The sequence below is a fragment of the Stegodyphus dumicola genome, chromosome 4 (assembly GCF_044657685.1).
Source record: "Stegodyphus dumicola isolate Sdum_Otavi_A_Nest chromosome 4, ASM4465768v1".
Classification (NCBI taxonomy): domain Eukaryota; kingdom Metazoa; phylum Arthropoda; class Arachnida; order Araneae; family Eresidae; genus Stegodyphus; species Stegodyphus dumicola.
In genome coordinates this window covers 29,721,552-30,009,909 of record NC_140771.1, presented here as the reverse complement: position 1 = coordinate 30,009,909, position 288,358 = coordinate 29,721,552, and the positions used below count along the sequence as shown (strand labels likewise).

The window sequence follows — 288,358 nt, the reverse complement described above, 5'->3', positions numbered from 1 at the left end:
AGTTTATTTTGACCGATGAATGATTTTTAAAATAGTTTTAAAAATGCTATTGAACGGTTTTTAGTATTATTGGACTGAAAAAAATGAGATGACTAGCATTATGTTTTGATAATTTCGTTATGTTTCTATGTTAAAAACATAACTTGTAAAAATTGAATGTACACTGGGTTTTTAGATTAACTTGATATTTTACGCATGCATGCAATTGGCTTTGATGTTAAATACATTACTTTTAAAACTGAAGGCATGGTGAGTTTTAGATGACTTACCTTATGCATGTATGCAATTTGCTAGTTTTAAAAAGCTAAAATCATTTTTAAATTGCTGGATTTTGAAATTATCTTTAGACAAATGTTTTGTGCAATGGATTTTTCGAATTAAGTTAAAGACGTTTTTAGGAGAACTTTAAAGGAAGAGAGAGGCCTCAAAAGGTAAATTTGTCGCTTCCCGACAGCCATCATGTATAATATGGTATGATAAAGTCCCTGAAAGGAGTTTTTGCCAGCAAATACTGCAAATACTGCATTGCATGTGAAAAGCCGTATGATCATCCGGAAAGCCACCGATATGATAATGCCTGTTCTGTATGTCTGAGAACCGACTATGTTCTAGGTCAGTCCTAGCTATATTAGGATTGTGCACTGTATAATACTTAACCGATCGGATAAGTATCCAAAGAAGAAATGCAAAGAAAAGCTCATCTTTTCGTACTTTGAAACTGACTAGTCTTCGGAGGAGCATCTCGTAAATTTCGTGATGGCTCAGAATAACGACGGCACAGAGGAGGTGTTTCCAGCCTAAGAAGCATGGCAAGATTTCTGTGGCAGGCGCCAGGCTGTTTACATTACAGCGCAAGGGTTACACCATTAAATGTTTCGATGAGAAAACATCAATATGGAATACATGTGCTCTTCAAACGTAGAGATTTCAGCACACGTGCAAGGGCCTAGAAGTACATTCGGAGTCTTATGGAGCTCTCTTACTCTGTTTGTTCACAAAGGCCGGTCGACGACGATCTCGAATGGTCTGAATACCTGTCGTTTCCTTATTAGCACAACACAGTCCTTTGTCGTCATATGGGGGAGACCAAATAGATTGTTTTCCCAGTCTGTTCACGGAGATATTAATTACTCATCCATTTCCATCCACATCCACGTGTCGTCGAATGGTAATTACATACAACGAGAATTTAATATTCAGGTTAATTCTATCTTGAGTGTAGCGCTTTCATGACTGCAGCTAAAATCTTTTCGACTGTGCGAGTCGAAAGAGCCATTAGAGAAACGCTGATGCGCTTGGATAGAAAACCGGATAAGATTTGATCTGTTCAAATCCTCTACTTTCCGATGAGTTGTTCGAACAACTCCTGGACTTTGTCTGAAATTCGAATCATGGGTAAGCCATGCACATCCTGAGGCAAGTGTTCGATGTCGAGACTGGCACGAAAACTAATTTCCGCGGACTGGTACTTATGATTCCTACGATGAGATTTTTCTATTAACACAATTGCATCATTCAACTGAAAAAAAAAAAAAAACTATAAGAAAAACTATAAAAACTACATAAGATTTTTCGGTAATATTTTTTTATCAAACAGTTCAAACAGACATTATTATAAAAGGCAAGCAAAAGAAAAAATACACACCAAACGTCCGTCGGAACCAGCAATACATACAAGCTCACTAGCTGATGAGGAAGAAATTGAATATGAAGTAAATGAATGCATTCACTGCTAGTATCACATTTAGAAAAATATTCTAACAGAATCTGAAAAATAACGAAATTGGCACAAATATTTGCCTCAAATCCGGATGCTGTTTGTTAATACAAGGGCAAAACCAGGGGATTTTCCAGAAAGATGTTATCGGCTTCGTCTGATAACTATGAAAATAAAACAGAAAACGTTCAAAATTTAAAAAAAACTAGAATGTTTTTAAGTAGTAAAATACGTTGAAGAAATACATGTCAAAATGTTATAAATAGTATCGTAGATTGTCATCAGAGTCTCTCATAGGAAAATCGGGATCTTCAAACAGCACCAAACAATTAAAAATTTCAATAAATAAAACATTAAAAAAGAAAAAAAAAGTTAAATCCGTTTTTAAAAATGATTAATTAAAAATAGGGAAGAAAGAAAAAAAATACTTACGTTAGATGCACATGCAGAATAAGATCATTTAGCACACATACTGTAGAAAAACGAAATTGTGCAGAAAATCACACAAAGTAACGTTCACATTACAGGAGGGAAAGGTGGAAAAGATTTTAGTGATTCTGATACTGGATTCGGCTAGTGTCAGAGTGAACTTTATCATGCTGGGTTACCAACACCTCAGGTAGCCCCGATTTGGAGAGACCACGCATATTTTACTTCAAAGAAAAGCACTTATGGGTGAATTTCAGGTAGAAGGTATTTAGAGTCGAGGCTAGTGAATAGTCTGCAGAGGGAACCATACATAAAGAAATGATGGCTATCTTCATGGTAAGCAAATAGAACATAGGTGAAGTACTTTCCTCGGCAAAAAAACAAGTACGCTAATATGTTGAAACAAGAAGGTTATTATTAGTGAGAAGCGGATTGATCCTCAAGGTTAGATACGTTCGCCGTGACAAAAGGATAAAGATGTGAAGCAGTTTGGGTACTTCGGAACTTGCACGTGCGCTATAGGTTGATAAAGTCAAATATGAATATCCACAGGGCAGAAGTGTGTCTTTCTGGTAAAGTATATGTTTGCCATACGAGAGGTAGCGAGTTCAATCCCAGCATTTTTTTAAATTCAGTTATTGCAATTAAAGTAAGTAATGGAACCTATTAAAAATAATGAGAACCTGAACTAAAAATAATTAAGCATAGTAAACGTCCGTCATGGAGGGTTACTCGCAATGCTATTTTATGACACATACCACTGTCGAAGATTTGCACAACTTATTGCTTCTCGAATGTTTTTAAACACAATTCCAAGTACTGACGTTTTGGTTGTTGGATAACTGGCGTAATGAGCATCAGACTGTGTTTCCAGATCTTTCATCTGAAATCTACATTTGAAGAGTATTTAAAAATTAGCTGTTTCCTGTGTAAAGATAAATAAACGTGGAAACTTCGGCCAATGGCTGTATCAGTTCAATTAAAAAATTATGAGCAAAATCATAAAACAGCTATCAGTCCAGGTAGCAACTGCCATATATATTAAAATATCATAAACTTAGTTGTAGGAAACATTCTCTGAAACAGTCATTGCAGCATCTTTCATATGCTGGCATTTTCTAAAGATACTCATAAAGGATTACTCATGTGATATTTTTGCAGTACCTTGGTAACATTGCTGAGTGATAAAAATATTACTATTTTTCAATGTTTTATACAAAAGGAGTGGGACAAGGGAGTGTTTTTCTTTGTGTATTGCTTTAATCCCCAGAGTGATATGACGGTTTCAAGAAATCGCATTAAAAATGATCATGTGTACTGGATCAACCTTTCATAAAAATGGCAAGCCATTTTGACCAAAATTACCTCCACAGTATTTAGTAAATGATGAATATATTTTTAGCTTCTTGTTCTTTGTGTTTTTGTGTATTACAAAAATTCAAGCAATCAGAATTTCACACAAAAAAAATTTTTTTGTTTTAACAAGTGTAACCTTTTTCAGTAGGAAATATTCAAAATCAATACAGTCTTGTTTTCTTCAGTAACAGAATCGCTGTTAGTAGAAATTATTCAAGATAAATGCAATTTTCTTTTCTTCTGTAACAGAATCTTTCTTACCTATCATTAATCTACTACGCAAATAAATTCATTTCCTAAGAAGAGGTGTGAAACAGATTTGCTCCCAGTTCGGTGATGGAAATATGGGCATTTTGAATGTGCGAATCTGTAATGCTTCATTTAGATGGTTAATGTGCAAGGTAAGCAGGTGGTTAAATCAAGTAAATGTTTTTCATTTGTTCCTAAGTTATTAACAGTTCCTAGTCAAATGTTTTGACTTAAACATGTGATTTACATAGAATTCAGAATTTATTTCAATGCCGAGACTTCTACCAAAATCTTTGTCATAAATAGTAAAATTTGAAATCCTTATAAATATACACCGAAGTGCCATTGAAATTAGTTATAGCAAATTAATAACGAGCTGCGTCTCCTTTGGTTCTGATAATGACTGCCACACGACGAAGCATAGACTCAATGAGTTTGCGGAAGCATTTTACGAGAGTAGCTTACCATAAATCCGATAGAGCTGTCCATAACTCAGGAAGGGACGTTAGTGCTTTTCGATGTAGTTTCCCGCCTTTCTATAAAATATCCGAAAGGTATTTGTAGGATTTAAGTCAGGGCTTCTGGGTAGACAATTCACGACACAGAAGGCAGAGGAATGCTCAGCCAACCAGGCAGTAGCTAACTGGGACCTGTAAGAGGTGCAGTTATCTTGCTAGAATACTCCATTTCAGTTGGAATGGCAGGACAACATAAATGGATGGAGATGATGTAGGATCCATCCATAAATGAATGTAGGATCCGTGGCTTCATTAGCCTGACGCCATATTCTCAGCTTCCTGCCGGTGTTAAGTAGTCGGAACCAAGACTTTTCATGCTGTTCATTTCTAATCCTCTAAAGTCCATTCTCTGTGTCCTCTTGCCCAAGTAAGAAGTACAGCTCGATGCCATGTATTGAGCAGTGATACTCTCTTGGGTCTACGGCTCCCGAAGCCCATATAGTAAAGCGAATGTTGCACGATCAGTTTACTGTATGTACGACTGGAGCCTCGGTTCAGCGGGGTGGTAATTTGAACTAACGTTTAGCTTCACTGGCTATGTACAACACAGCCATGCCAAACTCACACCACTATCGGTCAAGCCTAATTGTCCTGTGCAATTTGCTCTATCGCTAGTTCCCCCTCCCCCCACCATCCGTTTTTTGAGAGCATACCTCTTGACATTGTCGACCTTGAAATTCCTACCCCTCTGACGATTTCGGAAACGAATGGCCCATGCCTGATCCGAAGGTGTCTAAATCAGAGTTTTACCCATACTTGCAACTGAAACGACTAATTAACAACAGCCATAGTACTAGACAGCGCCGACACGTGAGCATAAATTCGGCGTAGCGCTACAAAATTTGGTAGCCATGCCAATCCCTAATTCAGTAACATTTCAGTGTAGTTCCTCAAATTTATTATTTCTATTCGACTGTTTTTCAGTCGGAGAGGAGAACACTTTCTGCTTGGAAATTTCTTACTATAGGACTTGCTTAAACATTAGATTTCATATCTTAGAATATGTACATAAAATGATATACATAGCGTCTAGATACGAATCGAAGTATTTTTGGATTGAAAAGACGATGCTGAATTACAACGAAAGTTAAAAAATAATAGTGCATAATATTTGTTTGGAAATGTATTCAATATCATTTGCGAAGTTAGGAGAAAATTTGAGTCTAATAATTTATTTAATGCTCTGTAGTGCTAATAATGCTGTGGTACATTTATATGCCTTTCCCCTTTTTCCATTGCGTGCTGTGGGAGTAGTAGTGTGGGAGTAAGTAGTAGCTTTGTTTACTGGAAGATCTGTGGCTCGAAGTATTGCCTTTAAGCAGATTAGAATATGAGGAATTATCGCATTTCTTTATCGCATTCTTCTTTTTCTTATCGCTTTTCCAACGTTTCACAGAGTCTTCAGATGTCTCACGACATTCAACTTCATTAAGTTTCTATAATTCATTTAACTAAGTAGGGTTTGAAACCCGTGTGCGCTAATTCATGCTGGCGAAACTAAGAATGAAGATCATGTTTTTACTTAAATCTAAGGCTTTTGCTACGTAAACTGTCTCAGAAATCATACCGTCCGCGTAAAGTTCCTTTAACATGTTGCATGCTTCTTCATATCCTTTTAAATGCAGTCTAATTGTAGCTGTTAATAAATGAGGCTACCTGCCTTTAAATACTATCTTCCTCATGTGAATACACGATAACTAAGAGTAGCATTCTGGCAGGAAAACGTTTAGAAAGAATAACAGTAAAGCTGCTTAACACAAAATAACTGGTTAAATAAAATAAATACATTCTTTACATTTTTCTCTAACTGGATTTAATTTTTTTAAATAAAAATAATAAACACAGAAATAGGTTGGGTTTGAGATAAACGTAAAATCCACTTTATACTAAGGAATTCTGTATGTGCCATTTTTTCCCTTTTGTTATAAAGGAAAGATACATACCAAAAGTTGGATAATTAAAAACCCCCGCGACCTCTACAAGGGTAGTTGCTTTTCCGGTGCGCTTATCTTCGGATCCAGGCACGAGTGCTTCTAAACTTCCAGTCCTCGCCATCGTTTGTGTTCCCGTTCTATAAGGGATAAGTTACCTCTAGTCAGCACCCTGCCTTCTTTGCATACAGGTTAGATTAGGTTAGATTATTTGAATATGGCCAAGCCACAAAGGCTATCTGCTTAAGTGGAGGGATGCTTTCTTGGAAGACATTTTAAGGTAAACTGGCTCGAATTCACGCTATACAAGGGGAAAACCAACTTTACAGCCATCCCATTCGCCTAGGTTTGAACCCAAGCCACGTCGAACTAATAGTAGTCAGCTGTTTTAACCACTCTGCCACTGATGAGGCCATTTATTTACACTCATGTCCATAAATTAAGGATAATTCGGAGTCACGCGGAAATTGAACTCTAAAATAAATATATCACCTGTAAAATCACTACACACATCTTCAAGAATCATATGCAAATTTCAGGAAGTAACCAGATGACACCGATGGTACGTCACAATGAAGAGAATGTAAGAGAGTGATATATAAGGAATACAGGCAAAGAAGTTCAAAGAAGGAAATTGTTCGCAGGCGCTTTATAAGCATTTCAGTGCAATAACCGAATAGTTATGACACAAAGGACGCATTTGGATGATTTTTTACGTGGTAGAATTATCGACCGTCTGGAATGTGGGCGTACCAACTGGAAGAATCAGAGCAACTTAGAATTACCCAGAGTGTGATCTACAGGCCTTGGCAACGATTCCAAGATGATGGTAATGTGAGTAGATGTTACAGCACAGGTCGCCCCAGAGTTACAACGCCGAATGAGGACCGGTATTTACTGCCAAAAGAAACAGGCGGAGCATAGCCTCAGACCTGTCTCGCCACCTCGCTTCAGCCACTGGTACGACAATTTCAAGGCAGGCCGTGTACAGACTCTTAGGCCAGATTGGTCTATATGCTCGTAGACCTGTCAGATGCGTTCCACTTACTGCAACTCACTGTCGCCTGCGGTTAGCCTGGAGTAGAGAGCATGCATTGTGGCCACCGCAACAGTGGGCTTGTGTGAAGTTTTCCGGCGAGTCCAGGTTTAGCTTGCAGTCTGATTCTCGCCGGACGTTCATATGGAGAGCTCAGGTACGTGTTACCACCAAGAAAACATCATTGAACGACACCGTTACGGTGGTGCAGGAGTACTCGTTTGAGGTGGAAATATTCTGGGTCCCAGAACTGACCTGCATGTTCAAATTGGAACCATGACAAGCGAAATCTATCGGGATGTCATACTGGGACAACATGTACGTTTGTTTCGGGGCGCCATGGGCGCACAATTTGTGTTTATGGATGACAACGCCCGTCCTCACCGTGTAAACATCGTAAGCGAATGCCTTCAATCGGAGGATATCACCCGTATGGACTGGCCAGCATTCTCACCGGACTTGAAACCAGTAGAGCACGTGTGGGACATACTTGGCCGACGAGTTGCAGCCCGTCAAGCTCCTCCTACATGTCTATCGGAACTTCGGAGAGCATTGCGTTTTGAGTGGTGTAATATCCCCCAAGATCAGATCGATAATTTGATACTTAGCATGCCTAGGCGTTGTACGGACTGTATTGCATCGTCTGGGAGACATACACTGTATTAACAATCATACCAACTATGTAATATTGGTTTCTTGTAAATAGGTGTTTTTTGTAATTTGCTCCAGGGAGAAAAAATCGCTATTTTTTAATAATATGAAACATATAGCATCTTTTTTTGCTCTTTACCTTTTGTTTAATAAATAAGCTTTACAAATAAGTCAAATTTGTTTTGCTTCTAACTCTTCCTTTTCCTGATTTTGCATTATCCTTAATTTATGGACATGAGTGTATTTATTTATTATGTGTTTTGTCATGAAGCATTTCACGGAAAGGGTGAGATGTTCCATGGACGACGTTTTAAGGGAACCTGGCTAGTATCCATTTTACACATGGGGGAAACCTAGAAGACGCTCATGTAGCCAGCCTGTTCGCTGGGACTCGAACCTCGGACTGAACTACCACAGCCTGTTGGCTCTGGGCCGAACTACCTATTGGCTTTTACTGCTCGATTGCTGATGGGGCCATCGCACACAGAATACGGGCTGTTGGTGAAAGTTTGGTAATGGTATGGAAAAAGTTTGGTATTCGTACTTCCTATCTTGTTTTTCATACTTCCTATTTCGTTAGAAATTTTAAGTTCTTACCTGTTCTCTAACGATATTCAAATATTACGGAATTAATAACGAAAATTAAAATTTTGCTCTAAGAGCTTTTCTGAAAACAAATTTATGGCATCGTCCTTATTAATTTATTGTGCGGTTTGACTTTCGACCGCTAGAATCGCGATACTTGATAAACATTTCTGGCTCATCGATGATTGCAGATAGTTTTTAATAAGTTTTAATTTGCTAAAACTTCGCTCATAACTTGATGATGTGTTCAAAAGCATAGAGTAAATCCACAGTGCAGTACAATTATTACAAAAAGCATCCTGCAAATCATAGGTGTAGATCTTTTGCAAGAGATAGAAAGCATTAGTCCTTTTTAATGCGTGGAATAATAGTGGGGCTTGTTCTTTAAAAATGGCTAGTTCCTGGTAGAACTCAAATGTGTTTAGGTCTCGCTCATATTTTAGTGCAAGATCTGCGTCCCCCCTTTTTTTTGCAGTTCTTAGACCACATATTCAGTATTTCACTGCCACTGAAAAATGTAAAATTTGATTCCAGTGTAGTAGCGCTGTTAACCCTCGTTTAAGTTTCTGATATGATTCGATCAAATAAGATTATTTATTGACTTGGAAAATAATTGAGCAGGTTTGAAGTGTTCATGATTCGTCCTCTCACAATGCATCAAATTGCTTTTTGTGCTTTAGGATTCGTTTATTTGTCAGAATAGGCTCAACTTCAATATTTTTCGGCTACTGTTTTAGTCTTTTCAATCTAATATTCCATAGGATTTTCTCTCACTTTTTGCAAAGTTTCTATTAACGCAACGAAACGGGCAAGAATAATGTCTTCCTTTTGAATTTCAATATTGACTCGATTGAGTTCTCGAAGAATATTATCTCAAATTGTCAAGCTGATAAAAATTTCAACATTTTTTCTCAGCACGTGGCAGATCTGCCTCGTACATTGATTCCGCATTAAGCGAAACGCTTTTAATGTCTTTCAAGAATTTTGCTGCTTTTGCCAGTAAATTCAACAGAAGGGATTTCACAGCCACATTCTATCCGGCGATCTTCTAGGCTAGTTGCTTTTTTTTTTTTTTTTTTTTTTAAGCTGGTTTTTGTAAAGTTTTTCATAATATCCTATCGAGCAGTGGATACGACAAAAAAGCATAATACTTTCTGGATAATTCCAAATAACTTAATAATTTTAACTTTTTTATTTTTTATTCTTATGATTTTTATATATTTTTATTTTATCAAACCTTAAAGGTAAGTTATTCTAAGAGTTAGTTTGTAAGAGGAACTTCTCAGATTAAAAATCTTTATTATTTTCAGTAACTTTAATTTTATTTGCGTGTGTTCTAAAATTAACCATCATCTAACCTCACGTTAATGAAAAAAGAAGTACTTTTGAAAAATTTTGTGCGTTATGCAAAGCATAATTAAATTTTCTTGTTAGTATATATCGGTGAAACGGAAAATCTCTGTTTATTACACGAATATTATTTTGGATTTCTTATTAAGACGATAGATGGCGACAGCATATTCGTAGGTATGTGCGCTGTAAGTGTAGAACGTTGTTTCCGACCTGTAGAATATCAGCCTATCCGAAAATTCCGGAAATTCCGCATAACTGGGTTGTTATTTTCATGCAGGCTATGTTTTAATTTTCTGTTCAACGTTTTCTATTGCAAAAAAGAATAAAAAACATTAAAAAATTGAATAATAATAAAAATATTACCTGAAAAATTACTACTTTAAGATAGTTAAAAAACACTCAGGGAACTAAATCATAAAATAATTTTTAATGGATTAAATAGATGATCTGAAATTTTTGGGTCTTTGCATCCTACATTTGGTTTATATTTCTGTTGCCGCACGCTATTTTGCATTTCCTTTCATTTCTCTATTTTATCCCCCCCCGAATTACCGCTTACACATAGGCAGCAGTACCTTTGACGAGACATGGTTACCTGTACTTATTCATTTACTTCATTTTAACTTAGATGATTCTTTTCTTTGTGTTTTACTTACGTCTGAATAAGCTTTCAATGTTAAGCATTTAGATAGATACACTGTTCTTCTGAGCTGTTGCTAGAGGGTTGTTTCAAAGTACTGGAGACTGAAAAGTTAAAGGTATATAGCCAAGAACTCAGTACTTGTAAACAACATATTCTATCAAAGAAGTTCAGGGGAAAATATACTTATAAAGCTTGTTAAATTACATGTTGAAAGTAAACTACTCACTAGTAAAAATAAAGCAAGTATGTAACTATGTAACCAGTGGCGTAGCTATGGTGAGGCAAGGGGGGACATCTGTCCTCGGGCGCAGCATCCAAAGGGCGTCAAATATTTTAATGAAATGTTTTCCATTTTTGGCATACAGAAAGTGCGCAAATTCTTCAGTTGTCCCCCGCCCCTGGAAACTCTACCTAAGCCCCTGTTTGTAACAAATTAAAAAAAAAAAAAAAAAAGAAAGAAAAAGAAACTGTATAACATTTTCTTCCATCTTCCTGAGGTTAAACTTCGCTCTCTTCCCTCTAAAGTTTGAATTTGGACCATTGTTGGACTTCTGTTTGAATATGGACCATTGGTGGTAAACAAAATTAGGCAATTGCTCAGCGGAGTTCTGGAAGGACCAAGGCATAAGATAATGCAACCTACCTCAATTCGTAATCTATCGGTTTGTAACCGTTAAGTGTTATGTTAAAAAAAAATTTAAAGATTAATTATCGAATACTTATTATGAATGAAGGAAACTTACTTTCCTGTACCAGCCTTTAATTTTGTGTTTCCCGTTGTTCGTACACCACCCAGATAATGGATAATTGACAGGCATTCTTCTGTTGTTTTCCTTCTTTTATCATAGTCCTGGCCTGCTATTCCTTCAAATTTTTATTGAATCTACGCAACAATTGTATATCAGTTTGGGCTTTGATTGTTTCTCTGTTATGTACTTTTGCTGCAATCAGTGATGTTTCAAGTAATTTTACTTAATTATTGCTCTCTATATTATTTAGAAAAGCAAGATGGCAATCCCTTGAACGACAAGGTGACGCTTCGCAGAATAAAATCACCAATCTTGGAAAAAAAAAAAATCGACAAAAACAAGTAGTTTTAACCAACGGTTTTATGGGAATTTCAATTCAGTGATACTGTTGAAGGTCTGCTGTAAATATTGCTCTACTACCACTTCCCTTTTTCCCTTTGAAACAGACATGCCGATTTAAAAAGTGTCGTCAGACGTCAGCAATGCAACACACTCATCGAGGTTAACTGTGCCCTGGATCGTTACCCCATCCAGCAGGCGAAAATAAAAAGAGGAGATTTATGGCCTAATTGGTTACGCTGTCTGCAGGACGGAGCTGTATGAAATATTACTGAAAAATACAGGAAATAGCATTGCAATTTCAAGCTCTTTCAGCTGGCACTGCCCTGGGAACTACAGCTCATTTGAAATAGTGCCTTTAGGGGCCGCCTTTGTTAATTTTCAGCTAAGAGACTAGGGAATATAAAAGAATTTTTTCTACTGAGTTTGGTGATGGTGTTCGCATCCTTGAGTGTGACAAGTATGCGGCTGGCATTGATTTGGCGGGAACACAAATAATTTTTTTTCCTGGGTAGGGTTATTACTTTTTTCTTTGCTTTTCAACTGCCTTCGGTTTAATCGTGCGTGTTATTCCCAGTGTTATCTCAATGAAATTTGAATCTGCTGCACCCTGCTGTTTGTAATTAATACCCCGTAAAGAAAAAAAAAAGTTTTGCATTGAACACAGTGATAGTGTTGACGTTATGAACATCTTCAGCGGAGTCTTGCGCAATTTTTTGAAGCATTATGCTATCACGCGTTTAGCACTTACGCTACCTTATATGTGTTGTTGTATATCGAAACAGAAGCCCCGCAAATAGTCATTCTGAGATTAATGATATTCGGCAAAAGCACATAATCTTTAATTTGTATTTCATGTTAATTAGTTTACAGTTGCTTAATTGTCTGAGTGATATGAAACAATAAACGCAATTCTTGATAATTAAACCTTTGATTTCTTGTTCAATATTCTAATTGGCACCATCTAAAATATGTTTATTGTGCATGCAGCCAATTGTTATTTTTACGAAGGAGTGCACTATTACTGCAAATAGCAGAAGTTGTTTCTAAAGACATATATTAAGCACATCGCGGTAAAGAATCGTTTCGTTTTGTTTGTTATTTTTTACATAAGTTACATGTTACATGTTAAGTTTTTTTTTGAATAAGAAATATGAATACATTTTTATTTACGGGTTACGGCAATGCAATTAAGAAAACTTCCGAAATAAAGCGCAGAGTAAGCGGAATACAGAAAGTTCCTCAGTTAAAAACAATAAAGTGTGCCTATTTGATGTAAAGAGAGAAAAAAAGTTACAGTATAATAATCTTGTAGCAGACAAGACGAACACTGGGATGGGTTTTGTTCACAGTTTTTTCCCAGTTTTGGTCACAGTACAGACTTCTAATGTTCTGAAATCTGACCGAACAGAAGAATGTAATATTTTAGTAATTTTCCTTGTTTGCCCAAGATCGCTGTGATTTCGCTCAATTCTGCTTTGCATTTTATTTTACAAACACGTTTCTGATTTTATACCTTCTTGTGGTGCTGCCCTCTTGTGGTAACTTGTGGTAAAGTAACAAGTGCTCTAAACAGCAGGATTTTCTTCATTTGGACTTGAAGAATGCGAGTATAAAACTTTGATTTAAAACAGAATAATATTTTAAAGAAGCCGGACAAGAGCCAAAAAAATTTAAATATATTTTTTGTATTCATACTGATCCAACAATTTCTTATTTGTGATCCTCAGTAAAATAAGTTTAATCTCAGATATAAATTATGCCAAGTTTTATATTATTGCATTCTATAAATATGCATGTCAATAATAATAATAATAATAATAATAATAATAATAATAATAATAATAATAATAATAATGTCCAAAATAATAATATGCATGTCAATAATATATTAATTAAAGTTTATAAAATAAAAGGAATTTTAATAACGAATCTATTGTTTGAATAATAAATGCGAAAATTTTCGCGATTACACTTTATACAACGGCACATTCGCGGCTGAGCGGTAAATTCACTGAACACTGGTATTTCGGTCCAACTTTCGAATCCCGGCGAACGAGCTGGCTGCATGGTAGCTTTCCTGATTTTCCGCATGTATATAATATATGTAGTATCTTTTGGATGCATTCATGAATAAAGTGGGCGCAGCCCGGGAAAAAACGCTGAACACTGGTAGTTCGGTCCAACTTTCGAATCCCGACGAGCAGGCAGGCTACACGGGTGTTTTTTTTTATTTTTTTTTATTTTACGCATGTGTATCGTGTATGCAGTGTCTTCTGATGCATAAGTGAATAAAGCGGGCTCAGCCCGCGCAAGAAGCTTAACAATGGTGGTTCTGTGCAACTTACGGAGTTCTGGCGAGCAGGCTGAATGCATGGGTGTTTTCGTGATTTTCCGCATGTGTATCGTGTATGCAGCGTCTTCTGGATGCATATATGAATAAAGTGGGCGCAGCCCGCGCAAAACCGATTAACACTGGTGGTTTCGTCCAACTTTCGATCCCGGCGTACGGGCAGGCTCCATAGTTGTTTTCTTGATCTTACGTATGTTATCGTTTATTCAGTATTTCCTCCATGCTTATGTGAACAAAGCGGGCGCAGCCCGCGCAAAACCGCTGAACACTGGGAGTTCGGTCCAACTTTCGTGTCTTGGCGAGCGGGCTACCTGCATGTGCGTTTTCGTGATTTTACGCATGTGTTATGCAATATCATCTGGATGCATACGTTAAAAATGCGGGCGCAGCCCGCGCAAAGCTGCTAAACACTGGTAGTTCGGACCAAATTTCAAATCCCGGTGAGCGGGCTGGCAGCATGGGTTTTATCGTGATTCTCTGCATGTGTATAGTGTTTGCAGCATTTTCTGGATGCATAGGTGATTAAAGAGGGCGCAGCCCACTGAACACTGGTAGTTGGACCTAACTTTCGAATACTCGCGAAAGGGCTGACTGCATTGGTGTTTTCGTGATTTTAGGCATGTGTATCGTGTACGCAGTATATTCTGGTCGCATACGTGAATAACGCAAGCGCAGCCCGCGCAAAACCGCTGAACATCGGTGGTTCGGTCCAACTTTCGATCCCGGGGAACGCGCTGTCGAACTTTCGAATAAAGGCCAATAACAGCGGGCTTCAGCCCGCTCAGCTGGCGGGCTTGCCCGCTAGTTCTTAATATTAAAATTCGTTTTAGAAAGAATCATTCTCCAGTTATCAAGTACAATCAAAAGTAAAAACTATTTTAAACTAAATAACTAAGTTAGAATATGTTAAGATAGTTAGATAAGTTAACAAAGACTTTAAGTTTTTAAATTTATCTTTACTGTAGAATCTCTTTATATTATTGACATGCTAGGGCTGTATGTCACATTTGGTTTTGTTGGTTTGTTGAAAGCAAAAGTTCTTTAAGGATTGTTTCAAGAACATCAAGAAAATCCAGATATATTCTATCATTAACTTATAATGCACGACGAGTTATTTTCTATAATCTCATTTCGGCAAGAATATGAGTTCATCTTAACTATTTCATTGGAAGTGATACTGTTTATGACCCACTTGATATTAAATGAGGGATTTTATACTATGTGAGTAGGAATTATACTTTAGTGGAGCCTTGGTTCACGAACACCTTGAATCATGAGTAAATTTTCCAAAAGAAAAATCTTTTGGGGGACGAACGATGTTCTAAGATACGACCAAGTAAACAGGTAAAAAATGACAAGGGCCAACGATGAGGTTGTTTGTGCCCACTTGTGAATTTACAAAGGGTGCCTTTGATAAATTTTTACTTAGCTTTCTTTGTGTATTACAAGAAGTTTCAGGATAAAGCAAGTAATGAAATTATATTTGAAGAGCGATATGTTACTTATATTTTTGTGGGATTTATCTTCAATATCTAATTCAACATCCATAAAATTTTCCTTTGTTAACCATGAAAAAATTTAAGGCTTTTCTTTCAACATTATTATATGCATGATTTATTTCTTGTATGCATGATTTATTAAAATTCGTTTTACAAAGAATTATTCTCCGGTTATCAAGTGCAATCTAAAATCAAAAATATTTTAAACTAAATAACTAAATTAAAATACGTTAAATTTTAAGATAAGTTAACAAAGACTCTAGGTTTTTAAATTTATTTTTACTGTAGAATCTTTTTAAACACATATCTCTTGGTAAACTTCAGTCCCATTATATCTTTTAAGTGACAAGATTTGCATATTTAGTTCCTCGCAAAAGTTTCTAACAATACCAGTAATACTATCCTTATGAATGTTTCAAGTAATTTAAATCAATAAACATCCTCATGATCCTTATGAATTTTTATTGTTCAAAGATTTCACTTTTTCAAAAAGTGCGTAGTATGCAAAAGTATACAAGATATGGAAATTCTGAATTTATCTGCAAAATTTGTGCTGACTTGCCATTTTGTTCGCATTGAAGAGGTCATGGCATATGGTGTGCCCCGAACTTCGGTTTTAGGCTTAAATCCTGACAGTTCATTTGCTATTTCCTTACTATTTTTCTCCCTCAATTTTCAAATATATTCTACAGTAAGCACCTGTTCTCCATTATAATAAAATATTTTTTATCTTTCATTGAGTTATGAAACAAGTCTAATTTTCGTTCTTTATCTTAGAAATATCTGCTGACGCTGTATATTAGAGTATGTTCGTGATGTCAAATTATCAGATAAAACACCCGATTTAAATCTTCTATTTTAATACAAAAAGAGTTTGTTTTATTCTTCATGGAGAATGTTTAATTATAGAGATCATGATTCATAATTTTACAAAGTACATCATGAATTTATACAAGATGATACTGTAAGGATTTATATATTGCTCCAGTTTTACTTTTCCATAGAGTATAATGGTTACTTCAGTATTAAACTAGATATATATAGTAAAATAATTTCCCAAAGTTTCAAGAAATGCAATTAGCATATTCTCCTGTATTTGGTGCAAAACAAAAATGCCGTAGGGTTTATATTATATGGTAAAATTTAAAGTTTATTTTTTTTTCTTCTTTCGTATTCGCTACGTTGTGTAATTTATTGCTCATATTCTGAGAGATAACATCACATTTTCCTCCAAATGTTTGATTATTGTTTCATATTAATGATGTTTAACGTCATCTTGTAAAAACTGAAAGGGCACTCACTGCTTTCCAGTTACTCCATAAATACTTTCAAAGATGATTGTCTTGTCAGGATTTTAAGTTTTACTAACGTTTATTTTATTTTAAAACTTTGCTGTCTTCTCTTATTTTCCACTTCCAGCCAGAATAAGCGCAGTTAGATTTAGTTATGCAAATTGAGCTTGCAAACTGTTAAATATTTAAGTTGTAGCTTTTAGCCAAGAAAAAGAGAGAGAGAGACTTCTCGCTACCTTACTTCACGCGCGCTTTTCAGTCAGTTGCTGTCCGCTTTTAAAACCAGAATTTAGTCCTCTTGATACTGAAGACGCATTGTAGTGTTCTGAATTCTGCGTGCTGCATACGTAGAAAAGGCCAATCTTAGCGTTATTAGTCTTTGTAAAGTATTTGAGTTTAGCTCTTATTTAAATTTAGTTTGTAGTTCTTATTTTTACGTTTCAGACCATAAGTACTGGTCTTTGTATCCCGCAGTGCGGGAACAGCTGTAAACTGTGGAGAATAAAGAGTAGTTAAACCCTTCCTACTTGTGTTGTATCTTTTACAGTTTCAGGAACATAGTTTTAAGTAAACTCCCTGTTCTTACTCAGGACTCTAGTTATGTTCGCAAAGGCAATAAGAAGAAATAGTAGTCCTGATAGTGGCGCCCGAAGAAGAAGACCTATGGCCGACAATTAGGAAGAATTTGATGTACCTGCAGCATCGGCTCAGAATCCCGAACTGCTAGCCGCCAGCCTAGAAGGATTCAGGTACATCATCCAGAGCATGCGAGCAGCAATGAAGCCGGCGGCAAGCTTCGATGGGAATTCATTGGTGAACAATTTTTTCGAGAAATTAGATGCCTATTTTATGTTGTATTCAGTCCACGCATTTCAGAAAGTCACCTTAGCTACCAGCGCTTTGAGGGGTCAAGTACTTAATCGGTTCATGTGCATCGGAAAAAATGTCTTGGGTCAACCGGAAAGTCCCACCCATACTTACGAAAATTTCAAAGCTGCTTTAGTAAAGGCCTTCCCGGTAGTAAGGAATCAAGCCAAGTTGGAGGCGGAAATCTTTATATATCTTTAGTATATATCTCCTCAATTGAGGAGCTGTCCAATTTTATTTTGAGAAAAAACAAGTATTTAAACTCCTATATGGAAGTCGGCCGGATTCTGAAATAATCCAAGTGATTTTGCCTAGGTTACTTCCCCAGACTTTATTGACTTAAGAAACCCTACGACATTGGATAAATTATTCGAGCTCGCAATCTAGTTTGAAAGCAGAGGAACGGCGGATAACGAAAGATGACGCCAGTATGAGCAAAGAAGCCAATTTGGTGCGCCAAGGCCATAAAGGAGGCAAGAACAAGGATACAGGAGCAAGTCAAATCAGTGGTGTAAGAAAAACAAAAATTCAAAAGCAACCGCCAAACGTCGACAGTTCAATAATAAGCGAGACAGAAAGTACGAAGGTGAGCGGAAAAAGAAGGAAGGCCAAAAATGCGAGCATTCGATATCGGCATAGGGGCCCTGCACCTAGTGTGAACGTTTGGGCAGCCATTGGGTATACGACACGCCCATCTCTAGCTCGGATCGACGGTAATTTGAACTCAGATAGGTACATTTCTGACATTTTACATTCAGTGGTTATGCCCTATCTTCGAGGTCTGCCAAACGCCATCTTCCAACAAGATAATACAAGACCACATATTGCACGTCGTATACTGACCTTCCTCGATACGCAGGGTATTCGATTGCTGCCCTGGCCCGCAAGGTCCCCAGATCTATCACCCACTGAAAACATCTGGTCATGGGTTGCTGAGAGACTGGCCCGCCACCTCTCTTCAGCTAATAAGGTTGATGGAATGTGGCATAGACTTGAAGCAGCATCATATGTTTCTGTCATCCAAGCACAGTTCGACTCCATGCCTAACCGGGTAAGGGCCGTTTTAGCTGCTAGGGGTGACAAGTGTTTCTACTAATTTCGCACCCCTGTAAACCCCCAAACTGCTTACAAATTTAATCATTTTGTCTTCATGCCATAATGTTTTTTTTCTTTTTATGTACAATAAATATAACTTTTGCATCTGCTTTCCTTCATGGTGTTGTAAGGATCTTAAGTTTTACTAACGTTTATTTTATTTTAAATCTTTACTATCACTTCTTATTTTCTACTTCCGGCCAGAATTATAAGCGTTAATGTATTTATGCAAAGTTTGTCTGGCGAACGCCAAGTATTTAAGTTGTGGCCTTTTGCCAAGCGAGAGAGAGGAAGCAGTTAGTCGAAGCAGGCCGCTTACCTTAGAAGTTTTACTCAGTTGCTGGTTGCCTTCCAGGCCAGAGGTTTTAATCCTCTTGATAATTTTTAAACGTATTGTAGTGTTGACAGCTCTCTGTACTACATACGCTTCCTGTTAATATAAGGCCAATCTTCCACGTTTATTATTTTAAAGTTAAATTAGAGTTTAGTTTTATTTTTATACTTTTACGTTTTGACCCCAAGTAGCGGGTCTGTGTATTTCCGAAGTACGGAAGTTATTGTAAATAGAGAAAAATAAAGGGTTTTGTATACCCTTCTTGTGTATCCTGTCTACTTCCCACAATTATTGAACATAGCTTTAGTAAGCTCTCTGTTCCGAGTCAGGTCCTTGCATGTTCCCGAAGAAGGTAAGACGGAACATTGAACCTGATAGTGTTGCAATTTTAATCGTAAACAATCTATTTATAGCAAATATACGTTACGTAATTTCATCTTTTCTGTTGTATTTCTTAAATTATGGCTTCACGGATTCATAATTATAAATAAAAATGCATATGATTCTTAGCTGTAGATCGGCGCTCCAGGCGCTGGCACGAACAAATGATTCCCGAAAAGGAGTTAATGCTATAAAGAAAATATCTTCAAACGTTCCATAGTTACTAAATTTCCTTCTGACTAACAATATAATAATCTCCTGTCAGGAAATCGAGCGGGAATATGATAAAACTTGAAAAGAATTTCTTTTCCTTCTTGGGAGGCAGGAATAGAATTACAATAGAAGCTGCAGTGGAATATCGAAAGAATGTATATCTCCTCCCTAAAGAAGAAAATAGCTTTTATTTGCCCTCTTGATTGGCAGATGTTACCTTATTTGATTGATTTCCAGGAGGCGATAAGATTGTAGCTGCAACCTGAAGATATCTTTTAAGCTAAAAATAAAACTATTATTTTTCTTATCCGAATAATCTGTTTACATCGAGATGCTGACACGATAACCGGAATCAGTATCTCAAAAGAGACTTAGTGTAACTAATATATATTTCGTAGAAAAGAATTAACCATTGCACATTTTTATAGAAATGAATTAAACATTGTATATTTCATAGAAATTAACCATTATATATTTCATACAAATGAAATAGATATTAATCGGGATCCAAAGATTATGACTATGACCCAAAGACTACGAGTGATTTATTATCCGGGATGCGCTGATAGGGAATTTGGCTGTAAGTGCTTATTAATAACTTAATATTAAAGCAGTTTAAACTATAAACAGCTGGAATCCACGTAACGTGAACAATTCTACGTCTATAGCTTCGAAGGTTAAAGAACATTCTTCTTCATTTGCGGAAGTGACAGCTTTAGTTAAAGTTTTTTTATTAAAATTATTATTTCCAATGGCTACACAAAAAGTTACAAAGAGGTAAAATATTATAAAAAAGTTACAAAAGCTATAACGAAGAACGAAAGGACCGAAGTCATTGCCTAAAGAGCGTTCTTGCCTCCCAATACATCGATTTTTCTGTAAGATCACGAAGAGCCCCACATCGGAGCAGGTGGTCCCTGTCCGTTTCTTCTCCAGAATCACAAATTTGGCAAATAGGATCGGTTGAAATGCCTATGCGGTGCAGGTGGGCGGTAATGCAATCATGTTCTGTAGACAGACGGAAAGCCGCCACTGCATTGCGTCTTTAGTTTAAAGTAGAACATTCTATTTTACTTTTGACTTCAGCAGCAGTAGAAGAAGGTCGGTTTAAAGTTCAAAATTACAACTTTGCAATAATATTCATGTTAGACAGACTGCTGTTGCTAACTATTATTTGCTTTAAAGTTTAGAACTCTGACCTATCTTTTTATTTTACAATTTGAATTTTTATTTATCTTATTTGGTAATATCTTTTGTGAGTATAATTTATAACAGACCTATACTGTATTGAATTTCTGACGATATCCTAAAATTTTCGCCGATTCAGCAAGTTGTCCAAATTCAAGGAAATTCAAAGATAGTTTGGCTCCAAGAAGGTTAAAAAATCTGTTAGGAAAAGCAAAATTAATTGCTATTCAGCAATGGAGATAAAAGGAAAATAGATCAAACATTGATACACATCAGATGCTTGGGAAGGTAAAATTGAAAACTACAAATCGCAGTCTAGTACCTTACTGAAGAGTTAATCATAAAAATTTTAAAAATTCGAAAGCATAAAACAGTCAAAAAACTTCTTAGACCCAAAATGGTGCCTATGGTATAGTTGCATATACAACTCAAACTAAAAAAGAATTCAAATTTAGGTGCTTCAGCGTCGGTTTCTGAGTTTTATTTTAATATTAAGTGGTACAGCGGTTCACAGCATAAGGGCTTAGTCACGGGCAAGGCACTGAGAAATTACAAGTAAGAGCGTAAAATAACAAACTGTTGTAATAAATCTTGACACAAAAGAAAAATATTCAGAATGTTTTAGGATTAACAAATAAAAGGGAAAGTAATTGTGAAACCTATTCCAGTATGACCGTTGCTGATTAAATTGTGTTCAAAAGCAACATAATTAGCTATAATTCGTCCTGTTTACGCTAATCATATTGTTCAGTTTCCTACGTATCTCCTATACAGAGGTGTATCTAAGGTTTTCAGCGGCCGGGGACAACTGGAGATTTTGCGCCCCTTTCTGTTTGCAACGAATGGAAAACATTTTATTCTAAAATTTCGTACCATCAATTTGGCACCCCCTGGATGCTACGCCTGGGAATGTTCCCCCTTGCCCCGCCCTAGCTACGCCACTGCTCCTATAGCCAGCCACCTCTTCTTCTTTCTGTAACTGTATATGGAAAGGGTTTTATTAGCTTTTTCTTACACATTTAATAAAATTACTCTACAAATTTCTTATACAGTTAACGCAAAATCTAATAAAACGTTTTCTTACAGATCCAACTTTAATTTTTATCTTTAGTTTATAGAGAAATTGGGTTATTTCGAAGCAGGAAAGATGAAAAATGAGCAATGCCCTCGCTGGGACTCGAACCACGGACCTCTCGAATACGCCCCGAGCGTGCTGACAACTACACTACGAAACCATGCTAAGAAGGCTGGAGAAAAACCTTATATATTCCCCCTTTTAAAGGGCGCCTGGGATTTTAGGGGACCCAATCGCCAAATCCCGGTGGTGAAGAATCATCATTCATCCCTTTTTAATTCGTGCGCCAGTGTAGAGATATTAGGTTATTTAGAAGCAGAAGAAGTGAAAAATGAGCAACGCCTTCGCCGGGACTCGAACCACGGGTCTCTCGAATACGTGTCAAGCGTGCTGACTACTACACCACAAAGGCATGCTAAGAAGGCGGGAGAAATACCTTATAAGTTCAGTTATAAATATATTATATATTAATTCAAGAATTATATAAATATTAATGAGAAATTATATTAATGTAATAATATTCGAAGTTATACATGAATTAATTTTAAACATAGCATTTTATTGTGATACAGCAGTATTTCAAGAATACTTAGGCTATTAAGTATAGGCTTCGATCTCGTCAAATAGTCAATAAATTCATTAATTCACTCATTTTCCACTTTCCGGTTTACAAACACTCACAGTTAAAACAGTTGCAGTATATTACTAACATTAGGTTTTAAAAATTTGTCTTATCATTTTGTTTGTCGGAAGAAATAATACTACAATCAGTTTTTGTTTGATAATAGTTTTCTAATCTTTATTTCTTTGCACGAAATAAAGGAAGTACTGTAGTCGGGAAAAATTTCGGTTGTCAGATTTCAACGGAAATATCTATTTTGTTCGCTTCCGAAACCATTTTGAATATTTTTTTGATTTACATCTATACGTACGGACAGAATAAAGCAATATTTATTACAAAATGGATTATAAAATTGATTCAAAATGGACTTTTTTGTGACGTCTGTACGTATTTAAACATTTATCTCGCATAACTCAAAAACGATCAGTCGTAGAACGTTGAAATTTTGTATGTGGGGCTGCTATAACATCTAGTTGTGTATCTTCATTTTTCTATTGCAATCGGCAGTACGAAACGTACACACACACACATACATATATGTCTTAATATACGCAAAGGAAACGACGGAGTAGCGTTGATGCGTACGTATATCCATATTGAAGACGAAGACTTCTCATTTCTTAGTATGCTGATGTTTTGAGATCGTAATATCTAAGAAACTTGGCAGTCGATGCAGTTTTAATTACATTTTTATTTTTCAGTTCTGGCTTTAACTTGACTAATGAAGTCATTTTAATTTTCCTAAAGTCGCTATTGCAGCCAAAATAGCGTGAAGAACTGTCACTCTGTTCTATTTTTCTTATTTCATTTTTTCTACCTTTCTGTCTGAATTAAATTTACATCATTTAACAGTTTTTCTCTAAGTGCTTATAACTTTTTACTTCCTTGTACGAAGTAAAAAAGAAGTATTGTAATCGCGAAAAGTTTCAGGCAGCATATTTCAACGAAAATATCCATTTTGACCGCTATCGAATGCAATTTAACGATGTTTCTGCGTTATATCTGTACGTAAGGACAGAATAACATACTCTTTTCCTCCAAAAAAATTATAAAACTGCTTTAAAATGAATTCTGAAGAGAATTTTTCGTGACGTCTCTACGATCGTATGTACGTACGTACGTACGTATCTCGCATAACTCAAAAACGAGTAGCCTCAGAACGTTGAAATTTTGTATATAGGACTGCTATAACATGTAGATGTGCACCTCGTATTTTGGTTTTAATCGGCCGCACCAAACGTATATAAATATATTTATATGTATATCCACTCTGTTACCCGGCTCAGTGATCTCAGTTTCTTTACTCTTATATGTTTGTAAATTATACATTTTTTGATTTAAAAATGATTGAATTATGTTGTTTTTTTCTTCCAGTTAAGGTTTTTATGCCTTTATCTGTATGCAATATTTTTAGAATTATCAAGAATTTTAAAGTTGTTTAAGTGCCACTAAGTCTTTATTTTCATGGCGGCCATTGATTGTTTGCATTTGAAACAGCAAACTAGTGGATTTGTTGGCAATCTAGAGAAACTTAGCTTCGCAACAACAAAGATAACGCCTTCCTTTATTATTCACAATTAAATCATGCTTAATCCTTTCTGGAATATCTATATTAAAATTTATAAATATCTATATTAAAATTTACTTCGTAATTTTTAATATAGATATTTTGAGTTTTTATGTATTTTTGCCTTCTCGCGAAGTGAGAAGTGAACTAATTAAATGAGAAATACTCAATCGTCTGTGAAAAACTTTTTCTTTTTTGGATTGTTTGCTTAATTTCTTTTATACATTGTTCTAGCATTATTATAGTATTTGAATAGAACATGTGGCAACGGTTAGATAATTCTTTAAGTGATATAAATTTGTGCACTCTGAATTATAATATTAAATATAATATAATATTGTTAAGTGAATATAGCGCCAGAGTGTCGCTATGGTAAACAATGAGAGTGAATTTTAAAGAATGCATTTATTCTATTGTGGTTTATGCGCTGTCGGCGAAGTAGATTTAATTCAATCCAATAAGTGTAAATGAAATGCAAGAAAAAATGCGTATAATTTAATATTCCGTACAAGGAAGTCATGTGGTGTACACACCAGATTTTTTCATAGTATTACTTGACGAGATTAAAAGACTCCAATACTAATCCTGCGCTAGCTAACTTCCTACAATCTCTTAGCCACAATATTGTTTTCAAGAGTCATTTGGGAGAAGCTGCTGTCTAAGGAAGTTCCAATTTATACCTGGGCCCTTTTTTGCGTTCACAATTTTTGTAATTAGAAGCGAGATTTTAAATATTGATTTATAAGATATTTTCTTCCTCTTTCCAGCATGCCTTTGTGGTGTAACGGTAGCACACTCAGGGCGTAATAGAAAACTCCAGGTTCGAGTCGCGGCGGGGGCATTGCACATTTTCTTCTGCTTCAGAATAACCTCATGACTCTACTGATTAACGTTTCATTGATTCAAGATAGTTACGCTGAATTTCATTTTAATATTGTTTTTATATCTTTGTATTTGCATTAGTTTCAGCAGTCAGGATATGTAGAAGTAGTTTCTTTAAATTTTTTGAAGTACGAATTTTAAAATAATAAATTTTGATGCTTCTGTTAATTTAGGTTAAACAGAAAGATATCTAATGGGACGGATGTGGCAATTTTATTAGTGTTGTTAATTTAAAACTTTTAATCTCATGTGTTTTTTTTTTTAATCTTCGATTTTATTTTAATTATAAAACTTAATATACATTCAGATGTCAATCTCACCCAAAGGCTTTTGAGGATTTTTTTTCATTCACTAAATTTACGTCTATTTCTTTTTGTTTTATACAATAATTTGTGCTTTTGGTTTCAATTTATAGATTCAAAATATTCCCTGCTTGTTTACGGTTTAATATATTTAAATAATTTATGTCAATATTATCAGTAAATGCGCAGATTTCTTTGAAGTCCTCTTTGTAATTTACGTTCTTTTAATTACATATACATACAAACACACCCACACAACCATATTGGGTTGAAACATAAGTAATGGCCGTTTATGTTGTGTTTAAAATTACATGGTAAAAGTAAAATGTATTGGCATAATGTTTTGTGTTATTCGAAAGAAAATCTTTCCCCTTACAAGATGGGGTATTTGATTTTTTTATCTGAGGTAATTTTTGTTATTTTTTAGATCATTAAAATGGAGTGTCAAATCGACAAAAATAAGCATTTTCGACACCTTCTTCTTTTTGCGTTTAATCTAGGCGCAGAAGCTGCCGGAGAGATTTATTAAGTGTATGGAGAAGATGCAATGCTTGAACGAACTGCAAGAAATTGGTTTGCCAATTTCAAAAATGGAAATTTCGACCTCGAAGACGCTGCTCGTTCCGAACGACCAAATGAGTTTGATGAAGAGCTTTCGAATTAACTTCTGCACGAAGACGCGCTTCAAACCAGTCGAGAATTAGCCTAACGAATGGGTTGTAGCCAATCGTTCGGATAATGTGACTATAGTTCAACATCTTAGATCTATGGGGAAAGTCCCATAACTCGGATATTATTGATTAATTTATTGTTTTTTATTTCTTTAAAATAAAAATTTTTAAATTAATAAAACGGCTATTACTTATGTTTCAACCCAAAAATAAATATGTTAAAATTTAGAGGTTCGGCAGCCGTGGTAAGTGTATATTATTTAACTCAGATCTGGCTAAAAGAAAGTGAAACCATTTAACACATTAGTCATGGTTGAAGTGGTAATAGATGTGACACACATGCGGATAACGTAGTAGGTATCTTGAACTTTTAGAAGAACCGTAAAATTATTGGATGATCAGAATGTATCTTTATTACTTGAGATTACGCTTTTCAAACATCAGACTGAGCAGCGCTGCATAATGGAGATAATCTACTCCCAAAAATTTTAAATACTCAGTGACTTTTTTTTAATAGTTCAGAAAGAAGGCGAAGAAGGCGTGGTTTACTCAAGCAGCAGCAGGCGAGGAAAGGTGATGTTTATTAGCTGCTGTCGTATTATAAGTCGGGAAGTCATTGTTTTAATCCTGAGCAGTGAATGGGATAAAGATTTCGAAGTGCAGATTAATTGCAGGGAAGAGTGACGTAGAATGATGCAAAGCGTATTTTTGAAGTGCAGATGTGTTTAATTAAAATTCATTAATTTAAAGGTCTACTAATAATTGGTTTCAATCCCGTTTACTAACTTTGTTTCATATATGTATGTATATATGACAACCAGAATGTGTTTCGAGTGCAGCATTTAAAAGGCAGTCAATAGAATTTGAATGCCTACAGGCTTATCATTTGACAGATACAATTATTTATGTGAATATTCGGCTTTCTGTGTATTTATTGTATATAACTGCATATACAATAAAGGATTAAAAAGACTATAGAGATTACGTTCTTGAACCCCAACATTGTTATTCTTTTGAAAAACTCGCAGTCTATATTATATTAAAAACTTCTTCATAACCATTCTTTTTTGCAGCCAATAGTTTAAGCAAGTATAGAAACAGAAATTTGCTGTGAACTTATTATAGTAAGTTAGAAATTTATTCGAGGTATAAAATAAACGATTTGTAAAAGTTTTATAACATCTTCGGATAAAATCCTTTTTTAAATGATTTACCGAACGCCTTTACCGAAGGTAAATGAATGATCTTAGACATACTCAATTAGTAGCAATATTTTGGATGTAATTTTATCGAAACTGGAAACTAGTTGGAAAACGATCCTTCGAGATGTGCGGAGGGGGAATAGAAAACGCTTGTTCTAGGAAAAAAAAAAGCAGCATTAAAAATAAAATGACAATTCTAAGTAGAATGTGAAAGGCACTGAAATTAAGAATCAGATATTCAAAGGGAGACAGGAATCTTATCTTCCCTAGTGTTCTGTGAAATAGGGAATCGATAATTGAATAAAATTAGATTAAAAAAGATGGAAGTCAAATTTTTTCCTTCCTGTTCCAAAAAATACATAAATTTCTAAACTAAAGCTTGTATATAAATTAAATTAGGGAAGAAAAAATACCAGTAGTTTAGCATGGTTAGTAACACCAAACGACATAGTGCATTGCTAAAGCAATCTGGTGTGCTTATCATTTAGAAATTGCTGGCCAACTGTTTCTGTTCTGATGAAATTAACAAATAAGTAATCCTATTTTAGTGCTTAGTTAGAAAGTGTAGAAAAATGATTTTAAGCTCTCTTAAAGCAAAATAAAAAGCTTTAAGGTACATTGTTTCCGTTAAATACATTAAAATTTCAAAAAGGAAACACGTTTAGCTATTATTTCATTCCTGGACACTTATGAAAAACAATAAGGCCATGGAGTTCTCAACAACGACAGATATTTTAAATCGAAACTGCTGGATTAATATTTAAGTTTTACATTTCCACAGTACTTTAAATAAATACTCCGAATACGCGAATTTAGATGAAGATTTAAAATAAACATTTTTATTGGCTCCTCAGACTGATGAGCATTCAAAATTTTTATGTAACAGAACACGATTTACGCAGCTTTCGGGGAATTCATAACCTTTGTTCTAAGTGAAATTAAAATATTAAATACAAACTCACACGTGCCCCTAAGCTTTGATTAAAGCATCAATATATTGACTAAGCAAAGACGACTACCGAAGCTACAGTCTACTAAATATTTCAGTAACGGAGAGATCTAACAGAGCGACCAGTCAATGATAGCTGCTAAAAATTCTTTCTGGAACTAAAAAATTTCTGGAATTAAATGTATTAACTAATTTGCATAATGACGAAAGTAGGAGTGAAAGTAAAAGCAAAAACAATAATATAATTTTTTAACTAGCAGCGTTAGAAGTTTTATGTTAATTAACCAGTGAAAGTTATAAGGTATTTCTCCCGCTTTCGTAGCATGCCTTTGTAGTGTAGTGGTCAGCACGTTCGGCGCGTATTCGAGAGGCCCGTGGTTCGAGTTCCGGCGAGAGCATTGCTCATTTTTCACGTCTCCTGCTTGGAAATAACCCAATGATTCTACAGTGGCGCCCGAATTAAAAGGGTGGTAGATGATGATTCTCCACCATCAGGATTTGGCGATTGGGTCCCCTAATCCCCAGTCGCCCTTTAAAAGGGGCGACTGGGGATTAGGGGACCCAAGTAAGTAAGGGAGGAAGTATAAAGTTTAAAAGGGGGAGTATATAAGGTATTTCTCTCGCCTTCTTAGCAAGTCATCGTAGTGTAGTGGTCAGCGCGCTCGGCGAGTATTCGAGAGGCCCGTGGTTCGAGTCCTGACGAGAGCATTGCTAATTTTTCATCTGTCCTGCTTTCAAAAAGTACCTAATGTCTCTACAAAATGAACTGAATGTAAATCATTCTTGTAAATATCATTTTTTAAGCTATCACTTTTATTGTTCCTTAAAAGTTTATTAATGTTCACATGTAATGTTTCTATAAGCCCCGTACGATGATGTACCCCCGTACGATGATGATGTTTATGGCTATAAGAGAGCTGAAACTTTAATAGCTGTAAATGTTTATTTACAACTAATAGTTAAGAGATATTTCTATACATTTTTTACAGTCCTTTGATGTAGTCACCAACATTTGCGTGAGTGAGTGAGTGAGTGAGTGCACCGCTATGATGGCTTCCGACCACGGACATGAAACAATTGGAATTATATACCACCACGGTGGGGAAGACTCCAAAGTAACAAGGCTGAATATTACATACTAATAACAGTTTTTACATATTGATAACTGCAGGCACTAAGCGTTATTCTTGTTATCTGCTTTAAGTTCTGAACATTTTGAAACATAATATTATTCACGGCTGTTTCTGCTTAGGCAGTGTCATGAGATTTTCTCTATTTTATCAAGGGCTATTCTGTTTTTGAGTGTGTTAGACGTCCACATTACCCAGGCAAAGTTCGCTGGTTTCTTCAAGTGCCAGGCTCTTGTATGCACACAATGGAAGTAATAATGGTCCGTGTCACCTTCCTCTCCGCATTCGCAGAAAGGAGTATCCCCAAGTCTGAATCTGCTCAGGTATACTGGGAATGGTCCATAACCTGTCAAGAACTGTGTTAGGCTGGCACAGTGGGTCTTTATTTCCATGTTAACTTTTGGCAGTAAGCGAAATGTCCTTCGTCCTACCCTCTGCCTCTGTCCATCTACTTTGCCAATTTTGTAGCAGACTTGTCAAAGTTGTTCGCTTAATATGAGACCAAGGAAGTTTAGTTGGTCTTTCTAATATATCGGTGCAGTTGGTTGCCTGCTTGGCCAGTAGGTCAGCGGCTTCATTGCCTTGAATTCCTGTGTGAGCGGGAACTCATTTTAAAGTGGGTCTTTGCGAAATAGGCATTGTCAGAAGCTGTTTCTGAATTCGGTATACCATAGGACTCCGGCTGTTTTGACTTGCGATAACCGCCAGACTTGATGCCGAATCACTGAGTATGGAAAATTTCTCCTGTTGACATGTGTTCGCATATGTAATTGCAGCACTGATAGCTAAAAGCTCTGCTTGGTATACCGAGATGTTCAAGCCTAGTTTCCTTTTCCACTCGAATGTTACAACTCCATTTTCCAGTCTACAGAAGGCGCTGCCCGTGCCGTTCTCAGTTTTGGAGCCATCTGTGAAAAGGTTATTACTGTTCCTCTGAATTGGTTGGTCGTTTATGCTGATACCGTCGGAGAGATTAAAAGCTGCTAGATGAATGTTATTGCTGTTGTTTTGCTCCTCGTAGTCCGAGTGGTGATAACTATGACCCCAGAGTGTTGAAGTTTGACCCAGCCTGGTGACCCTTACGATAGCTGCCTTTCTTGATAGTTATAATGCTGAAGGATCTCTAGAACAGCTCGGAAATATGTGCCTAAATAGATATTTTTAAATGTATATATTTAGAAGGCCTGCTCATTGCCTCCTAAATACGCAATGGGCCTGCACAACTATCAACTATTTGGGTTCTGTGAAGTTGTGCATATAAACAGTCATGTTGTAGAGACATTAGGTATTTTTGGAAGCAAGAGAGATTGAAAAATTAGCAACGCTTTCGCCGGGAATCGAAGCAGGGACCTCTGGAATACCGGCCCAACGTGCAGAACCACTACATCACTAAGGATCGCTAGGAAGGCGGGAGAAATACTTTATTGTAGCTATACAAAAGGTGGCTACAGCGGTGCTTCTGAAGTACTCTGGGAAATTATGGATGTCACGCTCCCAAAGTATATCTCGTGTTTTTTCTTTTAGTTGTGACAGTTGCTTGGTCTTGAAGGTAATATTAATTTTTAACGATACATACTTATAACCAAACTGTTGAAACTTAATATTGCACTTTCTTTTGGACAGCTCATCTGCCTTTTCATTTCCAAGGATGCCAAAATGAGAAGGAATCCACTGCAGAACCACCATTTTATGTTTATCAAGAATCAAATCATAGTTACAGGAAGTTAAGAATGGGTAGTATGGCGGCTGATAGAGAACTACTCAGTGACATAGAGTGAACACATCAACCACAGGTTGAGCTAATGCGTCTGGGCATTGCTTGGGAAAGAATGAAAGGATTCTGCAGAAAATATGACGGATTATTTTACAATGTGCTCGCAGAAAAAATTCCAGAAGTGAATCATAATACAACGTATTAGCGAATAGTAATACAAGGATGAGTCCTAGCGGTACGATATGCATTAGGCCAATGACATCACAATCACATTTATGAATCAGCAAAAATTTTCGTGGCGACGTGTAGTAATGACACTTTTCTCTGATGTTTCAGTTTTGATTGGTGTGATTTGGCTCATGCCTTATCCAGCCTAACAACAGGAGTAAGGAAGACTCTCCTTTGCTATCATAGTGCTCCGAGTAGTTTGGGCAGCATCTTACCATAATTAGTTTTCGTTTCCAATAGCTTTGTCGTTCTTGTTTTAAGGACATCATGGTTACACAATTCTTGACTACTAACTCCCTCGAACAATTCGATTTTTCTCCGCATGGCACGTGTGCATAGCATTTGAATGGATTATTTAAAGTATTGCAAAGCATTGGGCTATCTGCGTATAGTGAGGGATGCCTTCGTAGAAGACTTTCTAAGGGAATATGGCTCATATTCAGGTTATACTTGATCATAACGACGAAATTTCCCATGTACGTATCAGTTCTGTTCATGGGAAACAGTTCTTTTACAGCGGTTTTATCGTCATATGTTGTGACCGAGAACAGTTTAAATGTAACGTGCGGTGTCTATCTTTTAAGTGAATTGCTTAGTGCAATTAAACTGGAATTATCATCAATAGTAAACAAGATTTTTAGACCTGAGTGTTTTACATTGAAAAGATTAAAATTTGATGAAGGTATAGAAAATTCGCAGTTTTACAGCAAATGAGATATTACCTATTCGTGTGAGAAAATGATTAGTAAGTACATATTTTCAAATTCACTTGAATTGCAAGATCATAAGTTAGTCATAAATGTTTGAAAATGTATTTTAGTAAATGAAATAATGAAAATATTTCAATATGTTTTGGAAGGAAAATTATGATTTGAAAATCAAAAAAGAGACATAATTATTAAGAGTTTCAAGGAAATCTAAAACAAAGATTAAATTTATTTTAAAAACAAACTGTTATTTAGCGAAAACCCTTTCAGATTTACATATTTGTGTAGCACTTAGAATTATAAAAATAAATTCCTAGGAAGTTATCAATTAATCCCGTAAATTTCTTCGCAATGCTACGTATTTTGAAATATGCTACATTTTTTATATTTTGAAAATGATTTACTTTTATAATTTATTTTACTTTATATTAAATTTTTTCGGAAGAAAATATTTTAATGTTTTATTTGGGGCTGAACTCAGTTGATAATCAAATTTATTGAATATGAGCTAGAAATGTAAACATTGTATGATATAATATGGTTTTAACCTAAACGTCTGAAAGGAGTCTTCAGAAAAGATTACATGCCTTACAGAATAATATATAATAGAGTGGTGGCCAAAATTGTGGACACTTTTGGAAATTTTTATGCTTTTTGAATTTGTATGCTTATAGAAAATGTTACGTTTCGCAAAATGCAAACTTGTATATATCATTTTAAAGAGAATTTATTACTGAATTCAGTACAAAACACAAAATGCAATTATTTGCAATACAAAAAAGTTATATGTACTTTAATATAAATAAAAAACAAAAATAAAAATAAAATTTATTTATATGTACTTTAATATAAATAAAAAACTTTAATATAAATAAAAAGTAGTTTGTAATGTCTAGCTTTCCTGGCCAATCACTGTTCTTGTTCTGAGAACCAATTAAATGTTAGTCACTGCCAGCAGAAGCTGACATCATGTTTACACTTGAAACAATTTATTATTTTGCTTTGTTCTTGTAGAAGGAGGACCTGTTTCTCATACACTGCAATTACAAGTAGGAATTTTTGCAAAAATGTTTAATATTTAGTCAAGAAGCAATGACATCAAATAAAAGAGTAGATTGGATACCTAGAAAGAGATGTAATGTTATTGTGTTACGAGAAAGTGGTCTTTCCTATGCTGAAATTGTAAAACAGGTGGGTGGTTCATCTGGAGTCCAAAAGTTTTGTTTACGATATCAGGAGACAAATTCAATAAAAAACAAAGAAGGAAAAGGCCGAAAAAGGTGCACCACATCTATTGATGACAGAAGAATAAAAAGACTATCTCCAAGGTAGAAAAATGTCATCAGCGGCCATCAGAAGTGATCTGAATGATACTGGTGTTTCTTTCAGTTCAAGAACAATCAGGAGAAGATTAACAGATGTTGGACTGAGAGGTAGAATTCCACGAAAAAAGCCTTATCTTAATTTTCAGCAACGAAAAAAAAGCTACAGTGGGCAAAGGAACACGTTAATTGGACAGATGATCAGTGGTCACAAGTTATATAGAGTGATAAAACTAAGATATCGTTATTCGGTAGTGATGGGCGAAAATATGTAAGACGTAGAATAGGAGAAGAGCTACATCCTGACTGCATTCAAGCAACTGTGAAGAACTCAGTTAGTGTCATGATTTGGTCATGCATGTCAGCAGATGGTATTGGTCGCCTTCATGTCATCGATGGGACACTGAATGCCAGAAAATACATTGACACTATTCTAGAACCAAAACTTCTACCTTCCATCAGAGATCTCTTTTCCAACAATGCTTCAATTATTTTTCAGCAGGATTCTGCTCCTTGCCACACGGCCAAAATATCGAAAGAGTGGTTTCGTACAAAGAGTATTAAATTGTTGTCATGGCCAGGAAACAGTCCTGACCTCAATCCTATCGAAAATTTGTGGCACCGTTTGAAACCTCTTGTCCGAATGAGACATCCATCAAATAAAAGGGAACTAATTGAGGCTATAATTGTTTCCTGGCATCATGTAATAACGAAAGAAGAGCTTAAGGCTCTTGTCAGCACAACGAAACGTCGATGTGAAGCTGTAATCAAAAATAAAGGGTACCCTACTAAGTACTGATAACTCACTGCAATCATCACTATCTAATGTATATCGATAACTATTATCGTTTAACTTTTTTGTATTGCAAATTATTGAATTTTGTGTTTTGTATTGAATTCAGTAAGTAATTCTCTTTAAAATGATATATCCAAGTTTGCATTTTGTGAAACGTAAAGTTTTCTATAAGCATACAAAGTTCAAAAACATAAAAATTTCCAAAAGTGTCCACAATTTTGGCCACCACTGTAAATGATAAGATTTGAATAAAAAATCGATGATTATGATATACTAGATTTATAAAATTGGGTGCAATGTTCTCCTAGACGCTATGGATATTGTTTATTTTATTATATTTCTTTTGAGAAAAGAAACTATTATCTTATATTATTTAATATATGATATTATTTATTTATTTTATATTATCATATATTATTTAATACATATCTGTTATTATCATATATTATTTAATGTATGATATTATCTTTTGTTATAATATATTATTTAATGATATTATCTTTTCTTATAATATATTATTTAATATATGATAATATCTTTCATTATCATATATTATTACTTCCTTGTACGAAGTAAAAAGGAAGTATTGTAATCGCGAAAAGTTTCATGCAGCATATTTCAACGAAAATATCCATTTTGACCGCTATCGAATGCAATTTGACGATGTTTTTGCGTGATACCTGTACGTAAGGACAGAATAAAATACTCTTTTCCTCCAAAAAAATTATAAAACTGCTTTAAAATTAATTCTGAAGAGAATTTTTCGTGGCGTCTGTACGAACGTATGTACGTACGTGCTTACGTACGTACGTATGTCGCATAACTCAAAAACGAGTAGCCTCAGGACGTTGAAATTTTGTATATAAGACTGCTATAACATGTAGATGTGCACCTCGTATTTTGGTTGCAATCGGCCGCACCAAACGTATATAAATATATTTATATATATATCCACTCTGTCACCCGGCTCAGTGATCTCAAGTTCTTTACTCTTATATGTTTGTAAATTGTACATTTTTTGCTTTAAAAATGATTGTATTATGTTGTTTTTATCTTCCGGTTAAGGTTTATATGCCTTTAGTAAATCTGTGTGCAATATTTTTAGAATTATCAGCAATTTTAAAGTTGTTTAATTGCCGCTAAGCCTGTTTTTAATGGCGGCCATTGATGTTTACATTTGAAACAGGAGAGTTATTAGTAAAGTTATTAGGTAATATTCACTTTTAAATATAATTTTTGTCTATATTATGTTTTTTTCTATAATAAGACTTAAATTCTGACACATGCCTTCAAATTTGATAAAATTTATATCCTAATTTAGTAAAACAGTAAATATCCTACAGTGGAACATGGTTATTCCGTATTATTTCTTAATATTATGTTAAGAAAATAGGTCTAAGACGGGTAATCTCTATTAAGCCAGTATGCAATGTAGGAACATTTTTGAGTGGATTAGAGAGTTTTCGGAGCTTTTAATCTTGGAAAAATGTAATATTTAGCCTCAATTACAGTCCTTGAAAATGTTTAGAAATTTCCTGTCATATCCACTCACACCTGTAATTATGAAAATCTTTGACATTACATGTGCGGAATTTTGCAATGAATAGATATTCTTCTTCATTAAATGGATATATAGTAAGGAATATTGGGTTATATGATGAGGAGTTTACGAAGGAATTGATATATTCGTCAGGTAGGAAAGCCATGAAAAAAAAAAAAAAAAAAAAAAAAGAGTAAAATTAAGTGTAATTGTAAAGTACGAAAGAAGTTAAAAATGTATTTAAATTTAAGTAGTATTGTAAATTGAAACGTTTATTTGAATAATTTCGCTCATAAAATATAATAAATTAATTAAAATTCAGAATGAATTGAAAATTACAATTACATCTAAAATAAATAAAGGTCAAATATATGGAAAGAGAATATAAGAAATTAATTAAAATTCAGAGTATTTAGAAAAATTATAGATATTAAGAAATAAAAGTTTAAAATATATATATCTATTAAATAATGTGATAAATATAGTTTATGTATATGGTGTAAGTTAGAAGATAAGTATATAGTGTAAGTAAGAAGTTAAAAATTAATGTAAAATTAAATGATATAATAAATATAAGCGCGTATTTGAGTAATTGCGCTCGTAAAACATAGCAAATGAGTTAAAAGGAAGAGTCTATAGGATAAAAACTATGAAAAAGAATCTGTATAAAGTGAAATAAAAAATAATAATCATTAATGTAATTAAGATTACGGAAATTATCATGAACCGAATATGTACGAAATAAATTAAAATTAGGAATATATAGCAAACTGAAAGTTTAATATACGTATATGATATTTTAAATGATAATAAAAATTTGCCTCTAGAATTAAGTCTAGAATTAAGTCCAAGCGAATCAATCATTAAATTTGAAAGTAAGAGATATTAAGGGTACATATGAATTAACCATAATATACATAGACTAGAAGAGAAACACGCTAATGTGACAATCAAAATCGTAAAAAACAACCTTATATTTAGCGTAGGTATAATGAAATTATATCATGTCAGTGTATTTATAGTATATCATGTCAGTGTGGTTTAAGATATATTGGCCAAACAAAGAGAGCGTTGAAGTTTCGTATCAAGGAACATGAATCTTATGTCAGAAAAGGGGAAATTAACAAGTCTTCAATAGCGTATCATAGCTGGACTTTTAACCATAATTTTGATTTTGGGTCTGCAAAAATCATCCAAAAGGCTTCTTCCATAGGTGAATTGGATTTTCTTGAGGCTTTTCACATTCACAAAGATTTAGAAAGTTTAGTTAATGATTTGAAGTCCAATCCAGTCCTTCCTAATGCCTTTAAAATTCTACTATCTTAATTCAATTACTTTTGCCGATAGATGGCGTTACCTCCTCGCACTTGGTACTACCAGAGGGTATAAAAATCCGTTCAGTGGTTGCTTTCCAATATTTGAAGTTCAGATTTTGAGCGTAATGTGCATTTGTCCCTCGCTCCCTATTTTAACTTCGCTAATATTTCTTTATGCTTGATCAGACAGACTGGCTCAGTAAAAGTAGGCGGCCAGTGCAACTCTGATTAAAAATCTAGTTATAACCACGTGCAGTGCTGATAAGCACCACGTGTTTCTGTGATTCCTATTTTCTTCTTTCTATGTATTTCTTTCTCCTGATGAGGAGGGACCTTTAGCTGCCCTCGAAATCGATTGAGTGTTTCATTATACCTACGCTAAATATAAGGTTGTTTTTTACGATTTTGATTATAGTATATCATGTCAGTGTGGTTTAAGATATATTGGCCAAACAAAAAGAGCGTTGAAGTTTCGTATCAAGGAACATGAATCTTATGTCAGAAAAGGGGAAATTAACAAGTCTTCAATAGCGTATCATAGCTGGACTTTTAACCATAATTTTGATTTTGGGTCTGCAAAAATCATCCAAAAGGCTTCTTCCATAGGCGAATTGGATTTTCTTGAGGCTTTTCACATTCACAAAGATTTAGAAAGTTTAGTTAATGATTTGAAGTCCAATCCAGTCCTTCCTAATGCCTTTAAAATTCTACTATCTTAATTCAATTATTTTTGCCGATAGATGGCGTTACCTCCTCGCACTTGGTACTACCAGAGGGTATAAAAATCCGTTCAGTGGTTGCTTTCCATTATTTGAAGTTCAGATTTTGAGCGTAATGTGCATTTGCCCCTCGCTCCCTATTTTAACTTCGCTAATATTTCTTTATGCTTGATCAGACAGCCTGGCTCAGTAAAAGTAGGCGGCCAGTGCAACTCTGATTAAAAATCTAGTTATAACCACGTGCAGTGCTGATAAGCACCACGTGTTTCTATGATTCCTATTTTCTTCTTTCTATGTATTTCTTTCTCCTGATGAGGAGGGACCTTTAGCTGTCCTCGAAATCGATTGAGTGTTTCATTATACCTACGCTAAATATAAGGTTGTTTTTTACGATTTTGATTATAGTATATCATGTCAGTGTGGTTTAAGATATATTGGCCAAACAAAAAGAGCGTTGAAGTTTCGTATCGAGGAACATGAATCTTATGTCAGAAAAGGGGAAATTAACAAGTCTTCAATAGCGTATCATAGCTGGACTTTTAACCATAATTTTGATTTTGGGTCTGCAAAAATCATCCAAAAGGCTTCTTCCATAGGTGAATTGGATTTTCTTGAGGCTTTTCACATTCACAAAGATTTAGAAAGTTTAGTTAATGATTTGAAGTCCAATCCAGTCCTTCCTAATGCCTTTAAAATTCTACTATCTTAATTCAATTATTTTTGCCGATAGATGGCGTTACCTCCTCGCACTTGGTACTACCAGAGGGTATAAAAATCCGTTCAGTGGTTGCTTTCCATTATTTGAAGTTCAGATTTTGAGCGTAATGTGCATTTGCCCCTCGCTCCCTATTTTAACTTCGCTAATATTTCTTTATGCTTGATCAGACAGCCTGGCTCAGTAAAAGTAGGCGGCCAGTGCAACTCTGATTAAAAATCTAGTTATAACCACGTGCAGTGCTGATAAGCACCACGTGTTTCTGTGATTCCTATTTTCTTCTTTCTATGTATTTCTTTCTCCTGATGAGGAGGGACCTTTAGCTGCCCTCGAAATCGATTGAGTGTTTCATTATACCTACGCTAAATATAAGGTTGTTTTTTACGATTTTGATTATAGTATATCATGTCAGTGTGGTTTAAGATATATTGGCCAAACAAAAAGAGCGTTGAAGTTTCGTATCAAGGAACATGAATCTTATGTCAGAAAAGGGGAAATTAACAAGTCTTCAATAGCGTATCATAGCTGGACTTTTAACCATAATTTTGATTTTGGGTCTGCAAAAATCATCCAAAAGGCTTCTTCCATAGGCGAATTGGATTTTCTTGAGGCTTTTCACATTCACAAAGATTTAGAAAGTTTAGTTAATGATTTGAAGTCCAATCGAGTCCTTCCTAATGCCTTTAAAATTCTACTATCTTAATTCAATTATTTTTGCCGATAGATGGCGTTACCTCCTCGCACTTGGTAGTACCAGAGGGTATAAAAATCCGTTCAGTGGTTGCTTTCCATTATTTGAAGTTCAGATTTTGAGCGTAATGTGCATTTGTCCCTCGCTCCCTATTTTAACTTCGCTAATATTTCTTTATGCTTGATCAGACAGCCTGGCTCAGTAAAAGTAGGCGGCCAGTGCAACTCTGATTAAAAATCTAGTTATAACCACGTGCAGTGCTGATAAGCACCACGTGTTTCTGTGATTCCTATTTTCTTCTTCTATGTATTTCTTTCTCCTGATGAGGAGGGACCTTTAGCTGCCCTCGAAATCGATTGAGTGTTTCATTATACCTACGCTAAATATAAGGTTGTTTTTTACGATTTTGATCATAATATACATAGTAAATTAGCTTAACTGTAAATTAAAATACGAAGGCTAAAAATTGATTAACTAAAGAAATTATTCCCGGAGAATAAAGAAAAGATAACCTTTTATCAAATTATGACGCTTATCTCAGTCCTTGCCCCTTACCAGCTACCAGCCTTCCCGTTCTCCCTACGGGCTTCGTGTACACAGTCCTTTCTGCTTGTGAACCGCCAGTTTTCTACTACTGAGTTTTTTGTTGGGAAGCAACTGAAGGCCTTTTTGTTTTCATTTTCATGTGCCTAATGTATTACGTCATTCTGAATTTTAAGGGAGTCCGGAACACATAATCCTCTAAAATATCGCAGTTTAGTATTTTGGGCATAGAAGATACTACAGATTTCTTAGAATCAAATAAAACAAACTGCATGTACGTATTATAATTATATCAGAAGATATAAGATTTTTTTTCTAATACTATCCGTATCTCAATCGTCCTCTCACCACACTTAAAGGTCTAGTTTAATTAACGGGCTTTTTACTTGCTGTCAGTCATGACAGCAAGTAAAAAAATTTTTACTTTCTCTTCTTTCCATCATGTCTCTTTAATGTCAGCATTTTCGAACTGAAGTGATCTGCTATTTGTTTATTTTTAGTTGATGCTTACCTTCGATTACCACTTATTTAATTCATTTTCTTTTACGCTAATGCTAATATTATTTTGATATTTTGAAATTTCTCATTTGCTTTTGTGACTAGGAGTAGGATATATCAGTTTGAACGAAAAAAATTAATTAGAAATCTGAAGTACACTTATAATACGTTTTGAACTTTTTGCCATTTTCAGAAAGACAAACATTTGCAATCTGAATTAATCCTTTCACAATATAATTTGGGCTAAATGCGAACTAATACTTCATAACAACAAGCTTCTTTATCACAAGCAATTCTTGGCTATTATATAGGGCTATAATTACAGGTTCCTTCTGGAAATATAAAAAAATTACAAAATGTACTGGTTTATTGTTTTTCCATTCATTCAAGCTTATCAAAAAGATACAGGATATCGAAAATCTAATTTTAAATTAACTCTTTCACGTAAATTATACAGAAAGCAAATAAACTTCACACAGTGCAAACGACAGATTGTAAAAGGCATGTTTTAAAGACTGGTGCATTTTAAATAAAATTGTCGTTATTTATTTTCAAATCTTTTGCTTCAGAAACATATTTTAAAATATAACTTTTAATGCATATTTATTTCATTTTGCTGTTATTCAGCATTACTGAAATATAAGTTGCATTAATGTATATAAGTGGTAAAAAACAATGCATATTGTGAATACGTTGAAATGTGAGTTCCGGAATCTTTTAATCCATTTATCTTGGAAAGGAATGTTTGTTAAGAGAATATTTTGATTTTTCTATTTTAAGTGAAATGTCTTCAGGATTTATTATTTTGAGCGAAAATTTGATATTATTTGCCTAAAATTTGAAATTATTTGCCTCATCAATTAAAAAAGTATTTCTTTTTTTCCTGTTATAATTATTAAATTGTGTAACTAATATATTTATAAACTCTGACGACGATATGAAAAATAAGCAAATTGGTCAGTTGTTTCAGCAGTTCTGTCGAAAATTACAAACGTTTAAAATATCAGATTTTAATTTTTGTAAGCATAATTTTAAATTATTCAAGAATTTTTCTTACACAAAGTGATTTTTATCAACATGCATAATTCAGAAAAAAAGTTTTCTTTTAAATCCCACATAACTAACATTTCTGGTGAGATTGACGGATGAAACAGAACCACAGGACAGGACGAATAGAAATATAACGCGCTAATTAAATTACAAGCATAAATAATAACATAAAGTAACAGTGAATAATTTGGACAGACTACGTTAGAGAGATTTCTTAATTTTTATTTAAATATAAAAAGATGTCTTGAGAAAGAACAGGAGGGGGGGGGCAGGAATTCGATATTAATGAACAGTCCGAAAGGGAATCGTCAACGGGAACGGATTTTCATCTTTCCAAAAAGTCAAGGTATAATTTCACTCGCGAGCAATGCGAGAACATTCATCATCTTTTATACGGTCGGGTAGTCAGGAGAAAGGTTTTTCTCGTTTCTCCAGAGAAAGGGAACAGTTCCTCCGAAAATCATTTATCATTCTGATTTGGGGCTTTAATGCCGTATTATAAAATGCGAGGAATTGGAGTGGAAAAGTTGAGATTTCATCTCATTTGCCAGCTTTCCCTTGTTATTTCCTCAAAATATCTGCTTCAGTGATTGCAACGCAATCTTTTGAGTACCTCTGGTAGTACACCATAGATTGTTCCTGGTTCTGTCATTTACATTTCTTTTAAATAACAGAAAACAACTAAGTCTTAAAATAAAGGTGTTGCCAATGCTCCATACACAAAACCTCTCGCTTACCCTCCAAATAAAATTTAACTAAATTCGAAATATCGTGAAAAACTGAGACCCTAATCCATCAAGATGGACCACAATTTTAATTTTTCGGCAGTACTATTTGCCGTAAGCTTCGCCGGCAACAGATCCGGTGAGCGAGGAATCAAAACTACGTTTTTAATAATCAATGTCTTCTAGAAGAAATGAAAGAAAATGTCTCCAAGTAGCAGCAGCTTAAGATGCAATATTGTAATTAAGATAGAATAACACGCCGAACAAATATTAATTTAGAAGTCAAACAACAATCTTTCTGTTCTAGTTAACGACTCCAATTCCAATCCAATTTTGCCTTCAGCCTTTAAAGAAATTAAGTTTTAGTTCTGGTTTCATCAACAGATCAGTAGTTTATCTCCTTCCAGGCTTTTTTATCTTATTATTGTATCTTATCTCGTTCATTTGCGCTTTTGCAGCTGAGGATGATGGTTCGGTAAAACCATCCAAGATAGTCCTGTTAAACTTGAAAATATAACGCTGATTTTTGTTGTTTGACTTCTAAATTAATGCAATATTGTAATAGTAAGTTCCTTTTCTTTTCTGCCTAGCAGAATGTCCATATTTTAACAATCTTCGTCTCAAGTACTTTAATGATTATCACTTGCCTTTTGGCCGTATAATCGGGAAAGAGGCCAAAACCTATTTATTTCACTACTTGAAAGAGGCGGGTCTTTATAATTTAATTTAATTTTGTTCTCATGTCTGCACGTTGTGTATTTTGATACTGTGTAATATATCTTCACCTTTTTAAATTTAACTCGTGTTTCACATCTCATATCATTCCCTGTATTTTTACGCTTCGCCTCAGCTTTCATCGTCTTAGCATTTCTGTTGACTTTCTAGACATCCTGTTGTTTTAAGTTTGTATTTATCCAATGTATGTGTGTATATCAGTTATTTTGTATGTTGCACAGTCCAAAACTTGTTTTCGGTGCATATAACCTGTCAGGTTTTTGTGCCAGGAATACACCATCATATCATATCAATTCTTTTCTGCCGTTTGCCACTGCTTTTGAAATAGCTAGTCTTATAAATACGATTTATTTATATTCTATACCTTCCTGAGTATAATTTCTTAAACTAGTAGGTCTATCGCCACAAGTTAGCTTAAAATTGTAACAGCTTTAAATAATATTAAAATCTTGTAGTTTAAATAATTTAAATAGATGAACATTAAGGTATTTGTGAATGACAATTTTTGAAACCAGACTCAAATGCCTCGTGCGACTCTCGCACGAAGAATGTAATTTATTTTTAAATGTTAGAATATGTTTTTTTTCTTGTTTGTATGTCGCCATTTTTTTTTGAGTGTTAAATAAAAATTATTGCTGTGTTCCATCATTGGAGTTGCTTCATTTCGCCAAAGAAGTATTACAGTCTTAATTATTTTGGAGGCACCAACCGAGATTGAATAATCGTGCGTATTCTTATTTCATTAGTTCATCACTAAACATAATATTAGCGATACCAGATTATTACTTTCTGTTAATATTGAATTGCTTTATTTTATTAGTTCATCACTGAACGCAATATTAGTGATACCATGTTATTACTTCCTGTTGATATTGAATTGTCTTATTTTATTAGTTCATCACTGAACATAATATTAGTGATACCAGGTTATTACTTCCTGTTAATATTGAATTGCCTTATTTTATTAGTTCATCACTGAACGTAATATTAGTGATATCAGGTTATTACTTCCTGTTAACACTGAACTGCCTTATTTTATTAGTTTATCACTTGAACGTAAACTTAGTGATACCATTTTAATGCCGTTTCTACTAGAGCTCAAAGGAAAAGAAAAATAGCTGAAGAGCAGATCTTGGAACCGATGAAGGAAGAAAATAAAGCATCCAGAGATGTATTTGAAGAAGAAGTTAAATCACCAGAATTAAACGTGGAAAAGATATTCACAAAAATTTGAAAAACGATAAAGAAATTAATATTGAGAATCATTTTGCAATGCAGCGTTATCATCATCTTTCGGCTTTTGATTTAATATCAAAGCCGCTACTAATAAACGAAGAAAACAATTGTCGAAAGCAAATGACAATTGAATATTATCCGAAAGGCACAGATGAACTGAGGAAAAGCTTTGCTGTGAATTATAGCCGAGGAACTGGTCCAACATGGAAGAGATCTAGGCGCCGTCAAGGAAAAAAAGGAAGACTAATTTGAACACTGTCCATTTTCTATTTAAATGTGGTGTAAAAATATTTGTTTAAAATCTAAAATTTTCGGCCTGAAAATTTGGAAACTTATGAGAGAAGTTATCTTTTCTCTTTAAGCAATTGAGCAAGCCGAGCTTATAAACTTTCGAAATTTACAGAACTTCTCCCTTCGGTAAAAGTCTCTCCGTTGGGGGAGAGGTTGTAACAGCTTTAAATAATATTAAAATCCTGTAGTTTAAATAATTTAACTAGATGAACATTAAGGTATTTGTGAATGGCAATTTTTGAAACCAGACTCGAGTGCCTCGTGCGACTCTCGCACGAAGAATGTAATTTATTTTTAAATGTTAGAATATGTTTTTTTTTTTCTTGTTTGTATGTCGCCATTTGTTTTGAGTGTTAAATAAAAGTTATTGCTGTGTTCCATCATTGGAGTTGCTTCATTTCGCCAAAGAAGTATTACAAAATGTTTAATGTGCTAAATTAAATGAATAACTACACTAGTGGGCTAACTTAAATGAAAATTTCATTTTTCAGTATACACCATAAAATTTTTTAAAAGGGTTTTTGCGATGGAAAGAGGATACATATACAAATACCAGCACGATGACCACAAAGGGTACGTCAGGGTATGCAAAACGTGAGGGGTTTTCAATGCTTGCAGTACAAGGCAACTTAGTAAAAATTATTAGCTGGTGTCTTAGCTACCCTGGTTTGAATGGCACACATTATTACTAACCTAGGTTATAAGGATCTTAAGTTTTACTAACGTTTATTTTATTTTAAAACTTTACTGTCCTCTCTTATTTTCCACTTTCGGCTAGAATAAAGGCGTTATTTTTATTTATGCAAATTGTGCTTGCAAATTCTTAAGTATTTAAGTTGTGTCTTTTCGCCAAGAAGAGTTAGAGAGAAAGAGAGTGAAACTTCTCGCCACTTTACTTCACGCACGCTCTTAGTCAGCTGCTGTCCGTCTTTAAGGCCAGAAATTTAGTCTTCTTGTTAATGAAGACGTATTGTAGTTTTACCGCATTCTGCGTAGTACATACGTAAAAATCTAAAAGACCAATCTTAGGGTTACGAGTCTCTGTAAAATATTTGAGTTTAGCTCTTACTTAAATTTAGTTAGCTTATAGTTCTTACTTTCAAAACCACAAGTGCTGGTCTCTGTATCCCGAAGTACGGGAGCACCAGTAAATTGTGGAGAATAAAGGGTAATTAAACCCTTCCTTTTATTTGTCATCTCTTCTACAACTGAAAAGGACGTAGTTTCAAGTAAACTCACTGTTCTGCTCGGGACACTTACGTGTTCGCAAAACAGAGAAGAAGAAATAGTAGTCCTGATAAGGTTTATTAACGAACTAATTATTTACATATTTACATCCAGCTTTATTCTGGGAATCAACACATTGCTACACATTCGTTTGCTTTCTTCTGTCTCTCTTGCACTTCTTAATTTTGCGCAATCTAACTGAGCTTTTTTACATTGCCATCTGTCGGCGCCTACATTTCGACTATTCTGACGTGGAAATCGTCCAGATTTTCAAGATATACAAAGCAATTCTCTAACTACTACATATTTCTACGTTATATTCGTATGCACATTATCTTACATATATTATGTTTACATTAATCTTATAATGCACAATACACGTTACTAATACATTAAAATACACATTATGCTAAAAATTTGTGTGATAATGAACATAGTAGTTAAATTCACAGATATTGCTTAAATCCACTCGGATAATAAAGAAAATTCACTTTAAACTATTTCTAAACGCGTAATAAATCTGAAATAACATTGATCCATTTCAACGCTGAAATGGCTAGGTTCTAAAATAATCACAAGTTAATATAAATCACGCTGTCAGTTTCGAATTTTCAATACGTTTGCCAACTGTACAAAGTCTCTTGAGGCCTTGGCAGCAATCACATGCATACAGACATAAAGAAGGAAAGTTTTTAACTTAATCTTAGCAACATTTACTATTAATCATTACGAACAGATCTTCAATTTCGTCGAAGAGTCAAGCTTGGTAACTGTTCTGTATCTTGGTGGTCATCATCTTCCGCATCTTCATCTTCAGAAGTGGACTGGCACTTCCACAGTTTTAATTGACTGACATGAGCTATGGCAGTGAAATAATGACTTCGATCCATTGCTTCTAGTTGTGTTATTCTGTACGTATCACTGGGTACTACTACGGTTATTATAAATGGTCCTCGCTATTTCGGTTGTGTTTTGGTAGGTTGACCTATGGCTTTAAGAGCACATGTCATCACAACGATTTCTCTTTGTTCAATAGTGTAAGACATCTCTATCTTATCTCCCTTTCGTTTTCGTTTGTTGCTCTTCAGGACATGGAAGGCATGATGAGCAGACAGGTAACGCTGTACGTTCTCGACCGAGGATTGTAAGGTTTTTATTTTGAACTAACCAGTTATTATTTGGATCTGTACTTTAACTTCTTCTTTCCAAATTCCTCACCAGAATGCAAATGAGATAGCATGATAGTTGCAATCATTTGGCTTGGCGTTATATCCGCTGCCGACAATTTGATTTTGACGCTTCAGGGAGAGTACTAAGCCAGCTTCGAGTATTATTCAACTTATGTAGTTTTTGACTATGTCATATATTTAACTTAAATTTGGTTGTTCTGTTTAGTTACATCATTACGAACTGTGGCTGATGATTATTATTTGATAAAGCATAAGAGAGTGCGTTTGTATTCTAAAGTCTGCTTAAATAAAAAGATTATTTAAACCTTTTCACTGCTTTGTAGTTACTTCAGACACAGAGATAATTCGCTTCATGTTTGATGGGCTATTAGTTCCGCATCAAGTAGAACCCCACAAGTTCACTTACAGGAGATCGTTACTGTGATGAAGGTAGCCTCCCTCACGTGCATCTTTTCTGGGTACCACTGGTCCCGACTTTTATTTATGGATGACAATGCAGGGCCACACAGGCCTCATGTTTCTTCGGAGTTCCTGGAAAGTGAAGATATTCACAGAATGGACTTGATTTAAATCTCATTAAACACATGTGGGGTAATTTAGGGAAGACACCTTTCGGCATGGTCGTACCCTTTGTAGAACACCAGTCAACAGAAACAGAAGCTCTTTGAACAATGGGAACTTTTACTCCAAGAACTGCTAGATAAACAGGTTTTCAGTATCGACAAACCCTTCAAGGCAACCACTGCAATTTGGTTTGTTGTTCTTCCTCTTGACCAGAGGATTCACGAGAGTCCCTGGATTCATGATCGACACCGCGTCGTAAAATCGCTCCTGTCCTGCGTTGGTGCGCCATTTTGATGCAGCTTAGTGCTTATGTGTAAATCCTGTTACGTCGACGATTATCTAGTGATTCTTCAACTTGTGATAATTTAGCTGTGAACTGTGATGAGATTTTTACTATTTCTATCGGATATTTCTACCGTTTTTATGGCGGATCAAAAGCTTCGACCCCTCACACCCGAGGTTGCCAAAGCGGTCACCCATCACCTCATGGCGGGTTTACCTAATGAGATTGTGAATTTAGCGGACGAAACTCTGGACTCGAACTGGAATGACCTGTTGCTAAAGGATACCCTCAATACTATGGACTATATCACCGTCTTAGGATATGTTGAGAAAATCAAAAACATTATCAAATCAACCGACATGCTTCTGGACTCTGCCAAAGATATGGAACATGCAACGATATATAGCTCTATTAAAAGGAAAAGAACCATCGCTGAAGGACTACAGCAGTTATTCAAGGGTAAGTGCAGATCTTTTGGTGACTCTATTCCTGAATTTGCTAATCTTGATTACTATGACATAAAATTAAAATTTCTTAATTTACCCAGTACAAATGTTGTTGCAAATAGTACTGATGATATTAGTGATAATGGTGTAATGATTATTAATGATGCCTGTACCCCCAATACTAGTGATGAAAATAATTCTAAAAATGTTATTAATGAAACACGTCCTACTGATGTGTCTAATAATTCAATTAAGCCTAAACGCCCCTCAAAAAAGCTAGCAAAAGATCAAACAAACACAGAATGCAGATGGGTTCATTTCGCCCAGTAAAACGGCCAGACCAACTAAATTAGTGAAAAGCAAATTAGAGATCCCAACTAACAATAAATTTGCAAACCTGAAAAACAATGTTATTGATACTGTAGAAAATGATATGGATACACAATCAGAAAATGTAGCAGTTAAACCCCCAAAAGTCTAGCCAATTATGGCAAAACCTAACATAAAATACTCAGATTTCCTTAAAAAAATGAGAATTGAAACCAAACTTAATTTTGCTGGAAACGTCTCGGGATAATTTCTAAAAATCTTCCCCAAAACGGAAGACAATCATAGGGAAATAACTAAATACTTCGAAGCACAAAAAGTTGACCAATACCTAATTCTGAAAAAGTATGACAAACCCATTAAAGTAGTGCTAAGAGGATTACCGATTGACTGTCCGATTGTGGAAATTCCAGAAGAACTAAGTAACTTAGGATTCAAGTCCGTAAGGTAGCACAACTCCACAGATTAAAAACTAAAGTCCCAATGCCACTCTTTCAGAACCAACTTGAAAACACACCAGATGTAGGTAAAATTTATGAACTAAAATATTTCATGTTATTCTGCGTAGACGTTGAAGAGTACAAAATAAACGGATACATTGTTCAATGTTTTAATTGTCAACACTTCCATCACAATTCCGAACAGTGTAAGCTCAAGCCGCGTTGCGTTAAATGCGCCGGCGATCACACAACTTCTGAATGTGCCTCTAAGAGAATTGATGTAGTTAAGTGTTCTAATTGTTTAGAGATTGGTCACACCGCCAGTTGGAGATGTTGCTCGAAATTCTTTAAGTTAAATAGCCAACAACCAAAAGGTGCTGGAAATGCCTATCACGATGATAATCATAAAAGTGACACAAGAAACCCGCAGGTTACTCCAAGTCTATCATATACGAACGCAGTTCAAAATTGTAGCAAAACTCCCAAATCAAATAATGTAAATAACAACTCACTGCTAGAAATCTTTAAATTACTCCAAGAAATAGTAGGAAATATATTTAGATGACTTTGAATAACGCAAATTGTTCAGAAGATAGCGGCTAAAATGCCAGAAATTCAGGCTACTGAAAGTTCAATTGATAAACTGTTTATCCTCTCTAATCTCTTCGAGGAAATATTCACGTCGCAAAATGCCTAATTTCATTGTATCTTGTACTTAACAATTATCCGGAAGAAAATTCTTATATATACTTATATTTAATTTACTATGTATCACCTCGTGTAACTAAGTTTTATTATTTAATCTTGGTTCACTGATGCTCCTCTTACTTGCTCGATACCCTGTTCATTGCCATTAATGTAATTCCCCAAGCTCTCTTATTAAATTACTGTCTCTTATTCCTTTATGTCACCAACTGATTTGTACGTTACGTTCTTACTGCATTTTTACTGAAGGTTGTTTATGTAACTTGCCTTCAGCAACTACACCCATCAACTCGAACGGCCCTCTCACCAGATGTTCGTAAGGATTCTTCTCAGTCTTCTCTGCGCCTCGTTTCACATTACCTTCAAAATTCATTGAAAATGTTTTTCTTATATATATTAATTTCAAGTAACCTCAACTACTGCTAAAAAATTCGCTTTCAATTTTATGGAATTATTCCCTGTTATGTGCTGACATATATTAGGAGACACACAATTGTTCGATAAGGGGTAGGGCCTTTGACACAGGTACCCTGGTGCTAGCACCTTCTACTGTGAAACGATCTTGACCAGACAGTCTTCTGTACCAACGCTTTCGTCAATAAAGCCTTTTTCTATTCGTTTCACACTGCATGCGTCCTATTCATGATTTTGCTGCTTTACTTTACTTATCTTCTAAGTATTATAATTAATAAGAAATTATAATTAACAAGAAAATTATGTTCAATAAATAAAGTTAAAAAGAAAAATATATTAGTAATAAAAAGGCCAAAAAAGTCGTGTAAGTCATCTTACTAACAGAACTGAACTTTACTATGTTGCACCAAGAAAAGACTGGAAAATTTGTAGGTAACCTTTAACACTGTATTGGAAATTTTAAAATATGTTCCTTTTGAAACTTCTGTGATTTTGTGTTGAATTTCTCTTTCAAACATTTTTCAGTTTCTAATGTGATTGTACTAGCCAAGTGGTCATCACGAGAAGGCTCATTATTTTATGTATATAGGTACAGAATTATTTAGTTTATAGCTTGAAAGCATTTTTATTTTATCTAATCCATTTGATTAATTTTTAATGACGCTGTTACGTAGTAATAGGAATGCTAGCAAATGACAACCGTAAATTCACTTTAATGGAGAATATACTCGTAAACTCTGGCGATATAATTGCCAGATTTGGTATTAATGAGATTCAAATCAAAAATGCACCATTTACGAAGAAAAGCTACGAAGAGCGGGCGAAATTTATAAAAATTAAAAACGCGCATTCGAAGAGGAAGGAAAATGTCGCAAATCCCATAAATTCCCAGTACTTCTGAATTCTATGCTCTTCCTCTATTTTTTCTTTCTTTATATGATTTACTTTGCTATTTGCTTATTAATGAATTTGTTCTTTTTTAAGGTTTAAGCGAGCTGTAGCTTCATTTCTTAAATCACTTATCCATGAAAAATATATTTTAAAAATTTTATTAATTTACCAGGGAAATTATTAAATTTATCACTGCATGACGTTCGTGAAATGTTTATTTAACCAATAATTTTTTTCAAAGATCTGAATAATTATTTTAAAGGGCAATTATGAAACTATCACCTAAAATAAATGTGATCGCACAGTAATTTAACTCCAGGTGATCTTTTTAAATTGCACTATCTTAGCATTAACTTAGAAGCAATGTTAATTTGAGAAACAAACAATAAATAGCAGTTCTAAATACGTAAAGGCATCATTTAAAACAAGAAAATATGATCTCTTAAAAATTATTCGATGATTTCGACCTAGGTTTTATTCTGAAGAATCTGAATGAAATCTGGCAGCGGTTAGAAGCAGGAAAGAATAATTAAAGTTTTTATTGAACCACCAATGCAAATCACACAAAAATCATAAAGTATATTTTGATTTTGCTTCCACAGTTTTTACCTTTTAATGAAATAATATGCATGCTACCACATATTTATGCACGTTCACAGCTTCCAAGAAAAACATGTATAGAACTTTATTTTTGAGTATAGAAAATTTCTAAGTGTAGTATGAATACCTTCATGTCCACTTAGTTACTTGAAAGGTTGTTTCCAATAAGTGATTAAGAAGAATTATTTTATTTCTGTTCAAAAAAGAAGAAAATAACAAACAAATAAGGTTTCACTATTTTTTGGTATTAACTAGATAGTATTTAAATAAAAGTACCATCTAGACGACAAGATATATTTAGAAATGTTTAGAATATTCCAGAAATCTAGAACATTCCAGAAGTTTTCATAATATTCTAAAACCATTTAGATCAGGGGTTCTCAACCCGTGGTACGCGTACCACTGGTGGTACGCAAGAAAAAAATAGGTGATACGCAAAGAAGCAAAGAAGTAGTTTTAATTATTAAATTAAAAAATTAAAGTTTCAAAATCCTCATTGAGTTTTTCTCTAACACTCGTAAATTTATGCGCTCTGAGCTCTGTTCAAGAGTGCTGGTGGTAGTTAAAGGTTTTCAGTTTTTGTTTAGGTGGTACGCGTTAGTCAAAAGGTTGAAACAGCTGATTTAGACTATTTGAAGTACGGGAATAGTCTTGCATTGCTTTATGATTAGTAAATATTTTTACAAGAACATTCGGGAAAGATGAAAAAGACCCGTTATAATAGACCTTGTTCTTCGAGCTTAACAACCAAATAGTTCTAGTGTACTTTGCCATAATAGATTAAAAAAACTTTCCATTTTTATTTTTTCTTCTTGTTAATGGTTTAAAAGTTTGGCAAAATGCCAATCAGTATCACATTACCCGTTATCAGACACCATCTAGATAGATACCGAACATGGCAGCGTGCGGCTTATTGGTCTCTTGAATGCCTCTAGTTTTGTTACAAACAATAATATTACGCTTGAAAGAGTATTATGATTTGAAAAAGATATCGTGATGAAACGAGCCTCGAAATCTACATATTCAGTTCAAGTAGTGGCAACCGTCAATACAATAAAAAACCAGAAAACCTAAGATTCCAACTCTAGCAACGCAATTCAGATTCGACCATAACCGAGCCAAGCAGAGTGGATAAGTTATCAGTAGTGCCAGTGAGGCGGAGTTCTTAGAAGTCGGGTTTGGTCTAGTAGCCAAATGGAATCTTCAAGAGTGCGACTTTATCCAGAATCTTCTAATTAATTACACTTAGTTCCTTCGAGACCATGTTATCACAAAGAGACCGAGCGGACTTCATGACAACTAAGTGGAAACAACGTTTCAAGTAACTAAGTGGACGTGAAGGTATTCGTACTACACTTAGGAGTGTGAGTGGCCTTATTCTTCAGTTGCTGAGCAGAGTTTGTTCAAGAGCGGCCGTAGAGAAACATCGAGTATTCCCGGAAGTGAGGGAATGAGATGTCCAACTTCACATAAGATGAAGCGGTCGCAGACACTTAGCCGACAATCACTTAGACAACAGGACACTTAACCGACTCCAGTTGGCCGACAGGACATTTAGCCGACACGGACACTTAGCCGAAAAGGACAGTTAGCTGATAGGACATTAAGCCGAAAAGGACACTTAGCCGATAGGACATTTAGACGACATGGACACTTAGCCGACAGGACATTTAGCCGACAAGGACACTTAGCCGACAGGACATTTAACCGACAGGGCATTTAACCGACAGAACATTTAGCCGACACGGATAGTTCGCCGACAGGACATTTAGTTGACAAAGAGTCTGGCTGTTCCCAATGCTTTCAGGTTACTAATACTTTCACATTTCATTCCTACTTTGCTCAACAGATCATTGTTAAATCATTGTTAACAGATCATCATCAAATGTTACATTCATTTCCATATAAAGTCGTTTCCCTTCTCCCACTAATAAAATTTCCTTTCCCTGTCAGGAAGTAGCGTGATTCGCCCTACTCTTCGCTGCACTAGAACTACTGTTTTTTCTGAAATGCTATTTAAACCATCAGAATGGTATTTGCATTAGGCATTGTATATTTTTTAAACTGAGATAGCACTCTGCCTCAGGAATTCGTGCTTCGTGGCCTGCGACCACCTAAACGAAGTAGGTTAGGTTTTGCTTGGTTTATGTAATTACTACAAAGCCAGAGAGAGGGCTATCTACCTAAGGGAAGGGATACCTTCATGGAGAACTTTCTAAGGGAAACTGCCTCGTATACACGTTACACATGGGAAAAACCACGTATTTCTGTTCATGTTCTTCTTGTATTTTTGCTACGCATTGTAATTTTCTATGTATTTATTGTTATGTATCAGTACTGTACACTCACATGCTCATCCAGAAACTGTTTTTGGCAAATAAGCTGTCAATTTCTTTTGTTGTCAATAATTGCTATCTAATCACGGATATATTTTTACGCACTTACTCGTCTACTTCAACGGCTGACAGCTTCAGTCTTACTCTCGATCGGACTCTTTATGTGTTGTTCGAAATGCAGCCAGTCCGTTTGGCGGGACTTTCGAAATTCGGATCGAACTACCAGTGCTCGGCGACTTTACAGCTCGGTCGCGCGGTTATTTTCCTCTTCTACGTTGAAATTACATTACCGAGCCAATTGAGAAGAAAATAAACGCTAAGGTGAATGTGGCATTCAAAGCTTTGCCAAAAATTTTAAAAGCCTTTTTATACTATTTATAAGTAAGATATTAACGAACATTTACACTTTAAAAATTTCTTTTCAGTTTAGTTAGGGTATTAAGGTATATTCTTTGCAAAAACTTTTAAAATCTGTAATTTTATCGATTTTAGAGTACCAGATCCGTAAGTAAAAATTCGCTAATACTGTTTCCCCACTCAAATCATTGCATTATTTTTAATTAGAACGATATTTTTCATATGATTGTAAAGACCACTGTTTCTGGTTTCATTTTCAATGCATTCCTATTAAAATGCACTAACAAGTATAATACTAAATATAATAATAATAAAACAACAAAATAGGACAAAAATGCTTGGATTTCTATTCGATGAAAACTCAGCTCATCATAAAACGATACATCAAAAGTTTTTTCCTGAATATTGAACAACAGTAGCAAGAACTATATATTTAAGTTTACAAATAACCACGTTTCTTAAAGAAGGAGAAGCTCTGTCAATTTACGTCAAACTATTCCTTCTATTCAAATACATTTTTAGTTATGTGACTATCTGTCTGCAACTCTTGGAAAACCTACTTGTGGCACTTGAATAATTCTGATTTCTAGCATGCGGCCCTTAATGCTGTGAAGCTTTATGCATGAGGCTTTTAATGACTCCTGATAGTACATACAGTCAAAATATATGCTAGGTAAGTTATTCTATAGCTTTCGATGCATTCACATCAAAATGCAATGAATATTCTTCGTAAGATGCTATGAATATATTTCGATTCAATGAATATTCTTCGACTTTCAAGTGAAAAATACGGTTAGGCTTACAGTGCATAAATACTGATAACTTATGTTATACGAAAAATAAATTAAGGCCTTTTTTTACATTCTTGTACGAAGTAAAAAGGATGTATTGTAATTGCGAAAAGTTTCAGGCAGCATATTTCAATGAAAATATCCATTTTGACCGCTATCGAATACAATTTAACAATGTTTTTGCGCGACATCTGTACATAAGGATAAAATAAAGAACCATTTTCCTCAAAAAAAATTATAAAACTGCTTTAAATGAATTCTGAAGAGAATTTTTTATGGTGTCTGTGCGTACATGCGTACGTATCTCGCATAACTCAAAAACGAGTAGCCTCAGAACGTTGAAATTTTGTATATAGGACTGTTATAACATGTAGATGTGCACCTCGTATTTTGGTTGCAATCGGCCGAACCAAACGTATATAAATATATTTATATAGTATATATCCACTCTGTTACCCGGCTCAGTTATCTCAGTTTCTTTACTCTTATATGTTTGCAAATGATGCATTTTTTGCTTTAAAAATGATTGAATTATGTTCTTATCTTCCGGTTAAGGAATGCTTTTAGGAAATCTGCAAACAATATTTGTAGAATTATCAACAATTTGAAAGCTGTTTAAGTGCAGTTAACCCTAATTTTTAAATAACATGGCAGACATACGTATTTGTTTACATTTAAACAGCAGAATAGTATATTTGTTGCCAATCTAGAGATACTAAGCTTCGCAATAACAAAGATAACGCCTTCATTTATTATTGCGAATTAAATCATGCTTAATCCTTTCTGGAATTGTTTCGAGGAAATAAGTGTTTAAGATGTACTTCAACATTTTTAATATAGATATTTTGAGTTTTTATGTATTTTTGCCTTGTCGCGAAGGGAGAACTGAATTAATTAAATAAGAAATACTCAATCGTCTGTGAAAAACTGTTTCTTTTTTGTTTTGTTTGCTTAATTTCTTTTATACATCGTTCTAGATATATTAGAGTATTTGAATAGAACATGTGGCAACGATTAGATAATTCTAAAAATTACATAAATTTTGTGCCTTCTGAGTTATAAAATGAACGAATATAACGCTGTTAAGTGGACCTAGCGCCAGAGTGTCGCTATGGTAAACAAATATAGTGAATTTTAAAAAGTACATTTATTCTATTGTGGTTTATGCGCTATCGACGAAGTATATTTAATTCAATCCAATAAGTTTAAATGAAATGCAAGAAAAAATGCGTATTATTTAATATTCCGTAGAAGGAAGTCATGTGGTGTACACATCAGATGTTTTTCGTTAAAGAAGGAAAAAGCTTAGAATATTTTTTCCTTTGCTTTTACGAAGAAAATGAAATGTAAAATTACGGTTCAACACCTTTTACGCCGGAGCAGCTTAGTCGGTACAGTGATTACGGAGTCAATTATTTATCCTGAGCTCGAATGCTGGAGATTGCATGGAGGATTTATAGTTGTCTAACCGCTTTTCTGGGTGTATAATATCTGTCGTCTCCTGTAGCCTTCTACCAGCATTCTCGATGGTCAGACGGCTAAATGACGAATGGACTTCACCTGTTTCCGATGAATGCCCAATAATCAAATAAAAAAATTAACAAATAATTGTCGTAACGTATGACAAATTATGCAAGCATACGAACATAGGACATTTTTTTCAGGATCTTCTGTTTACCTGCGAAGGACAAAGCGCAAAGAAAGAAAAAATATGTGCCACTCTTACCAGCCAGGCTTATTATTTTAATTTAAGCTTTTCGCAATAGAATGAGTACAGCCAGACCTTAAATTCAGCTTTCACTCACTGAAGCCCGACTCAGGTATTTTAATGAGAGTGTACAACCGACTGTAGCACATTAGAGCCCCAAATGAGACCAGCTTCGTTACTTTGTTGTATAACTGAATCTCAATGTTAGCAGGGAATTATATTATCAGCGTAATATTTTAACTGTTAGTAAAATTCATACATATTTACTTTACCTGGGAAGAGAAAAATGAGAAGGAAAATTTGAAAAATGAGAAAAACCCTATCAAAATGTGAAATGTTTAGAAGTACGAATCTTATGGACTGTACCCACCTCGTTAGAAAGATTTAAGCCGCACACTATAGTCAAGGAAGTTAAGCTAAATTAAAGATGTAATCGTATCTACAGATACTGTAAAAACACAGTGAAACCTAGGTTGATGAATGTGATTCGTTTCTGAAGATTGTTCATCATTCGAAATTTTCGTAAACTGAAACTATTTTCATCATAGAAACTAATGTAAAAATGCATTAATTCGTTTATGGACTGCAGATGATTGCATTCAACATCACTCTGTGTAGAATTTCAGAACGCAAAATCAATGAAAATATTTAAATCTATGACAAAAAATATAAACACAATATTAAAAAGATAAAGCAGACGGAAACATAATTTAATTTTATCATGCTTATATGAAGCTTATTAGAGGTATACTCGTAAGTGGAAAGTTTTGATGAAGACAAAGAAGAGAGATGTCATCGTTTGGGTGAGGAGTTCTCTTCTATAAAAGCCATCAAGTAACTATCTTTCTGGAGCATCTTCTTTTATCTTTTCTTCGTCGTTTGGTGCTTCTCGACCCTACTTGAAGCTCGGTAGAGCTCCATTTCCATCAAAATTTTACAGTGTGATTTCTTATTGTCTTTTTATAAAGTATTACTAAAACGAGACATGACATTATCACCGAAAATGCTTATGCTGCAAATTGTTAGTACTTTAGCAGGGTGATATCGTTTCATGAAATCTTTTCATTTTACTTACACATTAGACCCAAAATGGTGCTTATGGTATAGTTGCATATACAACTCAAACTAAAAAAGAATTCAAATTTAGGTGCTTCAGCGTCGGTTTCTGAGTTTTATTTTAATATTAAGTGGTACAGCGGTTCACAGCATAAGGGCTTAGTCACGGGCAAGGCACTGAGAAATTACAAGTAAGAGCGTAAAATAACAAACTGTCGTAATAAATCTTGACACAAAAGAAAAATATTCAGAATGTTTTAGGATTAACAAATAAAAGGGAAAGTAATTGTGAAACCTATTCCAGTATGACCGTTGCTGATTAAATTGTGTTCAAAAGCAACATAATTAGCTATAATTCGTCCTGTTTACGCTAATCATATTGTTCAGTTTCCTACGTATCTCCTATACAGAGGTGTATCTAAGGTTTTCAGCGGCCGGGGACAACTGGAGATTTTGCGCCCCTTTCTGTTTGCAACGAATGGAAAACATTTTATTCTAAAATTTCGTACCATCAATTTGGCACCCCCTGGATGCTACGCCTGGGAATGTTCCCCCTTGCCCCGCCCTAGCTACGCCACTGCTCCTATAGCCAGCCACCTCTTCTTCTTTCTGTAACTGTATATGGAAAGGGTTTTATTAGCTTTTTCTTACACATTTAATAAAATTACTCTACAAATTTCTTATACAGTTAACGCAAAATCTAATAAAACGTTTTCTTACAGATCCAACTTTAATTTTTATCTTTAGTTTATAGAGAAATTGGGTTATTTCGAAGCAGGAAAGATGAAAAATGAGCAATGCCCTCGCTGGGACTCGAACCACGGACCTCTCGAATACGCCCCGAGCGTGCTGACAACTACACTACGAAATCATGCTAAGAAGGCTGGAGAAAAACCTTATATATTCCCCCTTTTAAAGGGCGCCTGGGATTTTAGGGGACCCAATCGCCAAATCCCGGTGGTGAAGAATCATCATTCATCCCTTTTTAATTCGTGCGCCACTGTAGAGATATTAGGTTATTTAGAAGCAGAAGAAGTGAAAAATGAGCAACGCCTTCGCCGGGACTCGAACCACGGGTCTCTCGAATACGTGTCAAGCGTGCTGACCACTACACCACAAAGGCATGCTAAGAAGGCGGGAGAAATACCTTATAAGTTCAGTTATAAATATATTATATATTAATTCAAGAATTATATAAATATTAATGAGAAATTAATAATAATGTAATAATATTCGAAGTTATACATGAATTAATTTTAAACATAGCATTTTATTGTGATACAGCAGTATTTCAAGAATACTTAGGCTATTAAGTATAGGCTTCGATCTCGTCAAATAGTCAATAAATTCATTAATTCACTCATTTTCCACTTTCCGGTTTACAAACACTCACAGTTAAAACAGTTGCAGTATATTACTAACATTAGGTTTTAAAAATTTGTCTTATCATTTTGTTTGTCGGAAGAAATAATACTATAATCAGTTTTTGTTTGATAATAGTTTTCTAATTTTTATTTCTTTGCACGAAATAAAGGAAGTACTGTAGTCGGGAAAAATTTCGGTTGTCAGATTTCAACGGAAATATCTATTTTGTTCGCTTCCAAAACCATTTTGAATATTTTTTTGATTTACATCTATACGTACGGACAGAATAAAGCAATATTTTAATTGTAATGAGATTATTGTAATGAGATTCGTTTTCCATATGTGCGTCATTTTAGAGGAGCTATGGGTCCGCAGTTCCTTTTCATGGACGACAATGCACCATGTCATCACACAGTTGCTGCCGAACAGCTCTTAGAGAGTGAGGATATTGAACATATGGATTGGCTGGCACGATCTCCGGATCTCAGTCCCATCGAGCATGTATGGGATTTTCTAGGCAGACGCTTGGCAGCTCGTACCTTACCACCAGTAACGATTCCGGAGCTTCGATTGGCGCTGCAAGACGAATGGGCAGCAATGCCTCAATAACTCATTGACACCCTCATTCTCAGCATGGGCAGACGCTGTGAAACCTGCCTAGCAGTCAGGGGAGATCATATCCCCTATTAAAGACCGGATGTTTCTTGCTGGACACCCATCACAGGGATGTTTCGGCCTTAAGTCGCATTGCGCTCCATGCTACTTTTTCAATAAAGCTTCTTTTTATCCGTCTGATTTCTCTTTTAGTAAGTGTTGCTTACATTACTCATGTCCTTACGTATTGGGGATCTTACGGTATTAAATGTGTTGATTTGGAAAGCTTTTGTATAAAGTTATATTGAAAAAACCGTCTCGTCCTTAATTTTTGCACACCAGTGTATTGTACGTTAATTCTGAGAATCAAAGAACTAACATCATCTTTTTTCCTTTTCTTTTCTTCTGAAGGCATTTTATCCACAACTGCCTTTTATAGCTATTTTGAAGCTGCTGCAAATTTTCCTTTTGAACTAATTTTTATGGCCCTCTAATAACTCTTACACGTTTCCATTGTTAACTTCAAAGCCCATGCGTTTGCTTATACCAACAATATTAAAGATATCAAAGTCTTCTAAGTATTAAAGCTCCTTAAAGCATCTATTTGCAACACAATCTACCCGTAATTTCTTCCAATTTAATAATTTATGATCTTTCAGCCACTTGCTGCCAAGCTTTGCTATAAAGAATCAAGCAACGGATATATTAAAATTATATTTTCGGAAGACTATAAGTATTAATTATATGCCATAGATTATTTCAAAACACCTTCGAAAATCACTTGCGTGTTCATAACTCGAGAAGCCGTTCGTCACACGAGATGTATTTTGTTCAGATAATTTGTGCATGTACCGGATTGTTTGTTCATGATGCGAAGTTCCATTGCGCTGAACATTCTATTATCGGTCGTAATACGTCTTGTTATTATTAATGCAATCGTCATTCATTTGTTTTCTAATTTCATTTGTATGATACTAAATTAAAATTATTACAAATTTATTTACTTTTCATTTGATTTATTAAGTTATTTAATTTCCTTAATATTTTAAATAATAACTTATCGATTTATCATTGAGCTAGTTAATCGATAAAGCTTCATTTATACTTCTTTTGTCGCTCCATTACAAGTTATGGTACTTCATATTTCAGAAATTAATTCATAAGCGCAACGAATTTAACTTCTATGATTATCTCAGGCGGATATCGAAACTATAAGCACAGTGATCTCAAAAAGTTTTTTTTTTTTTTTGGAATAAATATGCTACTTCTTATGGTGAAGTTTTCTGCGTTTCTACCATTTAGCCTACTCCACCAGAAAATATAGATTTTAAATAACGACCCAGAGTCTTAGTTTAGAAACAGAACTTTATTGGTAACTTTGCGCTGGAGCGCAGTAATCCAATTTCCTTTTGGCCGGTGTGCGAAACCTGAAACCTGATTTTACAGATTGTGGCATTAATGATTAAGCGTTTTTAATCACCTCGTCAGATGGCTGTCAATAGAACAATTACAGTTCCTTTAGGTGGAACGGGAAAAAGAATTCAAAAATTCAATAAAGATTTCAAAGCGTACAGACAGTATGGAAATAAAAATATCATCTCCTTTGCAGAAAATTTCAGGTTAATTTTGCTTCTTCTTCGCTAAACCTTTCAAGAAGTCCTATAGATTTTAGTCCAATTTGAATTTTTATCCAAGGCAAAGTTAGCAATATTCATTTTGTTTTTTAAAAAGTTTCATGAGTTCTTTTGGAATTTTTACGATATCACTTGAGATGAGGAAATTCAATAGTTCTTTAATATCAGACAAGTCTCCTCTTTTCCCGTCTACTACACCGTTATAATTTCTAACGGTTTCTGTCGTCTTTCCTGTTTCTGCTCTCTTTATTTATCCACTCTCTATATAAGGGAAATATGCTAACTTTTGAATCCATTCAGTGGGTTCAAGTTGTAAGGTCCCCCCCCCCACTTATTGCTTGCCTTCATAGTTAATTGGAAAGCACGTCCGGCTAACAAGAAGAATGTTCGAAGCTTGAGTCCCAGCGCCAGAAATGCAAATTTTTCACATCCCTGCTCCAATAAAAATACCAAATAGATTCTAGAGTGTGAACGAACTGAAAGGTGGGGGATAATAATTCGTCAACACCAGGATTTGATAAGTCCACTTTGCCCCATTCGCCCTTTAAGTGGGCGAAGAATTTAAAGTTTTCCTCCCTGTTCACCGCCTGTCTTCATGGTGTGCAACTGGAAAGCACGACCGACTAACAACGGGAATGCCCAGAGTTTGAGTCCCGGAGATATATTTTTCATATCAATTCTTCCTATAAAACTGTCTTATAGACACTATAAGTTCATAATCTTATGAATAAAAATAAAGATAAAATATTAACAGCTAATTCTTATTCTTCATTGCGTCCCTCGTATCTTACATTACCATGTCCAGCAGATTCAGCAGATCACCGACACTCTATGTCATCCAGTGTGTGTTTGCTCTCTTTTCAGTTTTAACTGCCGAAGTTACCACATAATATTTTTTTCCTGTATAAAAGGATTATGTATTTTCTGCACCAATACATGTCTCAACAATATTTTTGATTTCAAAAACAGTTAGATATAAAATAACAGATTTCATTGCTTGACTAAAAACTCTAAAATATTTTTGTCATATAAATTGATAATAACTATTTCTGGGATTTACACCATTTCATCTTACAAGAGGTTTTTAAGGAGATTTCTGCTTTTTCAGTATGGGAGAAATCTGTACAAGCATTATTTAGGCGTACAAGATATTTCATATATCTATCACATATATGATTTCAGTAGTAAAATCTCCTATCTCTCAATGTCTGCGTACCGAAACCTCATGAAACTTTTGTACCATTAGGTTACTACTTATACTGCTTATTGATGAACACTAACTATGCTGTTTAAATTATTATTTAGTGCGCATTTAAAATCAAATGAAAGTTTATGCAAAGTTATGATTTGAAGTTTTTAAACATTTATTTAATAAAGTCATCAAAGTTGGCAAAGTGGAAAGCTGCACTTCGCTTTCCTCTTAGCTTATGTTTGGACGCTCATTATTGAGCTGTGAATTATATCATGTAAGCCATATAAAATACACGGAAGGCATGATCAGTATAGCTTTTAACATTTAGTTTGTTGCCAAATATGACTCTCAAAATACTGAATACGCATATGAACAAACATAAGTTAATTGTTAAATACATATGCGAACAGGTACAAGTTCATCGTTAATTTAAAACATTTTTTACAGAAATGACAAATTTTGAACATCATGTGTCACAGAATCAGAAGACCATCGTGTAACACAACAAGCAAAATAAAATAGACAGTCACAACAGATTGTGTGAACAGAAAACTTGGCACACATTCACATAACTCAAACTACATGCGCGACAGAATGTATTATGATGTGTCACAGAATGTAATGGTGTTCAAAAATTGACCATTATATGTCACAGAAATAACATATGATGGTGCAATATGCTTTCTTTCTTACGGACGTTCTTTCCTGCAAAGGAGTTAGCACACTGAGATATGTCATTGATCTGAGAAATGGAAACGTAAGATGTGGGCCTCATCTCGGCAAATGGTACTTAAGATTTGATATTGGGATATGGAGGTATGATGCCAGTTGGTGGAGCTTGAAAGTTCACGAAACTCTCTCAGCAACAATGAATTATTTTCATATCGGAAACAAAACAGGATAAAAATTTCAAAGTAAGAGATGTTATTTATTCTTCGAATCCTGTTGTATTAACCTGAAGCGTTTGATGTTCGCTACGACAGTCTGATTACAGTTTACCTGGGAGACTGTTGGAAATTCTGACTTGGCAATGTTTTTGTAAAATCAATGAACTGTGTTGAGAGTTAAATCAAGCGAGTAATGAATTTTAAGATCATGTTGAATAATACTGTTCTTTACTTTCCTTGGCACGTATTACCTTCTTTTCAAAGATAGCTTTTTTTCAGCCATATGTTTTCAGAACCGTAGCCAGACGACTTAAAAATTACGCTAAATGCTTTTGAAGAAAACATATATACATTAATCTGGTGGTACAATTATCCCAGTCAACTCAATTTTCTCAAGAATTAAACCAACATATGTAGTCGACCTATGAGGCATGATTTGGAGTTAATTTTATTAGTCTAAGGGAACATACTCTCTATCCTTTTAATGATGTAAACACATGATTACAAATTAAAATTAAGTAATATCCTACACTCCATAATTAGCATACTTTTGTTTTCATTTTACATGCCTGTACAAGCGATGGTAGGAATCTGTAATTGTTTTGTTAGGTTCATTATTTTACAAATCATTTGCTGATTTTTTAATCTTTATCATTTTGTAGACATATAGCGTGATTAGCTTTAAGAATCAGTTTAATAAAGTGCTTCAAACATTTCAAAAGTTTTCAGCATTCTGAATCAGTGATTTCAAATTACATTTAAAATAATCCAATGTATCATTGCTGCAAGTGTAGGCGGGAGCTGATAAGGAAGCTCTAAATGAGGGAGGTGCGTGGAAAATGGTTGGAAACTAAATGTTAGACTGTATTCTGAAGTCCTAAGATTGCACCTTGCTGGTTAGAAATAGTTTTTGCATATATACTTAGAAGGATAAACGAAACTACTTCTTCTATGGATTATTCAAAAGAGTTTTCAAAGAATATGTTCCCCGTCTATGTGGACAAACGGCGTTCTTCTTTTGAAAATGCTTCAGGTTTATATTATATTATCTATTCGCGTCATTCCAAAAACATCTCAAATTCTGTCATGAAAACAGATCGTCAACAGAAAGTTAATGTAGCCAGCTGGCAGATAAGAATACAGAAGCACCAGAGCTATTTAAGAGTTGAATTACATGTCTGGGATTCACGAAAGCATAACGATTCTTCTGTGTCAGATGCGAGCAGGATTTTGAAATGTGCATAGAAATGCTATTTTGGATGCAAAACTGAAGATCCCTTTGGCCAGAGCGTAAGCTTCGGAAGAAGACCCACCGCTGCGAAATGAAGCAAACACATCAGTGAAATATTTAAATGAGGAGAGGGTCGAATTCCTTGTGTTTTCTATTTAAATGAGGACGCATGAGCAAACAGGGATGAAATGTCGAGTTCTCAAAAATCGGTGAGGCAGAGTGTTTTTGTTTTTGGTATAGCCTTTTTATGTGACAAATGCATTGAAGCTCGAAGTATCCAGACTTCTGATTTCCGAAATTCCAAATATTAGATCAAATGAAATTAAGATTTTTATTCATTTATTTACATGTTGCTGATTTCGTTGATTAAATAAATTAAAAATATTGTCGCAAGTTTTTGCGAATATTGCGATAAATAGTTTTTGTGATATTGTCGCAGGTTTGAGTTTTAGGCAATTTTTATCTGTTGCATATTAGTTTTTCCTTTTTTATTTACTTATTTACTGCATTATGTATGAAGTTTAGATGTTTATTTACTGTGTATCTCATTTAATTTTAAATTTGTAGCCATTTAAGTTCGTAAAGTCCTTTTCAGTTCGTAAAGTGTTTATCTTCTCTATTATGTTGATGATATTTTTTATTCCGAGGTAATTGACGTAAGAAGTATAAGGATAGCTTATGTAAAACTGAAGATATGGACAGCAATACTCTTACTGGGTCACAGCGACATCTGGTGGCTTCCTACTTATAAGATGACATTCTGAAAGTTTCCGGAAAGAGCATTTTTGAAGCTTTAAGAATGATGTTTCCGAAGCTGCAAGAAGTGCTTACATAATCCCTTGCGCCGATGTTCATATATATGACTACCCTGGAGCCTGGAGTTAGTTCAGAGGTGGAATTTTATTTCATAGTCTTGTGAATGATTTGTATAAATGATTACTGGTTTAGACTTTGATCTTTAGAAGATTCTGCTGATCTGTGGTATTTCTCGCATGTTGAAGAAAATTTAGGATTATGTTTATATTCTTCTTGGACTATTTATAATTTATTTAGCATGTAAGAGCCGTTCTTCATTTAAAGTTTCTAGTTTTTTCCCGTTCGTAGCCTAATTATTTGATAAGATATTTATGTCAAACTGTAGAACGCAACAATATAGTATAAAGTCTGAAAAATACTGAATTAATTTAGGTGAATAAATATGAGAGATCTTTCAGAACGTTTCCATTAAAATCATCAGTTAATTATACATTGTAAGTAATACAGTATAGTTGTTTATTTCATTATTCATTACATCATATACGTTATTTCTGAAAAACAATTCTGTTTTCCAACCTATACATACAACGAAATCTGATAAAAGTTGTACAAGTAGAAAAGTATTTTTTATTATTTACTAGCAAATGTCAGTTGCATGACAAAATTATTTTTTAATGATTAAGAAAAACAAAATAACACATAGCGCCTTAATACATTTAATAAGTGATAGAGTTTTCTATAGCCTAAAGGAAATAGTAGAACATTATACTCCGGATTTACTTACAGATTTAACATTTTAGTTACTTCTTTTTAAGACATTACCGCCCTCTATCATTTGTTCTTTTCTGTTGTAGATAACTAATACACTGGTTTCAAACGCATGAGGCCCACAAATATATTTCTCTCAAATTAATTAGCATTATCATGACAAGAACGTGTGTAGAGATATTAGGTTAATTCGAAGCAAGAAACGTGAAAAATGAGCAACGTCCTCTCTGGGGCTCGAAACACGGACCTCTCAAATACGCGTCGAGCATGCTGACCACTACACCACGAAGGCATGCCAAGAAGGCGGGAGAAATACCGCATAAGTGAAGAAATTGTTTCAATGGCTTCCAGTCCAGTTTTACATTATTTTCATTACCAAAAACGTGAAGGAACGGAAAGTGGATAACTCTCTGGCAAATCTAGAAATGGAGCTAATTAATTTACATTGTGATACAAATCTTATTCAAAAATCTGAAGGTACAGATTTGATTAAGGTTTATTAGCACTTGTCAAAAGGCAAATATCCTCAGTTCCGAAATTTTACAATAAAAATAATCCCTTTGTTTGGCAGCATATTTACACGGAAACAGAGATTTCTGTAATTGAAAATTTATTAGTACTTCTGTAAACAACTTTCCAAATACGTGTATTGTTTAGGCACATACAGTGAGACTGGGTTATTTTTTATGAATCCCTGCAGAATTTTACCACATTAACTGGTTTTCCGACAACCTACCCCCCCCCCCCCCAATATGCGCGTTTGGAATCGAAGCTTCCTGCAAGGAAAGCAGATTCGTCATACCGAAGAAATTCAACAAAATTTCGTGGTTCAGGTTCATATTTTACGGTATTGACTTCTTGATTTTTAAATGCTCCAAATTTGCATGTCGTCCTTTCTACATTATACGAAAAAAGCCCTCTCTCGGTCGAAATTTGAATTATTAATTTTTATCGCAATTTCTTTTTCCCACGGTCCATATAACGTATATACCAAATTTCAAATAAATAGGTCTGCTAGAATGTGTTCTACGTAGCTCTAACTATTATAATTTTAATTATAACAATGTTGTATTAAAAATACTGATATTTGTTGGAATCTTATTAGTACTTTCCCTTTATTTTAAACTGATGACATGGAACGCTATGATTACACAACAATAAAACCTGAACATACTGTTGTAAAATGTGAAAATAAGAACAAAATTCTTTTCTCAAGCGAAAGCATCAATATCTAAATAAAGTAAAAAAATAAATAAATAAATAAATAAAATAAAAAATAAAGTAGTATAAAAAAGCAAAAAATAAAGTTTAAAAAAGACTCAAAATCAACAACAATAATTATAATTTGCAAATTGGCCAAAGGAAGGTTACTTTCTCAACTGGTGAAACCATTTTTTTTAATCCATTAAGTCAGCATTTCTCAAACTGTAGTTTTCTGTGCTTGTCATTGTGATCCTCCTCCATTTGCAAAATTGTCCTGTTATTTGTAAACGAAACCAAAAAGATTTTACATTATTTCTTGCTGATAGCATGTGGCATATCTTCTCAAAATGAACTCAAATCTAAATTTTTTTCCAAAATTAAATGAACTAAATCTCCGCATAAAAGGTAATTCTTTGATATTTCTCAGTATCCATGAGAAAATAAAAGGCTTTGACGTGAAACTTGGTTTGTGGGTTAATTGTGTAAAATAGAGAACTTTTCACCGTTTCCAACCTTAGAATAGTTTTTAGTAGAAAATCATGCAGTTACTTAAAAAATTATTAATAACATTTTTTCGCATCTCGAAACTACACTTACGTCACAGTCTGAAACTTATTTTCCAAATGGCAAATGTAACTAGTTTTCATGGGATCTTGATTCTTTCCATTTTGATTCTGAAAATAGCAAAGTACTATTGAAAAAAACAGAACATTTAATGGAATTCTCGGAGTAATTCCTGACTTAAAATAAATTTCCAAGCAGTAGGACTAAGTCAAATAAAAATAAAAGTCCAAATTCGACATCCGATTTCAGCCTTAAGCTTATCAGCCTCCAGGTAAACATGGAACAGCTGTGCAAAAATCGCCAGGCTCATCCTTTTCATTAATGTGAGTACTACCATTCATTTATATTTGTTTAAAGATTATATTATCCAAATTCTAATAGCCTTGAATTGTTAAAAGGGAATATATTTTTGGTGCTACTTTGGTAGACGGTTGCACGGATTTTTGGCGATTTACTTTGGCACAGTTTTAACAATCGTCAGACATCTTGAAAAACGCTGTTTTTACGTATTTTGCCCATAGTAAACTTTTAAAAGTCGAAACTTTAAAAAAAATAAATATTGTTAAAAATAATGAATTAATTTTTTGTTGAAAACTTTGTTTTTTTAAGATGGCAGGCAAATGTAAATAAATACATTTACGATTATAAAATACTAAAGTAAGGTTAAATTATTACTTTCATATAGCAATGAAATAGAATATAAACACCGCTATAAAAACATTGCGCCAACGTTTAATTGGATTAAAATATTGCTTAAACTAAATATCGAATTACAAACCATCATACCAACGTTTAAAAAATTAAAATATTACTTAAATTCAAATACTTTAAAATAAATAAATAAGAACGCTTCGTATATTAGAGCTAAAATGACAGCAATTAGACGTTTAATGCCTGTAAAAAAGGAGGAATGTCTAATATTTTACCGTTACAGTGGTATTTCTTCCACTGTGAACCACAATACCATATACGGCCGTTCTCAGAATCGGCTCTTTTAACGATCTTCATCAGTGATCCACATTTCTCGCACTTCATTGAAGAAGCAATTTGCGAGGTTTCCTCCAAAAATTTAAAATAAATTTCCTCTGACCCTTGTAACAATTTATAAATAAATCTTTGATTAGGAAAACCAGGTTGGCCAAAATAAGGTCTCAAAGGATAATTTTTGATTCCGATACCAATAATTCTTGGTACTTAATAATAACAACATTAATCTTTAAAAGGGACATATCCATTCCCTATCAAATGTAACTCATATTTTCAAATCAAATTGAATAGCACTAGTGTCCGAAAACAAGTGTAAGCCACTGTATATGACATTTTTGTACTATCACTTTGCAAAGTTTATTTTAATTAAGACTATTTTATTTATTTATTATTATGTTAACTTTTTCCGGTAACTTCTATTACTTCCACAAGCTTCATCAGAATGTAAATTAGGTAATGTAACAAACACAAAAACTATATAACTTTCTTTCCTCATTTTGAGGTTAGATGATTGGAGGGGCTTTTTTCTCTTTCTCCCAATTTTTTGAACTTGGATTCTGCCGCCGTTGACAATAAACAGAAATTGCAACTAACTATACTGTGACTCTGCAGTCGCTATGGCATTAGGATATGTAATTCACTTTCATCTGTAATCTATGCTTTGTTTTAAGTTATGTTTCTGAATTAAATATTTTAAAGTTACTTATTTAATCATTATTATGGAAGAAAAATCGCTTTCATATTACATCTGGAAGTAAATAACGAGCGAGAGTGTAAATTAGAGACAGTCTTTGGCAGAGCACCAGGAAACCTAGTTTCTATCACGAAATGGGTACTTATTGTCTGTGGTATTTTTGAAGCGTGTTTTCTGTTAATTGCTGTCATCTATTCTTAAGTGTCATGGATAATTTGCATCCGCGTTTGTGTAGATATTAAAACTTATTTATTATGCTGAAAATATTTTAAACATTTTTCATTTCTAAGATCCGAAAGAAGCGGTAGATAAGTTTGGTCATATTTACAAGCAAAAGTGTAAATAAATTTTATTTCTTTATCCGTTTTATTTATATATTTCGTGTGCAAAGACGATAAGCCGTCCACAGCGCAGGAAAGTTAAACAAGGTGTAGATTTTAAGAAACAAATAGATTTTACTTTAGAACTTCTACTGTTCTTTGAAGTTCTATCAATGTTTGAAAAGTATTACAGCCCCATGATTTTACATTTTATCCTAGCAAGAATATTATGAGACCTGAAACGTATTTTTTAAACATTTTAGGGTATTTAACTAAAACCCTGTAATTTGAAAATGTTTTGTGTATTTTATTGCATACCTTTTTATATTTAGAATGCGAAAACGTTGTGAAAGAAAAAAATGTGTAGAACGTAGGAAAGTTATTTCCTCTAATCAGTGGTAAACTTACATTCCATCCATTTAAATTTTATATTTGATTTATAAATCTTGTCTTATCGTCACCGAAAATCACGAAGATATTAATAGCAAAGGATGATTTCCTTTGATATAAATTGCATCATCGTCAGCATTTGTGTGATATAAAAAAATTACGAACAATTTTTAAAACTCCAAAACGAAAATTACGTTAGAAATTCCGAAAAACGTGTATTTGGAAGATTACTTCTCTCTTCGTCTATTGAAGTTGTAAAGTTGCGCGCCTCCAACCTGCACGCAACAAAGTGGTGACTGCTGAAACTGGAAATTAGACAGAGTCTTGAGAAGGGTTTAAGTCCCTTTTTATTCAACTTTAGAAGTTACAAATGCGTGCTCTTGACGCTCACAAACTACGCCGACCTTCGAACTCGTTTCCCTTCTATTTAACTCAGATTACTTCCGCTGACAATTTGAATTCTTGCGCGTTCTACTAAAATTTACATACTCTGGCTTTGGCAGTTCCAGGGGAAAGTAAGGCTTGACAGGAAAGATAGTTTAAACTTAAAATAAATGTTAGTTAAAATAAATATAAACCCTACAAAGTAAAGAACAGAAATATGCGATTATTAATTTGGTCATTAAATATACAGCTTTTAAAATTTTAAGAAATTATTTGAGGCAAATTTTTTAAAATTGCAGTAAAATGTTATTCTGCCTTCGCAAACGCGCATATGGGAAAAATTTAAAGAAAATCCGTTCACTACAAGAGCGTTAAATTAATCGCCAAAGGAAAATGTCGTATATTCGAGCGTTATACGTCGGATGTAAAAATGATAGATTAAAAATGTGGAAAAAATAAACATAAAAATTAACATTTTTGCGTATACTTATGCTGTTTATTTAAAAGAAATAACATAAGTTTTGAACTTAAAAACATTTCATTATCAGATAACATGAAAAGTTCGTCATATTCATCTCCCATTATCTCTTCAGGCACATCATCGATTTTTGTTTCATCTTCACCATCATTTTTACTCTGATACTTAAATAAATAATCATCATCCGTTGCAACTTTCACCAACACCAAACATCCATGCTGCAGCTCAATTTCCTTTTTCTTTCGCAAACTGAATGACTTTGTTTGAATTTGAAACTAACTCTGTGTTGTTCCGATCAGTAGAAGCCATATTTACTACTAAGAGGAGCATTATATCAATTGTATTTTAACTAAAACCTTTGATATTCACTTCAAATGACCGCAGAAAGAGAAAACATCTGAATCATAATCGAAATCTGAAATGAATTATTTCTGGTTGGAAGTGTACTCTTACTTCAAATTATATCCCCCTTTTCTCGAAATCCTACAATAGCCTTCTTTCGGAACCTTGCACTGAATCCAGTGCATCCTTTTTGCAGGTATATTTATTCCTTTATGCATTTAACTCACACGCATATTGTTCCCCTTATCGCTTGTCAGTTCGATATACCATTATTCGAAAGGCTAGGACAAATATTTGAATAAGTTTCCTCAAAAGCGCATTGCACATGTATCTTTTAGGTTTTTTTTTGTAAAGAATCGGGTGCGTGTTATAACGGTGAATATACCTAAAAATTAAAAAATATAGCTTGAAATTATAAATGCGCGTTATAAACCAGTGCACATTATACGACGGAAAATACACTATATATAAAGATTATGTTGTTGTTGTCGTTACTAATCTCTATATCTAGGAATATACTAGACGAGGTCCACGAGTCCATTCACCTTCAGAAAATCGAAAACAAGCTTAGGAGACTTGTAAAGGTCCTCAAGAGACAACTCCAGGCATTCAAGGATATGTGCCGGTGATGCCGGTGCATCTTGACTTTTAGAACCAATTGGGCGCATCTTGAGATTTCTCTCAAAAGTAAGCCCTTTCAGGTGTCCACCGAAGAATCGGGAAAGTGTTGTCTGAACACATCTATCGCAAGAGATCTTCCAGGGCAATCAGCTTGATACCAGGGATGATTCGGGGGAACGAGCCAAATTATCCTGTCTGCATGTCTTCTAATGGAATACAGTTCAAGATATGTCAATGAATTGGTAACTGGCAATGGTTCATCAGAACCCTCCTTCGCCAGTATGTAAAAAAAATAATAATTTACAGACGTTCATAACCAGAAACGAAATTTAGAATTTTCAAAATTCTAATTCAGAAAACATAAAATTCATATAGACTTTAATCGTTTATGATTATAAATTTTTGTAAATTATGAATTATTGGTTTAAAAATTTTAGTAACAGAGTTTAAAATTTTTAGAATTCAGATTGAAAGTTCTAAAATTAATTCAAAACCGAATTCAGAAAAGGGACAGATAATGAAAAATTATTGCTTGTCCTTTGATAAAGAACTACAGTTTTCCATAATTGTACCACCTATTTCTCTTATTTTACGTCTCCCTACATTACATTACTTAAAAAGCAGATAAGCATTTTGGGAAACTTATATAAATATACAATTAATGAACAAAATATTTGAGACACCCCTTAATAACGCGTTTAGCTATGACCACAGCCGATGTCGTTCTTAAGTATGTAAGTAAGGAAAGTGGTCCTATGGCTGTATTTCTGACATCGCTTCTGAGGCTTATTAACCCATGATAATATTGATGGTAGATCTACTTTTGTTCAAACTAGATAGTGGGATTTCCAGCCTTTAAAGTAAACTTTCCACTTCTTCTTACAAAACCTGAATAGAATTGAGGACAAAGGACTGAGTTGAATGTGGAAGCAATTTTAACTCTGAATCTTGCTCATCAAACTTATTGGAAATCAAGCGTGCACGGAGGCAGCATGCATTGTCTTGCTGAAAGTGATTATTTGTATAATCTCTTCTCAGGAATCCTCATCAAATAATCCTTCGATTGTATCAGAAATGGAGTTCAGAGTTTAGTTCATTAAATATGTTACTGAAAATTAAAATTAATGATTTAAATTACTAAGATGTTCGTTTATTGCATTTTAATTGCTCACAAATTTAAGGAAAAACAGATATATGAAATTTGAAAGATATTGGAAAATGTTATATATTAAGAAATAGAAAGAACCTGAGAATTTGTTATTTATGATGGAATAAACTGAACTGGGAATAAACCGAAGATCTCACATTCGCACAGTAGCAACAAATATTAAAGGACGCATATAAATGCATCGTACCATAATCCAACGTAACGTAATTGTTAAAACTTTGTTAAAAGAGTTTTAAAGATAAACTAAATACATGTTATATAGAAGCTGAAATATTACTTTTAAATGTCAGTTTGCCACATTATAGGCAAAGAACGTAAATAAGTTAAAGGGAAATTATAAGTCTTCTAGTCGAAGATCGGCGACTGTCTTAGAATTAGCTGTTTATGAGGAAAGATAAATAAAAAGTCTTTTCCTGAAGACTAAAGTTGTAGGAATTAGCATTTTGCCGAGTCACGTGAAAATTTAATGATGCGTCAGCCTGCTGCAACATAACATACCATAAACCATGTAACATGAACTAAAATACTGAAACATTTGAGATAGACACTTTTTAGTAAATATCTCCTTTTGTACAATCAATATTTGTTGGGAGATTTGCATAAATCTTATCTTCTATAACGAGTGAATTTTTCTAGCAAAACAAGAAACGCTAATAACACTCTACGCTGCTGTTATTCCCCAAACACACTCAAGCGAAGACTTTTGGATGCGACTAGAAAAAAAAAGCAACTCGAAAACAAAGGGCGCTCGATGCTTCTACAAATTGTCACGTCTCTAGAAAACAGCTGAAAAGTTTTCGGATAAAAGCGGGAACAAGTGACATTTCTTTGAAACGCCTTCTATGAAAAAACGAGAACAAACTTCAAGAGCTGTCACCTGGAATTATAGAAGGAGTTCATAGTTTTCTAAGATTTCCTGACGCAACTATTTTCCAGCTCTTAAAAAATATTATTTCTATTTTGTAAGATATGACATTAAAAACATCTTTTATTAAGTGTAGCTATACCGCAAATAAAAGAATTACCCATGAGGTATAAATCAAAGGAGTTAAATTACGTCGATTAAGTAGATTATTAAATTTAATTAAATGGAATGTGATCGTTAAAGCTGCTGTTCACCGATGAAGAGCAGCTTTAACGATCACATTCCGATGCTGTTCACCGATGAACAGCAGCATGCTATATAGAAGCGAAAACATGCTATATAGAAGCGAAAACATGCTATATAGAAGCGAAAACACTATTAAATCTCAGGTCACTTATGGAAAGCGGAACAGTGAATTAATAAATTTGTCAACTAAAATTAACTTTTAGGACATTAATATCGTCAAAGACATTGGACATCCGTGACGTCAAGGTCGACTTTCTCCGATATAAGGCCACGGTATGTTTTGTGCAGTGGCAACATTTCTTAAAACGCGTGAGGGATAAATACATGCTAACCTAACATGCGCTACCATGTATTTATCCATCATTTGTTATAATGCCCAATACTGTATACATACTGTTCAAGAACTTAAATGATCACCCTGTTTTTCTAACATTATGGAGAACTAATATGTAAAACTCTAATTAAAATCCACAGAATTTGAATGCAATCAAAATATTAAGTACAAAAAGATTTCTTATGCCAAACAGCATCAGTTATATCAAAATGCGAAACTGACAAAATTAAAAAACTATATGGAATGGTAAATTGGAAATCCCGTATTATATTGCAATCAATGGCTTGGCAAGCAAGTGGTAGACCATGTAACATTACATTCTTTCCAGAAATTTAAGAATATGGTTCTTGCCATTGCTAGGTGATACTGTTATTCCAAAACGCAGCATTCGCCTTCTTTCATTCAAACCTCAACAAAATTAATTTTTGCATTCTTGAATGAATCTTTTAATGAATTTTAGATTAGGATTCTTAAGATTCAAATGGCAAAAAGATGGGAAGATTCGAATTTATAATCTCGAACATTTTTCAAGATTCGAGGGATCCAATGTTACAAAGATGCGAATATCTCATACCTGTTAAATGCCTATTTTCTGCACAGAAAAAAATAAACCCTCTTGTTCGAATTTTCGAAACTTCTGGACAAACTGGGGTGCTCGTAATTCAGAAATCTGGAGCTGCTTGAAATGAATACACAATACGTCTACAAAGTTTCATGACTACAAAATCAAAAGTTAAAGTTCCCTTACCAAAGTTTTTTGCTTCTTAGCTTCAAACAAGTCTTAATGCTTGGCAAGTTTGTGCACTTGATTCTTTTGCACGAACTCATCTTTTGAAACACTGTGTAGCATGTGTTTACGGATTCTGAATCTCTAAATGGTATAAATGAGACTTCATTTTAGGAAAAAGAGCGTAATCACAGGTACCAAGTATGGTGAATGGCTTAGAATTGCAATCCTTTCTTTTCAGAAATTGTTTGAAGAGAACGGACTTGTATGATGGCGCATTATTGTGTAGCAATTATTCGAATGAGCTTTTTAGGTCTGACACACATTTAATTCTTATCAGAAATCTATCCACTATGTCTTTATAAAGTAAAACTTCATCTTTGCTCCTCCCAAAGAGAAAGCTATTGTGAATTATACCTTACCACTCAGAGCAGATTATGAGCATGATCTCTACTCGAGATTTCTGAAATCCAAGATACTGTGGTCATGCGAAAGTTTTCCAACTGAAGCAGATGACTGCCGTTTTGTTTCGAGTTGATAAACATCAAGGAGTATCTCCAGCCACAATATGTTTCAAAATATAAGGATGGATATCTGCCATTTGGATGAAATCATGACATTTAGACGTTCGATCGCTTTTTTCTCACTCTGCAATCAATTCTTGAAGGATAAAAAGAAGAATTTTTCTCTTCAGCAACTATTTTGCAACAATATTCTCTTCCATATGGTACTACGAAAGATAAAAAATTTAAGATTGATTATCAAAGTCTTCACTGAAAAAAATTGGATCGTTTTAATACTACTAGATCTCTTTATGCTTTACAAAATATTTGAGATATCTGCCGTTTTCCCGCTTAAACGTTAATGTTATTCTTTGTTCAACTTTCGAGTGCATGATAGAAATGTTCTCTGGATCAAAGCAAATAATTAACTGACAAGTTAAGATGTCGGAGTATTAAATGCTGTAAATTATCGTAAATTAAGCAAAGCAAAGTTGTTCGCTGCTTTTCTTAACACTTGTATGAATGAAGGCACTAAACAATTTGTCGGTTGAACGCGTGAAGATGAGCCGTGAAGAAATTTGGTTTCCTCACCAAAGCAATCTTAGGAGCTACCGCCTAATAGTTTTGTCTCCGAGAAAACATCTGTTCCCAGCAGAGATCTTGGAGGGGTGACACAATGATAGATGACGTCATTAGTGCCTTGACACAAACACTTTCACTTGTTCTTCTGCGGGCTTTTGCTCGGTCTGGGAAGAAAATTACGTATTAAGTGAATGAAGAATTCCTCCCCCATTACTTCGACGTTACATTCAATGGGAAATTTTCTTCTGAGGAAGAAAGATATAATTTGTTTCTCATTGTTCTCGTTCATTTTGCGTGCTCTATTGCTGGTGGATAAAGATATCCCGGATAAGAATGAGGCAGCTACAATGGTAACGAATGAAGCACTGTAGATAAATAAGTAAATCTTTGAACTGGAAAAGGTAACAGTTGTTGATTTACCTCAAAATAATGGATTTTTCATTTTAATGCTACTAATGTTTATAAATGCCCCGCTCATTTAACGAAAGCTGTTAATAATGAAATACTGCAGATGGATATCAATTTAAAACAGTATAAAGAACATGCAGCAGTGATGAAAGTGATTAAAGGAAATTTGTGGAGGGAAAAAAAAGATATTTCTATCTGCCAAGTTGCTCGAAATCTGTAGATATCAAACTCAACTCTTCATCGAATAAAGGAAGATCTCATATTAAGTTCTATAGCTAAAAAGGCATCTACAAGATTTTAAAAATGCTCAAAATACTTTATCAAAGAAAAAATTACTTTAAGATTTAATAGCTGATTTCATTAAAAGTTCGCGTAAGTATTATCATTTCTTAATGTCATTCTGCACTTCAAGATAAAGTTTAAGGAAACATTTGCTATAAAAGTCACAGCATGGCATAACATAGACAAAGAGGATAATTCATTTTATGGCGAATTGTATTCAACTTTTTTAAACTGGTACACTAAGAAAGTTTGATTCCTTTCATCAAACATCCTCCCCTCAAAATATTTTGTTTTGGACACAAAATTGTTTTGTTCCTCAAGAAGACGGGCATATGTCTTATCGCCAGACAAATAAATCGAGTTTTATTGAAAATCTACACCGAAATAAGGCTTCTTCTTTTGTCTAATTTTACAGTTTTACATTGACGTGCTTCTCTTCCAATTGATAATCTTCTTACTTCTCTCTACACTTTATGCCTTTCAAACGTCTTGTCCTTTGCTTTTTCTCCTCATGTGCTATAATGTTACAAAGATATAAATCCCCACCTATAATTATAGAAAAACAGGCTTGGGTCTTGCGCCAATTTGATTGTGATGTTTAACGATTGTTATGCTAAGAATAAGAGGTACGTCAGTTAGCTATGACTGCATATTATTTTGTGATCAATGAACTTTCATTATTATCCTTATCATCTACGACAGCCTAAAAAATTTATCACACACATACATGCATATATTAGGTTTAAAACGAATGTGATGTATTAACATAAGTTGATTAGCATTTTCGATATGAATTATGAGAATGTAAATCTCCTGTTTAAAATAAAACTCGCTTTTTTTTGCTTACTATTTGCGAAGTTTTACATTACTTATAAACACGTGTACAAGAGTTAGAGAATAAACAATATGAAAATTTTCAGGTGGCATTTACTGTCATTTAAAAGTTTGTATCTTATATAAATAGAAAATTAATTGTCGTTTGTAATCTCATGAATTTTGTGAAGCAGCTTTCAGTATGATACAAACCAGCGCGATGTATAAGATCTTGAACACGGAATGGGAGATCCATGAATGGGATATTATGAGTTCCTAAAGTTATTCAGACAGTCAGCACCTCTTGAATTATATGCCACAAGTGTGCCGACAATACCACACAGAATGGGCTATTATGCCATCATTGACTAGTGCGGTGGCCAATTATGGATGCTTAATAATTGGATCACTGATGACTGGCAAAGAATTTTAAGGTCAGTAAATAAAAAGCGTGCATGGAATGGCATCCATATTTAATGCAAGAGTTACCAAAACAGAATCTACAAGATAAGCGCAGTGAAATTTAGCATAACATATACCGAGGTTTACTTGTGTAGAAGTTTAACTTGAAATGAAAACTTTAAATAATTTAACTTTTAAATGAAAGTTTTAAATGGACTAGCGTAATTTGGCATTGCACGTAGAATAGTCTACTTAAGCTGACTCAATTCACAACTCGCTTCTGAGTCGGCTAGCAAAATGAATCAATAACAGAATAAACTAGCAGAGCTGGCGATAAGATGTGAACTCTAAGCAAAGATGCCAGAACCCTCTAACTCTAAAATAGTGAAATCTTTGCCATAAGTACTCTACAACTGATTTGCACGGAAAGAAGAAGATATTGCAGAGGTTCAAGACATAATAGTTGGTTAAATAATATGAACTTCTATAGACCTATCTAAATGCTTTTATTAACAGTCTTCGGATACGGCGCCTCTCATTAACTTTTGAATATTGTATTTAGACCTAAAAAAACTGGAAAAAAATAAGTCGACATACCGAGTTACTGTTAGAAGCTAATAGCGTGGCTATGCTATTACTTAGACTCTATGAAGACATGGAACCAAGTTGCCAAAAAACTCTTTTGAAAGCAAATGATTCCTCCATAAACTTGTGTTTTTGATGGCATAGTTTGAATTCTTTGTAAAATGTATCATTAAATGAAAATTGGTACATTGCATTAACTGGTGGCCATTTGCAGCCTTTCATGGATTTCACGGACTCGAAGAAAAGGTAGTACTTTCCAGAGTGACAATGAGCCGTGTATGTTTATTTGGCATAGATTCAAATAGACGTTTTTGTTACTTATGGCCTAATTTATTTCCATTTTTCTCTTATGTTACTAACTTTAGTTCTTTTTCAAAGGATGTTTGGTTTTAAGTTTTGTTTCTGTTTCTTGCGAATATTTTCTAAAATGTTCAAATCTGAGTATGGGAAGATATTTTGATAATTTCAAGACAGCAGTCAATGTCGCACGTTCACAGAATTCTGCATTTTTCGTAAAGTTTAAAGCTATTTCAAATGTAAAGTTTAGCCCTGAAGATTTCAGAATTCATTTTAGAGTATTAGAATGTTTATAATGATTCATTATACCATGTATTATATTATGACTCAACATAACTTATATTGATTTATTATACAATATATGATCAATGAATCGATATAATGAGAAAATTTAAGCTTGTGATATCATTTAGCAGCACACATAACCAAATCAGTACTCCTTTTTCGCCATGGACTAAGTTGACTGCTAGAACTAAGTTCTGGTTTTGGAATTTTTCTTTGGGTTTTCTCTATGTTATAAACCAAACGGCTTATCAAAGGTATTGAATTAACGTTCAATATTAATATTATTTACTCAGGCATTCAAATTATTTATTACTCGTAACAAATTCTTGAGAAAGAAAGCTGAAGATTTAAAGTTTCATTGACCTAGAATGGTTTCCTTGAACCCTATACACACACTGAGTTAGTTTAGTAAGCTCAGATTTCATATGTACTTATTGTGATTGAAAATGTTCCATTACAACTCTGAGAATACTCAACGTTTAATTAATTTTAATATTTAGGACAATTTTTGCGTTACGTTCCAGAAGACAACTCTGATAACCTCTCGAACGATACGAAAGGAAAGTGTACTTCCGCTTTGAATTCTGCAGGACTGGATATACCAAGCAGAAGTATATCCAGATAATATATGAATACAATTATACTTTTATTTGTGCATGAATAACATTACATGCGACACACGTAAATGTAATTTTACTGCAGGAAAAGCTGAAACTGCCGAATATCCTCACTTTTAAGCACATTCACCAGTCTATAAGCTTTTTCAAATTTATGTATTGTAGCCTCGAAAATTTAGCTTTAAACTTATCTTCAAAATTTTTAATGGGGACGCGCTTTGCATATATAACTCTAGGGAAAAAATTTATTGCTTTTGTTTTAATACCATCTTTATGTACTATGAATATTCTACTAGCTGGGCACATGCCCTGTGCTCCCTAGCCTCAAAAGGTCATTAACAAGATTTCTCTGACTGCTACTACTTTAGAATTAAGAAACACGTAGACAACTATAAAATATAATATGTCACTGAAATATAAAAACAATTCTAACAGTATGCTTTTTGGTGCAGTTTGGGTACATTATTTGGATCACTCTGCAATTTGAATAAAGCTTCTTAATTAGAAAATATGAAATACTTTAAAGCAAACATTTCAGAAAATTCTCTAATATATGATTCTTCTTCTAAACTCAAATTAATAATTACTATACTAATTTTCACCAATTTATAATTATACCTGCTATCTCGAAATAGCCATAATAAAGGCACATAAAAATTTCACAATATTAAGAAACCTTTAATTAAGACTGACTTTTTAATTAAATAATAATTCTTAAATTTTATTAAAAATATTTAAGAAATATTAAGAATACTGAGAATTATTATAAAATAATTCCTAAATAACCAAAGAAAATTTTATTACATACTGCATTTGTTGCAGAGGATTTTATTTGTAGTCCAACTCATGGTCAAAGACCGTATTGTCTTCAAATGTGTTTAAAGACTTAACAGGGTCATATGTTTTTTCCAAAATGACAAAAATAAAAATTAATAATTTTAAAACTGAATATTTTAGTTTTGGAAAAGTATTTATTACAAAAGAAAGGTTATAGGAAAGTTATACTTTGAAAATTATATTTTATTTTTATGAATTTAAACTTTTAATCTTATTTTTAGAAATTAAAAACTGTCCAATGGGCTTTGCTAGACTGTATTTGTTCCTCCAGAAAAGGACAACTCTAGAGTCAGAGTTTTAAACATTCGCTCAAGTTGCCATCCGAATTAAGTTTTTTCTTATTTGGACTATTCCTGTATAGAATATTCTTGTTAAGGTTTTCACCTTGTGTTACAAACAAAAGAAGATTGACTTTTTTTGTCGAAAACAGTTCCTAAGAAGAATGTGTTAGGTAAACCTAACATATTTCTGTAAACATGCTTAAAACAAAATGGGGTTTCATTTTTGTTCAGGCAAAGATAGACTAATTATTGTTTTTGATAGTGATAGTTTTTTTGATAGTTTAAGGAAAATTTCAACTTAGAAATGAACCTCCGAAAATTCCAGGTAACTATTAAAAATAATTTAAGGCTCAATTTTCAACCTCAGAAATGCACACAGACTATACTTCCCCTAGCGAAATCAAAAGAAACTCTAAACAGCGGAAACTGACATGAAGCGAACTGGGAATAAGAAATGAAAGGAGGAGCAGGCTAAAAACAGCAACTCATTTTCCATACTTCTCAAAACTTGTCCTTCTAGTAACTCTTCGATCAAGAAAAGTCTTAAACTTGGCTTCCAAAAATAATTTTACACGAAAAAAGTAAAAACAACAGCAATTTAACATTAAAAAATTCCCCTTAATAAACGGATAATGTAAAAATTTGCTTGATTGGAAGTGGTGTGGCGCTAGTGTGACGCAGGTCCTCCATTCTCCACCCTCATTGTTTTTACTGTTCTGCGATGATTTCCCATTTAATTTTGCTATATGGTTTTAGGTATTTCATTCCATTCTGCTGCAATATTGCGAAGTGCTCTGCGGTGATTTTAGGGCGATTCTGTGGGTTCTCATTCGGCGCTCAAACTCATTCCAGAGATGACTGACCAGGTTGAACCAGTTCTTTTGGTTATCCAATCGAGATCTTTCATTTTCATTTCCTAAGACCACATGGTTATAAATTTCACTTTATAGAGCGGTGAATTTTTACGTTGAAAATACACTCATGTCCATAAGTTAAGGATAATGCAAAATCAGGCAAAGGAAGAGTTAGAAGCAAAACAAATTTGACTTATTTTTAAAGCTTATTTATTAAACAAAAGTTAAAGAGCAAAAAAAGATGCTATATGTTTGATATTATTAAAAAAATTAGCGATTTTTTCTCCCTGGAGCAAATTACAAAAAAAAAAAAAAAAAAAAAAAACCTATTTCCAAAAAACCAATATTACATGGTTGGTATGATTGTTAATACACTGTATGTCTGCCAGAAGATGCAATACAGTCCGTACAACGCCTAGGCATGCTGAGTATCAAATTATCGATCTGATCTTGGGGGATATTACATCACTCAAAACGCAATGCTCTCCGAAGTTCCGGTAGACATGTAGGAGGGGGTTGACGGGCTGCAACTCGTCGGTCAAGCATGTCCCACACGTGCTCTACTGGATTCAAGTCCGGTGAAAATGCTGGCCAGTCCATACGGGTGATATTCTCCGACTGAAGACATTCGCTTACGATGTTTGCACGTTGAGGACGGGCGTTGCCATCCATAAACACAAACTGTGCGCCCATGGTGCCCCGAAACAAACGTACATGTTGTTCCAGAATGACGTCCCGATAGATTTGGCTTGTCATGGTTCCAATTTGAACATGCAGGTCAGTTCTGGAACCCAGAAAAATTCCACCCCAAACGAGCACTCCTGCACCACCGTAACGGTGTCGTTCAATGATGTTTTCTTGGTGGTAACGGGTACCTGGAGCTCTCCATATGAAAGTCCGGCGAGAATCAGACTGCAAGCTAAACCTGGACTCGTCGGAAAACATCACACAAGGTGTCCACAATGCATGAAATGGTCTGCCTTGAAATTGTCGTACCAGTGGCTGAAAAGAGCTGACGAGACAGGTCTGAGGCTGTGCTTGGCCTGTTTCTTTTGGCAGTAACTGCCAAATACCGGTCCTCATTTGGCGTCGTAACTGTGAGGCGAGCTGTGCTGTAACGTCTACTCACATTACCATCATCTTGGAATCGTTGCCAAAGCCTGGAGATGATACTCTGGGCAATTCCAAGTTCGTCTAATACTTTGATACTTCCAGTTGGGTACGCCCACATTCCAGACGGCCGATAATTCTACCACGTAAAAAATCATCCAAAGGCGTACCTTGTGTCATAACTATTCAGTTATCGCACTGAAATACTTATAAAGTGCCTGCGAACAATTTTACTTTTTTTCCTGTATTCCTTATATATGACTCTCTTACACTCTCGTCATTGTGACGTACTATCGGTGTCATCTGGTTACTTCCTGAAATTTGCATATGATTCTTGAAGATGTGTGTAGTGATTTTACAGGTGATATATTTATTTTAGAGTTCGATTTCCGCGTGACTCCGAATTATCCTTAATTTATGGACATTAGTGTAATAAAGGCTAATTCCACAGGGTAAGTTACTCAGAATTAGTATGTGCGGCGTCATAACTTTAAGCATTCAGAATTTGAAGCACAAAACCAGTGGGTCAGACGAAACCAAGAAAAACAGACTTCCATCTTATTCCCTTTTCAGCTATATTGAGAAAAAGCAAATTATATCACAGTGGGGAATAATGCACTCTGGTAATATTACGTACTTGACACTGGACAGGTTCGCATATGCTCATTAGAAAAACAACACGGATTCATCGCTGCACACGATGCTAATCCATTGTCCTAGAGTCTACACGCGATTTATTTTACACTACTGTAATCAGCGGAAAACTTCCATTTTAGTAATCATTGGATTATGTTTAGCAACTGGCTTAAGCACTCAAAGTGAAAATACTTGTAGGAGTACTACCATCATTCCCAGACGGCAATCGAATTTCTGTGGTAAGGCTTCTAGAACTCCATCTAGAAAGTTGGAGCTCAAGAAAAGTCCTTGAACTAAAGGGAAAAAGTGTACTTTGTCATTTTATATGAAACTAAGTATCTGTACATTTTATCACATAAAACAAATGAAAAGCTTAAACGAATGTCATTCGTCAAGTATTTTCTCTGTACATGAAATTAATTAAATTAAAAATCCATTAAGTCCGCTTTTATTTCTTGGGCTCAGATTTCCTCTAGTACAGGAGTTCCAACGGTGTTGATAAAATTTTAAGCGCTATTAGTGATGATCAGGCTATCGATATCCAAATATGTACAGTCACATTGACCGGAATAATCAAAATTCCAGTTATCACAAAAAATAATAAAACTGATAGTTAATGTTTTGTCGATATATATATATATCGCACAGTAAGAAAAAAATCATATAAAATGAAAATAAGTAAAAATATTTTTTATATTTTAAAAATCAGTTAATAGTTGTAAAATACATATTAATTTTTCATGAAAGAAATACAATAAAAAAAGGAAAACCCAGGAACGCAAGAAAACACAACCAAAAAACACGAAGAATGCAAAACTTCGTCAAAGAGCATATTGCGATATGCAAGTCGCTTGCAGAACTTTAATGTTAGTTTTTAAGGTACTGAAAATTTGAATATGCCAACGTAGAGCCAATGAGCTACAATTTATAAGTATTTGATCTTGATATTATGATGCAGTAAGATTTAATTGCACTAAACGAGGATGTTCAAGCGCAAGTATGGGGCTATATCCAGTATGGGACTACATCCAGTGCGAATATTTTAAAAGCTCGGAATAACTGGATTGTTATTTTCCTACAATTGAAATTCGTGTTTACGTTTACGTCAGATTATGAAATTTTGATGCAAAATAGTTCCTTCACAAGCTTTTGCTAAAAGTTTCTGACTGCTACGATATTTACCTTATTCTATATTTATTTATTTTCTATGCAAAGAGTAATGGTGTGCAGCACGAAACATGTTTATTTTATCTTGCAAGTCATATCACAAACAATTAATCTTCAAAATGTTGTTATTCTTTAATTATTATTTGTGCTTCAAATATAATTAGTCTGTAATTGTTTAACTAGTTGAGGTATTTAGAAACAATAAATTCACTCCTCGATAATTCATCGCACTGCTCTATCTACCATCGAGGTGTCCATAAACTTTTAATAGGCCGGAGACCGATCGTCTTGATAATAACTTTCGGCTTAATTTGCTTGAATAAGGAATGCTATTGAAACATGTATTTTTAAATACATTTAATTTTAAATGTGTGCTACTGGTAAATTTTTTGAATATTTGTAGCTTTTTTAGTTAATAAAAGATTTTTCTAACGTTATATATTATATAACTGACAGAAAAACCGTTTTTTAATACAGTCAATTTTGGATTGAACAGATCGTACCGGTGCACCTGGTCTAATTCAAAACAATTATTGATTGGAGGGTAGATAAGAAATATAGGAAAGAGGAATAGCCAGTGTTACAACTAACTGAGATATATTATTAACGTTTTGCCTATCTTTTGACACAATTTAAACCAAAGTTTATTTGGTTATGTAAATTATATCAGTATTCAAAACAAAATGAAAGAAGAACAAATACTGTAAAGAATTAACATCGTCAGAAGTTAAGAAGCAAAGTCATAAATAGCATTAAAGAAAATTAATTAAAGAAGAGATTTATAGCTGTACAGGTGATTTATTTTTACAAATGAGCAATTTACTTTAAGGGAGGATTTACATATAATGAATGATTGTATATATTCAATTAAATACAATTAAATTACGTGCTGCTGGGGATGAAATAACTAAAAAATATTATAACAGCAACTGCTGTCACTGCTGTTACCCCATTCATTGTCCGTTTACTTCTTGTATCTTCCAAAGATACATAGTTTAGTTATCATTATTTTTCCAACTTTTCGCAATAAAACCCAACATCGGTTTTTTGTAATATATGCAGCTGTGATGAGTGTGATTACATTTAAGATATTTCAAATTAAAAAATTTCTATCCCTTACATAGATATCGTAATAAATGAAACGCATTTCTAAGATGGTGTCTCACGTATTTCGATACGGAATATTCATTTGGTTTCTTTTTTAGTTTTATTTCATTCTAATAATTGAAATATCAATGAAACGTAATTTATAACATATTTAAAAAATGATAATTTTTATAGCAGTTAATGTAAAGAATACCATTCATATTCTCTAAGAAAAAGAAGTTTTTCAAAGTTCATAGATTATGTACTCGTTTACATAATAATCTTTCGCCTATCGCCTAAGAAAGAAACGGAAGGATTTCTCTCTCTCTTTTTTTTGCATTTGCATTGAAAATCATGGGACAAAAGTGCCGCTAGTTAATAGCTGTGCATCCTAAAAGCTCTCCCATTCCAAAGGGTTAACATTTTGTAGCAAAGCACAGCGCGGAACTGTTCTCTTTCCGTTCATTCAAGAGAAAGAGATTGGCTTCAGGCTTGGCGTTCGCCAAATTTCCTCCGCTGCTTCTATCGACCAAAAAATGATGACACCGCTCCGCAACACGCAGTCAACTGGGTACTGGATATACTAAAGTGTGGCAAGAGAAACATCCGTGCTTTTACCCTCGCCGCACCGGCTCCTGATATCGGGGGCATGCGACGACCCCCTCAAACGCGGGAATATTCCTGAGACACCAACTTCATCAGGATAATCCGAGGTAGGACATAATTTTTATGTCATGATACGGGCAATTTAGTTTCAGTTATACAATAAAAGTAATTTAGTTACTCTTAGATATTCCATATTGGAATGACTTGTTTTTTATTCGTCTAATCGGGTAAAATTAAATTTCTCGTTGATTATTTCCGTATTCTTAATGCCTCTTTTTCAATGTTTTAAGTAAGAGAGAAAAATACTTAATTGATTCACGTCCTGATGTTATTTATGATGTTATTATTTCGCTTTGATGAAGGTATAATGTCTTATTTTTATTGAAGAGAAATAGACCATGTATTCGATTTTTTAAAAATAATAATAGTTCTTTCGATTAATTTACTGCAGGAAAGAACAGAAATGAAATTGCATAGTTACTACAGAGGAGGAAAAACGTTTTGTTGATTTGCTTTATATTAAATAGAGATTAGGTCCGTATTACGTCAAAGAAAAATTACTTTACTACTTAATTTACTTAATTTTAATTAAGTGTTCTTTAATTTTTAATGAAGGGAAAAATAGTGCTTCACTTTTTATACTGAAACAGAAATATATTTTTCCTAACATAATCTTTTATGAAACAAAATATGATAGATAAGCAACGAAAAAGAAAATAATATTTATCTTGTTAAAAAAATTAAGACTCAACTAAAAATAATTTAAATTTATCAACTCCGTTCGCTTATTTTTGCATTTCTTTTGGAATTTTAATAGCATAAACAAAAAAGTATCAAAGCATTGTTGTAAGCATATGTTGCTATTGGAATGATGAAAAAACTGTATGTATATATAAACTTAACCATTATACAGATATATGTGTGTCTAACTCTTTTTATATCATTTTTATATATCTTATCTATCTATCTATATCTTATGTATATATATATATATATATATATGTAACGGTTTGCAAACCGTGCTTTCTTAACCAATTTCAGCATCATCATGCGAATTTTATTTTTTATTACCAATGATAATGTACACAGAATAAACTTCGCATACGATCAGTTAAAGGGGGTTCAAAACCATATTTTATTTACAGCACTTTGAGCTAGAAAATAACTTTCGATCACAAAATATTGTTAAGACATAGTGAGATACGTTTTTAAGTACTTAACTTAAATGCATAGAGCAAAGCGATTTTGTAGTCAGTATTGAAGATAAATTAAATTCTAATGCTTCGTCGACTGGAAGAGTGTATTTAACAAAGACACAATTTTATTTAGAAATAAAAATAAGGAATGCCTGAAAGAGGCTTTTCCGAGGAGCATTTAGAGCAAAAACGCTTATGATCGGAAAATTTCGATTATGTTTTATCACGTAGAGGAATTTATCATTATAAATCGTTTTATACATAAAGTATTTAAGAACAGAAAAAATAAAATCTTTCTGAAGAAACAAAAATTAGATACATCAAGGAGGAAAAATTAAAAAAAGATTTAAAAATTTTAAAAAATTGACATCTTTTTAGCAAATTTCTTTTATATTTTTAATTTTTGTGCTTTCTTATACTCTGACATCTCGAGTTCTTATTGTATTTTTGAATAGTTTTAGCTATCTAAAAAAGTTATTTTTTTATATTACTCCTATTAAATTTTTAGTGTAACTTTCAGCGCATTGGTAGCATTCATGGAGTGGTTTTAGCTTATATGAGTTACCCTAGCACACACATGCCCACATATATAGGTTAAGATAAAATTCTAATAGTTCCTAAAGTTTCATTTTAAATTTTATTTATGTGTTCTTTTCTTTACTGTGCATCATTTCAAAATTAAGCCATATTGCATGAGTTTTACACAGGGTCCGTCATTATATTCATATTCAAATCCAAAACGAATTCATATAAAACATAACATTTTAAATTTTGTTCAGTAATTTGAAAAGTACGCTTTAGTATTTAGTAGTTTTGAGCAGTGTCTCTAAATTTAACACTCTTTTTTTATTTTGAAAATATTTTACTCTCAAAGTTAATCACTTAATCTCAAAGTCAATCGCGAATGTTTTTAAAAAATGGCAAATGCACTGAACAGAGAAAACTTTAGTAATCAATTCAATCGATTGCAGCAAGAACTAAAATATACAGAAGAACTGCTTTTGGCTCAGTATGAACGGATATATTACACTAGAGCAGATGCTCAGACAGGAAAGGCTCAATTTGCCTCTCTTAATATATCTCAATTTGCTTTTCCTAATATACCTTAATTTGCTTTTCCTGACATATTATCTGCTTACAGAAAACATTTTCTATACATTTAATTGTTTCTTTTTTGAGTCAATAACATCCGCTGTCACGGATTCGAAAGCTGAGCCCAGCGTAGCAAAAACATTTTGCTATAAAGAGGAATAAAAGCAGTGGAGACGTCCGAAATACGGAAATAAAGCATACATAGATCAAGCAACAGGAACATACGAAGCATACGGATATCAACTCAATCTTCTCCTTCGTGTGGACAGCTTCGTGATGATTGCAAAAATGTTTATGATGAACCCAGGCGTTGTAGCCCTTTGCAGTCTCGAACGGATAAAAACATTAAAACAGCTCAAAGACTTTTGCTGAAATACTGACACCTGTCTCTTCAAATGATGAACTTAACTTCAGTAAAAATGCTGCTCACAAAATTGTTATGGAAGATTTTAAATAAAAAACATTTGCTTTCGTTTTCTGTGACAATGCGCCGTCATAAAATCCCTTTCTCACCAAGTAATTTCTACCAAAGAAAAAGGTCACATTTCGTATCGTTCCATCTCCTTATTCACCACATTTGGTACCTTCAGACTACTTCCTCTTCCCTAAAACGAAGACTTACTTAAAAATCCTTATTTTAATAACACTGAAGCGATTCAGGAAACTAACCATAGACTTAAACAGTGTAAGGATTATGTTAATTTTATTAACAGTTAAATTTTAAGTTCCTTTCCTGTCAAATTCTTAACTTCAGCTTACTACTTCGGGCCAGAAAGTAGTTTAAGAATCACGTCTGAATACATAATGAGGAAGAGCGGTATTTGACAGCGAAGTTCTATTTGCTGAGTCAGAGAGAATCAGAGTTTCTGATTGACGCGCGTTCGCCTTCTGGGCTACTCTCTCTTAAAGCTGTTATTACGCTCGGCCGTACTCAGGCCCTTGATTGCTTCGCAGTAAATTAGCTTTAAGGGGCCAACTCATTTAGAATCTTCATAGCTTCGGCTATATCTCTTTAGTTTAGATTAGTTTTAGTTTACTTCTTAGCCTCTTAAGTTCAAGCCCAAGTGACGGCTTTTATTGTACACTCCAAGACAGAGTTCTGTTAAATCTTTTTGAATAATAAAGGGTTATTTACCCTTTCATCTTGTTATTTCTTGTCACACGAAATCAAGCGATTATTCGCTTAACTGTTCTTAAGATTCTTCACGTTCAACAATAACTTAGCATTTACAAAGTGAGGAACCCTATAACAGTATTTATAAAGGTGGATTCTGAGAAGGAATGAAGTAGTTGCATGAGCTTACTAAGCATTCTACAGATTTAAAAGAATCATACATTAATTGCTAAGGCTTATGAATGAGCTTGCTAAGCATTCTGAGGATTTAAATGAATTATATATTAATCGTTAAGGCGTTTTTCCACTTTTATAAACTTAATTTTTAAACTCTGTAGACACATTCTACTTGTTCTTTAAGCCCACTGTGTTGCTTAAATTGTCACATAGACTAATTCCCGGTTTAGTGCATTTATATGCCGCTTCCAAACAAATTTTGTTCTTTTTTCCCAAGATCTTCCATGGCAGAATCTTTATTGATGCCAGGTTTACCATTGAAGAAACAGCGTCGAGTTTTCAGCAATAACCGTCGTAGATTTTCAAGGGAAATTAGTCTTCTTTTCATACCCAGTATCTTCCCAACCACCCCGAACGTCTTCGTACGTACAAAACCTATTGACTCGAGTTAATTCCTCATCTTTGTGTACTTTATTTCCGCAATTCAGATGTCTCCGTTGATTTTTTCCGCTTTAGAATAGATCTTTATTGCTATTCTTAGCTAGACTTTCCAATCCAGAGCTGATGTTCATTGGATAAAAGAAATGATTAACTTTAATAAAATTTTTTTCTGTACGCAGTTGATACATTAAAAAACCAAATTGAGCTATGGTAAAAAACGCTGTCAATTATCATTCGGCAGACTTGTTGGAATCTGTTAAAAATTAATTCTAAAAATTCACATACTGTGAAAACAAACAAACTACACTGAATTAATGATTAGACTACTTTGTTTCATAAAGGTAATTTTCCTATGACATGAAATTGAAATATAACTCTTCGATTTATGCAGTACGTAAAATGTTTCAGTTTGGTAGCAAAATTAGGTATTCCTTTCTGCTCGCCTTACTGCATATTTGACTGCATATGTCGGATTAAAGAGTTATAGTCTTAAGAAATCCTATTATTATTAAAAATACTCCTCCTCTATTTCATTTAAAAATGTACTGGTCATTTTTAGAGGTAGCTAGTTATATAATGGAGAGGTCAGCAGAGCATTTACCGTACTTTTATGGCTTTTAATATTACAGAAAATATTTTCAGCAGCTTTATAATTGCATTTTCTAAGGATTTCTAATTTTAATTCGCTAGGTAATGTTCGGCATGTCCCCAAATGAACGAGTTGTAAATTAAGGTTATCCAGATTTATTATTTTATGTCACGGTTGTCGTAAAAGGCCATTAAAAATTTTCCAAAGGTTCCCGTTTGCTCCCAAAAATTAGGAATAGTCGTAGCTAGTTGTAGCAGTGATTAAAAAAATATTGGATAAAAAAATTGAAGGCTTTCATAATTTATATTACTCCCAAATGGGTGTTGTTTTCATTTACACACATGTACACGTTTCATGAGCATTTGGACTAACGCCCCTAGGCTAAAAATATTTAAAAAACAACATATCTTTAAAATTTCCAATAGATAGTCTCGTGCACTGGAAATAAAAGTTTTGCATTCCGTACAGTGTTGCCATTATTCGCTTTGAAATCGTTGAATTTTTAAGCAAAAATTCCTTTAAGTTTTAGAAAATATGAAATAGATAATAAAAATAAATTCGAAATTCAAACTTCGGGCTTCCTGTTGCCCATAGTTATAGTTGAAGGATTATGGTATTCGAAATTTGATGGCTCTAGGTACCATTGCTTTTTCCCAGTGCGAGAAACATACATATATCCATGCAAATTCTTCATTATTTAATTTCTTTAAATATAATACATGGCGATAGGTGGCAACAATTTGAAAAGTGATTCAGCGCTTTTAGTGATTCGACGCAAAATGTCGTTTCGAGACTAATCACCCTTCTGGGCTGACTACCTTTTGGGATAAAAAGAAAGTAATTTAAAAAATTATAAACGTTTCAAAATTACGCATCATATTATCATGTTTTACATAATAAATACACTAAAATTTTAAATGGACACTTAAACTACATTGTGAATGGATACATATGTTATATTATAAATGGATCATGGTATAGCAAATTTAAATTCTTGCTCTACTGCAGAATAAAACTATTTTCCACAGTGATCTAAATTTCGTCTTAGGCCTAAATTTAAATATTAATTACCTGGAATAGCTTCTTTATGCAACTATTCGGTATCGGTTCATCCTGTTAGCGATGTGCAGAAATTTGATAAGTTCTGCCACAGTGGCCTTCATTTAATTCTTATTCTTTTTATCCTTATGACCATTTAATTGCAATAATAAGTGCTATCAAGTACGTTAATCAAAGAGCATATGTTGGGAGATTATAAGGCAAAGTATGTGTGCCTATCTTGTTATATAGCATAATGTCATTTAAGAAGTAATAGCAATAATGTAAACTATAAGTAATCCAGTTATAAAGTAACTTAGCAAGTTCGCAATACAATTAGCTTAACGTAGTATACAGTCAGGTTATAACTCTAATAAGTGTAGATTAATGTCACGCATTATGTATGTGTAGTCTAATGTCATGTGAAGTGTAAAGTATGTATGTACTAATTCATGCAAGTATTATGTATTAGTTTAATGTCATGTCATATATCATGTATGTAATGTTATGTTTCATGTATGCATTATGGCCTATGAACACCCAGGTCAACTATTAACATAAGAATCTGTACAGAACCAATGTCAAACTGGAATAGCCCTTGTATGGCCATGTAAACGTTTTCATGAAGGCTCAGTAACTCCCGGTGCGCCCTTGTGGGACCCCAGGGAGTTCTTGTATCTATATAGGGGAGGGCGTGGGACATATGACTGTTTACCTCCGTTAAACACCAGGCGTCCCCGTCCTCCGTCACCTATCACCTGTCACCTGTTGGGAGATTTAGATATATCTGTTACTGCCGTTAACGAGTATATAACTGCAGACACAAAAACAAGTCGGATTAATATCCATAATTACCCCTGGTGGTTTATAACTGAAATGATAATGTAAGCAAAAACGAGGTTTGCCGTATCGAAAAGCATTTAAAAGATAAAGCTGCTTGCTCAATACTGAATTTATGATATCACAAAACACTACATTTAAAATCGTAATCGCTTGTCGAAAAGCACATGTATTTATCTACCTTTTGTTCTTTCGCCGATAAAGCAAGTACTGTGGTTTGTTATTCTGAAATAAGCAATGTCAAAATGACCCTTGATCGTATAATATGTGTCATCAACATCCCGCGCAAATTAGTGTTAGGGGATTTTAGCAAATTGGAAGCCTCGACAATCGTCTGCAGCAATCGCCACTACAGTTATGAAGCAAAATAGAGAAAATTGCTTCGAAAGTAACAGACTACAGTTCGCAGAAGAGACGATAGGGTGGAAGCGCTAATAGACTATTGTTAAAGTTAACTCATCCTTTTAAAGAATGTCACAAGTCTTTCAATTTGCGTAACTTTTTGTTCTCAGAGGGAATTGTGGCATAAGCCAAGAGGTAACTTAAAACCTAACTGTATGTAAAACTTCAGAATAATTATCTTAATATTTTTTTATAAAATATTAAAAAGCCACTCTAGCTTTAAACGTAGTGATTCATGTAATGTAAAATCATACAAATCATGCTGTAAACTAGAAATATTTCCGATTTTTATCAGACAGTTTTTATTTTGTTTATTAAATGTCTACGTTTCTACCAATTTGGGGTGAAATATTCGTTTCATCTGCTATCATGCGATGTAATAATTATAATGTAGAAAGTAGTAGGAGAACGTTACACGCCAACAATATTAAGTACTAAAAAAACCATCGAAAATTGGCAAAAATATTATTTTAGAAGAATAGTTTTCAGCGATTAAAACTATTGCATTCACTAACTCTACAGTAGGAGTTGCAGATGAAAATGGCTGCAGTGCTTTACAGTTTGAATTAAATACCAATAATGCGCTTTCTTGCCCTAGTCGGCACGCGATTAACTTTGCTTCTGTCATATGTTTGGGCCATAGTTCGTATCCCAGACTAGATGTGGATGTTTGAATATGTACAATATCTTTGCAGAGTGGAGGGAACTAAAAATACCGCCAAGAATACCTCGAGAACTTTATTGAAAATCGAGGGCAGTCGACATTGACGTCGAGAGATTTGTGGTAGTATAAGAATGGCAGAAGAGCTCTGATTTTCAATTAAAAGTTCGGAAAGGAGGTGGACAATCTCTTATTCTACCCATAAATTTTCCAAGGCCTTCTCAAATGACTTAAGCCATCTTCTTTTCGGATCCAATGAATAATGGACCTGATATTGATTATGTTCAGGTATGGTGGTATTACGAATAACTCCCCGATTTTGCGTTTTGTTTAACCCTGTTGTTTACTGAATAGAAAGTGTTCCATGCTTTTACCCCCAGCATTTTCACAAATATATGTATAATTACAATAGTCTGATTTAGTAGCTGCTGCATTGATTACGTATGTTGGTTTACCTGATTTAAAACTATGCAGTTAGATTAAATATTCTTGAATATCCGTCGCTAATGGACATACGAAAGTGGTTTAAGTCAGGTCAGAAAATTCGTTGTTCAGTGTCTCCGCGAGATACACGAACAAAACCCAAACGTCCTTCCAAACGAGAATATTTTTTGTGAGTCTTTCTCATATTCACATTTATTTCCAGTCCGACTCGAAATTCCTAATTTTGCTAAAAGTAAACCTTTCGATGCAGAAAATTGTCTCTCCCGCGATAGAATATCACTCTTTACGTGCGTGGCAAGAAAATCTACGAGCCGCAAAGAATTTCTGGGAGAAAACCATTTTAAGTAGATTTCCATTTTATTCGAATATTTATTCTCCACTCAGATAAACAGTTTTTCTATTTTCTTCCCGAATCAGTCGGAGAAATTTCTATCCCCCAGCAGGAAGTGAATTTCTTTTCCTTTTCCTCTCGGATATTTTTGAAAGAGGATTTGTTCGCTCTTTTTCCGACTTTGATCTAAAATTCGAACTTAAACTAGAAATCGATGAGGAATTGAGTTTTCAAAGTGCACTTGCTTGTTTCTGACTCAGCCATTCTGTTTTTATTCGCCTGAAGCAACGATTGCGATCTTTCGCTCTGTTATTGTTTTCATTTTACTAAGATCTAGTCCACTGCCGAGAGCAAAGTCTTTGCCAATAGAAGCCACATAATATCTCTGACTTATCTCTCGAAAATGAGTAGCTAAGCTTTATAACAGTCAAAGCCGCTTGTTAGAACTGAGAGTATCCGAGAGCCGCAACAATGTAAAATAAAATCCTTAAACGTGTAAATAACGGTTAGATGTGGTTAGAATTGTCTCGACGGGCTCTAAAGAGAATATACTAACACATGAGACGGAGTTCAGCACTTTTAAAGATGGGTTTGGGAATATAGCGATCCTATCACAAAAAGCGAAAAAAACGTCAATAGTACATGCATAGAACACCACCGATTTAACTTCACCGAATAACCAGCATTCGACTATTCTATGAAACGACACCTTACGAACAAGAGAAATTGAAACAAAAGCATCGATATGATGAACGCGAACGACAGGTATAATCTTGCGTTCCTTTCCACCATAAAATTCGTGGATTAGTTCTGGTTAAGTCATGCAAGTGAGATAAGTCACATGATGTTTTGGGATTAGAACCAGACATCACTTTGCGTTAAAGCTACTACTTTGAAAGAGAGAACCTCACAGCATTTTTCTAAGCTGTAAAAAAGTACTAAAGCCCATATGTGATGCTGATTCATTGAAGATATAGAATACCTTTACTTAATTTCACACACATTTTCCTATTAGATTAAAAAAATAAAGCTCCAATTTAGAACGTGAGCTGCATTTAAAGGATCGAAGAACGGCAGTATGACCATGCCTGCAATAGAATAGCGGAACGCTATAGAATATTGCATTAGAACCGCAGCAGAACAGTGGAATGTCAAGTGTCGAAACAGTTTAGTTATTCGAATGCTTTAGTTTTGAGAACATACTGCAAATTATAATCAGTTAGAAAGAATAAAGTACAATAGAAACGATTGTGTAACAAAGAATTCTGTGCAGGGATATAGAGACATCTTTTACTAGCTATAATAATGCAGAAAATTCTTGAGAAATAACCAACTGAATATATTATAAATCAAATGTATTTTAACTGCATTCATTAAAACATATTGTTAAAAATTCAATAAAGGTTTGAATTATCAAAAAGTATGGTTATTACCGGTAGCTTGAACAGCTCTGTTTGCTAAGCAGCTGCACATTAGTTAATTTGAAAGAGCAATTAAAGAGCTTTACCAAATGGCAACACTTTGAGAATAGACCATTTCCTAGGTACTCTGATTTAAAAAAATATTTAGACTTCGGACTGAAATAACTAACTTTAAAATGTCAATTTAGTTCAGTAATTGCAAAATAGACAAAGCAGCCACAATAAAATTAACTCATAAGTAACACTATTGAAGATGTACAGTTATGTAATATAGTACAGTTATGTGTAATATTCAAAACTCTTAAATAATATGTAATATTTTTATTTTCACTAGCGTAATTGTTTTGTTTTGAGGAACTCTTTCAATAATTTTCATATGATGCGAGTGTTATTTAAGAGATATTCAGCACATCGAAGAGGTATTTGTGTTTTTACGTAAAGTCAGGTAAAAGGCATTTCTGGCTAAATGAAAATTGTTATTTTCGTGAGTGATTAATCATTGCTTATCTTATGCAGTAGCAATACTTGTAATTGCACGATAGATAAGATCTTTTACTTACCTTTCATGTAGTACTGCAAATAGCGAGCTCTCAAAGTATTGCTTTTAGATATGACGTAAGACTTTTAAATTTTTAGCATTTTTCTACTTTGCAAAATTCGGTCCTTTTTGAAATTTTCTACTCTATTGTTTTCACTCAAGTGAGCACAGGCGTTTCTTTCGTCATTGTCATTCCTGCAGTTGAATTAAATGCAAGCAGTTGTGTAATCAAACTGTAACTTTCTAATATATTAATCTAACCAGTTAGTTCCTATTTTGGGTCTTTACTGTATCTTCTGCTTTCCGATTTCTCGCCAGAATTCAAATTATTTCGCGAGTATTTAAGCTGACCTTTTCACAATATAAGACAGAGCCTGTTCTGTTTCTCTAGAAAACGTTACGAGATTGCTAGCTCACTTAAGATTTGTAGTCTTCACAATCTTATGGCATTTATTTGATGGAATAACTTATACAGTGTCTCACAAAAGTGATGGGACACTTGTGCTTTACAAAAGGAAACTGTAGTAAAATAAATTAAAAAAACATGTAAACATTTTTGTGGGTGTGTTTCATACTTAAATTTAGTAACAATTATTACATAACATACATTTCCTCAAAATATTAAAATATTAATTTAATAAAAATACAATTGTTTAGAACGGAGCAAAAAATGGCTCACATAAGTGATGGGACACTTACTTTTCCATCAAATATTTATCCAAAATTTTACTTTTTAAAAGGTTTTAATATTTTGTTGGATTTCCTTTTACTTTTAAAACATGATTTAATCTTTTTGGGATGGATTCGACTAATTTTTTTGTGATTTCTGGAGTGATTTTACCCCATTCTTCTTGAAGCACCGATTTTAACTGTTGTTTTGAAGAAATGGTGTGTTTGCAAATTATTGATTATTGATTCCAATTCTTGCCAAATATTCTGTATGGGATTTAAGTCTGGAGACTGTGGTGGTGTTTTTATTATTTCAGGACAGTTATACAGCAGCCAGAGTCTAATGTTCAAAGCAGTGTGCGTGGGGTCATTGTCCTGGTAGAATTTAAAATCGTTATGAAGGTTCAATTTTTGCGCTGAAGATTTCAAATTTTGATTTAAAATGTCAATATACTTGTACGATCCATTATACTGTCAATAAAAACAAGAGTACCAACTCCAGCGGACGACATACACCCTCATACAATAACTCCTCCTCCACCATGTTTTACTGTTGGCACCAAGTTCTGTTTTCGAAATTCTTCCCTGGGTTTTCTCCACACCAAGATTCTACGGTCAGAACCAAATATATTAAATTTACTCTCATCATCAAATATAACTTCATTCCAGTAATCAGAATTCTTATTTATGTTGGATTTTGCGAAAGCCAGTCTGAGTTTTCTATTCTTTTCACTTACGAAGAATTTTTTCCTGGCTGCTCTACCGTGATATCCAGCAGATCGAATTACTCTTCTAATAGTCTCAGGTTTAACAATTACTCCATATAATGCTTGTAAATCAGCAGCAACTTTAGGAGCACTCATTCTTGGATTTTTTTTAATATTTCGAACGATAATTCGCTTTATTCCATTGTATAGCTTTGATGGTCGGCCAGGTCATCTTTTATCCTGAATCATATGATTCTTTTTATATCGTTTAATGATATTGTACACTGTTGAATGACTCAAGTTAACTGTTTCAGGAGTTTCTCTAATGGATTTTTCACGTTCAATATGCAAATTAATAACTAATTTTCGAATTTCAGGCAAAGTTTCTTTTCATTTAGCATTCATGCCTGCACAGAGCTAAAAACACAAAAATTCCAAAACAAACTGGAGAGAAATACTGCAGATGATTTTATAAATTATTGCCAATTGCTTTTGAGTAAAAATAAAAACCCAAAAAAATATTTTTATTGTAGTACGTAGTAGTATTTAATGGTGTCCCATCACTTATGTGAACCATTTTTTGCTCCGTTTTAAACAATTGTATTTTTATTAAATTAATATTTTAATATTCTGAGAAAATGTATGTTATGTAATAATTGTTACTAAATTTAAGTATGAAACGCACCCACAAAAACGTTTTACATGTTTTTTAAATTTATTTTATTACAGTTTCCTTTTACAAAGTACAAGTGTCCCATCACTTTTGTGAGACACTGTATATTTTTCTTTTCAGATTTGAGTATCTTTACTTTTGTAAATATCGTCTGCGCGTGTGGTTAATTTCAGATAATTTCCTTTTCTAGGCTAAATATCTGTACTTTTTTAAACATCGCCTGCTTATTAATTGCATTTTTCTCTCTTTTGTTTTTGGCAACTATTGCAACGTTATGTTTACTTATGATGTATTTGTTCTAGTACTTTTGTATGTGATGTTTGATTCGACCAGATATTAAGGAGAATGCATACACCACAACACATGCTTGCCGGTACCAGGTGGGAAACTGAATATCGACTTGATATTCTCCGTGCGACGAAGGGGGCATACGTGGAAGTTCAGTGACAAGGGTCATGAAACTGTTTGAGTCTATCTAACCATTTATGTTATTAATTGAATTCTATCTTTATTATTGTATGAAATATTAAATATCAAAATGGTTCGGGGACTTTATAAACACCCTGTATAAGCCTTTTATGTTCGTTAGCCAGCCTTATGCTAAATTGATTTATATGGTGTTTGACTCCAAGATCATTTTAAATTTGAATTTAATATTATTTAAGCTTTCTTGTTATAGTGGTAGCTGAGCTGAAAGCACCGGGTGTGATTTCTGTTCTTTAGTCATATAAAATGCTTAGCTGTTATTTTAAATTTAGGGATAATTCGCTGTCAGTCTATCTAAAGTTTGGTTAATTTTTATCATCGCTACAAAGACTAAACTTTATAAAAACCCTCGAAACTAGTACAGAAAATTTATAAAAATTACTATTAGTTCCTGTTACCTAATAATTTGCAATTAGTATTAATTTATGTTATATAATGAAAAACAGAAATAAACAAGAGAGCTTTTAAACTTGTTTATAAAACTGAGATCAAATTTTATTCAATAAAACTGTTTTTATGTAAACGGTTGGCGATAAGAAGTATTATTTTCATTAAGAATGAAAGTGAAACATTTGTTCGACCTTTATAATATTCCTTTATTCTTTTTAACATAAAATGATACAAATAAATAATCATAAAAATATCAAAAATAATACCTTATAGTGAACAGCGAAATTTTTGTACAAAATGTTTAGAATTTTGAAACGCCATAATCTCTAAAGTTCAATATGAACGGAGACGGTAAGTTCATTAGTACCATTTGCTTTTTTGTCCTGGTGGAAAAATTAGGCTTTGATTCTCTTCAAAATATAATTGTTGTATAACTAGTTTTCTAAATTAATTTATGCATATATCATAATACAGATACCAACATAAGGGACGTATTAATTAATACGTTTTTCGCACATTTTGTATTATTAGGATTTTACATTGCTTGCATCCCTACAAAATTATATTCCATTTGTTGAGTATTTATCTTAAATTAATCGTCAAAATGATCGATAATTGGAAATATTTCTAAACATAATTAAAAATGTTTACTACGTTTGTTATTGTAAATTACGTTTTTTTTTTTTTTGGTATGTTAAAAATAAACCCAAATTTCCTATTACATGTTGTTGTTGGAATTAATCTCAGTTGTCTGATAGTAATACCAAATCAAATCCACGAATTTTGTTGTGACGAGGAGCGCAGAACTGCGTTTGTCGTTGGCGCCTTGGGCGCCTTACAGGGGACATTACAAATTTCCACAATTCCGTTCGAATTTTGAAGACGAATTCCTTTGACGGTTAGATCCAAGGTCTTTCACCCCTCTTTCCCTACCACCACAATCCCTCGAAAGGGCTTTCGTTTCGCCATGTATTTAAAATTTTCCCATGCCGAAACCTCACTTCACAATTATAATTATCCAAGAATTTTCTAGAATTAGAAATCCGGAAAAATGACACGGCAGCCAGCAACCCTCACCAACTTACCGATCAAAGCGGCCAATTACATGCAGACAACGACATGGAGATAAGTACTATTTACAAATAAATTTACAATTTTACAATTGCATTTTTTTAGACTCAACAGAAGTTATAACGGAATAAAAATAAAGCAAGAACAAAATTAGGAAACAATTCTTACATCATAAGAAAGCAAGTTAAAAATCCTTTTAATAGACATAATTAAAAAAGATATTTTCTTCACAAATAATCTTCCACTTTATAAATATAATTCTTTAGAAATGAATATCAGAAGCACATCTTTAAGAAATAAAAGTTTTTAATATTTCATTTCCGAACCAATTTGTTACGTAATTTTTGTTATTCATTTCAAAAATTGAATTGAAGCTGTCAGTGAACCTGGAAGAAATGATAAAATATTCCTGTCGAATCTATGTGGTGTAACGAATAATACTGCAATTAGTAATATTTAGTTTACTGTTATTATTATTAGTTATCTAGCAAGTTACAAAAGATAGATCTAATCCCATGCGTTTTAAAGACCGAACCAGGATATAATTTTTTGAAGATTTCAGGAAATGAATTCTTCCATTCTGAATTTGAATAATGAAAGCATAACTGAATGTAATACATATAAATGCAAAAACGACTAATAAATTATCCATAGTGGTTTTTGGAACAGTGTTCAAGACATAATCCAACCTTATAGATTTTGTATGCAAACCTATATTATCATTTCTTCGCTATTTTTTAAGGAAACAACGAAACGTTTTCTCAAGTCAGATTTTATTTCACACAAATAAAAGCTTACCATTAGCATCATGCAAAGTTAAGCATTTGAAAGAATAAGCAACCATGTTTGCAATAGTACTAAAACGTTAGAATTTAAATAAGAAATATGCAATAGTTCAATAAATAAAACTTTATTCCTTGAATTCTATGCGAAACGGTCTTGGAAAAACAACTTTAAAAAATGTTACATAGGCTCCGGAAACACCCATACCCATTAGCGACTGGGACAAAAGACGGCAATCTTAAAGTGTCGTAAAATAGTTTCGAGGCCTTAGGGCAGTGGAGTAACTACCTCGAATAACACCTTTTTTACGACTCTGATTGCAAGCGAGGAGTGAGGATGGGGAGAAAAATGCTTTCCAGCGAAAACTGGAGATGTTTACACCTTGAGTCAACCACATGCTAAATGCCTGAAGACTCCAAGTATACTCGGGTGAACCATTTACAAGAATTTTCCTCATCACGTGGTAACTCGGAAGAACCAGAAACAGGGTTAATTCAATGTGATTTTATTGTTATGACTATCTGTTAAGGTTCTTTCAGTGTCCCTGCCGCCTCTGCATTAGCAGAACCGTGTTATACTGTCTAGAACTGGAGCAAAATAGATTATCACATAGATACCTATCATGCCACATTAAGCATTTATTGATTACATTAAAAACTTGATTAATGTGATTCTATTCCAGTATGATAAAATATGATAACAATAGCTTAGTTTATTAAATGTGAACTTTAAAATGTTTCACGGAATGATGAATAATTCTATACTGTCACTGCAAACATACATGTCCCACGGAATAATTCTTATATTGTCACGGTATGAGTGCAAAGTTTCAAGAAAATGGCTAAGCAGAAGAGGATAAAAATTAATTTAGTGTTTAACTAAAAAGAGAGAAAAAAATCTGAGCAAAAAATGATGAAGTAGCAATCGAAATGTTAAGATTCGGACGTCGAGAACAGATTTAGAATGACCTGGAATTTCGGCCTCCTCACCCCCCTTCACTTTGCCTGTAAAGGTAGCTTCTTGGCATCCCAACTACTTCGGCAGAAAAAACCATTAACTCTGCATCCTTGTCCAGAAGCGGCAGTGGTAAAAAGCTACACTTTTAAGTTCGTGTTTTCATTAGCTACATTGCAACCCCTTGAATAGCGTTAAAAATATGATATCTGTAAACATTATAATCATAAAGGTGTATTTTTTCGTGCACAGGTATGAACCACATTTGCTTCAAATAATTAGTTAATGAATTCATTCATTAATACACGCTAAACGAAATGCCGTTAAGTGAATAGAAAAAATTGTAATTGATGACCTGATACTTTAGCTAGCACAAATAGGAGAGAAAGAAGTAAAAATTGTTAAATGATCAAATCATCGTAATTAATTACTTGAAATTTTATTTAAAATCTAAGCATTACCTTGGCGCTTTTTCTAAACCTGTTCGAATAATGCTAGACATTGCTATAGTACTTCGAAGAAGATGTATTGTTTTTGCTTCCTTGTACGAAGTAAAAAGGAAGTATTGTAATCGCGAAAAGTTTCAGGCAGCATATTTCAACGAAAATATCCCATTTTGACCTCTTTCAAATGCAATTTAACTATGTATTTCCTTGATATCTGTATGTAAGCACAGAATAAAACACTCCTTTCCTCCAAAAAGAATTATAAAACTGATTTAAAATGAATTCTGAAGAGAATTTTTCGTGGCGTCTGTACGAACGTATGTATCTCGCATAACTCAAAAACGAGTAGCCTCAGAACGTTGAAATTTTGTATATAAGACTGCTATAACATGTAGATGTGCACCTCGTATTTTGGTTGCTATCGGCCGCGCCAAACGTATATAAATATATTTGTATATATATCCACTCTGTTACCCGGCTCAGTGATCTCAGTTTCTTTACTCTTATATGTTTGTAAATTGTACATGTTTTGCTTTAAAAATGATTGAATTATGTTGTTTTTATCTTCTGGTTAAGCGTTTTATTACTTTCGTAATTCTGGAAGCAATATTTGTACAATTATCAACAATTTAAAAGCTGTTTAAGTGCGGTTAAGTTTTAAATAACATAACGGACATATTTGTTTACATTCGAAACATCAGACTTGTAGATTTGTTGCCAATCTAGAGAGACTAAGCTTCGCAACACAAAAATAACGCCTTAATTTATTATTGCGAATTAAATCATGCTTAATCCTTTCTGGAGGTTTTTCGAGGAAATAAGTTTTTAAGATTTATTTCGTAATTTTTAATGCAGATATTTATGTATTTTTGCCTTGTCGCGAAGTGAGAAATGAATTAATTGAATGAGAAATATTAATTCGTCTATGTGAAAAACTGTTTCTTTTCTATTTTGTTTGCTTAATTTCTTTCATACATCATTTTAGCTTTATTATAGTATTTGAATAGAACATGTGGCAACGATAATTCTTCAAATGATTTAAATTTTGTGCATTCAGAGTGTCGTTATAGTAAACGAATATAGTGAATTTTAAAGAGTGCATTTATTCTATTGTGGTTTATGCGCTTTCGACGAAGTAGATTTAGGTAAAATCCTAGTATACGGTGCAGCCTTGGCGCGATTTTGAAACTTATCGCCAACACCAAAAATGACCCAAAGAACATCTACTATGTATATACTATACACTATATACTATCACTATATACATAGTATATACTATGTATAACTATATATATTCTTTGAATAACCCGTTTCCTACTCATCGTATATGTACCGTTTTTACTGCTGATCATAAAGTCGCCAAAAGTAGCCAAATCCTGTGTGCACCGGATACTAGGATTAAACCCTATTCAATCCAATCAATTTAAATGAAATTCAAGAAAAAATGCGTATAATTTAATATTCCGTGCAAGGAAGTCATGTGGTGTACACATCAGATTTTTTTCTTAAAGTCTTTGGAAAAATAAAATCCGTAATCACCATGATGCTAGAGAAACGGAGAGACAAAGACGGAAACCAGTGGCAAATGTTCATATGTTCATATTTACGCGAAGCGTGATACTTTAATTTACCTTTTATTTACTTTCTTTTGGACATTGCACATAGCCCAGTCTCAAAATATTTCATAATCTCTTACGATCTTACGAGCAAAGCTTACGATCTTTAATTTATCTTTTGAATTTAATCAACTGGTTACTGATTAATAAACGATGCATTTCAGAAGTATTAAACACATTTCTAACCAATTTAAGTCATTCTTTTACCTTTTTAATAATGTACCTAAGTAAAATAGTAAAATAAAGATGCATCTAACTTTTAATATTTTAAGGCCCTTAGTTTTAGAAACGTTAGCAGCTTTATTGTAATTAACGAAAGATGATTCTAATGCCATAACTTGTGCAAAATTATTGCTTTATAATTACGATGTTTTGGATTTTTTAAATATATTTTTAAAATTTATTATAGCAGGTTCTTCTTTGAGGTATAAGAATTATAATCTGAAGTTTTCAGACTGTAGTGTCTTTCCCCTTCGTTCTGATGACGAAAAGCTTCGTCAATATTTCAGACTCTTTCGAAGCTTCGATGAATATCAAGATTAGCATCTAACAAAATATCATTAGAAATGCTCAGTATAATCGAATATTAACACTGCCGCCGAATCTGTGTAATCAAAGTAGGAAAAAGGAATAAATATTATAAGGTTATACTTAATTTATATGTAACGTGCAAAAGTTGCTAATCTGGAAATGAATTATATCTTCGCTTTTAACTTAGAAACCAGAGTGATGTTCAGATACCGCAACAACAACAGTAAAACCAAACTGGAAATTTTCAACTGAAACTTAATAAAATATAAATTAGTGCTATTTGCGGACTGTCCTTAGAATACAATAAAGTAAGTACAAACTAATGTCAGGTGATACATGGAATACTATGTAAACCGGCTGCCAATTAAACTTTTCTTCTAAACAGAAATACTAGCAAAATCAAGAATTCAAAACTAGCATTGTTATCTAAGCAAGCGAATTATGACGGTTACAGTGAGATGCTAACTCTCTTTCTCCAGGTTTATATATACTCGCTTCTTGCAAATGGTTCAAATTTACATTTCTGATGGAAATGACAGAAGTAGAACTACAGGACGGATTGTGTAACAAAAGTCAATTAAAATAAACCTTATTACTTAACCACTGTATTCAATTTTAATACGATACGTAACAAATTTTGCTAATAAAATGTATTTTAATAGTGAGTTTCATTTGAACATCGTATCATCTTTATAGGTTGTTTCCTATCCAATTGGTTAGATTAGAATCTACTTCGGTCTTCGTTTATTCATATGTGAGGCCTATAGGTTTTAGTTTTTATTAACTTTGTAACGTCATTAGATTTCGGAGACGGTGACAGGTGACAGGTGACGGAGGACGGGGACGCCTGGCGTATAACATAGGTAAACAGGCATATGTCCCACGTCCTCCACTATCTCGAAGAAGCAACTCGCTGGAGCCCCGTGAGGCTGAACCGGGAGTTTACATGGCCATACAGGTGCTAGATGTCGGGTAGTTTTTACATAGGACGTTGTTAATAACACAAAGTAACTTAAAAAATAATATAAAGGATAGCACTAAAACACTCATATAAGCTGAAACACATAGATATACAAAATTAAACGTAAAAGCATAAAAACACACTCGTAATTACGTAACATAAAGACATAAAAACACACACGAGAATACATATCATGACACATAGAATACATATGGAAACACGTAGAGCACATAAATGCAAATATTACACACAGAAGAAACATATGAGACATAGTAACGTGTGCGTAAAGCAGTAGCGCTGTGCGGAAATATGCTCAGTTCACATAATACATAATGTACATACTTTCATTAGGGGCTTCTGTTGCATGAATTACATATTTCGTTGCATACACTGCATTCGTGCATTGTACGGATATTATATATTTCGATTTACGATAACACATCATTCCATTGGGTGCCCAGTGCTTTACACTGATAAACATGTCAGTAACATTATTTCTGCAAGTTGGTGGCTATTGAAAACAGATGTTAACACGAGGCTCGAAATTGAATGTGGAATGTGTATTACAGAATACGTACATACTGCGAATATCTAATCGTTGAGTACATTGTCTGCAGTACCATGATACTGTGGCTCGCAAATGTCTTGCCCTAGGGCGTTGATTTGCTGTACAACTGCGCAGATACTCCTTATAGCTGGCGGGTGTTTGATTATGAAACGATAGTAAAGTGTTCTATCATTCGTTGGATGTGGTAAGTGGTGGTTTGTTGTTAGACCGCAGTCAAATAGGTAGTGCTCGGGAGAACCTAGCATGCCACAGACACAATTGTCAGATGCTGAGATGCCATGACGCATAAAATAAGATGGAAATGGGCCATGACCCGTTATGTACTGTGTCAGTGGGGCTATTGTTATAAGACGTTCCGTGTCTACCTTTGGTAGGAAGTTATACGTCCTTCTCCCTGTGTCGCAACTATTCCATTCTTCTTGCCACTTTTCTTTACAGATATTACGCAGAGTTTTCTTGAGGTGTGAGACGGGGGTAGGGGCTCTTATAGTTTGAGCGTGGATGTTGTTGGCAGCCTCATTAGCCAGTCGGTCTGCGACGTCATTCCCTTCGTTGTCGGAGTGTCCTTTCACCCATACCATGTTAAAGCGGGCTTGATGATTATTGCGTAAAAGTTGCTGTATATCTATGATGATGGGTGAAGTGTGGTGATGATCCCTGAGTGCATGTAGCACTGACATGCTGTCCGTGTAAAAAGTCGCATTGGTAAGGGAAAGGTTGAGGGCATGTCGTAGCGCATTAAATATTGCTAGTGCCTCTGCTTGGAAGATACTATTGCTGTTAGTGAGATGTCCTTTCCATTCCTTTACTAGTGTGCCATGTTCGTAGTGAGCAAACGCGCAGCCCACTCCCTGATCATGTTTTGATCCATCAGTGAACAGTTGTGTAATCGCAGAGGAAGTGTGTTGTCTGGAGTGCGATTGCTGATGTTGGATTTTGACATGGATCCCTCTACCTTTGATGGCAGGGTGGATGTGTTGCACACTGCCAGGGAGTTCATAGTCTGTTGTTCTGAACGTAATTCCTGCATATGTGGCTTCTTGTCTGTGATGGGTGATTCGTACATAGGTAGCCTCTGCCTCTGCCTTTATGTGTAATGGCAGCAGGCCTGCAAGTATCGTGGCGGCGCTGGACGCTGTTGTGCGATAACCTCCGCAGATGTTTAATGCAAACGGCCGTTGAATTGTGGTCAGTAGCTTGGTCTTTCGGCTGCTCATTGGTTGTGCCCATATGACTGCTGCGTAGAGAATTATTCTCTCTGCCACTGTCAGATATAATAGTTTCCTGATATGGGGGTTTTGTCCCCAATTTCTCCCTTGAAATTGCCTGGCTTTCCTTGCGATGGTCGATGTTTTTGTACGTATTTCTTGGAGGTGCGGTAACCAGGTGAGTCTTTGATCCCAAGTGACTCCTAGATATTTAATCGTCTTCGTTATTTTTAAGTTCTTGCCCAGTAGCTTTATACATGATACTTGTGGGATTTGTGCCAGGACGTGGAATTACGATGGCTGCGGACTTTTGTCGAGAGATGATTAACTTAAGTTTATTGCATAGGTCCGTGAATATCGAGCAGGTTTCTGTGGCATTCCGTTCCAGTTCATCTCTTGTGCGGCCAGACACCAGAAGAGCTACATCGTCGGCGTATGCTATGATATCTGTGTGCAAAGGCCATTCATGTTGTAGTATGGAGTTAAAGGTGATTATCCAGAGCAACAGACCGGCGCAAGAGCCTTGTGGACACCCTCTTTCCTGCCGCTTGATAGTGAGGCCATTGTTGTTGGCTACTATGAGGCTACGTGCATGTAGATAGTCCGTGATGATGTTAAAGATGGTTTTGGGACATTGTGCCTCTCTAAGTGCTTTCTTTATAGCAGGCCACCAGAGGGTGTCAAAGGCGCTTTGCAGGTCCAGGGATATGAATGCCGTGTGAAGATTTCTGCCTCTATTTTGTTCTATGCTATCTTTAAGATGACTCAGGGCATGCGTGGTTGACAAGCCAGTTCGGAACCCGTATTGCCGTGGGCTGAGGAAGTTGGTCTGCTGGAGATGGAATTTAAGTCTGTTTACCAGTAATTTTTCATAAATTTTTCCCAGAGACGAAAGTAGGCAAATTGGCCGAAACGAGCTTGGGTCATCTGGGGATCTCTGCTTCTTCAGGAACAGGACCACTTCTCCTTTTTTGAAAGCAGTAGGGAAGATCTGGTATTTTAAGAGCTTGCCGAAATATTTCTCGAAGAAGGTAGGGCGGGATGTGTAAGCCACCTTTATTATTGCATAGTCTAGACCGTCTGGCCCTGGAGCCTTTTTTATGGGAAGAAAAGGGAAGATTTGCTGTATTTCAGCTGAGTCGAAGGGTATGTCATCTGGTGTGTTAGGAATGGAATGGTTGTCCCGTATCTTCTGTTGTTCTGTTGAGTCATCATCCGGGTTATCTGCTAGGAAGATTGCATTAAGGATAGCAGATGCTGTGGTTTCTGCAAGATTGGTGTTGTCTGAGTTATTGGCTGATTGGGCATAAAGCTGGTCAGGCTTGTAAACTTTATTTGTAGCTAGTTTATGCAGGATTCCATAGACGTTGGTATTAGCTGTGCAAAATTTCCGCCAGCTATTGACTTTGGCTCGTAGTATGCATTTTTTATAATGCGCTCTTTCCCTGCGGAATGTGGTCAGCAATGCCATTTTGGTGCCTTCGTCCATTACACCTCGGAGACGCCGTCTTAGGGCTCTGCACTTTTGCCGTAATTGGCGTAGTTCCTTCGTCCACCAGCATATGCCTTGTATGCGTTTAGCAGTGCGAGTCTTCAGGAGCTTGTCGCAAATACATCGCAATGTATTGAGGAGATGATCTGTATAAGTGTCTAATTCCTCTGAGCTGTTTGTTTGGTCTATTACTTCTTCTTCACTCTGTAGGGTATCCGAGAAAGCCTTTGTTAATGCACGCAGTTTATTGCCTGGGATCTTGTAGCGAGATTTCGGAGACGCAAGAACTTGGAAAATTTGCAAAGTCATCGTCAAGATTCGAACGCTGGATCTCCAGAATAATACGTCGAGGGGGTTTCCTGTTATGCCATGATAGCATGCAGAAAGGAGGAAGAAAATACCTTTCAACTTAATGATATCTGAATCTTTATGAGAGTGATAAATTTCAGGCTCATGTGAGCTTCATTTACTTTCAGTCTAGTGCTTAAATTCAGCAAGAATCCACTGGAAGCTAAAATCTGGTGATTTTCAGCTCCTAAGAAAAATCTTTCCACAAAGAAAAATTCCAACCAGATTTTGAAATGAAATACCTCGGTTATGTAATTAAATTCGAAAATAAGCAGAAAAATTCTGGTACGTTGGATGTTATTTCTTTAAGCAAATAGTAAGATTAGTAAAGGTAAAAAAGACTCTTTTTCATTTTGATAACGTAAAATACGCAAAAAAGCATTCGGTAGCTGGAAAAGAAAGACTTTTATCAAAAAGTGCCTTCCTCTGGAAGTGGAATATATGTGGACCACATTCATCTAACCGAGAAGATGAATATTTGAACTCACAATAAAGAAGAACTTTAATCATACCAGAAAGAATATTACCAAAATATTTACTTTTTTTTATCTTTGATACCATATTTTGTTATCATTAATTTGTAGAGTTTCCCTTAGTTCAGTTAATCTATTATTCAAATTTTTGCTACCTTTCCTGAACTCCTCAACTTTTCCTCGCATTTCCTGGTCAGGATGTAAATTTAAAGTGAAGTGAAGTGAGTATTTAAACGGGAGAATCTTGGAGTTTATTCAGAGCGTGTTTTCGCTAGCCAGCGCACGTTTCGTTTCTGACCTTGATATTATGCTGATATGCCTTTTGGCCATTTGAATAATTATCACGCCTGTTACGTTGACGTGTTCACCAAGTTTAGCCGTAACTTAGTGTACTGTGCTTGAAGTGATTTGTGAAACAACGCTGACGTTCCACCGCAAGTTGCTAGTGTTATTGTAAAGCACGAAGTATGTGCTTTTCTGTTCAAAGTTAAAATTAATAAAGGGTTATTTTCATCCTTCTTCTGTACTAGTATTATTGCACGTCTGTGCAGACCAGAAAGTTTATAGTAACCAGGTTCATCAGTAGGATCAAGATTAGTTTATGTGGCCAAAGAGAATTATATCTTATAAATTTACTCATATTAAATTATGTCCTTGTTTGCAGGCCCAGCAGCGGTCGAACGGTAAAGTCGCTGAGCACTGGTAGTTCGGCCCAACGTTCAGATCCCACGAACGGGCTGGTTGTATGGGCGTTTTCGTGGTTTTCCTCATGTATGACGTTATGAGCCAGTTTCCCTTAGGAAGCCCTCCACAAAGGTATTCTTCCTATAGGAAGATAGTCCTTGAGTGCTTTGCCATAATCAAATAAACCAAAACTGTGTGTAGAGATGATAAGGCATTTTATTTCCGAGTATAAGGATTGAAAAATATGCAATCTTCTCTCTAGGATTCGAATTCCGCATCTTCCGGTTGCTAGCCATACGTGCGTCCAGTTACATCACAAAGGTAGGAAATAAGGAGGGAGAAAATACCTTACATTTGTTTTGTTTAATTTTTATGGTATAATTATGAACGTGGGGCTAAAACGTTTATAAGGTATTTCTCCCGCCTTCCTAGCGTGCCTTCGTGGTGTATTGATCAGCACACTGAGCCGGTATTTCAGAGGTCCGTGGTTCGATTCCCGGCGAAGGCGATTGCTACTTTTTCCTCTTTCTTGCTTCATAAAAAATTCTCATGTCTCTACACGTTATCGAATCGAATGTTTTTCCTCAGCTGCGTTTAGCTTAGAAACAGTAAATGGAGCCCAACCATTGTTCTAACTTTCTTGAAAGTTTATAGTTGAAGGTTATGCATTTCAACAGCAAACTTTCTTAAGCGTGAATAAAATTTGTAATGAAAACTGGTAAATAAAAATGCGCTCAACAGTATTAGAGGCCATACTAACGTCGCTAAGAGCTTTCCAGAAAGCCTGAAATGACTTTCCTGAATACTTTCCTCCAATCGCATACCATTAGCAGCTTGACTTGTGTTTGTATTAATTTACTTAATATATAATTATTATAACTTGTTTATGTGCTTTCAATCTATAGTAATTATCTGCTTTAATAATGTTTAATTTTAAGATCCAGTTTGAATTTTTATGAATATTTACTATTAGTCAAGTTTTATTATATATATTTAATTATTGAATTTTGTGCCAAGAATGTACCTTACATGGCTTCATTTATACTGAGCGCTAATATGTATATAATTTTACATTTATTTTCACAAATAATGTACATAAAGTTATATGTATATAAAGTTTAATATGTACATAAAGTTTTATTATTTTTGCCTTAGTAAGGATCATTGTACCGTAAATATGTACAAAGAGATATCTGTAATCATGTAAAAAAATCATGTAAATCAATTTGTGCACATCTTTATTGCATTTATTTGATTAATTTAATAGTTAACATGACATTATTTATGTTAATGTAACTTGAGTTCCTCTTCCCATAGTGTCACAAGGTAAAAGAAAAGAGGAAAAATGTAAACGTTTTTTACTGCTTAGCTTAATAGCTTCAGCATTCATTTCAAATATATTTAATTACTATTTGCGCATAATTTGGATACACGAGTCTGCAGATTTCCAAATTATAACTTGTATAATATAATTGCAACAGTATCCATGTCTATTTGTTTTAACCTAACTTGTAGACTGTTTTGCATCATGATTTGTAATGTATAACTATTTGTACTAATTTCATCTTTACATCTGTACTTATACCAAAACGTAGTGAAGAATATATAAATATGTATTAAATTAACAGAGCTACGTAAACACTACAACTTTGCAAAGCTCTTGGTTATGTAGCATCTAAAACACCTTTCAGTTTTTAAAATTATCTGTACAACTGTTAGCACGCATTACAGTTGTGAGTACATTGTACTCGACAATACCATAGTACCTCCTTGTAAATAACAGCAACTTTTCAGTACTCAAGATATGTGGTCATCAGCATTTTTCACTTAGTCTCAAGAATCGTCTCCCTACCTTGTACGTTCCCTCCATGTTCCGGTCTTTCTTTCAGTATTCTTCACATTGATAGTCAACACGTTGAGGATATAGAACTAGCTTCTACCTCTTTCTTAATTTAGTCGACGGAATGCAACAGGCTGATGAGCATCTAAACCAGTGGGCCAGTTGTACTATCGATAGCGAAAAGGAAAAGAAAATGAAATCGTTACACAAATATGCAAGTTTTTATGGAACACGTATGACTCTTTAATTACGTACTTAAGATTTTTGACCGGTTTCAGGAATTAAAGGAGGTAAAAGAAGAGATTAGCATATCGGTCACTCCTGCACATTTAAATCTGATGCTAGCATCCCAAATGTGAGTAAATCCTGCTCACTGCAACATAAAAAGAGTGCGTTTAGAATAGTGCAAAAGACAATACGATCCTTGGACCACACTTCAGTGGAGCACCGTGCTTTTCACAGATCAATCAAGATTCCGCATGGAGACTGATTTTCGGCGTCCTAACTGGTATCTCTACCTGGAGAAAGCCTGGAACACGATACCATCCCTCCCTCATATAATTCGATGGTTAAATCATATTTTGTCACTTAACCACAATTTTGACTTTCCACTAAGTTACTCAAATTCACAAGGTATCTTCAGTTAGCAAATTCGAGTCCCAGATGCTTTCACATTCGTGAAAACCCAATGCAGTTCTCAACGCCTCCAAAATTCTAATAATTTAGTGTTTCATGTTTATTACTTCATTTCGCCGACAGATGGTACTGCATTTATTTTTGCTTTGCTCTGTCTATTCAGATATGAAATGATTGTCCCTTCTCCCAGCTTTGCAAAACAATTTTGTTCCTGAAGAAATGGGACCCCATGTCTCAAATAACCCTTGAAATCTACTCTCGATAGTGATATATTCAAAATTTGTGCACTCTAAGGGTACTTTTGCTTGATTTTAGACTGATATTGAAATTTGGTGAAGAGTCACTTAGATAAATATTTCAGAATGTTTTTCAGTTTGAGAAAAGCATGTTTGAAAATGGTGCCTGAAATCCTAACTTCTGGCGATATTATATATTTCGAGCGAACATTTGTAATTATTATTCAAAGCTGTGAAGGTGACCCAGTCTTTTCAAGTTATATTGATATCTGGGATAAGTCAGGATCGTTTTCAGTATTATCTGGAACAAAGAGCCAATCCATGGTATGGAATAGTTGCTGTACATCAGGGTTTCTTAAACACTTTTCAGACGCGACCCCTTTTTATCACTGGGAGTTTTTCGCGACCCCCAGGACCTCATAAAATTTACAAAAATTTTTGGGACCCTAAAAGTATCGCGCAAATCCGACACATCTGTGAGTTAAACTGTCAATTTTTTCACTTGTGCTGTAATATACTATTTCAGTTTTAGGTCAGTAACTTTAATTTCTAATTTTAAGACGTAGAACAATGTGAAAAGGTTTAAATAAGTAACAGACGAAATGACAGCGTCAAGTGCAAATCAAGGAAAATGAACGTTTATATTATAAAAAAGAATGCGTCGAAATGTTTTCGTTTTTTTTTTGTCTGCATTGAGTTATCTTTATCTTTTTTCAGATACATTGTGTAAAAATATTTGGTATTTGAAAAATTATTATAATACGTTAAAGAAATATCAAAATTGCTAACATTTTTGGCGACCCTCTGCTGCAGGCGAACCCCTTCGGAGTCACAACCCACAGTTTAAGAAATCCTGCTGTACATCAAAAGCAATGAAGACATTTAATATCAGATCCAAATTCAAAACTCTGGCATTAATCGTTTTGGAGATCTCTGGGTAGTTCACGCCGGAAGATGTCCTTTCTGCATAACTCTGGCATCTGAAAAAATAAGTGGTAAATCCCGTGATTGGTACTTGTAGAATGTGTTAAACAATATTATGATAATTCTTGAATACACTCCGAAGAATATATAGTGAATAAAGTCTACAATCAAGTAGTTTAGACAATTATTTTTCAAAGTGTAGGAAGAAAATGATCTCAATTATGGAAGAACACATGGTTTCTTTACAATTAAATGCAGTACCAAGTTTGTTTTGGGCAAGTTTTCAGACACGGAATATCCACCATTCTATCCTTACCTTGCTCAATATTTTATTCATTTGTTTAAATTTTATTTAATTCTAATAATACCATGATTTATAATTTTATTTAATAGTTTTTTGCTTATTTACTTTTATTCTTCTTTTACTTTTGTTTTATTATTTTATTTATTTATTTGAAATTCCCGATCCCTTTCCGTAAGGCTCGGAGTCTTATCACATTCCAAACTTCCCACTAATAAACACTGCTGTTTTTTTTTTTAAAAAAAAGGAAGTGAGATAACCATTTCATTAAACGAATTGTCTAACAAAAGAATTTCCTAGACAGCGAAGAAGTTATGTACTAGGTTAATTAAGTCTTCGCTCAGTTGTGAGTCTTATTCCGGGGAATGAAAGTGTCACATTTTTGTCCGCAAGTTCCAAAGAAAGGTTATTTCAGGAAAATTATATTACCTCTTGGGGATAAAAAACTCTTTAAATTGCCCTCTCCTTTTATTTTATTCTTTGCAAAGATCTTTATTGTGTGAGCGCTAAAATTTTGATATTCGAAGAGTTTTAAGCAAAGCCTTTACCATTCTAACGATCCTTTATAATAAGTTTCACTACCATGCATTTATCATCTCCACGAATTCGTAAGTGTTCCTTTCCAAGAAACATAGGTTGTTCAGTTTATACACACTTGACATTCCAAATTGAGAATTCTGAGTGTAATACCATTCATTAAAGCTTAATAATTGTAATTTATATTTTATCAAAGATTTAAGTGATTTAAAAGGTGTAAGATTCTCACTAGTGTATTTCTCAGTGACTGTAGAAAGTGACGAATCTTAAGAACTAGTTAGCGAATAATCGCTTACGTTCGTGTAGCAAGAAACAACAAGATGGAAGAGTAACTAACCCTTTATTATTCTAATAAGATTTAACAAAACTCCGTCTTGGAATGTACAATCAAAGCCAACACTTGGGCTTGAACTTAAGAGACTAAAAATTAAACTAAAACTAAGATTAACTAAAGAAATATAGCCGAAGCTATCAAGATTCTAATCGAGTTTGCCCCTTAACTCTAGTTGACTACGAAGCTTATGAAGGGCCTGAGTACGGTCGAGCGTAATAACAGCTTTGAGAGAGAGAGTAGCCAAAAGGCAGACGCGCGCAAATCAGAAACTCTGGATTCTCTCTAACTCTGTAAGTAGACCTCGCGGTTTAAATATCGCTCCTCCTCATTAAGTATTCAGAATGATTCCAAAACTACGTTTCGGCCGGAAGTAGTATATTGAAGTTAAGAATTTGACAGGAAAGGAACTTTAACTTAAAACTTAACTGTTAATAAAATTAACATAATTCTTACATAGCTTCCGAACATACTTTAAATACTCGAAAAATAAGGTCTCAAAACGACCTTGTTTAAGACTTTAAAGTCTGAAAATCTTTTTGCGTTAAGTACACACTTCAACTTTTGAATTAACTAAATTATCTTTAAAGTTCTGTTTTTAGGGCCAACTTTACAACAATTCTAAAAGCTAGACTAAAGCTAAGAAACATACAATTTTACAACAAATTCCTCTATTCTGGACATACAACCTCTTTGTAAGCGTATAAATCTGTATTTGACTTAATAATATTATATGGTTCTTTAATTCCTTTAAATTACCAATCATTCTGTAAGGTCTACGTCTCTTTAGGAACATAAACTTTTAAAAGGATTCTTGAAGAATTATCTTCTAGCCTTGACTCAACTTGGGTTACGAAAGGTCAAGCACTTCTGGCTTAATAACAAATACAAATTTCAAGGTGTGGTAGATTAGTTTGTAGACAACTGGCGAGACAAGACTAATGGCTAGAACACTCAACGGCGCTAACGCAAGCCGCTAATAATCACAGCACAACTTGGTCTGGAATAGGCAGACACGCTCTGAAACTAACTTCAGAAACTCTTGCTTCAATAGCACTTCATTCTTCTTTATCTGAATAAACTCTCGCTATTTTATTTACATTCTGACATGAAAAACGTGGATGGAAGAAGAGTAATAGGAAAGGCTTTTCAACTTAAAATGAACTTTAGTTAAAAATAAATAGATAAACCTCACAATTCCAATAACTGCAAAGACTGCCAGACGACTTATCGCTTTGTCTACTTTATGACCTTCTTTAAGGTAACTCGAAGTAAAGATTTAAAATAAAATCTCTTTATTAACACATCAACCTGACAGTTACACAATTGAAATGTTTAACAGCGCTGTTTTCGCGCAAATACACGTAATAATTAAAGTAAATGAGAAACAAAAAATAAAATACACCCCGTCCTAAGTGTGTTCTGATAAGCCTTGCCTCAGAGTTCGCGAAGCAAAATCGGCTAGTCGAAGCTTAAGCTGATGAGTGAAATTAAACCAGCAAGGAAGCTATACAAAGTGATAGCCAGAATACGCTGTCAAATACTGTATCTGTCCAAAGTGAAGAATTTATACGCTAATTTATATTTAACTAACTTGGATTCTGATAGAAGATGAAGAAAGTAAAAGTGAAAACAAAGCAAAAATTATAAGATAACTGAGTTGGTTAATAAAAAACCTTACATAATGGCTAAACAAAATTTTAATTTGACTTGTGACCTCACATAAACATGCGTTAAGAGAGATATTTTATCAATAGTTTAAAATAAATCTGCGTGTTAGCTGTTACGTTGAATATTCAAGAAAATGGATTTCAAATCTTAGAGGTTACAAGATCGGGTTTTGAAAGACTGCAATGACGTAAAAGTGCGAAGTCTCGGACTTTAAACTATTGCATCATTTTCACAATTTGTAGAATTAGAAGATTCAAGAGTTATGTCCGAAATGTTTACAATGTCTATAAAAATATATCTTAACGTAAAGCAGCGTAATGTAATGGTTAATATTTCCAAAAATACTTTAAATGCAAAATGAAATAAAATTAATAAAGAAGCTTGGAAATTGTTTATAAATATATCAGTTTACCCGCTATATGCAGCATAAGTTTCAATTTAAAAACCAATTAAAATTTTTCTAATCCAAAACTGGCAATTTTCTTAGAACTGACTTTTGTAGGAAAAAAATAAATTAAAAATCATTTTACGCAAGATTGACCGAAAAGCTCTCTTTTTCACCTCTAGAACTCTGCACTTATTTACGCTTTAACTAATTTGCATACTGGATACGAATTGAACGTAGGAGCGAAGGTAAAGCCAAATAATAAGATAACTGGCTTCCTTATCATAAACCCTATTTCATGTAGTTTTAATTACACTGGAGCCTTGGTTCGCGAGCGCCATTGATCACGAAATCGGTTCACAAAATATTCCTAACGAACAATGTCTTAAAACACGAACAAGTAAGCCGGCAACAAATGGTACTCGAAAATGCATTTAATGCAGTGGATGAAATCTCTTCAGAAGAAAGAGACAGAAGGAAAGGTGTTCCTTATCTGATCTTCGAAGTTTGTGCAGCGTAAGATGCAAAGGTTTATAGAACATTATTAGCCTGATAAAGTAGTAATACACCATATGATAAATATTTACAATGACAGTGCCATGTCTTGATTTAGGAACATCTTCTTAAAAACATAGAAACAAATCTCGTTGGATAAATGTTCCATAGGACAAAAAAGTCAGCAATTCTCTAAGTAGATGAGACAGGTATTAAACGAAAAAGTAAAGAACGCCGCCAGCTTCCTTTCATGCAGAATATCGTAAAATTTAATTCAGGATTTCCTATTTTTACATTACTATTGTGTTAATATTGTATGTATGCTAATACTGTGCAATTACGAACGTACTGTGTGATTGTACTGTGTTAATACTGTGTAATTACGCAAAATACTTTTTTTAAGCCACCATCTGGAGTCCAGGAACGAGTTGCTTCATTTTAGACTAATTCTTATTGAGAAAATTGTTTCGGCTTACGAATATTTCAGATGACGAACTATTTTCAGAAACAAATCAAGTTCGTGAACCAAAGTTTCACTGTATATTGAATTTACAATGCATAAAGATTGATAAATTTTATGAGCATTTGGAACCTTATTGTAACTCATAATATATGCAAATTATAATGCACATTTTCCTCAAAGTTATCATTTAAATATATTATAAACTAAATAAGTTTTAAAATGTACTGTTAAAACATATAAAGATTAAAATTAATAAAAGGTTAATTTATTTTCTTCGAACTGTTCGATTAGTTATGTAGTTATATGAAAACTAAATTTGAAAAGAAAAGTTAAAAATCCCATATTTGCTAAACGACAGCTCTCTGAGACATTAGTAGCAAAGAGTGTGTGCCTCGCTGGTGGTTCGCAAAATGATATAGAGTGCCAACACAACTGAAAGAAATGATAAGCGCTTAGTAACGTTACGACAATTTAAATTCTAACGGAAGTAAAGCTTGAGTTAAACACTATCCTATTCCTTCTTTGCGTCACGTTATATGTATTGGCTCAGACAATCACGACTATTACGCTTAAAGCTATCCCCCAAATTAAGCGCAGAACGCACTAGAACGTCACCGGAGTAAGTTCTTGGCCTGGAGTTAACAGGAGGGTTGTCAACCCAGCGGAATTAAGCGCACGCGAAAGATTATTTAAAAGCTACAAAAACGCAGGTAATTTTTAATTTATACCTAGTGAAGCGAAAGCATCGTACTATTTGTACCTCGGAGAAGTTAAATTTGTCAAATCCCTTAATTTTCCAATTTGCTGAAAGAGATGATAAGTCACTTTCAGTGCTTAGTTGGTTGAAAACCAGCGACGGTATTTGCAGAAATTGTCTTTGTACGCTTCAGAGAGAGAAATCGCCTCCATTTTGTCACTTATCATCGTGGGTTAGAGGGTATTTTGTGTTGCACAGTTTGTTTATACTTAGTTGCAAACTAAATAACATTTAATTTGTGGTTTCGGGGGCTAAATTAATGACACTTAGTTTCCAACTAGTTCCTTATGGAATGTAATTTTTTCCTGAATGCAGTTGCCTGAGTTCGGAACGATACCTTGCAAACATTCATATCTACATAAAACAGCGTTAGGTCTACAGATTTATAGAAAAAGTTAAATAGCTGAATGTCAACGTAGCAAAATGCAAACGCATAAAAGTTTTAGAAATACTTTGATAAGTATAGTTATTACGTAAAAATGCCACAAGAATTTACTTTGAATAAACTAAGTTTGAAAATTTTCTACTCTCATAACTTTTCTACGAATTGCTACAGAGTTTTCGTCGGTGGATGATACGTACGCAAATTTCGGCCATCAAAGAGAAATACCTAAGATTTTTGACATTCCGTTCCTTACGGAATGTAATTTTTTCCTGAGTGCAGTTGCGTGATAGAAGATCATTACTGGAACTAAGTTCAAATCATCTGATTTTCGTCTGATTGCGAACGAAATGTGATTGCAGCAATTACCGCTGCAATCCAATGAAGACCAGATTCGGGATAGCAGCTGCCGTCCTCGCAGGGGAACGAGCATTGATTTCAGCGGAAGCGAGCAGTTCTCCTCCATGGTAATTTTCGGTTCGGATTTTATTTTTTGTTTTTAAACTTTGTAATGGACCAGTACTGGAAACAGTAGCGTCTAGACGATAATGACCAAAAATGCGTTTCCTGACTCAAATGGCACTGTCTCCAGCGGATTCGTGCAGTGCACCATTAAATAGTTTGTACATACAGGCTAGGTCGACACTGCAGGAAAACTGATCTTTAAAGGCCCTTATTATAAATTATTATTTTAAATAAAACAAAGCATTTTGTATCAAATATATAACTTGTAGGCCAAAAAAAAAAAAAAAAAAAAAAAAAAAAAAAAAAAAAAAAAACAAGTTTTTATTAAATGGGAATGCTCATAAAAATTAGTCTGCTGCAAAATATGTTTGCTCATAAAAACAGTTTATTGAATTTTATTAAATGTATTAAATTGTGGAATAATGCCCACAAAATGCTCATAAAATCATGCATTTTTTAAAAAATAAATATTTTTAATCTTCGAAGTGAAATGAAACGTAAATATTCTTAAATTTGAATCCGATTTCTAAAACCTTAATGAATCTATCGAATCTTTCGCATTAGAATAATAATAATAAAAAAGAAAACATATTAAGCATTTTCTTATACTTTTAAGAGTTTTCCATTGGAAGAAAATTTGAAAAAAACCTTTAATGAAAGACAAATTAAATAAATTTATCGAGACCCAATTTACTGCAGCAATACCAAAGACGAAGTCCACCATATATTCAAAGTCAGGGTTAATTTAAAGGCAGTTAACATACAGGGAAAAAGAATAAATCATATTAAATTTAACAGAAAATCGTTATTTACATTATTCTTGTGATTTTCAATAAATTTAATCTGGAGAATAAATTCATCAGGTTATACAAATTAAATCAATGGAAGGAAGTTATAAATGACATGAAACAGCAATCAGTTTAGAGAATCTGAAAGCTGTCCTTCAGTTCGAATTCGTATAAGAAATTGGTTAAGAACTTTTTGTATTTTTATTGTGGAATTCTAATATATTTCGGTTCATGTACAAATGAATTACGTACTGTGGTAGATTAAAAAGAACTCCCAAATGCTACAATATTACCTGCTATCACTTTTGTTAACCTATGCAAGTTTCATTCTCTTTTCGTAGAGAGTTTTTTCTACGCTGATGGTTTCTAGTAGTAATATTTTCATTGGTTCGCAATAAAAAAAAATTTCTTAGACAGGATGACAGGATGGTTAGAGAGGATGTTTTAGACGGGATGGTTAATTCGTACTCTGTTGAATGAATTGCACACTTTTTAAAAATATTTCCCTTTTTTTAAGATAAAAATGAAGCTTATTATATAAAGTATATAATAAAAACCTCTTAAATATTTCGTTTCTTCAGTATGATTTGGCAAAGCATATTCGAGCAGAAGTTAAAATATTTGTTTCTATGCAAATATGTACGTTTATACACACTTTTGTAAAATTTTTTAAACAAACCATATGTAAAGGTAAGAGAATTACTTCAAGAATTAATACCGATAAACATTAAAATATGAAACTATAAATTCTTTTTTGACAGAGGCGAAGAAAGAGTAAAGAAAGAACACTCAGTGCTTCCAAGAAGTGAAACGGATGATAAAGCTAGAAATGAAACAGAAATATCGCTTTTTATTTTTAATGAATGCTTTTACACTTTTTCCCTTATAATTTTGTATCTCGGAAGTTTATGTCTTCATCTTATTTTGAAGTAGGTAAGGTTATAAGGTATTCCTCCCGCCTTTTTTGCATGCCTTCGTGGGGTAGTGTTCAGCACGATTGACGCGTATTCGAGAGGTCCGTGGTTAGAGTCCCGGCAAGGGCATTGCTTATTTTTCATCTCTCCTGCTTCAAAAATCCTAATGCCTCTAAAAGGTTAGATTACTTAGTTGAATTTAGGAAACTACTAGAACTATCAACTGAAAGCAAGAGATGCCTTCGTGGAGAAGTTTTAAGGAAACCTGGCTCGTTTTCGTACATAGGGAAAGTCACAAAAACTAATCATGCAGACAGCTTCTTCCCCCAAATTCGAACCCACGTGAAACTATCAGTATTTAGCGACCTTAACCAGTCGGCCACGGAGGCGCCTTTTGTAACGCAAGTTAATATTACAATTAAGTACATAATATAGGAATGCTGCATATAAAACATATAAACAACATTTACTCTTTATATTGGTGGATTCTGCTCTCTTAATTTACTCTTTATATATTGTTGGCTTCAGGCCAACAAGTAGGTTATTAATTATTAGCATTCTAAAGAATCAAACATTGAACTCAAATTTGGAACTGCGCAAAATATTGTCACCCCTAAGCTTCGCCCTACTTCAAATATCAACTTTAATTTGAAAGCTAAATTAAAGATTATATATTATTCAGAAATGAAACACCCCGGAAACTATCTATTTACAAAGCGGCGTAAGAGGTGAATTCAAGATCTTATGCATTATGAAAGGATAACATCTGCTAGGTAGCGTGGAAGATAGATAGTATTGCAGCGCGACGGAACGCAAAGTGTTGCAACATCAGTAACATAACAACATAGAAAATTTGAAAAGAAAAGCTTTTATAACATGAGAAATACGATTTTATAATACGAGCATTATTTTAACTAACGATTTATGTGTCGGCTACGGTTTAATAATGCAAATCGAGACCTCTTCCACAAGCGAGCGGCCGTTCTGCAAGCTCTAGGTATGAAGTTCTGTTTAATTCAGCTCATTTTCCAACCAGAAGGAAACCGAGATTCCCGCGAAAATTCCGAGCCCGCAGTGGGGTCGTTAAATTTCATGTCGGGCATACTATTCATCTAGCGTGCTGCTTGGTTGTCCATTACAGAACGGCATTCTCCGTGGGGACTGTCGGCCGCGCTCAGATGAAGCTCTCCCGCTTCATAAATATTATTGATTGTGGGACGGAGCTCGGATTCCGTCGGAAAACGTCAGGGATATTTCAGTTTACGGGCGCCGAGTCAAGCGTCTGTCGGAATGGGAGAAACCAGAAAGTAGAGAGACAATGGATTTCTTAAGCGCTGTTTGAAACGTTGAGTTAAACAATTTACCTCTCGCAATGCATAGTGGAGCGAAACAACACCGCATTAAGACGGCCTTTCAGACTATACTTAAAGTAAAAGAGGAGACCTTAATTAATATTTTTATTTTCCGCATATACCTTCATAAGAGTTTAGTGGAAAAGAAGCACGAACAATGTAGAATTCAATATTAGGCTAAAAAGCAAACCTAAAATGCATTACCGCGTTCCCTCACTTTGCGCTTACAGTATACGCAGTAGCACATTCAGATAGCTATCAGAAGGTTTGAATCGTGGTAAGGATACGGATGAGTCATTAAGGGCCTAGTTTCAAAATTTTAACTATCTCTGCAGTGGAGACCGAAATAACCTAACGGGGGATGATAATTCGTCATCACGTGGGTTTGGTTGACTGGATCATGTGTCTGTACACTCTCAGTCACATGGGAGAGAATATAAGGAAATATCGCGTTTCTTCATGCGTGGTCTTCTGACGTAAGTGTTAGCACAACTAGCTAGTAATTTAAAAATCGTGGCTGAAATTCCCGCGATTGTATATACGATTTTTATCATTTATCTTTTTGAAAATTCTAATATGTTCTCAAAATGACTTAGAATTTGAAAACAAACTCTATCGGTATCATGCTCTGCTGTTCTGAGACAAATGAAGAGAACTTGTAAGGTTTTAAGTTAAACTAACCAAATTTCTTTTTATTTTAAGTTACTCTTTCCTGTAAACTCTTATTTCAACTTTCCTTCAGAATGAGCGCACGGTTCAGCTTTATGCTAATTTGTGTTGGAGCCAAGTTTTGTATTTAAAGGTTAGTGAGAAACTTCTCAAGTGTGAGAGAGCTTTTAGTCTCAGACCACGTCGGTTCGGTGGACGTTCGCCAGAACAGTTAGTACTTAAATTCTTACGCCTTAGCGCTATTACTCTAATACTGATTGAAGTGATATAAGTGCGTTAGTACTCAGCAAAGGCTTGCTACGCACCATACTTAGGCCAATCTCGCGTTTAAGCTCTGTGACAGCGACTATTTAAATGTCTACTGAAGTTTTACTTTAAATTGCTTGATTGTTCAGTTTAGACCCAACCGCAGTCATTATTTTTCTGTTATCACTCCCGAGCTGGGAGTTGCTGTAAATAGTGATTTAAATAAAAGGGTCTTTTACACCCTTCTTACGTTGCAATTTTCCTAGCACTCACAAGAACATAGCTGCATTCAGCTCACTGTTCGAGTTCAGGACATTGATACTGTCACCATTATGTTTGCCAAAAGTATGCATAGAACACTAAGTCCTGACAAACTCAGTTTAGATTTCGATGAGTTACATATCCCCGTTTTCTAAGCGATCATTTCATTAACTGTTTTAGTTGTTCTTTAATGTTTTACGAGGTTAAGAAAATAATTAAAACTCCCAGAAATAGAAATGCATATGCTCATAACTGCTAGAATAGCTGCAGGAAAAGAAGGCGTTGGATACCCCAATTTACGTGTGAACCGCTCAAAAGTTTAAAGCAACGAAGTGAAACAACAGAACTCAAAACTTCCTAAAAGGAGAGCTTCTATCACACGGGGAATACCTTGTTCAGGTAATTCCTCTAATTAAATTTGCTTTTCTGATCATTATGGTTCAGGAGCGAAGGACCCCCATCAATGGCCGAGGAGTGACTCCTGAAAGCTAGTTCTTTGATCGAAGTTACAATTTGCGAAAGACGTCTGAACTTCGTTATTCTACCACGGTTCGAATCCTGGCAAAGTGGCTGCAGCATGGGTAATTTCATGATTTTTCCATTGTGTCATGTAAATACCAACCAGACTCAGCTGAAATGTCCTTCTTCAGGTTTCCATTTCCATACCCAGACTACTCTGGTGTACTTTACCAAATCCAAATCCAATAAGGAATGAAGGTAAGGACGTATTGACATAGATCAGGTAGTGTATAAAAATTGCTGTAAGCCCGAATTCACTGAATAAATGTATCAAATAAACACATACAAACTACACTAACGTTTTGACGATTTAATGACAATTTACAACGTTGATATATAAAATGTTAGATCTGAAGTTAACAGACTGGAATTTTTATTTAGTTGTGCTACAAAGTCTCTGTTCGATAATTCGGTTTAATGCTGAATATGAGAAGTAGTAAATTTAAATTTAGAGATACGTACAGTCGCCGCAAGGGTTTCTTTGGGGAAAGAGCGACTACCTGAGCAAATTTACGTGTTCTTAAACGAAGTTATTTGAGCGCATAAACGAACACAATTTACAGTATAAAAAAATTTAAGCACTGCAATTTACCACCACTTCCGACATCCAGCGTCTTATCACGGACGTAAACGTATTAATAACTTCTTCCGCCTTTTCCCGTGGCTTTTCGATAATTGCGTAACGTCCCGAGGAATTATGAAGCGGATAGTTACGGTTACGGTGGTTTAACTAAGCCTAGGAGAGATAATTCCATCAAGCTTGGCGAGATTAGTTTGAGGGGGAAGATGATACGGGAATAATTGCTTTCGCGTGCCTCGCACTCCAATGGCACTTCGCCAGTTAATATAGCCTTCGAGGGTCGACGTTCTTCAGCGAACGGCAGCAGCACAATTGTTGCAATTTAAGCTCTAGACGCAGATGTTGGCCAAGAGAAAGAAAATGCGCATGTCGGAGATCATTTAGAGTTTATTTTTATTAAATCTTTTTTTTTATACACACGAATAAATAACGAAAGTCTTTTGTATTTGAAGCTGCATGACGAATCCCGTTAAATATATTTAAAGTAACACTCAGTATAGTATCCCAGAGAAAAGTTAACTAATGAAATTTTTTAAATTAAGAATCTTTAAATTAAAAAAATTTTTTTAATTGTTTTCGTTCTTGTTAAAAATAATTTTGCCTACTGTTCCAGATTCACTGAATCGAATCTTTACTGCTAAATGAAATTAAAAAACCATTCCAGTTCTTCAATTTAAAAAATTCCATTTTATTATGGAATGAAAAATCATACAATGAGAAAATATAAAAATGTTAAAAAAGTTTGGACCAAATTTCAAAAAAGGAAAATATGTAATAAAGTCTGCAATTTATTTGTTTTTCCAATAAAATATTAATTATTATAATAAAATAATATCGGTTATGTCATCAAAATCAATCCATTTTATTTTTAATGAAGAATGATAATGTATACATAAAACACACTTCGGAATTTTTCATTCGATATTAAAAACATATTTTACATTTCAATGTACAAAGTCTAAAGGTGTTTTAAAATCCATAAAAAATTACATTTTAATTAACATACAGAGCCACAGAGACCCCAATATAATGGTACCCATTAGAAAGCAACCTTTACCAGAACCCTTTCCAGAAGCTCCTTACAGCTCTGAATGCAGAAACCCCTATTCTCCTGGTTACTTCTCAAACCCTAGAGACCAAAGGGAGAATTTGAAAATATTACATCAATTTCTCAAGAGGGGAAAGACAAACAGCAAGTTGTTGCAGAGCTATATCGATAGCTCTGAGTTCTTCATTAAAGTGAGTTGTAAATAAGTCAACATATAGGTAAAATGAAAAAAGGCTATTAAAAACACCAGCACCGGAATTCTAAGTAAAATTCAAAACAGATATTTTGAATTTTATTTGAGCCACAGTGTAGAATGGAAGGAAAACGAGGTTTAATAGTTTCTAAAGCTATAACACCGAATACCATTGGAACAAGGTTACACATTCAGAACCAAATCCAATCTGACATGGAATATCGTGTATTCTACTTAACTCATAAAAAGTTCATCATTAAATCGCATCATTAATAACGTTATATTGGGAGTTCTCACTAAAGCACTGGATAACCCCCCCCCCGAATTTAAGTCTTTAGATTAAGTGTTTTGACACAGTCATATTCACGCCAGAAAGGATTATTTGGGTGTGTAATCAGTTTGTTATAAAGAATAGGTTAGGTAACCAAATATGTCAGTGAAATTCCAAGTGCCGTACATAATACAGTATTGCTCAGAGTAATTGAAATTTTGCCTTAGTTTATGATGCTTTCTAGTTAGTAACTCAGTAACCGCTACCTGCTAATTCTACCTGCGTTCAAGTCTGAAAGAAAGAATTTGTATAGTTCTTTTACCATGTAGAGACATTAGTTATTTATTAAAGCAGAAGTGATGAAAAATGAGCAACGCCCTCACCGGGAATCGAACCACGGACTTCTGGAATACGCGCCCAGCATGCTGACTAATACACTACGAAGGCATGCTAAGAAGGCGGAAGAAATACCTTATAACCATATAACGGAGATTGTTCTATACTATTGTAACTTCCACAAATGTATAAATGTCTTAATTATTTGGAGTTTCTTTCTGTAAAACTTTCAATTTCTCATTTGAATACTATTTTTGCTAAGCAGCTATCTGAATACTGAGCGAGTTGTTCACCGTATTTAATTTCACTGTATATGCTGTGCAGTTATTTTACTATTATGTTTCTTATGTCAAGTTTCCCATGTATTAAATTATGTTAATTATTAATATAGATATTTATTGCCTCTGCCAGTTGCGTAATCCAGTTCGTAACTAATGGCTCCAATTAGGGATGATAATAGGTTTTACTCATTAAGATCAAATTGTCCCATTAATTCGTCCAACTATATTTAAGCGAGCTAGGGTAATAAATATATATTATATTATTGTAACCGTACAAAGAGGGAAACGTAAGCCCAAAGTGTGAAAATTTATCGTCCTGTGCCCTTCTAATCGCTGTAATCAGAAACTCAAATGTCGGTTTAAAATAAACTTATTTATTAACACGTAAGACTAACTGTTGCACAAAACTGGGAATCATAACAGTATCATCCTGATATCTGCCATTTCATAAAACAGCTTGATCTGATCCACATTTCCCGTAACGTTGGAATCATCATTTACCTTTCAGGTGACTGCAGCTTCTTACATGGTTTATTATATAAGAGCTTTAAAATTTAGGGCAGCACCTTCTAATCACTGTTGGCGAAGCAGAAAATAAAGAATACTTCATCTTCAACATTTTATTCCTGACATTAAAATTTCCCTGTCGCCGCCACTTATCATAAGATGATGATGCAATTTTTAATTGCAACATTTTTTACTCATCTGTTTTTACTTTTTTTTATCATATTTAGAAACATTTCACTTTAGCCACAAATTGACACTTTGTTGCACTTATTATTAGTTCCACTTCTTGTAATAATGTAAAAACTTCATATAGGTCCTTAATATGCTTATTAATTGTTTTGCTAATAAATATGATGCTATATAATGAACAGTTCTTGATGTACAGGCCTCACAATAATGTCCATTGTCCAGTGAAATGCAGTAGAAGCTCAACATAACCAAATGTAAGTCCTAGAAATGCATACACATTCGAAGTTTTGATAAACGCCGTCTTCGACATATTCTTGGGTGTTAGGCTTATTTGAAAATACACAGAAGTTAAATATAAAGCGGTTATATATTTATTCGACCTAATTATATTTTCTATGATTGGCAAGATGTAAATTGGATACTTCTTCATGCCACTGGGTTTCCTGTAAGTTAAGGCGAAATATCAAAATTTATAGCTTGTATGGTGGTGCAGAGAAATTATTCTTTTTCGGCACAAAACCCTTGCTTAGGGACAACTTCTGAGAATTATTATTTTATTTTTAATCATTTATTTAAAGTACTCTAATTTATACTGTCTTTAACCTGATCGTAATTCAATAACTTTGCGCTTATATAGTATTCTGATTTGCATTCTAGTGAAAACTGACGAAGGAATTTATAGTAAAGCCAAAATAATAAATTACGTGAATTTGTTTAGCATAAAAATTTTATAACCTAATTGTATGCATTGTTTCGTTTTCTTCTCTATGACTAACATTAATATGGATAAGTTTCCTTTATAAAGTGCTCAGACTAGTCCGTCTATAAAGCACATAGGCGTCCGTCTATAAAGCACATAAGCCTCGAATACTTACCGAATTTTTAATTAAGCAACAATAATTTAAAAGTGTTTGCAACACTTTCGAAATTTTCTTCTAGTATGGTTCTTTCAAGTATGGTTGCTTGAAATGCTTAGTTTATAATAAAAACTAACAGTAGTAAGTTTAATTAAATTTAAATTTCTTCTGTTTACTAAATTTATTTTGGATTCTAAGGTAATGAGGAGTTGGTAATTTGACCGTTTCCTGAGAATATTATACATGCGCTTTGCTTCAGTGAAATTCTGTTTGACCTTACAAATGTATGTTAAATTAAATTAAACTCTTGATTTAATTTTATTTTCCGAAAAGTGGAATACCGAAATTAATTTTACAAATGATATTATGATCTACTAGCGATCTAGGTAACTGGAGTTCTTAGTACTCTTACGAAGACGCGGAAGGCAAATCTTATTAAATATTCATTCTTAAAATTCATTCATGAGTAAATTTTGTTCAGAAGAACTGAATGCGAGTTTTATTGTTGAGGGAATTTGTGCCTCCCTTTGCATTTCCTACTTTGTATTAAGAACGATGAATTGCTGCTGCTGTATTTCCCGAGAGCTCACCAGGTGGCGCATCTTCATGAATATTTCAAGAAATTACTACAATGGCGATCGATTTTTCCAAATGCCTGTAACACGAAAATTTTAAATTCTTTCCAATTTTCGATTTTGGTTAATTCTTTAAGAGAAACAATAGCCATGTTCTGTGCACTAATGCAGTATCTCTGAATTTGCACGATTCCTAGAGTTTTCTTAGTTCTTAGGGAAAACTAAATAAACAAATGATTCTCCGACAATAATATGTGTAGTTTGCAATAATGTTTTAATTGCAATAATGTTACGGATTTCAGATAAATGTTTATAAAAATCATAATTCTGATATATTATGAACTAAATGCACTTAAAACGTCATTAATAGGAATACTACTAAATCTCGATTTAGTGGAGAAATGCTGGGAACAACTTTCACAGGTATCTCAAAATCCCAGTTATTTCAAAGGCAGTTAGAAAAACAGAGAAAATAAGTAACTCACTTTTTAATTAACAGAAAGATATCGTTAATAGTTTACCTGTATTTTTCAAGCACTTAAAACAGGGGATTAAGTCAATTCTATTATTAAACTGTTCTTAATATAATAGCAGTGGATCTGAGCTAATTTAACATTATTATAACTAGAAACATAAACATTGGTAACTTTGTAGAATTTTAACTATGAAAAGGCAGAAGTTTGCTTTTAATGAAAAAGGTCATTTATGAACTGTTTATAACATTTCTGGAAATTATTTTGCCAGTGTTGCAGCCGTAATTTTAATACTCAGAAAGTGTTCCTCACTAGAAGAGAACATGATAACGAAAAATTTAAAATTGGACAAAAAAAAAATAAAAAATAAAAAAATAAAAAAAAATAAAATCTTAGGCTGGAGTATGCTTTTCAGAAAACGTTTCACTTAACGAAAACAAAAAAAAAAAAAAAAAAATTTTTTTCTCCGTAAGAACGACTTGTGTTTGATCGTCTTCAAAATCAGCGATGTTTTCGTATACAAACGGGCTGGATTTTGGCAGTTCGATAACAATATCCGAATGATAATATTAACTTCGGTCGCATTAAGCGGCGTTTGTTGTACTGAAAACAGAGAAAGCGCACTTACAACGACAAAATAAACATCATTATGAACGAATAAACTAAGATTATAAATGCCATTAAAACTGTTTGGGATACCAGGTTTCACTTCCTTTTTCTGACCGCCAACAGACAAAAATATTGATGCAATTACGGAAGTAAACTTGAGCAAGGAATCAAAGTACATATTGACAGAGTAACCCATCTAGAAACATTCTGCAGCATTTGGGCAAAACTTTATAGCCAATGTAGTAGGTGAAATAATAGCAAGTTTTAAAACGTACATAGAATGAAATACATTTCTCTGACATCAGAGGTAACATGTACTTTCAAATACCGCATGTTTCGGCTTCATAATCAATGTGGCGTGAAAGTCGACCCTGAAATTATATTTAAATAATTTAAAGGCATATCTGGCACCTTTTGTTTATTAGTAATCGATAGTCCAAATTATCGTTCTTTAGAAGCAGAAGTGCCGAAACGTTTCGAAAGATATTTAACAAATGACCGATTTCAATTCTTTGTACAGAAAGGACTACATTGGCTAGAACGTTTCGCAGAAGAACTGATAGTGAAGTTTTCGATAAATCAAATACCGAATGGGATCCATACGCTGGTGACGAATGTATGAAAGAAATAAATAAGTATTCCATTTCAGACGATGCTAATCGATATAAATCTATGTCTATTATTTTATAAAAAATACGCTTGTAAAAATTTATTTATTAATTTATCTTGGCAACACATGCGGATACTTCCATTTTTTCCCCTTCGTAACATTTCTGAAGAGTAATATTTTTCTATTCTTATAAGTAAAATACTATTTTTGGTTTACTTATTATTTTATTTGAAAGGAACAATATATATTATCAGATACGTAAACACAATTTTGTTACCAAATTTAAATAGAGGTTGCTATAAATTTTTATATCCGGTGTATAAGCCGATTACAATTTTAGAACTATGATTTCGGCTTAAATTATCCACTTATACGTTGGATAATAAGGTAAATTTCCTTCTATATTATCGTTCTTGTTCTTTTATCTGTTAGGACTGATTAAGATTTAAAAATTGTTTTGCTTATTTTGCATTATTTAAATATCATTTATTCTTTTAATCAATTATTGGACTTTTTTTCAAATGAACTTATTTACTAAATTACACAAACAGAGAAAAACTGAAAATTATTGATCAATAGTTTACTAAATTAAATCTGTAAAAATACATTGCACAAAATTAATTGAATTGTTTTTCAAGTGATTTGCCTATTTAACTAATGACAATATAGTTAAATGAATATGTTTTCTCTACAAAGGAAAAATAAATATTTTGAATATATTGCTACACCAGCATATTGAGCGAAAATAGTAATTAATGTTAAAAATACATAAGTTTCTATTATTTTTATTATTATAAAGAAGAAATTTTATTTGAAACTTAACTAAATTTACTACAATTTTATATGTCAATTTTGATACCATTCACTAGCAGACATTTACAAAGAAAGAAATATGGGATTCAACCACGTCCATTTCTATACGAAAAGAGAAATGTCAAACAGCTTCTCCGAAAATTCTAGAAATCATTTTTCGAAAATATATTCCATCCTTCCCTTTACCTCTGTGCTCCGTAAATACACACTCCTTTTTTCCCCTTTTCGTTTTTGTTCGACCTGCTCGAATACCAATTTGCAGAGTAGCCCTTTAAAAAAAAAAGGAAGCGACGCTCGTAGAATTCCAAATCGTCGCTATTCGATTAAGAGTTTCTCTTGGGTGCGTTTCACGATTGGAGACTGATTGGCTTATCGCTCCTTCTCCCCGCCCGCAAGAAATGGAAGCTTTCTGGTCTTTTTATTTCTATTAATGATCTAGCCGACGTTCAATGCCTCCGTCAAGCATTATCTCACATAAGGCTAGTGGGAAAAGACAGCATTAATAAAAATAAGGTATAGGACATGTTGTTAATGTTATTATTATTATTTATGTTAATTCCTGTGTGCTTTGCAAAGCAATCTCTAGTTATACGATTGGATTGATTACAGTGTGAAGTAGCACACTAGGCCTCACTCGCTAAGTGTAGTAATGTTTCCATGAAACGCGTTCTGAAGGAAAATATTTGGTGTTCACATTATACATAAAGCAACCATAAAGATACCCATGTCGACACTCCATTCGCAAACGATTTGACTTCTAGTTCACTATAAGGTTAAACGTAATTTAAACTCACGCTTAACCTTTCTAAATTGCAGACAAATTATCGTCATATTTTCAACTTATTTTTTACTATAACTACATATTGTTAGCTCTATAAATGAAATAGCAGTAAAATCTAAATAAAAGTTTATTTGAAATACTAACTTGCATTTACAACTAAACAAAAGACACATCACTGTTCTTTGACGGGTTCTTGGAATTTAACAAGGTGAGTATTTACATAAATATGAAATTTCACGGAAACCGTCACAGTTACCCTGTCGACAAGAATATGAGAGATACAGCGCCACTGGCTGAGATTCCAAAGCTCTCTATGTTTTTCGCATTTACGCTCGCTAACTAAAATCCCCTTAATTTGCATTTTTGTTTAAGTTGACGGAAAAGTGGAAGTAGATGTAACATAAAACGCAACGTGTGCAAAAAATGTACAATTTACAAACACATAAGAGTAAAGAAACTGAGATCACTGAGCCGGGTAACAGAGTGGATAGATATATAACAAAATTTCAACGTTCGGAGGCTACTCGTTTATGAGTTATGCGAGATACGTAGGTACGTACGCACATACGTTCGTATAGACGCCACGAAAAATTCTCTTTAGAATTCATTTTAAAGCAGTTTTATAATTTTTTGGAGGAAAAAGAGTCTTTTCTTCTGTCCTTAGGGACAGATGTCACGCAAAAACATCGTTAGATTGCATTCGATAGCGGTCAAAATGGATATTTTCGTTGAAATATGCTGCCTGAAACTTTTCGCGATTACAATATTGCCCTTTTACTTCGTACAAGGAAGTAAAAAGGAAAATAGGTTGCTATAAATTAAGAAGTTCGCCAAGTCAGTTATTCTCGGCGCAAATTGAAAAACACGCGGCAAGATAAAATTTAAATTTCTCCATAAATGTCTCACGAAAAATTACAAAATTTAATATCTAGGCATAATTTGAGTCGTAGAATCGAAGTATGGGAAAAATTGATATGCTATTTAAGGAAAGGCCCGATTTTTTATTAAAATACTTATGTTAGAACAATGCTATATATAAATCTAATATATAGCTTATTCGCGCTTTCGAGACATACAAAACGCAAGTTAAATTTCGACAATCGGTCCAGTAGAATGGGAGATACAGAACTGTCCCATTGTTTTCGTGCAAAGTGTACACCTTAAGATAATCATCACTATGTCTTGTAAAGTACCGCAGAGACTGAGAAAGGGTGTAAAGGAATCTTTTATTTAACTTAAACTAAAAAGTTAACTTAAACAAAGATTTTATTCTGTAATCACCACTCGTGATTGTAGAATCATAGCTAGCATTTATGGCTTGAAAACGCGCAAGCTGGCTCTGACCTAAGTCGGCATGACAAGCCTAACAGCGAGAATAACATAACGCCGCAGGATAATATTCTCAAGAAAATCAATTCAGCAGCGTGGCCTTCATCAGGCTGAACATGCTCTGATTCTTCTCTATAAAACCTTCCTTTAAGTACCATCTCTTTTCTACCTCATTTGAATACACGCTAGCTAGAAATTTACATTCAGGCAGGAAAAAGGCAAACGAAAAGGACAGAAAAGCAAATCAACATAAAATAGCTGGTTAATGAAATTAAACGGAACTCTTTCTCGTTCCTTTACTTCTTTCGTTATCTCCATAAAAATGTAAATTTGAGGTATAAGTAAGCAGCGTAAATGTAAGTTTGGAGAGAGAGTTTTAACCATATAACCGGAACGTGGTTAAACTGATTCTTTCCACTGGTATACTGAGACTGAGATTTGCATTAGTAGTTACATGAGAAAACTAGCTGGCAATAGATGCCAGGTTGAGGCTTTAACATTCGGGTTTTTAATAATTGAACAACTATTGTATGCTAATAAGGTCGAAAATTTCAAGCATCAATAAATATTTTAGCTTATTTTCCCTTTTTCTGGTACCGAATGGATAGTAGCATTTCAGTGTAAGAAGGGATGAAAATTCCTCTAATAGTCTCGTAAAATTATTCAGTTTTAGTCAATGTGAACTAAGAGTGAAACCTTATAACAGATGAACGAAAACAAAATTCAGAACTACCGATACTAGCGGAATTTTTAAATACGGCTTTTTAAAATAAACTCAAGTGACTTGAATGCGGTTATTATTACATCTTCTTTATATATACAAGTGGCTAAAGTGTGTGTCGCCGACAGTTTATTGTTGCCACTCGGAAAAATTAGCGCGGAAATTAACGTTTCCGCAGATTTTAATTAATATCTCAACCGATTAAAGTCGTACGAAGATGAGAACGGTATCCATGGATTCGGAGAATTTTTTGGAATCCGAGGATACGCGTCTCGAATTTTAACTCGGGACCGTTCCGTAGATATTCGAGAAAAAATAATTTTGCTCGTAGCCAAATCCCTGTAATAGGGAAAACCCAAAAAAGAAAGTGGAGTATGTAGGGAAAACGTAGGGGAAAATTAGTTTTTAATTAATATCCCGGCTAATTAAAGTTGCAAGAAGACGCGAATGGTCAAAACGGCGTGCCACGGACCTGTGGAATCCGACGGTTTGCTTCGCTAAGCTCGGGAGCCATCCGTTTCGGAGGAGATGATGTTACTTCACCCCATATATATATGCAGCTTATGTGTCTGTTTGTCACCGATAGTTTATTGGTTGCTTGCGTAACCGTACTAGCCAATGGGGTGAAGTTGCCACGGCACAGGGTTGCCGTTTCAGTTGAGACGTAAACAATTTCCGTAAAACTTGCCTAGTCTCAAACGCTTAACCGTGTTGGCATTTTTTTACCTGAGCCTGCATTTGGACACGGTCAACTTTATATTGCCTGTTCAAGAGTTCGTGAAAGAATGGACGTAAAATTAAATAAAATCGATGGTCCTCTGCAAGGACAGTTTAAAAATGATAGTAAGATCTACACAAGAAATGTTGTGTACAAAGAGACCTTTGACATGTGAATTAACATTTCATTATTTAAATCTCTTTTATTGAGCGGTGGGCTCTTAAGAAATGTACCGCCAGTGGTTTCCTTCATTGCACTCTAAGCAATGAAGCAAGTAGAAGGGGTAAACCCCGTGGGCCAGTAAGCAAAGGGGCGTCCTCACCGCCTGCCCTGGGTAATTCAGTTTAAATTAGCAGACACCTTTGCACAAATCATTTTAATTACAATTTATAACATCTAGAACAGCGGTCATTTCGTATGACCGCCAGGCTTTCTAGTATATCATATGCTTGCTATTACTTCTTTTGCTGTATGAATATGGTTAATGTTTGAATATTCATCTTGTGCAAACGATTTTTTATTTTCAGTCGCATATGATAAAGCATAGTAGTCTGTCAGCAAAAGAAGATTTTTTTTAAAACTCTTTTGGTGCATTAACTTAAACAGTAAAACTGAAAAGTTAAAACCTACTTTACGTTTCTTTCATTTTACCTTTTCGACCCAATTAAGGTGGTAATATAGAATAAAGAAAAAAGCAATACTTGTAAACGAACTAAAATTACTCCTTCTAATAAGCACAACAACAAATTACGTGACGGCAACTTTTTCATCATATGATATATGTCGCAGTGTAGGAGTCAGTTTATTTAAAATTATATTTGATTTAAAAATTTGAACTCAACATTGGTTAAAATAAGGGAGCTTCACGCAACGATTTAAAATCCTGTCATTTTCAGAAGATGCATGATAAGTAAAACAAAATTAATTGATTTTTAGTAAACCGTCGTAGTTCGAGAAATTAAACAACCAACTTCATTTGGAAGATTATGGTTCGATCCATTTGATGATGGAAAGGTTAGTTTTATCGTTAATTAAGAATATGTGAAACAGATTGAAGAATAAATAAAATAAGCTTGTACTGAATTTTCGAAAAGTTGTATTATACTGCCATCATAAAACTATACGTATAAATAATTTCATGAAATTCCTCCGGATGGAAAAAGATCAAAAACTAGTTTTAAGATTTTCCCTAAACAGAGAAATTAAATTAAATAAGACCACGTAAAAAGCTATTAAATTAGCGTAATTGAACATTTAAAATGTGTAGTAAACAAATATTGATAGAAAATCATTCGCATTTTGCATGTAAATTTAATCACTGCTCATATTTTTCGAGTACTTCTGTTATTAAATTTATTCGATTTGCTTAAATGTTAATTACGTGTTCTACACGCAATAATCAGAAATATACTGCCTCGATTTCTCTTTTCGATCTGGGAAGAATTATAGCCTACCTTCAGAGTATTGAGAAAGAAGGTTCCAGACGAAATCGAAACAGATTCTTTCCGCCTCTTAAAAGCAGAATCGACTGAGGACAGCTCCCACGCCTGGAGAAAATCCCACACCTCCTTGGGACCCCATTCTGCTGATTTAAAGCAGTAATCGCCTGCCGCAAAACGAGGCCCTCGAGCCGCGTAAAGACGGGGAGGAGGGAAACAAATAGCTCCTTTCCTTCTCTCTGGGGTGTCTCCCTTCTTCACCCCCGGAAACGCACGCTTGTTTCCTTCGCGACGGTCATCTGGTGGAGGATTTCCAAAAGAAGCACACCTTATTTTACAGCCTTCCGTTTTCAAATGGACAACGAATGGGTAGGAATAAAAATGCACCCCAGGGGAATAACTGGAGTGTTTCTCGGGAAAGAGTTATGCGTCCAAAGAAAGTTTTGTGTCGGGAGAGACCAATTGTGAAAATTTATGGGCTACAAAAAAGGTTCAGACTTCTCTAAGTAGTATTCTTTATCAACAGAAAGTAGACGTTTCTCCGTTACTTTCCAATAACACTTGCACTAATTATCACTTAAATAGTTAATAACATTTTGCACCTTTTCTGTTTGAACACTTGCACATTTGGAGATTTTAAAATGGTGAGGTTCACCACCAAACAAAGGACAAAAATTATTAATTTTTACTTTTAAAATCAACACTCTTTTATTTTGACGCAACGAGCATATCGCAAATTCTTTAAAATGCTTCATAGAATGAACCGTACTCGGAGCTCCAAAGGTTGTCCAGTTGTTTCAATCATTTTCAGCGAAATTTAATATATTCTTTAGATGAAGTTACTGGCGATTGCATAATATTCTCTAATTTTAATGGCCCATTGCGGTCGTCATATTGTGCAACCACAGAATTTCATTCTCTGGAGACATTTACATGAAATATGAATGCACATAAGCCATAAACCATGCAGCCGAGAAGCTGGGACCTGAAATTTTATCCTAAGTTGCGGAGAATTATCGGGATAAAGATTGCGCCAAATCAAGACTAACAATTTTCGCATTTGCTCGATATTTGCTCTTTAAACGTAATGTAAACAAATTTTCATACATTGCATTTAGTGTTAAAATTAAACAACAAGAATTAACTAGTATTGAAAGAAAAGAATTTTATCCGTTGTTTAAATTATAACGTAATTGTGCGCCACTCTACAACTTTGAACTCAAATTCCCTTCTGTGAGGTTTAAGGCTTTTATCGCCCTCGGAAGAGTTCAGAATCTACAAAAGCAACTAAATATCAACGTCTAAAAGGGTCATTAATGTATGAAAGTTAAAATGCTCCTGCCTTTTCTTTGCAGCTAAAATTGTACAAAAATTTATATTTGAGAATTTCAGGTTAATAATCTAAAATCTAATCTTTCTTTATAGGTAGTTTTTGAAGAATTTGTTCTTAGTTGTTCTTCGTTCACTTCTTTATTAGCAGATGGAGGTAGGGTTTGGTTTTCTATTATTTGGCTAAAAAATTCTCGAATTGTACTCACATCGGTGCATATTTATTTTCTGCCTTTCCAGTTTCGCATGTGAAGATGAATGTTTAGTTTGAACATCGAAGTTAATAGTTCAAGTTTGCTCATATCATACGCATTCCTACTGCTGATTATTGCTATCATTAGCCTTTACCAGAGCTTCTGGTTGAGTTTAACAACCGTTGTGTTACATGATGTAAACACTTCTCAACATCCGAAAAATTACTTAACTCATGAGCTAACTTTGACATTTCACAAAATTCCATTGTTTAACACAAGTAGACCACTTAGAAATTTCCTATCAAATTAATGTTAAAATCCAGTTCCCATTAGCGGAGATTTCAAGTAAATGCTGATAACAAAGCTCAAACAAGCTTCTTGCTAATGATGAAAACATTCTCCAAGGTTCAGTGATATCCTGTAACTCAGCATAAATGTGCATTCCGCAATATTATGCGATTATCAAAATCAATTATGCTATTACTAATTTATATGTATATAACAGCAGTATAAATACATCAGTAAAACACTGCGAGTTTTTTAACTGCCTTCTGCCTGAGATTTACAAAAATTTCTGAACTGGATGTATTATAATGACGGAATTCAAGAACAAATAGTGATGTGAAACATAAAGTGTAGTTTGTTAAGAACATAAAATTCCCTACTCCGGCAAGGAAATCGATATTATAAAACCCCTTCTCTCCGAAAAAAGGAATATTTTGACTGTCTAACCGACATGAACATTGGGTGTAAAAATTAATAGTGTCCCTTATATTTACTAATAAATGTAAAGATTATATTTAATGAAAATGATTAATTATCTATATTTATCATTCAAAAGATATTAAGGAAACGTTTTTATCTGTGAAAATGAAGGCAAAATATTAGTCCGAGAGAATTGTATGAAAGATAAAAATAATATAATGATCGTATAGGCTTCAAAATTGTATTAAAAATAAATTTGTAAACATAAAACGGCTCTATTTTATTGATTCAGCTTTAATTAAAAATGTTGATTAATGTCAGTCACCATTAACTGAAATTGAATGTTATTTCCCATTTATCAACGCTATTGCATCATTTTACGGATCCCATTTAAAAAACCCGAACTTTTACTTTCACTGTCAAAAACATAATCGGATCTTCTCCACTCAGTGAATTGAAATTCCTCATTTTAGAAATTATTTACAATAATATCACCCTTTACGCATCCAAAGGTCGACGATTTTGGTAATCGATTAGTAACAAACAGAAGGTTGACATATACGTCAGATATTCTTTAAAATTACTCAGTTTAGGAAAAATCTCGGTGTTGATTTAGACGCCGTGTTGATTAATGGGCTGAAAAATGCGTAATAGACATGAATGTTTACTAACTTTTTACTTAAATACGTGTTATACTGTCTTGAAACCAGCCAAACTGTAATTAAAAATATTTCAGTTAGATAGAATATTACCGCATTAAAAAAGGATAATTAAATTACATCTTATGAGACTATAAAGTAAACACATTTCCTGATTCCTGGTAAACAAGCTGCCTTCTAATTCGTGAAAGCTATAAATTAAACTCTTTATATCTCATATCATATATTACTTCGGTTCTTCTGAACATCATGTTTCCTAAATTCCTTTACATAATCCTATCATATATCGTATATCTTAAAATCTCCTACATAAATCATGTTTTTTTAAAACCTCTCGCATGATCCTTTCCAGCAGATCGAGTTTCTTAAATCTCTTTATGTAATCCCTTTCATAAATCCCATTTCTCAAACTCTTTTTATTTCCTTCCCGAGCGAAGAGGTAATTTTTAACTTTAGAAACTTACATACAAATTTTACACATAAATGTAATAATAACCCAAACGATTCTGCACGTATATATGATACATACGGTGTCAGAAATTGAGTCACTTTATTAGTTAAGGTATTTTTTCTCTTTTTTCCCGTGCTTTCCTTGTGTAACGGTAGCACACTCGGTGCATATTCGGGAGGTCCAGGTTCGATTCCCGGGGAGGCCACTGCTAATTTTTCACGTCTCTAGCATAAAAAAACTAATGACTCTGTACGGACATTAGGATTTTTTGAAAGCAAGATACTTGAAAAATGAGCAAACGCCTTCGCTAGGATTCGAACCGCGGACCTCTGGAATAAGCGCCCAGCGTACAGACACCACACCACGATTGCATGCCAAGAAGGTGGGAGAAATACTTTATATACTCCCCCTTTTAAAGGGAGACTGGGTTTTTAGGGGACCCAATCGCCGAAATCTGGGTGGGGAGAATCATCATCCAACACCCTTTTAGTTCAGGCGCCACTGTAGAGACATTAGCTTATTTGGAATCAGAAAAGATAAAAAATATGCAACGCTTTCGCCGGGAATCGAACCACGGACCTCTGAAATATGCGCCCAACGTGCAGATCACCACACCACGAAGGCATGCCAAGAAGATGGGAGAAATATCTTTCAACTCTATAAGTAAGTAAAAAATAAGGTGTCACTTTTGTTAGTTAAAGCAATATTAAATTAAATTAAAAATTCTAATTAAAATAGTATTCATGAAAACTATTAGTTGGAAACATTGTGAAAGTTTTGGTCTACTTCCGCTGGCCCTTGATATAAGAAACAACTATTCTCACTGGAAATACTTTAGACGGAGGTTAGATCTTTCTTGGTAAGTGTGTGTTCGAATTTTGTCATGGTCTGTAAACATGTTAATGCGATAATATTTCTGTCTTGGTGTAGGTAATTTTGTAGTCTCTGTATTAACTAGATTTAAATTTTTGAATTTTCAGCCTCTGTGCACTGAAGCTTTGTGTTGGTGGTACTCTTTGTTTCTGTCCCTCTTTGTTTGATGGTTAGCTATTCTGGTGGTGATAATTATCCGCTCAAAGCAAATGAAATACCTTGGTTATATGATAATTGGAATCAAAAAGTTAGATGGAATCCACTTCTGTTATTACAACATTACTAATTAAATGTACTTCCCTTTATATAATTTATCTGAATTATTTAAAATAAGAAACAAAGTTTTAAATTGTTAACAAATGCATTTATTATTCTTAAACCCTAATGGTTTTAAGTACTGTGATAAAAATACCATATATTTACAAACACCCAAGTCTTCTCCAGGATTCGAACACGGGGGTCGGGACCTACGGTCTTTACCGTAGTAGGTTCCCCTAACCACTATACCATCTGGGCGGTAATGTAACATTATGCAACATTATGAAACGCCAAATTACTAAATAAATTACCGTAACCTAACATGTAGAACAAAACAGCTTATTTCGAGATATCCGTCGAGTTAGTAGACTGTTGTAATTTTCGCACACTGACTTCTAATGTACAGAATTATTTACAATTACAGTTACATAATTTCGTATCCAGAGCAGAAGAGACAAGCTCCCTTCGTGGCTGCCAAGACGATCTCAACTGATGCGAGCGCAGCGCTGCCACAAGTGTTCAAAGAAATAAACGCTAGCGGCGAGAAGAACTTCAAATTCGTAACATACTTATTATGTATAATGAAGTACCTAACATCACAGAAATTAACATAAATGACACATGATATATAGCTTTGGAGCTAGAAAGCGTGCTGCACCATATTCATAATGCAACATTATGTTAATTTCATAATGATATTAAGATTAAAATAAGTAACGCATTCATCTGAATGTGATTTGCAACATAACGTAGCGTCATCTTGTGAAATAATGTAAGTACTTATGGTAATTTGTTGTAATGTCATGTACTGCGACGTATTCTTAAACAGGACAATAAATTGAATAAGCGGAATTTTAACATAAGAGTGGATCATGTTGTTGTATGGATCAATGTATGTTATGTAGAATTGCATAGCGTTTAGTTGTCTAATGTTACGTAGCTTTGTGAACGTTACTTAAAGCTACGTCGTGTAAGATATTCTCGTAGATGCTGTACATAACATAGCTTAGCGTCCGCGTTTTGTAACATAATATAACGACTCCCTAAATTCAAAAGTCTGCGGCAAAATGTTTTCTAACGTCAAAACATACATTCTGTACTATGTTTTCACATGTACTATGTTCTGTACTACGTTCATAAGATAAATTAATATGTTTATGGAAATGCAATGCGATACGTAAAAGTAATTAAATTATCTCTCTGTCTTGCACGAAAGCAAATATGTATCAAAAAAGATAATTTAACTAGCGGCATTTTTAGATTTAGATGGGCTGTGTTCATTCTTAGTCCGAAAATTTTGAAGTATTATTCGAACATTTCTTCTGTAAGACATTTAATCGAGTACGTCGAAGATAAAACAATCATACCCAGATTTTATTTAATCAACGGAGGATTTAATCAGTGAAACAATAAATGTAACGTAGAACCTTTTGAGTCAACTTCACTGCTGATTAATCATTCATGCAGAGAAGTGATGTTCACAGAAAAACGCGGAGCACAATTACCGTAACTTTTGAAATTAAGTTGTCCCCAAGGGGTAATCATTAAGATACTGTTTTAAGTAAGCTTATACGTTGACCTTCAGTGTGGAGATAGTGTTAGACAGTCTGGTATAAAAAAGGCCTACTCCAAGCGAAAAGAAAATCTAAAAAAGAAAGAAAAACGAAGATAGAAAATATATCAAAATATAAATATACTTTAAAAATGGCTATGTGGTAGAACAGACTAAAATTTGGACATGTTTTAGAAGACGATATAAAGTGGAAAAGTATGTTTTAAGAAAACCAACACAGCAAGTATATCTCCACGTGTATGATTTTAAATGGACTGAAGTCCGATGTTACGTGTGTTGTTATCGGGGTAAACGATGTGTGGTAGGGAAAGATAAAATCCTGCAATAGCTGTGGCAAAAGAATAAATAAGCATTTCAGTTTTAGATCATGACGATTTATTTTTATTCTGTGTCTATTATTTAAAGATACGCGAACAGAGAAGATTTCAGCCGCATAAATTTACATTTTTAAATATTTCGTTAGAACAAATGGCTGACGCTATCTGCCCTTCATAAATATTCTCTTCTTTTCTAATAATAAAATTTGTTTTTTCACTTTTTATAAGCAAATTAATTTTTTTTAATTTAATGTTTTATTTGGAATTTTAAATCTGTAACTAATCATTTTTTTACTTCCTTGTATGAACTAAAGGAAGTATTGTAATCACGAAAAGTTTCGGGTATCATATTTCAATGAAAATATCAATTTTGACTTCTATCGGATGTAATTTAACGATGTCTTTACATGATATGTGTAGGTAAGGACAGAATAAAGGACTTCAATTCCCAAACGAATTATAAAACTCATTTAAAATGGATTCAGACGAGATTTATTTCTTGGCATCTGCACGTACGTAAGTTAGTATGTATTTATCTAGCATAACTTAAAAACGAGTAGCGTCAGAACGTTGAAATTTTGTATATAGGGCTGCTATAATATGTAGTTATGCTATCAGGGTCAATGTTCCTTCTAACCTTCTTCGGGAACATACAAGGACCTGACTCGGAACAGAGAGCTTACTAAAGCTATGTTCACTAATTGTGGTAAGTAGACAGGATACAGACGAAGGGTATACAAAACCCTTTATTTTTCTCTATATACAATAACTTCCGTACTTCGGAATACACTGACCCGCCACTTGGAGTCTAACGTAAAAGTATAAAAATAAAACTAAACTCTAATTTAACTTTAGAATAATACACGTGGAAGATTGGCCTTATAATAACAGGAAGCGTATGTAGCACAGAGACTGTGAACACTACAATACGTTTAAATTTATCAAGAGGATTAAAACCTCTGGCCTGGAAGGCAAACAGCAACTGCGTAACTTCTAAGGTAAGCGGCCTGCTTTGACTCAACTGCTTCCTCTCTCTCGCTTGGCAAAAAGCCACAACTTAAGTACTTGGCGTTCGCCAGACAAATTTTGCATAAATAAGTTAACGCTTTTAATTCTGGCCGGAAGTAGAAAATAAGAAGTGATAGTAAAGATTTAAAATAAAATAAACGTTAGTAAAACTTAAGATCCTTACATACTTCCCGCCAGAGTTAATTAGTTTGAAACTGAGGTCTAAAACGACCTTGTTGAAAACTTTTAGCTCTAGAATATAACGCGAGGCCAACCTTTTACAATCATAACTTCGTTAGAAACTAGAAAATTTAAAAGAAAGAAATTTGTTACAATAGCAGCTCCCAGGATCTACAACAATCTTTTTTTTTTCTTTTCATCTGTATTGCATCTAAACAGGAGCTTTATTCAATTCTGGTTCCTTCCAGAGATCTGGAAGGAAAACTAGTTTAATGAAATGTTACACAATGAAATGGCAAGTAACATGCATATTTATATTTATCTTAACATTCTTATTTCATTCATGACTATTTTAATTATCTCTCCCCGTGCTCTCTGACATGTGTTGTAAAAGAACAAACACGAATGTGTTTATGTATACGTGTGCCACACTTCCTCCTACAATCAAAACACTAACGTGTTAAAATTCAACATAACGAGACCTCTTAACACACCCTAATTTCAACTCTAAACCCTGAGGTACTATTCTAAAAGTGGCTAACTCTAAAGTGTAGCGTCAGAGAGCCTAACTACATCATTCAACCTTTAACACATATTCGCCATGATTTAGTCTTTACAGTCACACGAATAACAAATTTTTAACATTACTTTCACTTTTACCATATCACGGTATTTCTTAACATTTAAAATAACAGTTCACATTGTATATAAGAACATATCAACATGCTGTTAATTTTACACATTTGAAAACATACATTAGTAGTACCTTGTTAACTTCTATTCTTTTCAAAGCAAGTGCCAATTCTTTCTACATTGAAATACTACATTTCAAAAAGTCTTTCAGACTAAAACTTCTCTCTTGCTAGAATGTTTTAAATAAAATTTATACAATAACTTTTTACAATATTTAAGTCTTTACACAACGCTATTATACATCAACTTTAGTTTTACGCGCGAGTAATTGAAAAACATAATACCAAAATCGGTCACAACTCATTTCTCGCCCTTTTGGCGATAAAGGTAGACCTCGCATGAGGTAAAACTTCTTGAAACCTGCCACTTGCAGTAAGAATGAAAGATTAACTTAAGTTTGCAAAGTAACATAAAATTTTACTTATCTTTGTAATATTCGGACATCCTTTTCTGGGCCCAGTCTTTAAAGCTACTGCAGATAGTAGTTTGATTTATCCTCCTTCTTGTACGGGCTCGCCCTTCAGTGCTTTCCTCTGGAAGTTCCTTTTTTCACCAGTTCGGCCACCCTTGAATACCTTCCTTTTCTCCTCTGCTTGTGGTCTTGACCGTTTGATGGCAGCTGGTCTTGGCGGAACCGGGAAACTTCTGTTGTGTTCCTGCTTGGACCTCGTTGCTGGCCATTCAAATTTTCCTTGTAACTTTTCCTCCGCCGCTGATGGCCCTTCCGCAGTTCGGCTACATTTACTGCGGAGAGTCCTGTCGGATGAGTCGATCTTCCGTTTTAGAGCCGGGTTATTGTTGCCGTGTTTGGAGTCGGATTCTTTTGTACAGCGATTATTTTTGATTCATCTGTCTCGATCCCTTTTTGAGATATTTTGTAACCTAAATATTTTAATTCAGGGGCTGCAAATTTGCACTTTTAGACATTAACTTTTAGACCGGCCTCATTTAATAAAGAAAACACCTGTCTTAAATCCTGTACATGTTGGTCGAGATTATCACTTATAACGTTGCGCGCCTCTAACTAGCACGCAACCAAGAGGTGACTGTGAAAGCTTGTATAAACCACAGAGTCTTATAAAGGGTTTAAGTCCCTTTTTATTCAACGTACTAATTTACAATTGCGTTCTCTTGACGCTTACAAACGGTGCCAACTCGGCAGTCAAAATAAAAATAAAAACCTGAAAAGAAATTAAAGACAATATTCTAACTACGAGGCTCTCTCAAATAACTAACTCACCGCGTTTTACAATACGGCTGCTAATTCAGCAGACTTGGAGCTCACTGGAACAATTGCAACTACTTCCCGCCAAGCACATAGGCCGCAACGCGGGGTTTTTCAAATCTCTATAACTACCTCCGCGCTCGCTAAGTAAGAATAACTCTCTCTCACCGAACTTGTTTCCTTCTATTTAAATCATACTACTTCCGCTGATAATTTGAATGCTTGCGCGTTCTACTCAAATTTACATATTCTGGCATTGGCAGTTCCAGGGGAAAGTAAGGATTGACAGGAAAGATAGTTTAAACTTAAAATAAATGTTAGTTAAAATAAATATAAACCCTACATTTGCCGCTGCCAGAATTTGGAAAACTTGGAAGCAGGTCCTACAAACGACCTGTTGTAAGTTTATCTAATTCTGAACTAACTGGCGAAAGCCTCGTTTACACAAAAATAATCTTATGTAACAATTAAAATTCTGTTACTCTTTACAAAGGTTTCTTCTTACAGCAACTTTTCCTGGACTTCATCAATCAATCTTGGTCTTTCCTTCCAGCATCTGGAAGGAATAAGTATCAGTATCTTTCTACATACATTATAATTTACACTTTCTTGACACAATAAATTTTTGTTTTTAACGTTTCGTTTTTCTTAGTTATTGCTTACTTCACATTCATTCAATTTTTCAAGCATTAATTTAACTTTACCCTGGCTCTCCACCGTGTGTGGTGTCAAACGGGAATATTCGTGTTTTAGTCTTACAACACTTCCCCTAACCACCATGATTTGTTAGAATTCAACAACCAAATAGACACACCTTACTCGACATTCTACAACTCAATGAGCTACTTTAATATTGTTAAAAATTCAAATGTAGGTGGAGAACCCTACAAAACACATTCATTCTAGCTTCCCCCTCATTCATCTTTTAAACATGCAGGCTTTCGCTCTAAAGCATGACTTTACAGTTTAATACTTAAATTTTGACTTCATTGCTTTTAAGCATTCACTTTTAGCATCTACAATTTTATGCTTCTAGACTAAATTCTACTTTTACATAACATGCAAGTATTTACATACATTTACAAAAGTTTAATACATATGCTTTTTACAATTTACCATAAAATGAATAAGAGAAAATAAATTTTTACTTTACTCATCCTTCGCCAAGCTGGCGGCACTGAAACTAAAATTCTTATTAGTACATACAAGAATACGAAGTTATTTTTATCTCCGGCCAAATTTTGGCTTTAACATAACAGAATTAGTCTTTCGACCAACAGAAAATGCTTGTTTTTAGCTTTTACACTTAAAGAAAATAATACTTTTGCCTTAGCTAAATAAAGTAAAACAAAACTAAGTCTCAACCGAGACATATTGACTTTCGTCAAAACATAGAACTTCGTACTTATGCATAACATTTCGGAACAAAAGAGAAAAATATTTATAGAAGGTTTTAACTTATCTTTGAGTTTTCGATGCTTGAAACTCCGTCACCCGTTTTTGACAAAATTGATCCCAAGTTAGAGGTGTCATGGATGTCAATCTTCTCCTTGTTGATCTCCAATTGTCGTCCCCGTTGATCTTTCTTTTGCGTCCTCTACATGCTGGCCTCTTGACGGAGTAATCGTCTGGTTGTTGGCTTTTGCGTTTCTGCCTGGGACGGCTGGTCTTGACGTCCTCCGGTCTGGAGTCCTTGAATTTCTTCTGTTCCTCGTACTTCTGTGCTTCCTGTTGGCGTTTCAGTTTCCGGAACGGCGGCCTTGCTGGCACCTGACTCTGTGGCCGTGTGTGCGTTCTTCTTGATGTGTAATTCCTCCTGCCATCCTTTGTAGGTGGTGTTTTTCTTTTTACCACGGTTTCTTTACCCGGTTCATCTGTACTTTTGTTTTTCTTAAATGCCGGAGTTTGATAATCATTTTTTCTTTTTGATACCGACGTCCGGGTTGTAGAAGTGCTAGGTCTCTCTTCAGTTCTCCGTTTCTTGGGTGGTGGAATAGTTGTTGCAGTCTCTGGCCCTTCTATTTCGTTTAGACTTGAGTCCTGCAAGAAACTTTTAAGGATTTCAAAATCATTGGGATTATAGTATTTTTTTCACCTGGTCGGGACTTGCTTTACAGATTTCCCCTCTCTCGTTTTTAAGATATAAAACTACTCCTTTGATTTCCTGAATTACATAGGGGCCTTCAAACTTTGGAGCTAGCTTTGCCATAAAATTGTCTGGGGCACTTGATAAAGAAAATTTCCGTTTCAATACTTTATCACCAACTTTAAAATCTGCTTCACGGCGTTTTTTATCGTAATAAATTTTCTGCCTATTTCTTGCCGTATCCGAGGTTTTAAGCGCCTGATCAATTAGTTTTTGCACGTCCTTTTGTTTAAATTCCTGCTCTCTTTGTTGCACAAAGAATAATTTATCTAAAGGCGTAATTAACTTTCTGCCTAAAAATAATTCTGCTGGAGTTTTTCCCGTAGTATCATGATGTGCCGTTCTTAAAGCATAAGCTAATTCATTTATGTAGCCATCCCAGCGCTTGTGATGTGTGCTAACGTAACTGCGAATTATTTTTACAATGTTTTTATTAACTCTTTCTGCTATGTTAGCCTGTGGTCTATACGGAACCATTTTGATATGGCGTATATCAAGTCCATTGCATATGTTTTCAAATATTTGACTAATGAATTGTTTTCCGTTATCGCTAATAACTTTTATCGGTGCACCGTATTTTAAAATGTATCTGTGTAAGAATGCATCTGCGACTGTTTTGGCTGACGCGCGTTTAAGTGGAACAATTTCTATCCATTTTGAAAAATGATCTACTATTACTAAAAGAAAACGATTTTTATTTAACTCGCTCTGGGGGAAGGGACCAAGGAGATCTATGCCTAAAATTTCATTCGGAAATGTAGCGCGAATGCTATTTAAGTACCCGGCCGGGCTGTAATTAATATCATTTATTAACTGACATTGATTGCAGGACCTGACATACGCCGTTACTATTTTGTATAATTGCGGGAAATATACCGCCTCGCGTACCCTTTTTAAAGTCTTTCTGACCCCGAGGTGGCCCGCTGTTTTTTTTTCGTGCAACTCCCTCAAAATGCTTAATCGAAGCGAGGCTGGGATGACTGGCTTATACTCAAGATTTTCGTTCGTTGTTTTCATATAGAATAATAAATTATCTATTATTTCATAGTTTTTTGCTCTATTTCTTATCGCATCGATATCTGTATGCTCAAAGCCTTCGGGGTCTTTCAAATAAGCATAGATATTTCCAAATTCAGGATCAGCTTTCAGTTCAGTAACAACCGTATCTCTAGAATCTAAAATTTTTGAAGTCAACACAGCGCATTTAAGTTCATTACCTTCCTCGTCCAGTTTTATACGAGAAAGTGCGTCAGCTACATTGTTTTCCTTACCCGGTTTATATTTTATTGTGATATTATATTCTTGGAGTTTTAAAGCCCATCTTATTAACCTGGGCGTTAGGTTTTTTCCCGAGTAAAGTCTACCAACAGCCGCATGATCTGAAAAGACTGTTACTGGCGATTTGCCGAAATAAACTCGAAATTTGCTTACAGCCATTAATACGGCTAATGTTTCTCTTTCTGTAGCTGTATAATTCCTTTGTGTTTGATTCAATGTTTTACTAAAAAATGCCAGCGGATGGTTATTTTGCATAAGAACCGCACCCACCGCATAGTCTGATGCATCTGCCGCAATTTCCAGGTTTTCGTCCCCCTCACGGAATTTTAAAACAGGGGCATTAATAAGCGCTTCTTTTAATCTTTCAAAAGCTGTGTTAGCTTCAGCTGTCCACGTAAATTTATTCTTTTTTCTTTTGATTACTAAGAGTGGTTCAACAATATTAGCGAAATCTTTTATGAAAGATCGATAGTAAGAACATAGTCCAAGGAAAGACGAAAGTTTCTTGGCGGTGTTGGGCGGTGGGAAATTCTTAATAGCTTTTATTTTTGAATCTTGCGTTTCTATACCCTTTTGCGAAATTTTATAACCGAGATATTTAAGTTCTTTAGTTGCGAACTTGCATTTTGAGGCGTTAATTGTAAGACCGGCCTCTTTTAATAATTTAAAAACTTGTTCGAGATCACTAATGTGTTGTTCCAACGTACTACTCGTTATAATTATATCATCTAGATAAATTAAAGTTGATTTTCCTAGGACAGGCTTTAGAACAATGTCCATAGCTCTCTGGAATGTTGACGGGGCCCCACACAATCCAAAAGGCATGCGTAAAAATGCATAAGTGCCCGATTTTGTTATAAACGCGGTTTTATGTATATCTTCGGGTCTCATAGCTATTTGATAGTAGCCAGACGTTAAGTCCAAAGTAGACATATATCTCGTCGATTTGATCTGTCTAATGATCTCGTCTATAACCGGCAAAGGGTAAACTGGGAATTTAGTTATGCTATTTAGTTTTCTATTATCGATAGCAAACCTCCAAGCCCTTTTATCCGAAGGAGGAAACTCGTTCTTTTTCCTACATAGTACGACTGGACTCGCGTATTCACTATTTATGGGCGTTATTATTTTATTCTTTAACATCTCCTGAATATGTTCTTCGATGATTACGTCTTTTTGTTTGTCATAGCGGTAAGGTTTAGTCCTACAAGGTTTTTCGGCATTTAATTGAATCTTGTGAGTTACAATCTGACAGTTTCCCGGCTTTTCTGAAAACAAATGAGAAAAATTACTCACCACTTGCTGTATTGCTTTACTTTCCTGGTCATTCAAATGGCTAAGGTCCAATTCAGGTGTCTCCACCGGTTCCACCACCCTCTGGTCCATCTCCAGCACCACGGAACTATCTTGAAAATTTAATTTGGCCCTCGCGGCCCTTAAAAAGTCCATACCTAAAATAAGAGAGTGTTGGAGGTGTTTCACCACAAAAATTAATACTTTGAGATTTTCCTCTTTTACCTGTACGTTTAATGCTACTTTCCCGATGCAGTGACATGTTTTTCCTTGCGCCGCTATAATTTCCGTATTTCTGGTTTTAAAGAGTCGTATCCTATAAAAATTCTTTTTGAAGAACTTTTCACTCATGAAATTGCCTTCTGTCCCTGTATCGATGAGGGCTTCTACTGGTACATCGCCAACCAGGACTTGTATAATTGGTAGCTGTGAGTTTTTTACGATGACTGTATTTAGATGTCTATTTGAGGGTTTTTCTAAAACTTCCGGGGTCTGGACCCTCCCTTTCACAGGCCCCTCTAGTCGTTTAAAGCTTTCCTTTCAATCTGTGTCTTCTGGGTACGCGGATGCTTATTTTCAAATTTTCTTTTTGGGCCTTGCCCTTCAAGTTTCGATGCGTTAGCTTGATTTTTCGTAAAATAAAGTCCGTCAATTGTGCTGTATCCCGTTGATAGAAACTATATAGCTCGGCTTCCAGCCGTGCGCGATCTTTCACTATGGGGAAGGCCTTTACTAACGATTTTTTGAAATTTTCAAATGTATACGTCGGGCTTCCAAATTCACCTAGTAGAAATTTTCCTATGTTCTTCCACCATAGCGCGGCCTGTCCTCTTAGTGCTGATGTGGCGATAGCAACTTTTTGTCTTTCAGGCACAGGATAGAGCTGAAAGTGGTTTTCTATACCTTCGAGAAATACCGCCACCGAATTTTTTCCGTCGAAATAGACGTTTGGCTTGATTGATGCTCTCAAAGTCTGGACCAGGTATCCAAATCCTTCTAACTGCGTTGTCATTTCTTGGTGTTGTCCAGCGGCTTCCATCCAATTTTCGGCCATTTCAGTTCGCTAAGTGTTCGGGCGCCAATATAACGTTGCGCGCCTCTAACTAGCACGCAACCAAGAGGTGACTGTGAAAGCTTGTATAAACCACAGAGTCTTATAAAGGGTTTAAGTCCCTTTTTATTCAACGTACTAATTTACAATTGCGTTCTCTTGACGCTTACAAACGGTGCCAACTCGGCAGTCAAAATAAAAATAAAAACCTGAAAAGAAATTAAAGACAATATTCTAACTACGAGGCTCTCTCAAATAACTAACTCACCGCGTTTTACAATACGGCTGCTAATTCAGCAGACTTGGAGCTCACTGGAACAATTGCAACTACTTCCCGCCAAGCACATAGGCCGCAACGCGGGGTTTTTCAAATCTCTATAACTACCTCCGCGCTCGCTAAGTAAGAATAACTCTCTCTCACCGAACTTGTTTCCTTCTATTTAAATCATACTACTTCCGCTGATAATTTGAATGCTTGCGCGTTCTACTCAAATTTACATATTCTGGCATTGGCAGTTCCAGGGGAAAGTAAGGATTGACAGGAAAGATAGTTTAAACTTAAAATAAATGTTAGTTAAAATAAATATAAACCCTACACACTATTAATAATGATATCGTCTAAATAGATAAATGTGGACTTTCCAAGAACAGGTCTTAACACAATGTCCATGCATCGCTGAAATGTTTCTGGGGCCCCTGATAGGCCAAACGGCATACGCAAAAATGCGTAAGTGCCAGACTTGGTTATAAAAGCAGTCTTAGGCACGTCCTCAGGCCTCACCCCTATTTGAAAATAACCAGTCGTTAAGTCTAAAGTCGTCATAAATTTGGTTGATTTTATGTTCCTTAAAATTTCTTCTATGATCGGTAACGGATATACCGGATATTTCGTTATGGAATTTAATTTACGGTAATCAATAGCGAATCTCCACCTTTTTGGATGCTCCAAAGGATAGTCATTATTTTTCTTACATAAAACCACCGGGCTAGCATAACTACTTGAGATGGGCGTTATGATCTTTTTACGTAGCATATCGGTAATGTGCCATTCTATAATTTTTTCCTTATTCTTATCATACCGGTATGGTTTTTGACGAACTGGCATTGCATCTCCGGTGTCAATACTATGGTTAGTAACCTGAGTAAATCCTGGAATATCACTAAATAACGAAGCAAATTCACTTACCACTTGTCGGATTCTATCTTGCTCGTCATTAGGCAGGTGGTCAAGTTTTAACATCGGCGGTTCAGCGTTTTCAGTACGAACTGGTTTCATTGTCAGCTTAAGGGACGCTTCATTAAAATCCAGCGTAGCTTGGGCTTCTGAAAGAAAATCTATTCCTAAAATTAAATGTGCTTGCAGATTCTTTACTATAGAAAACATCACCTTTATTTGTTCGTCCTTGATACGGATATACAAAGGTACTTTACCTACGCACTTACATTTTTCTCCTTGCGCCGCTAACACTATCGTATTATCCGCATTATATATGCGGTATTTGCGAAAATACTTCCTAAAAAACTCTTCTGCCACACAGGAACACTGCGCGCCGGTATCCAGGAGTGCGGTGGCTGGGATATTATTCACCAAGACTTCAATCTTCGGAAGAGTCAGATTTTTCACCATTACTGTATTTAACTTGTAGGAAGAGGGGTTTTCGTGGCCTTCGGATTTCCGCACCCTCTCGTCAGCAGAAATCCGTTTTAGTTTAAATTATTTTTCCTTTCCGTGCTTTCCTTCTTTTTCCACTGGCCTTGAGACTTTTTTCCTGGGTTGCTATTGAACTGTCGACGTTCGCCGGCTGTTTTTGAATGCTCGGGTTTCCTTGCCCACTGATTCGCTTTTTCTCCGTAGCCATGTGCTTGAGTTTGCTGTAGTCTTGGCGTACCAAATTGGGTTCGCTGTTGATACTGGCGTCTTCTTTCGACGTCCGCCGTTCTTCTACTTTCAAACTGGATTGCTAGCTCAAATAAATTTTCCAGTGTAGTCAGATTTCTCAATTCAATAAAGTCTTGCACTTGGGGTAGTAACCTCGGCAAAATCACTTGAATTATTTCAGGATCCGGACGGTTTCCATACAAGAGCTTGAAAACGTGAATTTTTCTTAAAATAAAGCTCGAGAGGTTTTCGATTCTTTGTTGATATATACTGAAAAGTTCCGTTTCTAATTTCGCACGATCCCTTACAACAGGGAAGGCTTTTAGTAGGGCAGTCTTGAAATTTTCGTAAGTATAGGTGGGACTTCCTGCTTGACCTAAGAGACTTCTGCCTATACATTTGAACCAGTTAAGCTCATGGCCCCTCAAAGCGCTGGTAGCTAAGGTAACTTTTTGAAACTCGTGCACGGGGTAGAGCATAAAGTGGTCATCCAATTTTTCCAAAAAACTGGTTACCGGTGAGTTTCCGTTAAATGTTGCTTCTGGTTTCATCGAAGCGCGCATGGTCTGGACGATGTAACCAAATCCTTCCAGGGCGGCAGCTGGCATTTCTAGACTCAGCCGTTTCTGCAGGCAGCACAGGATCTTCTTGAAACTCGGCCATGGTTATTCTTCTTCGTTGGGCGCCACTATCAGGGTCAATGTTCCTTCTAACCTTCTTTGGGAACATACAAGGACCTGACTCGGAACAGAGAGCTTACTAAAGCTATGTTCACTAATTGTGGTAAGTAGACAGGATACAGACGAAGGGTATACAAAACCCTTTATTTTTCTCTATATACAATAACTTCCGTACTTCGGAATACACTGACCCGCCACTTGGAGTCTAACGTAAAAGTATAAAAATAAAACTAAACTCTAATTTAACTTTAGAATAATACACGTGGAAGATTGGCCTTATAATAACAGGAAGCGTATGTAGCACAGAGACTGTGAACACTACAATACGTTTAAATTTATCAAGAGGATTAAAACCTCTGGCCTGGAAGGCAAACAGCAACTGCGTAACTTCTAAGGTAAGCGGCCTGCTTTGACTCAACTGCTTCCTCTCTCTCGCTTGGCAAAAGGCCACACTTAAATACTTGGCGTTCGCCAGACAAACTTTGCATAAATACCTTCACGCTTATAATTCTGGCCGGAAGTAGAAAATAAGAAGTGATAGTAAAGATTTAAAATAAAATAAACGTTAGTAAAACTTAAGATCCTTACAGTGCAACTCCCTTTTTGGTTGCAATCAACCTCACCAAAAGTATATATATATATGTAAGGAAAATAAAGAATATGTAAAAGATTAAATTAGCAGCGTAAATTAATTTACCTTCTCTATTCTAAAAATAGCAACATCTATTTGCACTGCGTTATTTCGAGACAAATCTATGTCATATGACTCTTACGTAATTCTGGTGATGTAAATTGAACTAAAACTCAAGCAGCCAATAATAACTTTACAGAAATATTTACTATCCAATCAAAATGCTTTGAGAATCAAAGCTAAATCAGTTTGACTTAAGATTTCATCCTGAATATTACGCACTTGCTTTCTACGCTTTCGCTTTGCCCTAGCTCGACTGTATTATGTCCGCTCCTTCTTTTTTGCTGCAAATCTATCAAAAATCTTTTGGAACAGGCACATCTAATGTGCCGACTTGTGTGTAGCCGTAACATGTTGCTGAAAATATAACTGAATATTTAATCTGCCTTCGCCTACGATTTCATAGTCATTATGGATCAACACTTCTACGCCATCAGGAATATATATATATATATATATAAAGAAATAGGAAGCTAATAAGTGTTGTAAGACCTATTTGGTCTTAAAAATTTTTTTGCGCAATATGCTTATATATATATACCCCTTTGTTACTCGGCTCAAGGAGCTAAGTTTTTTTTTCATATGTTGGTAAACGGTGCATTTTTTGCTCTAAAAATAATTGAATTATGTTGTTCCTATCTTCCGATTAAGGTTTGTATGGCTTTGGTCAATGTGCATACATTTGTTCGAGAATTATCAACGACCTCAAAACGACTCAAAGTTGTTTAAATGCGACCAAGCCTAATTTTCGTTTACCATAATAGACATATTTTTTTTTATATTTGAAACTTAGCAGAATAGCGAATTCACTTTCCGTATCTTCAGTGTCTGTTTGGCTAATGGGACCAAAATTAAACTTTCTTTTCTGTGTACCGAAAAATCTGCCTTGTTGCTTGCTGGCCGAATTGCTTGTTTATGCGTAGTAACTCTAATTTTAATTGTAAAACCTGTTTTTTATTGTTTTAACTGCATTTGTTTTATTTTCTCTCTATTTTTCAATTTTTAATGAAGATATTTTAAGGTTTCATGTATTTTTGCCTTGCCGAGAACTGAGAACAAAATTAATTCAATGAGAAATACATCTCTAATGAAATTCGAGGAAATACGTTTAAATGAAATGAAACAAAAAGTGCCTATAATTTAATGTTCCATACTAGGAAGTTATGTGGTGTTCACGTCAGACTTTTATTCGATATAATCATTAAATGATTGATATTTTTAAATAGAAGTTATTACGGTATTTTTTAACCATCGTATGAATCAATTAGACGTTTTAAAAGAGAGGATGTTGCTCAAAACATACAGAAAGTATTGGGATAAAGAGAAAAATAATATTGTTACGAAAAAAAAAAAGTACGGGAAAGTACGAACACAGAAACAAGTCCTTTTAACATTGAATAAATGGGTACTTGGTAATTTGGCGAGATATCGACAAGCTGGCAACTGTTTTGCCGACTTATTTTGTCACGAAATTTCACGAGAAATTGCCAAAAGTCGCCAAACTCTGAGATATTTTGGTCCGGTCGCTGTATCACCACAATAGGTATTGTAATTGAATAAATGTAATTGATCATTATATTAGCTTCACCCTAATTCGACCCTCACTTTGTTTTCAGTAATTTCGAGGAGCAGAAAGTACTAGAAGTATCTCGGCGATCGGTTGAAAACTATATAAGGCCAGAGAGAGCATCTACTCTCAGTTGTTGTTGTTGTTACGAGTCGTTAGTTCAGCTTGAAGATCGGAGATATTTCCAGGTTAGATTTCTCCCTAAATGTACTTTGCACTTCGTTATGTTTAACGTTCTTAGTAGTTTGAAACGTAATTACTTATTGTACTCTGTGATACTGTGAACACATGTACGAGTATTTCTGCGGAAAATTCCAGAACTTTGAAGTGTTTATTTTGACAAAAAAGTATTAATGTATCATCGCACCTGTGTGCATTCAATCTATTACTAACCCGTACGCACGCAACAATATTATGTATCGACAAGTTAACTTCTGTATATACGCGGGCGAGACAGTATAAGAAATGATTAATACCATAGGCGACAAAATGCTCAGCACCACAGTAGTATTCTTTACATTTAGTGATATCCGTTACAAATAACGAGAACATCAATCGACATTAACTAAGATCTGTGATTTATTTTCGATTTTATAAATATGCTTTTCTCATCAGGATTAGAAAGTAGATTACTTATAAATTTATTTCAGCTTTACGTTTGTGTAACATTTTGTAATACGTGTCATTTGTATTATCAGTGTGTGTAATTAATTTATTTTCTCCTATCCTATAATGTGTCGATTGTAGAATTTCTAACTGTATTTACCCTAACGGTAAGCTGTCACCAACATTTAAAATTAAATCGAACATTAATGATGATATTCTATTTTAATGTACAGGTTACGGTTATCTCCATGACTTTTAATATATGTATTTTGATTATAATTTTGATATTATTCTTTTTCCCAATTTAAATTGTAAAAAATTTCAGAAACAAACAACGAAACATTTAAAATTGTTAAAATTATCTTTCGTTTATGTTTTAATTTTATCCCAGACTTAAAATTAAATTTTGTGAGCCGACAGCAATATGTATTACTTTTATTTAATAAAAGGAGTGAAATATTTTTATGATTTTTCTCACTTTTTCATTTTTAAAAATATATAATGATTAATTCTTCTCGATGTGATATACTGGTATAAACTGAAACATTTTCTGCTGAGATTTTATGTTGTTCTTCATACTTTCTGTATTACCGATATCATTTTACATCATAATGACATCAAAAAACATGCTGCTGGTATTTTTGTGCACAGTGTGCATGGACTTGACGTACTCTCGTTGTATCTCCAAATTGCATGTCACTGTAGGTCTCTCACACACATGAAGCTTTGCACAGTATTTTCATGCACCTACGGAAGAGCTTGTACATAATACATATCCATAAATATGGTTCTGAATGATCCTCTCTATCGTATATTAAGAAAATCAAAACTTTGCACACATATATACTATGCAAAGGTTTCTGTACCGTTCATCGAATAGGCATCAAATTTGGTGTGAATATTCTTCATTATCCTCGCTAGACAACATTCTTTGAGAAATACCCTGCTCAAAAACTTTTGAAGCTTACGGAGGATTTCGATAAGGTTTATTGATATAAGCATTTGGTCCTTTAAAGCGGAAAACGTGAAAAATCAACCATATCCACTTTGCGATTCGAGCTACAGATGCTAACCAGACATGCTACCAGTTACACAGCAAGACATGTACGGGGTAAGGCAATGATTGTTAGTCCAAAGGAGCTTTGTCCCTGAAGGACTATTGTTTTCGTTTTGTGATTTTGCGTTGAATCACTGTAGGGTTTATATTTATTTTAACTAACATTTATTTTAAGTTTAAGCTATCTTTCTTGTCAAGCCTTTACTTTCCCCTGGAATTGCCAATGCCAGAGTATGTAAATCGTAGTAGAACGCGCAGATTATTCAAATTTTAGCAGAAGTAAATTGAGTTAAATAGAAGGGAAACGAGATTGTAAGTGTGCTTCTTGAATCGCGAGCGTGAAGGTTGCTAGGTAGAAATTTTAAGAACCGCGCGTTTCGGTCTATGTGCCTATTTCGGCAGTTCGTTGAATCTTTCTTAAACATAAGTTTGCTGAATCTCAGCTGTATCTTAGAACGCGGTTAAGTTAGTTACGATTATAGAGCCTCGTAGATAGTGACTTCGTTATTTATTCATCCTGTTATTTATTTTTAGTTGTACTTTTCTATTTGGTTTAACCGCCGGGTCGGCGTAGTTTGTGAGCGTCAAGTGAACGCAATTGTGATTTCTAAAGTGAAATAAAAAGGGATTTAAACCCTTCTTACGAGTTTGTATAATTTACAGTTGTTCATAGCAGTCACTACTACTGTTGCTGACAAGTTGGGGCCACGCAACATCATATCACAATAAATATCCGTTTCACTTTTCAAACTGTTGCCACCGAATGTTAGAGTCCTGCATTATATTAGAAAAAATTAAATAATCAAAAATCTGCATAAATGTATGTCTATTTCTAGCATTGTGATAAAACAACGGTACATAGAGTCATCGAATTTTGAATGACGTAATTCTCTTACGAATTTGGGCATATGGAAGACCAAATTTGAAATTTGGCGTTTGTTTTATGATCTATTTCATATTTTATAAAACTTTAACGAATTTTTGATTAACAAACTCAAGGATTTCAAAGCGAGCAATGGCAACAGTCTATTTGGGGGGGGGGCTTTTTTATCTCCCGCGCGCGGAACTTTGTGGGGGAAATTCTAAAGATATGCTCATTTTAAAATTATTTTGCGATATTGCTGTTAAATTTAATTTTATGGTTTAAATGCAATAGGTAACACACGAAAGGTTAAAAAAATGTCCCTTTGGGCGTAATGTAAAATCTGAAAGGTTTCAGATTTTTTTCTTTTCTTTTATATAGTTTAATGAAAGTATTAATTTTAAATGAATTTTTAATGAAGTATTTAATTTTAAATATTTTAATTTCTTTATTTCGTATGTTATATCTGTTTTGAACCAACTGTAGGTTTTCTAATATCTCTACCATAAGTGCAAATTTGATTAATTCAGATAGCGAATAATAATGTAAGTTTAGAGAGAGAGACAGAATTGGCAACTCAAAGAGTGTCTCTGTATTTCTTGTATGTTTTCGAAATGCATAACGGTAGTCGCGTCTAGTGAGTTTCTGAGTTCTTTCTAGTAGTTAAGTCAGAACTCGGACTTAAATTAGGAGTCGGATTATTTGAATAATATTTTATTTTTTTAAATTATTTTTCGTGTGAAGTCTTAAAGCAATATTTACTGCATTCTTAACCTCAAGAAGCAGAATTTAAGCTTTGGATTGATTTAGGTAGTAATCTATGAGTCCATAATAACTAATAAACGGTTTTGTTTTGCTCTTACAAAAAAACCCTAAGAATATTTAGATAGAATAATGGTAAAAGTGAATGAAAAGCTAGTCTGTAACGTAAATTGAGAACTTCATGAAACATAAATTGAAACATAAACTGTAATTGAAAGTCGATGAAACATAAATTATCGCTCCATGTCGAGTGCTGGGAAGACAGCGAGGTAAATATATACAGAATTAATTATTAAATTAAAATACTAAATAACCTGGCTACTGATTAAATCTGACTTCTGAACGCAAAATCTGGAACTCACAGAAACCATCACAGGTATTTATTTCAGAGGAATGCGAGAGATACATTACTACGAGCCGAATTTGAAATCTCTCTATTAATTTACTTTTCCCTTGCTATTTAAAATTTATTTAATTCGCATAATTTATATAGATTATTACTCCATAAAATTTACTGCTTTGTTTTTAATGAAAACCCACCAGCCCAATGCAAACAAAAAAGAAGAAAAAGAAAAGAAAAGAAAAATTCCCCACCGTGGAAAATGATTTTTATACGGAGGAATGGATTCCGAACAGGACTTCAAGAAAAATAAATAAATAAATAAATAAATAAAATTTTTGATCCCCTCCCATCCACTATGCTACTTTATCACAACTAGAATTCTTTAAAGGATGAAACAAGAAGCTCAATTCCGTTTTCAGATTTCCCCTCGCAGACGACAGGAGGAGCATTTCTCCTTCGGAAAAAAATCAGATTCTAATCCTGGGCCGACTGATCTTATTGATCAAGATGTGAAGAAATATATATACGACAAACAACCCACGTCTCATTGATTTTTTCCGCTCCCACGCGTTTCGGAGAAGTTCCGACATTTCATTCCGCGTGAATGGGCGAAAAAAATAACATTTCGAGCAAACACTGCATATGCAAAGAGCAGAATCTCCTCTTCGACTGATGGCTGCATTTCAGTTATAACAGTAAAAGAAAACATTAATGATAGCATAGATTAAATGAAATAGCTTGGAGCGTTTAAGGTTTATATCAAAGTTACGAACTTTCTTCCAAAACACGAAGATTCTAATCGAATGTAGGATTAGCTTTCTGCCAGCAGAAAATAATGTTGCTCTGATGATTGCAGAAACTGGTGATATTCAGTTCGTACGCGAGAAAAATGGCAATATTTAGTGAAAATAAATAATCAATTATCTCTTTTATTAAAAAATCAAGAACCTATGAATACATGAGTTCGTAGTACTTTGGAAAGACTGTAGTACGTAGCACTATCAAATTTTTAAACACACGTAATCCTGCGCTCGACGACATTCGAATTTTTGACTGCTTCGACGCTCTTCGAAGTCCACATTTTGAAATTCGAATTCTTAGTCCACATGGACTATTAGTCTCGAAGCGTGATTTGTCGGGGTATAACTTTAAATGTCTAAATCAATTCTCAAATGGTTGCCACGAAATATTATTGCCCTGTATTACTTTTAAAGAAATTAAATATGAAGAATCTGCATGAATGTTTATATTTTTCTACCACTGTGGAAAATCGAACGTACTTAGAGCCATCCAATTTTGAATAACGTAGATCTCCACCCGAACATGTGCACCTGGAAGCCCGAATTTTGAATTTCGAAATTTATAAGATTTCCATGATTTTTTAACGAAATCAAAGATTTGAAAGCAAACAGTGGCAACACTGTACGAATTAAATACTGTTATCTCCAGCGCTTGAGATTGTATATAATCTAAAATTCTAAAGATATGCTGTTTTTAAATATTTTGTGATTTCATAATTTAACTGAATATTATGCAGCGCACGTGCGAAGATCATGATATTTAATTAATAAATTTAATACACAAAGTGCTGCTAACAAAAAGACAAAAGAAAAGTTTCGCAAACCATATTAATTAAAAAAACTATACATTGATTTGATAAACTGAGCAAAGACTGAAAAGAGTTAGAAAAATGTGTTCCTACACATTACGCTGCATCGGGAGTTCTGAAATTTTTGTAATTTTGCTGTTGAACTGTATATCGCGTAAATGCGAAGAAAATGAAGCTTAATAATAAAGCTAAAAAAGACAAAAAGAAATAGCTTAGTAGGGGTGAGGGATACATCAGACTGGTAGACTGAGTACTCAGCGACAGCGTGGAAAAATTTAACAAACCTTTCTGGGCGACCGTTAAAATCTGAACCCTTTAAGATTTTTCTTCTTTTTATTTAACATTTTGTGCGAAATTAACAAATTTTATATTTAAAATAATTAATTGAATCAATAGATATGCTATTTTCGCATGTAGATTAGTAAGCAATGTAGGCTTCGTTTTATAACTTCCAGCACTCGAGATTAAATTTTAAAATGACATAGAATAATTTTTTTTTATTCTGAAGTACCAAAAAAAAATGGTGTGAAGAGAAATTTGTTGTATAGGTTTTATAAGTAAAACACATATTGTGTACAGTTTATAAGATAATATTTGAAAATTGTGAAAATGATAAAATTATGAAGTTATTTCTTTATAAATTGTGAAGATGATACGGACAGCAAAGTAATTCAACAGTGAAAAGTGCTGTGATTATTAAAGTAGAAAAACAGGACACACTTGCAGCTGTTAAAACTAGTTTTCATTGCATTAGATTTTAAAACCATTATTGTTAAAAACCTATAGCTGATAACGCTTATTGGTCTTGCAACAGACTTTTAAAACCCATTGCTGTTTCACGGACGTTAGTTCAAAACCTAACTGTTATATAAGAAGTCGCTTTTAAATAAATATCCCGGGTTCAAAATTTATTTCTCATTTCATTATAACAGCAAGATCACATAAGCTTTTAAAGAAAATTATATCATGTACAAGAACGCCGTCCACTTGCGGTAGAAACTGAAATGTAGAATATAATACAAGTCAAACCTGAAATAAATAGTGCAAGAGCGCACTTAAGTTTATGCCTAAGAGGTGGACTCACAGGAATCTAACCGGCGTGAGACCCTCGAAATAAGTACGAAACGTGCGCTTGGCTAGAGAAACACGCTCTGAATAAACTGAGATATCCACACATTTAAATAGCAACTCATTTAACTTTAAATTTACATCCTGGCGAGAGAATGTGAGAGGAAGTTGAGAAGTCTAAAACAGGTATCAAACTTAAAACAAATTTATTATGCAAAATAAAGAAAACCTTACACTATATGTTAAAAATTTCAAGAAATTTGTTTCATAGAAAGGTGTAGAAAAATGGTTTTTCAAGATTTTACCTAAGTAAGTAGAAAAATCAAATTAAATGGAATCGGATAAAAAGAAATATCTAGACTAAATGAACATCTAATAAATTTAAAAAGTCGTGAAAAACAGTAGACGTAGTTACTTTTGAAAAAAATCTATATTTATGTATCATAAACATCTATTGTTAAACGTTTGAACATAAATCTCAAGTAACGCCTTTGTAGATAATACAGCTAGACTATGTTAATAAGCCTTAAATATGGTCGTAACGTATAAAACGCAATATTTATTTAGTTACTTATTAATTAGCCGCATTACTATTACATATATATTAAATTCAGAGAGGAGAAGGGAATTGTTACGAACATCTTTAAAAGAATTTCCAGACTTAAAAATTTTCGCGAAATTATTAGCGCAAACTCTCAGAATAAATTTGCTCGCTGAAAACCTTTCAAAGTGTCAGGAAAGCTCAGATGGTAAATACAATTTCTCGTATTTTTCCGGGAAGAGGGGCAAACACACTTTTCCCCTTCATGCTACTCTTAAAATGATTCGATCATTTCGGGTGTGGGAAGAAAGCGTGGGTTTGATAAAGTTTTTAAGTCTGATTTATTCACTTTCGCCGGAAACTTCTCCCGGGCGACGAACTTTTATGCCTTGCGGAAACAGGGGGAGTATGCATCCTCCTTTCTTATGTAAAAAGAGAATTCTTTTTTTAGTACTCCTCGACAAGCATTTCAAAGCAGAAGAAGCCTTATCGGTTGAATTTTTACCTTCATCCGTCCCCTACCTCTGACGTGGTTAAAACCACTCAACACTGGATGCAGCGAGCCCGTTCATTTGGGATCGAACCTGAGTCGATCCCAAGTGAACGGGCTGGCTGCATGGTTGGAGTTCGGGGTTTTCCCCATATGGAGCTTTAATAAAAGCCAGTTTCTTTTAAAATATCATACACGAAGGCACCTCTCCCCTTATGCAGATAACTCTTCTTGTGAGCTTTTACATTTTCAACTAACCAAATGAATAAACACGAATGTATATTTCTGCCAGTCAATGATGCATACGATCTTTCACAGCTAACTTTCGTTGTTAAGTTATTAAATTTCCCAGTTAACGATAGTTGTGTTCATATAGCGTTCTTGGAACAATCAACACAGCACTAAAGCAAACTGAATGAATCCGTATTACAAAGCTCTAGGCCTCAGTTACCAAAGTTCTCCCTCTAGGTACAGAATTCATAATATGATGTTTTAACTCTCGTAATTTGCATTTACTGGTGGAGTGAGACGAAACAGTATAATTGCAGGAAAGAATCAGCATAAAAATGCCGTGTGAATTAAAATAAGCACCATAAATTTGCTAACAGATTAATAACTTTCGTTATTTTTGGCTCTTAAATAAGTGCATTGGTAATTAACATACCAAAGTGAACCATTTTAAAAGGTATTTTAGCTGCATGTTTTAATTAAATGTTTCAAAAGATAATGCTTTATATTATATGTTTGATAAATAAAATACAATTATATTACCTTTAATATGTTGGACGAAAAATTTCTAACTCTTCTGCTATACAACATTGCCTACATCCCACATAACAATCAAAGAGTAAAGATGAAAATTTGTACTCTCTAATTTACTATATGCTTTGTGAATATTTATAGTAGTGATGTAACGTCAACCTGCAAAATGGGTTTTTTAAGTTTCTTAAAGTTTAAATTTCATAATTTTTGCACAAAGCTGAAATAAACTTTAGTTGATTTACGATAGTTGTGTTCATATAATCGTCCTTGCATTCTGAGGTAAAGACGGGGCAATAATTCATCCGTAATCTATTGAAACGGAACAAGAGTTTAGCCGATGTCAAATTAGGCTTAATTTTACAGTTTTTTCAAGGAAATATCTTATATATAAGCTTAAAATTTTCCCGTTAGTGAAACATAGCAATGGAACATTCAAATCCCATGAGTGTAGAAAAAAAAAAAAAAAAAAAAAAAAAAAAAAAAAAAAAAAAAAACGAAATTTGGCATCTTTTCCGTTATAGGACAAGACGCACCGAAGAACATTCTACAGAATGATGTAGAAATGTCGCCTAATAGTGATAATTAAATATGCTATTCTTACATCTTATAGCAATGTTCTTATTTTCAGGCTGCCGTTCCGGTAAAGTGGTTAGCGTCGCTGACTGTCTGGTTCGGGTTCGAGTTTCGAATTTTATGTACACTGCTCAAAAAAAAAATGGGACAGTCCTATATCTCCCGATCTACTGGGCCGATTGACAAAATTCAAATTGCGTTCTTCATGTCTCGAAAGCGCGACTTAGGATATATATTAGATTTATATATAGCACTATTATAACATAGGTATTTTGACACAAAATCGGACTTTTTCTGAAATAACATACCAATTTTTTTACATATTCCGATTCTACGACTCAAATTACGCCTAAATATGAAATTTTGTAAAATTTGGAGCGAAATTTACGGAGAAATTCACAAATTTATGTTGGCACTTTTTTGTCAGTTTGCGCCAAGAATATTTCACTTGGCGAACTTCTTAATATATGGCAACCTAGTTTCCTTTCCCGTGAGAGGAAAAAAAGTCACCATCGTTCCTTTTTTCCAAATAATATTCTTTATATTATATTTTTAATTATAACTTATTATTTTAAGTAATTTTTTCTTTTTCGAATTTCATTTTAATTGTTTAAGTTGCACGTTTTTTTATTTCGAATAACTGTTTTAAAAATTTCTATTTACCTATTCGAACTGCGTAAATAAAGGTGCAGCGTTTATTTTTTTTCAAATAGTTTTATTTATACATATATATTTTTCGTCATAGTTATTATTTTAGGTAATTTTTAAATTTTTATACTTTTATTTTAATTGTTTGTGTTGCATTGTCTCTTCAGATAATTGTTTTAAAATTTTCTATTTATTCCTTCGAACTGAGCATTTTAAATATATTTATTAATATCAATTTTCCAGAATTTGATTTTATTTATTTGAACTGCGTTTCTTTCGGAAGAATACTTTGTAACCCAGACTACGATGAGTTTGAAAACTGCATACTATATTAAAAGACAAAATACAGTAAAGCACAGTTTTACACGCCTTTCAATGTTCCGTTCAGAAAAGATATATATAAATAAGAGAGATGTATAACCGACATTTTAACTTAGGATGACTTGCATACACTGCTTTAAACAATTTTATCATTGTGCCCATTGCTTTACACAATTTTATCCTACATTTGGTTTCTTAAAATGTTATTCATATTTTAGTCAAATATTTTATTTTTGAAATCGCAAGAATCAAATATCATAAGATTGAAAAGTTTTAAATTAAAAAAAATACAAATACTAAATTTTACGAAAAAATTTATTTTTCTTCTCTTTTTCTTTAAGCATTCTGAAAGTATATTAAAAAGTATCCAACTTTTCGAAACATTTTGGTATTTCTGACTATCATTTTAAATAAAGTTATCGCCTTCCATTTCATAAAGGCCCTCAAACGGCCGATCGGTAAAGACGCTGATCACTGGTAGTTCGGTCCGAGGTTCGAATCCCGCGAACGGGCTGGTTGCATGGGTGTTTTCGTGGTTTTCCCGATGTGTAACGTGTATACGAGCCAGGTTCCCTTAGAAAGTCCTCCACGAAGGCATCCCTCCCTTTAGGCAGATAGCCCTCGTGTGCTTTGCCATAATTAAATAATCCAATCCAATCCTTAATTAAATATAATTGATTTGTAACTTCTACTAGAACTGACGGTAAGAATTGAAGTGCAAATAAATAATATCGTGTGCAATCTTGATTAATATAAAATTAAAAATATTTGAACAGAAAAGTATTTGCATTCAGACAGAAAGTTTTTTGAAATATTTGCAATTACTTTATAAGAAGGATTTATTAATAACCGTTATAAATATATATTATATTACTGATGATTAGGATTCAGTTCTTGACAATTACATTCTAAATTAGAATTTTAAGGATATAATGAAAATACGCTACGCACAAAAATACATTTTAGGATAAAAAAAATGAGTTGATTTTTTATGTTTTAAAACTTCTTAAATTCAATTAATAAACATCGTATCCTCGTTATTAATTGAATCCAGAATGTTGGGTGTCGTTTATATAATTATTCTTACTTGTCCAAAGCATCTGCTGACTTATCCAGCCATTAAGTAGCTGCAGATCATTTCTGCATAGCCATTGAACTTCCATTAATTGAGTCGCTAGAGGGTTGCATGTTTATATCATAATTTGACTTTTATAAAAATGATTATTCTAAATCTTATGTTTTTATAAAAATATACTGTGCTTTAAAAATATGGATGCTAGTATCAGCCTCTCTTTCAGCCACTTCAAAAGCAACAGTTTGTTTAGAAATGAGTTATGCAGTTAATGTCATAAAATTCAAATAAACATCAAACGAAAATTCTCAGTTTTAGACAATTTGATTTAAACGAAGTGAGGTAGCAGACAATAAAACGCCGAAGGTAAAAATTTACTCTTACAAAAATTTACTCTTTTTTTTTTTTTTTTTTTTTTTTTTTTTTTAAAGATAGAGAGAAATTAAAAAAATAGTTAAAAATTTGAATAATATCATCTATAATTTTAAAAAAATAGCTTTTCATATATTATTAATAAATATTTATTACGCATCATTGAGGGAAAAAATGTTATATAATTAATTCTCCGTAAAATTTTACTTGAAATGTAAGGTTAAAAATAGCTATGGCAATTCACTGTAACAAAAATACATAGACCACATTTGGCATTATTATCGCTCAAAAAAAAGATGCCAAATTTCAAGACGCGAAAATATGTAAATTCGTGTATATCTTAGAAAATTCTGAATAAAAAAGTCTAATTTTTTGCAAATATGCTTAAAAATACACCTACTTTAAGATGATGATAAAAATTTTATAAGTTATAATTCAAAATTTTTTTCGAAAAATTTATAAAAATTATTTAAAAATAGAAATTTAAAAAATAAAACACAAAAACTGGGTAAATTTTATTTGGAATGAACCTAAATTTCGAAATGTGAGAGAAAAAATCAAAAAAGTTTAATAAAAAAAGAGATATTAATAAATATTAATAAATTAACATTGAGGAGCTAAAATTTTGAGAGCTTATGTTTTAAAAACTACTCGTACGATTTTTACAAAACTTAGTATTCTGGTATAATTTGAGTCGTAGAATCGAAATATGGAAAAAAATTGGTATGTTATTTCAGAAAAAGTCCGATTTTGTGTCAAAATACCTATGTTAGAGTAACGCTATATATATATATCTAATATATATCCTAAGTCGCGCATTCGAGACATGAAAAACGCAGTTTGAATTTTGTCAATCGGCCCAGTCGAACGGGAGATATAGCACTGTCCCATTTTTTTTTTTTTTTAGCAGTGTACCTGTCTTTGATAAATATAAACTTATTTTTAAATATTGTTTTTAGCTCAGAAGAACTATTAATTTCGTTTTGGCATTTTGCTTTGGTTCACGATAAATGTCGTTTCACTTTTCAAACTGTTGCCTAAACAAATATTACAGCCCTGTATTATATTTAAGAAAATCAAATAATGAAGAATCTGCATAAATGTATGTATTTTTCTCGCATTGTGATAAAACAGCGGTTTCTAGAGCCATCCAATTTTGAATGACGTAATCCTACTGCGAATATGGGCATCTGAAAGCCCAAATTTGGAATTTGTTTTATGATCGATTTCATATTTTGTAAAACTTAAACGAATTTTTGATTAACAAACTCAACGATTTAAAAGCGAGCAATGGCAACACTCTACGGGGGGGAGGAACCTTTTCATCTCCAGCGCGCGGAACTGTGTATCGGAAATTGTAAAGATAGGCTCATTTTAAAATTATTTCGGGATATTGCTGTTGAACTGAATTTTATGGTTTAAGTGCGAAGAACATGATATATAATAAATAAAGGTAATACACAAACTTTTAAAAAAACGCCTCTTTGGGCGTAAAGTAAAATCTGAAAGCTTCAGATTTTTTTTCCTTAAGTTTGTTATTAATTCATATTTCAATCATATTCAATACCATGTGCAGCGCTTAATTTATATGTAGTATATATTTCACTTACTGCATTTGTATTTTAGTGTTAAACATTGTTTTACTAATAACAATAGCATATTTCATAAGAAAGGATTAACTATTTTCCATTTATTTCTTTTTGGAAACGTTTGTATGGTACATGTCCAAGGATATGAAGCGGATTAATAGCGTATACCGAGGTACTACTGTATGTTAAACCTTAATTATCACTTCTCTCTCTTTCAATCTTGTAAAACAAGTTGAAAGCTGAAAGAATTTTTCGTCCCTTGTGTGGACTTATTCACTTCTCTTTTCACTAAACCCTTAATGGTTTCTTTCACTTCTCTTTAGCCATTGCTTTTTCTTAATTAATTCAGTTTTTTTAACGAAGTTGTGGAGGTAATTGCATTAATTTGCAAAGCTACTCGGGAAGCCAACGCCTTGGGCTGTTTGTCAAATTAATAATATGCGCTTGCAGTGCTGTCACAGAGACTGACCAGGTTGACGTAAATTAAGTATGTTTGTGTCATTAAATTTGTGCATATTAATGTATTTGTATTTGAATTAATGTTCAACAGCATATTTTGGTCTACTGTATTGTAAATTTAATAAAATAATAATCACTCAATCATACAGGATCGCTTACTTTCTAACTATACAGAGTCAAAAATGCGCTATTTCATCTTTTTTTTTTTTTTTTTTTTTTTTGAGGGGGTAAGGATTATTCTAGTTTTGTTGCGAAGGTAATGTTACGTGATTATGAGCCAGTTTCCCTCAAATACACGTAATATACCTTCTCTTAGGCAGATTACCCTGCTGTAGAGTATGGTAATCGATTAACCAACAACCCTAAAGATGAAATTTGGCTCTTGCAGTAGAAAAATAATATTCTAACTCCTCCTCTGCTACACTTCCGTGATTTTGAAATGCAATAAAGTTACTAAGTTCATTTGCTCTGCCAGTGCTTCCGGAAATAAATTCTCCGGAAAATAAATTTAAATATCAAACGAGGCTTCCGCCTGTCATGGAAATTTGGCTAAAGATCAAAGATGACAAAGTGCGATACGTTAAAACGAAAAAGGTGTCTCCAGATGGCATCTAGTAGCACCGGCCTTTTCCATTGATCCCAGGGCATCTCTCACATTGGATTCCTTCTTTCAACGCTCTGCTTACAATAAATAGCGCGGTTTGGAGGCACAGTTTCTTTTCGCTGGCTTCCATTTCATGATTCACTGATTTCAACTTTCCCCAGAGTTTGGAGGTTGCTTGATGCAGGCCATCTTGAGATTCGGAAGGAACAGTAAATTTTCGTGGTTCGGCGCTCTCTGCCAAAAACTATAAAAGCCATCAACGCTTTAAGTCGCGAGCTATGAAATGGAAAATATAGACTGATGAATGGAAGAGAGTTGAAATTTTACCCCACAAAATGCCAAATTTCAAACGGATTACTCAATGAAATGCCAATTTTGGGGGGAGGGTCGGTAGCAGAATCTTGCTAAATGTAGCTATTCTCTAAACCAGCGGTTCTCAACATTTTGACTAAAGCGTGCCATCTAAATAAAAATTGAAAACCTTGTACCACCACTGCATTTTATAATAATTGTTTTTCAATTTCTCAATAGAAATATTAATACATATAACATATATTGCCTTTCGCCCAACCTATTCGCTATTTGTATTAAATATACACACATAAAAATATTAGTTTAAAAATTATATACCATTTTAATTATCCAAATTTAAGTTATATTTTAATTCTGAAATTTAGTGCGACGTTTGCACCTGTTTAAGAGAGATCACTTTCTTTATGTTCCCTTTTATGTTCACTTATGTTCACTTTCTTTATGTTTCACTTTTCAAACTGTTGCCTCCAAATATTACAGTCCTGTATTATATTTAAGGAAATCAAATAAGGATAAATAAGATAAGATAAATTTCTTATTTCAATTAGATTTAACCGTTAATTAGGATCCACTTTTAATTTTGTTCTGCATTTATTTTTCAAATATAACATGGAAGAAAATCCTTGTTCACACGAGTAGGCACGAAAAGGCTCTGCAAAAAGGAAATAAATGTTTAATAGTTTTATTTACGTTTACTTGAAATGCTTTTGAATTTTTTTTTTCAATTTAGCCAAAACTTAAGAAGTGTTGTTACCTTTGAAACCTTCAGTTAGAGTTCGATCACAGAAAATTTCTATCAATTGTACTTCTTCACAAGATAAAATTTCAGGTACATTTGAATGAAATGGATTTCCAATCGAATTTTCTATTTCATAATTGTCGGGAACAGACATGTTAAAATTATTTGTCAAAAGAAAACAATGATTTTAAATGTCGGATGATAATTGTTTTACTTTCAGATTTTTTTTCGCTTAGAAAAAAGAGTGGTAAAAAGCTTATAATATCCAACTCTTTGATTATTAACTCGAGTTTTTTTATCAATACATTTACTTCATCTGCAATGGTAAACAAATTAAAACTTTGTCCTTTTAATCCTAAGTGTAATTCATTTAACTTTCCAAAAATATCAGCTAAATATGCTAAACCCACCAACCATAATTCACTAAATAAGCATTTTTGAAATTTAAATTTTGAACCACAGAGGAAAATTTAAATTTCTGATAAAAGTTCAAAAATACGATTTAAAACTTTCCTTCTGAAAAGCTACCTTATTTCGGAATGTTACAAAAGCGTTTGCATATTGCTCGTCTCTTGGCATAAAATCGTAAATATTCTTGATTTCAAAGCTCGAATTTTAATAAAATTAACGACTTTCACAGAATGATGCAAAAGGATTTTCAGGCTTTCAGGGATTGCTTTGGTTATCATAGTTTTAGGGTGAATGGAGCAGTGATTAAATTTAGTTTCAGGTGCGGCTTTTTTTATTTAAGAAATAACACCAGAATGTTTTCCTTTTAAAACCCGAGTTCTGTCATTGCACTTAATGCACTTATTCCAAGGAATATCATTCTCTGACATAAAATTGTCAATTACTTTGAAAATTCCTTTTGGAGCTGCTCTATCATGAAGATATTTACAAATTAAATACTCTTCGGCAATTCGTTTATCCTCTTCAAAATGTATGTAAACTAATAATTGAACAAAGTTCATTAAATCAGTAATTTCATCCAATTGCAATGCGAAAAACTTACTGTGTTTTATTTTTTGAACAACATTTCACAAATTCATCGACTTACTGTATCATTACTGTAACGGAATATTATTAAGTTCATTAATCCCTTTTTCGTTGAATAATGTTAAAACGGTATCTTTAGCTGATGGTAATATAACGGTTTCTCCAATAGTGTGAGCTTGCCCACCTTTGGTATTTCTTAATCTTACTAGGTAACTTAGCTTTCAAAGCCTTTTCACTTGAAAAAGCAAAATCATTCATTACTTGTTTACTATTTTTGAACTCCAATAATTTTCTCTTAAAATATTCCTAAGATATATCCTTTTAATTGGCATTCTTAGATTCAATATGTCTTTTAAGAAACAATGGTTTCATACTTTGATTGGATAATAGTTCACCGCAAACAACACACTGAGTTGAGGGTTCATATCATTTCCATTCCAAGTAAACCCAAATGATAAATAACTTTCATTATATTTTCTATAAACAATTTTTATATTCTTTTGAATATTCTTGAATATTCTGTAGACACATTAGGTTTTTTGGAAGCAAGAGAGATTGAAAAATATGCAATCGCCTTCGCCGGGAATCGAACGGCGGACCTCTGAAATCCCGGTTCAGTGTGCTGACCACTACACCCCGAAGGCACGCTACGAAGGCGGGGAAATACCTTATATACTCCCTCTAAAGGATGACTGGGGGTTTTAGGGGACCCAATCGCCAAACCCTGGGTGGGGAAAATCATCATCCGCCACCCGTTTTTAGTTCAGGCGCCACTGTAGAGACATTAGGATTTTTTGGAAGCGAGAGAGATTGAAAAATATACAATCGGCTTCGCCGGGAACCGAACGCGGACCTCTAAAATACCGGCTCAGTGTGCTGACCACTAGACCATGAAGGCACGCTAGGAAGGCGGGAGAAATACCTTATAATTCTCATAGATTATCCTGGATCCATCACATATGAATCATAACTTTTTCGATCATATGAACCATCACAATTTAAAAATAGAATTTAACCGTAACCATGGCCTACTAGAGTGATCACAGCATCATCGCTCTCTTGTTTATAACAAGTTCCTGTTTAATATATTGGAGCAAAAGTTAAATAGCTAAGCAAAAGCTAGATATTTGAGGTGTTAATAATACTTTTAAGAGTTTAGCTGTAATGTAGACCAACCAGATGTTTAGCTTTTAATTATAACTGGCTCTGTGTGTGTTTGAAATTTAGCAAACTCATTTTAAAATATCTTTATTAGGGCAAGCCATGGTTTAGGTTTGTGTTGTAAGTCGATTTGTAAACTACCAGGAGTCGTTTAATAAACTTTTATTTGGAGTTTTACTGATTACTTGTTTTTGTGCTTGAAATTATATATTTGATAATGGAGATAACTTATCATTGCGTGTTACTGTTATTCGCGAGTGGTAACTTCGGTATTGAGTTGTTTTAATCCTTTGGTTTTTCACTTAACGATAATTTTCCAAGATAGACTTAAAACTGAGAATTTTAAAAGTAATGATTGCACTTTTTGATAACTTACTGCATTGCTGACCTTCAATCCGCACATTTCCGGTGACCAATGCCTTGAAAATCCATTTCTGTTTAGTTTTATTCCAATAATTTACCGAATTATAACTCTTAAGTACATTCAAATGTGTAACTTTATGATTTACAATATTGCGTTTATGATATTGATGATTAATCGCAGCAGAACGGTAATCAATGAAAGACGTTGGCAATGGCACGCGTGAAGTTTCTTAGGAGTAATACGTTGTTTATCATTTGTCCATTTTAACAGTGATGCCGTTTAGTCATAAAATTCATTATTCAGATACATAATTAATTAAATGTATCCGTTAAATTGTACCACTTAGTAATATTACAAAAACGTAAAAAAAAAAAGAATTTAACTTATTAGAAATGATTTTAATGTTTTTAAATTCCTCTGTGGCTAAATTTGAAAGACACATTAAAGCTATTACGCTTTCCCTAAAAAAATTTTAGATCTGAATGATTTAATGTTAGGTATCTTGTATTCGATTAAAGGAAATTTCGAAATTTAATCCACAGACTAAGAGAGATTGGACCGTTGCCGATTTATATCGTTTAAATTTCGATTTTGTAAACTATTGTTGCTATATACTTGACTCCTAACTGATTGATTAATAACTCAGCTGCATTATTGTAATAAATTAAGTTCGCTGTAAAATCAAATACGATTTCTTTGGGTTTCCCTCTTTATCTCAGTTTTGACCAAAAAAAAGTTACAAAACTCTAGTTTAAAATGCTTAAACTTGTATTTTATAAGCACATAATTAATACACTACAGATTAATGTAAAATTTATTTTTGTTTAAAATAACAGAAAATTATTAGATTATTTAGCAAAGGTCACTCACATTTCAGTGTAGCAGACTTCGCTAATTCACATCACTAGTATCTGCTACACAGGAAGAGCATAAAAGAAAGAAATGTCTCTTTAAGTGGTTTTGGCCAGAAGCTCTAATTTTGTTAATAGGTTCCAGGCAGGAGTTTGCATCATGCAGTTTATATGCTGTACAGTGCCTTTCTGCAAAGCTACGACTGAAAGTGCAGAATGCCTCGAAATTTTCAGTTCCATTAAAATAGAGAAGACAGGGACATTTTCTCCTGAATTATCAGTAAACTCACTTCTTTGTTCTGCCACTTAATTAATTAAATTATGCTGAAAATAAACTCTGCGCCGTTTGTATAGTGTTAAGTGCCTTTTCTGGTCACATGCGAAGAGTTTTCTAGATGGAGGTTACTCGAGTGACATACAACGCCATCTGGTGAGAGAAAATGATTTTTTTTTTTTTTTTTTTTTTTTTTTTTTTTTTTTTTTTTTTTTTTTTATGAGCGTTGAAGGAGAGAGGAAAACGGAATTTGAATGAGCTAGAAATAAAATAACAGCTCATTCATCAATAGAAAAGAAATATTTTCCCGAATTGCCGAAGGGCTAAAAGTGCAGAATGATGGAAAATGGATGAAACTTCTCTCTTGGTCGTTTAACCTTTTCATTGTTTGTAGAGGGGCTCGATAATTTCGTTCACGGTATGCCGTCGGCGCCAGCTTTTATTAGGAATTTATTAAACTGCTGTTCTACGCTAAGGTAGTATCAGCTGAGGTAAAGTAGTAGAACCAAAGTCAAAATGCAGGCCTTTATAATTTTCGTGGCTGCTGTAGCAGGTTTTGAAAAATCTTTCTGAACTCTTTCTGACACTTAGCTGCTACCAACTTTCCTTCAATGTTTTGTAATAGAGAATCATGTAAAACGTACATTGCATATTTTATACCTAATAGTTCGCAAATTAAAATGCCTCTAGGCCCCAGCTGCCACGCAGAGTGGCTGGATCGAATTCTGTCGAAAAAGACAAAAATGAAATGTGACAGCAAACTACGCATTGTTATTATTTTTCAGCTTTAACATATGGCCCATGCGTTCCCGCTTGAATAGGATGCAGTAGTTACTCTGCGCTTGTCAAAAACGAGCTGCCTCGAACAAAAAACGTTTCCTGATTGCGTATATGGGGGAGGGGAGTTCTTTTTATGTTAAATGTACCTTGACATAAACTGCGACTAAATTCGTAGCGTTGTAAAGAAATAATATCGTACTCGAAAAATGGGCTTTTATTTATTGTTCTCAACCTCAAATATAAATTATAGGACTCTCAGATACCATTCAAGTTCTGAATATGACTTTAGGTTATGGGTTCTGAATGTGACTTTAGGTTATAGGTTCTGAATATGATTTAAGGTTATAGGTTCTGAATATGACTTTAGGTTATAGGTTCTAAATATGACTTTAGGTTATAGGTTCTGACTATGACTTTAGGTTATAGGTTCTGAATATGACTTTAGGTTATAGGTTTTGACTATGACTTTAGGTTATAGGTTCTGAATATGACTTAGGTTATAGGTTCTGAATAATATGACTTAGGTTTAGGTTATAGGTTATAGGTTCTGAATATGACTTAGGTTATAGGTTATAGGTTCTGAATATGACTGGCTGTGCTGCCAAATGATAGTCCTACTGCAATGCATCAATGATGATCTACCAGACTGGTAAACATGTAACATTCGCTTTTGAATTTTCTTAATTGTTGATATTGCTCCAAAATTAGGAGAAATTAAAGCGTGTTAAGCGCAGAGTTTTAAATAAACTTTTATTCTTTTTGAGAACAATCAGATGCAGATCCTTCTTCTTCAGAATTATTCCTTTTGTATTCAATTAATTTTATATCGGTGTCTTCCGTTTGGCGCGTTTCTCATTTTTGCATGCTCTATGGTTGTGGCATGACTTTGCTTCTCAGCTGGTGGCTTTTGTGTTCAGTCGTTTTAATCTTTAGTTCTTTCAAACCGTCCATTTAACTTCTTGGTTTAGAAACAATTCCTTTCCTGTTCCAAACAATTCCTTTACTTCCTTCCTCTTGGTTTAGAAACAATATTGACTTCCTTTCTCCGTCATCACTTCTGAATGATCCTCAAGTCCAGGTTAAATTGACATGAGTCTTTTCAATGAATTTATTTTCTTCTAGCTAAATATGTTGGGCCTCACACAATATTCGCGGCAAAATCATTAAAAGCATGGTTTATGCATTATCATTAACCACTTGGACTGGATCAGTATACGAATGAAGTGAAGGAGTAGTATATCATCTTCTGAAGGAACACGCCGTGTTTGCGGAAGCGAAAAGCACTAAAAGCGAAACGCGAAAAGCACTAAATAAAGCACAACCATGCGGTTTATGACAAAAAAACTATTTTATTATTGATAATTTATCATCTTGTATGGATTATGTTAATTTTATTAACAGTTAAATTTTAAGTTAAAGTTCCTTTTCCTGTCAAATTCTTAACTTCAAATTACTACTTCCGGGCAGAACGCAGTTTTGGAAACTTGCTGAATATTTAAGGAGGAGGAGCGTTATTTAAACCACGAAGTTACTTACAGAGTGAGAGAGAATCAAAGTTTCTGATTTACGCGGGTCTGCCTTTTTGGCTACTCTCTCTCTCTCTCAAAGCTGTTATTAGGCTCGGCCGTATTCAGGCCCTTGCTAAGCTTCGTAGTCAAATAAATTAAGGGGCCAACTCGATTTGAATCTTGATAGCTTCGGCTATATTTCTTTAGTTAATCTTAGGTTTAGATTAATTCTTAGTCGGTTAAGTTCAAGCCTTGTAAGGATCTTAAGTTTTCCTAACGTTTATTTTATTTTAAACCTTTACTATCACTTCTTATTTTCTACTTCCGGCCAGAATTAAAAGCTTTAACTTATTTATGCAAATTCGTCTTGCGAACGTCAAGTACTTAAGTTGTGGCTTTTTGCCAAGCAAGAGAGAGGAAGGAGTGATTAGGAGCAGGCCGCTTGCCATAGCAGTTTTACTCGGTTGCTGGTTGCCTTCAAGGCCAGAGGTTTAATCCTCTTGATAATTTTAAACGTATCGTAGTGTTAACAGTTCTCTGTACTACATACGGCCTTTCTGTTAATATACGGCCAATCGTCAAGTAGGCACTTGTTTATTAATCCAAAGTTAGTTTAGTTAGAGTTTAGTTAATATTTTTATATTCTTACGTTCAGACCACAAGTGGTTGGTCTCTGTATTCCGAAGTCCGGAAATCATTGTAAAGAGAGAAAAATAAAGGGTTTCGTATACCCTTCCTGTGTATCTTGTCTACTTCCCACATTTATTGAACATAGCTTTAGTAAGCTCCCTGTTCCGAGTCAGGTCATTTAATGTTCCCGAAGCAAGTAAGGAGGAACACAGAACCTGATAGCCTAAGTGAGGGCTTTGTTTGCACACTCCCAGGCGGAGTTTTGTTAAATCTTATTGAAATAATAAAAGGTTAGTTACCCTCCTATCTTGTTGTTTCTTGTAACCCGAACTTAAGCGAATAATCGCTTATCAGTTCTTAAGATTCTTCACTTCCAACATTAACTTAGAATTACAAAGTGAGGAACTCTACAATCTTTTTAAGTTTGTTCCACTAGTCCTGAAGCACCTTTCTCTCTCTGTCCTTCACTGACGAAAGTATAGAGCAGCTAGGGGTAAGCAGATTTTGTAATGGGATTTGGGCAGGGAAATTGCTTGTTGAGGTGTTAAAGGACAATGTTCAGATCGGTAAGTGAAAGCGGTCTACTGGCGTAGATACATACATACCCACGCAAAAAATATGAACCTTATTAAATATAGAATTTAAAAGTTATAAAAATATAAACGTTATTTCATTTCAAAGCTATCGTTGAGGGTTAAAAACAAAAAACGAAAATAATGAAAAAATTTGGAGACATGAAAAGAAAGAGATGGATTGACAATGATTTAGTTTTTTAGTAATCGAGGTTAACTTTCAGTGAGGAATAAATATGAAATTAATCCTACATTTTGCGTTTTTATTTACATTTTTCCCAACAGCAGTTGTTGAATTAATAAAAATTGATTTTCTTTTTCCCGTTTTCTGAATAAAATCTATAAACAGACGACGTACATTATAGCGACTCTTTAGGGATAAAAGAAAAAACGCCACATTAAATTGTCGTTGTAACGAAGGATAAACAGACCAATGGGAAGACAGGTCTTGACTTTTTGTTGATGGTTGTTAGGTGTTATGAAGTATCGTTACATAGGGAATTACACTAACGAAAGTTCATTATATTATGATTACAAATAAATTAATAAGCAACTAAAAATTTTAAAAAATATCTGAAAGTTTTCAGATTTTAAATTACGTCCAAAGGGTTAACGTTTTGTGTGTTACCTTTATTTATTAAATATCATGTTCGTTGCTCTTAAACCATAAAATTCAGTTCAATAGCAATGTCGCAAAATAATTTTAAAATGAGCCTATCTTTAGAATTTCCGATCCACAGTTTCGCACCCGCTGGAGATAAAAAGGTTTTTTCCCCGCCGTAGAGTGTTGCCATTGCTCGCTTTTAAATTGTTGAATTTTTAACTCAAAAATTCGTTAAAGTTTTACAAAATATTAAAACGATACTAAAACAAATTCCAAATTTCAAATTTGGTCTTCCACATGCCCGTATTCGTAGGAGGATTACGTCATTCAAAATTCGATAGCTCTATGTACCGTTGTTTTATCACAATGCGAGAAATATATGCATACATTTAGGCAGCTTTTTCATTATTTAATTTCTTCAAATATAATGCAGACTCTAACATTTGGTGGCAACAGTTTGAAAAGTGAAACGGACATTTATAGTGATTCAACGTAAAATCGCAAAACGAAAACAATAGTCCTTCAGCGATAAAACTCTTTGTACTAATAATTAAAACTAGAAGTAAAAAAAAAAAAAGAATTAATAAAAAAATCTGAAGCTTTGGTTAAGTGTTTTACGCTCTCGCTGAGCTCGCAGTCTACCAATCTGCTTTTGCACTTACTCTTACTAACCCTTTTCCCCGCCTTTTAGCATTATTATAAATCATTATTACACCATATATCAACCAGAAGCAAAATTACAGAAATTTTAAAAGCAGCATAGCAATACACGTTTAGGATTCTCGATGCAGCGTTAAGTATTGGCATACATTTTTCTGCTTTTTCTCTTCACATCAATGTTCAGTTTTCTCACGAAGATGCCTTTACAGAACTTGTTTTGTCTTTTTATTATTAACGTTTCGTGTGCTTTCTTTATTTGGCGTTTACGGCGCATAAAATTCGAGACAACAGCAAAATCACAAAATATTTAAGAAGAGCGTAGCTTTAGAATTTCTGATAAACAGTCTCGCGCGGTGGAGATAAGTATTTTTTTTTTTTTTTTCCGCACATTGTTGCCCCTGCTTGCTTTGAAATCAGTGATTTTGTTAATTAAAAATTCCTTAAAGTTTTACAAAGTTTGAAACAGATAGTAAAAAAAAATCGAAATTCAAAATTCGGGTGGAGGACTACGTTATTCAAACTTTGATGGCTCTAGGTTCCGTTGTTTTTTCACAATGCGAGAAACATGCATACATTTATGCACATTCTTCATTATCTAATTTCTTTAAATATAATAAAAAGCGATAATATTTGGTGGCAACAATTTGAAAACTAATACATCATTTATAGTGATTCAGTGCGCAATGCCGTTTCGAAACCAATATCCCATTCGGGGCTAACATCCCTTTTGGACTAAAAAGAAAGGAAATTTGTCGCCTCGCTCCATGCGATGTTCTTCATTCGATTTAAAAGCGGAAATGGCCGAGCGAGACGAGATATTCATCCTTGTCCTAGAATAAAATGAATTAAAGGATTTTCAATTCAGTTGTATTTGTTTCTCCGGACAAAGCCGACAATCGCTAACCTCATTATTTACCGAAACAATCGAGCAAGGGAGAGAGTGACCTTGTCCCGTTCAAGGGCTCCTCGTATCGGTTACGATTTGGCGGAGGAATCGATTTCCCCCCGAGTAGCGTCTCTTCGACCACCTCCGTATTGGACGTTCTCCCTACAACCTATTTTTATTTAAATCCCAGACGCTCTCTTACAGTCAATTTTCTAATTCTCTCCTCGAGATTATGTACAGAAAACCGTTATATTTATAAGGCTATACAAAGGCCAATTTTCAGCTTTAATTTCCTAACGTAGGGTCACCATATGGTATTCCAATGAGAATGCGGCACAGGATCGACGTTGCATAAAATCTACAACCTCTTTGCCGCCACTGGATCGACAGTCAAAAACTGATTTCGACTTTATGCTGATGCCAGTATTGATCCTATGCTATTGTCGATCTGATGCAAATAGAATAAAAATATTATTTTACTCAAATTTGCTTCTCTTCATTATGTATCATTCTTAAATATAATCTTTCATTACATGAAGACTGCATGCCAGTATCGATCTTATGCAAAGTCTATCCTGTGCTAAAGGCAATTCTGTGTAATTCTTGTCCTGTGTTTATCCTATCCGGAACATATTGTTATTAATTTTGTACTTAGATATGTAATTTTAGTGAAATTATAAGTAAAACTGCTGTATTTCGTTTGTAGAATGTAACATGAAAAATCTGAAGACGCGATCTATGCCGGAAAAATAAGAATACTGGGGAAAGTGCATTTAACATTAAGTAAATGGGTATCTCGGTAATTTGGCGAAATATTTGATTAAATGGGTATCTTGGTAATTTGGCGAGATATTGCCAAGTTGGTACTACCACTCTTTGTGACTAAATTTTGACGCCAAATTTAGCGAGAAATCGAAGTCAATCGTTAAGTTTGGCGACCATTTGTCGACATTTTAGTCCGGTTGCTGCATCAACGTAGTAAGTATTAACTGAATAAATGTTATTGATCTCTATATTATCTGTAACCGCAATTTGACCTTCATGTTAACTTCCAATAATTTCGAGATGCAGAAAGGACTAGAAATATCTCGGGGACCGGATGAAAACCATATAAGGCCGTAGAGAGCCTCTGTTCTCAGTTATTTTGAGCCATAGGTGCTTCGTAATACATAAGCGTTGCCATTGTTCTCTGTTGTTGTTCTTGTTGCGAGTTGTCAGTTCAGTTTGAGTTGGGAGTTCTTAGATATCTCCGAGAGAGCTTGCTCTTTGCATTGCAATGTGTTTAACGTTTTTAGTAGTTTGCAGAATCATTACTGATTACCCTGTATGATACTGTGAAGAACGGTACCAGTATTTTTGTGGAAAATCCCGGAACTTTGAAGTATTTCTTTTGATAAAATAAATTTTATTAACATATCATCGAACTTGTGTGCATTCTATCTATTACGAACCCCTACGCACGCAACAATATGCTTTGTCAGTGTTAGTCTTACGTTATGCTCATGCTATGCCGATGTCGACTGACCTATTCCTTATCGATCCTACGCTATTTTGCCGAAGTAGGCTTTACACAGTATGTATCATGTATTTGTGACAACTCTGTTGTGACAGTGGGAAATGTGATTTTATCCTTTACGTGTTATGACCAAAATTTATTTCTTAAGTGGTGAATCGCATACCAGTAACTAGTATTCGTTACACATTAGTGTTCATTCTAATCTGAATCGATACTGCACAGTATCCAGAATGATCAGTTCTTGTACTTTCGTTCGAAGGATATTTTCTCTTCTTGAAATTCTTCCTACCAAAAGTACTAAATCTGAATTTATTTAGATTAGTGAGATTAATGAGATTTTAATTTAGATTACTAAGGTCTGAATATCTCCATTATCACTTTTATTTAATCAGTGGGAGTAAAAAAGAAATTTCAATTTGTTATGATTACAGTAATTGTAAAAATTAATCCTATGATTAGTGGATATCTTTTCCAACTGCTAAATTGCGTCAGTTTTGCTCTGATATATTGCTAAAATCGCAGAAAATGTTTTAGAAAAGTCAGATTAACAACAGCTCAATACCACTAATGAATCAGAATTAGAGAGAACAATCTAATAGAAAATGTTTCCCGTGGTTTTCCTGCATTTAATGTAATAACTTTATTTTTAATTTCTTAATTCCTTGAAATATCTCTTAAATGTTATTTAGTTCTCCAATTATTCATATCCCCCCATTCCCCACCTATTTAAGCCATTTTTATACCAAATTTGTATGGTTATAAAGGAGTTCCTCCTCTTATGCAATGTTTCACTTGCATGGAGTTGCACTGCACTTTCAGCTACACAATTCGCTCTAAGCTGATTCTACCAGAAGCCTCGCCCTCTCCACCACTATTCCATGCCTCGATCTTGAACAGTAGTTCACCGCTTTTACACCACCACGACATAGCATGGAGTAGCTCAGCGATCGGAGACTTTGACTTCACGCTGCTCTGATGTGGCACCACGACCTTCAATCCAGTAATGCCTCTACGAACCATTAATTGCTTATCATTCGTCTACAGCTCATAGCTGTTACAATAGTTCTCCACCGTTTTTACACCACCACGACATAGCATGGAGTAGCTCAGCGATCGGAGACTTTCCTAAGGTCATTAGCGCGAGGTCAGGTTAAGCCTTTTTCTCCACTGCTTCCACCTTCATCGTATTAGCTATATGATATGATAAAGATATGGTACCTCTTACGATACTATACTCAGAAATGTGGCTCTCGCCCAGGCACCCGGTACTAGTGTGTACGTTCACCTGAGATTTTGTCTCTGCTAAACTACATTTGTTAGGAATTTATGATAAAATAAAATAAAGATATAAACTAGAGGGAAACCGAAATAATCGGTATATTTAATCACTGGATTTAATAAAATCAGCAAAGGAAGAATAAATTTTTTGAAATTCAGAGCAAAAACAAAACATTCTTCATTCAGAGAAAAAATCTGCATAAATGTATGTATATATTTCTCGCATTGTGATAAAACAACGGTACATAGAGCCATCGAAATTTGAATGATGTAATCCTCCTACGAATACGGGTATGTGGAAGAACAAATTTGAAATTTGGAATTTGTTTTAGTATCGATTTCATATTTTGTAAACCATTAACGAATTTTTGAGTAACAAACTCAACGATTTAAAAGCGAGCAATGGCAACACTCCACGGCGGGGAAAAAACCTTTTTATCTCTAGCGGGTGCGGAACTGTGTATCGGAAATTCTAAAGATATGCTCATTTAAAAATTATTTTGCAATATTGCTGTTGAATTGAATTTTATGGTTTAAGTGCAAAGAACATGGTATTTAATAAATAAAGGTAACACACAAAACGTTAAAAAAAAAAAAAAAAAACTCCCCTTTGGACGTAATTTAAAACTTCAAACCATTTAGATTTTTTTTTAAATTTTTTGTTTTGTTCGTTTTATATATATATATATATATATTTGCAACATTGCATACTAAATCATTATCTTGCACTACCAAAAATCAGACTTCCACATTGGCGAATGTTACTTTTTAGTCAAGCCTCGATTTATAAATTAACACTAATTTGCCCAGCCAATTTCTCTTATTGCGTGACTATTGAGTTTGACACGTGAAAAATGAGGATCTTCCGATTATCATTAGTGATGTCTCATACTTAATTATTAAACCGATAAGCAATTTATTTCCACAATTTTCGCTTTAGTTCTAATTTAATAAATTAAGTTTGTAGTGAAATCAGTAAGAACTTTTTAGATTCTTTTCATCTCAGTTTCTTTCAAGAAAAATGAAGGACCCGAGACACATTTTTAGAATGATTTCAAGAGAGAATTTTAAAATTCTCTCACCAGCTTATTATTTGAAAGAAGAACTATCGTCTGTTGTTTTTAAATTTAATCTTGTTTCGAAATATCGCATGTAAACAAGCTGTGAATTGATAGATAAGTTTTAGCGCTTTTCAAAGACAAATATTCCTGTTCCATAATTCAAAAACATTGCGAAATATATGGTATTAAAATTTCGAAGTATACAATAAGCAACATTTTTAATCGGAAAGGGAAAAACCGTCAGTAGTTACTTTTATACGGAAGCAAGACTCGAAACAAATACCTTAAAAATTGACGTACTGCTCCTATTGTTTCTTAAGCTAAATCTTTAGTAACAAGAGAAAACCCGACGACACAGAAATCAATTGCGAAGTCTTTAAAGAAATAAAGATATACAACAATATATAAAGTAATAAAAGAAAATTACAACATAAAAGGCAATGCTAAAAACATAATGTTCATCAGGTGTTGTCCAGGCATTTGGCTCAACGCAGAATCGTGTGTAAAAGCTATTTAGCAGGAGATGCATTGTGACCCTTAATTAGGAATGGATTTACTTAAATTACCTTAACTTAAAAAATCTATTTATTATCGAAAACGAAGAGAAAAGGTGTGCAAACTTGTAAGGATCCTAAGTTTTACTAACGTTTATTTTATTTTAAATCTTTACTATCACTTCTTATTTTCTACTTCCGGCCAGAATTAAAAGCTTTAACTTATTTATGCAAATTTGTCTGGCGAACGCCAAGTACTTAAGTTGTGGCTTTTTGCTAAGCAAGGAAGAGGAAGGAGTTATTGGAAGCAGGCCGCTCGCCATTGTCGTTTTACGAGTTTTCACTCCGTTGCTGTTTGCCTTCAAGGCCAGAGGTTTAGTCCTCTTGATAATTGCAAAACGTATCGTAGTTTTAGCAGCTCGGCGTACTACATACGGACTTTGTTAAATAACGGCCAATCTTAATGCTAGGCACTTGTATACTAATACAAAGTTAGTTTTAATTAGAGTTTTAGTTAGTAGTTTTTAGATTCTTACGTTCAGACCACAAGTGGTTGGTCTCTGTATTCCGAAGTTCCGGAAATACCTGTAAAGATAGAAAAATAAAGGGTTTCGTATACCCTACCTGTTTGTATTGTCTACTTCACAATTTTCTTGAACATAGCTTGAGTAAGCTCCCTGTTCCGAGTCAGGACACTTCATGTTTCCAAAGCAAGTCAAGAGGAATACAAGTCCTGATAAACTTGGTTCCATCAATGCAGTTAAGTAAAATGTTTCTGAATCGCAAGAATGTCGCAAGAATCTCTTACAAGGGAAATTAAAAATAAGAAGAAGGGGAGAAAAGGTTAAAATCAGCTCATCTTACTCTCAAGAGAAAATTTTACATCCGATATCTATAGAAAAATTCCATTTCTTTATTCCAGTGACTTTCAAATAGTCAAATTTCATCAAGACAAAGTAACAAGTCATACTTCAAAAAGTACCACTGCATTCCTTGACAAAATGAAGACTGATACAAGTATTGCATATAAACCTTTTTAATGTTTTTCTGCAAAGTTCTCTGTCATGCCACCTACGGATTATTGTGCCTTTGATAAGAGCTCTTTCAAACTGAAAATCTACCCCGATAGATGAACTTTGGAAGGAAGGGGAAGAGAAACAGAAATCAGTACCCCTTTAAATTGTATGAAAAGGCTTCCTGTCATGAAAATCACGATGCAGACCTATACTCTAGAAACCAGGCTGTCAGATCTAGTATTTTTAAAAATACTCAGTATGTTTTAAGCATTAATTAAATGGCCCCGAACTCGTCTAAAAGTGTGTAAACTCCCTTATAATTCCCATCACTAATATTTACCACACTGAGAAAAACTAGAAGAGGGAGGGCTTACATAAAGGATTTTGCTGCTGGCATCCAACTTTTGTTACTCCCGCCCTTCCTATCAAAATTGGCAATCTTCCAGGTCAGCGTGTAGTGACATTAGTTTTTTTTTTTTTTTTTTTTTTTTTTTGAAGCAGGAGAAATGAAAAATTAGCAACGTCTTCGCGGGGAATCGAACCGCGGATCTCTGGATATGCGCCCGGCGTGCAGACCACCGCACCACGAAGGCATGCCAAGGGAGGCGAGAGAAATGCCTTATAAGCGAATGGTAAAAAGTAACGCAATAGGGATTGAAAAATAGGAAAACGCTAAGGTGTGAAAACTGAAAACTGCGAAAAATTTTGTTCAATAACAATAGTAAAAGATTTTGTCGAAATGTTGAGGTTAAAAAAGGAGTACCAAAAAAAAATTTTTTTTTTTCAACCATCTGCCTCTACTTCACATAAGTGTCTTCTTAACTCTTTCTTCTCATTTCCGTGAAGTGGGTGTGTAACAGGCGCAGCAAATTCTTTCCATTAGCATTTCATTAAAGGCTAATTAGCTCCAGTTAATCAACCAGAAAGAAACAAACTTCGTGCTTCGTATCTTAATCAAAATTCGCTTTAGTTAACGACTGCAAGAAAAGTTTTCTCTCAACTCGAGGAACTTTCAAGAAAGAAATTTGAATGATTACTGATCTTTCGGCTCTGGCTCAACGGCGATTGTTTCTAACTCTGATAAGATCATACTTTTCAATAAGAGTTTGGCTATTTTTTCCCCAATTCTTCAAAATTCTAGTAAAAACTCAACACTCGGAGTTAAGCAAGATATTAAAAAAAAAAAGGTTTACCTTTATAATATTGTTGCGTGCATACGGGTTCGTAACAGTTTAAATGCGCGCGGGTCCGATGATAGGTTAATAAAATTTATTTTTATCAAATGAAACACTTCAAACTTCTGGAATTTTCCGCAGAAATACTCGTACAGGTGTTCACAGGTATCACAAAGTACAATCAGTAGTTACATTTAAAACTACTAAGAACGTTAAAAACAACGCAATCTAAAGCGTACCTTAAGGAAAAGCTAAGCAGGAGATATCTCATTGTAACTGAGAGCAGATGCTTTCTCCGGCCTTTTATAGTTCTCAACCGGCCTCTGAAATATTTGTAGTACTTTTTGCTTCTTGAAATTACTAGAAAGCAATATGAGATTGAACTATGGTAGCGTATGACATCAAAATTCTCTTGGAAAAAATTTTACAATTTCTCCCTTTGCCCCCGTGAGAAGAAAAAATCTGATATGTGCACCACATCACTTCCTTGTACGGAATATTAAATTATACCGATTTTTTCTTGCATTTCATTTAAACTTATTGGATTGAATTAAACCTACTTCGTCGATGGCGTATAACCCACAATAGAATAAATGCACTCTTTAAAATTTACTATATTTGTTTACCATCGCGACACTCTGGCGCTAGGTTCACTTAACAGCGTTATATTTCGTCCATGTTATAACTATGTCTATGTCTATGTCATATCACTTAGTAAGAGGCAATCGATCATTAACGGCCTCTACCAATATATTATAGTTTACTTTTAAATGCATGAAGAATCGAGTAAGTTGTATCCAATAATATGGAAATACTTGTACACATGCTGTGATAAAACTCAGAGATTACTAGCAACGGAGGCTCCTGTGCCGCCGTCCGTAGAATAAGTAAACTTTGAACAAATGAGGTGCTCGTGTGACGCCATCTATTAGTAGGGATCAAAAGCATTTTAGTTGACTGGAGCTCTGGTTGCGCCATCTCTTGCAGAATGTATTGTAAGGTATTTTTAAAATTTCATAAAAATTGTTCCTCTGATAAGCAATAATTGGTAAGTAAAATGATGAAAAACTCAATTTGCAGTACATCGAAAGGTTTCACAAGAGTAAAAATTATTTACACACAAAGTTTACCTGCTTTGGCAGGAACAAGGTCCATAGCGCTTTGTAATTTGATAAGTAGATCTATAAGTAAAATGAAGTAAAATCTTGGGTAAATAAGAAGAAAACGAAAATATATACATTACCACCGACTATTATGGTGAATAGTGCGGGGCCTCTTGTTTCGTTGTTCATTTGTGAAATCATAATTTCTTAGTTTTTTGATGATATTCTTAGGATGACTGTCACATTTCATAAAAAATTATGAAAAGCTTTTAGAATTTCAGAATCCATGGGTTTAATTTTTAAGTAATTGTGAAGAGTGCTGTTTCGTATGAACCATATTATAACTCAGAATGCACAAAATTTATATCATTTGAAGAATTATCTAATCTTTGCCACATGTTCTATTCAAATACTATAATAAATCTAAAACGATGTTCAAAAGAAATTAAGCAAACAAAACAAAAAAGAAACAGTTTTTCACAGACGATTCAGTATTTCTCATTCAATTATTTCAGTTCTCACTTCGCGACAAAGCAAAAATGCATTAAAACTCAAGATGTCTGTATTGAAAATTATGAAGTAAATCTTAAACACTTATTTCCTCGAATAAATTCCAGAATGGATTAAGCATGATTTAATTCGCAATAATAAAAGAAGGCGTTAACTTTGTTATTGCGAGGCTTACTTTCTCTAGATTGGCAACAAATCTACTATTCTGCTGTTTCAAATGTAAACAAGCGATGTCCGCCATGGAAAAAATTATTAGGCTTAAACAACTTTTAAATTGTTGGTAATTCTAAAAATATTGCAGAGATTTACTAAAGACATAGAAACCTTAACCGGAAGATAAGAACAACATACGAGGGCCATCCAGGAAGTAGATTACGTTTCCGTCTGTGTCCGCTAGGGGCGGGGCTAGCGCGGCCATCTTGGGGTCAGAGCGTTGCGCAGCTCAGTCTGCATCTAGCCGTGCTAGTGAGAGGTTCGTGCTGTGCTCCGTTCAGATACTGTGACGGTTTGAAATGTCTGCGTTAATTGAAAATCCCGCGAGCTGCGAGGTGCGCTCAGTAATAAGGTTTCTGACTGCAAAAAACTGTAAACCGATAGAAATCTATCGGCAGCTTCGTGAAGTGTATGGGGACAACATTATCACTGAAGGTGGAGTGCGTCAGTGGGTCATAAGATTTCAAAATGGCCGAACCAATGTTCACGACGAAGATCGAAGTGGGAGACCCAGCATAGTGACCGCCGAACTTCTCGAAAAAGTCGATGCTAAAGTCCGTGAAAATCGAAATTTCACAATAACGGAACTTTCTTTGAGTTTTCCACAAATTTCGCGAAGTTTGTTGCACGAAATCATCAGCGAAAAGCTTGGTTACCACAAGTTTTGTGCAAGATGGAAGGCAAGAAGAGGTAACGAAGTGGTTGAAGGCGCAGGCGGCCGAATTTTTCGACGAAGGAATTTCCAAGCTCGTACATCGCTACGATAAATGCCTTAATTTGTATGGTGACTATGTAGAAAAGTAGTATTTGAGTGTGGCTTTCATCTGTATATAATAAAATTTGTTTCCTATACTTTGTTTATTTTTTTATTCCAAAACGTAATCTACTTTCTGGATAGCCCTCGTAATTCAATCATTTTTAAAGCAAAAAATGTACAATTTACAAACATATAAGAATAAAGAAACTGAGATCACTGAGCCGAGTAACAGAGTGGATATATATATATACATATAGACTTTTGGAGCGGCCGATTGCAACCAAAATACGAGGTGCACATCCACATGTTATAGCAGTCCTATATACAAAATTTCCACGTTCTGAGGCTACTCGTTTTTGAGTTATACGAGATACATTCGTACGTACATACGCACAGACGCCACGAAATATTCTCTTCAGAATTCATTTTAAATTAGTTTTACAATTATTTTGGGGGAAGAGAGTCCTTTATCCTGTTCCTACGTAGAGATGTCACGCAAAAATATCGTTCAATTGCATTCGATAACGGTGAAAATGGATATTTGCGTTGAAATATGATGCCTGAAACTTTTCGCGATTAGGATACTTCCCTTTTACTTTGTACAAGGAAGTAAAAAAGATAGAAAAAATGTAAGCTAATTACTAACAATTCTGAAATGCATAATCTCTACTGTATAATTTTAGAATTCTAAAGAAAACTCTAAAAGCTTTCACATTTTATATTACGCCCAAAAGGGCGATTTGTAGCGTTTTGTGTGTTACCTTTATTGATTAAATACAATATTCTCCGCACTTTAATAAAATTTAATAAAATTTAAAATAATAATAAAATTTAATTCCATAGCAATACAGGGTGATTCTAAATTATTTTTACAAATTAGTAGGGATGATAGTACTCATCCAGATGAACAATAATTACCATAGAACATAGGGTCGCATTTTACTTTGAGGGGCAGAGAAGAGGAAAATTAGAATTTAGACTTGAACTTACAACAGTGCTGGGAGAGCGAATGAACGAGACCAAACGTTGCACAATCAGTTTAGTGAAAATTTCACAGAGAATGCACAAAACGGATACCGAAAACTCGGCGTTCGAATGTTAATTCGAGCTCAGACTTTGATAGCAATCACTCAAATGCACATCTTTGGTTGGCAATGTCTCAACCTCGCAAACGATTGCAACAAGTTAATTATCTAATCAAGGGATAAATATTACCAACCCACTCCATCTTTCGCTGTATGCCGAGATTAGTATGAAAAGTTCATGCTGTGTTCCCGCTGTCAGAACTTCGATAGAATAGAAGGATGCTTTAAGTAGAATGAGCATAGAAGGATGCTTCAAGTAGAATGATCGCAGCACAGTAAGTCCAGGAGGACAGAATAGAGAATAGAAGATGGTAAAGAGGAAGAAAACTGCTACCTTGAATACTTGATATCAAAAAAGCAGTTTTTCTCCTAATAGATAATTTCCCTAATTTAAATAATTAACTAGTTGCAATCGTTTGCGAAGTTCAGACTTCGCAAAGACCTTGCCAACGAAAGATGTGCATCTGAGTGTTTGCCATCAAAGTCTGAGCTCGAATTAACACTCGAAAGCCAAGTTTTCTGTTTTATCCGTTTTGTGCACTCTGTGAGTTTTTCTCTAAACTGATTTGATTGAAACTAAAACAACTTTTGTTCTCGCTTGTTCGGTCTCCCAACGTTTATGTTCAGGTTGGAATTTTAATATTCCTCTTTTCTGCCTCTCGGAGTGGAATGCGACCCTATGTTCTATGGTAATTATTGCTCATCTGGATGAGTACTATCACTCTTTTTAATCTTTTCGCGACGGCGCACTTTTGTTTAAGACGCTCGTGCGGGACGGAAGAGAAACGAAGGCAGTCACCGTACAGGACGGAGGTTTCGCATCACTAAGCCTAATTTTATAAAAAAAAAAAAAAAAAAAAAATCAGAAAGCCAAAAGTTTCGCTTCTAGCATCGTAATTTTTGGTATCATTTTAGATTATTACTTGAGCTCTTATATATGTTAAAATTAGCACTTAAAACATTTTTTTCTTTATTTTACATGAAAATATACTTAAAAAATTGCTTTTATTGTAAAATAATTTTCGGAAGCGCTATTCAAATTATTCCAAAGTTTTAATTGATAAAATCTATCAATAAAGTTTAAAACTAATAAACAGAACACAATAAAGACTATTTACAGTAAGAAGTAAAATTTAAAATGAAAACGAGTGTGGTAACAAAATTTAAAATGAAAACGAGTCTACTTGTATCGAAGAACAGAGAAGTATCACTTTCTAACTCTTAGAAAAAGTATCTCATTTTTACTCTTTAGAAAATGAATCAGTACTCTCATTTGCGTTAGAAAATGGTTCACTAACCATACGAGGGTATTCTTCCTCTGATAAATAACACCTTCCCGCCATAATAGACTGGAGGTAAGGATTTCCTAAATAAAAAAAAGGAGGAACGGAAATATATCTGAAGGCAATGCAAAACGTAAAAAAACTGCGCGCAGTAACGTAAAAGACCGTACAAAGTAGAGGAAAAAAATAAAAAAAGGAATTGGATATAAAACAAATACGAGAATGTTTTCATTAGCACACAGCGATTTAAAGAGCCCCCCTCTGTTTACGCTTTCCCTCTGCCCCCCACCCTCGAACAGCTGATGAGTAAAATACCACAGTCAAGCAGAATATATCAGACTCAAGGTCATGAACCTAAAACTGTGTTCATTTCAAAAGTAATGGACATAGGATGCCATATAGTGGCCTTCAGAAAAACGTTCCACTTTAAAATGCGTATACGCATCACCCGTCCTCTGAATGCAATCTGTACTGATGCGTGGATGGGACGCCCGACTGTAAGAGACGTTCTTAGGGAATGGGTATATGGGACGTCCGTCCTGAAAGGGTTAATCTGTAAAAATAATTTAGAATCACCCTGTATAACAAAATATTTAAAAAAAGCATATCTTTATAATTTCCGATACTCAGTCTCGCGCACTGGAGATAAAAATGTTTTAGTGTTGCCATTGCAGGCTTTGAAATCTTTGAGTTTTTTAATCAAAAATTCGTTAAAGTTTAGCAAAATATGAAAAGGATAATAAAACAAATTTCAAATTTGGTTCTTTCAGATGCCTATATTAGACTGGAGGACTACGTTATTCAAAATGTGATGTCCCTAGATACCGTTGTTTTTTCACAATGCCAGAAACACACATACATTCATGTAGGTTCTTCATTATTTAATTTTTTTCAAATATAGCGCAGGGCTCTTAACACTTGATGGCAAAAAGTTGTTAAGCGAAACTCCATATTATAGTAGACAGCGCAAAATAACAAAACGAAATTAATAGCCCTTATGGGCAAATTGTCCCTTTGGGATAATAATATTCGTAAAACTAACTTGGGAAAAAGAACACGATATCAATAGTTTCTTCCAGTGTCTTGGGATTTTTACTATTTTTTAAAACTTAAATTTGAAAAAAAAAAAAAGTCCAGAGAATACTGCGGCAGTATTTTCATTATTTTTTTATTCGTATAATTATCGTAAAAACAGCGTATGGAAAAAAAAAAAAAAAAAAAAAAACATCGGCTAGCATTCTGAGAATTATTCATATATTTTGGAAGCCTTAGTGCCTGAATAGGAGCTCTACTTGAATGCTGTCTGAAAGCAGAGACGAGACATGCTGAGAAGTAAATAAAATAAATAAAATAGAAGATAGTGTTTTTTTTAACATAAAACAGATGAATAGAGAATCATAAAACTGCTTTTGCTCGCTTTTACTACACTTATCTCCCATTCCCCACCTTCCTATTTAATACGTTTACAGCACTCGGAGGAGCCATTTTCAAACGCAAAAATGGGAACACAAGCAGAAAAACTTCGCAAGCGCACATCTTTTCAAGCCGCAGCCATCAAGCAAATATCCCGTGATTCGTTTAAAGCCTTCCAAAAAGCTAATAATCTGTGAAAGATATTCTTCCCCATACAAGACAGCGATCATAATGAAAAGCATTCGATAACTCGTTTCTCTTTTCGGAATTTATATGCTCTCGAAAGTAATTGCGTTCGAAACGGCATTTCATTGCGTTATCTGACGTAGCAAGAACCCTTAACGACATAACGGGTTTAAAGTATTGCGCTCTTTCGAGGGCTGTCCTATTGGATGATGGCAGGTAATTTTGAGTCAATCTCTGTTCATTATATGCCAGTTTCTGGACCACTGCGACATGATATAAGTTTTTAAAATTTCAGGTAATAATTGTATTGTAGGGAAATGAGCTATTTAAAGAACATAAATTCACGTCATTAAAAAGTTAAAATTTTGTTTTGCAGTTAACTCCCTGTTAACTTGGAGTGATTTTTTTACCTTATCTAAAATGAAGTTAAGTTTACTTATTATGGAACGATGGAAAAATTACTATCACAGATCATCGGGGTAAAACTAAGCAGTCTATGGAAAATACAGAAAAGAAAACAAAGTAGCTATGATAATAACAGTAATAGCATATTTTATTTTAAGTCACAGCGTTACCTACGTAATGCAGAGTATATACACACTGTACAACAGAAAAGGAAACGTTCTAATGACTTTTTACCAGAATTTGCATCCCGCGATATTGTTAGTTTTCTTGTAAACATCATTGCTCACTGTCATGTTTTTCCAATTACTGTCTCCAATTTTATGATGTTTAGTCTTCCGTCATTTACAGTCCCATGCTTTTTTATCCCTTTGGTTTTGATCTAATTTATGCAACCAAATGAACTTGTTCGTCTTTCTTATGATTTTTTAAGTGCCATCGGTATAACAGTGACATTTAAAACTGCGGACGTCGTATCGGTGTTACACATTAAGCCTGAAGTTGACTTTATTTTTCTAAGGCTATCTACCTGATACATTTATACTTTAATTTATAATTTAATTTTAATACCTGATATATTTATACTACCTGATACATTTATACTGTACATTTATATTTAATACTATATCCATTCGAAAATGTTTTATTCACAATCCAGCATTACTGTATTTAATAAAAAATCAAACGCTACATATAAAGAGATGCTTAAAAAGAGAGATCTTATTAGGTATTTCTCCCGCCTTCTTAGCATGCTTTCGCAGTGTAATGGTCAACACGCTCGGTGAGTGTTCGAGAGGTCCGTGGTTCGAGTCCCGGCGAAGGCAATGCTCATTTTTCATCTCTCCTGCTTTCAAAAAATACCTAATGTCTCTACAGTGGCGCCCAAACTAAAAGGTGGTGGTGAATGATGATTCTTCACCGCCAGGATTTGACGACTGGATCCCCTAAAACCCCAGTCGCCCTTTAAGAGGAGAAGTATATAAAGTATTTCTCCCGCTTTCTTAGCATACCTTCGTGGTGTATTGGTCAGCATGCTCGACGCGAATTCGAGAGGTCCGAGGTTCTAGTCCTGGCAAGGGCATTGCTCATTTTTTTATCTCTCCTGCTTTCAGAAAATACCTAATTGCTCTACAGTCTTATTGCTTTCAACTGTAAATTTCACTCTTTGGAAAATCTGAAATTCTCCCACTTTTCCAGAGAGAAATATTCGCTGCAGATTTCAGACACAAACGAACTCATGAAGACAAGCACAGCTACGTATTGAATAATTAAGTCTTCTCTTTATGAAATAAATCTAGAAATCTCTACGTGCCGTTAATTTATTATGAAATAATTATATTGCAAATGCTTTTTTCCTTCCGTTTGACATTTCTGTTTTTATTAGTTCGCTTTAAATATGTGATGTTTTGTTCTGTATCTTGAATACCCTTCATATAATTCTTGAATTATAAATTGTTTATTTAAAATAAACAGTTCAAGGTCTTTTCACCTTCCCTCATTTTCGCTCGTAACTCGTGTCGTCTTTACCCTACGGAGTTTATTTTCTCCACCTATGAGACGACAGATCAAGTCAGCCATTTTTCGTGCGCTCTTCAGGAAACGAAATATGTCAAACAGAGATGAAGTATGTGTGTGGGGGGGATTTGAGCATTTGCTGCAACTGTCGTTACCATGATTATGAGGAATCGTACGTAATCGAGGAGGTTTAGGCGCTTTAAAAAATCGTACCATATCTAGGTTAGGTGTGAAGGAATTCCATTTCAGGCTTTTTATTGTCTATTCTAAACTAGGTGTCTATTCTAAACAGAGTACAATAGGCCTCTCGCAACTTTGAAAATTGTTTCATAGGTTAAATTGGCACCTGAATTTTTAGAAGCAATATATGACAAAAAGCAGAAAACAATATTGATTTTCTAAAAACAATATATAACTGAAAATAACTTCTTCACATTCTAAAATTCGCCCCTTACATATCACAAAATGTTTGATACTTTAAAAGGAAAAAGAAAAAAAATGCTTATTGTAATTTCAAAAACATGTTTAATGAGTCAGATTTATTAATAAATAAAGTTAGTCACTGTTTAAATTTTTAGTTCATTTTTGTTTGAAATTATCATTATTGCTAATGAATGAAGTCTTCTCAAATACAGTTATTCCCAAGCTTAACAAATTTCACTCTACCTTTAAAGAAAAAAAAAAAAAAAAAAAAAACCTGCATAATATGAATGTTTAGTGTTAGTAAAGTATAGTAACTTTCATTTTCGGCGGTTTTTTTTTAAATATAGTGAATGCTTCACTTGCGTGACGCAAAGTGATGTTGGTTGAATCTCTTTTGTTTCATTTTCCCCTTTACTTTCTTACTTTTTTTATTTCTCCCTTACCATTCTATAACTGGTTAATTTTATTTAATCCATTCAATAGCTTAATTATTTTGCTTTTAATCCATTCAATATTTTAATTTTCTAAAAGTATTATTAAACAAGGAATACTTTCAACTATTTTCAATTATTTTGAGTGTTTGGTCATTGAGATATCGCCTTCTTGAATACAACTGTGTTTCATTTGGTCAAGCCAATGCCATTGGTTGTCCATTTCAGGCTTTCCCAGTTAACCCTGTTCGGCACGTTACCTTTTAAAGTCGGAAATTTGATTAAAAAAAAGGTAGGCAGTATAATTAGGCCTAGAGATGTACACAAGTAAAATTTTGTGAAGATAGCACTTATCGTTTGAATTCTGTGGATGTGCCCAAAGTGGTACACTGATTAAATAGAGCTTCTAAAAGAGTGCTGAAACGAGTATTGTTGTCAATGAACTGACCGATGAGATGCGGAGAATCAAAGAATACAATCTCTCAGTTGTCCTAGATTATCGGTGAGCCCGGCCTGGACACACCTAGGGCTCGCCGTTTGATTTTAGGCAAGATTTCAAGGTAAAAATTTAAAACTAATATAGAATAGGGAGATTAGCATACAGCCAAAAACATAACACAGAAATTTCTTTTCAAACAATTCCTTTTATATCCTAAAAAAATCTGGAAGATTTCTTTGAAAAATGAGGTCTTAAAAAATTAAACATGGCTAAAACATATGGACTGGTTTGTGTTGCGCTGCCATCTACTGTAAATAAAGAAGGTTCAGAGTAACCTATAGTAACCTATAAATCCTTTTTCATTCAATTTTTCTGTGCGTACAGAAGAAAATTTTTAGGTGTGTCCAGACCGGACACACTGTACCAAAAAGGGTTAAGGCGCTTTAAAAAATCGTACCATATCTAGGTTAGGTGTGAAGGAATTCCATTTCAGGCTTTTTATTCGGGGTCAACGCAAGATCCAAAAGCGCGATAAGTCACGTTATCAGGTTCAGCGTTTCTCCTTACTTGCTTTGGGAACATTCAAGAACCTGACTCGGAACAGGGAGCTTACTAAAGCTATGTTCAATAAATGTGGGAAGTATACAAGATACACAGGAAGCGGTATACGAAACCCTTTACTTTTCACTCTTTACAATGATTTCCGTACTTCGGAATACAGAGACCAACTACTTGTGGTCTGAACGTAAGAATATAAAAATATTAACTAAACTCTAACTTAACTTGGAATAATAAACAAGGGCCTACGTGGAAGATTGGCCGTATATTAACAGGAAGCCGTATTTAGTACAGAGAACTGTTAACACTACAATACGTTTAAAATTATTAATAGGATTAAACCTCTGGCCTGGAAGGCAACCAGCAACCGAGTGAAAACTGCTAAGGCAAGCGGCCTGCTTCGACTAACTCCTTCCTCTCTCTAGCTTGGCAAAAAGCCACAACTTAAGTACTTGGCGTTCGCCAGACCAATTTGCATAAATAAGTTAAAGCTTTTAATTCTGGCCGGAAGTAGAAAATAAGAAATGATAGTAAAGATTTAAAATAAAATAAACGTTAGTAAAACTTAAGATCCTTACAACGTGACTATGAACATGATTAAGTGCTATCATAATGAAGCCTCTCTCTATAAACTTCGAGTTTAAACACTGTTTAGATAAATCATTAATGACATTGGGGATTACACTTAATACAAAAAACAAGATTTTTTTTAGAATTTGGATACACTTCATGTTATTGTCATCTTGAAACAGAACTCTAAATCTTAAAAACTGAAGCACTGAAAGTGGAAAATCACGTTGAAAGAAGTGAATGAAAGGTTTTGAAAATTTGGTTAGCATTAAATCTAAATTAGAAATGGAAAGTTACAAAGAAGCGTAAAAATCGTGAATGGTACTGCTATCACAGTTTTTAGCAAAATAGATTCATTATTTTACACACGTTTAAAAACGTGACTTTCGTCGTAAAAGGGAAAATTAAGCTATATATAGGAAAATGGTGTTTTACGACCATCTGCCGAACAGAGTTATTTTATGGTGTTCAAACGAAGCATGCGTGTTCTTTTCCGGATGATATAAGTATTCTTCATGCATCTTAAGAAGCCTCCTTTTTTCAGTGTTCTTTATTTTGCGCATAAATTCGGAATATCTTAAAATACACGAATTTAATACCGCAGCTATAGAATTCTTACTATTCAGAATTATTTGTTAACCGTATAAAAACTTACAATTGAAACTCTAAGTTGAATAATATATTTTCATTTCATTATATCATAAGATTATTATTTTAATAAGATACGCATTCCATTATACTGAATTAATTTCTATAGAATACTTGAAAGACAATTTGCTAATGAATTATATTTTATTCAATCGATAATTGACATCTTATGTAGTGTAAACAATCTCTACATATTGTTACTAATTTGGTATTTAAAAAGCTAATGTTAGTTCAATTACAAATTAAATGGTTTTATTTCTCGCGCAGTGCAGCGCGTGACGAATATTAAAAGAAAGCTAAGCCGGAAAATTGAAAATACAAGAGCGCGTGCATTAAATAAATAAATATCTCTTTTTGATTTCGAGAAAGTACTGGAAAATTCTAGCGCGTGATTTTAAAATCTTATAAAAGGAGGAAAACATCTCAGTTTGTAGTTGTTGCTTAGTTTGTTGTTGTTTAGAAAACTGCTCTTGTTGATTGTAGCGAATTCGCGGATTAGCGTTCTTTAGCTGTTTTGAATTACGTTCTATTGGATATTTGAGTAGTTAAAAGATAACTACTGTGAGATATTGTAATACTGCATGATAATTTGAGAAAATTTAAGCATTTTTGTTGTGATAATAATAAATTTTTGTTCATTTTTCATTGGACTTGTGCATTCATTTCATAACGAACCCGTACGCACGCAACAATATAAATAAAAGAAAGTCTGTCTGTGTGTGTGTGTCTTTCGTTTGCGCTGCGCCTAAGCTAAGAGACCCACGGCTACGAAATTTGGTACATAGGTGCATCTAGACAAGAGCTAGTGCACCTCGAAGCGATTTTTTCGAATTTCGAATTCGATTTTTTTTTTTTTTTTTTTTTTTTTTTTTTTTTTTTTATTTTATTTTATTTTATGGTTTGTGACGAAATCGCGTCATTTTGAGACATCATGGGCTATAGGAAAGCGAGATTTTACTCTGCGCACTCCATTTTTCACATCGTCATGAAACGTAGGCACTTAGCTATTTGACGAACTTAAAATAAGTTTCGTGTTTCAATAAATCGATTAAATACGAATTTATTTAACAAAGGGAGCTTAACACCTTTTCAACGGCGATTTTTTCTAAAACGTTTTATTTTTTAAAATGTACAATTTATTTTTCTTTGATTTTTGGACACGTTAAACTTTTATTCTTGCGACTGCTTTTACAAAAAAATTTCGGAAAAATGGTAATATTTTTTGTTTTTAAAAAATTTTTTAAATGTAGCTTCCGAGTACATTTCTCAGATCTCACATCTTTAAAAATGTGATTTGGGCAACAATTTTCCTGTCTTATTGTTATTGCTAGATTTTTGATGAAATCGCATCATTTTGAATAGTTTCATTCTTTTAGAAATAGGGCTTTGGCAACAATTTTTCATCGTATTTCTTATGTCACTGTTTTTAAGAGATTGGCATATTTCATTGTTATTTTTATATATATATAATACATTTTCATTGATTTCTTTTTATAAAGTTGTTCTGCAGAGTAAAATCCTGCACAGAATTTTATGTTTTTTGAGTTGCATTCATGTTATTTTTTGCTCATTTCACTGTTTGTAAGATATTGAAAGGTTTTGCATGATTTTTATTCTTCAACGGAAAGTTGGTTTTATTAAATTTTACTAGGATAATTAATATTTGTATAAGCTTATTTCATTGTAATTTTTTTCTCTTGAAAATATAAGATAAAATATCATTAATTATACTTTGCTTTTCAGAATTTTTTGTTTTTGTATTCTTTTATGTTATTTATTGCTCATTTCACTGTTTTTAAGATATTAAAAAGTTTTGAGTGATTTGATTTTAGGAAACAAAGTTCTTAATCTCCTTTATATCATTTGAGTTCTTAAGATTTTGCAAAGAGAAATTGGTTAATTTATTTATTAGGATAATTAATATTTGTATTAAGGGATATTGCTTATTTCATTGTAATTTTGTTATACGCAATAAATTTTTTTATGAAGTTGTTCTACAGAGCAAAATTCTACGCAGTTTTTAAATTTAACAGTTGGTGTTCCTTCAGCCATTTTTCCGGTACATTTAAAAGCCAGACGAAGGCTGGCGGCGAAGCTGCTATTATAGAATAATTTTAATTTGAAAGCAACGAAAAATATTTCATTGGCAATAATTTGAGCTTGTAAGGATCTTAAGCTTGATTAACGTTTATTTTATTTTAAAACTTTACTGTCCTGTCTTATTTTCCACTTCCGGCCAGAATAAACGCGTTAGTTTGGTTACGCAAATTGTACTTACTAGCGCTTAATTATTTAAGTTCTGGCTTTTCGCCAAGAACAGAGTTAGATGGAGAGAGAGTGAACCTCCTTGCCACTGTACTTCACGCGAGCTTTCAATCACTTGCTGTCCGCCTTTAAGCCAGAGGTTTAGTCCTCTTGATATCTAAGACGTATTGTTGTTTTCCGCAGTTTGCGTTTTAGATACGTAATAATTTGAAAGATCAGCCTTAGTCATCTGTTTAAAGTATTCAAAGTTAGCTCTTATTTAAATTTAGTTAGTGAGTAGTTCTTATATTTTTAAGTTCAGGCCGCAAATAGTTGGTATTTGTATCCGGAAGTGCGGGAGGGCCTATAATATCGTGGAGAAGGGTAAAGTTAACCCTTCCTGCTTGTGTTGTCCATTCCACACATACTCGAATATAGCTTAAGTAAGCTTCCTGTTCCCGTTCAGGATTATTAGATGTTTCCTAAACAGATTAGACGATCAACCAGTCCTGATAAGCTTAAAGAAACGGAATGATTTTTCGAAATTTTCAGTGGCTTTTTTTTCTGCTATAAAGATTCATAAAGATCAGATCAGCTAGTACTCTATTCTTATCAAGACAGCATTTTTAATCCCTAAGCTTTCATTAAGGAGCCTTAACTCCTATTTTCTTAAATCTGATTAGCTGTTAAATTTACAGATTAAATTTTAATAAATTATCGTCCCCGTTGCATTAAGTTATAATTTTCTATTTATATTAATAAAATAAATTTTATGTGATTTTCATTAAATTTTGAGCTTATCTGCATTTACATTAATTTTATTTATTTTTATTAAAATTTAAAATAACATATATAAATGTGATGGCAAAATGACCAGTATTCCATGAAATATATTCATTTTGCGAATCCTTTGATAATATTGGGTTCGGCAGTGTTCATAGCGTAATTTTACTTGTGTAGTACAATGGCATACTGCATGAATGCGCGCCAGCTCGTGCCGCATTCGTGTACTAATGAGCTGCCATTTCGAGGGTAACAGTGATATGGATCATTGGAGTGCACAGCATCGTGCCTTTGCTTTAGAAAGTTATTTTAAGAATATCTACTCTGTTATTGCTACCCAGCGTCTATTTCGGCAACATTTCAACTTGGGACTCGCGTAAGTTCCAGATGGACGGACTATTGCGACAGACATTTCCAGGTAGAGTAATTTCCCGTTTGGGTGACATTTCCTGGCCGCCTCGCTCACCTGATCTTTCATGTGCCGACTTTGGGGGCACCTGAAGTAAGAAGTTTTCCGAACACGTTGTGCCACCATTCCCGCGTTGAAGGATCGCATCCGAACTGCGGTCGGTAATGTCCCAGGGAATACGTTACGCCGAGTTATGGGAAGCTTCAACGCCGCGTAGATGAATGTGTTGTGCAGAAGGGGCATCATTTGAAAAAAGTAATCCGCGCAATGGACAATGACTTACACATTAGTAAATGGCATACCTTTAACTATTAATTGACATACGAGGTAATAAATAAATTACAATTTCTGCCTTATGGTGTGTTTTTAATATCCTACTATGAACACTGCCGCACCTATATTAACAACAAAAATTCGTTTTAAAAACCCTCTTTTATATATTAAAAACCATTCATAAAACATACTGTGTGCCTATTTACTTATAAAAAGGGAAACAATGTAACATCATCTAACTTTTAATTACTTACTTTTTGTGGTTTGGGTTTATGGAAAGTTACATTTCTTGTGATAACTTTGGGCTATAAAAATTCAGGGCTAGAGAGTAGTGATCCAAATTAAAACAATATTATAATTAAAATGGTTAATCATTATAAATGTGAAAGATGACTCATTGTTAAGCAATTAAACTCCAACAGCAATCTTAGTTTTCAAAGTGCATAAAGGTTGATTTCATCACTTCGTTAGCTTGGTATAACATTTTCATTCTCCTTTTTTCTAGAAATTTTCATCTCTGCCACTCTCCATCTTAGATCATCATCTTAATTAAGGATACCAATTTCAGTATGAATTCCAACAAATTTAAATGAGATTTTCTTATGTTATTATTCCCTTTATGAAGCTAGCTTTCTAAAGCATTTTTCGTTTGTTCCGTATCTCTTCCAAATGTATTCCATAAATTCGTTGACTAATTCCTGCTACATTGTATTGTATTTTATCCTTCTTTTCCGCATGCATTTGTGAGGTGATTGGAAGCCTACTCGACACGTAAAAATAACCTAATGACTACAAGCAGGGCGTCAATAAGGTATTCCGCATATCCTCATTTCCGCATGCCTTCCTGGTGTGGTTAAAAGCATATTCGAGATGTCCAGCGTACGAGTACTTGGCGAGGGCAGTGCACATTTTTCACCTCTCCTGCTTTAAAATAACTTAATGACTCTACCGCATCACATAATCATTAAATTCGTCAATTGCATAGAATATAGGAGAATCCTCTATTATTTTTAACCAACGTCTGTTCTATGTTGAGTGGTCAAGTCTTATGCGTTGAACTTCTTTGTTGTTGAAGTTTTCCAGAAACACTCGTTAAAATGGAAATTGAAACTTTTGAATTTAAATGTTTAGGTGTAGAGATGTTAGGTATTTTTTTGAAAAGCAAGAGAGATGAAAAATGAGCAACGCCTTTGCCGGGAGTCGAACCACGGACCTCTGAAAATCGCGCCCAGCATGCAGACCACTACACCCAGAAGACACGCTAAGAAGGCGGGAGAAATACCTTATATACTCCCCCTTTTAACCTCTACGTCGTCCGTAACGCGTCTAACTCGTTCAAGTGAAACTTCCGCAGGGCGGCTGTAACGCGCTACAAGCTTTCTTCTACATTTTAACGCTTTCTAAATGTTCAATGAGTTTTCATTTTTGTTTGTTCCAATACCTCATAGAGGGCAGCACTAATCAGGCATTCTATTTCTAATTGAATTGGCCCCGGATTTTATGAATATTCGCGCCATTTTACATAAGATACAAGACAGTGAAAGATGGCTTCAACGTTTACTCAGCAGAAAAAGAGAAAAAATGAGGTTGTGAATTGGTAAGACAAAATGGATATTCGTTTCATGAGTACATTCCATAATAAGTGGATGATTGATGTTTTTTACAACAACAAAATAGGAGGAGTGGACCGCTTGGAACAGATGTTATCAAATTATCCAGCTGTTAGAAATAAGCAGAGATATTATTTTTCCATTATGCTTTATTTCCTTATAATTTTACTTAATATTCATTGACATTCATCAACTACGAAAGTCATGTATGGAAAGTTATGATGTACAGAGAAAACAACATTACACGCTACGAAAAACAGACGGCCGCCGTTGGGGAGAAATTTTCGCGGACAGGACAGGACGGCGAAAGGGTTAAAGGGCGACTGAGGTTTTAGGGGACCCAACTGCCAAATCCTGGGTGTGGAGAATCATCATGCACAACCCTTTTAGTTCGGGCGCCACTGTAGAGACATTAGGTATTTTTTGAAAAGCAGGAGAGATGAAACATGAGCAACTCCTTCGCCGGGAATCGAACCACAGACCTCTGGAACACGCGTCCAGCATGCCGACCACTACACCATGAAGGCACGCTAAGAAGGCGGAAGAAATACCTTATATAGGAACCCATTTCTTAAGGTTTTTATTGCAACAGCTTCAAAATCAGTTTTTCAAGATTCTACGGGAAAAAAATTTTTAAAAACAACTTATCTCCAGCACGCGAGATTGTGTATCGGAACTTCTAAAGATATGATCTTTTAAATATATTTATGTTTATTTTAAATATTTTGTTATATTGCTGTTGAATTCAATTTTATGCTTTAAGTGCGAAGAACGTAACACTTAATAAATAAAGGTAACATACAAAACGTTAAAAAAACGCCCCTTTGGGCGTAATATAAAATCTGAAAGTTTTCAGAGGGTTTTTTATCCCTAGTCTGTTATTTTTGGATCACTCTGTGTTTTTTATGAAATAAATAATGAATTGCTATCATATATCAAAATACATATAACATATAAGACTTAAACGCATTTTTATTCATTAAATAATGATGAAAATGTTCGTAAACTTACAACTAGGATCCATCACATATTATATAATTTACGTGTGTTATAACTTATTTCAGTTAAATATAATAAAAGTAAGGTAATGCTAGAATCATAATTTTGTTAATTATAATGAAGCTAGAAATGTCCCCAATTATCAAATGGATATATTACAAATTAAAAGTATAGTGCGATTCAGAAGCCCCTGAGCTTCCATTATAAATATTACACTATAATAAACGGAAAATATTAGAGTATACTGCTGTATGGGATAAATGTGTGTGGCCCTGCATCAAATTATCATGCGCGTTATAGAGCAGAATACTCAATAAAATGCGAAGAAACGACAGTTATTGCTACATGAGTCTGACACATGAACAAACATTTGCTGCATTAAAAGCGGATTAGAAATCGAAAGGTCTAAGACCGGGATGGGCAAACTACGGCCCTCCGAAAGGTTCTATCCGGGCTGCGGATAGAATTTTAATTTGCTGGTCCGAGGTAAATTGAAAGAAATATGTATTTATATCTCATACACCATCTCCTTTTCTACTTTGTTTAAATATTATTTTCTTCTTCCTTTTTTTTCAAAGGGCTGATGATCTTTTTACTTTCTCTATTTTTGTTCTACAAAACATAAATTGACGGAAATAGCAAGCACAGACAGCTTTCAATCGGTAAAGTGTTAATAGCGGAAGTTCTTTGTTAGTTATAGCTGTAGATTGGCGCCAACAAGCATTATCTCTTTCTCGGGGAGCAGACATATAGGAATCTAATGTAGGTGAATAAGACCTCTTAGAAAAAACTTAATCTTAACTTAATTATCTTAACTTAAAACTTAATCTGTTTGCTGGGCAGCTAGCTAAGAACGACTTGTCTCATTTCCCAAGGTTAAATTCAATACCCTCACTAAATGAAGAGAAGATTAAGAACTATGAAGATGGTTTGAAAAAACTGCAATTTTGAGTTCGAACGAAGATTTCAGGACCATTCAAACAGAATTGGCTATTTTTACCATGGCTTTCAACGTAAACTGTGAAGCAGTGAGGTCAGATTTGCAGCTTGAATTAACTGAGTTGCAATCTAACATCTCAAGCAGTTGTTTCTCAATGTGCCAAAGTTAGAGTTTTTTCTTTGCGTACCACCTATTTTCTCTTGCGCACCACGGGTCGCTACTTTAAGCAAAGTGGCTAGAAATGTATACTATCGTGTGGTTTTATGTACTGAATAGTACCTTCTATGAAAACATATTTTTAATCCCTCTTATTTCAAATTAGTTACCCTGCGGGTTAATACTCTACACCTTAAGCAAAATAAATCAGAGATTAAAATAAAATTGTTCCCTTTCTAAATTTGAGTTAGGGAACACTGCATGTTAAATTATTTCCCTTCCTATATAATTAAAAATTAAAACAAAAGTTATGTCACTAAGAAGTACTTTTTGTCCTTTTAAATGACTAATGTGTCTGCAATATAATAATAATCTGAAAAGTAAATTAAAGATTTTAAGTCTCGTCGAATGACAACATTCTAGAAATTGTCCTTTCACCAAGCTGCATGTAAGTGTTTTTACCCTTCTCAAGTATAATTAGATATATCAAAGCTTTCTAAAGGAAACTCGCTCTTATTCATATAAAATATGGAGAAATCATCAAGTGTTCAAGAATATAGCTCATCTGTAACGTACTTTTGCAATGATAAATATATGATAGCGGATGTTAAATATATGATAGCTTGATATAATCTAATAAAGATCCAAAAAATGTTTAAATAGAGTTCTCTAAATCCATTTCTAATATTAAAATAACGTAAAGATAGAAATTATAAATTAGCGCATTTATCGATTTAACGCAGTTAGTTTATTATCTAAAGTTATAGTTAGAAAAATAAATTAAAAATCTTATGCCCCGTCCAATAACAACACTTTGAAAATTGGATGTTTACTAGACCATAAAAAGTAAATTAAGAATTTTACGTCTCTTGAACTCCCAGCTTTTGCACGTTGAATGGGTAATAACTGCCCTGGTAGCATGACGCAACGAACCCCAAAATTAGGAAGAGGTAAAACAAATAAAGAAAGAATTCACGATGTTAAAACAGTGTCTATAAATTTCAGAAAGCACCACTTTACTTCAAAGTGGAGATTTTTACAATCACGGTTGTTTGGCGGCCGTTATCTACGGAATTCACAGTCCTTTTTACCGCTTCCACTTTTCCTCTAGAAACAGAATACACGATGCAGTGTATCGATTGAGCAGTTTATACTCGGGAAGTCTGTAATTTATGCACCGAGTGTGGCGGAGAAAGTCCACGGGATTTGCAAACATAATTAGAAGCTCGAGAGAAGCATCCGCCTCTTGAAGAAGACTGTGACTTACTCAGACACTGTAATCTTAGGAAAGATATTCATTCGCTTATTTCGAGAGTTACCTTTGAACAGCAATTTAAGGGGAGGGTCACTTGTAAAATGGCTCCAGTTTATCGAAGATAGTTCTGTGCGCAATCTTATTGTACCACTACAGAATCACTCTCGATTTCAAAGTAAAAAAATATAATGTGTACACCACATGACTTCCTTGTACGGAATATTAAATCATACACATTTTTCTTGCATTTCATTTAAACGCATTGAATTGAATTAAATTTATTTCATCGATAGCGCATAAACCACAATAGAATAAAAACACTCTTTAAAATTCACTACATTTGTTTACTATAGCGACACTGGCCCTGGGTTCACGTAACAGCGTTAAATTTCTTTCATTTTTTAAATCAGAATGCACAAAATTTATATCATCTTAAAAATTATCTAATCGATCTAAATGTAAAACGATGTATAAAAGAAATTAAGCAAAAAAAAAAAAAAAAAAAAAAAAGTTTTTTCACAGGCGATTCCGTATTTCTCATTCAATTAATTCAGTTTTTATTTCGCCACAAGGTAAAAATACATAAAAACTCAAAATATCTGTATTCAAAATTATGAAGTAAATCTTAAAAACTTATTTCCTAGAATAAATTCCAGAATAGATTAAGCGTGATTTAATTCACAATAATAAAAGAAGGCGTTATCTTTGTTTTTGCGAAGCTTAGTTTCTCTAGAGTGACAAAAAATCTACTAGTCTGCTGTTTCAAATGTAAACAAATAATGTCCGCCACTGCAAACATAATTAGGCTTAGCAGCACTTAAACAACTTTTAAATTGTTGGTAATTCTAAAAATATTGCAGAGAGATTTACTAAAGGCATAAACACCTTAACTGGAAGATAAGAACAACACAATTCAATCATTTTTAAGCAAACAGTGTGCAATTTACAAACATATAAGAATAAAAAAACTGAGATTACTGAGCCGAATAACAAAGCGGATATACATATATATAATTATTATTAACTTACTTAGCAGCAATTGCGCAAGTAGAGTAACTTGTTTTCGCACTAAATGAATTTAAAACCATACAACATTATATATATATATATATATATTTAGATTAGCATATTGCTTACTATTAGTATTGATTTTTACTTGTAAATATTCAAATGTTGTAATTTATACACTTGTAACACATTTCATTGCAACTTATTTTGCTTACGTTAATGTTTTCAAGGAGCCACAGTATATCAGCGGCTTTTTAGCGTACGAACTATAGGACTTTTCTTTTAACTTTTATCTAAATTTTGCAGCGCAATGCGCAAAGTTTTTGACCACATAGATCTTTTATCGTTTGTTCATTTTACTTTACTTTAAATTATATACATATATTTATATACTTTTGATGCGGCCGATTGCAACCAAAATACGAGGTGCACATCTACATGCTATAGCAATCCTATATACAAAATTCCAACGTTCTGAGGATATTAGTTTTTGAGTTATGCCAGATACGTATATACATTCGTACGCACAGACGCCACGAAAATTTCTCTTTAGAAGTAATTTTAAATCAGTTTTATAATTTTTGGAGGGAAAAGAGTCCTTTATTCTGTCCTTACGTACTGGTGTCACGCAAAATTATCGTTAAATTGCATTCGATAGCAGTCAAAATGGATATTTTCGTTCAAATATGATGCCTGAAGTTTTCACGATTACAATACTTCCTTTTCACTTCGTACAAGGAAGTAAAAACGAGAAAAAAATAATCTTATTATAAGTGATTTAATATTGTTATTCTTTGTATCAAGTGGTACTATCCTACTACGCGTTCGCGGGGCATTTTGAGTCTATGCGTCTTCACACACTGCAGAGTTTGAGAGCTATTACATTTACGCGCCGCTTATGACCTTTAAATTATCTTTCCAGCTAAAACTGTTGTACAGATTAAATAATACTTTCCATTTCCAACTGACAAAATTTTGCCATGATTTTTCTAATAACTGAAATTAAAATTCTGCTTAAAAAGCATTTCCGTTTTAAAAGTTTTGGTTTTGCTTTACTTCCTGGCTTACTTCTTTTTCGAACAAACAAAAAATAGTAACAACAGAAAATTTCCAAAATGTTAAACTATTTAAGTTACCATTATACCACTTACAGCGACGCAATATGCTTTGAGTAATGCTATTGTTTCTTAACATTTCTTTCTGTTTAAACTGCGACTGCGAAGAGATACAAGACGCAGTCGACCATCATATCCAGATGACGACTATTACTGTCCATTTCAGTTTAAACTGCCTACTACCTAAATCCTTGCTATTATAGAACACCCGATCTTTTTTGTATGCCTCCAGAAACGAGTGAAACCATTTGTGCCTTTACCCGTTGTTCGAATAATGAATCTCCTAACTGTTAATTTCACATGTTAACTTTTTACTGTTCTGAGGTTCTGCACGGGTCAATCCGAGAATTCTTTGCAAAATCAGATTCTCTACCAGATGTCAAGAGCTATAATTTTAGCTACCTACATAGTACTACAACTTAACTACATATTATAGATACCTAAACCTGTTATTACAGTATAAGAATGAAGAGTTTGCAATTTAATTAAATTGGTAATGATTGGAAATGTAGAAAACTCATAGCTTGGTTTCTAACAAAATAATATTCAATACAAAATTGTGAGTATTTGGCAAGCTTTGGAACGATATACTACTGGCCTTGGCATCAAATAATTTACAAAACTAATGACAGAGTGTTGTACAAGTATAGCTTCAAACTTCTTAAAAACAGAATAATAAAAGAAATATCAGAAATAATCTGTCAACAGTGATGAGCACTTTCAACGATATTAATTTATCTTCATTTATCTTCCTGGGATAAGACTTAGTCAGTTTAGAAATCGCAGTATTTAACTTTCCTCTTACGTAATTTATATTTGTTTAAACTTCTGAAACGAATGCATTATTGTGGCGGAAGTTAAGAAGAAATAGGAAAGCGAGAAAATTCTAACTGTTTTAATAGCAAGTATACATTTTCATAACACCACTATTGCTAAAGCTCAATTTTGTTCTTTGCTGTGCCATTTTTGTCTTAAATTCTGCTTAACTGCAGCAGTTAAAATAGCAATCCGTCTTCCTTATTCGATGTAAGATTTGCATAGTTTATTCTTCTTAATTTTCGAATAGTTGTATTTTATTTTATGATTCATTTATTAAACATGTCTGTGACATATTTCATATTTACAAAATGTTGCACTGCAATGCATTTTTCATCCATTGACAGGGGAAAAAATAGTTGCTCCGTAAAATTTGGTGATTTGATGTAGAAGCCAATCAATCTTCTGTTCAGAAAAATTAATTAAATATGAACAGTTTAAGTCCCTTAAAACTGGAAGCTACCACCACGATATATATTCACTCATAGAAGACTTTCTTAAGGAAACTGCTACATATTCACATTGCACATGGGGAAAAGGAACTACGAAAACTCCCATATGACCCCAGATGAAACTATCATTACACAGCAGTTTTAACTCTCAGCCGTCGGAAGGCAGACTTCACGAAAGAATTTCAAATCGACAAATATAATTGACAGAAAAGAAAATGGTATGATATTTTTTGGAATGTTTATAGAAGTAAATTTAACATTTTCCTCAAATCTCTTCATAATGTACGATTAGAATCACTAAACTAATTAAAGCATAATTTTGATTTTATAATTTCATAAAAATATATCTTCATGAAAACTCGCATAGGAAGAGCAGAGAAAAAGCAGATGATACTTTCGGAAACCTAAGTTGAGATGTCACAGTAATAAATGCTGGCAGTAATCGTTTGTCAAAGTTGCTGAAATTTATTAAATATTTAGTTCCAAAATGTGTAGAAGCCCGGTATACGCTTTCATAATATGCTTTTTAATCGTTTCTACGTTCTTCCTCTACTCCTTCCTTTAAAAATAGAATACAGCGCATAATTTTCTATTCTTGATTTGAAAGAGCTAAAATTATTTTGAAAAAATAGGAGAATAATGTGTTAATACGCTGCGTTTATTATTATTAGCAGTAGTAATCTCATTAAAATTAAGCTCATCTTTTATTCATGGACTGGAAAAAAGTTAGAATGAATTTGGGTCAAAATTTCCCGTTCGATCATCAAAAATAAAAATATATTTTAATAAAGCAAAAAGTGAAATTTATTTTCGGAAATAATCACATCAAACTCCGCTAAAGGTGTCACTAATGCGTCTCGGACCGCTGATCTCGCTTGACAAGCTACTGCTGCTTCAGAAGAAAGTAGATCACGAGATAAGAAAAGAAGTATGAATTTTAACGCTGCATTGTTTTTTAACGAGGCTGAGATTTTTTTAAACTTCATTTAGGTAAGTTTGTGATTGATGAGTTATTCCGTAACTCTATTCCCCTTAATCCTAAAGTGTTTGAAAAAAATGGGGTAATATATAAAGCTTCACATTTGGCATGTAAATTAAAAATTTATCTCAAATTTTTTAATATGTTTATTTATAAAAAATGGGTTTGCAAACATTTACTGGCAAAAGAACAATATAGAAGAAATCGTAATATCCGTGCTAAAGAAATCAACGGGCTTATAGCGCATAAACGACAATAGAATAAATGAACTCTTTAAAATTCACTATATTTGTTTACCATAGCGACACTCTGGCGCTAGGTTCACTTCACAGCGTTATATTTCGTTCATATTATAACTCAGAATGCACAAAATTTATATTATTTGAAGAATTATCTAACCGTTGCCACATGTTCTATTCAAATACTATAATAAACCTAGAAAGATGTATAAAAGAAATTAAGCAAAAAAAAAAAAAAAAAACAGTTTTTCACAGACGATTCAATATTTCTCATTCAATTAATTCAGTTCTCACTTCGCGACAAGGAAAAATACATAAAAACTCAAAATATCTGTATTAAAAATTACGAAGTAAATCTTAAACACTTATTTTCTCAAAAAAAATTCCAGAAAAGATTAAGCCTGATTTAATTCGCAATAATAAATGAAGGCGTTATCTTTGTTCTTGCGAAGCTTAATCTCTCTAGATTGGTAACAAATCTACTATTGTGCTGTTTCAAATGTAAACAAATATGTACGCCATATTATTTAAAACTTAAGGCTTAACCGCACTTAAACAGCTTTTAAATTATTGCTTATTTGTACAAATATTGCTTGCAGATTTACTAAAGACATAAAACTCTTAACCGGAAGATACGAACAACATAATTCAATCATTTTTAAAGCAAAAAATGTACAATTTACAAACATATAAGAGTAAAGAAACTGAGATCACTGAGCCGAGTAACAGAGTGGATATATATATAAATATATTTATATACGTTTGGTGCGGCCGATAGCAACCAAAATACGAGGTGCATATCTACATGTTATAGCAGTACTATTACGAAATTTCACCGTTCTGAGGCTACTCGTTTTTGAATTATGCGAGATATGTACGTACGTACATACGTTCGTACAGACGCCACGAAAAATTCTCTTTAGAATACATTTTAAAGCTGTTTTATAATTATTTGGAAGGAAACGGAGTCCTCTATTCTGTCTTTATGTACAGATGTCACGCAAAAACATCGTTCAATTGCATTCGATAGCGGTCAAAATGGGTATTCTCGTTGAAATATGCTGCCTGAAGTGTTTCTCGATTACAATACTTCCTTTTTACTTCGTACAAAGACGTAAAAATTCAATTTTGCCGAAGGTGTAGTAAAATCTATTTCGAGGTCCCATCTCTCTGCTTTCGATGAGGTACAACGGTTTTCACTTTAATCACATCTATTACATTCACCTTTGTATTAACAATCGTTGGTTAATGTTTCATATTAACAACGGCTCGATAAAAATGGACCAAGTTCCAAGGAAACTGCTACCAGTGACAAATGTTTGTTTCATTATGATAATTAACGTATTATGTTGAACTTAATTCACTATTAAACTGAAAAAAGTTATTTCCTTTAAATATGAGGTTTGTAATTTATCTTCCAGTCGCTTTCGCGTTTTACCATGTCTTAGACTTTTGCCGTTCTTTAAAAGTTAAAATATTTCGTTTATTTTCTAATTTAATCACTCTGTACTTGCTTAGAAAACCGAGCGATTTAAAAATATTTCTTAATAGTTTAGATCTTTATTTAATTTTTAATAGTAAGTGAAATTAAAACACATGTAATACTACTGCAACTGCTTCTAACGCCGTACCTAGAACAGAATTTTTTTTATACCCATTAAACAGAGCTTTGTTTTTTTCACGAAACGAATACTTAATAAGTAAAATACGATAGAACTCTTAATTATTCGAAATGGTTATGGCTCAGAACAGTAGAGATCGAAATAAGTTATCAAATACTAGCTCTAATAGTGTTGCCATTCAGCAAAACGTACGATGTTTAATATATAACGTTAATTTTACTAATCTAAACGTACTATGTTTAATATATAACGTTAATTTTACTAATCTAAACGTACTATGTTTAATATATAACGTTAATTTTACTAATCTAAACGTACTATGTTTAATATATAACGTTAATTTTACTAATCTGTAATTGCTTAACACATTGAGCAGTTTGTAAGCACTTAATAAGTTAAATATTTACATATAGCATAAATATATTGATATTGCAGAAACGATTACGCTTTTAAGATCATCAAAAAAAGAAAAAAATTTAAAAGGTTTCTGATTTTAACGTCGCCCAAAAAGGTTTATTAAGGTTTTTACGTTTCTTGCTGAAGCCGCAATCTACAGTCTGCTCTCGCGCTCATCTTTTTAACCTTTTTAGCCCAAAGGGTCGATTTGTTTGAAAAGCTGTTAATTTCGTTTTGGCATTTTGCATCGTCCACTATAAAATGGCGTTTCACTTTTCAAATTGTTGCCACCAAATATTAAAGTCCTGCATTATATTTAAAGAAATTATATAATGAAGAATTTGCCTGAATGTATGCATACTTCTCGCGCTATGAAAAATCAACGGTAGCTAGAGACATCAAATTTTGAATAACGTTGTCCTTCACACCAATATGGGAACCCGGAAGCGCAAAATTTGGAATTTGTTTCATTATCTATTTCATATTTTGCAAACCTTTAACGAATTTTTGATTAACAAACTCAGCGATTTCAAAGCGAGTAATGGCATCACTATATGAGAGGAAAACATTTTTATTTCCAGCGCGAGTTCGGCGTAATATAAAATGCGAAAACTTACAGACTTTTTTTTAGGCAGATAGCCGTCGAAGCTTTGCCGTAATCACATAAACCAAACCAAACCAAATTTTATGTATATATATGTATATATGTTTAAGATTTGCTATTAAGCAGTATTTTCTTTGCATTTACGCCGCATACAACTCAACAACAAAATGCTTTTAAATCGCCTTAGTTAATAATTCAATAATCTTCGATATTAAATTTGAAAGTATCTTAAGCTCTACTGAATGGCAACACGCTTTCACGTGGAAGATAAAAGTATTTTATTTTCAGCCGCGGCAACATATTGCTTTCATAGAGCCTACATTTTTCTGAATGGCAACAATCTCTCGCAGTGGAGATAAAAATAGTTTATTACGAACAGTGCTGCCACTGCTCGCTTTCAAATTTGCTAATGAAAGATTCATTAAAGTTTTTACAAAATATGAAATAAATATTAAAACAAATTCAAAATTCAAAATTCGGCCTTCCAGTGCACATGTTCGAGTGGAGGATTACGGTATTGAAAATTTGATGACTGTATGTATCGTCGTTCTTCACAGTGCTAGGAGCATACATATATGCAGATTCTTCACTGTTTAATTTCTTTAAATATAATACTGAGATGCAATATTGGGGGATAACAATTTGAAAAGTGGTACGCTTTTTACAGTGAACCAACGCAAAGCACGATTTCGGGACTTATAACCCCTTTCAGCTAAAAAATAGTATCATCTATGCCATCGACAAGGTTTAACCACAGATCTTCCAATTAATAAAATGTACTAAACTCGTACATCTCAAAAGAACGCACAAGTAAATATATTAATGCTTACAATGTTATTTAAAATACGTTTAATGTATGATCTATTCAGCTTATGGCTTTGCCTGATGGTTACTTCGCAACTTTCAACTTGAAATTATTATGTAATTGCATTATTGTAATTAATAAAAGATGTCTCTAACGCATAAAGGTTCAAATAGAATCCTCAGCGTTTATTTTTCTTTTCTCTTCTGTCTTTTTCCCTTTTTTAAAATTTTATTTCTCAAATTTTTAATAATAAATAATTTAAAGTGCTAGGCTAGGCCGTGATATGCACTTTTCAAATTGTAAGTTATTATTTTTATTTGCGTAAAATTTATCGCGTGTTTAAGCCCAAGGTTTTTAAAAAAAATTTTTTTTGATGAAGATCATACCTATTTTGCTATTTATAAAGTCATAAAAGAGAAAATGTTTACGGGAATATGAAACAAAGAGAGTGTTAAACAGTGAATTTGTTATTTGTAATTTTTAGTAGAAAATTCATGCGCTTGATGAAATTTTAAAATAAGCGTTTACAACGTCATCTGTTACAACATAGAAATTAAATTTCATGAGCGTGCAAGCATTTGTATGCTGTCTGGATACCTTTTTGAAGGTTTCTCACTTTTAGGACACTGGATTGCTTGTATAAAGATACCGGAAACTTTATGACAGAGCACCATTATGAAGACATCTCGCTGGAGAGATTCACTGCCTAGAACGTTTTTTTTTTTTTTTCTTTTCTTTTCTTTTTTTTCTCTTTGTAATGGCATTTCATGTCTAAATTTTTTGTTCTTTCTTTTTAGGTGCGATTTTCAATGATTGTGGGACATGTCCTCGCCTACTCCTCTGGACGAATTCTCGACTTCTTTGACTCTTCTGGACATCGCGCTCATCATCTTCCTCACGCTCATCATATTAGTCACGATTTTAGGTAACACGCTTATCATCGCAGCGGTGGCTACAACCCGTCGTCTGCGCACCGTCACCAACTACTTTGTGGTCAGCCTTGCAGCGTCCGACTTGCTGGTGGGCCTACTAGTCATGCCGTTTGCGGTGGTCAAAGAGGTGACGGATGGCCTCTGGCTGTTCGGGCAAATCGCCTGCGAGCTCTGGGTCTCCCTGGACGTTATGCTGTGCACTGCATCGATCTTGAATCTTTGTTGTATAAGCTTGGACAGGTGAGGACAAATTATTGTACCTGCTGCTGTTTGGTGAACATTTTACATGTTGAGATTGTCTGTTATTTCTTCAAGCAGCTTTGGATTAGAAGTGCTACAGATATGCACCGATGAAGTTCTATTTCTTGTTGCAATTTGAAAAATCTGTTTACTAAAGATCTAGAATCTAGCAGTCTATCTTAGTTTTATCTAAGGTTTTTATGCTAATTAACCAATTTTTGTAATTTAAACCTTTATTATAAGGAAGAGATTTAAACAGTGGGTTTTTAATGCTTTTGATATAGAGCACCTGGCATCAATGTCTGCAGTTTAAGTTCTATCAACTAGTTCTACTTGCGAATATTTCCGCTTTAGCTATTTGGTTAGCCAACGATAAAACACGCCATTAAAGTTTTGAGCCAGCCTAAGTAAGCCGATTTGTGTAGTATGTTACTGTTAATTTAAAACTTTGTTATTTTAAATACTCGCAAGTGCTGGGGTTTATTTGCATTCACAAGTGGTGTTTTCAAATTTCAAATTTCACAAATTGTGTCTTAATAAAGGATTTTTCAAGGGTGTTCGTTTCAAGGGTTAATAAAAAGCTTATTTAAATTCTTTATTCTTGAGACTTATATATATTATAATATTTCAAACGAAGCAATAATTCGTTAGCTAGTCTAATAGAACCTGAAGGATTTTGAGATAATGCCCCCCTCCAAAAAACCCTGAAAGCTTTCAGATTTATATTACGCCCAATAGGGCGTTTTTTTTTTTTTTTTTTTTTTTTTTTCGGGGGATTCAAAACAGGATTTGAAAAGTGATACAGACATTCAAAGTCATTCTATACAAAATACTGTTACACATTGTAACATCTTTGCGTTGCTATGCTACCAACACAATACGAGTAGAAAATGTAAGGAAACCTTGTGCATAAAATATCCGTGCTTGAAGAAGCACGCGATATTAATGTTAACGAAACGCTTTGAAATCGTTGCGTTTGTTAATCAAAACTTCTTTTTAAAAATATGAAACAGATAAAAAAAATTCCAAATTTGGACTTCAAGATGCCCATATCCGAGTAGAGGACTGCGTTATTCAAAATTTGATGTCTACAGGTATTGTTGTTTCTTCACAATGCGAGAAACATACATACATTCATGTAGATTCCCCCTTATTTAATCGTTTTAAATATAATGCAAGACTCTAATATTTGACGGCAGCAATTTTTAAAATGATTCAGACTTTTATAGTGAACCAACGAAAAATGCTAAAACAAAATTAATAGCCCTTCCGTACTAACGCCTTTGGGATAAAAACACTACTGTTATAGGTGACATTATAATCCGTATAAACCACGATTTTCAACGTTATAGATACACTACGCAATGCTAAAGAAATTTAGAGCAGCGTTATTGATTTTAGAGATAGTTTAAGAAGTGTTAAGAAACAATGGGGCATTAATCCAGGTGGTGATGGCTATGTTCGTTTGCGGCCACTGCGTTGCGTAACTGGAATGCGATTTGAGCTCTTTGTTGACCACAAAAAGGTTGCGAACGTGCTTGGAAAATTTGGTTTCCTAAGCATTTTTAAAACAAATATTTTTGAGGTATGCTTATAGGAATCATATCAGTCGATCCTGCACATGTGTTGGTCAAAGTTGAGTCTTTGGTTGTATTTTTATTTCAAGATACCGCAAGTTACACTCTACCAATATAAAATTCTAAAAACATAACAATAGTCCCAGTTAGTAATAATATGTGATGTGCATAGGTATCTCACTACTTCCATATTCAAAGCTGCAAGTGCAATGGTAAGAATCCAAGTATATTTTGTCAGGTTCATTTCTATAGAAATGCTTTGGCAGTTATATCATCATTATTAATCCGTTTCCACACAGCAAGATGAATTTTGTAAATTCGATGCAATGCAAATGCAATGTATACCTAAAATATTCAACTCATGTTCGACTAATGTTTACAAATGTAAACGGTTTTTTTTTTTTTAAATGTATTTTCAGATTGGCAACAACAGTTTTTTTAGAACGGTAATTAATATTTGAACGGTAATGTTTGACGGAAATGTTTTTGAATAAAGGAAGTAATTGCTAACACAAACCATATTTAAAGAATAACTAACATAGCGATACAGCAATAGGCGGTGTTGATTGAACTCAAAAGAGGCGCTGAGCAAAAAAATAACCTCAAGAAGTGTGCGATAAACGATGGATCAATTAGTTTGATCCCTCAGACCAGGGCAATATTAGCATCTAAATCCTCTTTAAATGGACGAGCTTGTTTCACCACACATCAGTTACTGCACAAATTTCAGATATGATTTTTTTAGTTTACTACCTAGAACAGCGGTCATTTCGTATGACCGCCGGTCTTTCTAGTATTTTTATATGTGACAATAGTAATTCCATAAAAACACGAAATTATTTAACTATGGTAATTACATCTAGACCAAAATTACTGATAGTGACATGCGAGTTGATTACTTTTTCATGTTCGTTTCACATATTATTCGCTCAGAACAACTAATCTTGGTAGCAATCCTCATGAAAATTGTATTTCAGAGACTGCTATATCTAATCTTACGGCTCAAGTCACTCTAAATGACTGAATTATTATGATGGAGCCAAGAAGAAAACTTTAGGAACATAACAGCAGTTCTTTAAAACAAAAGGCAGTGATAAAATAATTATAGTTAATAGTACAGTACGGCCTATTTTAAATACCATTTTCTTGTAAGATGAAAGAAGCAGAATCCGTCTACCTTTTTTATTACACCTCGAACAGATGTATTCAGTTACTACTTAAAATCATGTCCTGGAAAAACAAAATCCGTAGACACGATTATGTTTTGGAAACTGACGGACGAGAAAAACGGGAAGAATCTAGAAGCAGCCTTTGGCAGAGACGCCACTACACGAAATATAAGATATTTAATTTTAATCGTATCCTCCAATTATTTTAATCTCGTGCAAACAGGTTTTCAGACTGCTGTCAATCGACAAAAGATTGCATGTGCATAAAAATTTAGTCGGTTTCAAACTGCCCACAGGGCACTAATCATCAGAGCAACGAATAAAATGTAAAATAATGAATTTCTTGAATTCTAGGAATTGCTACAGTAATCACTTTTTAAGAGAACTTAATAGTCATTAAGACAGCATAAAAAATAAATTCCAAAGTCATTTAAAAATTAGTACACTCTAATACTCTCTGCTTCCCCTCAGGTAGTTGGCCTTCAGGTGGTGTGCTATGTCAAACTCTACTAAACAAGCAATCGAGCAAGTCTTTTTTGAATAACAATTTCTCCATTGTGCACGTTTCACTTATTTAATGATTTCTAGTGTAGAACGTGTAAGTTAAAAAGCGTCTAGGGATCATTTTTAGAATTAAACTCGAGTCCTTAGGTAAATAAAAAAATTTTTATTCTTACTACACTTGAAAAAATTATTATAATTCCTTCTTATGATTTCAGTCTATACTTCTGCTGAAACTAATCATAATAATTTCTGAAACTAATCAGCAATTATAAACGAAAGAGAGAGTTTCTATCTCAAAAAGGTATGTTCAATTGCATCTTATATTGAAAAGAAGTATCAAGCCTGCACGTCCAAGGAAAAATGAATATGGAATATTTTCTGAATACTGAGTAGGAGAAACAAATCTTCTTATATAATATATCTTATATATATGCGGCTTATGTGTTTGTCGCCGATAGTTTATTGGTTGCTTGCGTAACTATAAATAGTTTTATTCCCCGTGCAGTGCATCGCGTGACGAATGTTATGAGAAAGCTAAGCTGGAAAAATAAAAAATAAAAGATCACGTGCATTTAACATTTAATAAATAAATTTAACATCTACAGATAATACAATTCGGAAATATGCAACCGGCTAAACCCGGAAAAGATGAAAACACAAATAAAATTAAATAAACAAATATCTTTATTATATGCGGCTTAAATGTCTGTTTGTCGCCGATAGTTACTTGCGTAACTGTACATGCCAATGGGGTGAAGTTGCAATGGCACAGGGTTGCCGTTTCAATTCAGACGTAGACAATTTCCTGTAAAACTTGCCTTTGCGATGACCATCTATAAGTTTCAATAAGTCTTAAGCGTGTTGTCATTTTTTTACCTGAGCCTGCATTTGGACACGGTCAACTTTATGTTGCCTGTTCAACAGTTTGTGAAAGAACGGACGCAAAATTAAAAATAATGGACGGTCCTCTGCAAGGCGGCGAGCTTAAAAATGATGGAAAGATCTACGCAAATGTGTACAAAGAGATCTTTGACATGTGAATTAACATTTTATTATTTTAATCACCTTTATTTATTGAGCTAGCGGTGGCTCTTAAGAAATGCACCGCTAGTGGTTTCCTTCATTGCACTCTACGTTAAGCAATTAAGCAAGTAGAAGAGGGAAACCCCGTGGGGCAGTAAGCAAAAGGGCGTCCTCGCCGCCTGCCCTGAGTAATTCAGTTTGAATTAGCAGACACCTTTGCAAAAATCATTTTAATTACAATTTATACTATCTAGAACAGCGGTCATTTCGTATGACCGCCGGTCTTTCTAGTATTTTTATATGTGACAATAGTAATTGCATAAAAACACGAAATTTTCTATTTATTTACCTCAAACATATATCTTAGTCAAAATCTATTTCATCACTTTTAAAACAACTTAAAAGCGAAATTGATACCCTAGAAAAATCTACATGTGGCTCTCAAAATTTCCCGCATTTTAAAATGTGGTTTCTACTGTCGTGAAGTGTGACCGCCCCTGGTGCCCCTCCTACACAGTTTCGTCGCTTCGCCTATAGCAGCTTCGTCCTGTTTGCTTTATATTTACGGTGAAAGGTGAAATCAGTTCTTCTGAATTTCCTAAACCATGATTTAATCAATCGAATCAACAGTGAGGCAATGACTAATGTCATGTAAATTGTGATGTAACCAATACATGCGTCGTACGGCTACATAGAATCGCATTTTTCACCTGTGAAGCTTCCATGTTTCTGAGTAGAATTTCTAGAACTGACGTATCACTAGCCACCACCCGAGCTCCCCTCCCTCAAATAGTTTCTGAGATAAACAGAACTGACATTTGCAAAAATTTATGGCCACTCTGCATATCCAACAGATAATTCTTATTAATATTTGCAACTTTGATGGTATTAATAAAAGCTTTATAACTCGTCACGTAACTGACAGGAAATCATTTTGTTATGAGCCCAAAGGGGTATTAGCCCAGAAGGGCTATTAGTCTCCAAATGGTACTTTATGTCAAATTACTATAAACAGCTGTATGACTTTTCAAGTTGTTGCCATCAAATATTATCGCCCTGTATTATATATGAAAAAACTAAGTAATGAAGAATCTACATGAATGTATGCATGTTTCTCGTAATGTGAAAAAACAACGGTACCTAGAATCATCAAATTTTGAATAACGTAATCCTCCACCCTTAGATGGACACCTGGAAGCCCGAATTTGAAATTTGTTTTATTGCATATTTCATATTTTGTAAAACTTTAACGAGTTTTTTTATTAAGAAACTCAACGATTTCAAAATGAACAGTGGCTACACACTGCACGAAATAAAATATTTTTATCTCCAGGGCGAGTTGACTGTATATCGTAAATTTGAAAGATATACAATTTTTAAATATTTTTAACCCGAATGCTCTCGAAACATCTATGTATATGTAAATGAAGAAAAACGTTCCTTTGAATGTAATAAACTTTTCTAAATATTTTTACTACCTTTTTTACTGGTGCTATTTTCATCTTCCTTTTCCCTTTTCAAACTGTTGCCACCAAATGTTAGAGTCTTTCATTATATTTGAAGAAATTAAATAATGAAAAATCTGCATAAATGTATTTCTTTCGTTGTGATAAATCAACGGTACATAGAGCCATCGAATTTTGAAGTAATCCTCCTACGAATATGGGTATGTGGAAGACCAAATTTGAAATTTGGAATTTGTTTTATGATTGATTTCATATTTTGTAAAACTTTAACGAATTTTTGATTACCAAACTCAAGGTTTCAAAGCAAGCAATGGCAACACTCTACGGGGGGGGGCAAACCTTTTTATCTCCAGCGCGCGGAACTGTGTATCGGAAAGTCTTAAGATAGGCTCATTTTAAAATTATTTTGCGACATTGTTATTGAACTGAATTTTAGGGTTTAAGTGCAAAGAACATGATTAAATAACGGTAACACACAAAACGTTAAAAAAAGTCCCTTTAGACGTAATTTAAAAGTTGAAACCTTTCAGTTTTTTTTTTTTTTTTTTTTTTTTTTTTATTTTTATTTTATTTTTTTATGATGTTTAACATTTAAATGCTATGAGAATTTGAAAGATAAAGCCTTCTTTGATGAAAAATATTGTAAGCAGAAATACTCAGATTGCAATTTTATTTTTTCTCCCTTTCTTTCTTTCAGTTCTTTTTGACCTGTGTTTTAATTCATTTCGTTCATTCAATTGTCTGGGTGGCAAATGGATAATAAAAACTCACGCTTAGAAAGCAAACGGCTGGAGTTTTCTCTGTACTACATAACTTAATTATAAATAATTTATTTTAGCAACTCATTGTGACTGTGAAAATCAGCCTGGATATGCTTATTGAAAGACAATTTCCACCAATAAAAAAAATTGTTACATTCTCCCCTCCAAATATTGTAATTCCTTCTGCACAAGAATAAATTCTTGCCTCATAAAAAATATAACACCACTTCCCCTCTTGTGAAGTTTATTCGTTCACATGGCTGAGTCTTCAAATGAATGTTATCGATCCTCATGTTTCCCACATAAATGGTAGATTTGGATTAGGGCACTGATATATCGACAGCTGGACGATAACGTTCTTAATTAAGGCAGCGAAGTGGATATGCGTGGGTCGGTCGGTGTACACGGCACAGAAATGCGATGCCTTAATTGGCTGGAAAGACAGCTCGTCTCTGAAATACGGGGTCGTTGTGAAAAGCATTCTTCGAAATCAGTTGCGTCTAATTAGTTTCATGTCCAAAGCAATCAATTTCCTGTTGTTTCCCCAGCAAAGGAAGGGTACTAGGTTTAAATTGATGCGAAGAGATTGAAAATCATTGCGTTCAGGTGTATTACTATTAGAAATTTGATTGTAAATGCTCTTTATGAAAGTTCTGTTAATAAGACTACGCGAATTCAAAGCCGCAACGCCTGTTTAGCAGATGGTAGTTCATAAAATGAGTCAAATAAAATATGCATTAAAACTGTAGTAATTTGTGTCACGTGGCATATTCTTGGGGGGATGATATACGAAAGTTTCTATACATGTGATACGAGGACAGAGTGTCAGGTAGAAAAACGTTACTGCTTAATTAATTGCTTAAATAACTTACTTACTGTATCGAGTTACGCAATATAAACTAACGATATATAAGTTTAAATCTAATTTCACTTAAATTAAATACCTATTTTAGCTTCATAAATTACAGGCACGTTATCGAGTTGTCTTTAACTTGGATTCCAATCGAACAATTACTGGACACGGGTGCTTCTCGCGGGGGGGGGGACCTCAAGAGATTGAATTTGCAGAATAATAGTCTTTGTTGTAGATTGTGTAGTGCTGAGGGTGTTATGTAGCGAATTTAAATTATTAATATGTGTTTTAAGTCATTATTATTCTAATATTTTTATTTGTATTCATGTGTATTTTAATCAGGAAAAAGAAGTATTCTTAGGCTCATTGTTATATTGAAAAAATAATTATGTTTGTTGTTTTAATACCATTTAACTTTGGACTTTGACTGATGGTGCCGGACAAAAATATCATAATCAAAATCAGATAATTCACATTCAAAAACTATTTCATAATATTCATATATCATTTCGACATTCTTATAAATATTCGTATATCATATCTATCAATCAATCGTATAGTGGTATAATACAATTTAACTTTTTAGGTTTGCGTTGTGAGTAACCTATGTAAAGGGAAAATCAATAACTCCAAATTCAAGTAAACTCCATGTTTCTTAAAAGCCCCCCCCCGGCTCAAACAAATGGAGGGACATGACAGACCACAGAAACTACACTAAATTAAACAAATGAAACATAAAATACATATCAAACACATTTATTAATTTCTAGAATATTCAAACATATGATAACTAGGTAAACTGATCAGTCCCCTACAAATTAACCTTAAGAGGTAAATTAACATATATATCATTTTAAATCTTATACTCATGTTAGGTGTACTATTTTTTTTAACATTACATAACTCACAATTTAGGCGGTTGTACCGTATATTAATATAGTATCATTACTCGGTTACAATTTAAATACAAAAGACAGAAAAAAAATTCACTCACAGGGTGAAGTTCATACATTCAACTCCTATGCCATCATCGACTGATTAATATGGAGTGCTGATAGTTCAACAGATCGTCCTACTCATTGCGTTGACCATTCGAAGAGATCGAGAATGCCATCATCGACGGATTAATACGGAGTTTTAGAGAGTTCAACAGATCATCCTACTCATTTCGTTCACCATTCGAAGAGATCGAGAATGCCATCATCGACGGATTAATACGGAGTTTTAGATAGTTCAACAGATCGTCCAGCGTCCAAAGTTTACTCGAGCACCACATTATTCCTGCTGTCCTTTATTCACAAAATCATCGTTAATGGAGGCAGACAGTTCTTGCGAATTTTAAAGATGACTTGGTTGCAACACCATTGAAGCTGTCCTTACAATAAATAAATTCCAGAGCATGGAATGATGGAAAAAAATCGACGCAGCTGACACAGGCAAAATAAACAGCAACGCACACCTTAGAAGAGTCCTACACGAGTCTCTTTCATTCTGGAAGCCTCGAAACTCACCATAAGCGTAGAGCACCTTTGGAACAAAATCTAATTAGGAAGTCAAAGCCGGTAAAAACCAGGAATACCGCATCAGGATGTCAGGATCACCAAGAGAATCTGCCGAACAATTCTTGGGATAAGAGAAATCGAAATTCTTCTGCTGAGCTCTATGCCTTATGCCAACGCAAATTCTCGCCAGCTAAAAGCCGAAAGAAAAAATCACCCTCTGCCGGCTGTTCACGCGGCTCGCGAGAAGCAAGACCCGAAGGGTCAAGCCCCCGCTATTTTCTCCTCTTACTCTTCTTGCAAATCAGAATCAGAATAATGAACTCTAGCCTGGTGCAAGCACCCAGGAAAACTCGGTTTCTCCTCCTCTGTGAGTTCATAGGCTTTCAAAAAAATCATAAAATTAAATCTTACCAATCCCGGAATTTTAAGTTATCTAAACTGAGAAAATGACACACCTATGACGAATCAAACACCAGAAAATCTGACAATGCAATCCGAAAAACATCTGCACTCACATAACGTGAGAAAAAAAATAGACCCCCCAACTAACAAGCGAAACTAGCTTTTATGAGTATCCAATTATTAGCCACCCCCACTGTCTTGAAGTAAGAAAACTGCAAACTTTAAACAAAGCGATTTCCGTTTCCCACGCATTAGCTGAAAAGACCCTACTACCTTCATTGTTGGAAAGGCCATAAACCAGATGTGTGTCCTCGCAACCGTCTCTCGCCCTTGTTACAATTTCTACTCAAGAATAATGAGTTAAATAAAACCTTAAGAGCTTAAGAATACTTTTTTCCCAGATTAAAATACACATGAATACAAATAAAAATATTAGAATAATAATGACTTAAAACACATATTAATAATTTAAATTCGCTACATAACATATTCCCCCACGCACCAGGGAAAAAAAATTTTGAGCAACAAAATTTTTTTTCAAAACAAAACAGAACAGCATTTCAAACTAGTACCAAGTTAAGTGCCATACAAATAATCCATTCAAAACTAGTTGTCACGGAGAGCAGTGATAGAAAAAATTAAAATTTACTTACAAAGCATAAGGTTTAAATCAATTAAATTCAAAATCTAATTCCAACTCGAATAACCAATTAACAGCAGCAGGAGTGAAGTGTCACAAAAAAAAATCCAATTGCAAAGCAAGTTAACAAAAGTACAAAAACCACAAAAAAAAAAAAATCACAAGTGAGTGAAAATTACACGTTAACAAATTAGTCAACCAACAGTGACACAAAAAAAAAATCCTAAAAATTACACACTGAACTGAACCAGAAGTTGAAACAAACGGAGAACACCCCTAGGAACGGAAAAGAGAACTTGACCAAAACAATTAAGCCGAAAAAAAACTAGAACGCATCTAGAAGCAAAAAGGGAAAAAAATAATTTAGACAAACTTACTTGGAAACAAGGAAATTAAAATTCGGACCAGCCGAAAAATCCTTAAAAACAAAACACTATTGTGTCAAGAACTCGAAACCGAAACCAAAAGAAATTCACACAAATGCAGATAACTCCTAGACCAAACCAGTTGAAAATACTGAGAAAAACCTTTAACTATTCTTTTCATGAAAACAAAACTAACACTCTTAAAAAAATCAAATTCATAAACAGTTCAAGCTCAAACCAAAAAAAAAAAATCAAATTCCGAAAATAGCCAAAATGAATCCAACAAACAGAACTGAAGCAGGTTACACACAGAATTTACACGTAAACAAGAAGGTGCCCAACAAAAGGTTTGCCACAATTTTTAAAGAAAACAATGCTGCCCCAATGTTCTCAAAGTCTAGTTCCGGGAGAGTAATTAAAGAAGATGAAGAGTATGCATTGCACTCTAGGTAGCAATCGTAAGCATGACTACTTCACAACAAAACTACAAAACTGCAGGCACAAAAATGCAAAAGCAGACAAGAGGGAAGTGTTTACACAGAAAAAATCTCAACTCAAAAATCTCAAAATCCATAAATCTCACAAAACCTAATTCTATATTTCTCCTTAAACCACTTCAAAACCAAACTCCTTGAAATACACTAAGCCTCAAGAGCAATCACAAATTTTTCAGTAACCACACAGTATAACCAGAAACCAGAAAAGAAAAGTTTTTGAAAGACAACCAACTTGAAAACAGAAACTCAGTACAAACTCAGTGGAGTTAATCACTCTTAAAATCTTAAAATCAAATCACAATTCTTCTCAAAATCTCCACAACACTAAAGTCACATAAGTAATTTCTCATTCCACGAAATCCAAGTTTAACTTCTTAAAACAAACCTTCACTTTCACTAGTATCAAAGTTTAAATTTCCAAACACATTTCACATCCACTTTTAAAGTTACTACAACACTGCAACAAGTTCAACCAAAAAAAAATTTTAATTCAAAATCAAAACAATTAAGCTATTAAGCTCAAAAATTGACAAACCAAAAAAAAAAAAAAAAAAATCACTGTTAAAACAAATGTTAGACCACTCACAATTAACCTCACTATGAATCAACCTTTTAAAACTACTTGAAAAGCCAAAACTATGAGTAAGAATAATATCTTTTAACTGCATTTCCAAAACTTCAAACAAAACCAACTCTACCTTTCCAAAAAAAAAAAATCTTTGTTTTTCCAAAATTCACAATTCAAAAATTGCTGTAATATGCAAAACTCACTATTCTACTGTTTTCAGACATTTCTCAGACAGCAATAAATGTTCACAAAACTCAAAACTAGGTAGAAAATTAATTACTCAAACTCAGAAAAGCTAAACAAGAAACTTCACTCCCGCTGAAAACTAACTTCCAAAAAAAAATTCAATCAATCCTTAAGTAAACTATCACTGGTCCCGCGCAACTTTACAAATCTAACCAAAATTAACTTTAAGAAACAAACATTTCAGATTTTTCCAAAAATAAATTCAAAAATAAAAATTTTAACTGAATTCTATTAGGCACAAATTCCACAAAATCTATTAACACACTGCAAGAAGTTTAAAAAAACAAAATACTATTTCTCGAACACAAAAATACTGCTCTGACATTAAATCAATTAATTAAAATTAGAAATCTACAAAGCAATTATTTAAAGTGCAATTAGCAAAATCAACACATTAACACAAATGCAATTCTCACCAAAACTTTAAACTAAAAGATAAATGGATCAAACATCTAGGTGAGCGCAAAAAAATTTTCATCATTTATGATCAAAATTGTAATATTCATACACATAAAAACAAAATAGAAATCAAATATAAAATAATACTCAAATAATATACACAAAAAATTTTATAGTGGTCTGCCAGTCGCGAGGGTCACGGCACCATTGTTAAATTGAAAAAAAAAACTATGTTTGTAATTTTAAATACTTTTTAACTTTGGACTTTGACTGATGGTGCCGGACAAAAATATCATAATCAAAAATCAAATATCAAATAATTCACATTCAAAATCTATTTCATAATATTCATATATCATTTCGACATTCTTATAAATATTCGTATATCATATCTATCAATCAATCGTATATCATATCTATCAATCAATCGTATAGTGGTATAGTACAATTTAACTTTTAGGTTTGCGTTGTGAGTAACCTATGTAAAGGGAAAATCAATAACTCCATGTTTCTTAAACAATCGTATAGTGGTATAGTACAATTTAACTTTTTAGGTTTGCGTTGTGAGTAACCTATGTAAAGGGAAAATCAATAACTCCAAATTCAAGTAAACTCCATGTTTTTTAAAAGCCACCCGGCTCAAACAAATGGAGGTCACATTCAAAAACTATTTCATAATATTCATATATCATTTCGACATTCTTATAAATATTCGTATATCATATCTATCAATCAATCGTATAGTGGTATAGTACAATTTAACTTTTTAGGTTTGCGTTGTGAGTAACCTATGTAAAGGGAAAATCAATAACTCCATGTTTCTTAAAAGCCCCCCCCGGCTCAAACAAATGGAGGGACATGACAGACCACAGAAACTACACTAAATTAAACAAATGAAACATAAAATACATATCAAACACATTTATTAATTTCTAGAGTATTCAAACATATGATAACTAGGTAAACTGATCAGTCCCCTACAAATTAACCTTAAGAGGTAAATTAACATATATATCATTTTAAATCTTATACTCATGTTAGGTGTACTATTTTTTTTTAACATTACATAACTCACAATTTAGGCGGTTGTACCGTATATTAATATAGTATCATTACTCGGTTACAATTTAAATACAAAAGACAGAAAAAAAATTCACTCACAGGGTGAAGTTCATACATTCAACTCCTATGCCATCATCGACTGATTAATATGGAGTGCTGATAGTTCAACAGATCGTCCTACTCATTGCGTTGACCATTCGAAGAGATCGAGAATGCCATCATCGACGGATTAATACGGAGTTTTAGAGAGTTCAACAGATCATCCTACTCATTTCGTTCACCATTCGAAGAGATCGAGAATGCCATCATCGACGGATTAATACGGAGTTTTAGATAGTTCAACAGATCGTCCAGCGTCCAAAGTTTACTCGAGCACCACATTATTCCTGCTGTCCTTTATTCACAAAATCATCGTTAATGGAGGCAGACAGTTCTTGCGAATTTTAAAGATGACTTGGTTGCAACACCATTGAAGCTGTCCTTACAATAAATAAATTCCAGAGCATGGAATGATGGAAAAAAATCGACGCAGCTGACACAGGCAGAATAAACAGCAACGCACACCTTAGAAGAGTCCTACACGAGTCTCTTTCATTCTGGAAGCCCCGAAACTCACCATAAGCGTAGAGCACCTTTGGAACAAAATCTAATTAGGAAGTCAAAGCCGGTAAAAACCAGGAATACCGCATCAGGATGTCAGGATCACCAAGAGAATCTGCCGAACAATTCTTGGGATAAGAGAAATCGAAATTCTTCTGCTGAGCTCTATGCCTTATGCCAACGCAAATTCTCGCCAGCTAAAAGCCGAAAGAAAAAATCACCCTCTGCCGGCTGTTCACGCGGCTCGCGAGAAGCAAGACCCGAAGGGTCAAGCCCCCGCTATTTTCTCCTCTTACTCTTCTTGCAAATCAGAATCAGAATAATGAACTCTAGCCTGGTGCAAGCACCCAGGAAAACTCGGTTTCTCCGCCTCTGTGAGTTCATAGGCTTTCAAAAAAATCATAAAATTAAATCTTACCAATCCCGGAATTTTAAGTTATCTAAACTGAGAAAATGACACACCTATGACGAATCAAACACCAGAAAATCTGACAATGCAATCCGAAAAACATGTGCACTCACATAACGTGAGAAAAAAAATAGACCCCCCAACTAACAAGCGAAACTAGCTTTTACGAGTATCCAATTATTAGCCACCCCCACTGTCTTGAAGTAAGAAAACTGCAAACTTTAAACAAAGCGATTTCCGTTTCCCACGCATTAGCTGAAAAGACTCTACTACCTTCATTGTTGGAAAGGCCATAAACCAGATGCGTGTCCTCGCAACCGTCTCTCGCCCTTGTTACAATTCCTACTCAAGAATAATGAGTTAAATAAAACCTTAAGAGCTTAAGAATACTTTTTTTCCCAGATTAAAATACACATGAATACAAATAAAAATATTAGAATAATAATGACTTAAAACACATATTAATAATTTAAATTCGCGTCTGCCTCCATTAACGATGATTTTGTGAATAAAGGACAGCAGGAATAATGTGGTGCTCGAGTAAACTTTGGACGCTGGACGATCTGTTGAACTATCTAAAACTCCGTATTAATCCGTCGATGATGGCATTCTCGATCTCTTCGAATGGTGAACGAAATGAGTAGGATGATCTGTTGAACTCTCTAAAACTCCGTATTAATCCGTCGATGATGGCATTCTCGATCTCTTCGAATGGTCAACGCAATGAGTAGGACGATCTGTTGAACTATCAGCACTCCATATTAATCAGTCGATGATGGCATAGGAGTTGAATGTATGAACTTCACCCTGTGAGTGAATTTTTTTTCTGTCTTTTGTATTTAAATTGTAACCGAGTAATGATACTATATTAATATACGGTACAACCGCCTAAATTGTGAGTTATGTAATGTTAAAAAAAATAGTACACCTAACATGAGTATAAGATTTAAAATGATATATATGTTAATTTACCTCTTAAGGTTAATTTGTAGGGGACTGATCAGTTTACCTAGTTATCATATGTTTGAATATTCTAGAAATTAATAAATGTGTTTGATATGTATTTTATGTTTCATTTGTTTAATTTAGTGTAGTTTCTGTGGTCTGTCATGTCCCTCCATTTGTTTGAGCCGGGGGGGGGGCTTTTAAGAAACATGGAGTTTACTTGAATTTGGAGTTATTGATTTTCTCTTTACATAGGTTACTCACAACGCAAACCTAAAAAGTTAAATTGTACTATACCACTATACGATTGATTGATAGATATGATATACGAATATTTATAAGAATGTCGAAATGATATATGAATATTATGAAATAGTTTTTGAATGTGAATTATCTGATTTTGATTATGATATTTTTGTCCGGCACCATCAGTCAAAGTCCAAAGTTAAATGGTATTAAAACAACAAACATAATTATTTTTTCAATATAACAAGGGCAATGGACGACATTTCGTCAAAGACTGCGTATTATTGCGACATGTTAGGGAAAAACATGGTAACATAAAGGAATTCTACTGCCGCAATAAAGAGCTTAAATTTGAAAATCTTTATAAATGAAAAATCTTATTTAACTTTTTTATAAATGAAAACGCCGGTGGTATTTTTGCTTTAATCTGTGTTTTAATCTTTTGTTTTAATTTTAATATTTTAACTGTATTTTTGTCTGGGTGTGCTGTGTTAACCATGAGGCCGATTATTGTCGGCCAGGAAGATTGCAGCACACTCGTATATTACATTACATTACGATACGATTTTTATCGATATTTGTTACAACAAAAGCGCCTACTTCTTTGGCATATGAAAATTAACAATTAAGTGCTTCTTAGAACATTTTGTAACAAATGTCCTTTTATACCATAAATAGTAAAATACATATCCGATACTCCATAATATGTATCGATTTAAAAAAATTTTTTTAACCCTCTGATTTCTATCCGTTATCATCTCCATGCAAAATAAAATAGAATGATGATGGGGAAGTTTTATTATTAACTTAATAATTTGTACTCCCGTGTGCATATTATTCAAACAGTAATTTATTTCTTCGTTATTTTAAAACTCTTTATACTATTTTACGTTGAAAATGAAACGCAGAAACAAAAGCTCGGCTATTTAAAATTGAAACTCCTCTAATTTTTATTTTATTCAACAGTAGCATTTCTTGAGTTAGCAACGATAGATATTTATTCAGTCTCGTGTTTCCTTCTAATGTTATTTCAAAATCTTTTGATTGTTCAAGATAACATTCGGTTTTCGTTTAAGCAAAAGAAATAGAAGCTTCTTCAAGATTTGCTGAACCAGAATCTTTTGCTTCATTACTTCTTGAAAAATTAAAGTAATACCCTCCGAAAAATTATCCGTTGCTGATGTAAATGTCTTATTGTTCAATAGTTGCAGGAAACCAAAGAGTTCATTTACTTCGAATTTGAGTTTTTAAGAATTATTTTCTTTCAATACTATTTTATATTATAATAAAATATTTATAACGTAATGCAAATAAAATATTTATAACTTAATGTAATAAAATGTTCAAAACCAAACTCTCATAAGATATTCAAAGTGATAAAACTGTAAGGTTTAGAATAAAAATATCATAATACAAATTGCTGAATGATAAATCCTTACTTCTCCCCATCATCCTGTATCCAAATTATTAAAGGTAATAACTCCGAGATATTTTATGTTCATGTTTTCATACTGCGGGCTTTCTAAAATAAAATAAAATAAAACTTGCAATTTGAGAACTTAAGATTACATTCAAACAGTTCTAAAAATTAGCCATTAAGGTTTAAAAAAAATTTTTTTTTTGAAATAATAGATTAAGAAATGTATAAAAATCATAGAATGAAAAATAAATTGCAATCTGATCTCGGTATACAAATTTGACTGTAACATTTGAAACAATTTTAAATCAAGAAAACAGCTCGGAAGAAATTCCTTTCGAAGCGTTAAAAAAATATAACAGAAATAAAATGATTCCTTTCTTTTTGCCTGACTATTTTCGAATGGCTCTAGAAACAAGTATTTTAGCAATTTTAAAATCTAGTGATGAAACCTGGTAAATAAAATTTGTGCACGGTACCAAAAAATTTAAAGGATCATTTCTGATGCCGTCTACTTCTTTAATTTTTAGACGTTTTATCATATAATACATCAACTGAAAAAAAAAAAAAAAAAAAAAAAAAAAAACGGTATTTTGAAAATTAAATGCTGTAATTCGATTTTGAATCGAAAGTAATACCTTTAAAAACATTTGACAAAACTTCAAATAGGTATAATTCTAAAATGCACATCCGTATCACAACTGAACGTGAGCGGTCTTCGAGTCATAGACTAACAGGCTTCTACCGCGCATGTGATGTTTAGTATTTGAAATCTGTTGTTTACATTTATATAAAATTTGTTTCAAAGTATTCAGTATTTCTTTGTTTGTATTGTAGTACATTAGTATTTTTTGGAAGCAAGAAAGATGAATAATGAGCAACGTCTTCGCCGGGAACAGAATCGTGGACCTCTGGAATACGCGCTCTGCGCGCAGACCACTTCATCACGAAGGCATACTAAGAAGGCGGAAGAAATACCTTATACACTCCCCTTTTAAATGGCGACTGGGATAGGGGACCCAATCGCCAAATCCTGGGGATGGAGAATCATCATACACAGCCGTTTTGGTACTGGCGCCACTGTAGAGACATTAGGATTTTTTTCTAAGCAGGAAAGACAGCAGCCTGTAGACCGGACTGACGAGTGCGTACGGAAGCGTGCAGACCACAGTACCACGAAGACACGCTAAGAAGGCGGAAGAAATACCTTATAGTATTCCTTTCAAATTCTGCTTAGTTAGTGAAATATACTCAATTGCTTACATTTGATCTAATTTCGCACTGGAAATTTTCACAAGGAATCAGAGATGTTCTAATTATTTTGTAGAGAAAGTTGATGGGCAAACAATTTTCAACAATATTATTTAAACATGGCAAAATTTACAGGCGCCGTATAGGTCACGCTAACGACAGAAAATACTATTTGAATTGCATTGGTCTGTGTAAGAAGTCCATCGGTTACGATACTGATGTGCACTTAGGAATAACATGCCCATTTGGAGCACTTTAATATATTTTCATACAGTTTATTCAATATCCGTTTAAAAGGAAGTATAACTCCGATAGGATAAGCTAACCTTATAAGGTATTTCTTCCGCCTTCTTAGCATGCCTTCGTGGTGTAATGGTCAGCACAATCGGTGGGTATTCTAAAGTTCCAAGGTTCGAGTCTCGACTAGGGCATTGCTCATTTTTCATGATTCCACCTTCCAAAAAGCCTAATGGCTCTATAACCTGAGTGCCGAATTATTGCCTGGTACCGCATAGTTACTAACACACAAGATAAGGCTCAAAGTTAAAAATTCTAACATAAATTTCATTATCATGATTTGGGGAAACATATAGCTAGAAACTTTAGAATTTAGACCCTAACTGCCGAATTATTGCCTGGTAATGCTTAATTACTAGCACACAAGATAAAACTCAGAGTTAAAATCTAACCTAAATTTTATCAGCCCAGCCACAGTTTGTGAAGTAACAGCAAAAAACATTAGATTTCTCTTCAGTTTAAAATTACAACTATTCTGTAGTATGCTGAAGTTAAGACATAATAACAATAGTTTGCATTGCAACGAAACCTATAACCCACTTTGGATCTATAACCCACTCTGGGGTTATAGGTCTTATAAATTTATAACCCACTTTCGATCTGATCGGGCAGCAAAAATTTTCTAACATTGACCGAAGTCCACCAAATCTTCGTTAGCATCTCCTATATGAACGACCTCTTCAGCAGACGCCAGGACTCCGAAACCAGTTCCAATGACTCGCAATTAACATACATCTTAATTTTAAACTATGTCGCTTTGATCTGAGTGTGTCGCGATGAAACAATGAAAATAGGAAAGGAATTAACATAAAACTATTAATAAAAATTATAAAAGTCATAAAAAGAATAGCAACATCTCTAAATCACATTAGTCAAATTCTCAGTTCGATACTTAAAATTGAAGAAAACCGCGAAGAGAAGGAAGAAAGAAGGAAACTAATAAAACAAATCCCCGCAGTTGTTCGAAAAAATTATATCAAAATTAGACAGTCCAAGAGACCATGGTTTAAGTCCTATATGTTAATCACTAAGTCACATATTATTAAATTCGTGCACTTTAATATATTGTTGCTTGCTTACGGCTTCGTAACAGATTGAATGCACACAGTTGCGATGATAAATTGATAAAAATTATCTTATCAAAAGAAACATTTCAGAGATCTGGAACTTTCCACAAAAATAGTCGTATGACTCTTTACAGCATCACAGACTACAAACAGTAGTTACCCTTCAAACTACTAAGAACGTTAAACAAAAGGCAATGCAAAGCGCAGCTAAAGAGAAAGCTGCCCGGATATATTTCAGTACTCAGAATTCATGCCGTGCTGACAGTTAACAGTAACAACTACTGACAGTAGATCTCTCTCCGGCCTTATATAGTTTTCATCCTACCACCGAGATGTTTCTAGTACTTTCTGCTTTTCGAAATTACTGGAAGGCAATATGAAGGTCGAATTACGGTTACAGTTATAGTAATCAATTATATTTATTCAATTATAATACCTATTACGGTGATCCAGGGACCGAACCAATATGTCGCCGAATGGTTGCCATGTTTGGCAACTTTTGGAGATTTCTCCTCAAATTTGGCTACAAAAATTAGTCACCAAAAACCATCGCTAGATGGGCGATATCTCGCCAAATTCCAGCGATATCCATTTACTCAATGTTAATGGACTTGCCCCTGTGTTCGTACTTTCCCGGCATAGCATCTCTCTATAGAATTTTTTATGTTACATTAGACACATAGAACTGCACAAAAATAGTCTATTTATGTACAAAATTTGTAACAGTATCGAAGAGATGATGCCTTAAAAACTGACAAAGAGAGCTAAATGTTTGAAAATGAAATGGAAGTATTCATTCCTCTATATACTTCTCTGAAAACCAAACGGTATAAATTCGGGACAACAGTTGAGGTTGTAACAATTATTTAAGTTTTATTAATACACATTATTAAGTTAAACACTGTCCTGTCTTCCCTTTGATTCATATAGATATTTCATATCAATATCATAGATATTTGATCAGACCAGAAAGTTATTCAAATGCAAACAACTAAGAAAGTTCAAAAGTTAACGAATATTAATTTCAGCTGGTGCCTTATTGCGTGCTTTGGGAAGCAGCAGCAAGTAGTTCAGTTGTCGTCCGAGGCTGGTAAATTAACCTTTCTATGATGATTAGCTGAGGGTAAAACTAAGGTGTCTTACTTTAGAAAAACTGATTTTCATGTTTGTATATTTCAAGGCAAAACGCCTAATTGTTACTAGTTATCATCGATAAGTATTCGACTTTTACTTTTACAAATTCTCGCTTCAGTTGTAACTCATAGTAATGTTCAAATAAGATTTGTCGAATATTTCTCAGTTCCTGTATTTGTGTTAGTTGACTGCAGTCACATCAGTAACTCACCGACACTTATAGAATAACTCTAAAGGATGCTCGTTAGGTAAATTTACTTTATAATTTTTTTTATTAGTATTGTTACAAAACTTTGACCTGTCTTTCAGAGTGAAGCTGATAGTTAAGATTTCAGTATATAAGTCTCTGCTGAAATAGATAAGACTTATTTGCATTAACTTCGGTTGCTCATCCTAAAGTTGCAGTGGTAAAATAGGTATTAACTCAACAAGGTAGCCAAAACGTTTTGTTAAATTAGAAACTAAAATCGATTCAGAGTATTATGCAGAGATCATTATTGTTTTTGGAATAGGATCTATCCAGAATGTATCTGAAAGAGAAAAGGAATATTCTTCAAATATTGGATTCTTCAAATATTGGATCTTCAAATATTTTTCAAATGCCTCATGGATTAAAACCTTTCAGCTCACAGAGCCTCTCACGTGACTGCAAAATTGCTCTGGTTTTATGTCAAGTAGCGTCTAGTGAGGGAGAAATAAAAAAACTAAACAAAGGAGAAGTTTATAATGTAAGACATGTTTAAAAAAATGTTAGAGATGAGATGAAAAGCATTCCAGAAGGAATGGTGTTTCATGCTTTATAGCGATGACTAAAGCAATGCAAACTAATAAACTATGGCGAAGCAGGGTTTACATTGCAATTTAACGTTTAGTTTGCAGAGGCATTAGGTGAAGCAGGAGACGTGAATAATATACAATGCCATCGCCGGGACTCGAACCTTGAACCTCTCGAATACGTGCCGAGTGTGCTACCTTTACACCACGAAGGCATGCAGAAAGGAGGAAGCAAATACCTTATACACTTACCCTTTTAAAGGGAGACTGGAAATTAGAGGACGCAGTTGCCAAATCCTGGAGGTGAAGAATAATCGCTCACCACCTTTTAGTTCGGGCGCCACTGAAGAGCCATTAGTTTTTTTTTTTTTTTTTTTTTTTTTTTTTTTTTTTTTTTTTTAAATCCGGAACACTTGAAAAATGTAAAATGATCTCGCCGGGACTCGAGACTCGAACCTGGACTTCTCGAATATGCACCGAGTGTGCTACCATTACACTACAAAGGCATGCGGAAAGGAGGGAGAAAATACCTTATAAGTTTCCCTAATTTTTACCGATTTTGTGTACCACATAGAACAATTTCCTTGACTAAGTATAAGAACAAATTAGGAAATTAAGTATAAGCATTTGAAATACAAAATATAATGTAGTAATTAAGAACATCATGTAAATTTAATTCATCTTATTTATTACTGAGAAAAAAATAAAAGAATTATATATATAGGAAATACGTATTTAAACTATTGCAAATATAATAAGGGTTTTAAAAAGAATATCAAACTCTGGAAAAAAGTTATTGATTCTGCAAACGGAATTGATTACAGTATATTATTCGTATAAAATATTACTTTCGATATTTTAAAATAAAACTGAGGAGCTTAGAATTATACCAAACTAGAAAAAATTATTTTATTATCCCAATTGTTTATTATTAGTTATAACCACGTTCTAAAGAAAGGACAATAAAGTAGTTACGTTTATAATGCGAAATGCGAAGAATAGTTCACTAGCTGGTTGAAATGAAAACTATGGATCCATAAAATTGTGTCAGGTACGAGTGCATAAATACTCTTTGCAAGAAAAACAAAAATTACAATGACTTTGACTCCTAACAGACATAAAGAGAATTATTGCCGTGTGTGAAATTAGCTAAAGTCTCGGAAGGATTTAAAATAACCTTTTTATTTAAACAGAAACTTGAACATAAATGTACTTCTCGTGCTAACATGATCGACATATCACTCGTGGCAATATAACTAAAATAACAATCAAATTTAAATTAAAACGTAGGGTAGTAGTCAAAGATTACACAATTAAATTTAACTCAAAGCTGGCCCAAAACTCTAACCGGCGTAACAATTTAAATGCCGACAGCAAATAACGCAAAGCCGAATAATTACAAATTTGTCAGAGCTGGCAAAACTAAGTAACGTGGCCTCGAGTGTCAGAAATACGCTCTGTCTTACGATCCAAAAATCTCAGTTTAAATACTCTCGAACTCATTTATATTTCTAGTGAGAAACGGAAAGAAATTATAGTAAAGGCTGAAATTATAAGTAACTGGTTAATGCAAAATAATAGTAACTTTGCAAACCTTTCATTTGATTTTTTTCCGAGAAAGGTAATTTTTTTTTTCTTGTTTATTGTGGTGAGTAAAAAACACGAACTTTTTGTTATTTCTAAGAGCTGATCTGAGCGTTTTTAATTTTTCTTAACATTTTGGGGGAAAACATCATGATTTTTTCTTTACTTTCCTTCATAAAGTTTTATTTCCTTGATTTTCAATGATTTCTAGATGAGTCGGATCCTTGCAAAGGTAATTATATTGAGAAACACTGCAAAATAATTTTATGAAATTAAAAAGTTATGAAGCATCAAGCATTATTCCTAAAATGTTTCTTTACCTTGTAGTTAATTAAGTTACGAAAGAAATTACCATTCTCTCCTTCCCCTACCCCCACAAAATAATGAAAGCCAAATTTTCACGAGAAGTAAAAATTTCTCAAAATCCTCTTTATCCTGGAGCAATTCAAAAACAGCCAAACAACAGGAAAAAAACATTTTTCTTCTTTTCTTTTACAGTTTACGCTTCAGTTAGATGGGACGGGAGAGAAAAAAAGAATCAAATACTGTTTAGTAACATCGATATCTGGATATCGATTTTCGTTTACGTTTTGAGCCTTGAAACTCAAACTATATTTGTACAGAGGAAACTCGAGCCATTTTTAAACGTTTGCCTTCTTAGGAGAAAAATAAAACCCTTAGAAATTGGGATTCATTTTTGCGTTTCTCTTGTTCCCTACCTAATTTAAAAAGAAATAGAAAAATAGAAATGCCTTCTTTCTTTTGAAATCAAAAGCAATATTTTATGCGTTTTTTTATGTAGGCACTTTTTATAAGAATTAACCGGTGTGTTCCAAGAGATTTTATTGGCTCGTTAAATTATTTGGCCTTTTAAGATGCTGTACTCTTACAGTTTTCCTTTTATTTCTTTTTCGGTTTTATGGTGAAAATTTTAATTGTGTTATATTGTAATAATAAATGACGAACGGAATTCGAAAAAGAGATTATTATTCTGCTTTTCCAAGAAAAATATTAAATTATTTTTAATAATTTCCTTTTTTAAAAATTGCTACTCCTTTTTTAACTGTTAATATTTTTATTGTAAAATTTTATGCATTCTTGAGATATACTACACAAAACTGTACATAGAATTTCGGATGCTTCTTTCTATCAGATGCAATTAAAATTTCGGTGCTTCACTATTATAACGGCTCCAAATTTGAATCGAGATATCTCGCCACGCGTTGTTATGTTTCGCTATATGTTACATTTTCGCACTCTCCATGTGGTCTTATATTAGCATTGTGTTTCTATTTTTGCTAAGAATTCCCAATATCATTGATTTTTAAAAATATTTCTTGACTTTTTGTGAATATGCGGTTAATTAGCTTTAATTTACAAACTAAAGAGGTGGATACTGTATCTTTTTTTTTTTTTTTTTTTTTTTTCAAGAAAGAGGTCTTTTACCTGACAATCGAGTGTGAGATAATGCCCACCCCATGAAACTGCATGTTAATGACGAAACCGTTTGGAGGTGCAATGTTAAAAATTGTAAAAGAAAGAAGCGCCTCGCTCTCGCTAATGGACATTTGTTCAGTGGTTTCAGAATATGATTTGTCACTGCTATGTATTCTTTGGCAGCGGAGTTAATGACCATCAAATAGAGTAACAAACAATTTAATATCTATGAAATTGCTGCATTTGATTTGCAAAAAGTTTGTTTTTCCGCCATTAAGAGGCGCAGAGTATTTTCGTGGCCTAGAATTTATATCTAGTTGGCCGTGGTACTTTCACAATGGTGAATTTTTGGAGGAATGTGTCTGGATCTCGTTCAAATCTCAAATAGAAATGCTGATACACTTATGAAGAAAATTGTTCCTCATGTATAAGATGTATCAACGATTTATTCAGACTGCTGGAAGGAATACAAAATGGAGCAACTTGAAGAAGCTCGATGCAGTCACTTTACCATAAGTACAATTTTATTAGTAAGAGTGTAAACAACGGGTATTCATACTCAAGATGAGAAAAGAATGTGGGGTTTATCCAGGATTTGGCGACTGGGTCCCCTCATCCCCATCCGCCCTTTAAAACGGGAAGTATATAAGGTAATTCCTTCCTCCTTTCCGACTGCCTTCGTGGTGTAACTGGGAGTATACTCGACGCGTATTTGAGAGGTCCAAGGTTCGAGTCTCGGTGAGGCCACTGCATATTTTTGACGTCTCCTGATTCAAGATAACCTAATGACTCCATAAACAAACTTTGCAGGATTTCAGGTGGGGAAATCTGAACGGTCATTTCGACTGCGTGTGTTAGCTTTTTCTTCATTTTCACTAAAGAATAACAGAAATTCTATCTGTTATTCATTAGTGTTCTGTGTTTCATGCTCGTTACAGCATGAATATCCCTAAATCCAATCTTTCCCTTTCTTGAACTTAAAAGGAATGATGTTTTCTTAACGGCTAAATATAATAGTAAACTGTCGCAGTGATAGTTAGTTAAGTGTCATAGTGAAAGGTAGACCTTTACATTCATTGGTACATTTAAAATTGTTATGCTGTTTGAAAAATGTAAATATACCTAAAATATATACATAATAACGTTTTTAAAAACCACGCAATTCTATGCAGTTCTACACTAGCTGCGTTGTGATAAGAGACTGAATCTTTTGATACCTAAAAGATTAGCAGGGTAAATGTTCGAATCCCAAACTGACGCAGCATTAAATACATCAAAACTTCAAAAAATTGTTTTTATCGACGTATAACAGAAGCATTCATTAAATAAACAAAGCAATTCTTTTATATTTTTATTGCTAATTTGTTCACCAGTGTCATCTTACTCCAGCTTCATCACAGTTTCTTAAAATTTCTGAAGAGAACTTAATGTTTAACAATTTATGGTTATATATATTAATTCTTTAAATAATGTCTATCTCTTCTGCGTTTTGTTTGCGTTAAAGATTCCAAGAGAATATAAAAAATTTGAACTGTCGCTCGAATATCTAATAAGTCAAATTACACTGAGAAAATGAACTTCAGACTTCACAATTTTATTTAGTGACTTCATTTACTAAATTCCATTTGTATCATCGTAACAAATGTATGTTTACTTTCAAAAACTGAATTCTTAAACTTATCATTAATCTCAGATTTCAAATCTTATTTTAATTAAAAACTCTCTTAAAATCTCTTAATAATAATTGTAAATTTCTTCCTTCTTTTCCTCTTATTATTATTCTTAGGGTCAGAATCAACGTGTATCAAACGTATTACCTGCTTCTTATGTGTTATTCTTTCTCATATGGCAGATATCCATCCCTTGAGGTGTTAAATCGACAGCAAAATTGTTAATGCAAAACCCAAAGAGCAAAAATTGTGTGTAATTTTACTATTTCCATCCCGATCGCACAGCGAATTTTACCATTTCATTTCCGCAATTAAATGATTACTCTAGGTATCATTAATAAAACGCATTTTTCATATCATAAACTACACATAACGATTTTAGAGTAATCGCTTTCGAGCGTCCTAGAACGACACTGCTGCCGCATTTGCAAATGACTTTTTTTTTAACTTTTACTGCCCTCTAACTTTCTGGAAAAGTTGTGCTTTGTAAATTGTAATCATTAATAAGTGGTGGAAGCGGGGGAGTTACTAAACTTTATCGTTTTTCAATTTTTAACATGTTTTTTAACTTTAAATTCTAGATTTCTACATATAATATTCAGAAAAGTTGTCATTTCCGATACTTTATTACAATAACTTCAAAACCTCCATATTAGAACAACGCACAAGGAAAATACATAAATGTAACAAATCGAATTAAATAAACTGTACGGTTTTCTGAAAAATATAAAGAGAAAAACAACTGGTATTACTTTCAGAGATTCTGCAAAAGATAACATCTTAATTTTTCAAGAACCAATGAAGTAACAAAATTTTAATTTATCATATATTGTTATTCAATATATGATAAATTAAAATTTTATTACTTTATTCTTTTAATTTATTCTTGCAGAATAAAGTAGCGAACTATTGACAATAAAGTAGCGAACTATCGAACTATCGACAATTTTGTCGATAGTTCGCTACTTTATTCTGCAAGAAAAAATATACGCTGTGTCCATAAACCTCTCAATGCTTATGCGATCGTTGGAGGAAGACATATACTTCCCACAAAAAGCCTGCTTTAAATTGAAAACATATTCATGATATTGCATTTTTAAACTGTAATATCCGAGCTAAACTGGAGTTTCTTGTGAGCTAGAATAATGAAGTATTGTGTAGCGATTATTCGCTGAGTTTTTGTAGTGTAAGTGACAACCCTGGAGAAGAGTTAAATTACCTTTTATCCCAACTGAAAATGAATTAACAGATGGCCCTCTTGGGCGTACAGTAAGCCTCCACTTGGGCATTAACTCAAAATAGGAAATATAAAGTTAAACTATTGCTAAATAAAGTTAATCAGTCGAAGCTGCAGAAAATCAAATAACTTAGTTGGCTCCTATTTAAAGATCACCGGGGTATAGGCACGTAGAAGTGGGGAAGTAGAATAGTAAGCTTAGACTAACAAAGTGGGAGAAAAGCAGAACACTCTCTCCTACTGAAGTGACCCAGACTTCAGCTTAAATACTCGTTTCTACCTTATTTGCATAAATCTCAGTGCTACAAACTCATTCTGTTAAGGAAACATAGGTGTGAAATTATAATTATAGGAAAGGCTTGTTCCAAAATAAAAATAACTATTATAAAATTAAAGTAAAACCCTGCAAAAGCTGAAAAATAAATTTTTGTAATTCTAACTTTTTGTAAGATCCTCTGGTTCTTATAGTTATGTTTAATAAAAATTTATATTCATTAAAAAATATATTTAACTCCTATACGGCAATTACTTATTGAGACATTTAATTTTAAACCTTGTGATCACGTTCAGAGGTCATTCATAAATTAAAAAATGAAATATTTGCGTTTGCACCTAACTAAAAACTAATAATCAGTTTACAATAAGTTTTTGATAGCAATAGATCAATTGATGATTATTGTTGTTTAGACTATCATAAAAGTATCTATACGAAATTTTTCAAAAAATTAAATCTAATTCACAGAAGCATATACTAGAATTCGTTTCTGGGAGAAATCAGTATTGGCACGCAGCCAAATGGTACATTAGAATCATATATTACAAATTTAAAAATGTTTCTGTTGCACGGAAATTATATCTGCATGCATAATTACTAATACAAGAATGTTACACACTACATAATCACAAAGAATATAACTGAATAACATTAAAAGAAAAAACATCAGCATCGAATTATCCTAATTTACTTTTTCACCTGAATAAAAACCAAAGTTAACAGCCAAAATTCTAAACTTTGAAACTAAAAGTCTCGGTCAATTTTTGTCGTACAAAATTCAAAATTTTTGTGTTTCATCTTTTATAAGGAATATGAATTTTAGGAAACTGACTAAGTATAACTAAAAGTATCGTGGGACCATATAAAAGCAACATTTTGCAACTTTTATAAAATTGATCTTTTCTACCTACAATTTCTAAAATAAAAATCATTTGCTTCATTAAAAAAATATAACTGTAAATATATGTCTACATCCAAAGGTTATGGAAATAAAAGCAGCTTAAGACTTTCTATGGATAAGGTGTACATCACACTGAAGAGATAAATGAAACTGAGATATTGGGTTTGGTGAAACATAAAATGGAAAAAGACAAACTATTATAAATCAAGGTATGTAATGTTTGCCATGGCAAACAATATATTAATTATAGTACTACTTCAATTGTTCATGAAAATTAACATTTAGACGCATTAAAAACGTAAAATAATTTTAAATTATGCCAAAGCTTGAAATATGAAGAACGAAATCCTTCTCCATAGCGAGAGCGATTATGTGACTTCTAACAGACCCCTGATATATTTGACTTAAGGTCCCTTTATAACGTGGTATTCGTTTTAAAAAGCTTATAAACATAATTCTGAAGTAAAATCTATTCTGAAGAAAAAACATGTATTTTTCAGCTGTTACAGATTTAAATTGGCTAATTTCGTTTGATTTTTTAATTTCCATGAAATTTATGCAGACAAAAATTGGGGGGGACTTTTATTTTTCAAGCTGCTTCAGTTTTTAAAGATGATAAAAAATTAATAATTCATGTAAATATAACCAAAGTTTAAACTCCATCATATTCCATTTAAATATTTAAAGCAAAATTAAATACTAATTATTAAAATTAATTAATATAAGATTTTCTTATCCAATGTTAGTTATGGAATGCTTTATAGATCTCTGTAATGGATAAAACAGATAAGATCAACTATAAATTAGAAACAATGGCCTGAGAATCGCTCGGGAAATTTCATTAAGAAATTGTAATATCAGTCTTTTTAAGTTCTATTGTCTAAAATTTTCTTACTACATTTCGTTTTACTTCAATAATTCTTTTACGCAAAGATGCGTACGAGAGAATTCGTCTAAAAGCAGAACGGATGAAAATCCTGAGATTTGGAGAATTAATAGAAACCCGCAAAGTAATACGAATAAAAAATATTAAACAAAATTTTATAAAATAAGCTTTTATTTAAAACTCATAATTAATGAACTGATAGGAGAAAAATAATTTATCATGTAGTTTAATGGAATAAGAGATTAAATAATTATCTTTAAAAAATTATCTACAATTTCACATTACGAATACTAAAAGCACTGACTGACTTTGGTAAATTTATAAAGACCAAACGCTTACGGAACTAGCCGCTAAAAATAGTAATTCTAAGAAAGAAAAATATATAATGATTTTAATGAGTCCAGCTTATCTAATTTCATAAAAATACTTAATAAGTATCTCTAATTATAATTCTCACGATTTTAATGAATTTTCATTTTAAATCAGTCATATATTGTAGTATAAAAAATTGTTTAATGAAAAAAAAATATTCTTAAGAAATACATTTACTGCTTTTAAATACTCCACTGGTTTGTTACTCGTATTTTACCATAAATACATTAAATTTGAAAACACTTTTTTTTTTTTTTTTTTTTTTTTTTTTTTTTTTTTTTTTTTGTGTGTGTGTGTGTGTGTGTGTGTGTGCGTGTGTCGAATGGTATTGCATTGGCGAGTGAAAAATAAAAGTACTTTATTTTAGGCAGTGGCAACGCACTGCTTGATAAAATGTGAAATAAACGTATTTTCATTTGGCAGAACGGCAACAGGTTTGCTCACTGGAGATAAAAATTAGCAGCAATAACACTATTCGCTTTAAAATCGCTGAATTTGGTTAACAAAAGTTTCTTAAATTCATAAAAAGTACGAAATGAAGAAAGAACGAATTCGACATTAAAATTCGGCTTCGAAGTGTACATGTTCGCGTGAAGGATTAAGATTGTTCGAAATGTAGCAGCTGTAAGTACCACCGTTTTATCACATAATTGGAGAAACATAAATATATATATATACTGATTCTTCATTATTTAATCACAGAGATACTTTTGCCATATTTCAACAGCCTATCTAACGTAATTTGTTCCCATAACCTATGCAATGATAATAAAAAATTAACTATTTACTCATTTTGTTTCATGGTAAATAATTTTTCTCCGCTTAGTTCATTAACAATTTTATGAGCTTAAAATAAGAGCTTATTTAAAAAAAAAACAGTTTTACTGTTTTCTTCTTTTTAGTCTGAATTGCACGTTATACTCAATTGAAGAATTTTTTCAGCAACCCTTTTATCCCTCTTTTATGCCGTCTTTTAGTACTTCCAAGAACTCTCCTATTGCTGTCACTTAATGATAAAATATATTATTTGTAACTTTACATTAAAATTAGAGAAAAATTTAAATGAATTCACAAAATGGAAAGATTAAAAATCCCACAGCAGATTACAAATAATTTAAACTCTAATCAGTCGTAAAAGTCTTTGTTGTTTTTTAGATTGATAACAGAAAATGATTATTAAATGCAAAATCTATCTGCAATGAATTGGGGAAAGGAGTAAGGTTTACAAAATGCAGAAGACTTTTACATTAAACTTAATTTCTTTCAAAGTAATTCTTTCTAGCAAGGGAAAGGACAAAAGTAGTGCTACCTAATCATATTATAACCTTGAAGATATGTTTTCAAGCGATGTCCAAGGAAGAACCGATGGTTTTCCCTTGTGAGGATTTATTTGTCTATTTTGACTAATAGTTAACTTTAAGTTAAAACAACTTTTCTGTTGTTCTCTGGGGACAAGTCTCATGTGTAGAAGAACTCATCTAGCCATAAAGCTTGTCGCGCCGGCTTCTACGAGCCAGAGCCTTCTTGCGCGTTTACTTTGTACTGTGAGCCGTTAGGCTAGTATAATTACATTTTATTTTTAGCATTATTTATTTAAGTTAAGCCAGAAATGTTGGCTTATGTAAACCCAAGTAGGGTCAACTGTTAATTATTTGTGATTGAATGCAAGGGCTATTTACACACTTCTTTGACTTTGTCAGCCAACTGGTTAAAGACACGAGGATAATACCTCTGCAGGTTTTCTAGAGTTGGTAAGTTTATAATAAAGAATACGAGACTCTACACCCTTTCTACTTCCTACCACTGTATACTTTAAACGGAAAAAAGTATAGAAAATTGCCCAATTAGTTTTAGTCCTTTTCTTTAAAAAAGGAATGAAGTAATTATGTTGTAAGGCTGAACGTTTAAAATAATGGACGTCAAATAGAAAAAAATGAATGTTTTTCTAAAATTAACCAAAATATCAAAAACGTTTTTTAAGCTTTCGTACAAATTTCATCAAAACGATTTTTTGCCTCTATCCTAAGACAAAAATAGGTTAATTCTGAGATTTTTAGGTTGTTTCTTAAGATATGTGCGAAAAATCGCATCAAAGCTTTAATCATTTCATCTTATTCGAAACACGAATAAGATGAAATGATTAAAAAAGAAAATCTAAATCAAATATTTAAAAATGTTGCTTCTTCGCATATGAGTCATCCACAAACAGTGTTTGTGCAAAATTTGAGCTTGGTAACTTATAAGGAAGTAGTTTAAAAATCGATTTCAAAATTTTGTCCGTAGAGATAAACACCATAAGAGAGCTAAACAAAAGCTTATAATAAAAAATCGAGTCTCGCAGTTTAACAGAGAGGGTTGGCAGCTCAGTTATGTCAAATGGCGAAATGATGTGTTTATATTAACAACAGTTTTTGTTTTTAAAATTGGATAGTTTCTCAAGTATACAGTTATAACTTGGGAAATGAATTAAAGATCTTGCGACATCGGAAAGCAATCCTTCGGAAATTAGCTATTTGCCACGTGGCGTGAAAATAAAGTTATTCTGGCAAAAAATACTGTTTGAGAAGATGATAAATGACAAAGTAATGTAAAGAATCAGCCGAAAAGATCTTGAAAAAACTCCATTTAAGACTTTTCTAACAGCAAATTACCTTTTACTATAGTATATTTGATCCAAGATGTTCCGGAAGTAAAACAATAATTTGTTAATGTTTATTGGCTGTTAAGTAACCTTGTACACTGCACTGAAATACATCTGATTTTGGTACAAATGGCATTTTCTTTTCCCAGGTACTTTGCTATCACGCAGCCTCTAGCCTACGCAGTGAAGAGAAGCGTCCGGTTGGCACTCGTCATGATCGGAGTGGTGTGGCTGGTAAGCGCTGTCATCACATGTCCGCCTATCTTCGGATGGCATGATAGAGCCAAGAAACAGAACGACACGCAGTGCGCCTACATAGGCGACCAAGGATACGTCATCTATTCAGCTCTGGGTTTGTTATTTTTATTTTTGCTTAAAAACCGTTCAGAACATTGCACATTACATAACAATAATTTGATTTTTAAGTAACAACAAAGCATTATATCACGAAAAGACGTCTCAGATTTGAGATGCGAAAGAGTCCAACCTTTGCACTCTTTATCTGATTCGGCTTGGTCTTTGGAAGTTTTTGTTACTCTGCGAATACTCTTGTGTCATTATTCAGAAAATACAAATTTGTTTCAGGAAACTGGATAAAATAAATTATGAAATTTAATCAGAATTTAAATTTCTCCACATCTGAGAATTTATCAGATATATTATTATGATGATATTTATGTATATTGGATCATATTTTGTCAGGAATTAAGTTATTATTTGAATAATGCTTACCCAGAAACTTTACATATTAAAACACGAATAGGAGGAAATGATTCACGGAAATGATAACTCAGCATATGAGTCTGAAAAAGTTAATGCATTTTTTATTAATATGGGCTAATATCTCTGAATACTTTTTTCTGATTTTTAATTGAATTACTCTGTGTATTAAATTACTCTGTATATAGATATCAAAATTTTGAGATCATATAGTTAATTATTACTGAATTGGGCCACAAGCCATAATTTGATCATATTTAATTTATTAATATGCAATGCAGTAAAAAAATTAATGACAACTTTTATAAGCGTTTAAATTTAATGATATAATTATGCAAATTTTCAATATTTATGATTTGGTCTGGGTGTTTTATTTAACGTCCATTAAATGATGATATGTTTGTATTAGTCACACGCAAAAAATACGCAATTTCGTGTTATATATACAAAATTAATAAGTGCCCATAATCAGTATCAAATGTTAATAATTTATAATGATTGTCGTATAATTCGACATAATTTTTCTTTTATCACGGTCATCGTAATATAGTGACAGCTATTCCACATATAATGTTATACAATTGACTTAAATAGAAATTAAGCATATGGTGTTGATCCCTTTCAAAATGGCTACTTTAGACTTTTCAGTAACACAGCTGATTTATAGAACCACGTGAATACCAGTAAAATACTTATTGACATGCTGATATCAAGGACCTGATGAACTATTTTATATGAAAACAGTTCTTTCATAAATTACACTGAAATTGCTGCATACATAAATCGCTTGTTATTTTAATGCATTACTGCTTTAATGCAGGCTTCATTACACTTCAATATAAAACAGTATCAAACTAAATGTGCTACATAAAATGGATATTTCGATGTCGATGGCTTCGTAAACTTTAACAATCTCGTTTAGCAGCTCTGTTACCTATTTTTACCACGTAAAATTTATTCATAGCAAGCTATCGTTAGTCTTTATCAGAATGCAAATTAGGTGGGGTATAAAATAACTAGCGGATGTATAATTTAAGAACAGAGGTTTGACAATGCATTATAAAAATAGCTTATTTTGTAAATCTGTGTGTCAATTTGGTTTTAGTGAAGGACCGTTTGCATTTGCTAGCGTTTAGCTTGTTATTTTAAAATAGTCACTTCACGGTCATAAGAACCCTCGACTCATTTATAATACACTGGTGTGCAAAACTTAAGCAACAGCAGGGTTTTTTGCCATAACTCCACGAGAAATCAACTGAGAGACATGAAATGCAGAAATGATGGAGAATATTATGCACGTAAAGGATGACGAAAGCATTGGAGCTGAAAAAGGAATACAATGCATACGGTACGGAATCAAACAAAAACAAGCTTTATTGAACACATAGTATCGTGACTCATGATTGTCTATCCAAGAGGAAGAACAATCAGCATCTGTTTGAGTTATTGGGTGTTCTCCAGAGGATGTAAGCGTGCTGCAATGCGTCTCCCCAAAGCATCCCACACATGTTCGATGGGATTTAAATCTGGAGAGTACGCTGGCCAATCCATTCAAGTGATATCTTCACTTTCCAGTAGCTCCTCAACAGCAAGAGTCCGATGTGGCCGTGCATTGTCATCCATAAAAATTAAGTACGGGCCAATGGCACCTCGGAACAGACGCATTTGGGGAAGGAGTACCTCCTGACAATAGCGATCCTCGGTTACAGACCCTCTGTCGAAAACGTGGAGCTCAGCTTGCCCGTTCAACATAATGCCTCCCCAGACAAGAACTCCAGGACCATCGTTACGGTGTCTTTCCTTGATGTTACTGGGATAAAACCGGGTCCCGACCTCTCTCCAAATCAAAACGCGTTGAGAATCGCTTCTGGTACTGAACCGACTCTCATCTGTAAAGAGGAAACGACTCCATTGATCAGTTGTCCACTTTTTGTGCTCTCTGCACCACTGTAAACGGTGGCGTCGGTGGCCAACTTTCAACTGGAGGCAGCGTTCAAGAAGGCGGGCGAATAGGCCCCCTTTGTGAAGGCGTCTGGCCACAGCACAGAAGACTTCTGTTGCTCAACATTCTTGGTCCGAAAATCACACTTTCAATTTTTATGCTGCCAAAATTATTCAAAAAACATCTTCCATTGGAGAACTGGATTTTCTAGAGTCATTTCACGTTCATAAAAATCTTTCTGTTCTAGTTAACGATCCTAATTCCAATTCAAATTTACCTTCGGCCTTTAAAAAAATCATGTTTGAGTTCTGGTTTCACCAACAGATGGCGCCACTTGCTTATTCTTACACAGGCTTTCTTATCTAATCATTATTTCTTATCTCGTTCATTTGCGGTTTTGCAACTGAGGATGGTGGTTCGGTAAAACCATCGAAACTAGTCCTGTGAAAATTTTGTAAATATAACGCTGATTTTTGTTGCTTTACTTTGGAATTAGTGATTAAATTTTGTTGAGCTGAGCTATAAAACATAGCTTTTAATAAAGCCTTTCTTCTGATGGCCTATCTCAGTTGTCTGACCTAATCAAAATAAGCCTACGAAATTACCGGGGCAAGGCGCTCAATACTGCATCTATCGTTGGCATGAGCTGTGAGCACCATATTAAGTAACAGTACGACTTCGTCCAGCTCTATCTCAGCTTTGATGGAGATCATTTCAGGAGACGGGTCCGAGGGTCAATGTTCTAGAAACTGTTTATTTTAGTTGTTCCCCCTCACCTACTTTTTCATAAAGGAAGCAAACTAGTTACTGAGTTGCCTTGGCTGAATAACACAGTGAGAAATGCATATGAAGTAATTTGTTAGTTATGTTTCAGTCTAATATGTAAGGAAAATACAAGGCCCGATAAGGGGGATAAAGACCAGACTAGAAACATATGATAGCTGCAGAACCAAATTAAAGTTGGAAAATTCACGATATGTCCAAGAAACATAACCCATACAAATGTCTCTCCCATGCCACTGAAAATCAATAATTAAAACCAATGGAAGCCAACATCGTAAAACATATTTTACTGCAGCTCATGAAAGTAATGTGCCGTCACATTGAAGGTTATAGCTAAACAAAGATCCGCGCTACAGGAAACTAGTACTATAATAAAGGAAAACTATAATTTGTTGTTTGTGTATACGTTTTATAATTTGTTGCCTGTGCTGATATCATTTGAGTTTCACGAAAAATATTTGTGACCATTGACCCAAAACGTTTTGCAATTTAATCGAAGAACTCCGCCTTCTAGAAACATAGCAGAAGACTGCAGCCAAATACTCACATAATTTTCAAGTAATCCATTCAAGCTAGTTTGATGTCTTGAAACCTAAAAACGTACTTCAGGTTCTCATAGCGGTGGAAGTTTTCTTTCTGATAGGAATCATTCAGTTTTAATCCAGTCGTCCAAAATTATACCTATGAAGTTAATGAATGAAACTGAGCAGCAAAACGAATCCTAAGAAATTGAGCACAGCTTTGCCTTGGATACCCTTTTTCAATTGAATAATGCTCTTATTGAATTAAGTTAAGTTCCCTGGATCTGACATTTTCCTCGTCCTTTACAGGATGAAATGTGGGTGGTAATTGTATTAATCGGTATCTGAAGTGCAAGCAAAGCAACAGTAACCTCCATTTCATTTCAATTAATCCCGTTAAGTAAAATTAAAAGAAAGTTCTATGATGAAATGGACCCACAGAAGTAAGGTAGTTAAGTTGGTAGAATATTTCAATATAATCGAAGAAACGAGTCAGATTGTTTTAAATAAGGCCAAAGAAAAACAAAACAAAGGTAAAAAATAGGAAACGAAAAGAGGATTAAAGCTAAAAACACAGACGGATAATTAATAACGAATCAAGCCGCGACTTATATGCCAAATCTGTAAACTGAAACCACATTTTAATAATGCTAACTTTTCTGACATATTTATCAGAAGAATACTGATTTATATATATTGAAATAAAAACAATAAAAGCTGATTGCATAAATGAATTATTGTATTTATTGCAAATTTTAGTATCATGTTCCTTAACACTGGATTTCTGTATCAATAAAAAGACATGTAAACATAGTATCTCATTTTTAAGGATTTTACTTTTCTTATTTAGGGAATTTTGATTTAAGTGCGAGATACCACTTTTTTCTTTTCTCATTATGAGGTTATATTTTTGAGTCAGTTTCCCTGGGCTGATTGCTACACATAAGGATGGGCTATCAAATGGCACATAGGAATAGCCCTTCACTTATGCAAGATGCATCAAAAGCTTTAAAAAGTATCTCATTATTGTACTGACTGATCTTATCTTTTAAACCTTTCGTAATATTTTCAGATCTTTTCTTTTATGCTATCTTACGTTCTAAATGCGAAAACTAAATCCAGTTAGCACTGATACTTATTCTGGGTGGAGTTTTAATGTTCTGTATTCTGTACCAATGATTTAGATTTTGTATTTGCAATTGTGTGCAAATTTTCGCTTAAAAAGAATTATTAATGGGGAACTCTTTTTCTAAAGGCTAGACTGTTATAATTTAAAGACTGTGTTGAACTGCCTATAAATTATACATCTTCTTTGCCGAATAGCTAAAGAAAGAAGTTTGTTTCTAGTTCATATAAAATACCTCCTATTTCTTCTAAGAACTAGAAAAACTTTTTAGGTTTAAAAACAGCCAGTAAACTTTGTTTAATAATTATTGCAATATCAAATGTGCTGTAAATCAGGATTATGTGGTGAGTCATCTGCACCATACTGGCATCTTAACAAATCCGTTCTGTTCATAAGGCTAAAGAAATGAACACAATTCACATTATGAGATGCTTTGGCTTTCGTGGATAACGTATTGATGAACTAGATATTGAAACAGGCTGAATTTTTGTCTTTTTCTGGTCTTGTGTTTTATGTACTCTTGTATGTTAAATGTTTATCTCTTTCTCTTGTCACCTGAAATAAAAACATTTTGTAGCCAAAAAAATTTCCGAAGTTTCAGCACTTCCAAAGGAAATGATGACCTCGACTAGATAGAGAATACCATACCTGCTTTATCATCCCAAGAGAATTTTCCACTTCATTAAGGAAAGTGGTTAGATAAAAAAATAGCTACACAAAAGAACTTGGACGCCCATTCATATTTGCTGGTTACGCACTTGGGTGTTCCTTACTTATTGTCATTTTCTCCCCAGTGTAAGATTAATTTCATTGTTGCTTATTTTGACATTATAGAAGACTGTAGAGTAATTTTCTGTCATTCTGGGGTTGTTTCGTTGAAGCTGCCTTACCCAGATGTGCCATTTATCGAATGTGGTCGATAATCAAGTGTTTCCATTAGATTATACATAAGACTTTTATTTTACACATGGCCTGCAAATAGAGAACTTTAAAGGTGTTGTCATTGAAGATAACAACGATCATTAATCTTTCTTTCATATTATATATGCTTAGCATTGATATGAAAGTCATAAACGCACATTTTATCATTTAAAGCTTTTTTTAAATTTTTTGTTACACTCTAATTGATAAAATTAAAAATATTTATATATATATATATCCAACTGAAGAAAATTATGAAAATTTTTAGCATTAATGTAATCAATAAAAGACATTTCTGGAACTGTACACTATGCACGTAGATAAGAAATGTTTGGATTTAGTTTATCAACTGATCTAACTTTAAAGACTTCCTTTAATAATACGACTCTTAAAAAAAACGAAGGTGCTTGGCACTGCAACTCAAAAACTGATTTTGAATATACGCCGATACTGACCCTACGCCAGTGGCGATAACTTAAAAAATGTTTTTCGAGAAAAATCTTTTTTCTCAAGCTTCCGACACCAATTTAAAAAAAGGGAAAGAAGCGTATAAAACTGCATATCATGAATGTGAAGATTTTCATAGAAGTGATTTAAAGGATCTAGAACTGCCAAGTAATCGTTCAATTTTATGACACTAAAAAAGCTGAAAATTAACGATTTCCTAGCTTCTGAGTATAATTGGTTTAAGGTTGCAAAAAATACTAAAGTATTACTACCCATGTTTCCTTGAGTTGTAATGATCAGTACATCCACCTAGCACTTGAATTTCTAGAGTTCGATTCACCTCAAGGCATGACTGATTTTTTAATAAATACACTCATGTCCATAAATTAAGGATAATTCGGAGTCACGCGGAAATCGAACTCTAAAATAAATATATCACCTGTAAAATCACTAAACACATCTTCAAGAATCATATGCAAATTTCAGGAAGTAACCATATGACACTAATGGTACGTCACAATGACGAGAGTGTAAGAGAGTGATACATAAGGAATACAGGCAAAGAAGTAAAATTGTTCGCAGGCGCTTTATAAGCATATCAGTGCAATAACCGAATAGTTATGACACAAAGGACGCATTTGGATGATTTTTTACGTGGTAGAATTATCGGCCGTCTGGAATGTGGGCGTACCCAACTGGAGGTATCAGACGAACTTGGAATTGCCCAGAGTGCCATCTCCAGGCTTTGGCAAGGATTCAAGATGATGGTAATGTGAGTAGACGTTACAGCACAGGTCGCCCCAGAGTTACAACGCCGAATGAGGACCGGTATTTGGTAGTTACTGCCAAAAGAAACAGGCGGAGCACAGCCTCAGACCTGTCTCGTCAGCTCTCTTCAGCCACTGGTGCGACAATTTCAAGGCAGACCGTGTACAGACGCTTAGGGCAGATTGGTCTATATGCTCGTAGACCTGTCAGATGCGTTCCACTTACTGCAACTCACTGTCGCCTGCGGTTAGCCTGGAGTAGAGAGCATGCATTGTGGACACCGCAACAGTGGGCTTGTGTGATGTTTTCCGATTAGTCCAGGTTTAGCTTGCAGTCTGATTCTCACCGGACTTTCATATGGAGAGCTCCAGGGACCCGTTACCACCAAGAAAACATCATTGAACGACACCGTTACGGTGGTGCAGGAGTGCTCGTTTGGGGTGGAATTATTCTGGGTTCCAGAACTGACCTGCATGTTCAAATTGGAACCACGACAAGCCAAATCTATCGGGACGTCATTGTGGAACAACATGTACGTTTGTTTCGGGGCGCCATGGGCGCACAATTTGTGTTTATGGATGACAACGCCCGTCCTCACCGTGCAAACATCGTAAGCGATTGCCTTCAATCGGAGAATATCACCCGTATGGACTGGCCAGCATTCTCACCGGACTTGAATCCAGTAGAGCACGTGTGGGACATGCTTGGCTGAGGAGTTGCAGCCCGTCAACCTCCTCCTACATGTCTACCGAAACTTCGGAGTGCATTGCTTTTTGAGTGGTGTAATAGCCTCCAAGATCAGATCGATAATTTGATATTCAGCATGCCTAGGCGTTGTACGGACTGTATTGCATCGTCTGGGAGACATACAATGTATTAACAATCATACCAACCATGTAATATTGGTTTTTTGTAAATAGGTTTTTTTGTAGCTTGCTCCAGGGAGAAAAAATCGCTAATTTTTGTAATAATATCAAACATATATCATCTTTTTTTGCTCTTTACCTTTTGTTTAATAAATAAGCTTTACAAATAAGTCAAATTTGTTTTTCTTCTAACTCTTCCTTTGCCTGATTTTGCGTTATCCTTAATTTATGGACATGAGTGTATTTGACTCCGATCCGCTAGCAAATTTTCTGCTGGCATCCAAGTCCAGGATGTTTCATGAAAAATCTGTCTGAGTGATTCGAAAACTGCAACATAAAAGCCTGTATAATAGACAAACGTTGGTATAAAAGAATAAAAAAAATCATTCAAGCAAGGAAATCAAAATATTCAAAATAAAGAAAATTATATTGTGTACATTTTGCAGCATGTCTGTGCTAAAAGTGAGGCCGATTGCTAGGAGTCTTGTTTCTGCTCCATTCTTGCATATTTTTCATTAGATAATATTTATTAGGTAATATTTTCTTTAAAATCTTTTTGGTTCTTTAGGTTTTACTATTCATAAAAGTCAGTACATGTATATTTGGAACTCACTTTTAAGTTTAATTACTTCTTTACTATTGTCTCTCGATCTACCTCTTTCTGAACGCCAAATATTGTTCTTTGTGGAAAAAAATCATTTCCATTGAAGTATTCATTTGACACACACCAAACTCTAGTAGCTAGAAAACTCTTTTGAAGTTAATATCAGAATTCTTGAAAATCTCAAAGAGCCATAAATTTTCGATGCTTCAAGTTTTCCCATTCTTGTTTTTGTTGTTACAAGACTTTGTTTAATAATGACCGGTCATCAAGTAGTTCATTTATTTTTACTAAATTACCCATTATAATGTTGATGAAATCTTCATTCTCTTCTAGCTAATCCAGTTCACATCAGTAGTTTAAAATATTCAATTAATTTGTTCTGCTTATTCAATACTCTTTTTTCAAAGCTTTAAGTAGTTTATACTAACTTCATAGAACTGACCAAGTTTCTGCTTATTAATTTTACAATTTAATGCTAATTTATCGAACAAATGCTTTGCCGTGTATAGTAGAAATGTGTATTGGAAGATTTCTTTAAGTTTATTTTCCGTTCAGAATATTTTATGAAAACCACCATGACAGTTATCGAATTGGACTCCACTTCCTTGAACACAACTTGAAATAATTTTTAAGTTACATTCGAAAACAAAGGTACACCTCATTTAAAGGATTTTTAGAAAATCTTGATAAAGTTTTCAAGCATTCTTCATTAAAAATTTAGATCTTCAAATAAATCTACAGCTCGCTTTGAAGTGCATTCAATAAATTCAAAAATCTTGAACTGCTACGAGACCAAACAGTTTCATATTTAGTTTCCTCAAACTAGCATTATTTTAACTGAGTTGTTCTGACTGTAAGCATATGAAAATATTTTAATTACTATTTTTACATTTTAATTACTATCTCTTCAATATTCAGAAATAGAGTATTCGCAGGAATCTGAAGAGAACTATTCAGTTTGAACTAAGCAACCGATACTTAAATTAGGAGGAGGAAAATGATTTTCAATCTTTATGAACACACGTCTATCAGTTCTTGTGTTTATACCTCCAAACTTCATATTGGTATTATCGGAACAGAAACACATCGCTTTTCTATCAGGACATTATTTTTTCACATTTTTCAAAAGGTAGTCACACAAAATGTCTAAAGTTTCTCCTGATATTTCTTCAAAATGTAACAGTTCACCTGAGCCTGTCGATATAAAGCACTTTTTGTTAAACTATAGGTCGCAATCTGAAATGTGGTCGCAAAGAGAAATGTTGGAGTAGCGAAAATTTAACACAAATACGTGAATTTAAAGAAATTGCATTGATGAGACTTTTAAAGAAATTAAACATTAATTGACATTAAGGAGATTAACCACCTGCCACGTAAATCGCAAAGGAATTCGTAGAGCTGCGAAGTAACTAAACTTAAAACTTAAGTTTCCACAAAAATCCTTGATGAATTCTGAATTATTATCTAGAACTTAATTTTCCTACAGTTTTTCAAATGGCATTAAATGCTCTTCTACCATTCAGCACAACATGCTGATGTGAAACGATTTTATCAGTTTTAACGCTTATCCAGATGTCGTTCAACACTGAAAAATTGTGAAGATGCTTTGCGTCCTGCAGTGTCAAATACTGCACCAAGGTTTAATTTCTTATATAAAAAAAAAGAAAAAGAGAAAAAAAAGAAAAAGAAAGAAAGAAATAAAAAGTGCATCCATCTTATGAAAATATGATTTTGTTCAACTTCTGTGTGCTCGAAACAAATCCTAATGCATTTACTTTTTATATGAGGGCTGAAATTTATAGGAAAATATTCTTTAGTCTATATTTATTCTATATTTCATATGTGGTATCGCGAAAAATGTCTCGATGATAAAAAGTTTAAAAAGCGCTGAGCTAAAGTAAAGAACCGAATGACTATAAGGATTAGTTTTATATCTTTATGGCTTGAAATTACAGTCTTTAAAATGATGTAGTTGAAAGTTTTCAAAGTATCTAACTTTTTATGAAAAATTTATAGCGATATCACATATGTAATTATTGCTTCAAATTTTGTGTGTGCTGCTGAAACAATTTGGTTTGAGGAACTTCGTAATTAACATAGATGCCCATTTTTATAACTTTGTAAGGATTTATATTTATTTTGACTAACCAGTTAAGTTTGTACTTCCTTTTCTATAAGCCTTCATTTCCCTAATTGTCAATGCCAGAATATTTAAATTTAGTAGCGCTCGTGAAGAAATGCAAGTTCTACCATTAGAAGAAAACGTTTAAATACTGAGTTCTAGAAGGGAAAGACAGAGAGAGTGGCCAAGTACTGTACCTTTGTAGCGTGTGCTTCTGATTCTGTAAGTATTGCTGGTTAAAAGTGGCATAACTGCTACTACTTTGCTGCCACTAGACTTCGACGCGGTTTTAGGTAACAGCATTATCTGAGCCCTGGGAAATATTCTACTGTTTTGTTATTATCTTTGAATATTAAGTTTAGTTCTTGTTAGTCAAGTTACCGCACGAGCGAGGAGTAGTTTGTTAGCGTCAAGTCGACGTATTGTGCATTTTAAAGAGTCTAATAAAGGGTTCTTTTAACTCTTCTGTCTGATTCCTGCACTTACTTCAGCATTTACACTGAAAGCTAAGCAACTAGATAATACAACTTGTGTTGATTTTTCCCGTTAAATTCTATGTGATATATCTGACTTCGAACCTAAAATTTCTGAAGAACACAAAACCTTGTCTAAAACTTAAAGGTTTATTCAACTAGAACTTCAAAAATGATGAAAAACTTAACATCATAAACGAAAACTTAACATCTTAGCTGGAAACATTCAACATTTCCAGGCAATGCTTTAAACTGTCAACTATTCCGGCACGGTGAAGAACACTTTCTATAAAAGGACTAAATCCATCTGGCCCTTTCGGCATATATCTCCATTTTAGTTTCACTGGATTCAGACTTCAGCTCCTACGTGTTTTGGACTTAAACGGCCGGACTGGAACTGGAACAGGACTAGAACCGGAAAAAAGACTGGAACCGGAACATGACGAGAACCGAAACAGGACGGGAACCGGAACAAGACTGGAACCGGAACAAGACTGAAACCGGAACAAGACAGGAACCGGAACAATCATCCCCTGGCTTCTCCCCCGGGCAGTTCTACTCTGGCTCGAACTGAACTGAAAATGAACTGCGCCGCTACCAAGGAAAGCACCTCCTTTTATTGACGGCGGTTGCCGTTACTACAGGCGATTATGCACAATATTTAACAACTTGGAAGTCATTATATGCATTCTTAACAAAATGGTAATTAGTTCTTTCTACATGCTTGCGCCATGCTAAGTGCCGGCACTACACGGCTAGTGCCCCCTTAGAACAGTTTCCGGGGGTTCAACCGGCTGTGGTTCAATCCCCTTCTCTACACCTGAGAGACACCGACACTAATCGCCCTACGGCCAAGCAAATACGGCTTTTTTGGTACATTTAAAGTCATCATCAATAACATCTGGCACTATGGATATCATTATACATTCATCGATCCCGGCAGACTACACATGCAGATTTTTTTTCCTGGGAGGGAAGCCACCTTCCCTCACGACAATGCCACGTGTCGCACAGCTAGGAAGGATGTGTTTTGAAGAATAAGAGAACGACTGTAAATTCAATACCTCCCTGGCCCCCCAAAGTCCCCAGATTTAATCAGGGATCTGTGCAACTGACTTGGAACATGGATTATTTTCTCTGCGGATGCACAGCATCCGCAGCGCACCATCAACAGCTGGCAACTATACCTGCCAGCTTGCTTCCATACCTACCTCTATGATTCCTTCCATACCTCTGTGATTACTTTCCAGCACGTTAGTGAATCTTATTAAGTCAAGGCGAATTGATTGCTTTAAAGTGCCTCAGTTTATTAACCAATACTCGAAAGCTAAATCCAAAGTTTCGTATCACTTCGGAAGGCAACATTCTAGAAACTGACCCTTTGACAAGTAACGTGTAAGATATATTAATATGTTCATCCAGTTCAAAAACAGCATTTGCCAGAAGTCTTAATGATTATGTATAGCATAATAACATAACGTAAAGTAACGGCAAAACATTTAGGAAAAACTCGGTTATAAAATCGTTTCTAACGTTATAAGACCAAGAATCTAAAAAAGCAGTGCTTTTCTGACCTGAATCAAAGCAATTTTGGATACTATAGGTTTAGTACGTGGCTTTGCAATAACGCTGATATACTCGAACTTCAAAATAATCTCGACTTCGTGGTTATTTAATAGTTAAAAACTATCAGGTGCTACCAGTTACCAGAATGGAAGACATGGCACATTTATTTAATTTTCCAAAATTATTTAATGCCTGCTGACAAACGCGCATGATCCGTTATGCTTGGACTTTCGTGTATTGCATAGCAATTCGCGGTTGTCTGGTAATCCTAAAAACGTTAAATTGATTCTTTTCCCAAAATTTGCTTTCCGCTCTGGCCATTTTCAGAGTATCCGGCTTATGAGCAGAATTAAATTAAGGGGCTCTTGGGCCCTAGACGTAGCACTTTTTCAGATATCTCCGTTATTCAGTTTTCTAGTTTTTATAATGGAGAGACAAGATTTTGCAGATTTCTAGCATGACACAGGGGCGCTTAAAATATGGGACTGTGGTACTTTAGACCCAGGCTTATGGACTTAAGCGATAAGCGGGCATTGACTGAAGAGCAAAACATCAAGTTACCCTTTTTGAATACATTTAATCATGACAACAGAGGTATGGTTCATTTTTAAGTTTTCATGAACTTTTTTCTAGGTTCCTTCTACATACCGGCAGTCATCATGGTGTACGTTTACTGCAGAATCTTCGCGGTTGCCAGGCGGAGACAGGCAGTGCTAATGCAGGACACAGGTAGCAGCAAGGAGAACCAAGGTTCAGACAGCAATTCCTCCACCATGGGAGATACCACTGTCCAAGCTGACCACCAACGTATTCTCAAAGACGCTTCACATCTGGAGCCAGAAGACTTGCCTATGGCTCAGGTAAATGAATTAGATGTTCTTCCAAGTAGATTATCCTAAACAGCTGAATTTCTTGATTTAATTTCCTTGCTTTTACTGTAAATTGGTTATTTATTTGCATACTTTTCGGACCAAAAATGTCTTTTATAATACGGATTTTCTAATACGGACTAATTTTTGTCTCATATGGACAAGGCCATGAGTATTTGTTGAGGTGCGCCTATTGTTTTCGGGAATGAAATTTTAAAACATTACAGCTACAATTAAAAAAAGCACTTTTTTAATATGTACACGCCAAAACCAAGACCTGTTCACATTAGTCATCAAATGATTGACATCTACACTGTTTCATTTTCAAATAAAAATTTAGGATTGAAATGGTCTTTTTTTAAGATTCCTTTCCCGATCAGTCTTTTTATTTCAATAATATTCATATTTCATTGTTTAATTTTTATATTAAAGCTTCTAGGTCTTCTTATCTAGCTAAAGCTAAATAGAACTATATTCTTCTTTGGACATGCGTACTTTCTAGCATATCTAATGTTCTCTACTTAGACTGATCGCTGGTATAGTCATGCGTATATATGCCCATATACCCTATACTCATGCGGCTGATGAAAATGTCGTTGAGCAGGATTTTACAGTGGAAAGCTTTGGCTCTTTTGCAGGTCACATAATTACAGAGAAACCTCGATTTTACATTTCTCTTCGGGAATTACACTGCAAAATTTCAAATGCAGAAATCATAATGCAAGAAAATCTGTTTCAGAAAAATGCACTTAAAATGTGAAACAAGAAGGTACAAAATTGAATTTTGTGAGCCGCTTTTGTAAAGCGTATTAAACTCATTGTAGAGATGTTTTCAGTTATTTAACATTTTAGCTTCAATACAAAACTTTGAAAAAATGTCCTTTGACAGTTATCAAAACTTTTATCAGAGTGGTTTGACTAGTAAATAGTGGTAATCGAAGATTTTTTGCAAGTTCATGTTTATATCATTTTGCCGACAGTCAATTCAATGCGTCACATAATTCAAATGTTCATGTTTGGGGTAATTATGTTTAATTTCTAACTTCATTTTGAAATTTCTTGTTTTTCTTACTTTTTGTCGCAAATAATTAATTTAATTGAGAAGTTTTCTGCGAATTTCAGTTAAAAGAAGGAAGATTCAAAAATACTGCGTCTCTTGAGTGCAATTGATGATATTAGTTTCTGCTTAGAGGTGTCCTTGTTTTTCTGGATATATCTCCTGCACAGCTCCTTAAATGCAAATTGGAAGCGTTTTGATAAATGAGAGCTGAAATTAGAATCTTCTCAAGGGCTGTGATACTCCAGGTGTGTTACAGATTAAATAGTTAAAATAGAAAATTAAGAGCAGATTTAGGACAGTAGTCGGAATTCATTCGCAGTTTTTATTTTTATGCTGTAAAATACTTTAAGTCACACACAGGAGTTTCTCTTCAAACAAACGTAAAGCCTCTTCACATGATCTTGCTTAAGGCGAACACATGGTTAATGTGAACAAAATTTCGGCCCTGTCTGCGATGCATGTTTTATTATAGGAAGTTTTATCGGTTAAAGATAATATCGGTTAGCACGAATAACGAATTATTTTATAATCCGTTCTATCATTACGCATAGTCATGAAAAATGAGCAGTGCCCTCAATTGGTTCGACGGGAGTCGAACCTCGGACTTCTCGAATACTTCTCGAAGTGTGCTGACCATTACACCACGAAGGCATGCTAAGAAGGCGGGAGAAATACCTTATAATTACATTTTATCAATTAATAAAAATTTTCAAAATTCTTTCTGTTTTTTCCTATTAGGAATACCTTTTAGGTTCAGAAATATTCTGTCTCGTTTAATTAAAAAGCTCATAGAATATTCTTTTATAAATAGCCAGCTTAAGTGACATTTTTGGATAATTCCAGTAAAAATTTAAATTATTTGAATTTACACTAAATATTTACATAGATTTACTGGACTGCACTTAAGTTACATACGAATTTTCAGCTCGCACCAACATATTTTTCTCCGAAAGTTCCATCGGAAGTGTTCGATCCTGTAGATGGCACCTTGGCAGTTCAGGCGTAAGCACTAACGTTAAATTGCAAGCAATAGAAAAGTGATTTATGGCTAAGAAGACACGTGCAAACAAAACTTAAAATCCTACAAGAGGTAGACCGTAGTGTATTGAAGAAACGTATATTTGGCGAAACGTTTGGCATTCCCAAAAAGTATGGGATTTTCAAATCTACCTTATCCACAATACTTAATGCTCGTGAAAAAATTTTAATGCTGCTGCTTCGACTTCTGAGAATAAATCCAAGCTACTTCGCAGTGCTAAGATGTCAAATTTTACTTTTTAGTCAATCATATGTGCGCTTCCAATGTACTTTGACTGTAATTCAGTGAAAAACAAACGAGACTGAAAAAATATAGACGTTCAAGGTTTTATTTGTTCCGCTTCCAAAAGAGACATTCGATTGAGTCATTAGCTATTTGTGGTGAAACAAATAAATTTGATGAAAAAGAAGTAGACAAATGGTCGTATGAACTTAACTGAGAGAAAAGTATGTCTTCTGTGCTATCTGCAATTGTGGATGAAACTGGACATTTTTACAATCTTTTCCCAAGTCGTACCTTCGGAATAAAAGGTGCGCACATAGTGAAGCGCGCAGTAAACAACTGCGTTTAACCGTTGTCTCTGTGTGTAATGCAGACGGCAGTGATAGACGTCATCCTTGTTGAACGGTAAGTCCGAAAAACCACTTTGTTTTAAGAACATGAACAGTGTTTTATCTTGCATCTATTCTAACCATAACTAAGCTTGGATCGAGAGCACATCTTTCCGTAACTGGCTTCTTCATTTTAATAGTCGAATTGTGGCTCAGAATAAGCATCTCCTTATGACACTGAGAAGGTGTACAGTCATAACATACATGATCTGAACTTAACCAATGTAAAGATTCAGTTTTTCGTCCCAAACGCAACAAGTAGTCTTCAGGCTTTAGATCAAGGCATTATTGCAGTTATAAAGAGGTCTTATCGCCTTGCGACAGCTGCAATTCCGTTGTTGAAAAGGAGACGGAAACGCCAATTTGGAATATTCTTGATGCTATAAAAGCTATTCCCGCACCCTGAAATTCGTCATCACAATACATATAGAATTATTTTAGCAGAGTCTGGAGACATAAGGACGCTAATCCTGTATGTTTGTTTAAGGAGTTTGTTAGTGCAGATATTGATGATGCCGTACGTGCTCCAGTGGAATTTGATATTGAAACAATTGTGATAATTGGATACTGGAATTTGATATTGCTCCAGTGGAATTTGATATTGAAACAGTTGTGTCTGAGTTGCAAGTAATTTCATCCGAAGAAAGTGATTCTACCTACTTTCTGAAAATACGTCACGCCTTGGATACTGTAGAACGTCTTGGTGCAACATCCGCATCGCCAGTTTTAAGGAAGACGTGAGTACAGTTGGCTGTACAGTTACCAGGCATTTTCGTTCCAATCTGCGATAACGCAATACGCAGGACTTTGTCACCACAAAATTATCTGTGAGTGAATTTTTTTCGAGTTACAGTACAGTAGTTAGTAATTTAAAAGTCTGGTATTCTTAGGAAGCATACACTATCGACTTGAAAAAAAAAGACTATAAAAGAATTATTTTCACGTCTAATAATTCCAAACCAAAAAGAAGAAGGATGTATAAGAACCTTTTATTTGAACACAAAGAAAGTAACAATGACCCAATTTCAGTTTACACAAGCGAACACTTCTGGCTTAACTTAAATACGAAATGTTGAACTAAAATCAAATGTATATTAGCCTAAAGCTGCGTTCAGAAGGGGGCGTAAAGGGCATAAGTGGTTAAAACCGAGCTCCGTTGCCAAGGCAACTAGTCTGTGCTGATTTAGGGCTCGGGGCATAGGGTTCAAAGTCTTCAACTTTACGCCGAGTTTGGGATAAGCGTCGACCAATCAGAGCGAAGCTAAAACGAAGCGGCGTTTTACAGAAGATTTCGCTGTCACAAAACAAGCAGAGAGAAAGCGAGAAATCAATCGAGCAGGAGAACAGCGCGGGAAAGTTGTAGACACATCCACGCATGCACAAATTTAGCTTCTCTCATTGGCCACGCCTTACACACCGTTCTCACAGGGGTGAACGGAACTCCCGTATTTTATGCCCTTATGACTATGCCTCTATGCCCTTTATGTCGCCGTCTAAACGCAGCCTAACGGCTCACAGGATAAGGCAACGCTCAGGAAAGGCTCTGGTTTGTAGAAAAAAAACCGGCGAAACAAACCTAATAGCTAGAATCACTCAATGACACAGCGTTAAATCGCTATTAAGTCACTGTAACAGCGTGGCCTCAATTAAGCAAAACGCGCTCTAAAATCAGCTTGCGAAACCTTCGCTTAAATAGCGCTTCCTTCTCCCTTATTCTGAATAAATGCTCGCTATGTCATTTACATTTTGGCATGAAAATTGTGGGTGAAAAGAGAGTGACAGAAAAGTACTTAAAATTAACTATTAGTTTAAAATAAATAGATAAATCCTCACAAGTTAATACAGTATTGTAGTATTTTTTATGACAACATGCAGAATATATTGTAGTACTTATGTGACTATACTATACTGTAAATGGTTAATGTGTAAAAAGATTATTTCAAAAATAAAATTTGAGCCCCCAGTTAACTCGAATGTTTTTAACACGAACGCTTGATTTTCGGTCCCTTGAGATTCGCTTTAATTAGAGTTTACTGTCTATTAGTAATATGATGTAGAATTGTTTGTGGCAGCAATGCGTTGAAATATGCGATTTAGTATAAACTCATATAAATGTCAAATGTTGCCCTATGGAATTTGTTGTTCTCTAACAAAATAAATTAATGAATGTCGTTAGGAATCGTAAACGGGCATCCTAATATGCCCTGTACTCGGAAAGGTCTGGAAGTATGGCATACCAAGGACGATTGTGACATTAACATACAACCATAGATAAGAGTATTAAGCTGCCCATATTTTTAAAAAGTCTTCAAATGTAGTCGTCAGATGCAAAAGTGCTTATCTGCCTGCAGTTATAAATTTCTGTTTAAAGTTGTTATAATCTGTTATAAACATAAAAGTAAACAAACAATTCATTTTTATCGTTTTCTTTGAAAAAGCGAATTGTTTTCTAAAACTGCCTAATTACATTGCTTTAGAGGAAGTTTCATAACTGTATTGTGCTAGGTAAATGCTAATTTTAAAAATTACTGTAACTTTGGCAAAAAATGCCAAAATGCAAAGAACTTAATATCAAGCAATTGCCAAAAATTTTAAATGTTCACAGTGTTTTGTGCAATATATTTTGGAACATTTAAAGAAAATATGGTCACAGTTGAATAGAAAAAGAATAACTGGGTGAAAAAAAGTAACATTGAAACTAGACGATCCGACATTAATTTGAAAATCAATAAGAAATCGAAGAAAAAATTCTCGCGAGGTTGATGAGGAAATTAGACGTCCAATGAGTGCTCGAACTATGAGAAGTAGACTTATAACAACAGCTGGTCTGATTTGTTCCGAAACTAGAAAGAAGCCGTGGCTTTCAGAAAAAAAAAAATATTGAGATTGAAATAGGCTTTTTCGAACAAAAAGTTTGCGAAGGAAGAAACAAATATTTTCTGATGAATCAAACTTTCTGATAATCTTTGTTGTTCTTCTATTTCACATAAAAACAACTTTTCAAATATCTCTAAAATACTTTAAATTACAAAATATTCCATTTTTATTTGACTTTTAGATGTTGATATGCTTGGTACATACTATATCGGAGACACAGATTAGGAAAAAAGTTACAACGCACAACACATAATGTATAGTTCCCAATATAAAATACTGAAAGCTAGTTCTTTGATCTGAAGATTCATTGCGGTCATTTATGTAGGCAACAATGTATATTGTGAAAGTCATATCATAAGGTATTTCTCCCGCCTTCTTAGCATGCCTTCGTCGTGCAGTGGTCAGCACACTTGGCGCGTATTCGAGTGGTCAGTGGTTCGAGTCCCGGAGAGGGCATTGTCATTTTTCATGTCTCCTTCGAAATAACCTAATGTCTCTACAGTGGCTCCGCAACTAAAAAAGGTGGTAGATGATGATTCTCCCCCAGCAGGATTTGGCAATTAGGTCCCCTTATCCCCAGTAGCTCTTTAAAAGGGTATATAAGTAATTTTTCCCGCCTTCGTAGCGTACCTTAGTGGTGTAGCGGTCAGCACACTCGGCGCGTATTCGAAAGATCCATGGTTCGAATCCCGCAGAGGGAATTGCTTATTTTTCATCAATGTGAGTAGCCAAAAAAATTTATCAGTGTTCTTGAAACGCCTCTAGAGCCATACTTTTGTAAATTATTCGGTGATGCAAAATATAGTATGTTTTAGTGACACAGTTCTTCTAAATTGCCAGTTAGTATAGATATGATTCACTATAATTGCATTTTTTCACTATGCATGTTTTCCTATCACCATAATTGCTGATAATCATTGCTTATTTGGCATACATCTGGTTTTGATAAGATATTCTCTTAATACCAAAAGTACATAATATTCTTACAGCACAGGTATATTTTTAGTACTAATATATACTGTATGCATTTTGAATTTTTTTTAGGTCAGAGGGAGTAACGAAAGACGCAGCTCCTTTTCCATCATGCGATCTACACCTTTCTCTCTCAGCAGACAGAGCTCATACAATCCCAATGTAACAACCCAGCTCTATCAACAACAACAGCACCATCACCACGAATCTAGTGGATGGCAACAACAGGAAATTTCTTGTGACAACAGCACATCTCCGAAGAACAAAGACGATTCTGGAGCTGTCTCACCCACAGGTTACCGCTGTCAGTACTGCAATCCTCAAAAGGAAAGCAAGAAGACCACTCGGATGACCATTCGCAAGAAGGATGGTTATGAAAGGGCAGCTTTCCAGCGCGAAAGAAAAGTAGCTAAATCCCTCAGCGTTGTGGTTGGAGGTTTTGTCGTGTGCTGGCTGCCTTTCTTCATTGTTTATTTGATAGAACCTTTCTGCAGAAGTTGCTTCTTTCATCCTACACTCACAGCTTGTTTAGTGTGGTTGGGTTGGGTGAACTCGGCAATCAATCCTTTCATCTATGCTCTCAACAATAAAGATTTTAAGAAGGCGTTCCTTAGATTGACTATTGACAAATGTCGATGCTGTAGGAAGACCAGAAAGGGGCATGACCCCCAGCAATTTATCTGAAAGAGACATTTGTAGTTGCTAGTTCTGGCTAAAATGAGCCGGCGTTTTATATAACGCCAAAGTCCTTCTTTGCACAACCAGGAAAAGAAGGCTAGAGATACCACAGAAGAATGTATACATAATATATGCACACTGAAACGACAAATTTTACGTATATTTCGGTTAGGATATGAAAAATAATAATATCGCAGCAAATCGCAATATGTGGAGAAACAGGTAGAAACATACATTTGATTGGTAACTACCTCGACCATGCTACGAATGATGGTTATAATGTTCATTTTGACTTATATTAATGAATGCTATCAGGATCAAACTCCAGGAAGCTAAACGGTGTTTCGGAATAATCCGGAAAAACGATTGTGATAATTGAACCGTGAATAGTTAGATGTATGACAGTAAACATGACATCATTGGCATATAAAGCAGTGCTGCACTGTCTGAAGTGAACATCCCTCGTGAGGATTTAGATGGTTGCTTGTATTATATTTCCAACCAGACATATAATAATTTATCTACGATCAGTAAGCTACCAACTATGCTTCTGGGCGTCTTTTGACTGGAAGTATTTCCTTTTGCTTAATGCAGAACTGTTGTGACCATATAAAAGGGCGTAATTAGATGTAAAACTGGGATCATGGCATTTGAATTTCGCTTGGCATTATGGCGATGATAAAGTTAGTATTATGACTTGCACCAATGTCGACCATGGCTTTTGTATCCAGCATTTTCAAACTGTTGGAGAAATTTTGGTATCCTTTTAGTATACACTTTCGAAAAATGTTCATGAGTGCGATCAGTAAATGCTGGAGATCAGCAAAAATCAGTCAACATCATAAAGACAAATTGTAACGTTACTGAAGTAGCAAACAGCGTCATGACTGAATGAGGGAAAATCCACTACTCTATGCTGAAATATAATTCATCAGAGCTGTGCGAAGTTATGTTCTCCACTCCAAAAAATGTATATGGTCCGTAGTTATACATAATAATTTGTCTTTTGAGTTCAATTTCATTGGATGGTAAGGAGCCCCGACACTCAGTAAAAATTGTGCCAAAATATGGAATGCACTATGGAAAAGATTCCTATTCCATTGAGATTATTTTTATTAATCTCAAACATTATGATCGTTCCTTATAGAAAAGAAACCAGAACATTTTATTCATTGGAGATTAAGCTGTTCTAATGCCAAATGGACTCCAGAACAGAACGCAGTTTGAGTATGTCTGTGTTTCAATCATTTTCTCAGATTTCTTCCACTCCAATCTCGATGTGATAACTTCGACTACTTGAACCCCGAAGGTTTAAAAGGAAACGTTTATTCTGAAACGTATTTTAGAGAACTTTCTAGTAGCGGTTTTAAACCGAGTCACCTATAATGTACATAACTTCTCTTTCAGCAGGCATTTAGATAATATCTTTTGTTTTAAAAATTAATCATCGACTCACGACCAAACAGGACAGATATTTTTAGTGCATGCCGTATATTAGAGACCTTTTTAAATAATATATTACAGGAAGATTTCACTTAGCGCGTTTAATTCATCAATTAATAACTACTAATCAATGTCCTATTAATCAAATACAAGAAAATAATTATAATTCATTCATCATTTGCACTAAATTTTCAAAACACAAAAACTACACGAGCTATATTAGAGAATCATGTCATCAACGTGCTTAAATTTTTAATTAATGTGAAAATATACTGGTGTTCAAACTTAAAGTTAGAAATACATTTTATTCAATAGTTCAAAATTCACTGTTATTAATGTTTAGAAACTAACGTCATATATAGTCTGTAGAACGGTAAATATAATTTAAGCATTTAGTAGTTGTTTACATTAATAACATTAAAACGATAAGCTTCTTAAGTAAAACTGTTTATAAATTAGTGAATTTCGTGTAAAGGGTTATTTTTCAGGTAAACAAAATCACAAGACTGGCCGATTTCAGTGAAAATAAATTTTCACAGACTTTTAGGCAATGAACTGAGATGGAAAGCCATCAACTTGAGGTTGCGAAAGAACACTTACGGAAGATCGATATATGGCAGTGAATGCGTGACGCCATAGCGACAGATGACGCCTAGATATTTTCACAGAACCTCGTTGCTAGAGTCTGAAACAACAGTTTCCATACAAATTGTACACAGACACCTAGTTCAGCAGGTCTTTTATCCCCGGTGACCAACGGTATGTATCCTCCTTAACAGGTCGCAGAAGAGATCATACCTTTGTTGGAGCCAGGCAATCTATTCTCGAATACAGTAAGACTGGTGGCCATATTTTCTTTAATGACGAGTCGAGATTCAATATACAAAATGATTGTCTACGAATGTTTATCTATATAAAACCTGTAGTCCGTTATCGTCCTCCAAACTAAGTGAAAGGAGCACTTTGTTTGAAGTGGAATCCATGGGTGAAAAGGAATCTTATAAACGGACAAACAGCTTTACTATATCTTCGATGCTGGCCACTCTAATTTGAGGTTCTTGAAACTTATATGCGACTTTTCTGTGAAGATATAGTCATGGATTTTATCTTTATGGAGGATAACGCGAAGCCACACAGCGTTCAAATGGCGCGATGTTTTGGTCGAATTCCCCGTTATACTACTCCTCGAAGTGTCTGCCCAGCAAAGTCGTCAGACTTATATTCAATAGATCATGCTTGAAAGCCTCTAAGAAGAGCCATTGCACGACATAAATGCCTTTCCATTAAAATCCTCGCTTTTAGAAGAATTGGATTTTTTTGTCACAAGCTTTATGATCAACAATTTCATTTGCATTATTAAGCGCAATCGTGAAGCATGTGAAGCTATAAGAGATGGCCGTGCTATTTAAAAGCCGACCCATTCTAAAAATATGAAGTGTCATGTTTTGGCTGTTCTTAAATACATGTCACCGTCTGTTTATTTTCCTGTATTACTTTTAGTTGTCTCATAGTATTGAGCATCTGCGTACAAAATTCGATTGCAACAGATCTATTATTTTTCATCAACTTACATTTGCTTTGTGTTTATAATCATAATTTTGAGCACCAGTATATTTTATTGAGTTACTTTCTCCATCCATTATTTTAAAAAAATTAGTTTAAAAGAAAGTTTTAGCCCAAAAAGGCTTTTCAAATTGTTGGCACCAAATATTATCATACTGTTTTGTTTTTAAATTAAATAATGAAGAATCTGCATGAATGTATATATGTTTCTCGCACTGTGAAAAACGGCGTTACCTAGGAACATCAAATTTTGAATAACGTATTATTCCACCCAAACATGCGCACCTGCAAGCCCAGATTTTGAATTTCGAAATTTATATTTCATATTTTATAACACTTTAATGAATTTTTAATTAACAAACTCAACAATTTCAAAGTGAGCAGTGGCAGCACTGAACGGAATAAGATATTTTTCCTCCAGCTCGCGAGGCTTTATATCGGAAAAGCTAAAGATATATTGTTTTAAATATTTCGAGATTTTGCTGTTGAATTAAATTTTTTATGGTGCGAAAAGTGCGAAAAATATGATATTTAATTAATAAGTTAATCACACAAAATGTTAATATTAAAAAGGTTTTGCGAGACATCTTACTAAGAAAACTGATCATTGATTATGATAAATAGATAGAAAAATGTATGCCAACACTTAACACTCTATCGGGAAATCTAAATATATGCTGCTCTGCTGTATGTAACATTTTTGTAATTTTGCTGTTGAACTGTATATGGCGTAAGTGCGAAGAAAATGATGTTTAATAATAAAACTAAAAAGATAAAAAGAATTGAGTAAGCAGGAGTAATGAATTAGCTACAATAGATTGATAAACTGCTGCGAGCTCAGAGAAACCTAAAAACTTTTGGTACTATTCCGTTTTCAGGACTGTAAAAAAAATTGCAGCGAAAATGTATGCGCAAAAGCGCCAAACGCGCCCGTTTAACAGCGCGCCAAATCTAACGTACGAGCTGATTTACAATTGCGTAAGTTCAGATAATTCTATATTTCTTAAGACGCCATTGAAATAGTAGTTTAATTTTTAAATCACTTTTTAGTCCAAAGGGATTTGAATCCCGAAGGACTAATAGTTTCGTTTTGGCATTTTGCGTCGGACTCATAAATGTCGGTTCACTTTTCAAACTGTTGCCACAAAATGTTAGAGTCATGCATTATATTTGAAGAAATTAAATAATGAAAAATCTGCATAAATGTATGTATATTTCTCGTATTGTGATAAAACAACGGTACATAGAGTCATCGAATTTTGAATAACGTAATCCTCCAACGAATATGAGCATGTGGAAAACCAAATTTGAAATTTGAAATTTGTTTTATGATCGATTTCCTATTTTTTAAAACTTTGACGAATTTTTGATTAACAAACTCAAGGATTTCAAAGCGAGCAATGGCAACGTTGTGCAGAAAAAACATTTTTATCTCCAGCGCGTGAGTCTCTGTATCGGAAATTCTAAAGGTATGCTCGTTCTAAAACTATTTTGCGATATTGCTGTTGCACTGGATCTTATGGTTTAAGTGCGAGGAACATGATATTTAATAAAGAAAGGTAACACACAAAATGTTAAAAAACGCCCCTTTGGACGTAATTTAAAATCTGAAACATTTCAGATTTTTTTTTTAATTTTTTTTTTATTATTTTAAATCCTTTTTTGATATCCTATGGATTTAAAAATTTGGGAATTGTCCATGACGAAACGTCTGCAATAGAATTAGAAGAAAAGTCATCGTTCATTATAGAAAATTATGTTTAAACAACCAACGAGATGAAATCATGCTTTAGCGAAACTCGATAGCGAAACAGTGATACAAGAATCCATTCGGTTATGATTTTAGCCATTTTTTATATAAATTATAATAATTATCTGAAATAGTTATTTACTCTTATGCTTCCATTCAGTTATGTTTAATATTTTTATATAAATTATAATAACAGAAAAGTGTTACATAAAATTAACCTTTCATCTAAATTGAAACAATAATCTTAAATAGTTATTTACTATTATACTTCCTTTCTTGCGTTAGGGTTGCCGCAATTATTTTTGGCAGCATTGACATCAACAATAGTTTGGGGATTTTTTACAGTCCTCAAAACGGAATAGTACCAAACTTTTTAACAAAACGTTTTTTTGGGGGGCGACAGTTAAACTCTGAATCCCTTGAGACTTCAGCTTTGACGTACAAATTTTGGTAAAGCTGATGGTCTCTTTATCAAAATTTTCAATGAATTTGAAAGTTTCATTTCATATCAGGATCACATCAAACGCAGTTTTCTAAATATGATCCAACTGATAAAAATCTCGATACTTTCCCAGCGATCTAATTCCATATTTGACAGTAAAACAGAAAACTGAAACGAAAATAATTCTTCCTTCTAAAGAGAATGGATCCTGCATTTCCTCTTAACGTATTGAGCCTTCTATTCCTTTGCAATTACTACTTACCGAAAATATTTCAATGAAATTTTGTTTCATTTACCCTTTCGAGGAGTGCATGAAGTTGTCACATTTCTAGGCCACCCCGCATGTCATGAAACACCTCTGCTGTATTTCTTCAAATAATTATTTTTTCAACCTATTTTATCACTTTTCTGAATTCCAGACAAATGTATCACCGGAACTTTGCTATAATAAATTACTCATAACGCAAAAACAGAAAAAACCGAGAAATCTCTCGCGTAAAGCAAGAAATAGAATCATTTCACTTAAAATCATTAACTGATTTTCTCACATATCGAATTCCCTTAAAGCGAAACATTCCTGTAATATTAATTCAGAAGTCAAACAACAAAAATCAACGTTAATTTACAAAATTTTCACAGGACTAGTTTCGATGGTTTTACCGAACCATCATCTTCAGCTGCAAAACCGCAAATGAACAAGATAGGAAATAATTTCCTATCTTGTTCATTTGCGGTAAATTAACGCTGATTTCTGTTGTTTGACTTCTGAATTAGTATTTATTCGGCGTGTTATTGTGTCTTAATTATAGAGGCCCCAAACAGGCTTACATTTTGCTTTCTTTTTTGCACGTGGTGTGGCCGCCATTTTGTGATTGTAGGAGTTTCGGTGAGTACATTTTTGCAATTTTCAAGTTATGTTTATGTTTTGTACATTTGGATATTGTGCTTTGCTTGTCTGATTTCATGCATTTTGCTTACAAACATTTTGTTTTCTATTCATTTCAGTGAGGGATTTTTCTGCTATTTTGTGTGTACTTTATTATTGCTCAGTTAATTTAGTTTGATTTTCTGCATTGTTTATCATGCCTTCATCCGTTAATCGTTTCACTAAATTACGCCTGAAACGGCAAAAATTCCTGAATCATCTTGACTTTTTACTTAAATGTAAATGTAAAAAATTGATCCCCAATTTTATACAAATCAAATCTAATCAAAAACCTTCGAGTCGCGTTTCAAGAATTCTGTTAAATTGCAAACTTGCCTTACTTCGGTCCGTGATAAGGGATACACGTCAACAATTGTCCAAAATTGAACATGAACTCTATAAGCTTCATCTGGAACTCGCTAAAACATATCCAAAATTCACTGCCCTTGAACAAAAGTCTTGGTCTAGAACGGAGAATGCAGTTAACCGTCATAAAAACACCCTTGCAGTTAAATTCGAAAAACTTCTTTTACAGTCTTCCAGTTCAAGTAGTTCAAAAAATCTTCCCATTGTAAACATCGAGCCAATAGTTAATATTTCTAATGTTAGTCTTTCAGAAGAACAAGAGAGAATTCTAAAATATAATTTTAACTTCTCACAAACCTGTAAACCCTCGATTCCAAAGATTTTAGCTCCTATCGAAAAAGCTTTCAAGTTCAGTAAAGTTTCAGATTCACAAAAAGAAATGATTAGGCATCTTATCGCTCATAATGTGAAATTCAATAATAAACCTTTGAAACCAAATCTAACTACGAGAGAAAGAGCTACAATGCGCGAGATTCATTCTAACCCGGATATTGTCGTTTCAAAGGCCGACAAAGGTGGCCAGATAGTCGTCATGGATAAGAACACTTACATCGATGGTGTCACTAAACTCTTAAACGAAGGACCATATAATCCGATCCCTAAAGATCCTTCACCTTCGGACTTATCCAAAATAAAAACTGCGATCAAATCTTCGCAAATCATTTCAAGCAACTTAAAACATTCGCTTATCCCATCTGTTGCGAATTGTGCCAGATTATATGCTTTTCCCAAAATTCATAAAAGTGGTATTCCTTTCCGCCCTATTGTATCAAATTTAGGTACTGCCTCGTATCCATTAGCTAAATATTTAGTTTCTAGATTTTCCACTCTATTAGACAATAACATTTACACCATAAAAAATTCAATAGAGTTTGTAAAAAAGGTTAAAAACATTTCTCCTCGTAATTTACTCATGGTTTCTTTTGATGTAAAATCATTATTCACCAATGTCCCAGTGGAGGGTGCATTAAGATGTCTAGAAACCAGACTTCGCGAATTTCATTTCTCTTGCATCGAAATTGATGAGCTAATTTCTCTCACTCAACTCTGTTTGAAACAAACACATTTTGTTTTCCAAAATAAATATTACAAGCAAACTGAGGGATTAGCCATGGGAAGCCCCCTCAGTCCCATCCTGGCTGATATCTACATGCATTATTATGAATCAAAATTGTTTGAAACTTTAAACTTCCCGGCATGGTTCCGCTACGTAGACGATACTTTTACCCTGTTTGAAGGTAATAAAGATGATTTAAATAGAGTTCTTTCAACAATGAATCCTATTGATCCTGCTATTCAGTTCACTTTTGAACTTGAGACTTGCAATTCTCTTCCGTTTCTCGACATTCTGGTCACACGTAACACATCCAACTTCAGTACTACAGTTTACCGTAAACCTTCATCGGTTTGCCTTCCACCACTTTAAATCATGTCATCTGACTAAACAAAAGTTAGCTTCATTTTATTCCTATGTTTTCCGTGCTCTTCAAGTTTGCTCCTCCAAACTAGCCCTTGATGAAGAACTAAATTATTTAAAAGCAATAGCTATTGACAGGGGCTTTTCACCCAACTAATCAAGCAGTTAAAAAATTCTCATCTCAACACACTAAAAGCCACACTCTTATTTTAGGAGATTATAAAAATTCTGTTGTCATTCCCTTCTTTCCATCAATTAGCTATGAAGTTGCACATATTTTGCAGAAATTTAACTTTCGGGTTGTTTACTCTCCCATCAATAAAATTCCAACTTCTATACTCAAGGACCCCATTCCGGATATGAATTCCTGGGGTATTTATAGGATTCCTTGCCAGTGCGGTTTAATTTACATTGGCCAAACTAAGAGAGCCTTAAAATTTCGCGTCAAAGAACATGAGGCATATGTTAGAAAAAAGGAAACACAGAAGTCTTCTGTTGCTCAACATTGTTGGTCCGAAAATCACACTTTCAATTTTTCTGCTGCCAAAATTATTCAAGAAACATCTTCCATTGGAGAACTGGATTTTCTAGAGGCATTTCACATTCATAAAAATCTTTCTGTTCTAGTTAACGATCCTAATTCCAATCCAAATTTGCCTTCGGCTTTTAGAGAAATTATGTTTTAGTTCTGGTTTCGCCAACAGATAGCGCCACTTGCTTATTCTTGTCCAGGCTTTCTTATCTTATCTAAACTTTATTTCCTATCTTGTTCATTTGCGGTTTTGCAGCTGAAGATGATGGTTCGGTAAAACCATCGAAACTAGTCCTGTGAAAATTTTGTAAATTAACTCTGATTTTTGTTGTTTGACTTCTGAATTAGTATTTATTCGGCGTGTTATTGTGTCTTAATTCCTGTAATATGTTCTCCACTGGTCTTAAACGAGTTACGTGTTATTTAACTGCCACAAATTGTTTTTCGTACTTAAAATGAAAAAAAGCAGATTTTTCTTTAAAATTGAATATTTTCTGCAGAGTCATTTTGTATATACATATCTAGACTCTTGCCTGAAAAATAAAATTAAACTATCGCATATAATTTTGGGGTACTTTCCGTTTCACCGGCGCAAATCTCGCCAAGCAGACTTTATTGGCGACAACATACAGTAAACACATAAAAAACGTTAACTAATGTTAGTTCTGAGAATTTTTTATTTTGAAGGCATAAACATTTTAATATCCTTTAAAATTTTGTAAAACGCCAATAAATAAAGACAATAAATTTGTAAAAAGACATTAATTTAAGAATTTACTATGCTCAACATCCTGATTCGCCGGTTCATATCACATGACCCTAAGCGATCTCATCTCACGTTAACTACGCTACAAAAATCTAATTCTCTCAGTAATTATCTACATCAAGGATGTCAAACTCGCGGCCCGCAACAAATATTTTTGCGGCCCGGCCACTATATCGGCAAATAATAATATATAATAATAAAATAACATATCAACGAAGAAAAAAATGAAATGTTTACTGCTAAGTAATTAACGATAATTTATTCAGTGTTGCTAGATTACTCACAGCGAGCTGACACACACACTACTTAAATTACAAATGCGTGTGAGTAGCTTGCGTTCAGTTACCTTCGGCTTTTGGGGGACACGTGCACTCAGAACTTGTACGCATCCCCCGATAGGCGAATGTGGCCGAACTCATGGTCTCAGTTTTCCAATCATAGTTTTGTACGATATATTGGTGCATGCATGTGCATGCACTTTGCTTTATTATTAATTATTACTTAATTCATATTGTTACGGATTTCATAGTTATTTATTTAGTTCTCCCGAAATAGGAAAGATAATAGCAGAGAAGAGATGTCAAGTATCAGGACGTAAACATTAAATTTTTCTTGTTCTCTTCTATATAAATATATATATAAATATATATGTTTATTATTGTATTATTCGAAATAAATCTACATTTCTATGAATATGAATTTTTTTTTTTTTTTTTAATTTATTTTTTATTTTTTATTTTTTTTGGCTCGCCTAAAGTTAAACCTTGTTTGTTTGGCCCAAGTGTACCTATCAGTTTGACATCCCTGATCTACATTAATTTCAAGTTAAATCTTAATTTGGAATACAAGTTTGGATGCAAGAATTATTTCAATTCGTACGATTAGCTTACTCAGAAATTCTGTAAAACCGCAGTGCATTCTTAATTAGAATTGATTAATTTAACCCTTAGCTTTGCCTTTTATATATTTTCACCTTCGGGTGAGCGATGTGATTGCGTCCTAATACACTTAATTACCGCGAATGCCCTTAGGGCATAAAATTTAACTATCTGGTAAAAATTCTACGTAATTGCGTGCTAATCTTGAAAGAAACAATCAATCTAAGAAATGGCTGCGACTTGTTTTGAAAATGAGGCGTTAATGGTTACCATTGAGGATATTCTATTTAGCATCAGTTGTACCATTATTAGCGACTTTATCGTCTGCGCCGGCAAAACGGAAAAGTACCAATTTTTGTATGAAAACTGTTTTAAAGAAAAATAATATGGCTCAGAAGTTTTATTATTTTTTTCAAACAAAAATGCTGCAGCCGTGCATTGAGTATAGAAATATACAACAATTTGGAATTTCATTAATTTATTAAGTATTTAACGTACCGAAATGAAAAAATATATTTTAGATTTTTATTGTAAATTTAAAAATGAGAACACCATCAGTAGGAAATAAGGCATATAAGCTAAGAGGTTTTCAAAATTTATATTAAAATAACCCCATTATACTAAATCTACAGTAGCATTTTCTATTATTTATGAATTGTAAATTAATGAACAGTTTTAATTCCCAAACTGGCCGAATATTGCTTTTCCTTTCTAGTTCTACGGAAACATACGAAAGCATCAAAAACGCATACAATTTTTCATAAGACAAAATTTAAACAAATTTTCATCAGAACATAATTTTCAAGTTCGAAAAATCACTAGTACGAGAAAATTTACTTAACGGAAAAAAATATTAACTTTGATTTTTTTAAATATTTTTTTAAAGTTTAAAAATTCAAAATAAATTATTAATTCATATCCCCTGGTTATCAGATACCCATTATGTGATTTTTCATTTTATGAAAATTTTCAAAATCATTTGAAGTCATGTAAAAGGGTTTCAATAAGACATGTGTTATTCCTTGCAAATTTTTGAGTTATCTAATCATGATCACGAATATCATGATCACAATTGAAAAAACCAACAAAAAAATCCGTCTTCGCTTCGAAAAGAATACCAAACGCAAAGAAACAAAATCAAATTCATTGCAATAAGTGTGTACCGCCGCTAATATTAAAATAAGTTTCATAACAAAAAGGAAAGTTAAAAATGATTTTCAAATTATAACAAGATTACAGCTAAGCATGTAAAAAAGTTTTATTATTATTATTATTATTAGTCCAAATGTGCTTTGTCCCTGGGGGACTATTGTTTTCGTTTTGCGATTTTGCTTCGAATCGCTCTGAATGTCCGTTTCACTTTTCAAACTGTTGCCACCAAATACTATCGCCCTATATTATACTTGAAGAAATTAAATAATGAAGAATCTGCATAAATGTATGCATGTTTCTCCCATTGTGATAAAACAACGGTACCTAGAAACATCAAATTTTGAATGGCGTAATCCTACTGCGAATATGGACATCTGGAAGCCCAAATTTGAAATTTGGAATTTGTTATTATTATTATTATTATTATTATTGTCCACAACCACACAAGCACTTCACTTTTCTTCTTAAATAAGAGTAGCATCTACTGTAGAAAACTCATAACTATTTTTTTTATTAAATACAATTAAAACTTCAAAAATATTTCAGGTTTTAAAAGTTTTAAGGTTTTTATTAGATGTAAAATATATTAAATAAAAAAATACCGTGCTATAAAAAATTGCATAACCGTTTAAACGACATTAAAAAAAAAGAAATGAAAGGAAAAAAGGTACAATCTATATGTTACCAAAATATTTATCATAACCTCGGAAGTTTGTTTTGGATGATAAAGCATAGTCTATGAAAGAAGAATCTTATAGCAGTGCTAGGAGAATCAAGAAATCCGAACTCCGTGCTGGACCTTTTATAGTTTCATCTGATTTTATCCGAATTTCATTTTTGGAACATTGGGATGAGGAGGGCAAAAGATTATAAGAGATGCTTTTTATAAAATTGTTCCTTTCATGCGCCTGAAACGAAAATACAGTGTTTGAAATAGATATTATGAAGTTGCATGTATTCAAAATTTACTCAAAAATAACATTATATAAAAAATAAACACAGCTATGTTTACAAAATTAAAAGCTATAATTTTTTTATGAAAATGATCATGATCATATGTTATGGAGTTCAGTCAAATGAATGCCTTTAGGGCGTTAATTAGAACAAAGTAACAGCAATGCCAAAGACAAAGTTTTCATTTATTGTAAATAATAAAATATTTCTGATCCCTATAAAAGTTTTCCAGGATTTTGGATTGTAAATATTTCTTTTTTTCCTGTTACTGCCAGGTGCAGATGTTGTGTTATTTTTATAAACTTTGGTTTAATAAATTTTAAGTTTGGTTTTACAATCGAGCTTGTTTCATTTGGTCAAGTGTCAAGTAACTATTCTAAATAGGAATCAGTGAAATTATATTGTATTTTCCAGAACGAAATTTCATTAATAGGGAAATTTATTTCAACCTTGCATCTTAAACCTGCGTGAAAAAAGTACAGTCAGTATTGTGTATTTTCAAAGAAGAATATCAGATACAAATTAGTTGCAGAATCCTTATAAGCAATTTGGGGGAAACGTTTTTATTTCTAAAAAAAGAATTTAGCAAGATCTGGCCTAGATGCGGGCCACTTTCTCTTAGAAAGTCTTCTACGAAAGCATCCCTCTATGTTCTCTGTCGTGTAGCTCACATAGCTCCCGTGTAATTAATTTTAAAAATGAACAATTATTTCCCTCGCAAGATAAAAGAGTTAGGTTTACATAACTATGGCAAAGCATTCTAGGATTATCTCCCTAAGAGAATAACTATTTTAAAAATGAAAGTCTAATGAAAATATAGACGCTTTTAAAACAAGAGTATATTTTACTTTTCAAATTCTTTATACTTTAACTATATTAGTGACTTAAATACTTGTCTAATAATAATATTCATTATTTATAAATAAAACATCCCATAAAATTGGCATTATACATGAGTCAGGTAAAATAAAGAAAGGTCATGTAAAATGAATAAATATGAGTACTGAAGTTTGGTTTGCACCTAAAGTACAAGCGATATAAAGTCAATTTAGTTCAAAGCTTCACCAACAGATGGCCGTTTCTATGGTGAAAATAAACAAATTTAAATCGTTTCAAAAAACAGGATATTCAACTGACTAATGATTGCTGCATTGTTAATATTGTAATAGCTCATACAAACGAATGAATGTTGTATAATCTCTCATTTTGTTCTCCGACCGTAGTTGAGAAAAATATTTGCAATTACGTAACTGAATTATATAATTACAATTACAATGCAATTTCTAAGGCAAAATGGTTTGTGTTTAAACGTTGAAAACTCTGTTCATTTAATAACAAAAAGCTTAACTTTCAAAGATAAATTAAAGAGCTTATGTTTTGTCGAATGGCAATTCGACAAAACATAATTGAGAATTTGCTGAGTTCGAAGACACATGGAAAATTTTTTAAAGGGTTTTATATTATGCTTTTCCGAATGACATTCTCACTCCTTCACTCGTAATATTATTATGCACATCGAAAATCAATAAAGTTCACGTAGTGCTTCATGCAGCGCAGTTATTTGCCTCTGAATTATTTCCATTCATGTCGTCCATCAGTTTTCGATGTATGATCGTGTCGACAAATTTTATTTTTCAATGACAATATTTTATATCCTAAGCAAAAATAATGCGTCTTCTTCAAGGCGTGATAAACAGCGATTACTAATAAATTTAATTATAATTACATTGTAATCAAAGTAAATGCACATACAGTATAACTGTAATAATAATTATATTCTAGTTCATAATATATTGTAAATGTAATTAAAAATCATGCAAGTGAAATCACATTGTAACTGAATTAATTGTAATTACATACAGCATCACTGAAACTATAATTATGTTCCACTTCATAATATATTGTAATTGTAATTAAAAATCGTGCAAGTGAAATCACATTGTAACTGAATTAATTGTAATTACAATTACGTTGTAATTGTATAACATATAATTACAAGTGCATTGAAATTGACGAATTACTAATTCAATTACATTGTAATTGTTTTAGCCACAATTGCATTGTAATTACACGTATAAGTGATTCACTTACAATGTAATTGCAATTACATTGTAACTTAATTACTCATGCTTGCAATAACATTGGAATTCAGTATTAATCAACTAGATTGTAAGCGATTAATGCCAAGCTCTGTCTCAGATTGATACTTACAATACCATCTGATAGTTAAAAAAGTTTTGAGAGGCTAAAATTTATTCCTATACTATTAATAGCATTTTTCTTTGTCATAGTCTTCGTATTCAGAAGGGGGCTTTGAAACGGCAGCTTATTGGTTTTATACGATTTTTTAAGATTTGCGGAGTTGCAATATATTCAGCAAATATGCTTTATATAAGAAAACTATATTGCTAGCTTTAATGCTTAAACTCACTGGAGGCCGGCTCCGTCACTTTTCAACTTTCGAATAAAATTTATTTCTAGCCGGGGCTCGACTAAGATAAACTCTGGTATTTTAATTTGTAATTTAACTTTTTATCATTAATTTAAATTATCTTATTAGTTTTTATTTATCTCTTTATATTTGATTGCGCTTTAATTTATAATTATTTATTGCTTTATTCATCTATTTTTGTTTACTTTTCCAGAGGGCCTTGGTTTCGGCACTTTAGGTAATTTTAGAGATTAAGGCCTGGATAGTGTTAAATTTCTAAGTAGACTGAAGTTGCTTTGAACTTTCAAATTTGCGCTTGGATTCTATTCGGCAGAAGTAATTAGTTTAAAATGCAGAATGTTTTCCAAAAAGGTATTATACGAATTTAATTCCCTTGTATACTGATTCTCGATATGTTCTTCCTCTCAGGAAGTAAGATAGGTAATTTATTTTAATATTTTATGGTCCTCGTAGATAAATGAAATATCCGATTTGCAAAATATTTTTATGCAATTTTAATAAAGAAAAGTGTCAGACAAGTAAATGTTTCTATATGGTTCTCGTACAGAAAAGAAACGTAAGGTAAATGAAATACACTTTTTTATCGTCATAGAGAAAAGAAAGGCCCGATTAGTGAAATATTTGCGTATGTTTTTTTGATATGGTCATAAAAAATCAGATTAGTAAAATATTTATATGCAGTCTCATATATTTACATGCAAAATTAGTGGCGATATAAGTAATTAATATTATTTTGAGCAACAGGTTCGTAGTTATCTTCTTAAATAATCATTCCATGGCAGTAGGAAGAAATTTAAAGTTTATTGTAACTAATAATACCATGTAGCAAATTTTAAGTGCTGTAAAAGAATCAACGCAGAATATTAAGCGATTCCTTTTTATTACACGAGAAATATAGTAAATTACCAACTCCCGAAATAAACTCTAAAATGCAATTCAGTTAACTCTGAACCATTGTATGTCAGTGTTAACAAAGTGACCTGTTTATATAGAAATGACCTCCAGTAGAGCTCTAACAGAAAACTACAGATCCAAAGTCTTGGTAAGATGAGTTTGTTATCTGAAGCATTTTCCTCGTCGTTTCCCATCTGCGGTAGATAACTGCATATCGCAAGAAGCGAACTCCATAAAGTCCAATACTTTTTCGTCGTCGGATTAAAGGGTGACGTTTTTTGGAAACTAGGTATTTTTTCTCGAAATTTCCATTAATCTTGTCACTGATCTCGATTCGCGATCTCCATTTGGGTCTTTCTCAGATCTTTGCAAATCTGGGAATGATTCTGTAATGTTACAGAGTTTCTGTTAATTTTTAAACCATTGAAATTTTAAAGCCATATCCCCATCCCCCGGTTTCCGAACAGTATTTGCAATTTTCTTAAGAAGACATTTTTCTTTCTTGAATGTGCATCAGAATTTTCATGCGAATTTCTTTGAGAGGTCACTTTTCCTTTCGTATTTAGTTAGCGCGGTTATCTATACAGTTACTTAAATATTCGTATTTTTTAAAGTAAATAGACAACTTAATGAGGCATGATCGATGCGCAAAAGGAAATTTGCGGCCATACAGATAAAGATATAAATGTTTTATTGCCCTTAAAACTGCTAATAATTCGTTTTTGGTAACAGAGTAAATCTTTCTGGCTTCGAGAGGCTTTTATTAATCCTTCAAAGGTTGCAAGAAAATGTAATTATTTCTTAACAAAAAAGGATCATATTTGTCAGTCGTAAACTTACAATGCGAAATATGTTCGTTTCCACCCATGCGAGCTGGGTTCTTTGATGACATCAAAAGGTTAAATTAAGCAAACCTATGCTCACAGCGGACATATCTTGTAGAAGAACTGATCCAATACCTTCATTGATAGCTTCTGAATCTAGAATAAAGTCATATTCGGGTAGAGTATTATCTACTACAAGAGAAACCAAAGCATCCTTCTGGAATTTAAATGCTCCTTCATACTCATCAGTCGGCGAAAAATTTATGATGTTAGGAGATGGTAAAAGCTTTGAGATTTTAGACAAACCTTTAATAAATCTTCAATAGAAAATGCATAGGCATAGAGAGCCTTCTTGAATGATGAATATCTTGAGTGCGACACCAGTCACGAACACCCCTAATTTTCTGAGCGTCTGTGCATACACCTTTGGCGGAAACATGATAAAGATAGATAACTTTCCAGCGAAATGATTTTCATTTCGAAGGAATGAGCTTTTCTGAGCTTCGTTTCTGGTATTTCCTAAGCTTTCCTCAAAAGTGCATTCTACTTCAATGATATCATCAAGATACATAAGTAAGCTTCAAATAACATTCTTTCAGAACTGTCTCAGTGAGGTATTCAAAGATTTCTAGAGAGTTGTACAGTTTTAAAAGTATTACTTTAAATTGTCAGATCTCATGAATGATAGCAAATGCAGTTTTCTTACTGCTTTTGGGATTTATTTTCACTTGCTAGTAGCCACTCTTCAGACTCAGTGTTGAAATCCATTTGTTCCCTAATGTTTAAGGGTAACTGTGTAAAGTTTAATATTTATTAACCCATTACCATATTATCTTTCCTCTACTATCGTCGACTTCCACCAAGATGCAAATTAGTTATGTAAATAAGAACATAGTTCTTGACTTTAGAAAAGAGCTTTTGGCAGCGATCACTAATCGTCCCACTTTTATTTACGTCCAGCTTCTAAATTACCTTGAATCAGCTTGAGCCTCTGCTAACCATGTTTGCTCGCCTGATTCAAATCTTGTAGGCGCAGTTTGCTTGAGAATACTACATTAAATTTGACTTAATCTCCGGCAAGAAATGTTCTATGCTTCAGTATCCAACATCGCTACTAAAGGTATTCTATGCAAAACTACCCGCACCTGAAGCGCTCATTGTGGTGTGAATTCTACACCTTTTGAATAATATTGTGTTTAAGTGTATTCGATAAGTTGCCCTGATTATCTTGGGGTGAGTGACGTCTCTAACCTTCATCACTCCTGTCTAGTTTAAACGACTCTTCTGATTGTTTTCGACAACCGCTTTTCTTTAAACATCAAGAATCTTTTTCCTGCAATGCCCGGTGATCGTTACTTCGCTTATTCGACCAGGCAGTATTCTCTATCTAGCTCTACCGCCAAACCTTCCGTCTTCTCTGCTGTCAAATCTATTACCCTACATACCATCTTATTTGGTCACACAGTTATTTTTGTTTTGGCCAAATAACGTTATA

General features: G+C 33.9%; 1 protein-coding gene across 1 annotated transcript; it reads left to right on the top strand.

Annotated features, from left to right (window-relative positions):
• The first annotated feature begins 86,410 nt into the window (after positions 1-86,410).
• On the top strand, positions 86,411-270,516 carry LOC118193010 (putative G protein-coupled receptor No18). The gene is made up of 5 exons (XM_085814658.1): positions 86,411-86,547; positions 216,990-217,364; positions 249,690-249,892; positions 263,033-263,259; positions 269,900-270,516. The coding sequence occupies exons 2-5, from the start codon at positions 217,015-217,017 to the stop codon at positions 270,509-270,511; spliced, it is 1,392 nt and encodes a 463-aa protein (XP_085670784.1). The 5' UTR covers positions 86,411-86,547; positions 216,990-217,014; the 3' UTR covers positions 270,512-270,516.
• Positions 270,517-288,358: the final 17,842 nt, after the last annotated feature.

Excerpts from the sequence above, each read along its gene's own strand:
- LOC118193010 (XM_085814658.1), top strand. The coding sequence starts at position 217,015 with ATGTCCTCGCCTACTCCTCTGGACGAATTCTCGACTTCTTTGACTCTT. Across the intron at positions 217,365-249,689 it reads TGTTGTATAAGCTTGGACAG|GTACTTTGCTATCACGCAGC; the intron begins GTGAGGACAAAT and ends TTCTTTTCCCAG. Across the intron at positions 263,260-269,899 it reads AAGACTTGCCTATGGCTCAG|GTCAGAGGGAGTAACGAAAG; the intron begins GTAAATGAATTA and ends AATTTTTTTTAG.